Source organism: Equus caballus, chromosome 2, assembly GCF_041296265.1.
Source record: "Equus caballus isolate H_3958 breed thoroughbred chromosome 2, TB-T2T, whole genome shotgun sequence".
Classification (NCBI taxonomy): domain Eukaryota; kingdom Metazoa; phylum Chordata; class Mammalia; order Perissodactyla; family Equidae; genus Equus; species Equus caballus.
In genome coordinates, this window is record NC_091685.1 from 117,716,900 (window position 1) to 118,005,257 (window position 288,358).

Sequence of the window (288,358 nt, forward strand, 5' to 3'; positions counted from 1 at the left end):
CTGGCTCTGAGCTAACATCCGTGCCCATCTTCCTCTAGTTTATACGTGGGACGCCTACCACAGCATGGCTGCCAAGCAGTGCCATGTCCGCACCCGGGATCCGAACCAGCGAACCCCGGGCCGCCGAGAAGCGGAACGTGCGAACTTAACCGCTGCGCCACCGGGCCGGCCCCTAGAATAAAGATTTTTTAAATGTTATCTGAAAGAACTTGCATTCTGACTTGAATAAAAATCATCGCAGAGCCTGGAGACTGTAATAGTCTGAGAGAGAGAGAAAAATCTGGTCCAAGAATGCTGTTCAGTTTTTGCCTAAAGAATTAAATCTGTGTCTTACAGGGTATGTAATCTCAGGATACCACTGTGTTTTTCCCCCTTTTAAAAAATTCTTCTTTTTGACTTTTTTTAAAATAACAGTTTCAGATGGAAGAAAAATTTAGATGAAAATTTACGAAATGAGTTGCTGGATACTCATAGATACTGGTTTTCACGTCCTCTCCCTACACTTGAGTCCTTTATCTTACTAGACTGTTCCTCCTGCTCCCTCCCACATCCAGTCCTGTGAAGTGGCAGCTGAAATTCTACCCGCAGGGAGAGGGGAGCAGCGTTTGGCAGAAGAGCTCCATAGGCCACTTGGGTTTTGGACTGAACACTAAGTTGAGAAGTTCAGACCAAGAAGTCAGCTGCCCTGAAGTTTTTTCCTAAATGTTCTTATAGGATACAAATACAATTTATGGTCGCCTCTACAACCACCTTAGGATTCAGGCAGACTTTCAGAGCTTATTGAATCAAGACTTTCAGAAATGAAAATGATGGAAGCCGACAAGCAGGAAAAATACATTCTCTTAAACAACGACTCCGACTTGGAAGAGTTCGACAAAAGTAAAGTTTCATCGAGGCGTCAAACTCAAAAGGGGTAAGTGTTGTGATATGTGCATAGACTAATTTTATTCAAAACAGACTGCGCAGTTTACAACTATGTGTGTATATCTGGACGTAGTGTAAATGAACACTCAGAAACTCTGTCCATAGACATACAAAGGTATTAGATACATGATGGTAAAATATTTTATCCAAGCGTTGGAATATGAGACAGTGGGGGTAATTCATGATCATTTCCAGTTGCTAAATGATTTTAATAATTGTGAAGAGACTGTAATCTACACAGAATCCGAAATATATTATGATGTACAGCTGAAAAAAATAATTGTGAAGAGAGCATTTAAACGTATGGATATTTATCAAATTACCTATCTCTAAACAGAAGGACATCAATGTAACAAAAGTGGGTTTATTATTGACCTACCAACTCAGACTCAATCTACGGCTGCGCATGCAGAGCTAGGCTTCACAGGAAAAAGAAAAAGCCATATGACTGTCATCTAGTATTGATTAGCTGTAAATAAGGTCATTTTGGAATGTTTGTCTCCAGGTGCCTCCTATTTATTTTTCTAAATCTCAGGCATATGGATGAATTAAAATTGAACCACTTTTGATACATATATAGATTTTACAAGAGCAAGAGTTTAGAGCTTATTTCAGACTAATTGGCCAAATATCATAAGACAATTTTTCAAGCGACTTTATATATTTCTATTTAGCAGTCATTTTATTTTTAATTTTATGCCTGTCACTCCCTCTCAAACATCACATATTCTTTAAAAGCAAACTGATTACAATCCTTTAGGGAAACAGCCCCAAATAGCAAACAATAACAACAGACCATTTCAGTCTTTAGCTTGACTCCAAAAAGGCTAATCCTGCACAGGGGAAAGACACTTAGGATTAAAAAATTACAGACAACAATGAACACGAGACTTGGATGGGTGTAGAGTATAACACTTTTCTACATTCTTTGCTTTGCTTTCAGTAATTGTCTGTAACATGAAGGCTGCAAATGCCTTGCATGTCTGTGTTTATGGAAAATAGTTATAGGTGCTTTGGGTAAATTGCCTAACTCTTTCAGGTGATGACGTTAACTTTCAATGTCTATTTGCACTAAGTCTCCATTATCAAAAGAGGCTGGAGGGAAATACATTGTAATCCTAAGGATTTTTCAGCATGTGCTTGAGTAATCAATTCTGGATGAATCTTGCTGATAAAAAACCATACTTTATTTGAGAATGAGAATATGCTTTACGTATCCTACGTAAAGATTAATTTGTCATGCAGAAATCAGTGCTTTGTCATCATGACATATAAACATTAAAACAACAAGCATATTAAATGTTAGGACAGCCAGTGAATTTTATACGCAATCAATCTAGGGTGAAGATTGTGGAAAATAGTCTGTATGATGTGAAAAGTAGAGACAAGGGTTTTGCTTTTACCCTAGTAGATATATTGAAAGGTTAAACAGTATTTTCATGTTTTGTGCCCCAGTTGAGGAAGTGCATTTTTCACATGATATAAAGTGACACTTTCTTGTAAAACAGATTAAAATTGAACCCACTAAATTCAATGTCTCTAAATCACACAGAATCTAACAATGGAAAATGTCACTTAGTAATCCCCCTTCTCCTGGTGACATATCCCAAATCTCTTCTTAATGGCCACAGAAAATTGAGAAAGAATTTACAGGTGAAAGATTTTTTTGAGACCCATGAAGGGCTACACTGTCTATTCGTCTAATGATTCCATTCTCAGAAGAAAAATGTAAAGAAAAAAGAACAGTTGAAATCAGATATTCTGTCTCCTGAAAAGAAATGGTCTCTTTCAATTAAAAGTATAGAAATTTTTTATTTTTATGTTTTATCTTTCTGTTGAGGAAGATTGGCCCTGAGCTCACATCTGTTGCCAATTTTCCTCTTTGTGCTTGAGGATGGTTGTCACTGAGCTAACATCTATGCCAATCTTCCTCTATTTTGTATGCAGGACGCTGCCATAGCATGGCTTGATGAGCAGTGGATAGGTTGGCACCCAGGATCTGAACCCGGGAACCCTGGGTCACTGAAGTGGAGTGCGCCAACTTAGCCAGGAGTGCACAAACTTAACCACTACACCACCGGGCCAGCCCCTAAAAATATAGAAATTTTTAAAAGGAATTGCTTATGTTACTGAAGTTTTACACCCTTTTTGCTTAAAGTTAACATATTCATTCATTAAACAAACATGTTAACTGAAAACTGAATCGGGAGAATAAGTCATTTATGTGGAAATAATTTAAATACATAGATTTTATGTTAGAAGTTTTGCTTCTTCAGCTGTGACGAGCAGTTGGAGTATATTACCAAGAGCATGAAGAAAACCTCTGTGGGGCTTTGGAGAGTTTTCTTCATTTTCTGTTGATCTGGTTTTGTTTTGGTTTGATTTGGTTTGTTTCGTTTCATTGGATGCTGTTTCTGTGCATTCATTGACTCCCCAAACGCCATGACTACTAGAATAGTGGTTATTGGCAGACTCAAATTTCCTCAAATTCCAGAATAGATAGGCTCCTTCTGAATTTGAAAACCTCTTCCTCCTCTGTGCTTCCTTCTCATATCTCCTTCCCCAAGGAAGACTGGAGACAATAATTCCTTCAACAGAGACAAATAAAATGCATCCCAAGAAGGAAAGGAAGAGAAGGAGAAAAGTGGGGAGGGAAGGAGAAAGGGAGGGTGGGAAGGGGGCCACCATGACCAACATTCCTCCTGAATGTTCGCAAGCTCACTCTGCATCAGTGTTACAGAGTTTTCCAACACAGCTTCTATTTTAGAAGCTATACTGAACTGAATTTAAGCAGGAAAGAGCTAGACTAAAGTCTGTTTAGAAAATTCTGCATTTTCCTTATCTGCCTTTATTGTATAGCTCATACACAGAGTCTTGCTAAAATCAATAGCCATCATTTATTGAGCATGATGTGCAAAGCACTATGTTGACTATACTAATTCTGTCTTCACAACAATATTATAACGTAGATTTTCTTAGTCTGCAGAAAAGAAAATTGAGGTTCAGGGAATGCCGTTTACTCTGTTTCTCAGTATTAAGACTAAGACGTTAACCTTCGGTCTCTCTGACCCTTTAGTTGATATAGGTGTTGAAACCTTTGTGTATTTTACTGACCGCAGGAGGGCAATTAGGGCTTTAAGTGCATGTACCAGCTTTGATGATGGCTGGGGCAAAGGTTTGACTCCTGACGTGGCACCTCCCAGCTGTGACCCTGGGTAGGTCCCTCCCTCTGGCCTTCCTTTGCCCCCTGAGTTTCTCCTTCATGGCAGTCTTCCCATTTGTATTAATTTGCTGGATGCCCATGGTCCCCTCTAAATTTCAAGCTGCCCAAGGGCCCTGAATACTGTATTCACTGCAGTAACTTCCACAGAGTGATAGGCATGTTGTTGGGGTTCAGGAAATGCCTGTTGAAGTAATTGGTTATAAATTCTTATAACTTACTGTGATCCCAACGTAGTTGGGGGGAAGAAAAAAATTCTGTGCCAATGGTAACCTTCTAACAATAGCTGCTTAAATGATTACCTGCAGATGTATTGTCTCCCTGTCAGGTATTTGCCTCTCTGGTTGGAGACAGGAGAGGCTGTGAAGTCAATGTTGGGGAGACCGTGTGGCTGTCTCATGTGCTAATGCTTGACTCAAATTCCATGGCCAAGCAAGGCCTTTTCCGTCCATCGTTAGAGGTGCAAGACGGGGTTTGCTCTCTACTTCCATGCAGATGAAAGCAGAACTTCATTCAGGGAAACTGATTTCACTCAAGTTCCAGCAATAAGGCTGAACAGGTTATTTAAAAAGGAAGGGTAAAAAAAATGGATCCTTTCATCATTTCTGCCTGGTAGTATATAAAACTCATTCTCTTCAAAATGCAGAAAAAGACAATCACCTCGGTTAAGTGTGCCAGATAAACTCTCTATTTGCAACTACTATCCCCTTTGGCTAACTATCTTGGGTCATTTGATTGCTTGGGCACAGTAACTCGCCACATGGGGAATATAATTGTTATAGCAGAGAAAACTTGAATCTCATAGTGTGCCCAGTCCAAGAAAAACATGGCAAATTTATAATTAAAGTGAGTTAAACAATTTTGCAAGAATGGAGAAAGGCAATTGAAACCCACAGACGTATATATTTAGAAAACATAAGAAGCAAATTGAGCATGTCATTATTTCAAATTGGAAATTAAAAAAATAATAGATTACTCATAAAGCTATCCAGGAACACAGAAAAAATGGTCAGGGTGGAAATTTTAACTGTGAAAAGTGATACAATTAAATATAATTGGACATTCACTCGGAACAGCAAGATGATACTCAGGGTAATCAAGAATAGATTCAGAATTGGAAAGAAAAAATTGAAGAAAGCACCAGCAACAGTCATATTTTTAAAAATGTAGTCAGGCAGTGCGCGTTATGGGTTTCTAGTAAAATTACTTTAACAGTTTCATTTGGCCCATAAATGAAATCTTTTGCTCACCAAATCTCTACAGCACCTCAGGATTTCTGAAAGTCATCTGTGCTCCTTAGAACAAAGGGCTCTTAAACTCAGGCTTGAAATGCTCACAGTGGTGTTCCGAAATACACCTATTTTTCATTTATTCATCTGCTCAACCATCTCTAACACACTCCTACTATGCGTCAGGTGAGAGGGAACATCAGCGTGTGATCCCTGCCCTCAGGATGGGATTGTTCAGAGTGATGTGTTAGGAGAGGCTTATGCAGACTGCCAGATCATCCCAGAAAGCTACGACTCCCTGGAATTAGTAAGGAATCCACTTTGACCCAACTCTTGTCGAATGCCTGGAATTTTGCTGTGTAGAGAAGGGATAAAAGCAATCCAGGTCTGAAAGATCAAGCACGGGGAAAAATAGAGAAATAAATCTCTTCAGCTATTTGTGCTGAATCATCCACCAAGAAACATTACACCCTGTGAACGAAGGATGGCGAGGAAATACTGCTTAATTAAACACATCCATGGCAGCTTTGATGCTGCCACATTACACGCTCTAGGATAAAGAGGGGAGACTCTGTTTCCCCTCAAAAAGCTGGACGATACATGTTCTCTTTCCCTGGATTAAAGAAGTTGTGGTACACTACCGTATTGCGTTTCGAGAAATCTTCTACTCTCCACAAGATGTGAAGAAGTTGGAGATGAAAGGAAATCCATTGTTCGGAATTTTTATAGAAAATTATGCACCTTCTTTCAAAGCCAACATAAAGTTTGGCAGTAAAATATATTTGTTAGAACTGAGACTCTGGAGTCAGACCTCATAGATTTGAATCCTGGCTCTGCCATTTACCAGCTTTGGGAAGTTGAGCAAATTTCTTAATCTTTCTAAGCCTCCAGTATCCTCGTCTGTAAAATGGGAATAATAACGCCACTACCTTTGAAGGCAGCTGTGAAGAGTAAATGCGGTGGCACTTAGAGGTGCTTCGCACAGTTTTTGGAACTGAGGAAGCACTCAGCGTTTGGTTATGGTTGTGATAACCGTAATCAAGGCATAATCAGGAGTCACACACATACACACAGTTGCACACAGAAGAAGAAGAAGCGAATCTTATTTTAGCTAGAAAAAAATTAACCAGAATTGGCTAAGAGACAACCAGGTCTTACCCTCTTGTCCCGAGCTTTTACCCTCAGTTTTACCATCATTTATCATATCTTCTAAGTTTTTTACTGAAACTAACCAAGATGGCCTAGGACAGAGGGCTTCCCGGACCTTGATGGTGCAGCTTTCCTGGCCCCACTAAGACTGCTTGTTCTGTGAACGGCTGAGAGAAAGAATAGGGCTGCCCCTGCAATGTGCTATACTGTCTAGGTGGCACGTGTTTTTTTAATGCATTTTCTTTTTTCCTCTCAAATTACATCCACTGCCACCACTTTCTCTGTGTGATATTTTGCTCTTTTTCTTTTCTGTTGTGTGTCTTCTCATCGTTTGTTCCTCATCATGGACAGACCTGAAACCTTAGCTACAACTATAGCCCTCACTACTCCAACAGCCAGTGGGCAAGGCCCTTTAAATCCTCCTTTTCAGAATTGCCGCTTCCTTCCATTTCCACTGCTGCCAACCCAACCCAAGCCCCAGTCTGTCCTGTGTGGCCTCTTGTAATAGCATCCTGTCCTCCAGACTGTAGTCCCACCAGTCCATCCTGCCGTCCACCGCCGGAACACTCCGCTCAACAACCTCACAGCATACCATTGGCTGTTAAGACAAAGTTAAAAGTGCCTAATAAAGTGTTCAAAAGGGAAAATTCAAAGGAAAACAATCACACTAAGATGTTTTTTCTAAATAGGCAATAGTTTAAAAGATGGTCACATGGAAGGAAGGAAGGAAGGAAGAAAGAAAGGAAGGGAGAAAGGAAAAAAGGAAGGAAGGAGGAAGGCAGTAAAGAAGGTAGGAAGGAAGGAGAGAAGGAAGGAAGGAGAGAAGGAAGGAAGAAGGAAGGGGCTCTTAGACTTTAGAGCTCAAGGTCAAGCTTACCTTTAATATGATAATAGTCAGAGCAGTAGCCCTGCATTTCTCCCCATGAGCAAAAGGATGGAAGCTGCACATCGTCATTGACTGACGACCTTTGCAAGATCTCCTTTCAGACATATTAACTTAAATACCGATTTTTCCTTAAAAATTGTCATTATTAGTCAAATGCATAAAAACAAATAATTACACTTTCTCAAGAATCTATTATAATTTCAAATCATAGCTCTGTTTTAGGTAAGATATCCAATGTATTATATTGTGCCATTTTTCCTGTTACTTTCTTATACTTTTTCTAGTTTCACTGGTCGCTAAAGAGAAATACAGCTCTCCTCTCGCTAACTGTAAGAACACATTATAACCTTGATTAAAACAACTTATTGTCTGTATTTTGGCAGGAAACTCCTCTCGAGAAGTCATAAAACTAAGAAGTTTTCATCCTGGGATCAACCCCAAAGACTCTGTCATACTTTTTTTGTGCTGCTGATATTAATTTCCCAGATAACTTTAAGTTTCTTTGTCCTAAAAATTCAGCAAGATTTGAGCACTCTTAAAAAAAAAGGAGCTTCAACACAAATGAAAGGTAAATGAATGACGAATTTCTTGTTTGTTTGTTTTTTAATCACATTCTCAGTTTTAAGTTAGATGAGCCCCCGGGAAATATCTGGGCTGGGGCAGCTCAGTTGATTCTGTTCTATTTTTCAGAGATTCCAAGTGTTTCCAGTTCTAGTTTCTTTTCTCTAACAGGGAAACAGAAACGCTTCCCACAATTTTCAACAGGGCTCAGAAACCATTGCCATTCCTGTCCCCTCATTCAAATTCTATCTGAATAAACTTTAGTTGAAGTCTGTTGAATTGTAGCGCTTTCTGCCATGTATGTGTGTATACATTACACATGGAATAATCTATTGGAATGTATTCATGCCTATTCTCCAGTGCTCCGGGAACTATCAAAGCCACCTGTTCCCAGAGACCAGCACAAACTTTACAGACCCCCTTATATCTTCAAAATGGAGCTCACGTGCCAGAAGTAAAAGAAAACTGAAGCTTGTCACTTTTATGTAGGTATTTGGCAAAGTGTTCTTAAGAAATGACAATATTTTTTTTCTTATCTTATCATAAAACAACCTCAGGCCTGCAGGTGTCCTCCACCGGTAACCAGTCCCACTTGCCTTCAATATCATTAAGATATTTTTCTGGAAAAATTTCTTCATCCCTCTTGAAGCTGTGTTTGCTGTTTAAAATAAAAATATTTAACAGCTGCTTTGAGAGAGTGTTGTTATAGCAAAAATAGAATAATGTATACACGTGATGGCATTTATGGGGCATCTCTGCCATTTAGTTTTAGACGATGTGGCAATAGCAATGGCAGATTTGTCACTTGTGAATTGGTGATGAAGTTGTGGCCAAACAAAACCTCAGCAAGAGAGACACTTTTTATTGATCAGATTTCTAATGTATAAATATTTTAAAAACAAAACAAAAAATAAAAATCTTTGAGTCAGAGACATTGATGTGAAAATGAATACTTGTAATAAGCAATCACGACTATGAAGTTTTCCGAGTATCAATTTTTAATTTCTCTTCTTAGACACAGTTCGATTTACACGTTGAAGGGATAACCCTTCACAATTTTAGAATCCAAAACATCTGCAACAGCTGGCTCTTAACTCTTTCTCTAAGGGTGTGACTAAGCGGTCTCCCTGCCACCACTCTGAAATTCATTCTCCTTCTCACAGCTAGACAGCATAAAACGTCCCTGCTCAGAGCTCTTCAATAGCCCCACTTGCCTTCACTGAAAACTAAGCTTCCTTGCCACTCACATTGTAATGGAGCTCTGCTCAGGGGAGCTTCCTCTCACAGCAGCCCACAAATATGTCCTCCTTTGACGCTGAAAATAAAGGCTATAGTCCCAAGCACAACATGGACATTACACATGGTCCTCCTCCTTTCTGATTCCTCTCTTCCTTGTTTATTACCCCTTCTCATTAAGGAACAAGCCCAGATATTAACTCTTCTGAGAACCTTTCCTTGACCACGCGCCCCGTCCTGTCCAAGGCTGTGCCCCTATGGAACCCTAGGAACAGTATTCCTCACATTCGGTTGTATGTACTCGTTTATCTGTTTATCAACTTGATCAGACAGGAAGCTCCTAGAAGATCAGAATGCTATCTTTCTTATGACTGATTTCCATTGCGGGCCTGCTGCCTGTCATAATAAGTACCCGTCAAATTCTGGATTCATCAATAGTATACGGAAAAATCAAGAAGAACTGTCCTAAAGGACCATAAAATGCACAAAAAAATTTTCTTAACTCATCCAAAGACATTAGTACAGAGAGTTGACATCTAATCTATTTGAATGCATGTATTCTTTTAATAGAACATCTCCAGAAGACAGGCAATGCATTTTAGCAGAAACTTGTAAGCCTTTCAAGTCTAAAACATGATAATACAGAGAATTACCTAGTGCTATTCACTAAGTTCAAGAATGCCAGTGGATAGATTTAATCTGTGTAAGTGACCATTTACTTCTTTTTACTCTGCCTGCCATAAATACCATCTCATACTCAGCAAACATTGTTGCTGCTAATTTCAGCTTTTCAAGGTTTGGACTGGTCCTTTCACTAATAAAAAATAAAACAATTCAAAGGATCTGTTATATTTATATGTATATATATAAAATGTTTATATCCAAAGAACAACAGTGGTGATAAGGAAGCTATCAAAAACAACGGAAGTGGGCTGGCCCGGTGGTATAGTGGTTAAGTTCAGCATGCTCTGCTGTCTCAGCCAGGTTCACTGGTTCGGATCCCAGGTGCGGACATACCCCACTCACCAAGTCGTGCTACGGTGGCATCCCACATACAAAATAGAGGAAGATGGGCACAAATCTTAGCCCAGGGCCACTCTTCCTCAAGCAAAAAAAGGAAGATTGGCAACAGGTGTTAGCTCAAGGCCAATCTTCCTCACCAAAAACAACCAGAAGCAATTGCCAAATGACTTGCCTGAAATGCTTCATAAGGTTTGATGTCCACAACGCCCTGTACCCAAGTAGGAAAACACTATTACTATCAGATAATGAACCTGAGGTCTTGCCCAAGGTCATGCAGCTAGTAAAAATGAAAACAATGTCATTTGAACCCAGAAAGTCAGACCACAGTACCCATGTGATTAGCCTGCCTTCCGATTCAATACTATGCCATTACTACCTACAGCACCAATACTTAATAATAATGATAATTATAAGTTATGTATCAACCTCTTCCATCCCCTTAAATCATATGAAGAAATAATACTCAACAATATCATCTTTAGGGCTAGAATTTAACATATAATTTTTATCAGGTAGGTGATTTAGAATGCATCTGAATTTGCAATGAGCGTTACTGAATTTTGGATTGCTGAGATGCCTTCAATAGTTTGAGGCAGACCTGCAGTTTGCAACATTCACTTTCTTCAACCACTGCTGGTTAGTCCTCCGGTTACGCAGCCTTTCCTCATAGTGCAAGCTGTGAAAAGGAACAGTACATTGTGAAGCCTGAAGTCCCGGCTGGTTGAAAGGAGAATATCCAGCAGGGCTCTTTTTATATATGTTTGAGAGTTTAATCATGTACTGCTGGGTAGATGTTTGGCCTGTGAAGGTTGCACAGTAGTCTCTTACAGTATACCATACAAGTGCCCATACGGGGGGAAAGATCTGACAGGCTGATGAAGCCTCCAACCTGGGCAATTATTTCAGCAAATCTCCATAACCGTGGACTTCTTAAACCACATGACCCTTTTCATACCCCTGTCTCTATTAATTGGAAACAATGTCACTTAGGAAAAATAACTCCTTCGATTTTTTTCCTCCTCTGATCTTAGCTGAAGAGAAAGCTGTTATAAGCTCCTGGCCCTTCATGGGACCTAAAATTCCAGCAGCTTTCTGGATCCCACACACACATAGGAAAAAAGTATTTGATTACATAAAGTCGAGGAGGAATAGAATTTTATTGTATTCAGCTGCCTTGAAGCCACTGTTTTTCTCTCTAATTTCTGGAATTTGCCAAATATTCAATAGCCAGAAAACTCTTTTGATCTGCTAACTAGGCATGTGAATCATAACATTATTTCTCCCTGGAAGATGTCCCCCATGGGAGTATTGGTGAGTTACAAGATGCTAGTGTCCCAGTGAGGCACTCTGTAATACCCTTGAAAAACCAATCTTGCCAAGATGGTCAGCCCAGCATTAAAGATCCTTCTGAGACTGTCATCATGTTCATTTGTGGTCTGCTTGTGACTAAGCAGAAATTCAAGATGGACCCTGAGAATAAAGTCAGCTTTGTGGCATTTGTCAACAAAGCTATATTACTATTTGATCCAGATGACTCTCTAGATAAAAGAGAGATGCCTGTAAATCATACAGTGGATGTAATTTAAGAAGTGCTGAGCAAAAATGGCCCTGAGCAGCAAAGAGTACTATGATTATATTTTTCTTTTAGTTTCCCAGATTATTAGTGTCACATCCTTCACAATTCCCCGCATTAATTCTGCCAGCTGGGAAAACACCTCTAGCTCTGAGAAGGGAAAGGAAAATGATGCTTAGCAGCCCAGATCCTGCGGAGAGGGAGAGTGGCAAGAATGGCTGAAGCTTCTCTCTGTGAAAACTCATGCAATCTTCCAGTCCAATTTACAAGATAAAATTACCGGACCTTATTTGGTAATGAAAAAATGCATTTACAATGAGAATTTTCATCTTAAAAAAAAGTCAGGACATTTCCTTTTTAATGAGAAAGAAATAGGTTTTATTACTATGCTAGTTCCTACCAGTCTTATTTTCCCCGTATGCTGTATATTTATGACTTTTTCTGTATTATCCTCAGCAGTGCCCAGAGAATCTGTTCTATTATTCTGTTCTTCCTATGATAAAGGACTTAAGTTGACGTCAACAAGGAATGTGTACTGAAAGTGCTGTCAGATTAGATTCAAAAGTCAGCCATTGTGAATTTGAACATGCTACTATTAAAATGAGACCAAGGAGACCTCTGGTTAGATATTATCTGATTATTTCTGCCCTCATTAGTTTATTTGGATGGGACTTTGGCTTGCAAATGTGCTGCTTTTTGCACACATGTCCAGTTTTTCCTAAAGCAAATAAAATAATTCCAAGTATATATGAGACTCTGATGATAATTTTTCAAATATTGCACACTTTTTTTCAAGTAAAATATTGTCTCCCGTTGGAGTCTTTGTATATAAGAACAGACACTGCTGATGAAGGCACTGGCGGATCTTTTTGTTATTTAACCTGCTCTCTGTTGATACATGCTTTACTAACAAGACGAAGTTTCATTTTGTAAAAGAGTACGCAGTGCATTTTTAAAAATTTTTAATGAAAAGAAGATTTTATAGACCCTTATTATTTTTTTCAAAGTGTTTTTCTTCTCAGTACTAAAGACTGAAAATCTATTAATAGCGAAGCAGCACTATATAAACAATATTTTGTTCACATCTGCTATGTGACTGGGGGAAGTTACTTTCTTCCTTTGAGATTCATTGTCCCCATGTCCTGAGAAAGAAACTAACCCTAATACTTGTTTTGTAGGATGGTTAAGAAATCACAATACTGATTGGAAAGTGTCTATTGTCTTGTCTGATAAATTCAAAAAAAAGCAGGATTGCTGTTTTTAACAATACTGAAATCACTTGGTTACTTAGTTTTTTCTTAATTTCAAGGAATCTCTTTTGTCTCTCTCTCAATGATTTAATGGCACTCTGATCTTTGTTTTATCTCTGGTCAAATCATTAATAAATCTTCTAACAGCCCCCTCTCCAAGTTTTTATACACCTCTTTCTGACCATTGCCATGTATTAATTCAGAACTATATATCTATACTCTCAGTTTCCTTTTTCTTTCTCCAAATCTTACCATACACCTTGGTGACCTCAGTGTGAAACATAAATTCACTCACTCTCTTTTGTTTTCATTCTGACTGTACATAAATATCTATTAATATCTATTAGGTAAACTCTGTACTAGGCAATTGAGATGTTATGGTGAACAAAACAGACACTTTTTCTGCCTTTTATGGACCTCACACCCTAATTGTGAAGGCAGCATTAACCAAATAAGACCAACATATGAAAAATCATAACAATAATAAATTACAACTATGTTAAGTACCACATAGGAAAGAAACATGGTCTTTTTGACTATATAGAAGAGGAATCCAGGAGTCAAAAGAGGCTTTCTTGAGTAAAATTGACATGAGATTTGAAAGACGAGTAAGAGTTAAGTAGGAGAAAGGTATTGTTGGGGGTGAGAAGAGAAGGGAGCAAAGCAGAAGCAACGGCAGGAGCTGAGGCCCTGTGATGGGAGGGAGCAAGGCGTGTTCAGTCCATGTGAGACGGCTGGAGTGGCTGAAAGGGCCTCGGGTGAAAGGAGGCCAGGGAGGTGGGGCGGGATGAGACACTAAGCTGTGCTCTCTCAGATGTATTAATGATTTTAGTCTTTATCCCAAGAGCAATGGAAGCCACTACATGTTTTTAAGAAACAGGTCGGTGACATGAATACATCTGTGTTTTGAAAGATCTCTCTGGATGCTATTTAGAGCATTAGGGGCCTGAGAGCTTTTCAAACTCTAAGGTGCCTACAAATCACCTGGAATGTTGTTAATGCAGATTCGGATCCAGTAGGCCCGGGAGTGGGGCCTCTTCCAATGAATTCCCAGATGGCCTGGATTACCACCGGTCCACAGACCACACTTTGAGTAGCAAAGGTTTAGAGCAAGGAAGTAAGGATAGAGTAAGGTGGGAGGCCAGGAAATCTTAGGAAGCTATTCTATGATTCATTTAATCAATATTTATTTACTATTTACTAAGTGCCAGCTCGAGTCCCCCTTCCAGACTGTGGGAACAGGATGGTTAAGAAAATAGACAGCGTCTCAGTTTGTAAGTAGCTTACTTGCTGGTGGCTACTGTGTTGTATAGGTGAGAGGCGACAGAAGCTTTGGCTGGAATAGTGGCCAGATTGTGGAGACATTTACATGGCAAAGTAGTCTAAGAGAGACACTGGTTTTTGAAGGATGAGAGAGAAGATTTGACAAGGAAGAATTCTAGTTTCAGACTATCTTTGAGATACTCACATAAAGTACATATTTAAATCTATGGATCTAGAGCTCAAAATAAATGTCAAGGTTGGCAGGGTGATCACAAGTTAGATTTTCTATAGGTTGCCTGTGTGGTACCTTAAATATATTCAAGTGGAGGTGTCAGGTAGCAGCTACCCTGCTCCGGCCACCCGCACTATTACCCAGCCCCATACCCCTTGCCTCCTACTTTTCTGAGAAACATATGGCTATCAGCTGTTTTCTGTTCCCACACTCACATTTAGCCTTATCTGACCCGATCATCACTTCTTTTCTCTGGTCTCTGGAGAACGGATATCTCTTCTCTAAAATTAATCGCAGTCACATCCCTTAAATGAATAATCTACACTCGTGTCCATTCTCTCCCCTGGCATTCTTGTTCTACTCACTGCAAACTAGCTTCTCCCCCAGAAACTCATTCAGTCAATCAATTCAATCTACAGTTGTTAAGTCCTTAACTTGTTTTGACTTCTGTGCCACAATATTGCATACTTCCTTCTTCTGGAAACTCTTATTCTCTGTCTTCTACTTCATACATCACATATGTTTTCCTTTTCTCTCTCCAAGCATTCCTTCTAATCACTTCTGCTGACTCTTGGCCTTCGAGGAATCTGTTTAATGTTGATATAACTTAAAATTTTATGTTTTCCTTCTTCTCATTACACAGTAACACTTCTCATTATACCCTTAACCCAATTATTTATATGCTTGATATCTGAATCACTAATTCATTCTTTTCTGTGCTCCAGACCCATATAGTCAACTGCCTACAGGACATTGCCAGTTAGATGACCACAGACACCTTAAAGGCAACATGTCTAAACCTGAACTCATCTTCATTTACTGAAATGACTTTCCTACCCTGTTTTACTGTGCTTAGTAAATGCTCTTGGCAGAAGCCTGAGATCCAGCCAAGACTTATTTATCCTTCTCCTTCCCACCCGAAAACCAGAAGACCAAAATCTATTCATTCTATTTCCCCTTCACCATTACCTCCACTACGGCTCTCCTCCAGGACCTCATCAGCCCTTACTGGGATCACTGAACCAGCCTAAAAAAAAAAAATCTCTGTATGTCTTTGCTCTTTCTTTCTTCCATTTCATGTTTAAACCATTGTTAGTGTGATTTTTCATTTTGTGGCCTAAAAATTTTCACTGCTTCTCTCCTCCTTTTAAGAAAATGGCAGAAAACACTAGTGTCCTGTTCAGGTTCTCCATGATCTAGGACCTATGTATCTTTATAATTTCTATTTCTCATGATAATCTCTCTTATAATCCAATAGTAGTGAGTTCCTGGTATTTTGAATTTGCCAGACTATTTCATAACAACATGCCTTCTAGTGTGGAATGCCATGAGATTCTTCTAGCTGAAAGGCCCCTCCCTAGTCAACTTGGGAGAAATATGTTCATCTTTCCAGACTCAATTTGAGCATCTCCTTTTTCTGAGAATCTTTCCTGATCCCCCTCTCTCTTTTGTGTTTATGCTGTACACAGGCACATGTTTCTTTCATGGTAGAGCAATTTACTTGTGTTTCTATTGACATGCCTATATTTACTAAACTGTAAATTACTCGAGGACAAGATTTATCTTTGTAACTCTGAATTTCCCAACCCAACTCATTGTGTGATAATATAAAGTCAATATAAAATCTGATATGTAAGACAATAATTCAACCCATGACTGCATAGTGCCACATCTTGTCTCATGCCACCCATTGTCCTAGTCAGCTCCTAATTTTGCATGGGGTTAATTCTACCCTATTTCTTTTTTCTTACACAGTTAGGCAGTATTCCAAAATAATCGCATTTCATAACAACCTGCAGTGGGAAACACACTCCTCTAGCTCTCCCATAACAAGCTTGAATGCCAAGGCATCTGGCTTAGATCTCTCTTTACTCACTCTAAACCTTGGATTGCCACCCTCTCCTGGAGCCACAGCGTTGCTCCCTCCCCTGCATCTACTTTATACGCATTAGTTGTACAGTTGAGCCACTTTGGGGAGTGTTAACACCGCTATATATGGAGCAAGAATTACATGCATTACTTCCGACAGCTTCTTCTGGGCCCTAGTTTATTAATTTTCGTCTTAAACTGATTATAATTTTCCATGTGTGGCCTTGACACCATACTATAAAACCAGACTTTTATGTGTAAAAACTGTCATCTATTGAGCAATTAGAAAGTGCCAGGCACTCTTAAAAATTCTTTGCTTGTGAAACAGAACAGTTGGAATGAGAGAGCATCAAATCAGGTAGGTTAAAAAGAGCAAGAACAAGAGAGGGAAAGAAGATGAAAAAGGAATTCTTTTATATTTGTACAAAACTAAATTTCCTTATGAGGTTCTATTCCCCTTTGTCAGTAAAGAATCTTGCTACCTACAGTCATAGTCATTTATGAATCAAAACATACTCATACTTAAGTAAATATTTACTGTAACTAATGTATTTTTCTCTCAGCCAATGCTTACAACTCCCTCTCTGATCTTCTTCCAATTCTCCAAAGTCTTATTCTCTTATTCCATCTATTTCCATTTTCGAATTTCCCTGCCTCGCTTGTGCCAGGAACTGGGAGCAGCAAGGACAGAATGGAAGTCTTGCTCATGGTTGGGTGCACATCAGCATGATTGTAGGCAGTGCGTCATTTCTTCTGTTTCATCTGCTCCTCCAGCTGGTGCAGGGACCTTACAGTCTCTCTTGGCATAGATGGCTTCCGAGGTTGGCTTTTATTGTGCAGCCAAGAGAATGACCTTCATGTGCCATATGGGCCCCCTTGCAGCTTACTCACTTGGATAATTCTCTAGAGGCATGACTGAAGCTTCCCTTTTTTATCCCCGGTGGGTGATCTAGCCCATGTCCTCTGCTGGTGTGGTCATTGGGCATGCTGGGCTGATATATAAGTTTTATTCCCATTCCAGCCTGCTGAAACACTTTAAAAGAAAGAATCTGAAAATAAACTTATTTCTCACAGCTTCATGTAATGTGCCAATTTGATCAGCATGCTTTATTAGTTGAAATAAAGTTATTAATTGAAAACGTTGAGTATTACTGTGAAGAGAAAAGAGCTCTGAGACTTCACATGAGATCTCTATCTATCTATATTAACAACTCATTAAATTTTCAACCTTTACATCCAATTAATCAACTACTTACAATTTTACCTAATTATACCAACATTCTTCCTGCATTCTCATCCACAAGTACATTATTAAAAGTTATCGTCAATGTCTTGAAGAAAATGAGGTTCTACATGTCTAGAGAATTCTCTGGTAATCTTAACAAGCAAGGAAGGGAGGAAGGAAAAAAAAGAAAGATAACAAAGAGAGAAAGAAACAAAAGAAAGAGGGAGGGAAAGAGAGAGGGAGGAGGGAGATGTGGAGGAAAAAAAGAATAAGAACCAAAAAAAGAGAAAGAAAGGAATGGAAAATTCCCATTATCAATCCAAACTCAGCTCAGTGTGGGCAAAGGTACTCATTGCGATCATCCCCAAGTGTTCACAAATCAAGAATTTATTAGTCTGCTGCATAAGGTGCAGGTTTTTTCCATAATTTAAAAAAAAAATCATAGAACTCTTCTTCCCAACCAAAGTCTTATCTGGAAAAGCAAAGCATTTATGTCTTGGTTGGGGTCGCAGCGCAGGTGCTCAGTCTCTCCCTGTACTTCTTGGCCACCCCCAACCCCTCCCTCTTATACTGCCATCCTGATGAGTTCTGTTAAGAACCGCAGGGCATGGAGAACCACAGACACGGAGGACCAAAGTTTGTAAAACTGCAGTTTGGTAGACCTTTCTCTCAAATTACTGCAAGCTCACCAATCTGCAGTATCCATAATCTATTCTGTCTTCTATTTATTGGAAACCAGGATGTTATTTTCTGCCTCCAATTTTCTAGCATTCCTTCCATTTCCTACAAGTCCTCAAAATGTATTAGCAGCAGACATGTAGACATCTCTTCCCCAAGTTCCTGCGGAACCTAGGATATTTGTGTGGACCATTTGGAGTACCAAGTCCACCTATAAATTATCCCACCTCTCTTGCAGATTAATTCCCACCTGACAATGTGTGCTCTATCCTCTCTAGCTGAAGGATCATTTCCACTGACAAAGGAGCTAAAACTTTGTGAAGTGAAGGAGTTCTGCTTTTCCCTGGTCGTCTGTTAACATTATACCATCTGTCCCAAGCAGCAGGCTTACGCTTACTTTGCCTTTTCCTTGCTTTTAACATGCCTGAAAAAGCCCTTTGATACCATTGACATTTTTCTGAAGCCGCATTCTATTCAGGGTTACAGATTTTCTGCTGCAGTTTATATAAGTTTACAGCACTTTCAATATTAGTTCTTGGTCACGTCATTTAATTTCCATGTTTTGTGCATGACATATTCCACTCTAAATCAACAGAAACTGAGTGTTAGTTGATGCTCTGTATTATAAACTTGAGTTCTTTAAAATGCTCTTTCTAGAAAGAACTATGCCACTCTACCCCCCCTACTCCACCAACTTTTTACTCACCCATTTTAGGATCCTCCATTATAGGGAATTTTTTGTTTTTGAGTTATCAATCCCTGCTGAACTACTTTTCCTTTTAAAGTCCCAGGATGAGATTCCATAAATTACTTTACTCCTACCGGATACAATCTACCTTCCTGAACTTTCCACTGCACATGTGACACTTATGCCTGGTGTTCCCTCCTTTAGTTATAACCATCTGCATCCAACATCTCCAGGTATCCAATCACCCTTGTTTGATGGTCGCCATTAGGTCCACAGTAGTAGTGCCAATTATTATGTGTTCTATGTTCTGAAAAATAAAAATATCATTCAAGACCTTTGTTATGGGTTGAATGTGTCCCTGCAAAAATTCACATACTGAAGTTCTAACCCCTAGCACCTCAAAATGCGGCTTTATTAGGAAATAGTGTCATTGCACATGTAATTAGTTAAGATCAAGTCATACAGAGTAGAGTGGGTCCCTTATCCAGCATGACTGGTGTCCTTATGAAAAGGGGCAATTTAGACAGAGGCACACACTGGGAGAAGGCCATGTGAACATGAAGAGATCAGGGTGACTCATCTACAAACGGAAGAATGCCAAAGATTGCTGGCTAACCACCAGAGGCTAGAGGAGAGGCACAGAACAGATCTTCCCTCACAGCTCTCAGAAGAAACCAACCCTGCCAGTGCCTAGATCTTGGACTTGTAGCCTCCAGAATGGCAAGACAATAAAATTCTGTTTAAGCCACCTAGTTTACAGTACTTTGTTATTCCACCCCAGCAAACTAATACAACCAGCTATAAACACATCAAATGGTATGCTTGTAGAAGAATCTGTCTTCCAGATGAATCCACATGATCAGAAAATCCCATCACTATAGGTACTTGTATATTTCCTTTGTCAGTTTTTTCATTTTTTTCCTGGAGCCCATCACCCATTTGCTCCATGTGGCTGGAAAGTCTTACCTCCCTGTAAATTTTACCTTCATTTGGTTTATTATATGGTCACTTTAGATGGAAGATAAATATGTTTCCTGACTCTCTTAATATTTTCTTTACTGAATCACTTGGCAATTTCTCTGTTATTGCCCCACTTATTGGAACATATTTCTGTCAAGAAGACAGAGAGAATAGTACTTGAGCTCAGGAGTTAGATTGCTGATTTTAAATCTTTACTAACAATATGACCTTGACCAAGTTTCTTAATTTCTTCAGTCCCCATTTTCCGCATCCGTATCTAATGATTTTAGAGAAAACAACAACCAAAAAGAAAAAAACCTATACAACAAATTAGTGGAGATGATTAAACAAGCTAATCCATGAAAGAAGCTTAGAAGATTTATAGCATATTTTAAGTTCTCAGTAAAATTTAGTTCTCATAATCTATGCTTCCTAGTCTTTTGGTTTTAATTTAATCAGAGAACCTCTCTCTCCCTCTCTGTCCCTCTCTGTCCCTCTCTGTCCCTCTCTCTCCCTCTCTCTCCCTCTCTCTCCCTCTCTCTCTCTGCTGTCCCTCTCTCCAGTTTTAGATTAAAATCCTACTCTTTATATTAGCAAGTGTCTGGGTCACTGTTCTCTGTCCTTTCCAAATAATTCAATCTAAATCAAGAACACATTCCCATAGATTAAATTCATGTCAAGGAAAATAAGTCCTGTTTTTCTAGCAGCAACCATTTGTTCACCCCAATTTTCTTTCTTCTCTAAAGTTATAATCGTCCATTACAAGAAGAGGTAAAATGAGGTGCATCTTCAAGCTTTTTTATTTTCTACCTGAAAGTCCTTAGTTCCTCAGAGAGACCTTGCCAGTTGACTCTGGCAGTAGCGTTTGTTCCAAGATAGACCAACAGGAAGAAAATCACTTCAAAAATTTTGTCAGATTATCTGCCACATCAACATAACTAAGACAGGAAGACAACACGCCTCCCACCTCACAGTAGCCTGTCCACAAAACCTGGCTGGAGAGCTCGGTCACCAGCCTCAGGTTTTCTTCTTGGGGACCACCAACAGCTTTCCTCAAATCTGCTAGTGACTAAAAACTCTCTTTGCTGATCCGAGAAACAAAGGCTGAATCTCCACTCAAGTGAAAAGGAATTGCTTGTTGTGTAGCACTGTTTGTTCAAAGCTGCTCCTGTCCTTTCTCATCAGCATTCCCAGACATCAGCATAGCTTTACTGAATTTGATTGCCTTCAACTTCCTCATCACCTTTTTTCTCCCCTTTTGCTTATTCAACTTATTCCTTATGTGCTTAATATTAGGAATATTTCAACCTCAATAAAGAAGTCCTCCTCAAACACACTTTCTTTCTACTCTTTCGCCTTCTCTCTTGCTTTAAAACTCAGAAGTTCGTAATAATTTGTCCAACGATTAGCACTAGTCCCTAGCTAATTTTCAATCACAGAATGCAAACACAGATGCAACCAACCATATCACACATGGCACTGCTAAAAAATTTTTTGAACAAATTCCTGTTTTCTCAAACTTTTTCTTTTTATCTGCTTCTCTCCCCTCTTTGGCAAGCCTTTAACCATTCTTAGAATGTTTTGAGTAAGTCAGGTATTGATAGCAATGAGTTAAATCAAGAAAAATCTTCACTAAATTTGTCCTGCAGTATTGTCAATCAAAGACAGGCCTGACCTGAAACCCGTTTTGCACTTTTCTTTCATTAAAGACTGCCAAGTGTATGATGATTTAATAATCCTGCCCCTGGCTCGGGAGGTGTACAAATGGACATTTGGACGAGATTAGCAAACTCATTATTCACATTGACCTAAAAACTGATCCCTTGGATTCTAGTGGTAAAAGGTTAATGGTATAATTCACTAGATTCCTTTGAATCTTAATTAAAATTGTAAAAAAGATTTTGAATTTCAATATGACCTGGAGCTTTCTATATTGACTATCAGATATGTCATCAAAGCTAAATCTCCTATATGCATTAAATGAAGAACTCTGCCAATACTTCTCATTTTTACTTATGAATTTCACTCTATGAACACTTCTGGCAATGCATCTCAAATGATCTTTGTATTTCTTTAGCAGGCAATGCTACCTACTATTTGTCATTGAATTATATACACTGTATTCCAAGAGCCAGACTCCGAATGATTTTGATATGTATTTTCAAAACATATAGTGTGGGCCAAACCTGTATTTTCAATCCATAGAACATTCTTTATATGTGTTTATTTATTGTATGTTGCCTTTTTACTGTGAGGTGCTTAATTTCTTTATATCTTAAAGGAGTGATATTTAACATCACCCACAGTACAGCCTAACCTAAAACATGAAGGATTTTCCGCTTAAATAAAACCTGATGCTAAATATGGTAGATAGAACATTATTAGATACCATGGTGTGATAGTAAACATTGCAACTTTGTTTCCATACTATAAGATATAAAAAAGAAAGGAGAAAGAAAGCAGGATTTCAAAAACTAAAACGTTATTTATTAGGCGCTCAGGAAGACAAGCAGCACAGTAAAAGGAGTGGCCCCGAGCAGCCGGGAAGTCTCAGCTGCCCAGAGGGTTCTGTCTTTCAGCCACGCACCACTGGCTGTGTTCCCCAGTACGTCATCTGTATTGAAGCCAAATGCCATGTAACACCCTTCCATGATCAGAGTTCTCCGATGTTTCAGTGTGTTATTGTGTGCATCACTGTGTATTCACATTATGTGTATTCACATTAGTTTATACAAGATATGTATAAACTCATCCTGATTATTTTTTTCTCAAAGATAGTAATAAATAATGATTCTTTTTATAACAATTTTCTTATAATCAACTTTGCTAGAAAACGTTGATTCCATTTGACTAGATATGCTTGTATTTATAACTATAAACTCAAAATTCTCAATATAATTCTGAATTATCAAGCCTCATTCCACTGTCTATACTAAAGATTTAACTTATTTATATGATAGGTATGTTATTTAAAGCATATATGCCACATACTCCAGTGAGGAAAATTCATCATGTTCTAAAAATATCTCAAAAGGAATCTCACTGTATTCTTCCTTTAACAGCATCTTTTAACATTGCCAGTGAGCAGACGGATGTAGAAACAATTAACAGCAGAAAAGAACAGACGGAATCTGAATTCAAAGACTTAACCCAGCAGGTAAGGACAGATTTATGGTTTACTAAGCCTAGACCCAGAGTTTGGAACAGCAGGTAGAGGGAAGACATGATTCAGGAGAAGGGGATATTTTTATTTTTAAAAAAGTGGTCAATGGAACAGAGAGTATCTTTGAATTGCTGATGAACACATACTAAATTGACTTATTTAGGAGAATTGGCTGGCATGTTTTTAGTCTCTCTTTTTGCTTCTCTTTTCCCCCTTCTTAGAAGCATGAAAATCCAATTCTTTTTTACCCTGCTGATTTTTTGACATTTTCTATTTGGCAAAAACGAATTTCTCTCTCTCTCTGGTGTTTCTAATGGACCCGAAACCCACGTGATTAACATGGCTTCCTTCCTCACGCTAGGCTTGGCATCAATAACGCTTTCAGAAATAATGCGTATATCTCCTGAGATCAAGTGCTAATTTCTGCAAGTTCTAGCTACAAAGCTATTATACATGGCCTCCCTTATTCAGCATGAGATCTAAGGGGACAAAAACATTTTTGGTGCTTGGGTTTTTGCCTTTAAATTATTCAGAATGCATTAAAATTGTGCTATTGGACATCAAGATCAAGTTATGAATTTCTTCCTCTCTGGGGGGCACTACCCCACCCCCGACTTGGCACAAACGGGCAATGTTTCAGGTTTCCTAACGTGCTGCCTATTAGCATCACCTGGGGAGCTTTTAAACTAAAACATAGCAGTACCCATACACCCCCTTCAGAGGGTCTCAGGCAATTGTTCTGGAGTAGCACCTGGCATCTAACAATTTTTTAAAGTTCTCCAGGTGATACTAATGTACAACCAGGATTTAAATCGTGGGCTGACTCTACCCAACCTCACAAAATTGAAATGTTTAAATAAGAAAGGCATTGGCAAAATCAATGATTTGTGATTAAGTCACATAAATTATTTCCATTGAAATAAAAATCCTTTGTCAAGGCAAGGCAGTCATGCTGGTGAAATATTTCTGCTTACCCAAAATTCAACTTTGTGACTGAAGCTTAAAGGCAGTTCTGGTAAAGTAATCTTTCTTTCTGTTAACTCCCACAACCAATTTATCTGCAAATCAAAATATGCCCAGAACCTGATCACTTTGCATGAAGTCCACTTAAACCACCCTTGTCCAGGTTGCCATCCTCTCTTACCTGGAAAACTCAAAGTCTACCAACTGGTCTCCCTTTTCCAGTATGGCACCCCTACAGAATGACCCTTAAAGATGTAGGTCAACTCATGCCACCCCTCTGTGCAAAGCCTTCAAATGTCTCCCCATTCCGCACCCAACAAGAGCCTAAAGGCTTACAACATCACAAGGCCCTTCGTGGCGTGGATCTCCCTTCTAAACCTCACCTCCCCCGCTCTCTCCCTTGCTCACGTGGCTTCTGCTGCATCTCACAGATTTCAGGCAGGCTTCTGCCTTAAGATCTTTGCACTGTTGGTCCCCACTTCCCAGAATGATCTTCCCAGATATCTGCTCAGCTAACTCCCTCACTGACTTCACCTTTCTTAAACTTCTCAATGAGACCTATCTTGATCACTCTATCTAAGTTGTAACTGCCCCTTTCCCAATACTCCTTAGCCCACTCTCCTTTTTCTTTTTTTCTATAACATGATCATGTTTTTAATTCTATATAATTTGCTTCTTTATTATTTTTATTGCATAGTGTCTGTCCCTTAGAACACGAGTTCCACAAGGGCAGAGTCTTTTGTGTCTATTGTTTAGTGATCTATTTCAAGGGCCTGAATCAGTGTGTGGCACATAGTAGGTACCATGAATAAATATTTGTCAAATGAATAAGTGACTGAATAAATACAAACAGCAATCCTGTACAATTATGTTTTTAATGGTAATTGATCATTTCTTTTAAAATATGGTAAGATCTTGTATTTGTAGGACTATTGTTACATTTCTAATTAGTTTTACATGCTAAATATAGTGTTCTGAGTGCTTCGACACTCCTGGAAGCCTCTTCAGGACCTCAAATTTTTTCTCACAGGGAAAGAGGTATACAAAATATCTATTGCAGTATTAAGAGTGCATTCCATCAAATTATCCCTTCATCTCTTAAAATAATCATCATTTCGTCCATGTAGACACAACTTTCCACTTCATCTTCATATTTAACTTATAAAATAAACCTACTTCACTATGTATCAAGCAACTTACTTGTCTTCCCATTATTCTTCACCAGGATACTGGCAAATTAGAATCCTTTATCAGGCTTAAAATAATTTCTTAATTGGGAACTTCACCAATTAAAGCGGTTTGATAATATACTTCACTTCTTCAATAGACTTTGAGAGAAGTTAACACAAATACAAATAAGTGCTGTGTCTCTTCTCTTCCCCAATGATAAATGCGATTCTTTTGTTTTTGGCTAATTTTTCTCATTTGTCATTTTATTAATCCAACAAATAATTTTCAACGCCAGGCACTGTTCCAGGCACTTAGTATTATCAATGAGTAAATCAGACAAAGATCCCTTCCCTGTGGAGCTCACATTCTCATCTTTTGATTCAGTTACCAACTCAACCACTGGTTTCATCTGAGTGCCTAAAAATTTCTGTTCCATTCAAATCTTGATTAGATGCATTACTGAAGATGTGTGGAACATGTTAAAGGTAACAAATGCAAATACCAGCTTCCTGCTGATGAATGCTCTTGCTCTGACTGGAGTTATATTGTCCTGAGAATTACACAGCTTGCCAGTGTTGGAGACACTAGCCCTGGGCACGTTGCACTCCATCACTTCCTGCCAGTGTGACATTGGAAATGTTACTTCAGTTCTGAGCTTCTCACAGTTTCTGCGTCTACCAAATGGAAGAATACGTCACAGAGTTGTTTAAAATCCCATAAACCCCCACATTATTAAACAATACACGTATTTGCCAAATCACAGTTATTATTGTTAGGTATAACAAAGAAAACAAAAGAACTCAATACTTTCTACCCATAACATTGGTAAATTGAAGAAAGGAATTCTTGATGATAAAGACTCAGCAAAAATACTTTCCCAGTAAAGAAAGCTACCTATCTCTGATGCGAGTGATCTCCTCATTAGGTTTGAAATCATATATTCTCTACTTTAAAGAGAATTTATGACCAAGCCAGATTACGGCAAATGCCCTTACTCTGCTCCCATATTACCTAGGCTTTTTTCTTCCCCATACTTGTCACACTCATGATTACATGGTTCACGTCTGACTCCACCACTTTGTAAGCGGCAGGACAGCAGGAGACAGGCCTTAGCATCCCGTAGGGTAGTCTGTTTGCCGCCGAATGCCCAGCGCACAGCACAGGCCCTGGGAGACAGGAGATACGCAACAGAATCCTTTTTCATTGTAACACAATCAGCAAGAAATTTATAATTTGCCTCGGGGAAGGTCTGTTTATATTTTTTAGTATAGATAGCCTAAGTCATCTTTAGGAAATTTAGGTGCAAATATCTCAGAAAACAAAACAGACCAATTGTAACAGTTTTATTTTTTCCATGAATTTGTTATATCTGTTGGGATTTTTGTTGGTTTGTTTACTTCCATTTTACTTTTCAGAGAATTGCTTCCACAGAAACTATTATTTCCAGGAATACAGAAGAGCAGTCCACATCAGCTGAGAAAAATGAAACTGGCATTCCTAAAGAAAAAAGCCAGGTACTGTCATGCGGGCACCAGGAACAGGCTGAGAGGAAAAGGATGCAGCTCCCTGGGCTACAGGCCAGTCTTTGCTTTTGCCTCTGTTAGCGAGGTTCTAGGCCAAGTCCTTCTATGAATTTCTTGGTGAACGTCACAGTAACCCTGTGAGGGGCCTGCTGTTATTGCCTCCAGGTTGTCAGTGAAGAAGCTGGCTTAGAAAAGTGAAGCTAAGAATTCTCAGAGGTACAAACTGGTAAGAAGGCCAACTGGGTTTCCAGTCCAGGACTCTCTGACCCCAGATCATGAGCTCTGGACGGCTACTTGCTCTCATGAATGTCCTTTGTGATTCTGATCCTAACTGAGTTCAAATAAGAATAGTTTTGCCTATATTATCTACAAAAAGTAGACTCAGGAGAATATCAAGACCCAAACAATGGATGTATTTTTTCCAATTTGTTTGTTTAAAAAGATGCCATGAACAATCTAGTTTCAATGAGCAATTTCTTTCTCCAAAGTAGTAATGTTGAAAAACTGCTATCTTTATTGTTAGAAGGAAAAAAAAATATCCTGTAATATTACAAAGTAACACTCAGTAGTGAGCATTGCTTAGGACTTCCTGAGACACAGAAGAAAACAAAATGGCATTAACGAAAATGTCTATGAGAAGCAAAATCTGGGCAACGTTTCCATATTGTTTGCAATATCCTTCTATCATGTACATAGACAAAGAATTGGTATATATAAGTTAAAATAAGTAAATTCTTATATTCAGTGTTTTAAGTGACACCCTAATAAAAATGCTAAACTAAGTTTAAAGCCGTGAAAAGCCTCTAGCTATATATTATTTACTGGGTGGTGTAAAAAATGTTAGAAAAAGTGGGCTATTCAATTGTGTAAAGTTTCTGGTTTTAAGGACCTCACAACAATTTGTAAATTATAATTTTAGATATTACCATTTCTTAAGACTATAGTAGAAGGATATTACATTAGGTTAACTCCCATTCTCTTGGGGAATAAATTGACACACAAGCAGATAACTTACCCAAAATGACTCCAGTTTCCAGCAGAGCCAAGTATGGGAAAGAGGCCCTCTTGCAAAATGTCCCCACATCCTCATATATCATGTGCACGAATCCAAAAACTTTGTTTCTCACCTCTAAACTATATCAGGAGCTGCTTACTGTTGAAAATGGGATTAAATGGTATTATCACAAAAGAGAGAGCTTGAAATTTTGGTGAAGGTGTTGAGGTGACATCAAAAACATGAAAAAGTCTAGGGAAAATGGTGAAAGAATGGAGATATGAGGAGAAAGAAGATTATTCTTTTAGAAATGGTGCTGTTGCCATTCTTTAGAGTAACAGTTTTTATTTCCTCAAACCCTTTGGGCTGTCCAACAGTTTCTTTAGAAGCCAACATGAAGATTACTAATCCATATCATTTTGCTACAAGTACATGCTAGACATTAATTTCTTTTAGCCATAGTAGCAAGCACAATAAAGTCAAGGAATTCTTAAACTATGTTTTTTGCTAAGCATTTATATAGCACTACTAATTTTTGAATCTTCCTTCCTCACATATAATCATTTTGTAAATCAACTGGGTACATGCAGGAGATGATGTGTGTGTGTGTGTGTGTGTGTGTGTGTGTGTGTGTGTGTGTGTCCCAAAGTAGCCCAATGCTAACCTTGGCTGTCCTAATGTTCTTTCATTTGGATGCGCTTTGGATGAAAACAATTGCAAAGCACAAATGTAGACTGCCAGGAAGGTGACTCCTCTCTAATATTAGATTACAATCTTGTTTCTATAGAAATGAATTACCTATTTGCACTGCTGTCCTAAACCTTGGTTTAAAGATCCAGATGTTTCCCTAGCATATTGCTGGTCAAGACTTAGCATTTAATTAGGTCTTTATAGGGATGGGTTCAGGAGTCTCTCTATTGGTGCAAAATGTCCTTATGCTGCTATGCTTGCAGTTCTACCAAAGAAAGCAAAGTGCCTTCAAAAAAACCAGTAATGGGTGCTCATGGAGAAGAAGGTCATTCTACACAGACAGGAGGTGTTCTCTCTTGCCAGCTCATGTGGCTGGCTGACTATTTTTAGAATCAGGTGGTATCTACTCTCAATTTCTCAGAGAACTCTGTCGGGGTCGATGCCTGGTTTGAATTGCTGACAGCAGCTCCGGCCAGGTTACTGCTTGACAGCCTCTGCTGCCAGCTGCATGGCTGTCTTCCTGCCAGCCACAAGCTCACTGGGGCTGCCTCCTGGTGCTCCCAGCTGCCACGGACAGCCCCTGCCAGTCACTCGCTGGGGGCTCTGCCAGCTCCACAGCCGTCCTTACCTGCCACATGGCAGCCCCTGCGCCCCTTGTGTCAACCCTGCTGTCACGTGCAGAAAAACCACTCAGTGGGTTGTCTAAAATTAACTTTCCACAGAGTCTCTTTCTCCTGAGCTCAGTGTCTGTGTGAGGTGTGGTTTAATTCTCTTCTTTTAGACACCAGGCACATTTTGTGCTAATGGATTCTTTTGCTGGTACACTGGCTGAGATGCCTTTACAAATGTAAGTTTGTTTCTCACACTTTGGACCACAATTTCCTTGAACTTAAGATCATTGAACAAAAACAACCAAATTTTAAGTTTGGAATTCAGGTTCTAACAAAGTACAGGAACTTGAAATGATCTTCTCCTAAAGTATACAAAAAAGCATAAATTAGCAGGAGAAGCATCAGAATTCATACTTCCACATTGCTCAGTCCCCAGGATATATTAGTGGGCAGACTTCTCAAAGTCTTGAATAAACAACTGCCACCAAAACATCTACCAAAAAATTTTAAAATAGTAATCAAATACCTACTGTGCTCTAAAATACGAGGAAAGATGGAGAGAGACAAAAATTCCGAAGACATGGGCTCTCTTAGTAAGCAGCTTTCAATTTACTTTGGGATTGAAATAATGTTTTACAGATTATTATAACACCAAAAAATCAGCTCACGTTTAATTAGATATTGCACACCACATGATATGTGCACAGACAGCACTCGGTGTTTAGGGGAAGGAAAGGTAATTGGTTGCTACGCTGAGCTGTGAAGACTTCTGAAGGAAGTGGGTTTTGAACTGAGCCAACTTGACGTCATTAGAGAATTTGTGGTAGAAAATTCTGTGCCCAGATTTTGAAATCTCTTCAACGTCCAGGTCACGCAGCCTGAATATTACGTTGTCAGCAACGAGAAGCGATTGAAAGTGTCTTGGGTAGAGAAGTGGCATGATGAACTTTGGACTAGGTTGAACCATATGAATTTGCCCTTTTTTGCAAGTCAAAAGCATTCAGCATCAGTACTTTCTTAAGGTTTGACCTTATATCAAAGACAAGATGAAGAGAAAAGAACCAGAGAAGTTTTCTCATGAATCTCTTGCTCTATCGAGTAATTTGCCAAATTACTCCCTTTACTAGTGTCTATTTTCTTAAACAAAGACAGAAAAGAATAAGAAAAGAAAAAGATGCAAAGACAGAACGAAAGGAGAGGAAACAAAAACGCAGGAAATCAGGAAGAATCATGGAGTATCTTAAAGGTTCTTTAACATTGAAAAAGCATATCTTCTTGGAAAGCTCTCCAGTAAATCTGCACTAACACTTTAGCAAGGTCACTGGAATAGAGCAATCCTGAAAAATGTATACATGGGCCTAGTTCAAGTTTAACAAAAGATAACTTGACATATTTTCTTCCTTTCCTCCCCAATTAGCTGTTATTTACATTTTCTAAAAGAAAATTAATTCACCTTTCCAGGCTCTAAACAAATTCTGGTAATCTGTGTCTTAGTCTAACACTTGAAATTACAATCTAGAGATAGCAGAGGATATCCATTTACTTGCATTACATTTGATGGAAGATTTGTTATTTCTGCTAAACTTCATATGATACGTTTGAAATGCCAAACATTTGGCTTCACAAAGTACAAGCACAGTGTCCTGCTGCTCTATAATATTCAAAGCTGGGATCCTTTAACTCTCAGCCCACACTCTGGGACCTCTTCACCTCCACAGAAAAGAAGACAAGGAGCCCAGCTCAGGCATGAGGTCAGCAGAACACCATTCTTATTGTTGATCCTGTATAATGCCATGCAGGGCTTCCTGCCATGACTAAAACTTCATGTTGATTTCTAACATCCCATTCATTTGGCCCAACAGCTTTCTGCTTCCTTCTTCTCTGCAACAATTCTTCCCCCAGCTGGACACTTTCTGTAGGTCCATTACAGAGAAGAACGATATTTCCTTGTCCACTCTTTACCCTGCTTTCTCTGAAATAACTATGAGGAAACAAAGGGGACAGTATAATAGACAATGGTAAAATTTCAAATACAATACTGGTCACGAGAACTGTAATCTTCATTCAAGTGAAACTGGGTCTAGACATGGTCTGGCCTGCTTTCTACATTGTTCTTTCACTGCCACAATGTTCTCCTATTTCTGTGGAATTTGGGGTCCAATAAAATATCTCTCTTTTCTTCTTAGAAAACTACTGACTTTCCTTTGTTCTTAGGCAAGAAGCTCTAATCTTCATCTCTGTAATTCTCTGAGACAGAAAATAAAATTGATAAGAGTATAACTTTGTTAAAATATACAAAGAAATTCATTTACATGTGCCAAGACCTCTGCCAACAGCCTGTATTTTAATCCTTGAACTTCCATTGATTGTCTATATCAGTCTTTGCCTAGAAAGACACCCTTCATCTCTGATTCACTTTCCAAGCATCAAAATCCAAGTTTCTAGAGGGTCTGGAAAGGTAATATAAATGAGTGACAAGGAGCCAGGTATAAAGAAAATAAAGAGTGACAGGGCCTGTGATGATCTGGAGAACTCATGCCCCATCTTAAGGGGGTCACAGAAAACAAGCATTAGTCAATAATTGCCTTATAAAAAGCTGGGCCTGTGTTTCCAGACCTTTACATTTTTAATTTGAGAAACTAATTCAAAATTATTCTAAATATTATGTTAATCAAATGACAAATCTTTACAAATGAACCTTAAAAACATTCATTCTGATGATAACTAACTTTATGCATGCAAGTAAGTAGTCCATCTGTATCAAGGGCTGGCAAATCTTTCCATAAAGGGCCCAATAGTAATGATTTTCTATTTTGCAGGTAATACGGCCACTAGTCTCTGTCACTGTAGTGAGAAACCAGCCATATGTACACAAACGATCCATGCTTATTTTCCAATAAAACTTTATTTACCAAATAATGGTAGGAAGCTACATATGGCCCATAGTCACAGTTTCCTGAGCCCAATCTTTACGTACTTTTATGACGCTACACGCTGAGAGTTTTACTGAGTGTATACCTAATAGTCCATCTATTCCTGACATCTTAACTTAAGCAAAGCTGGCTTCCTTGGGTTCTGAATCAGATTAGGCCCCCTGCTTGGTGTTTCCATTGCACCTGTGCCTGCCCTACTATAATATTCACCAAAACATCAGATTGCTTTGTCACTTTTAATTGGCGCTGCTTTTAGTAGACTATAATCTTTAGGAGAACAATAACTTTGTCATGTTGCTTGGTATCTGCTGTGCCTTGAACATAACAATCTTTCAATAAACATTTTGAGTATTTTCTCTTCCCTAATTAATCTTAATTGGACATGTTTTACTACTTTATTTTTAGAAGGAGAAGTCAGGAAGATGTAAGATGTTAATTGTTTGCTATGCCTTCACCTAAACTAGAATGTATCATTGTCAGAGTTATTCCTATGAAATGGAACATTTGATTTTTGTGGTCTTAGCATTAGGAAATTATGAAACTGATAATAGTGATTCTTCTGGCATAACATAAGGATTAAGAGCCAGATTCCTGGAACCAGACTCCTTGGGTTACAAATTATGGGTCCACCACTTACTGTGTGTTATTATTCAAGTTACTTAGCTTTTCTGTTAACTCAGTTTTCCTGTCTATAAATTGTGGCTAATTCTCATACCTTCCTAGTAGAAAGATAATGGATGTAAAACCCTTAGAGAAATACCTAGATATCCTAAGTACTCAATAAATATAAGCCAATCTGTTCATTGTCCCTGCTCGAAATCATTCCTTAGTCTCTTCCAGGACCCTGTCAAATCCACTCAGTTACGCCTTTGTAGGGACACCCCACTGGAACTGCCCTGGTACACTTAGCAGTGACCTCCATGTCACCACCTCTAATGATCCTTCCACTGACCTCATCTTACCAGATCTCTGGGCAGCACTTTGATACAGGTGTTTCCTCCCTCTTTCTTGAAAAATGTTCTTCACTTTACAGAATACCACTTTCTCTTGCTTCTTATGCCTACTTCACTGGTCACTTCTCAACCTCATTCCTGCTGCATCTCCATATTCTCATTCTCTTGATCTTAGAATGCTCCTAAGCTCAGGACTTAAATCTTTTCATTTTCTCTCACTCCAAGGTGATGCAATTTACATCCAGGGCTTTAAATACCATCTAGATGCTGATGACTCCAAATTCATACTCTAGCACCAAACTTTCACATGAACTGCAAACTAACACACCCAGCTCCTACTCAAAATCTTGACCTAGCTGTCTAATTAGAATTCTAAACTCTGTATGTCTGAAACAAAAACCATTTTTTTTTGGTTTTATTTTTTTGATCTTTTTTCCCAGGTTTTTTTGAGAAATCATTGACATATATCACTGTATAAGTTTAAGGTGTACAGCACGATGGTTGATTTACATATATTGTGAAATGATTACCACAATAGTTTTAGTTAACATTGATCACCTCATATAGATACAATAAAAAGAAAGGAAAAATAATTTCTCCTTGTGACGAGAGGTCCTACCATCTACTCTCTTAACAAATTTCCTATATATCATACAGCAGGGTTAGCTATAGTCATGATGTTGTACATTACATTCCCAGTACTTATTTATCTTATAACTTGAAGTTTGTACCTTTTGACCATCTTGCTCCAATTCTTTCTCCCCCCACCCTCCACCTCTGGTAACCACAAATCTGATCTCTTTTTTTATGAGTTTGGTGTGGTTTTTGTTTATTCATTATAAATTCCACATATGAGATCATACCGTATTTGTCTTTCTCTGTCTAACTTATTTCACTTAGCATAACACCTTCAAGGTCCACCCACGTCATTGCAAATGGTAGGGTTTCCTCATTTTTTATGGCTGAATAATACTAATTGTATTTATGGATATATAAATCACAACTTCTTTATCCACTCATCCATCAATGGATACTTAGGTTGTTTCCATATCTTGGCCATTGTAAATAATGCTGCTATAAACATGGGGGTGCAGATACCGTTTCGAGTTACTGTTTTCATTTCCTTTGAATATGTTCCAGGAAGTGGGATTGCTGGATCATATGGTAGTTGTATTTTTAATTTTTTGAGAAACCTCCATACTGTTTTCTGTAGTAAATGCATCAACTTACATTTCCACCAACAGTGCATGAGTGTTGCCTTTTGTCCACAGCCATACGAGCATTTGTTATCTCTTGCCTTTTTGATTATGGTCATTCTAGCGAGTGTGAGGTAATATCTCATCATCGTGGTCTTGATTTGCATTTCCCTAATGACCAGTGATGTGGAGCAGTTTTTCATGTACCTGTTGGCCATTTGTATATCTTCTTTGGAAAAATTTCTATTCAGATCCTTTGCACATTTTTTAATTGGATTATTTGTTTTTATGCTATTGAGTTGTTTGAGTTCTTTATATATTTTGGCTATTATCCCCTTATGAATAATATAGTTTACAAATAGTTTTTCCCATTCCATAGGTTGTCTTTTCACTTTATTGATGGTTTCTTCTGTTGTGCAGAAGCTTTTTAGTTTGATGTAGGGCTCTGCTTATTTTTATTTTATTGCTTGTACTTTAGGTGTGATTTCCAAAAAATCAATACCAAGACTCATGTCATGAAGCTTTTTCCTATGTTTTCTTCTAGGAGTTTCATGGTGAAACCAAATTCTTGATATCACATACACATACACAAATGCCTGCTTCTTCCATAGTCCTTTCTATCTTATAAACGACAACTTGGGGGCCAGCCTGGTAGCATAGCAGTTAAGTTTGCGTGCTCTGCTTCAGCAACCCGGGGTTCACCAGTTTGGATCCCAGGAGTGTATCTACACTCCTCTTATCAAGCCATGGTGTGGCAGGCATCCCACATGTAAAGTAAAGGAAGGTGGGCATGGATGTTAGCTCAGGGCCAATCTCAGCAAAAAGAGGGGGATTGGCAGTGGATGTTAGCTCAGGGTTAATCTTGCTCAAAAAAAATAAATAAGAATAAATAAATAAATAAATGACAACTTAATTTTTATTAGTTGTTCAGGCCGAAATACTTAGAGTCAACCTCAGTCTTCACTCTTATTACCCACAGCCCATACATCTGCAAATCCTGTCAACTCTACCTTTAAAATATCCCCAGGATTCAAATACTGTTCACCATATTTACCATCTCCACCCAGTCCAGGTCCTACCATCTCTCACATGATATATTCTGGTAGTTTCTGGACTGATGTCCTGCTCTTCAACTTTGTCCTTCTTATGGCCTATACTCCACACAGCAGCCAGTGTGATACTTTAAAACAGAAATCAGATCATGTCACTCTGCTGTAAACCCTCAATGGCTTTGCGTCTCACACAATAAAGTCCTAACTTCTCAACAAGGCCCAGAAGGCTCTCCATGGTCTGCCTCTGCCAGCCTCGCTCACCTTATTTCTCCACACTCTCCTTATCATTCATTGAGCTCTAGCCCTCCTCACCATGATTTGAAAACACCAACAACACTCCTGACCCGGGCCTTCACCAGTAGAGTTTTCTTTATCTGGAATTCTCTTCCCCCATCACCCCTCAGCTCCTTCACTTCCTTCACGCCTTTGCATGAATAACACCTCGTCATAGCGACTTTTGTATCTACCCTGGTAAAACACAGTAACACCCCCTCCTGGGGGCCAGCCCACTGGCATAGTGTTTGGGTTTTCTCCCTCTGCTTCCAACGCCTGGGTTCGTGGGTTCAGATCCCGGGTGTGGACCTACACCGCTCATCAAGCCATGCTGTGGTGGCGTCCCATATACAAAGTGGAGGCAGATTGGCACAGATTTTAGCTCAGGGATGATCTTCCTCAAGCAAAAAGAGTAGGATTGGCAACAGATGTTAGCTCAGGGCCAAAAAAACAGTACTCCCAATCATAGCCTAACCTCCTTGTTGTGCTTTATTTTTGTACAAAACAGTTATCACTATTTGACATGTTATATGATATATACAGTACATTGTCTGTTCCCTGTACATTCACTAGAATACCAGCAGCATGAGAACAGGAACTTTATTGCTCTCTTGATTGCTCTATCTGCAACATTTTCAATAATACTGAACACTGTAGATGTTCGATAGATGATTTTGAATGAATTTGTCATATTTATCCAGAATTTATGTATATTTGCAAATATTTCCAAAAAGTTTGTTTTGTGATATTCTATGGTTTTAAGTAATATTTCATGGCTAGAAATGCCAGGCCCCTCCCCAAGCAGATTCTAAGTGGATTCCAGAGGCATATGGGGCAAATAAAGACCAAAACCAGTGGTTTTCAGACAGTATGTAATTCATGAGGCTACGCTTGTTAAAGATATGAGGACAAAGTTACAAAGTGACATGAACCAAAGGTCCTGGATTAGAGTAGAAATAGAGGCCAAAGATTAAGACTCGGAAAAACAAGAAAAAGTTATAAGAAAAAAAATACGAGTACAAATACTGAGTGAGTCTATTTAACTCTGGCAACGTAGGCCGTGTCTTTCTCCTGTGGAGCTCTTCCTAGTGGCTGTGTGAGCGTAGTCATACTACACAGCATCAAAAGCCACCACCCCATCTCTTCCCAGCAGAACCTCTGTGTTACGAACTTTTGTAATCTCAGTGCTTGGTAAAGTATTCCACACATAGTAAGCACCTAATGAGCATGCAATGACGACGGTGATAATAACAAAAAAAGAAAGACAGAGGAGATTTACAGCCCCAACGTATTAAAATGCACATGAGATTCTCAGTGGGTGAATACTCTCAGAAATGTGTTCCTTTAGCAGCTAATGCACTTTCCTTGCATTTTGTGTCCCTGTTGAAGTACAGACTACTGATTGGCAGCTAAGCAAACAGAGGAAACAATCTTTGATTCACCTTTCTTGGAAAAAGTTGTGAAAGACCTAAGGAAGTACATGTCAAAGAGAAAAGAGGATTCTTCTTTGGGATCTCCCCGGCAGTGATGACAACCTTTCAACACTCTGCTTATTTAGTATTTTCATACCCGTCATTTCATTTCTTTCAAAGAACACTCAATAACACCTTTAACTTGACAGCATCTTCCTCATGTAAATATTAAGGAAAATCCTGAAATTTCTCTATTGTCTTAGCCCAAAGAATCTTATTGGTAGCTGGGTATATTGCAACTAACGTATGAGCTACTTTGTCCTTACCACACTTGGAAAATTATCCAAACTACTGTTCTTCCTCATCAAAAATAAATTCTCAGTGAATAAATATCTGACAATTACCATTTTAATGGGTTTTGTTTACACTTGTCACACATATCACAAAACCTAGCAAAGGTAAACTTAGCTTCATCCAAAGGACTGTGACCGATTTGGTTGGGTTTTTTTTGTGTTAAATAATATATTATTTGATGTTTATATGGCATTGATATAATATTTGATGCGTGGTGTTTAATTTTCTGCAATGCAAGCCTTTGCATCTCATTCAGGATAAAATCTGCTTAACTAAATTTGGGGGACAATTTTCCAGGGACTACCCTTGTTTATTCCTCTAGTCTCGGCATAGTTACTAACAATGCCCCTTTCATTCTGAAAAGTGATTGGATGATTAATGAGGTGGTCATGCTTCCAACACAACTACTTCATGATGTTTATGTTTCTCCAAAAACTTTTTAACTCCTCTGTTGACACTGTTTTCAAGGTCAATCACCCCAACTGGAATATTAGAACATTATTTTATAATTGAATCTCATCTTTTGACCAGAATAGTATTATAAAACTTGATCACTCATGAAAGAATTAAATCAAAATATTTTCCACTTGTTTCTAATAATCAAGCATACTTTTAGGAAAAGAAATATCTGTCCATGAGAATTTCAAAAATATGTTAGCAACTAAAGGTAGAAACAACGGTAGAAACAAAGGCAGGAATACGAGTAGGAGCAAGAGCAGCAGTCGCAGCAATGGAATAATAACTACTACTTACTGGACATTTGCTATTTTCCAGTCATTGTGCTAAGCACCGTATATAAGTAAGTGTATATTCTTCATGTCAGGCATGAGAAGTAGATATTATTAGCTCTGTTTTATAGATGAGAAACTGGGGCTTTGGCTTGGTAGTTTTAGGTAACTTGACCAGACCTCACGGCTAGCAAATTGAGGGGCAGACACTCCAGACCTGTTTAAATTGATTCCAAAATCCGTGGCCCTCAACATGGAGCCATGCTGCCTTTCCACTCTCTCATTCTAGGAAGAAGATTATGAAGTGCATGGATGAGGATGGTATGTCCTGGAATAGTGGCGATCCAGTGTGGCTGGAGCATGAAGTGATGGTGGAAAGGCAATGTGGAGCTATCTTACAAAGGACCTCATAGCCACATTAAGAAATGTTTAGCTACATACATATAATAAGGACTCAATCGAGTTTTTCAAGCAGCATAGTGACAAGATCAAATTTGTTTCAGAAACACGTGTTTGAGGGAAGGGAAGAGATAAAATTAGAAAGGAGAGAGACTAGACATAGCAAGCCCAGTTAGGAGACTAGCTCTAGAAAAGAAATAACAAGATCCTGAATAAAATCTTCGGCAGAGAGAGTGGCATGGAGGGGATGTCTTTGAGAGATATTTAGGAGACAGAGAAGGATTTTGGACTGACTGGCTGAGGTAAAGGACAATGAATAAGAAGAGATGGGTGACGCTGAGGTATGGCTTGAATTCTTGAGCAAAAGGCAGTGCTTTACACTAAGAGAATGTGGATGAATTCAGGTCAAGGTCTTTTCTTGGGGGCAAGTAGAAATAAAGAATTGAGTTCAATAATTATGAAGTTTGTGGACCCTGGTGTTCATATCACAATGACAAGGGATGGGATGGAGAAGAAGAAGCCTAGAACGAATCTGTGATAGAAAAGGTCACAAGTTAAAATATTTTGAAAAGTTGAGTACAAGAAGTAATTAAGACATAAAAGAGAATGTAAAAGTCAGGCTACAGGATTTCATACCAACCTTTAACCCGCTTGGATTCCTGTCTTATGTCAGAGAATTCATAATGATTCTTTGCTCTTCCTCGCGCAAGTAGAAAAACGATCTAGCTCTTTTCTGTTTTACCTGGTACAAAGTATAGAGGATATTACTTAAAAATCTAGAGAATTGGTGCATTGGCCCCCTTAAACCAGAAACATTGTGCTTTTATGTTGAACACACATATTACCGTGATTTCCGTCCTATCAGTTTTTAAAATCACTTTAACATTTCAAAAAATAGTGACAATAACATGATGGCTCCACCATTGCTATCTCTTTTCCATCCATTTGTGCATCCTGTTGTAGCTTGCCCAGAGCAACAGGATTTAAAGTGGGAATAATCATAAAACCACCATTTGGTTCACTCTCTTTAACTGTTTGGTAATCTTTTAAAAAGAAAAGAAGGAGGGACAAAGTACAGGCTCCTTATTCATTAGCATCAGATGGTTTTAGTACCATGCATTGCACTCTTTCACTTTGTTCTTACTTAATTCTCTACATATTCAATCACTGACAATAGGCAACAGTATATACTGGGAAATTGTAATTCTAGATGTGCTTTCTATTGTAATACATACGTGACTCAGCTAATCTCTCTCTTTAAGCATATTTTTGCTTAAAATGGTGACATTTCAAAATAGTTTATTAAATTCAGTAGTTATATCTTATAAGAAGTTATAAGAAGTTAATCACAGAACAAAAGTACAAAGGATAGAGGCAACTTGGTGTAAAGAGCATCAGATATCTATTAGCTTGTTCATCTTCAAAAACAGATAAAACATCTGGGGCTGTCATTTAAAGGTCATCGAGAAGAGAACATTTAATAAGAGCTTTATTCCACATATGAAGACGGTATATAGAGAAAACGATGAGATCAGTGAAATAAGGGGCCGTGATGGTTAAGCTCAGGGCATTATGGTCCATCTTGGATGCCTTTTAGGGCTCAATCCTTATCATATTATCCAGAAACAAATTCTTATGTATGAACAGAATTGATCCGATGATAACACTTTCTCCAAGGCATTTTCTATCCAGAGCAAATGAGCTCTTTGTTTTAAATCTATGGTCTTTGCATTACCCTGATATGGTGTGCTATAATAAAAATAAAACTTTTGGAGAATTCACTCACTGCTGGTGCATCTGATTCACATTTTGATACTCAATTTTGCTAACTATTAAGGGAAATTTTAAAGGAGAAGACTCATAAATCATGTAAGTCAGTCATACATGAACTAATCAGATAGAAATTGAACTTTGCCTATAAGTTGTTCTCCTTTGTTTATATTGGATCTGAAATAAAATATAATTACCTTTCTCCAAAATGGCTTTCTCTCATATTTGGGAATGCACTTGATGAAACAAAGATTTCTATTCAGTCGTAAAAGACCTTGAACAAAGTGGTGAGAAATCTCTGCAGAAGTCTAAATACAGCATTTGAACAACCCCTATACTGCACGTGCCCTAGGAGGCCTGAAACCTTACTCTGAGAGAGGGGCGACAGAGTGCTCAGACGGCCAGGTTTGTGAATAATTAATGGACTAGTGTAGGAATAATTAACATCCCTTCTTAACCTGACGTGAGTGGGAAGAGAAATCTCCATTATTGCATTCTCTGTTCTCTTCCATCAGGGCCATGACATTATTAGGACTTCAATATTCTGAAACTGACACAGACAGATGGATAATTTGCTCTATTTGTTCCAGAGCTGAATCTGTTTTAATTAGCTTTGCTTTTATACTGTATTTTTTAGTTTGATCTTATTCCATATACATTCAGTACTTATAAAACATTTCAGTAACGTTGACCACATAAGATGACAACGTATCTCCATACAAATAATTTTGTTCATTTGGAAGCACGTGACATCTACTCTGTGAGGCATGGTAGAAACAGAGAAATACGAACTCCTGCCCTCTGAGACTTAATTGTCAAGAAGGAAAGAGTAATACACAAATCAATAATTATAATTGAAGAATGTAAAGATGATAATAGAACTATATCAAATTTTTGATTATCCTGGAGAAGAGAATAGATAACTACCCAGGAAATTAAGAAAAGTTTGGGGAGTAGTTGAGATTCGAGATGAGTTTTGAAGGTTGAATAGGAGTTTTCAGGTGGACAAGTCAGGGAAGGGCATCCCAAACTGACTAAATAATGTGCAAGCAGTGAAGATATAAAGGAATATGGTCCATTTATTACTTAGGGTAAATACTAAGTGCCACTACAAAAATACATAGAGGTGTGTACAAATACAAACGAAAGTTACCTCCCACTCACGTAAAATGCATATTCTTGGGTGACATGTGGCTTTTCTCCCTGCAGTGATTCAGAGACCAGGCTCCTTCCTTTGCAGGTCCTGCTGTCTCCTAAAGCATGACTGCCTTCTGCATCCACCCAACAGAAGGAGGGAGAGATCTTGAAAGGTCCTGTCGGATAGCTTAGAAATGGCACACTTCACATCTACTCATATTCCACTTGCTAGAAGTTAGTCATGTGGTCACAATAAACTCTAAGGGAAACTGGGAACTATGATCTAGCTTTGTCTTCTGAAATTCAAGTGTACTGGGCAAAAAGTCTAACTTCTACTAAAAAAAAAAGCAGTCGCGGTGGCTTATCACGGTAAGCGTTTGCTTCTTGCCTACGTCACCGTACAGTGAGGGTTATCAAGGAGGTTCTGCTTCGTGCAGCCGTTCAAGGATCAGCTTGCTTCCATATAGTGGTTCCAACGTATCCTAGGACATTAAGGCTTCTGCCTGATCCTCAGAGACCAGAAGACAAAAGGAGAGAGACTCATTTGAGTGCTTGGCCTGAAAGTGGCGGACATCCCTTCTACCAGAAACTGGTCATAGAGCTCCACCTATGAAAAGGCTTAGGAGTAATGTCTGGCTGTTTGCCAAATAAAATAGATATTTGTGAACAACTAGCCAGTCTTTGTTCTGTTTTGAACATATCTTCTGTTTTGAACGTACCTTTGACTGTCCTCACATAGAACAGCCTTGTCACCTCCCCACAGGAGACAACCAAAGCCCCATCCAGTCAGTGCCTCTAACTCGAAGTCTAGAATCTCCAGGAGAAGTGCAGTCCTCAAGTTCAGATGCTATTCCTGGTGGTACCATATGTACAAAGAAAGCAAGTTTATTTGGATGCTGCACAAAAAACATGTATGTTATATGTACAGTATGGAGCAAGAGCAGAATAACTATGATATATATGCCCATTTGAAGAAGGGAAGAATGAGAGCAGTCACTTGGCAGTAGCAGTTCTGAAGTCCTGGTGGGCTAACACGTTAACAAAGATTCTTTTCCTAGCACTTGGCAGAGGTTCCTGAGTTAGACCCTGTGTCTGTCTTCTGGGAGGAACTCTTCAATTTCCATTATTCTCCATGGCCCCTGACTCACCTTCTTGGAAGGTTCTTCATCTTCCATCACTCTGCACTGGAGAGAAGGTCATCATTTTGGGGCAGTCCTGCCTTCGTAACTCAATTCCTCTTGGAGTAAGCTCAGTGGCCTGAAATTTTGTTAATAGCTTGAACATTCAAAGGCTTTTTTCATTGACAAGTCCCTCAAAAACTTAGCAGTAGGCTTCTGATTTGCTTCCAGTTACTTTCACATGTCAGTAACCACACTCAAAGAACTTTCCTAGACCTCATTTTATTTTTGTGTTTGCTCACTCTTAAATCTCCTCTCTCACTTTAATGAGGTACCTTGACACCAGGTGAAACAGTAGGCCTGAGTGGGAAGATAACTTTGATTTTTCTACGGTGCTGAGTAACTCACTTTAATGGAAGAGCCTCACTGGGTCTTCAACGCTCAAAGCTTTTTTTCCGTCTCATCTTTTATGTCTCTTACCACTTGGAGTTCAGAATCAATTGGCTTTCCCACCTTAGAAAGGCCTCCAAATTCCTCTTGTTTCCTTTTTGCTCACAAATAAGCCAACTACTTCTGACCTCTTTTCTTTCTTACAATACCTTGCCAAACTCCTTCAATAGTAACCAATACTCACAAATACTGTTCTGTTTTCCAACCTCTTTTCATAGAAATAGTATTGGTAGGCTTGAGGTCTGCCCTGCTAGTTATCATAAACTACATTTTTACAAAATATTTTGCCTTCATAAAGGATGGATCTCAACTGTCATCCTGTTACATCGGTGTCTCTGTAGCTCATTGCCCAACCATGGAACCACTGGCCCATAGTGTAGGTTTTATTCCAGCGGCATTCCCCCGCTCAATTTTTGTGTTAGTCTGGCAGCTAGCAGTTAACAGAATCAATTAAAAAATCAATGGATTATCACTTCAAAAAAGTTTCTTTCTTGTTTACATCACAACCCAATGTTGGCTGGAGTGTGAACACTGCTTTATGTAATCATTTAGGGGTCCAAACTCCTGTCAGCTCATGGCTCTGCCATACCTCAGAGGCTCCGAGTCCTCCACTGTACTGTCCATACCTGGTCTGCACAAAGGAGGAGAAAGTGAGCACCGAGGATTATGCAAGGCTTTAAGGGTCAGGCCTGGAAATGGTACTTATCACTTCCACGTACATTCTGCTACCCAGCACACAGAAACATGGCCCCATCTTAATGCAGAAGATTGAAACGCATAGAGAATATAAGGAGCGAGATAACACAGATATTGATTACAGCTCGTAAGTTTCTGCTACAACAAAAGAGAAAATGGATTTTTATTTTTTTATTTTTTTTATAGAAAATAGATTTTTGATGAGCAGGTGGCAGTTTCTGCTTAGCCCATTTTCAGGATGCTAGACTACTTAGAAATTGAGCCATGTGGGTTCAGCACCAATGGAGTTACTATAACTTAGACTCACTAGCTGTGCCCAAGGATGAGGGGGAAAGATATAAAAGGGCCAGATGACGTCCTTTTATGCCATGGGAGAGAGCTGTTTTCCATTCTACAGTCAGGGAGGATTTACTTGAGATTTTTTTTCACCGTAAAATAACACAATCAAATTTGCATTATGGAAAGTTTGCTCTACAAACAGAAGAGGAAGAAGGAAACTAACATTCATTGGACATCACTTAGCACCGTGAATTAGCTAGGTGCTTTTTCATTTAACTCTGGCAGCAACCTGGTGAAGCAGGTAATTTTGTGTCCCATTATGACAGGTGAGGAAAGTTTAAGATCATATAAAGCTCTAATTCTCTTTTCTCTTGTCCCACAGTAAGTCTCAAAACCAGTATGCAAATTGAGAAAGATCTGACTCCAGAATCTATATCCTTTTTATTATCTAACCTGGTTAATTGGAGGTGAGACTAGAGGCAAAAAGGCATTTTAGAAAATTCTTTTAATGTCTCATGCAAATAATGAAAACAGCACAAATACTAGGTCAGAAGTTATAAAGATGGAAAAGTGAGACTCATTTGGGAAATACCTGCAAGTATAACAGACAGGACCTGGGCTTCCACTGAATGTGGGAGGTAAAGTAGAGAGGGGAGAATCAAAGACGTCTTCAAGTCCCCAGCTCAGGGGAAATGAAAGATGCTATGGGAGGTGGAGCATGTTTATGGGGAAACAAGTTCAGTTTTGACTGTTTTGAGCTTGAGATGCATGCTAGACAGTGGAAAATAAAGACATGAAAATAAGAAAGAGATCAAAGTGGAAATCTTACAACTGTGCTATGGAACTGCACTATGGGTAATCGTTAGCAAATTCCCCTATATCCTCAACTTCTCTAAATTTTCCCTTCACCTTCTTGCTCTAGTGAAAACACAGGTCTCCTCTGTGAAGCTCATTTCCCTTGAAATCTCTAACACTGAGTTTGATTTCCCCTCACAGCCCTTACACCCCCGGAACTCTAAAAGGAGTAGGTGTCTTTGTTTCTCATAGTGGATTCCAGATCATTTCCCCTCCCTTTTCCCTGTAAAGAAAAAAAGGCTTTGAATTCTGTATCTTCAGAATACTCCACCACTAGACCTGCTTATTATTGTCATCTACTATTCCTAGGTGTATTAGTCAGCTTTTGCTGCATAATACTGCATGAAAAAGAACCCCAAAACTCAGTTATTCACAAAGACGATCATTTATTTTTCACTCACAAGTCTGTGAGTTGGGTCTAGCTTGACTAGGATGAGCTGGACTCACGTGCCCTTAGGTCCAGGTTGTGGATAAGTTTCAGGTCTGCTTCACATGTCTTCCCATTCTAGAACCCAAGCTGAATAAGCAGCCACAATTTGGATATACAGTTCTCACAACAGAGGTCAAGAAAAGCTCAAGAGGATCAGCTGAAACTTGTAATGACTCAAAGTCTTTGCTCTACCACAGTGGTTCACTCTCCTCATTAATCAATTTTTTTTTTTTTTTGAGGAAGATTAGCCCTGAGCTAACATTTGCCGCCAATTCCCTTTTTTTTTTTTTTTTTTGCTGAGGAATATTGGCCCTGAGCTAATATCCATGCCCATCTTCCTCCACTTTATATGTGGGATGCCTGCCACAGCATGGCTTGCCAAGTAGTGCCTAGGTCCACACCCAGGATCTGAACTGGTGAACCCCTGGCTGCCAAAGTGGAGTGTGTGAACTTAACTGCTGTGCCACTGGGCTGGCCCCTCATTAACTAAATATTTTATCTCATGGATCCCTCTCAAGTTGATTTTCTCACAATTCGATAGACATTTTAATAACTTCAGAAATGACTATTTTAACATGCTAGTCTTTTAATTCTTTAGTCTACTCTCTTCCATGGAAGTTGGCTCACTCCCATGGTCAACCTCTAGAACTTCTCATTACCAAATAATTTCAAGCTTCCCACTCTCCAATGACTTCTTTCTTAATATGTTTCCTCTCATCTCCCCTCATTATTCCTGCTCACTACTTTTAATACCCTATGATAGGCAGAATAATGGTCCCCAAAGAAGTCAGCGTCCTAATCCCTATGTTACATGGCTAGGGGGAATTAAGTTTGCAGATGTAATTAAGGCTACTAAGGAGCTAACCTTAAAATTCTGGATTATCTAGGTGTGCCCGATATAATCATGAGTGTATTTAAATGATGACGAGAGAGACAAAAAAGTCAGAACCAAGATGGCATCTTGAGACAGACACAAATAGACATTGCTGGCTTTGAAGATGAAAGGGGACCATGAACCAAGGACAGGGGCAGCCTCTAGAAGCTAGAAAAGGCAAAAGCCAGGATGTTCCCCACAGCCTCTAGAAGGAAGCTCAACCTTGCCATCACCCTGACATATTTTGGACTTCTCACATCTGAGATGGCAAAACAATAAATTTGCATTGTTTTAAACTGCTCAGTTTGTGGTGATTTGCTACAGCAGCAATAGGAAACTAACATGTACCCCAGCTCGAGCAATCCTTATCCCCAGACCAATAATACTTACATTTTACCTGCCTCCCACTTTCCTCTCGCTTCACTTGACTCAATCAATTCACCAGCTTAACTTCCACGACCAATTATTATAATCATCCCCCTCTCTTGCTTTGCGATATTTAGCAAAATCCAAACACTAGCTCTCAGCCCACTCTAAGCCTGTACTCACGTGACAGAATGTAGTGAGGACAGCCCATTCAGACCGCGGTCACTTTCAACTCATTGTGTGTTCCATCAAGTGAGTCCCTAATACTGCCCAAGTAACATACTATATTTTTCTAGTCCATTTACTAATCTACTCGTCTGAGTAACAAGTCTACTCTATTTCCCTCCCCTCAAAACCTTCACATCGGTTCCCCCATTACTTTAGGTCAATGACCTTATTTCATTAATTAAAAGGAAATAGTCCGAAAATTACATCTACACGCTCATACCACTATATCTACCCACTGTCCCACATCTGTGTCCTATAATTTCTCTTCCATTACTATGGAGGATTCACCTGTGCTTCTAGCTAAAGCCAAATCTTTCACTTGAATACTAGGTCTTGTCTCCTGTCACCTACTCAAGGATGTCAGTCCAGAAATTCTCCTGTGTCCCTGAAGCTTCAATTTTCCCTCTCTACTGGACTATTTCACTCTCTATGAACATGTTGTTATTTCTCCTATCTCAAAAATTAAATGTATTTTCTTGGTTCTCGCAACCCTCTCCACAGCTGCCCTATTTCCTTGTTTTAGGTAAACTCAAAAGAATTGTCGAGGCTCACTTCTTATTTCTTCTATTTCTTATCTCCACAGCTCCTATGCTCTCTTGAACCCACTCCAGTTAAGTTTTTCCTTAAACACTACAAAATAACAGTTTTTGTTAAATCACCAATCACCCTGTATTCCAAAATCCAAAGGCACTCATCAGCCGTCATTTTGCTTGACCTATCGACAGCATTTGATCCTGCAGGTCACTCTCTCTTTCTTAAAGGACGTTTTCAATTGGTTTCCAGGTCACCATCCTTTCCTGGTTTTCCTCTTTTCTCAGTGATGTCCCCTTCTTCATTTCCTTTGCTGTTTCCTTCTTATATTTCCAATCTTTAAGTAGCATAGTGTCTCAGATCTCACTCATTGGATCTCTTTATGTGCACTCATTTATTTAGTGATCTCACCCAATCTCACGGCTTGAGATATGATGCTGAAAACTTTAAGCTGATATCTCTACCCAAAGTTTAAATTGATAACTCGCCCCTGAACTCAAGCCTCTTATATTCAAGACTTTCTACACAACATCACCATTTGGATGTTTAATAGGCATCTCAAACAAAATATCCCTCTTGACTCTTCTTCTCCCTGACACACACGCAACCTGCTCCTTTTGAACTCTTTACATCTCACATCTCATTAAAACTCCACTCTCATAGTTTCTCAGGACAAAAGTTTGGATGACAATTTGACACTTTCCTTTCTCCAATATCGATATTCTGTCGGTTCTACATTCAAAGTATTTTCAGAATCTGACCATTTCTCCCTTACACCTACTGGAACATCCCTAGTCAGAGCTTACTTGGTTATGTCAGTAACCTCCTAACTGTCCTCAACTCAGTCACCAACAACTGGCTTCTCATCCCAGCTGGTGAAAGTCAAAACCAAATCTAGGCGATTTGAGCCTTTTTACAAAACATTATAAACCACCCAGGACAGCCAACACAAAGCTGAAGGAGGAGAAGAAAATCAGAGTACTGATGCTACCCAATTTCAAGACTTACTATAAAGCTATGGGAATATAAAAGACAGTGTGGTATTGGTGAAAGAACAGACAAATGGGTCAACAGGACACAATAGAGATCCCCAGAATAGACCCTTATAAACATAGTCGGCTGATTTTTGACAAAAGAGCAAAGGCAATGCAATGGAGCAAAGATAGTCTGTTTAACAAACAGTGCTAGAACAACCGGACAGCCACATACAAAATCTGAATCTGGGCACAGACCTTACACTTTTCATAAAAATTAACTCAAAATGGATCATATAGTTTTATGTCAAAACTATAAAACTCCTAGAAGCTAACATAGGAGAAAGCCTAGATGACCTTGGATATAATGACTTTTTCAATACAACACCAAAGTCACGATTCATGAAGGAAATAATTGATAAGCTGGGCTTCATTAAAATGAAAAACTTCTGTTGTGTGAAAGACAATGTCAAGAGAATGAGAAGACAAGCCACAGACTGGAAGAAAATATTTGCAAAAGACACATCTGATAAAGGATTGTTACCCAAAATATACAAAGAACTCTTAAAACTTAACGATTAGTCAGCAAACAATTAGATTAAAAATGGGCAAAAGACCTTAACAGACACTTCACTAAAGAAGATATACAGATGGCAAGTAAACATATAAGCAAATATGCAAATAAACATGAGATATTTCACGTCATATGTCATCTGGGAAATGCAAATTAAAATGACGAGATACCACCACACATCTATTACAATGGTTAAAATCTGGAGCGGTGGGGCTGGCCCGGTGGCACAGCAGTTAAGTTTGCACATTCCGCTTCGGCGGCCCAGGGTTTGCCAGTTTGGATCCCAGGTGCAGACATGGCACCGCTTGACATGCCATGCTGTGGTAGGTGTCCCACATATAAAGTACAGGAAGATGGGCATGGATGTTAGCTCAGAGCCAGTCTTCCTCAGCAAAAAGAGGAGGATCGGCAGCAGATATTAGCTCAGGGCTAATCTTCCTAAAAAAAAAAAAAAAAAAAAAGATCAGTGGTCACCAGGAGGTAGGAGGAAGGGAGAGACGAACAGGTGGAGCACAGAGCATTTTTAGGGCAGTGAAGTTACTCTATGATACTACAATGGTAAGTACATGTCATAATACATTTTTCCAAACCCATAGAATGTACAGCACCAAAAGTCAACCCTAATATTAACTATGGACTTTAGGTGATAATGATGTGCCAATGTAGGTCCTTCCTTGGTTTAAAAAAAAAAGTCCCATTCTGATGAGTAATATTGGCAATTGGGGAGGCTGAGCATGTCTGGAGTAGGGGGCATGTGGAAGATTTCCATATCTTCCTCTCAATTTTGTTGTAAACCTAAAACTGCTCTAGAAGAATAAAGTTTTGAAAACAGTATCAACCTCCCCGTTCTTCCAGTAAATACAGCCCCATGACAGTGCACCCGGCATGATCAGAGCATTCCCATATACACTATTTATAATTGTGACTCCTCTCCCCACTCCCGCTTCACCAGAACGCCCTTTCTTCCTTCTTGACTTTATTTTTCTCCATCGCATAGTATGTATCACTAGTTTATTTGGGTTATTTTCTCTCTCCTCCCTGTAGAACGCGAGCTCCGTGAGCTTTCGACGTGTTTGCCTGTCTTGTTTACTACGTAGCCCTAGTGCCTAGGAAAGTGTCTGATACAGAGCAGGTGCTCGATATTTCTTGAATTAATTATATTTTTGAATAAGAAAACTTAACGTAGTTGGAACATAATGAATGTGATCACTCAGAAAAAATATTTAGAATGAGAAAACAGGGAGCAGTGGAGACAAGGAAGGACACTGAGAAGGAATGGTTAAAATATCTGACTTGATTCCCAAACTCACAATAAACCAATTGTTTCATATGACAGCGGAAATCATACTGACGATTCTTGAAGTTGGCAAATTACTTCCAAAAAATATTATACAAGGACTGCGTGAGTGTGATTGTGTGTATGCATTTCTTGGTAACTTAGGGGAAGAAAAGAGATTTAGCTTTACCTTCAAAGTTCAGAAATCGGGGGATATTCACTTCAATTGACGGAGTGGCATATATGTTTGGAAACCTCAGGCTAAAGGAAATAAAAAAGCAAATGCTCAGTTTCATTCTCGTTTATCTCTGATTGCTGTGAATCTCTCATAAAGTACAAAACCACAAGAGGTGAAAATCTATGTCAACAGCTCAAAAATCAAAGAAACTAGCACTCGCATTTGAAAAGCAAAAAACAACTCTTTGTCATATCATTTTATAATAGAAGATTTAAATTTGGAACTGCATTGGCTTTACTAAAACTTCATTCCTTTGCATCAACATATCTTCCTGGTGCTTAAAGGCAGAATCATCCAGCTGCACAATTATATGCGTAATTTATCAGACAAGTATCTTTCTACGGAAACAGTCATGAATTCTCTTCTATACTGTCAATTCTCAGGTTTGTATTTTGTTCATTGTTGTATTACTTGCTGAAATGAATCCAAAAGCATGACTCCCTATCCTGTGACATTGGAGTCCAACTGCAAAAATACCACTCGCCATGAACAGCATGCTCTGGCTGTCCGTTCAGCTGTAATAGACTGTTCTAGCCAGGTCTTTTCTTTGTCCTTTCCGTTGGCCTAACGTTTGTCTTGTTCTACTAGCCAACTTGTATAAAATTAATTGCTTAGAAACAGCCAAACAATGTTTAGATTATACAGAAAGCAACTTAAGTGTTTTCCCATTTAAGTTGTTTATTGGACAAATATACTATAAAAGACCTTTTGGGGACCAATGGTAAAATTTGACAGTGGACTGAGTATTGGATGACATTAAGGAAATTTTATTTTCAGATGTGGTAATGTTATTTTAGGTATGTGTGTGTTCTTATTTTTGTAAAGATGCACAATGGAAGTACTTAGAGATGAAATGTAATGATGTATGTAATTTATTTCACAATAGCTCAGCAAATAAAAAATGGAGTTATAAAGTGGAAACCAAAGCTATCAATCCCCAAAACGTAATTGATGATTGTCATTAGCTCTCATGTAGGCATGCATTGTTCCAGTTACAAAATAAGCATGACCACCTCACAGTTACTGAGTGCTTCTTATGTGCCAGGCAATCTAATAAAGTATTTCATACAATTACCTCATTTAATTAGCCAACAAACTGATGGGTTAGGTGATAATATTCCCATTTTAAAAATGAGAGCAGTACCTCAGAGAGATTAAACAATTTTCCTAGATTATGTAGATCTGTCAGTTATCCTCCGTGTATACACACAAACACACACATATACACACTTACACACACACACACAAACATACACACACACGCACATATATATATAACAAGAACATGCATAACTCCCCAAAGACATTCATTCAAATATGATATTAGTTTCTTATATATCTATATCCCTCACTACTTCCCAAGTATCTTAGAGACAGACTCATTTTCCTCCACCTGAGCAGACCTCTAAAGGCATCTGGGCTTGCAACCCCAGATTAGAGCAGTGGTTTTCAAACTGTTCATTGCAGAGCTGTGGGTTCCACGGAAGACATCGAGGGGTCCCATCTCCGTCAAAGGAGAGTCCCATGGTGTAGACTCTTCTTTTAATCCATTTTATTTGTAAGGCTGTGTGTAAAATCCCATTTGAAAAAAGTATCCTGCTACTAGAAAAATGTTTGAAAAATAAAAATCTAAACAAATGGATGGATAATATAATCTTTGTACAGTCCTTTATGACCATCATTTCTCTCAGGCAAGCTTTGAAAGCCATTGAAAGACAGTCAGGTCAAGATTAGGTTTGTGGAAGGACCCTGAGGACAGTTGCTCTCCCGAGGGAGTTCAGCGAGGTGTTGCATGCTCCAATAGGCAGTTGCGGGAGCAGGCTGATATCCTCTTGTAAAAATTAAGATCCTGTAAAGGACATGTACCTAGCCAGAGGGGCTGCTCACCTCTGCTCCCAGGTGAGCCAGGTAATACCCACAGGTAAGACTAAGATTGTCATCAGACAGCAATTCTGGTGTGCTCTTAACACAGCAACAACTGGACAAGCAAGTCTTCACAATGCCAGACCAGAGAGTGGGACTGAATAATTTTAGCTTCCAACATGTTTATAGGGTGCTACTCATTGCCCCTTAAGCCGTATAAAAATGCCCGATAAACCACACAGAGCACAAGATGAGCCTTCATATATTAATATGCAATACGGTATAAATAAACCAAACGTTTTACCCAATATATTAACTTCCATTTTAGAATATTTTACAGCAGCTCTTTTTTTCTGCCAGGAAATAAACAGTTCGAGTTAGTTTCTATTACAACCACTATTAGATCCTGGTAATAAAACTAATTCATTTTCATACAAGAGAATGTTTATCATTCAATTGTCTGTAGCAGGGGAATATTCATCTAGAGATATAAAATATTTATGGAATATGTTAAATGGGGGGAGAGAGAGTGACCAGAACACATCTCGATTTCCTTCCTGTAGAAGGCATTATCTGCTGCATCAATAGCCCATTCCTACTGACTTCGCTTCTCTTAGTAGCATCACAAGGTAAATCTCTATACACTGTTAACCAGTTGATGGTAATCAGGGCAATGTAATCCTTAATCATCTCTGTCCACAAATTTAAAGACTGAAGAAACATCAGTGAAAGCCACAGTCTTAGATGACGACTATGGAAATGTTTGCAACAAAGTGTGGCAGTGGTCAGTCCTGGATGGCAGAGCCTAAACAGAGCCTGCAGTTCCTGCAGAATATTGGCCTGAGATAGTCGTCCTTGTACGAAGCAAGAAAACAGCACACGTTTCAGATTGATACCTAATGGATTCATCATCTGGGTGAAATAAAGAGCTGCCTTTTAAAAAATAGAACGGATCACGTTCAGAGTTATACCAAACAGGAAAATAGTGATAAAAGCAAAACAATTATGCAGAATCTTTATGCAGTCATAAAAAGAACCACTTTCCCCGCCCCTCAATACACTATTTAGCCCGACCTTGTTATTTCAGCTCAATTACTATGTGGGGCCCAATCAGAGAGGAGCTAAGAATCTGGCAGTTGGTTATACACAGTATGTTATGCTGAGAAAATTAAATCACTCCTGGTGAATTTGTATCTGAGCTTCAACAGCTCACCCACCAAGTTCATATATGGACGATATGCCTCCTTCTCTATCTATCCTCCTCCCCGGATATATCCACCAAGTTAGGTCCCCCCACGGAATTATTTGTAACTAAACTGTAAGGTAAAATATGCATTTTTACACTGAATCAGACTCTGAGTGACCACTTCCAATTTTCATCCTGCTTATTAGCTCACTAATCTGGTTAGAAGTTTTTCTGCTGCCTGGTCGTTGTCGAGAGCTACTAAACCAGAAATTTCTAGTTTGCTGGGACATTGAAGAGATAAAATAAGTGTAAGTTATTGATCCTCTGGGGTGGGAAAGGAGACCCTCTCCCTCAGTGCTGAGAGAGTTTTCCGCGGTCTGCAAGGAACAGCAAACCTCAGGACACAGTCTGAAAGCGCCTTGCTCCTCTCAGCAATTTCTGCTCCACCCCCATGTCTTGCTCAGTTCGAATTTGTATACAGACAGACCCAATATTGTGGGGAAAAATATGCTACTTAAAGTTATGCTTAAAACCACCCAAATCCCTTCATCTGTTCCTGTCTCAAATGGCCCAGCATCAATCTTTTATTTTTTCAAAATAATAGAAAAACACTCTTGCAAAATGCCTAGCACACAATACACATTTGATTTGTGTTGAGTTGTTTTATTGACTAAAGGAATGAAAAAATACTGTTAATCCGACTTTCCACATTCTAGTGTATCCAAGCTTCTATTATACTTTTCCAGTGTCTTAAACTCTTCTTTTTCATTAAAATTTCCACAAAAGAATTAGAAAGAAAAGGGAAAAAAACCAAATTCGTATTCCTAGATTCACCACACCCAAAACATTGAAGGGAAGGCAAAAGGCAAAACGAACAAAAAATGAGTAAACTCTTTGGTTGAGATGTTTATGTCAAAAGAAAATCCGAACTTAGATTACTTAGGGTATTAGAATCTCCTACATATGTTTGGTGTTTGATTTTGCGTTTGCTAGTGTTTTCTTTTCTGTTTTGTTGCTGTGCTTTTCCTGATGGCTTTGTGCAGGAGCCCGTCAGCCCTCCGTGGATACAGCCTCTGGACCGTCCAGGACAGGCATCTGGCGTGAGTCAGATTTATGCTATGGAGGTCAACTCCTTCATAAAAGATAAAAGAAAAACAAAAACATAAGAAGTGATTCAAGATGACTGAATTGATTAGTAAGACAATTATGAATAGATGCCACTCAGATGTCGTTTCACTCATTTACTGCTTTTTGACTTTCTATTAATACTATCTTTTTTCTGCATGGATAATAGAGAGTAAGTTTCATTCTTTTCTCCAAAGGGAATCCTTTGTGAAACGATAAATATGTTCTGGTAGCATCAATCCATGGTTGTAAAGAAGTCATGATTTGTTTCAAAATTCTTATGCCTGTCACCAATATGAGGTTCATTGCATTCTTCAGGTTTCTTTCTATTATAAGCAAAGACAAAATAAGCCTCTGAATAAACTAACTTATGTATACAAATAAGTGTATTAACTCATGCAACTAAAAACATCCAATAATGGTTTCAGGTACAGCTGGATCCAGCAATCCAGAGCCACTGTGTCTAAAGTTCCTGTCCTACAGGTTTAGCAATCCTGGCAGTCTGAAAGATAGCTCCCTGCTGGGTTCTTGTGCTGATGCCTTCACTAAACACTTCTGGCAGGAGATGAATTCCTCAGACTGGCCAAGTCTGGCTCAATGCACACCCTTGTCACTGAGGGGAAGGATTTTCCCACCAAACTACATAGAACTCCACAATAAAGAGGGGTTCCATTATCAAAAGAATGAGGAGGTATGCTCAACAGGAAAACACATGTGTACACATGTAAAGGTGTCCCTCATGGTTCCCTTTTCAAATTTTCTTTCAGTAGGCTCTTGAGCTTTCAGTCTAAACTATCAAACTTATCTGAGTTTCGAAAAGAATTCTTCATTCCTGTTGGGCAGCATCCACATTGCTTTCTGCTGAAAGGAAAATGACAGCCTGAGGTTCTGCTTTCCACTGACCGCAGCAGCTTTGTGGAAACGTCCATTTACACAGACTGTGGTTTAGCACATCAGCAGTAAGGGCTCTTTCCTATTTTTTAATTGTTAAAACACATCTCATTATGTAACATTAGAAAATCAACTGAACATTGACTCACCCCAACCCTACCAAGTTACGGGGAAAAATGTCCATAATTACTGGCTCTCTTTAGGCTGAACAGCATATCTTTTCTAAGTTCATTTTAATGGCATGACTATAATGATGTACAAGCAAATGATACATATTCACTTAATGCTGATAGCCTGAATGAACTAAGAAACAAGGACTTGTCTGCCGTGTTTCCACTGATCACCCACAACAAAAAGAGATTACAACAGAAAACTTTCGACGTATTTATGCAACACCGGTGTCGATAACTCTAACACTGTTTTAAAGGGACAATATAGAGAAGTGAATTTACGTGATTTGAAATTGAATGAATTCTTCAATGTGAACAATTTCATAGAAATAGGATAAACAACTCTTTTCTATCTCTTCAAAGGAAATAAATAAGATTTAATTTGTTTCTTCATTGGATGTCAGTATTGTACCACTAAAATATCACCGACACCTTTACCTTGCTGAAAAAGAACTTCAGGCATTATGGGGAAACTGAAAAATCAAATGGCTTCAAGTAATTTCACTGCGATCCAGCTATCGCTCTCATTGCTTTTGCCTGATGTAACGCCTTTGTGTGCTTCCTTCTCAGCAGCTACAGAATCCTGTTGGTTCAAAACTGAACGCACTCGAGAAACGTCTTGAAAATGTCACCACCACTTTGAATAACCTTCAAAACCGCTTAGAGGAGGTCAGTACTCTGTCTAGGTTGGTGCACAAGTGGGGATGATTAATTTTTTAAAAGGATAATAATTCAATTTTAAAAGATACACGGTTACTCACCTTGAGCGCTATAGCCTATTTGCTCATTTCGGAGGTGGTTGGCAGGAAGCTACAGTGGTCTCTGAACTGCAAACGGAGGGATAGAGCATATCATAATATATTTATTAAGGACTAATGCAAACCACATTGAGTTATAGGAAGGAAAATGCATTCCCCAGAGCTTAGAATTTACTGAACATGAAGAACTCAGATGAGATTGTTTAGTGAGAAGGAGGAGGAGAAATTTCGCCCTAAACAAATAAATCACTACTTATGTCCTGGGAATGTTTTCAAATAGACCATGTTTAATGATATGAGTAGTATTAATAACTGAGTTTATATTCACATGTCTTTTCTGCTTTACTTTTCAAATGTATACTTCAGACTAGGACTGTGAATACCAAATTTATGTTCAAGATATAAAACCAGGGTATCAAGGTCAGTTACCCTTGAATTGTCCTTTTATGTTTAGGACAGCCGCCAAGTGGCTTCAGTGAATGGCTAGCTTGTAGTATCCGTAAACAGCACAGAACAGTTTCGTGCGATAGCATAAAAGCATCTTTGAAATCACCCCTATTTCATTCCCGAGAAAAGGGTCAGTGGGCTAACCAGAAGAAAGAAGGATTTCTTTCTCAGATTTGTCGTCTGTTCATGCCATTTTGTTAAAAACTTTTTCTTTGTTTCTGAGTCAGTGTCTTGTTGCTAATTGATCAAATGTTAAGTGACTCTCCACTACGCAGTCATGGAGCTCTTCTTGGAAAAAATGCTGCATTGAAAGAATGATGCCAGGTTTTCAGAAGTCCCTGCACGATATATCTGAGACCAAACATATTTAGGAGACATTTGAACAAAACTGCATTGAAATGAGCAAAGAAACAGAATGTGAAAGACAGACACCTGTACTTGATGTCAGAAGATCAGAGTGCCACTTAGCTTATCAGGAGACAAAAACATATTCAAAATTATAGCCATTCATTTAACTAATATTCATCAAGGTCAGTGATGGGCAAAGGATGTAACAGGAAGAAACCTGAGCAAGAAGAAAAACAGACTCCTTCAACAAGACACGGATGTCAGTCCTGATAAACTGAAAACTTTTATGTGACAAAGAAAGCATGGCCAAATCAGAGAGAAGAAAGCATATGGTAAAGTGTGCTGCAATAATTGTTTATCAACTTGGGAGAAAATTAGTTCAGAAAGATATCTCACATCAAATACTAAAATTAATTTATATTGGTGAAACTAAAATATTCAAAATTAAACAGCATACAACTAAAAAAGTTAGGGCTAGGGGCTGGCCCGGTGTTGCAGCGGTCAAGTCAGCACATTCCGCATTGGCAGCCCATGGTTCGCTGATTTGGATCCCAGGTGCGGACCTACGCACTGCTTGTGAAGCCGTGCTGTGGCAGGCATCCCACATATAAAGTATAGGAAGATGGGCATGGATGTTAGCTCAGGGCCAGTCTTCTTCAGCAAAAAAAAAAAAAAAGAGGAGGATTGGCAGCAGACATTAGCTCAGGGCTAATCTTTCTCAAAAAAAGTTATAACTAAATATTTATCAACACTCTAGAGGGGACAAGAGTGACTTCATAAGTCTGAAAACAAGGGGAGAACTCAAAGGAAAAGATAGATCAGAAAAAATTAAACTATTATGCACAAACGTTAAAGGCAATAATACAGTAGGAGATATATTTGCCAAAAAATATGAAAGCCTGTGGAAATCCTGAATAAAAAGTTTAAATACTCTCAGACAAGAAAGTATATATAAATATCTTTCTTAGTGAAGAAATGAAAATTAAAATTAAACTGAAAGACAATTTTCATTCAGCAAACTGGCAAAAGAAGAAAACAAAAGCTTAATTCCTAATAATAATGAATGATAAGAAAAAAAGTACTAGTGATATTGTGAACTGTTGAAGATTTTTGGAAAGCAGGTTGACAAGCCTATCATGTGCCTTAAAATATTCCTATCCATTCATCAGTCAGATGTCAGTTCCAGACTCTATCCTAATAAAATAATGCAAATATTGCAGAAGTAGCAAACACAAAGATATTCCTGAAAGTATTTTTCATAATAGTAAACAATGGGAAAGAAACACACAACAAAATAAAGTTATATATTTATATAAATATATAATAACTAAGTAAGCTATGACGTATATACTCTGATAGACTATTTCACAAGACTACAACTGATAAATACAATCCTTAGCAGTGTGGAAAAAATGTATACTCTACAATGCCAAATGAAAAAAAAAGCAGAAAAATTATATACTTAGACTTCTGCGATTATGCTGATGAAAAAAAGTATAAATAAGAGAGACAAGAAAGAATACTCTAAACAAGGCCATTCGCATTTGGCGAGTTACGTATCGTTTCGTTTGTTTTGTCTTCATTTTTCCAGCTTTGTTAGTTCCGTCACTCAGCCTTTCTCAGCTTCTGTTTCTTTAAGTATAAAATTGTGTTGTGGGAAAAACATAATGAGGGCAGGCTGGGGGCACACTAAGGCCTCAATTAGAGCGGGGGATCTGATGGCCAAAGATGCCCGTTGCAGCTTCAAAATCTGGATTTTGGGGGCAAGAAGATAAAAATTAGTCCACTCTTCTGGAAAACAGAGGGGCTTAAGAATCATATATGAGAGCAAATCAGAGAAAATTAAATACTGTAGAAAATACTCAAAAGCAAAGGTAAGGGCTTCAGTTTGCTGGACCTTGATGTCCATGACAGACAGACGGCATTCATACCCTCTCACAAGCCTGTGACATTCCTGATGCCCCAGCTAGACACTTTCTCCCGCTCACCAAAACATCAGAACAAACGTGAAGGAGAAGAGCATCCTGATGGTTACTCTGAGTTTGCTCTATCTTTTTAAACATAAGTCATTTTGACACACATTGCAACTGATCATACCCCCAGTGTCTTTTAATTCTGGCTTTGAGTAAAGCTCTTACTTTCAATTCCCACAAGAAGACTGACTAAAATAGGTTGAAAAATCTTTGGTGGAGAGGCATCTAGAAATAGTGGGTAAAATATACCTTTGAAATACGCATTCTAAATGTCCTGACAACATTAAGCTCTCTTGTTATTATAAATTCTCATGGGATCTCACACTTGTGTTGAGTTCTAATTCTGTCAATGCCAATTTTCCCAGCTATGCTGACCGCATGCTCCATGAAGCTTCGGTCTGCTCTTTTCCTTTGTCTCTCTAAACACAATGTACTTGCACTTAGTAGGTACTCAGTAAATATTTTCTGAGTAGATTAATAAAAATGATAACTGTCCTTAGAATTTTGACCGTGTGTTCAAATATTGTTCAAATAGTTCAAATATTTCATTGTTTATTTCAAGTATGATTAATGCAGTGGAGCTTATTTAGTGTAAAGAAAACACATATTTCCCCTGAGAAACGTTAGTAATTTACATTATTGTATCCTCTCTTATTACTTCCCTGTCAGTTCACAGGCTAAATCAACATCGCAAAGCGAGAACCCCACATTTAATTTAATCAATATAGACACATTAATGTAAGTAAATGAGGCTATGAAAAATTGAGTTTGGATTTAAACGCCTAAAGTAATTAAATTAATTGGATAATTAACAAAATTGCAATTCCCCTTATAGCGTGTGGACACAGCATTTAGAAGAATAGTTGTGATTTTTTTCCCCGCTCTATAGTAGAATTTTGTTCCAAAGAGTAAATAAAGCATATGGATAGTCATAAAAGTCAAAGCAGATTGGGATTCAGAGGGAGCTTGGAGTTTATCAAATCCAATACTTTCATTCTAAAAATAAAGTTGAAGCTTAAAGATAATAAAAAAATTTGTCCCCATTTCTGTTAGGAGCTATACATCTGAATACAGGCTCTGACTGTCTCCAGCAAAGTGTTTCAACATGGTGACGCAAGCTCTAAGTGAGTTCTTTTGTTAAAAATATAGATAATTTTGTCCCTTACAGCCTAGTAAAAATCAATGGCTTCATTGTTTGGCAAGTTATTTTGCTTAAATAACATATAAAATGGAAATGTAGGTCAACAAAATTTGCGGCTGCTAATTATATCGTTACTCCATCATCACCAAAATAAAATGGAAATACAGTATAATGAATAATCGTAGATTATGGAAAATAGAAAATATGTACACTGGTCCTCTATTGGCTTCCATCTGAATTCTCTTAGAAATCCACATTACTGTAATTCACCTACCCAGAGCAATGTGTGCTACTTCTATTCAGAATTGGAGCATATCAACATAAGCTAAATATAACTGCAAAAATAAATATATTTATAATATAAGTTGGTGAACAAATTATTTTAAATTTTATTCTCTACCCAAATTTCTCACAATAAAATATAAAAACCTTTGGTAAAAGTTTCCTCTTCTGTTTTCTGCTTTCCCTTTTTTCTTAACCAGTTATAAGGTATTTTTGCTGAAGAAAGAAAGTTTAGTAAATTTCTTCATTTTGTTCCAATCTCCAACTTCTCTCAGCATCTCTCAAGATTATATGCACTATTGGCAACTTTAACTTTGAAAAAAGTGAATAATTAAATCTATATTTCACCACTAGAGGTCACCAAAGATTTGTTCATAACATCAGCAACACAGCATGTAGCTGTCTGACCTCTCTGGCTCCTGTCAGAAAAATTGTTTGTTCTATTTCTCAGCACAACCAAGAAACCAGAATTTTAGTAAAGTATTCTTCATGCTATCTAATTCCTCAATGCTTACATAATGTGTTATCATATGCAACAATATCTTTAAAATATATAAAAATAACTCAAGGACATATTAATAAGTCACTTTATCATTTCAAAGTTCTAATAGATGCAGCTGACAGGCGTTGTCAACTTGAGAGTTATTTCATAATGAATACATATATATTAATATATTCATAATTAATAAATATGAATATGATTTCTCTCCAATTTTCATCAGAAAATAAGCATAAGTTCGCCTTTTTCACCCATGAGATCCTCATTAATGTAGGAAATTATAACATTATTTGCCATTGAAACTCTTCCTATCATTATAAATATTATTATGAGCTCAACACGGAGAATTTGACAATTAATTTTACATGTTTAATTGACTTAAATAATTTGAATATATACTTTTTATTCATTGAATTTATTCCCACAAGAAATGATAACAGCATTATTTGCTTCATAAGGTTTTAGGGTAGAATTCCTTTAAAGAGCAAACTTCCATGCCATATGTATAATTTTATTTGAAAAGTCCAATCTAACCATCTCTTTTCTTTGTTTAGGGTGAGTAGGGTGAGGTTCACCTGGTTGGCAGACTTTTAAACCTAAAGAGATCAAGAAGGATAAATTGAAAATAATTTAAATAATGAATGTTATCTTAAATAGAGATTTTTTTCCTTTATGGTGTGCTTTCAGAAGCCACTTTCAGTATTAAGCGTTTTCCCTGGATGTGCTTTGTAGCATCTCTTTTTTTAAGACATAATGAGGTATAATTGAAACTATTTTGATTGAGCTTTTTTTTTATCTTCCTTTAACCAGTCACTAACTATAATTTGCTTTCTAGGACCTAGACAGTGTTTTTTTGCAGCTTTCTCAACTTAAGGATAATCTCTATGTTTTGGAGAATACATTGAATATAACCAGGATGGGACATTTAAATTCATATATAGCACCAACTCAGCCCTTCCAAGAAAAAGGAAAGAAATTTTCTACTCCAGGACTGCCATATGTAACGTCTAGTCAAAATTATGATATTTCTGGTATGTTGATCATTGTTTATACTGATAATTTGCTTTAGCATAATATCCAGAAAGGGCTTGGTATATGTGTAATTCATTGCCTAGCTTCAGGCATATTTCCTAGCACATATTAGGAAGTCTGTATGTGTTTGTTGAAAAAGTGAAGAAATGCATGAATGATACATGACAATAATCATGAGAAGAGAGACTTTGGGTTTTTCCATACCAATCCCTACTTCTGTAAATAATCCAAATGCCACATGTAACCTTAACAACAGTAAAATACTGGCAAAGCATTTTAACATGAGCAATAACTTATTTCCATAACTTACACTTACAAGCAGGCAGAGATTATTATCAACAATTCATCAATGGAGAAAACCAGCAGCCTGAGATAAATGAATTGAGAAATCAAGTCACTGTATTTAACAAGCCTTTCTCTGAAACTCTAGCGTGGATTTTCCACATTCCTTGCAACGCAATCACTTTGGTATTCAAGTCCATGCTGAGCAGGGTAGTGTGGAGGGAGTTGTTATGCTTTAAGGGATGCACTGTTTACTTATATCTAAGGAAGGGTATCTATAAGATTCAGTGTTACCAACAGAGAGAATATATGGACTGCCTCTGGTTGCTCTCACACTCTAATGGAAACACCACCCCTTAAACCTTCACTTACTCAACATGTTTACCTAACAAGTCCAAGTACCAGGCATTACCCTGGTCACTGAGGACTCAGCATTGAAGATCTCTGCTCTCGTGGAGATTGCATTCTCATTGAGAGAAATAAACATAAACAAGGAAGAAAGAAATGCATAAATAAGATGATTTTCAATACTGATGAGTATTATGAAGAAATCAAGAAAGAGTGATTAGATAATCAGCCACTGGAGAAGGGTGGTTTAAACTGAGTGATCAGGAAGGAACTCTGAGCAGAAGGCATCTGGACAGAGGACTGAATGAGGATAAAGGGCGTCCAGCTGGAGATGGGAAAGGGGCCATTCCAGGCAGAGGGAACAACAGTGCAAAGACCTTTAGGGGGAAATGAGTTCAGCAGGTTTGAGAAACAGGACAAGTCCTGTATGGCTGCAGCTTAGTGAGCAAAGTGGAAAGTGCAGCAGAGCTGGCTGAAAGCACCGGAGACAGTGAGAACATGCAGGACCAGGTGGCCACGGGAAGATGTTAGGGAATCCAGAGGGTTTTGACAGGGGAGTGAAATGACAGGATATATGTTTTCTGAAGAGGATCCCGGTTGTTGAGGAGACCTAGATATTAGAAAGCCAAGAAGGGAAGGCGAGAGATCTTTTAGGAGCTTTGTGCAACCGGCTAGATGAAAGATTATTGTGCCTCAGGTGGAGAGAAATGAAAGGTTTCAGGAAAACTTCTGGTAGTAGAGTCAACAGGACTCAACTGTTTGATTGGAGAATGAGAAAAATATAGCAATGAAGGCATTGAGTGACAGGGTGAGTATTAGAACTATACACAATACGGGAAAATCTCACGGGAAACTAAAAATTCTGGTTTTGACATTTTAAATTTTAAGTGCTATGAGACTTAGAAGTGAAGGTGCCACGTAGGCAGTTGGTTGGGAACTGTAGGGGCAGGTCAGGGCAGGAGACACAGCTCTGGGGCATCAACTATGCATAAGTCAGAGGCCTGGTGGTCTGTGGGATCACATCGGGAGAGGGTTACGACAGAGAAGAGAAAGGCCCAGGACACCAGTTCCGGGGAGCTCTGACCTCTAGAGGTCTGACAGCAGAGGTGTAGCCAGAAATCAAAACTGAGAAGCGGCCATTGAAATAGGAGGGGCAAAAGGACAGTACTTCCTAGGAAACAATAATAGCTTTCATTTATTGAGAAACATCACATGCCAGGCACCATTCTAAACTCTGTTCACGTATTAACTCATTGAATCCTCCCAACAAATGTAAGACACAGGTAAACATAGGTGCTATCACATTTCTCCTTTATAGAAGACGACATTGAAACAGAAAAATTAAGAAAAGAAAGTATTTCAAGAAAGAGGAAATTAGGTCAAACACACTAAGAGGTTGAGGTTGAATAAGATAAAGATGCAAAAGTGATCCTTGAATTTGACAAGATGGAGGCCATCAGTGGTCTCGGAAAAAACAGTTTCAGTAGAATGATGAGGGTGGGAGCCCAAGAAAGGTGGGCTATATAAAGACTGAAGGGACATTTTTGAGAAGTTTTGCAATGAAAGGGGAAAAGAAAACAGAAATTAGTTGGAGGGAGACACGGTATTAAGAATCTTTTTGAAAGGTGGGAGATATCAAGAAATATTTTTATTCTGCTGGGGATATATAGGGAAAGAAATTAATATGTGAGAAAGATGGTGAGTATTGCTGTAGTAAAACCTTGAAAAACCAGGATGGGATCCAAACTGCAAGCATAGAAGAACTGACTTGATGGGAGCCAAGGCATCATGCGTTTTAACGATTATCAAGGCAAAAAAGAACGTAGATACAGAAGCAGAGAAGGCTGGTAGATTTGACGGTGAGTACATGAGGAAGTTCAAGACTATTTCTGTTTTCTGAAAGAAGGATGATGTACAGTCATCATCTGAGCCTGAGGGAAAAGAGGGACCGTAGAAGGATGAATAAAAGACAAGGTAAAAATAGCAAATTGACTAAGGAAGGGAAGAGGCAAGGGTGGGCAGTGTGGAGAGCCCATTTTAGATCGAGGCCATGTGTATAAGGAAAGACTGGTGAGCACTGTGGTGTTCTCCAGTGATAGTCAGCTGTTTGGTGTAGGTACAGAGCAGGTAAATAGTTGAGTTTTCCCAGGGGAGGAAGTAGATAGGGTTGAGTTTTCCCAGCGGAGTTCGATGAGGATCTACACTTGGAAGTTAGCGCAGTGGTTAGCTCAACGTACTATCCAGAAGTGTGCCTTTGCTGGACTGGAGTGAGAATTCCTTCTGTCTTCACTACCTGCCTCTGAGTAGGACAACTTGCACTTTGCATGTGTGACGTTTATAGAGCCATGGCTCTATAAACAAAGTCCGGTACCAGAGTAGTGTTGCATTTTAAAAGTTTGGGATTTCATTTTTAACTCATATTATCAGCATTTATATGGCTTCAAAGAAGTGAATCGCAGCAAGTTGTTCTGTCCTATTCTCTAGGACCCCGAAATCTGGGGATCTTCCATTCATCCAGCCTAACGGACTCATTTGATTCATGCCATCTGATTTTTTTATATTTAGTCAAAATTTCTCTTAGACTTCTCAAAAGGGTAGCTAGTGCTTGGTTCCTTGAGCTACTTGGAGTCACTCTTTTCATGTTTGTCCTTGTCACCATGGCTATTTTAACAGAGAGTTGGTTGAAACTGCATTTGAGAATATGAATTGCACTAGAAATCTCAACCTGGGCGCTTTCTACATCACACCTCCAAAACCCTCTTGCTGTCAAACTTATCATTAGACAGTAGTCTTTGTGCCAAAGACAATGTCTTAGTCAATCTGGTATCTACAACGCATAGTTGTACTATGTACAAGGCATAGTTCTGTGCCTCGCACAGAGTGAGCACTTAATAAATGGGTCTTTGAATGAACAAAGAAGTGAATGATCCTGGTGAGAAGTCTAAATACCACACACAGGCAAGCTTCATGGAGAAGACCATGAAACGTTAACCTGTGGGAACAGGTAGGCTTTCATTGTGTTTACAACTGAAAATGTTTGCTTACAAAGAATCAAATATTCTGTTCCAGGTCACTTGGTGAGATGATTGCAGAGTTAGAGTGATAATTTAGACCCACATTTTGTTTGCCTAGATATACTACACCAAGCACGTGACCTTTCATTTTCTTAGACCAGGGTCACTGACTGTTTTGTTCTCTTTCAAAAAGTTGTTCCAGAACCAGCATCACAAGATCTTAAAGATATAGTAGATTCTGAAATACTGGAAGAGAAACCCAAGACAATCATTTCATTCATAAAGAATCTTACAGGTAAGTTTCATAGTTTGATGCAAAGCTGAGCGCCCGTGCATATCATCTGGAAAAGATTCAACAAAGAAGAAGTCATTTGTCTCCATACAATCTGCCTTATTTTTGATAATATCTATCCTGTAAATATTAAATGTCAAGATTTTAATTATATGTACATATACTTTTCTTTTGCCAAACCATTCAATATGTTTTTACATATTTAAAGTAACTCTGGGAAAATAAATATGTGCTTAGTGCTAGGAGAAAGCTAGAAAGGGGGACTTCCTTGATATACAGTGGTCAAAAGGTAACAGTTAAATATATTTTGTCTCATCATATATAATTTTAGCCCTATTCCCACTCCAAATTCTCACCCCAGGTCCTAATATATGCTGATATGGAAGAAATAAGACAGAAAAGAACTAGAGTTCTTTCATTCATTCAACAAACATTTTACGGGTGCTCCCTAAGTCTCAGGTCTGTGCTAAGTGCAGTGAATACAGATATAAAAAGTCACTAACACAGTGTCTTTAGTGGAGAAAATAATATGTGAATAATTATGATGAGTGCTAAGTGCAGTGAATACAGATATAAAAAGTCACTAATACAGTGTCTTTAGTGGAGAAAATAATATGTGAATAATTATGATGAGTGGCCACGAGCACAGAAAACCAAAAGAGAAATTGGAGGCAGGTGGGAAAACCCAGACTGAGAAGTCTCAATCTAAGAGGTAGTATCTGAGGTGAGATTTGAAGAGGAAAGAGTTAGCCAAGGAAAGATGAGGGCAGAATTGGGGAGAAGTGAAGGAAATGACAAAAGGTGGTGGGAACGAAAGAAAGAGAGAAAAGGAGACGGCGAGGGGAAGGGGTAGGGAGAAGAAAAGAAGGAAAGAAGAGAGGAAGGAAGGAAAGAAGGAAGGAAGACTAAAGCTTATATTTATTAGAGAGCATGATGCATATGAGAAAATGTCAGTCTTTCAATTTGGCTGGTAAGGAGGTGTAGTAAGTGGCGAAACTGAGTTTGGGAATGTTGTCAAAGCTCCAAATATTGAAAGGGCTTAAATGCCAGTCTAGGTTTTATCTTATTGTGAATAGAGAGCTACTTAAAGACTTTGAGTAATAAGAAGTAACATGGTCAAATCTGCATGTTTAGACAGATCATTCTTTAAACAGAAAGAAAACAGTTTGTAGGGAAGGGAATCTGGAAGCAGGAAGAACAATTATGGAATGTGGTAATAAGGCAGGTAAGAGGTAGCCCTCTGAACTAAGGCAATAGCCAAAGAGTAGAGACTCAAGACACGAAGGAGTAGAATTGGCAAGACTTGGTTACTGCATGGAGGTGGTGAGTGAGGAAGGAGTCGAAGACAATCCCAGGGTTTACGGCTTACGTGATCATATTAATGCTAGTGTCCTTAATTAAGAGAGGACATGAGGAAGAGGAAGAGACTAAGGGAATAGGGACAAGGCACTGATAATATTGAGTGTTCTATGTGTCAGGTGCTTTCCTCCTGCCACAATTTAATCTTTATTTGCAGCTGAATCCCAAACACACATCTCCAGCCGGACTGTCTTTCTTGAGTTCCAGATCTGCACATTCAAACGCCTTGTGGATATTTTTATTTGCACCACGAAATGAAGAATTCCAAAGTGGAATCTAGATAATGAAATTAGACTTAGACACTGAGGGGAATGTGTGTGAATTTTGTTATTGTTTATTTTGTTAGATTGTGATTTTTTCACTGAAACTATAGAAGAGAGGGAAAAGGTAGATGTGTATACAGATAAGAGAAGTGGCAAGATGAGAATGAACACTTGCTTATGGACATTAATTTTTTCAGTAAAGTAAAAGCAAGATCATCTGCTGGAACCAATGGAGGTAAATTGGCAAATTAAAAAACCTGAGGGGAAAATGGCGACAGTTTGAAATAGCTTTGGAGAATGAGAGAGCCAAAATAGAACAAATAAATGATGAGCAGGTATCATTGACAGTTCAGTGAAGATGAAAATCTTGATTTTTTAGTAGCATCAATCCATGTGGCTGCTCGATTTTTGCCAGTATTGCTCACCAATCCAGGGACCGGAATAGAGAACACAGGGGTCAGCCCGATCCAGGGCTGGCCTTTTGCTACATGGGTGCAGCAGGAAAGTAGAGGCAAGAGTTTTGTGAGTATAGACAATAGAATTTTTAATTAGGGATGAAAGGCCCAGACTTATTATCAAAGAAAATACTCCTAGAAGGAATATTTTAGATTGAAAGAAAAAATGGAGCACTTATGGAAGTGGACACTAATAACGTGCAGTGGAAATGAGTACTGGAATGACAGGAGGCTAAGTCGAAGAGTGGGATGCCAGAGTAGAATATTTCGGAAGTGGATAGAGTCTGAGCGATAAAAAGCCCAGATTTGGTTGGCAGCGATGACTGAAGAGGAAGGGAAGAAAAGGTCAGTGACTTTGACAACACCAAGGAAATATGATACTAATTTGGTCCACCCACTGATGGTCCACCCAATATTTGGAAGAACTTTAAAGGCCACTAGTTCAACCTCCTTAAACAGAAACTTACATTAGAGTATAAACTTCAATAAATCTTGGCCAAGAAGCTGTCATTGTAAGTATAAAATAGTGACCCATTACAGAACCTCCTCTGGGAATTATTTAGCTCCCTTATTTTAGTGTAAAGTAAGTCAGTGACACTTTTTTTTCACTTAATGATTATTTGCATATAGTGGTTTGTATTTTTTCAGAATGTGGTTGACGGGATTTGGAGAGAAGGGATTTATGATTCCCTCTTGGTCAAGAGCACTTGAGCAAATCTCCTACGGGGGGAGCAATGAAGGATGTAACTAAGGTTCCCTTAGATTTGACATTTAAATTACTTTGCATTGCAGAGGCGTGAAACCAATCTCCATTTTCCCACCCCCGCTACTGGTGCCAGCTGTGTTACCTTAAACTCCAGGTTTGGCAGCATACCACACAGCTAAATTCTATTTCTTTTAACCTTCATATAAATGTAGCCCTGGACTGAATGTGGAACCAAATCTAATTCAAAACATCAATCTCTATACTTAGAGTTTTGAATCTATTCGAAGATTACACCATTACCAGCCTCTCGCAGAAGGAAACTCAAGGCTGCTTGCTTCCCCAGTCTCTTTTTTTCATTTTCTCTCCAAAAATGAGTCAGAATCAAGGAGAAAAGTTTTATTTCCCTTCTTCCCCAAGGAGGAGGAGTGTTGCTTATTGCCAACTGCAAGGCTATAATAGGTCCATTGAGCTACAACAATCTAATCAAAACTGAGTAAAACGGGTTAGAAGATATACGCAGGGGCTTCACACATAACTCGAAACTTTTCCCAATTTTATCACTTTACAGTCTAACAGTTCTTCACCCACTGGCAGAAAAAAGTTATTGAATCTGAGAAGAGAGCTCACTGTTGAATTAATATCACAGTGGGATGCCGTGATTGCTTCATTGACCACACTCTGTAACCACACTCATTCCCTTCAGCCATGCTCAAGTTTGGTCACCCTCCCTTCCACACTTTTGGGAAGCTTTAGAAGCCGCAGTGGATCTGATTCTGGGACCCGGCTTTGGTGTTTGGAATACGTGATTTTGTGAAACAGAGATGAATAAAAACAGAGAAAGAACTGCTAAATCAAAAGCAAAAACTGTAAAAAGAAACAAAGATTAATTGGATAATATACATGGCTAGATTTAAAATCTCTAAAAATGATAATATATAACATTGCTATTATATTTCCTGTATATTACTCTTGTTCCTGATAGTAATTTCTCCTTTTCTGCCACAGACAGCATTATGTGGTGATCTGTGCACTCCCACTTACCCCACGACCGTCTAGATAATCACCGTCCTTCTTCTGTTACTGTTATTCTTGAGCACTCTGTCAATGTCCTAGGTATTTTTCTTTACCATGTTAAGTAAAAATATCTGATAAATTTTTTCATGAGCTTTTCATTACCAGAACATAATCTTTCATATGTTGAAATGAAAAATTCTCCTTCCCTTTCCCTCAAATTAGCTAAGAAGAAGCTGGACATATTATAAGTGTTTTGCAGATTTCCTAAACCAAGCACAAGCAAATTTAATGGTGGTACACTTTGGTCTTTCTCTGCAATTTAATTTGACAGAAGGGCCCGTACATTATGTCAAATGATCTGTAATACAAGCTTGACACCAACAGTGTTGAAAGCTGTGCCATATGACCAGGTATGCAGCACTCAGGTACAGAAACAGACATCCTGGGGAAAGTTATCAAACAGCTAATGCAATGCCAACTGTGTTTGATAGTGATAAACCGACGATCCACAGGGAAGACTGATGTCAGTTAGAAAACACATTCCTTAGGATGGCGGTCATCTGATCTTCACCACATTCACTCCTGTCAGACCAAACTATGCAGTTTCCTAAGGGGTCACACTGGTCCATGACTTAGTGACTTTGACCATAGGACCATGCCTTTCAAAAATTACCTCTATCCACTTCTCTGCCTGTTGAACTTCTATTCCTTGTGTATAATTCAACTAAAACAACCCCCAGGTGGGACATTCTCTCATTCTTGCTATGCCTCAATGGCACATTGTCTGTACCTTCAGGACAACATATATTCCACTGCCTATCCAAACTGCTTACTTGCTGGTTTTGTCTCCTGGAAGTCAGGGACTATGGCTTCTTCATCCTTGTATGCCCAGTATCTCATACAGCGCCTGGCACTTTAGAAACACAGAAAACAATGTTTGCTTGTGTTTTGATAAAGGCAGTATTTAGAGCAGTGAGACGGAGAGGGCAGTAAGAATACTGACAAAGGAAAGTTATTTAGTAGTGTTATAAATGAAGACAACATTTGATTATATGTAAACTAAAATAAATTTTACAGACGACACCCAACTCAGCATAAGAGATGTCAGTATATTCAGAACTGATAACAAAGAGAGCAGGAATCTTTTGATGCAAAATTAAGAAATGTTAGAAAAATAGGAGGTAAGAAATAAATGTAAATCAGTTAGTTAAAGATTCAGGATGAAAAGACCATTAGTCAGATGGATGTTTTTAGTAATAGTTTCAGGAGATAAATAAGATCAAATAGATATATCAAAAACCAGAGTATACATGAAGGAGAATATTCTATTAAAATGATTATATTCATAAATGAAGCAAATAGAAAACAATAAAAACATTAAGTTTACGGTTTAACTATAAAAACACCATGAGAATACAGTAACAGAAAGATTAAAGTAAATGATCGGATAATTCAGTGTGGAATGATGAGAGGCGATAAACTTGGTGGTGAGCAACAACTGGCTTGTTAAAGAGATGCACCACAAAAGCCAGGGTGGAAGGTAGAAATGACCTAGGTGAGACTGAGGAACAGAAAAACCAACCCAATGCGGACAAAGTGCTGCTCTGAAGGGCGGGAGACGTCTGGGGTGACATTTGAAATCTGAGTCGAAATATACAAAGCCTTTCATTTCCACAGATCTTCAAGTCTTTTTCTATGGTGCTGACAACGATGCAAATGGATATTTAACTTACAATGAAATAGCGAGTCTTCTAGGAGGAGAGACACCAGAACAAGAGCAACTGGAGCTGTTTGATGCCGATAACAACGAGATGTTCTCCTACCTTGAACTAATGAGAGCGTTTGGACTGACTGGTAAGGGGCTTCAGAGGCTGGAACACCAGTGAAGGTCAGGGGACACGTAGACTTGAACAACGTTCTGTGTTAGAGCCAAAAACTAACAAGCAACCCATAGCTTACAATTTTTAGTTTACAATTGGAATTCAAAAGCAAAGATTATAAGAAAACCTCAAAAGTAACAAAGACATAGGGCATCCCATGCCGTACACAATGATAAATAGAGTAAGAAATCATTCAGTGTAATTGCATATGAATGGAGGATTTATGTCTTCTGGAGGTTAAGGAAAGCCATAATGTTTTCCCCTGTGCAGTAGTCCCCCCTTATCCCCAGAGGAGACTTCCCAAGATCCTCAGCGGACGCCGAAAACCACGGATATCATCAAACCCTATATATATAGTATGTGTTTTCCTATACATACATACCTATGATAAAGCTTAATGTATAAATTTAGGCACAATAAGAGATTAACAACAATAACTAATAATAAAATAGAACAATTATAACAACATACTGCAATAAAAGTTACCATAGATCTGAACAACTTCAGCATACGATTTTTTTTTTCTTCCCTTACTGAGAATTTCACCTTTTCTCTTAAAGGCAGCGCTTTACAGCTTCTCTTTGGCACATCCGAATTGCTAGCATCACTACCCTTGGGCTTCAGGGCCATTATTAAGTAAAATAAGGGTTCCGTGAACATGGGCAGTGCGCTATGGCCACAGTTGATGTGATAACCCAGAGGGCTGCTCAGTGACTAACAGGCGGGCAGCCTGTACAGTGTGGATCCACGGGACAAAGGGATGAGTCATGTCCTGAGTGGGATGGCACGAGATTTCAACATGCTACTCAGAATGGCACACAATTTAAAACTTATGATTGTTTCCTTCTGGAATTTTCCATTTAATATTTTTGGACCATGGTTGACTGCTGACAACTGAAACCGCAGAAAGTTAAACGGCGGATCTGAGGGGACTACTATACTTGCTAAAAGGATGTTAGGATGACACTCTTAAGACTGGAACTTTAAAGCCTAAAGTAGTAGAAAGTAAGAAGGAAACTAGAAAGCTGCTATTCATTTAACAGAGTAAAACATTAAAGCACTATAAACGGGATGAAATCATAGAGAATCTAAAACACCTTTTAAAATTGTACTACTTACCCATCTGCTTCCTTTCTATTTAGTTTTCATAGAATCCATGTGTAAGGAATTTGAATACATTTACCATAAATATCTAGCAGCAGTTTCTTAATCAGGGAGGCGGGGAAGAGCAGAAGGAAGCGTGGACGGCTACGAAGAGGAGGTGTTTGATCGGTCAACTGAGAAATTCTGATGTGGGAAAAAAGCAAACATTTTTAGGTCTTACGTCTTTCGAAGACATACTAGAGCTGAGATCTGAAGCTGGTAGATCAGCAGGACACACTTGGCCACAAAAGTCCAGCCAATGCTAAATTTAATCTATTTACTTTTAAAATTGGAGAATGATAAATTATTGAATTGCTGTCATTTCCCTCTTATTTGAGAAAATAAACAATACCAGTGGAGATGTTTTGCCCCTTCCCATCTTGATGCGAATGAACACATGAGCCGACTCCATCTGCTCCTCCAGGGTAAAGCGACATTCCCAGGGGTCACGTTTGTTCATGCTGAAAGAACACCTACAACATAATAGGGCCCACACGCCTATAGATGCCCAGAGAATGCCAGTCTTGCATTTGCCGAATCCCCCTGACTTCTCTGGGTCCTGTATTTGAGAACTTTAAAGGTCTTTGCTTGATTTTGCCCCTTCCCATCTTCTCTCTTGCGGAAAAAAAAAAAAAAAGATGGATGACCATTCCAAAATATAAATTGCACGGTTGTTGGAACTACCCACCCAGTTCAGATGAGCCTCACTGGAACATCGCTAAAATATACATTCTGAAGTCATTTTTGACCTGAAACTGCTGCCTCTTTCCCAGGTTGTCCTTGCTTTGCTACCCACTCCTTTGTGTTTATTGCTCCCTGAAAAATGAACCCCCTGCCACAATCCTGGTTAAGTGGGTTTTTTGTATTTTTTGAGGAAGATTAGGCCTGAGCTAACATCGGCTGCCAATCCTTTTTTTTTTCTTTTTTTTGGCTGAGGAAGATTGGCCCTCAGCCAACATCCATGCCCATCTTCCTCTATTTTATATGTAGGACACCTGCCACAGCATGGCTTGACAAGAGGTACATAGGTCCGCACTCGGGATCCAAACTGCTTAGCCCTCGTCACCAAAGCAGAGTGCACAATCTTAACCCCTGCACCACCAGCCTGACCCACGAGATAAGTTTTTGAATGTCTTCCACCTATCAGTCCTGGCCCTTTCTCTGGCTCTATGAGGCAGCTGGCTGCAGTTCCAGCATCTTCTGCTTACATCAGGGATGTGAGCGATGCTAAGTGAGTGAGAGTTAGAGAATCAGAGATAACACGCATCCCGGGCAGCAGGCCCTTTCAGCAGCACCAATAATGAACATGAGGCAGGCTTCCCCTGGAGAAAGGTAAGGTCTCTGTTTGTACAAACCAGCTGTAAAAGACTTTTGACTCATAAGAAGGGGAGCATGGAGCGCTCGCTCAGAGAAGCATTCTCCCCAGAGCTCCAGAGCTGCAAGGAAGCACTACATGCACACTCATGGTTTTTGATGGACCTTACTCCCTAAATGGCAGTTGGCTTGTGCAGACAAAAGATTTTTTTACATAGCTGGACATTTTCGCAATTTGGCCTTCTGTAATTTGGAATGCTTGAGCTTCCAATTGTATTTCCATAGTCTGTTAAAAAACAAAAGCATCATTAGATACACAGCACAATCCATTTGCCATAAACCTGGAAATGGTAGGAACAACTTAAAAAAACACTGAACAGTAGAAACCCAGGAGAAGAAACGGAAAGCTTGGAAGCAAGACGATGGGAGGGACCAAGTAAGGGAGGAAAGATTTATGTATATGTGGTATGAAATCTGGAACTGGAAGCCGACAGACTCAAACTCGAAGCAACTGTGCTTTCAAACGGTCAAACTGACTATCCATTCTCTTGGATCTGTGAAATTTATTCAGAGGTACTTGAGTACACTTCTCCTCTGCTTTGATCTTCTTGAGACTCCAGATGAGAAACTCTTGTGTGTCAGTTGAATCCATTGTAGGAAAAAACGTTGTAACTAGGTTCTAAAAGTATCTTAAACTTCTAAGTCTCAAAATATTTTTTATTCTAGAATAAATAAGAAGATGGAAGTTCCAGAAAGAAGAATATCTTCGGAGCAGTGGCTTGATTTTATTTTAAACAATTTCATCCTATTTTCACAATTTTAACAAGAAGTGTTACAGAGGTACATCTGACCTAGTTGCTAAAACTGGCAAGTTCTTTTGAAATTTATTCAAAGAAGTTTTTCTTTCTTGAAATAGACTTCAAGTCCATAATACTGCCGTTCTTAAAAAACACAGAGAAAGAATTTTTGGTTTGACTTAATTTTTCAGAATCTAATTTCTAAAGAATTGTTTAGTATAATTTAAATGCTAATTACACACATGCACACACACACATAGTATTGACATATATTTAGATTTTTTTTCTCATTTTGTTATATATAACATTAGCATTTGCGCTTTTTTTCTATTGGCCAAGGCTTAATTAATTGTTCATACAAACATTTCTAGGCACTCTAGAACTACCTTCTTGCTCATATGTTGAATTACTTGTTCTATCCAGAGGGCAGAATCAGGACTGGAAGCAGAATTGATGATTTTCATGATACCATAGCTTCGTACTTCCTAGATGCCTGGTCTCCAACTGCCAGTTCCTTTGATTTGTGAACAAAATGCATAGAAGTCAACCAGAAATATAACATTGCACATCATAGTTAACTTGAAATTTACTGTTACATGCAATTTACCGAACATATTTATAAAAAAATCCCCACTTTCTGCCAAAAGTAAGGAATATTCATGGGCTTCAGGCAAAGTTCCATGAGGGTAACTAAAGCAGAATTAGTATAACTAGATAAATTCTTCCTTTCAAACATATTAGTTATTTGACATTCTAATGCAGTGCTGTGCTAAGAGTAATAGATCCTTAATAATAGCAAAATTATCCGCTTGTATCTAGGATCCCAATAACAAACTATTCTTGGTTACATTATCTTTTACTTATTCCTCACCTAAATGGAAAACTGATCTTAATATTAGATCTAAGGACCCATGGCTTAGTAGAAATTATCTTTTAAAAGAGTGGCTAGTATACTGAATTCAAGTTAATTCTGCCTTTGTAATAAGGAATGATCACTTACTTCATAAAATAGAATTAATGAAAGAGTGAAAATTAACTGTAGACAGAAACAGAGATAAAACATTTTCAGTTATCTAAAATTCACTGAGAACTTAGGTTTTATTAGTTACTAAATGAAAATGCTTTGTAACACCCGAGATATTTAACGCTGACGTCAGACTTCTTCGAGTAGATCCATACCATTACAACTGTTTTATTTGAATGACAAAGCATAATTTACACGCAGTTCTCATTTTTCATTCTGAACTTGGATTATACATTGCTCTGTTGAAAGAAATTTGCTGGTTTTATTACACTAACTAGGCATCTTATCAACAACCTTGTGGACTAAATGAATTAATTCTTTCTTAAGTTATGCCTTATTTACCCAAAAGTAAAGAGTGTGAATTATGTAATTGTTGTGTGCCTTTCGGTTTCCATCTTTCAAAACTAAGAGCATCCATGCCATTCGCCCTCTGGCTCCAACTCAGCAGCCCAAATACCCAAGTGGTTGGGGGTTTGTAACATTTTGCAGAATTTGTAGAAAAACGACAATATGAGTATTTTAATTGTATGGATTTCTAAGGCGTTTCTAACTAAAATTTGTTGGGAAAAATGTTTTTGGTCTATGTTCAAAACTTTCACAAGCATTTTTGCAAGAAACATACATCTTTAAAAGCTGGCTAAAAATCTTACCATCTCAGAAGTGAGGAGGATAAGAAGCTCTTTAATGCATATTTCAGAGAGTTTTCACTAATATAATTCACATAATTCTTAAACTTTGTCAGGTAAGATTTAAAAGTTTTCTATTTCAAATTGTTTTTGATTAGAACAATCGAACGTGATTTTATATTGACAAACCAGTTGAATTACTTAGGAACAAGAATGAAAAAGAATTAATTATACTTTCCAAAATAAACAGATGACTAAATTATTCCTTGAAATTGTTTTGTCACCTTACTTTGGTTCTCTCATTTTTAAACCTTTTCTTTTCAAAGTGGAGCCATTCAATTTTCGTAGCATTTTGGGATTTGGTGAGTAGCTGAGCTAGGAAGAAAGAGACAAGACAAACTGTGATAGCCAAGTGCACCTCTGGCACCTGTCACCACCAGGTGAAGAGAAGACAAAACATGGTTGGTGAATGAATGAACAAAACGTATTTCTTTAAACAATAACTTTCAAAAACTGAAAGCACAATAATATAAAAGAGGTTAGTCCCGTCAGTCTATCCAGCGCTAACACCACAGATTTGAGTGCTCATTCTGTGAGGGCCGTTATACTAAATGTTTTAAACACATACACACAAGTGTTTCAAACATTTAGTATAGAGGCCAGCACAGAGTGAGTGTGTGTGCGTATGTGTGTGTTCGTGATAAGCCCATGAGGTAATTATCACTATACAGATAAGGGATCCAAAAGTTAAAGATTAGTAAACATTGGAGTTAGCCTTCAAGGTCAGGACCCTCAAACAACCAGACCTTGAGTTAAAGATGAGAGTCTTTAAAAAAAAAATTACATTCATCAGGATGTTTCTGATGAAGCAACTAATGACATGGGAGCTGTATTACAAACAACCACAAAACAAGCCCATTGTGAGTGTAGAGTTCTCTGGTGCCACCAAGGCTCCTCTGATGTGTATTCTTGCCTCCTGGTGCTGCCACAGTACCCTGCACATACATCTACCAGAGCCCCCAGCACGTTACATTATAATTACTTACGTGTCCGTGTCTCCCACTAGATCATGAGCTCCTTGAAGGAGAGATGACCCTTACCAGCTGTAAGTTCCTCTGGTACCTAGCGTTGTCTGGTACAGGATAGGCAACCGCTGAATGTTGAACGAATGCCACCCCCTCATGGCAGTTCCTCTGTTCTTGCAGATAAATAAATATTCTTTCTTTAAAGAATTCACTACAGTGTGTATTTCAGAGAAGGTACTTACCATTTATAAATAGCAATGGTGTACAAAATGTTTTCACAGCAACAAATTTTTTCACGTTAATTTCAGTGCATGTTTCATGCCCCATCATGTCTAATTGCAATGTCTAATGTGCCTAATTACAAGGCAAAGCTGGAAGCAGGGCACTGAGGCAGGCTATCCGCATCAGGTCATCCAAGAACAAATATTCTTGTAGTTTTGGTGGAAGCAGGAAAGGGGAGAGAAAAACCCATAATGCTACATTTTGTCTCTCCAGTGCCTCACGACTACTGGTTCCAGGCAGGGAAGGAGGGCAGGGGCACACCTGAGACCACATGAACGTGTTTTTTGAAGCAGAGTCCCTGAGGATCCAGTGTGGTGGATTCCAGCCCCGCGGGAGAGGGGTGATGTATATCACAGTCTAGGCGGCGGGTCCATAGGTGGTCGGGTAAAGTTCCCAGGTGATTCTCTGAGGACAGAACCCCCAAGCTTAAGGTGACAATCACCAGACAAGACCTTACCAGAAAATGATCAGGGTAGTACTAGGGAGTCTGACAATGTCCCCAAATTGTAATACAAAGTTTCTATATTCTCAAGAGAGAATCTCTAGCCTTCTCAAACTTCAATCATAAACCACTGCTTTAACCCAAACATCAGCTCCCTCCCATCCTGGACATCCCAGTTCTGCCCCTACGTCCATGTGGAGGCATATTAAAAGTTTCAGCTCTGGAGGAAAAATGGATCAGTGTCTTAATTCTCATTTGCATTTGACGTGATGATGACAAGCTATGGAAATATTTGCAGAGGCTCTTTTAAAAAAATAAATGAATAAATACCTTCTTGAAAACTTTACTTTATTAGAGAATCTAGCCCAAGTGTGGAAAATTTAAAATCACTCTATTTACCAAAACTGGCTAACAATAAGCTTACTAGAAAAAAACAACAATGATCAGTAAATACCTATACTTAACATTTTTAATTCTGGGACAATTTTAGGATCCATGTTGATGTACTTGTAAGCTAAATCCCTGTGTTTAATAATAATAAAAAAAAAACATTCTCACATGTAACACACTGTTTTCATACTCATATACACATATAAAACTTTGGAGACCTTAGAAACATGTTTATAATGGATATACATAATATCATGAAATAAAATCTGAATAAAAATGTTATTCCAACAACATTTCTCTATTTTTAAATCATGTTTATTGTTTAAGTTGTATCACAGTGGAGATTAACTTACGCTTAATCGTCCAGTGAGTGCCAACTGTCAACTTCATCCAATTCCAAAAAGAAGTAAAATCAACTGATTCATACACTCTAAGTCCTGGTACCACCCCACCTTCACTGCCTGTGTCTTTTTTCCTTTTTAACGGCAACACTATGATAAGATTGTGAAAAGGTATAACTAATAGGCTTATATGTGTAATACCATTTCTTCAAGTATTCAGAGAGCAGTACAGTTTGTCTGCATTGTACATTAGAAAACTACTTGTGACATTATTTCTAAGTATAGGAGAGAGGCTCCTGGTGGGAGTGGAACGAAGTTGTATGTCATAGTGTATGACAAGGATTTACAGCATTCTAGAATTTTCACAACTCTTCCCATGTTAGTGAATGCCATTAGGTAAATGTATTTTTCTACTCTCAGCTGTCAGACATGGGATTTCAAACTACGAATAAATAAAGCACACACTCAACATGTGTAGTGCAAATGCTAAGTAAACAGAGTGACGTGGAATAAGCTCATAGTTGCCCACTGGTGAACGGTTCAGCTGGGAGGTCCTGATTTTATGGCGTCTGTGACTCTCATCCCTACTCTCAAATGAATACTGTCACTGTTCCAGGTCAGCAGACGACTGGAAAAGGCTGCTGAGGTGGGGGTCGAGGGAGGGAGGAGGGAAACAGAAACTCATCTTCACAAACAAGTGGTACGATTTCTCTGTCACTTCTGTATCTCATGTGCAGTTTGATTTGTTTACAAGATCTCAAACCTCTCAGATGCAGCAGGTACCGATATGGAAAATAGCCAATGTTCCATTGGAAAGAATTCAATGTTGGCACCTATGTAACACAGATTGTGTGGCCCAGACAAGAAAGGGGACGAAGAAGACCGTTTTTAAAATTAAAACTTTGGAAATATAACATCTTAACATTCAAAAACTACATTGTAGAAAAGCGATCAAACAGGTACAAAAACATTCAAATAACAGCCCTGTTTAAAGATGCCTTATAAGCAATAGTCGTCAGTACTTTGAACAAAAGTCAGAGCTTTGCAGCTTTGTCTTAATTATACACTTAACATTACTCATTAAAATGAAATAGAAAAAAACTATAAAATTATTCTGGAGGCAAATTATTGGTAGGGAGAAGACAAAGTAAAATGTCACAACTAACTTACACATTTACTTAATGGTATATGTTTTTTCTCCCAGAAATGTCCATGGTTTGTAAGAAAAGGAAAACAAAAAAACAAAACAAAACAAAAAAAACTAAAACAAAAAGGTACAAAAATGGTGCCATTTATCTTTTCCTTTTCTTCCTCTGCATTCAGTTTTGAGGGAAAAGTACTCTTTTATGGAGGTGTTCTGAGTTCATATATATCAAATTCTAAAAGAGAAACATTTGGATCCTGTCTTTCTATTTCATTCTTGAATGTGTTGTACCTTCAACAAATATAACAAGCAGCCAGCTAAAAATTCCCTTAATTAGGAAAAATATTAACACACACACACACACACACACACACCCCAAGAAATCTTTTTAAGAGAAAGGAAACCGTACCTTATCTGGGACACACACATGTCAAGATTTAAAACTAAGGTCTGACATGGTCACTTAATTGATTTAAATAATTAAGGCTTCTAAAAGGTTCAGTGCCCAAACTCTCTGCCATCAGGATTCAAATAAAATACATTTTTGCATTTTAGGTTTGTGCTTTTTACAGCCATCTTAATTCCATAGAATTTCATTAGTAAGATCAGATAAGGGAGTGTTAGAATTGTTTACTGACGTTTTACTTTTAGTAGTTGTTAGACTAAATTATAGCAATAAAAATTCAATGACTGAACAGATTTGTTATTATCCCATGGGCCGTTGGCTCATTTCACCTTCTTTTCGTGTTTAATGTGGCCGTTTCTTTTGTACTTGCCATTGAGGATTCCATTATGGTAATGTCCATTAACTGAGCTATGCTTATTTCTAGACCACAAACTTTTGATTTTCCTGTAGATAAATTTTGTCACCCAGGACAAGAGGAAATAAAACAAGGCAGCACCGAGCAAAAGCACAAAGGCAATATCCAGTAAAAAATACTGACAGAGAGAGATCTGATGGACCGCGGCACGGAGGTGATGGGCTCCATTGTGACGAAGAATGTAATCGATCCAGTAGACAGTCCGATTGACAGGGTGACCAGGCTGATCCTTGTGGATTTCTGAAAGCTTCTGGGCCCTCTGACGGTAGCTACGGAGTGGAGGCAAAACACAGAATGGTCATGGAAATACGAGTCTCGTGACTCTCAACCTAAAAATGGGGACAAGAAAGACAGCTCTCCTCTATGAAGTACCTAGCATGTGCCAGGTGCTGTGTTAAGTGTTTTAAACACATTATCTTATGTAACACACTAAAATAAATTTTAAACAGGTGAGGAAAAGGAAAATCAGAGAGACTAAATAACCTGATTATGATTACAAAGTTGAGATTCAGATTCAAGTTTTTCTGACTCCAAACCCAATGCTCTTTCCATACTCTACCATATATCTCTTACACACATGTGATTCTTCTCTCCATATGCTTTGAAATACTATTAATTAATCAATGGGTCTCAACCAGGAAGAGGAGTGCATTCATTAAATTCTAAGAGAGGGATGGAGAAAAAAATGAAGAACTTTGTCCCAACACCTTTTTTTTTAGCCATGACATTTAATTTTGTTCAGATTTAAAATAACGTGAAATGATGGTGTGAGGTTATTGTGTTTATTAAACAGCTGAAAAGGGGTTGAGAAACACCACTATGAAGCCATATATGACATCATATGCAGTATGTATATATGCACATAAGTATGGATGGATGGATAAAGGAAACACCCTCTTAAACAGTTAAAAAAAAAATCAGTTAAAGGGGCCAGCCTCGTGGCCAAGTGGTTAAGTTCACGCGCTCCACTTGGGCGGCCCAGGGTTTTGCTGGTTCAGATCCTGGACGCAGACCTGGCACGGCTCATCAGGCCACATGGAGGTGGCATCCCACACAGCACAACTAGAAGGCCCTACAACTAGAATATACAACTATGTACTGGGGGCTTTGAGGAGAAGAAAAAGAAGAAGATTTCAAGAAAAAAGGAGGAGTGGCAACAGATGTTAGCTCAGGTGCCAATCTTTAAAAAAGGAAAAAAAATCAGTTAAAGAGGATAACCACAAAAAGTGATAAAATACCATGTAAACATTTTAATATAAAATACATAACTGCACGTGTGTGTGCCAACCTGTGACACATGGCCAAAGCCCTTTTGAACTTGTATCCCTCGTTAGAGTTTGCATTGTTCAGACAGAAGAAATAATTTCCAAGTGGAGGGATTATAAACCCCACATGGAGGATGTGGCCCTTGAACCGTGCTTTACAGAGGAACAGAAGTTTGGACATGTGAAAACTGGATGGGCCAAGAGAAGAGTGTGAACTAAATAATGAAGGTGGGAGAGCAAGAGTAGGCCCAGAACCAATTCATTTGGAAAGAGTGTGTGGCGCAAGGAGCGCTGGCTGGAAGTTAAACTGGAAGATAAATCTTGCTCAAGGGTGCTCAGAAGGACAAAATTTGTAGCCTTGTTCTTAGAACCAAGGAGCCATTAGACCAGAGACTGGCCATTAAACCAGAGTTTGGGGGAGAGGATTAAAGAAAGGAAGAGACTGATAGCGGGAAGACCATTCAAAAGACCATACAAATGGAAAAGAGAAACTGCCCCACAAAATGGCAGTGGGATTAGACAGATGGGGAAATGGTGCAGTGGAAGAGCTGGCAAGCAGTTGGTAAGAGCCTGGATGAAATGCCAAGGAAAGGGAAAAGTCAGATGTAACCCACTGTTTCCAATTTGGATGACTCTCTTGGTAGCCATTAACAGGACATGGAAACACAGAACTTGGGACAGACTGGGGGAAATGATTCCAGTGTGGGACGGAATGAGACGTCAGGTCCAGAAAGCATTAGAAATGTGAGGTTAAAGGTATGGGATTATGAGCACCTAATAAAAAATCTACTCAGATATTTATGCATTGATTTGATAACCTTATTTTCTTTGGTATGATTTAGCTCAAGCCCTCAACATTAAACTTTAACAAATACGAAAAGAACAAATTTGAGAAGTACTGAACAGTATGGTGTTGGGACTGAGAAATCACAAATCAAGATTGCTACTTGTAGGTTTCTTTCTACAGAATCGCATAGGATGAGAAAATGAGAGGAAGATTATTATTCCTATACTGCAGATTAGGAAAGAGATTAAATGATTAGGACAAGGTCATACATTTGCTAAATGACTTAGCCAGAATTTCAGCCATAATTTTCTGACTCCCAGAGTCCATGATCTTCTACTAAGCCATATTGCCTATCATGTTGAAAATTTCATGTGAAAACTAAAGAACATTGTAAAATGTTTGTTAACTATTGTTATCTTAAATTGTTTTCTTGTATTTTGAATAACTATAAGTTAATTTAAAAAAGAAAAGGCCCATTTTCTCTCTCCTCATAGCCTCACAACAAAATTACTGATATACAATAAATTCAGTTGCTTTAAAAGTGTCAAACCTCACCCAGATATTAAGAGGCCATCCTCATCTTGCTTTGTAATCTATCATTATTTGTAATTGATGGCAAAAGGTAAATTAGAAACTTTTGATTACTCTATTTTGTGAGAAGATTCTTACAGGATAAAAGGCATCTTTAAAATACAGAAATGAAATATGGAATCTTAGAAAATAAAATTCAACATTCTAATTTAACAAAGAAGGAGAAGGAAGACAAAACAACCTTGGTCCTCAAGGCACCTTAATGTCACTGTGAATAGGACCCATTCTCTAGAGATGATTAAACAGATTGCATGTGACGAGGGTGGTTCTGTGGGGAATCTGACTTCCGCCACCGTTGAATAACTGACTGCCTCGTATGAAACTCAATAGGCTCGCTGGTCCTGGATCAGCCCTTATCCGCCTCAGCTATGTGAGTATGGAGTAAGGACTCTCATCAGCCAGACCCTTAACGCCTACCCAGGAGCAGACTCATAAAGCTGGATGCCTACGAACCAAGCAATTTCCCATGACTTCCTTTCAGAGGCAGCAAGAACACGGATCAACTGGGAAGGAATCTGGGGGTCTCACGGATAGATCAGTTTGAAGGGGAAGTAAGTTTCCATGCTAGAAGTGGTCTCAAATTTAGTGGTAAGTGGCAGGGTCCTTTTAGCATAGTTTGCATTACAATTCAAAATTTCTTCCAGCAGGAGTATGAAGATTGAGAAATGAAAAAAAAAAGAAAGAATAGTGTGATTAAAATGATCACCTAAGCCACTTCAAAACTATTCTTAGGAATTTCTTGGACAAAGCCTCTTTTAATAAAATGAATTACCTTCTAAGGGGTTCACGTGACTTGCACATTGTATTTTACAAAAGGGTAAGTACCTCCTATTAAAACTTAATAACCACAGGCCGGATAGGGGCTAAGTGAATAAAGATTAACTACTCATCTTTCTCCACAAGTTGCTTTAAAATAATAAAATCTCCAGTCTCAAGAGAATTCCTCCCAAAGAGAAAAAGCAATAGTTTCATTAAATAAATCCAAAAGCCATTAAGGGAAGAAGTAAGATGTGTAATGATTTCATTTAACGGATGAGTTAAAAGAAAAAAAAAAAGTAATACTTCTTTAGCAATATTGTTTACCTGGCTTAAACTAGAATATCTGGGACACAATATTAGTGAAGCAAACCAGCCTTTTTAGTATTATTTGCATGTTAAATGTGGGACGTTAGCATATATTTGAAGCAAAGAAAGATAAGTGACTTCAGTTTACATACAATGACTTGTTAGCAGAGAACACACTACCCAAATCGTTGTCATTTTTATATTGACTAAGACATCTTCCTATCCTGAATGTAAACAAGACTTCTAGTTAAATATTTAAACTTTAAAAGAGTTATATCAATTAACTCATGTCATATGCATACTTTGTGGAGTGATGTACATTTATTCACTGCACAAAATAACAAATACTCTGAAACCAAGCACTTTCGTATACTTGAAGATTGCACACCTGGGGTTTAACAGCAGTGTGACCTGAAACTATGGCCTGGTCTCTGTCGGATCTGGCCCTGTTTATACCTCGCAGAACACAGCCAGGCTGAGGATGTGTGAGGACGGGGTAATCCAGCCTTTCTCTCTTTTCTGCAGAACCAACCAATCTCAGGAACTCTGCAGCCACGCCCCACAAACTCTACTTCAGGGGTGCACTTTACAGCCTTCCTGAAAAAGCCTGGACTATACGCATCCTTTTCCAAAGGAACATCAGGTTTTGAAAAACACTAGGCTCTAAAAGCTACAGAACATACATGAAGCAATCCCATACTCGGGCAACTCTAGTCATAAAACATGCTGTTCCAAGAGCCAGAGTTGCGCCCACGACACTGGATGCTGTTGCAGGTCAGATCATGAAGGCCGCCCGTGAGCCCACAGGTGGCAGCACAATGAACCTCCGTGCCCTCGACTCCAGCCTTTTATATGAAAGCTGCTTCGTTTTAGATAAAAGAATTTTACTGATTGATGGTTGTTTCTTAGAATATGGCAGTGTTTCTCAATGCAGTGTTAAGCTAAATCCCCAGGGTATAAACAGAAAAAGCTTACACTCTTCCAAACATTAATGACAACTGAATTGTAAGATCAATGAAATGCCATGTAAAGATGGGGAAAATTGCTGCTTTGATTTAAAATTACACAGGCCGGCTCACCACCCTTTGAGGCTTGTTTGTGAACTGGGTTAACTCAAGACACACCAAGAATTTAAAAAACAAAATAAAGATTCTGATTAGCCTTTTCACCTGAGTAACGAAATCTTGGCACTTCAGTGACACCCAGTACTAGGTAAACCCAGCAGCAGAGAGCGCAAGGAGCACCAGCTTTGGAACCAGACACTCCTGGCTCAAATTTCTCCCCTACTAGCTGTGTAACTATGGGCAAATTGCTTAAGCTCTCTGGGCTTCACATCCCTCAAGTCTACAATGAAAATAACAAAAACAGTGATATATAGTTATTAGGGGCATTAAAATGAGAGGAAGGACACAAAATGACACACTGCACGGATCCAATGATTGTTCCTTCCCACGGTAGTTTCTCCTCAGTTTGGCAAATCCTGGTAGAATATCATTCAAGGTCATACATAGCTGGCCAAATGATTGCTATCTTTATTTTTCAAATTATAAAAAACATGCACAAGGCATTATACGTAGGAATCTAAAGGATATTTCTATCATTGGTTTATTGACAACCTATTGGCAATAATCGGCAACTGACAATATGCAGTGGTATCTATATTCATCTGCTTTAATATTAATTGAAATCTTACCTGGGATTATTGATAACTTTCACCAGCGCATCATACAGTTCTCCTTCAGTAACTGTCTTCCATTCCAGCAATATTCCCATGCCTTTTGCCTGTACCCGGGTCATAGTATCATAATGGTCTCCAAAGAGGGGGATCCCCACCACAGGGACACCATGATACATAGTTTCAAAAATACTGTTCAAACCACCATGGCTCAGGAAGGCTTTAATATTTGAGTGCCCTAAAGAAGGATAAAAAAGAAAACAACTTACAACATTATGTATTACTCTAAGAAGAGATTTTCCAGAAATTTCCTAAAAGTTGACACTACAATAAACATCCATTTTAGATACAGGACTGTTTTTTCTTTTTCAAGATTGGCCCTGAGCTAAAATCTGTTGCCAATCTTTTTTCTTCTTCTTCTTCTTCTTCTCTCCAAAGCCCCCCAGTACACAGTTGTATATTCTATTTGTAGGTGGCTCTAGTTCTGCTATGTGGGATGCCACCTCTGCATGGCCTAATGAGCCGTGCTAGGCCCACACCCAGGATCTGAACCAGCGAAACACTGGGCCGCTCAAGCGGAGTGCATGAACTTAACCACTCGGCCATGGGGCCGGCCCCTAGATATAGGATTTTTAAAGGCATCATTTCACTGATTCCTGCTCTACACCAATTAAAATGCTTGTTATATACATAATTACCTGATTTGTATCTATCAATGAAAAGTCATTCTTAAGTAGTTAAAATTTATAGCTTTAAAAAGTATATTACAACTTTCTCTCAATCACAAATATCAACTGAATAGCAACATCTATTTAAATGGCTAGTAATTAACAGGAAGTCGATGAAAGCAAGAAATGTCAAAAAATGCTAGAGTAGAACCACATTCTACTAAAAATAGACATCTAATTTCTGTCTATTCAAGCATTTATCTATATTAAAGTCAAATACACTTTGTGAAAAAACATATGTGAAAATGTGGGGCTGGATTCCAGAAGTCCATGGAGAGTTTATGAGCTTATCCAAGGAGCAAGAGTGTACAGCACACAGTATTCACAACATTCAAGTCATGTCAGCATCTGTGCTTCACAATTTTAGGGGAGTTTTACACTTTATATTTTAGTTATACAAACAAGCAGGGACAGACACTGATAAAAATTAGTCGTAAGAGATGGGATGTCATCTAACATCCAGCTGTCACAAGGATAAAGAGAGAATTTATCAAAATTAATGAGATACATAGTTCAAAACACAGATGTCCTCGTGAACAGCCTATGTTTCACAAAGGATCAAAAGACTTGCCTAAGAAGTGTAAGACAAAGAAACGTTGCATTTAGGAAGTGCGTTATACGCTAGGAAGGAATTACAGCTTGCAAAAATACAAATCTTTTAAATATACAGAAGACAGGTACAAACGGACTCTGTGGGTGAACCTCTCAGTCTCAATGGGGCTCCAGGACTTTCCCACCTCAATGTCCAGGGTCTCTCACAGTCAGGGTCTCTCATACTTACCCACAAGTGGCTTCTCAACTCAGCCCAACTAAGAGAGATGCCCCTGCAGTGGATTTCAAACTCTCTTTTTAGCAGCAGAATGCTTTCTTTGAACAAAGTCTTACCACCAAGCCCAGCAGTGAGAAATAAAGCAGAGCTGGTATGTGGAGGGCAGGGGAGTATGGTGACAAGATCAGGGAAGACCACTGATGTATTCCCACTTCTTATCCTGGAGGAATCTTCTGATCATAGTTATAGGCCAACAGAGGACCCACAAAGGTCATGCCCAGAGTTTAAAAGAACACTAATCTTAGAAAAGGCAGAGAGTGGAGATTCTGAGGACCCCAGAGGAGCTATGAACTTGAGGAGGGCCCATGGTGTGGACTGCTGAGTAGCTACAGGTGGCTGTAGGGCCTCACAGAAAAAACCCTGAGAACAGTTGAGACGTTCCCACAGAGCGCTGTCACGCTGTTGCACTGAGAGAGCTGAGGGTCAAGACATCTTATTTAAATTTCCTGCTTCCTTCCTACCTTCTAGGGAAGCTGAATTCATAATAGTAAAGACATAAAAAAGAAAAGGAAAAGAACACAAGTACCAAGAAAAGTAAATTGCCTTTTTTTTCAGTTTTATCATTTATAGAATACCTTTAATGAACTAGATGAAAAGGAATTACACGATCAAAGAAAATTTCTTACTGCTTTTTATTTACAAAATTCAATTTGCTAGTTATTAGGAAGGGTCATTTTAGTTTCTAAAAAATACTTTAAAAATAATATTTAACAATGTTATTTAAAATTTAAAGCCACTTTTAGACAATCTGTTAAATTTTAGTGTTATTGAACAAATGATAGTCAGTAGTGCCGAATTCAGTAACATTTTTCATGATCTCCTTATAAATAATATCTTAAAGGATAATATGGTATTACATTTACCTAGAAATTTAATGAATAAGACAACTTACATTTTTACTATCTGTGCTTATTGAACATAGAGCTAAATTTATTTATACTCAAATATCTTAAAAGATATGTATATAATTATTATTTTAAGTTTGAGCTGAAGATCAGAATCCCAAGAAATAAATGAATCAAAAGAAATAAAGTGTTTGAAAAATGCCTGGTGATTTAGAAAGAAATCTAGACAGATGATCCAAACAAAGTTAAAATAAATTGACTGTTTCCTTGGCCTTCTGCTTCTCTCTGGTTTCAAACAAATGAATTTCTCTGGGTTCTCAGATACACCTGTAATAAAACTATAACAAAACTCTACAGTTTCACTGTTTTAATTTTATTTCTTTTAGCTGATTAGCTTAATTAGTCATAACGTTACTCACTGCTAATTTATAAAGTTTAAGAATATTTTCCAGAAAATTAAAATTGGTGACTGGTCAAAAAATTTTAATTTATAGGCCCAAATGACTATACTTTACAAATCATTTTCCAATAAATAATGTTGTTGGTTTGAAATCTATGACTTGAGATCCTTAGAAAACATAACAACCTGTCATAAACTAACATAAACTATATGCCTATTGTACAAGCCACTCAAGTATAAGAATCACATTTACACAACTAAAATCTAAAAACCAGGTAAGTACTCACACATCACTGACTTACCAAGCAGGTCATTTTGTGGTAACCATTCTATGAGCTTAGTGTTGTTTCCTAGATTCTTTGGTTTAGTTCCAGAAAACCTGAAATGTACACCAGACAAGGAATCTTTCAAAAATCAAACTTTATTCCCAGTGTAGACTCTGGTTACATTACCAGACCTAAAATAAATGTTACATGATCTTTTGTTGATATCCTTAAGAAGGAAAGCATGTTTAGTAACAACAAAAATCTGATTCAGTTTATTTAATTTCTTTTTCACATTTTCATTGACTGAGGGATAAATAAGAAACACTTTGCTTATACTGAGACCTATTGTCCTTCAGCATTTCTCAACTAAGATGGAGCAAAAAGCAACCGAATAAACCCAGGCTAGAAAATCATTCTCCACCAGCACCGGGAAGGTTAAATACAAAGGAGCAGGGACGGCCTCCCCTGGGCAGCTCCAATCCGTGATACCTGGAGCCTAGGGAAGGCATCAGAATGGAAAGAAAGCAGAAAGTACTCTTCTCTAGCGTAGCCCCAGAGATAGGAGTTCTAATTAGACTCTTTCCTGCCCTGATCTTTGAAAGATAAACCATAAAGGTGCTTAACAACTGAGAGAATGGCAAGAGTTCGAACTGAGCCAACAACTGTCCTAAATAAAGCAGAAGCGGTGCTTTCTGGGCTAAGCCTAATACAGGAAATCCAATAGGACTGGAATACGGAGAGAAAAGTCCTAAGTGGTCAGAATAAAATATGTATCTATTTCACAGCTCAGCCAGGAGCAGCAGGAGCTAATCCTTACACAGTCATTAGAAAGGAAAATCCCGTATTACTTAGAGCCCACTTGTAATGGCTTGAGACTGGGGCCAACACTGTTCACTGATGCATCCTAGAGCCCGGTGGTGGTGGCGTTACTAAATGCATACACGCTAAATCGAGTGCTCAGGTCTGACTTGTACACACTCTGTCGCAAATTCCACAGCCAGACAGACATGTGTTGGCAGTGCCTCTCCCAGGAAGCTGGGGTAATTTATGGGTCTGTTTTAACCAGAGTTAACTGGAAAGTTATTGTGTTTTTAAAGGCCTGGTCTTTTGGAAGAAAGAAATCAAAAGCATTTATAAAGGAGACGAAGTGGGAGCCCAAAAGGTTCCGTGAAATATTTGACCTATTTATTCATTCATGCATCATTCTCTACCACATTCCAACAGTGCTTTGAAGGAGTACATAGAAATGTGTGCAATTACAACAAGAACTTTTAAAATGATAATAACTAATAGAAGGGTAAATGAGAGCAGAAAGCTGAGGGTAACACAAAAATGCATCCGATACAAGAATAAATCATTCTGCATCATGTCTTTTTTCTATGCTCTAGGCTAGATGTCTCTTTATCCATCACAGTCTTATAAATTAATCCCAAGATTTCACCACACTAAGAAACGAAATAAAGAGTCAGGGGCATCCTGCCAGGGAGTCGATGTGCTGTGCTTTCCTGGGAGCTGCGGGCTAAGCAAGAGCATCCTGAAACCCAACCGTGAACAAACACTCTACATCGCTACCTTACCTCCAAAGCACTTTTTGGGGCAATCTCCCCAGAGCTCCAGCCAGTTTGTTAGCAATGTCTTCTGACAGATACTTGACACCCGCTCCAAAAGACACCAGGACAAAGCCATGTTCATGAGCACCATTGACCCACCTCTGAAGATCCTGTACATCAAAACGTGGGAGTTAATTTTACAAAAGACCAACATAGTTCATAATCTGTGTTATCAACAACCTAGTTTAAAAAAGGCTTCAGGTAATTTTCTTAAACAATTAGAAAGCAAACAAGAGGATATAATATTTTCCTTTAAATAACTGCTTTTGTTTAAAATATTTCATCTGACAACACTAACCGAAATAAAGAGGGCAGACAGTTAATTTGGTAAGGTCAATAAGTTACAACAACAAAAAATCAATAGCTAACGGCCTAAGATCCAGACAGGGGTCAAAGAATTGAAGCTGATGTTTCAAACACGGTCAGAGATAAATGTGCATGAAGATACAAGAAAAAGATGTGGATCGCACACATGACAAAAACATTAACCTCCAACCCCACCCCCACCCCGGGAAATTGTTATTTTAGAAGTGGGCTGATTTTATCTTGGTCTAAGCTTGATAGCTTTCATCTCTGCAGAGCCATACTGTATGACATAACTGAGAAAGAGAAGGAATTAGCTAACAGTTCCAAAGATCCATAGCATAAAGAGTTTTACTACTTCTCTAAATATTTCTCCAGCTCCCAACGAACAGAAATCGTACATGCTCTGTTGTAAGGCGTCCACGGGTTCTGGAAATCTCTGAGAGGTCACTCTCCCTCATTGTGTGGGAAAATGCTAAATTCTCAAACATGTCCTTATACAGCCAATAGATGCTGGGCCATAGCAGATCTGACGTTAACTAGCGACAACTCTAAAATTGCAGGAATTACTCATTTCCCAGGAAGACACATGAACAAATTTTTGCCAGTATGGTTGATTTGTACTGAAAATGAAAGCAGTTTGTTTTAAGGGACACCACCCCTGCTTCATTTTATTCTGTAGGCACAAGCTTGCTTTTATGGTAAGTTATTCCTTTGAATAAATCTTTGTCAGACACTGAACTTCAGTTTCCCGTATGAAAACTAATAAAGCAACAGCACTTCAAGGAACACACAATTCCACTGTAAGGAAAGCAAACGTGCTGTCCGTCAGCAACACCTATGCCATAACAGAGTCAGGAAAACAGGGAGGGCGCGATGGAGGCCCTCTGTATTCATAATGTGCACAGTGAGCCGCCACAGTTTCCCTCACAGAACCTGCAGGTCTCTCGTTCAGGATAGATGAGTTACTGCCGTGACTGTGTCACCCATGCCCTCTGCATTTCACACCACTTTCTGGCATAACCTGATTTGCAGCTGGGGGTAAGCGCACAGAAATAAGTTATCATCACAATGGTGTCAGCGCCTAGCTCAACACCAAGTATTTCTATGGAAGGGTAGGCCTCTCTCCATCTTTCTGTTCTTTGCTTTTGTCCCTTGTCGTTTTATCACTTAATGAGATCTCTATTAACTGGCTGTATCGCACTCATTCTTGGCAGGGAAGAGGGGACCACATTTTATGCCAAAATGAATCAGTGAATAGTGTCACTACATGACCGAGAGTGATGACGGAAAGAAGCATATCCTCCTAGCTACTGAGTGAGTAAAATAGGCTCTAATTATTTGGGCGGGATGAAAACCTTATCAAAACACCTCATTTTCCAGGAAACTCTAGTTACCTATGAATATATGAAGAAATAGAGAATATACCAACTTTGGATTAAAGCTTTTAAGGTATATTCTACTACGTTTACCAAGAATATGACAGGTGCTGAAAATATAATGGTATTATCTGTGGATTCAAAGAAATAAAAGTAAATTGATTTAAAATTTTAATTTCATGTACAGTCCTAAGCCAGCTGCAGATAAACAAATGTAAATGCTGCATGGTAGAAGGACTGAACACATACGGTGTCTTATCCCTGTGGTTGGTCTTCAAATAATTCATCACCTTCTATCCAATTCTCTAAAGATGAAACTTTCAGGGTCAATGCCACCTACAAAAAATTTACACTCAGAAATACTACGCCTTATGGTAATAGCATTATTTAAATTTTGTTTCCCAAAGACTAAAAGGTCTTGGAGTTTCAACTGAGTCTAGGCAATAAACACTTCTTCTGCTGTTTGTTCTTTGCACTGCATGATATAAAATGAAACACATAAACCTATTTTACTAGCTTTCTTCCTCTCATGGTCATGGATCATTTATACGAATATATTCAAGCATACTGCCTTCATGGATATGTAAAGGAGTAGAGAAAATTTTATTCCTTATGGTTTCCTTCAGGAAAAATACTTAGTATTTTTAGAAGATAATACTCTCACCTCTATATACACATGCAGTATTTTCTGGAGTTTAAGACTCTATCAGTCATAAAGTGCAAATTTAATAACTTTAAAAATATAATAATCTTCATAATAAATGTGTTCAATATAAAAAAAATCCCAATTCCAGAAATTTAACACCATTGAAGATAAACGTACTTTACAATGCCCCTGGCCATGGGCAAATACCAATTTAAAAATTGGACCAAGAAAAAAGGCTCATTTACAATATCAACAAAAACCATACACATCTAAGAGTAGAGTAAACACAACAAAATATACAAGACGTACATGAAGACAACTTTACTGAAGGACAAAACAGAAAAGCTGAATAAACAGAGAGATGTAACGTGTGACAGGAAGGAGATATTAATGTCAGGAAGATGCTGATTTTTTATGAAATTAACTTCAATCCATCCCCAGCCTACATTCCAAAAGGACTGTTAGGGAACTTGAAAAGCTAAATCTAAAATTCATCTAGAAAAGAAAATGTATGAGAAGGGCAAGAAAATTTTGAAGAACAGGGCAAGAGAGGATTCCCCTCTAGACATGAGGCTGGGATCCATCTTTATTTTTAACCAAACAGCCAATCTTCTCAACACTATTAAATATCTCATCTTGTCCTCGTTTATTTGAAACGCCACCCTCTCAGTTGATTTCTGAACTATGTTCTGTTCCACTGATCCACGTATCCATTCCTGTGCCAATGCCAAAGAGTTCTATTTACTGTTATTTTATAACGCAATTTAATATTTGCAGTGTTGGAGTTCTCTCATTACTTTTCATCCTGGGGATTTTACTAGTTATTCCTGTATTTAACACATTTTTTAAAGGACTCATCTTTTCTGTTTTAACACATCAACTGCCATTTAGTAGGAGTACCACTTCTTCTTATGTATCTTATGGATATGTGCGTGTATATGTACAGAATGAACATGTCTTTCACATACCACACAGATTTAGAAATTGCATTAGAATTGCACTGCTGCACGCCACTCCACTAGATGGCGCACTGAACCAGCCAGCACTGCATGCACGCCGCTACACTAGACAGCGCACTAAACCGGCCAGCACCCGTGCATACCACTCCACTAGATGGCACACTGAACCAGCCAGCACCCCATGCACACCACTGCACTAGATGGCACACTGAACCAGCCAGCACCATGTGCACACCACTCCACTAGATGGCACACTGAACCAGCCAGCACCCCATGCACACCACTGCACTAGATGGCACACTGAACCAGCCAGCACCATGTGCACACCACTCCACTAGATGGCACACTGAACCAGCCAGCACCCCATGCACACCACTGCACTAGATGGCACACTGAACCAGCCAGCACCATGTGCACATCACTCCACTAGATGGCACACTGAACCAGCCAGCACCCCATGCACACCACTGCACTAGATGGCACACTGAACCAGCCAGCACCATGTGCACACCACTCCATTAGATGGCACACTGAACTGGCCAGCACCATGTGTATGCCACTCCACTAGATGGCACGACAAGAACGCAGCATAGATGTCTGGCTCTGCAGAGTTGTTTCCCAGGCTTCAACCACCATCACAGCCCCAAACTCAGAGCCTCTCTCTAAGATTTTTCCTGCTCCTTGTCTAGGGGAAGGACTCTGTCACTTCCAAAATGTAAATGAAAGCAAAATTATCACAATAATGGGTAAAATATTGAGCAGGAAATCAGCTATTGTCAGAAGAGCTTTCCTCACTATATTGCTGTGAATGGTTTCATTCCTACACAATTAATCAACTTAGATACTCATCTATAGTTTGCTATAAACTAATTTTACATATATAGCTTTTGAAAAGACAACCTCACAATAAAAATAATCATTTCATCTTCTTGTAGAGTTAAGTAGGAAAGTTGTCTTAAGTACTTGGTGGAAAAGGCAACATAACAAGGAAATACGGGTAACATATTATCATAATCAAATGCTATATGTTAACGCATTTGCTTTTTTTTATGATTGTGACCTGGTTACACAATGATTTGTTCTCTAGTACTGCCAGGCTTCTTTTCCTAGAGTAATTAGATCTCAAATACCTTGACTTGGTGGTAGGAAGAAGGAGGCAATCAGAGTACCTCGCCCTCCCCACTTCCTCCCTTCCCTCCATAGAACACTGTTCTGGACGAGCCAAGGTCAGGCAGCCTGGCTGCAAGGCAGGAGATGGGTGTGGAACAGGAGCCAGGAGATGTGCCAGAGTCAGACTTGGGGAGAAATGGCTCTCAAAGTACAAAACTTTTAATCATTCTAGGTAACACTTGAGAAATGGAGGACTGTGAAAAAATATTAAAAGAAGGAGTGGAAAGAAAGATCTTGAGACTTTTAGAGAAGACATCACTGGGTGACTCCTTTTTTCTTAGATACTTAGCTCCCTATCTCAAAACAACTAGAAGCTTCTTATTAATTGTGGCCAATGTAAAACACATCCCAGTCCAGAAAGGTAAAAGTAGATTTTAAAAAGATAATCACTTCAGAACCAACGAAAGAATAACTAATTAAAGCTGGATGGTGCAGGCCAACTCAATCCCATCTATGCTTAATTCTGAGGACATCAGAATCTGGAAAGACCCCCAGGAGATCTTTAACTGCCTTGGGGTCTGGGCACAGACAGGCTGCTGTGGTTAGCACCACATCTTTCCTGATGGCAGCCCGTGACCCAAACCTACTCTTTTCTCTCCCCACAAAATAGGAGCCTTGAGAGGGGGCCAGCGCAGTTGAGAAGGCAATAACACTGCATTCTTTGTCAGCCTCATCCATTCTAAGGCAAAGAATGCCTGGACTGTGAGAGAATCCTACACAGAGATGATGATGGCAGAAGAGGGGGTGGGTGTTGAGACCTCTTTCCTTGTTCCCAACACCAACATCAATAGGGCTCTTTTCCCATTTCAAGTGTCTGATAGAAAGAATGTTCCCCTGTGGTCAGGTGGGCTTCAGAAACCTGAAATATTCATTCTGCAAAATCCAGTAGGGAAGATGATAAGGAAACTTTCGATACAAAATGTTTTAAAACATCGTGGTTCGTGAAACGTGATCTTTCACTACTGCTAAGACAGTTACCAAGACTTACTATACAGACAAAAATACCGTTGAAAACATAAAAGTTACCATTCAAACAAAAATGTACCAACCATTGTTTTCACGATTTGATTGGCAAAGGATTTGGTTCAAACCCTAATTCTACAAATTCCACAAATTGCCTATTCTCTCTGAAGCCCAGCTTTCTCATCGCTACAAGTGCTGATAATACTTCACAGGGTCATTGCAAAGATGAAATGAGATCAAATATAAAAAGTGTTTTGTGAAATAAAAAGTACCCTGTTATTTTCCCTGGACAGGATGTCTGAGAAGCGATACACAGATTATGAACTGAAATGACAGCCACATTGAGAAAAGGAAAAAAAAAAAAAGCATTCTGCACCCAGATATTGTCTCTCAGTTATTCCCTGTTCACCATGTTTTAGATTCTTCAGCATAAAGCTGGTTAAAACAAATACAAAAATGAGAAGCAGTACCAAAAAAATGTTTTACATGCAGCATCAAATCTGGTTGTCAGTTCTCAGAATATTCAAGTGACTCTTCAAGATTATCCAAAGGAGTTAAGAAGCCACAACTAACCTGATCAACAGAGTGATGAATGCGAAGCTGATGGTTCTATTTACAAAAAAAAAGAAATCTCAGCAGATGCCTTTATTAAGACACCGAACATTCAGGAGAATGAAATAAGTACCTAGAAGGGTGGACTCATTTCCCCGGAGATTCTGCAGTATCCTTTTTCTTTCTCATAGGGCTTTTAATTTTTGCCATTACAGTTACAATTAAAAGAAGTAAGCAAAATTTGAAACCCTGACTTGACTTTGAAGAAAGGTAAGTTTTCAAGGTTCTTAGGACCTTCAAGAAACTGCACAGAGTTGGGATGTTCCAAGGATATGACGATGGCAAGGTCCTGAGGCATTATGGAAAGTAACCACTGGGTATAAAAAGATGGAAATCTCACTAGAAAAGAGAAATCAGTCCAAAAGATGACAACTAAATCTTTCTTACGTTATAAAAGGAAATTAAGAATCCAGAGTTTTAGGGAGAATGAAAGAGATCTGAGCATACTTACTTGTAGTAGAGAATGAGAATGGGGTAGGAGGGGAGGGATAAAGATGCAGAGAGAGGAGGCATACGTTTTTTTTCACACATCTGAGTGTAGCGTACAGATCTGCAACCCTGGAACATTCTTTCCTAAACAATCAGCTAAGTGTTTGAAGTTCTGCTAGAAAAAAAAGGCCATGGCTATCAAATAATAACTTCAATAATAAAATCAAATAGTGTCCAGCAAGGTATGTGGGTTTCAAAATCCATTCAGAAAACACTATTGAGCACCTGCTGTGTACCATACCCGGCATTCTTGTAGGCACTTGAGACAGAGCAAAGAATAAATGAACAAAAATTCCTGTCCTCAGAGACTTTACATTCTTAACAACGTGGCCATAACCTAACTTTCCACCCCTACCTCCTATGGGGTTTCCGCACCTTATCTACTCTTCCTTCCTCCAATTACAGCCTGCCCTTTGGTGCCTGAGATGTCCTCCTCACATCACAGTTATTTATCGAAGCCCTGACAAAGGATACTTCCTCTCTATCGATCTCTCCTGTGAGATGTGCTCTCTCACAGGACACTTACAGCACTGGCAGTGGTGACTTTACGAACAAGACTTTCCGTCTTCCTGGGTTGTGAGATTATAGTGGGTGCGCCCTACTTATTTCTTCTAATAAATCAAGAAAGCTAACAGTAATCTACATCCTTAAAACGAGAAAGAATAAACACACTGCTTTATTTTTTCATTCAGTTAATTAGATAAATAAGAGTGTCTTTTCCCTAGAATTTGAGCTAACAAAGAGAACGTTGGGCATTTTAAAGAAATGTCTCATTTTTAAATCCAAGTTTAGCTACTAAATTATGTGGCCTGCCTAGAGAAAATAAAGGTAGGCTTGCCAGCCGGTCTACCTGTCTGCCTTCTTTCCTTCCAGCAAAAACAAAACAAAAAACAAAACTTTCTTTGTGATAATCACAATGTTATGCCACAGAGAAACAATGAACAAGGCCAAATCCGTGTGGTATGGAGGCAGATGAGTGAAATGGCTGTAATAAAGGGAGACTCGTGCAGGGAGAGATTGTCAGAGAACATTTTAGAAGAGATGGGGAGAAGAGAGTGAGATAGAGGAGGATAAGGTCTAAACCAAGGCTGGGTTGGTGGGAAGAGCAAGGAATGATGCCTTTAAGTGTTTATGAGGACCAAGACTCAGTGAGGGGTCGGGCAGGGTGGAGCCTAGCATGATTAGCTTGGAAGAATTATATAATTAACTAAGAGAAGTAGGTCTGAGGGAAGAAGAGTTTATATTTGGACATAATGAACTTGAGATTTCTGTCTAATATCCAAGCGGAACTATCTAGAAAGCAGTGGGAAATAAGGAACTTGGGAGGGAGAGCTGGGCTAAGATACAGCTTTGTAGAGCTCTCAACTACATCAAGGGGAAACACAGGAGTGTTACGGACAATAGGCAACCAGGGGCCTCTTTATTATGTCTTTCCCCCAAAAAGAATATGGTGAAGACATCACTGCAATTCTTATGGAGGAGTGAGAAAGAGAGTTTCTGGGTCCAGAATATCTAACAGGGTAAATTAGATACACTTCTGTTTACAGCACTAATTAGAACCGGATCCACAGTTCAGTAAGTTGGAATGAAGAGAACCGAGGTACATGTCCGCAGTTCTAGTCCACTTTGGCCCTATGCTCAACCCAGCTCCTTCAGGGAGGATCCCAGGCCAAAGTCTCAAAATGACCGTTACTCTGATTTCCAGAACTAGTCCAACTTAATCTGATGGCTTTGATTCCATGGAGGCGCCATGCCAGGGCTCCCCACACCACCTTCAAGCTGAGCAGGAGGACGTGGAAGAGCTTATCTCTGGAGTCTAACTCATTGAATTCAGCACTGTTCAGGCAGAAAAGACAACTTTCCTGGCTAGCAAAACTGGCACCTAGCCTAAAAGAAGATAATACGAAACAAAATAAGGAAGCTTAAGAAAGGGAGATTATATCAATATTGATATTTCTTAGAACTCACTATTTTCCATTGAGAAATTCCTGTATAAAATGTCTCTAGAACTCCCCGTTTTATCAGATAGCCTACAACAAAAAGAAACAGGCAAGTCTGTCTTTGCTATATGTCTGAACTAAGATGACTTTGATTAAAATTAAACGCAAGGGAAAAGTTAAATAGCATATAGCAAGAAGAAACCAGAGAAAGTTACCTAGAAGCTGAGTATTCACCATTTACTTGTGCCAGAGAAAGATATAGTCTTTTTACTGCTTTTACAACCTCATTTTATTATAAATCCCAACTATTTGTTCTCCAAAATATTAACAAACTTGTAATCTCCTCACTAGGAAATATAAATCAAAAATTCTAGATAATCTATTAATTTTTGTTTTTAAATTTAAACTTTCCTCCATCAGTTTCAGCATCTGATTAACACATTTAACTGCAAATTATTTTTTTAAAACTACATACAGGGAATTGGTAAGTAGTCTGGTAAAAGCAATCTAGAGAGACATAAGTTATTAATCATATGTGAAAATTAGAGCCAAAGATATGGAAATTATATTGTGTGGCAGATTGTATTTTCTCAGCAACAGTAAAGCAATGATTCCAGCCCCATGCGTGCTTTCAGAACCTTGCCACTCCCCATTACGTGGGTCTGTCTGTGTCCACACCCCTTGAACCTGGCAGGCTTATGACTTCTCTGATCAACAGCATATAGTAGAAGCAATGCTATGTGGCATGAAAGGCTAGGTCATAAAAAAGGATACAGATGCCGCCTGCTTCTCTCTCTCTTGGAACATGGACCCACGATGCCCAATCACCACGCTATGAGTAAATCCACACCACACGGAGAGGCCGCAGGTAGATGTTCTAGCTAACAGCCGCACCTAAGGTCTCAGCCAACAGCCAATATCAACCACCAAAGATGCGACTGAATGAGCCTGATGATTCCAGCTTCCCGTTCTCAAGGCTTCCAGCTGAGGCCTCAGCAATGAGAAGCACAGTTAAGCCATTCTCGCTGAGCTCTGCCTCAGTTCCTCACCTACAGATTCTGGGGGAATAATAAATGATTGTTTCAAGGTCACTAAGGTTGTTTTTATAGCTCGAGCGACTGGAATACCTCAACGGATCTTGATTTGGTTACCTTCTCAAGAGTCACAGGTGGATTTTACAAACAAGGCTAAGAGATCCACATGAAGTCCCTAGCATTTTTTCTCAGAAAAGACTTGGAGAATAGCAAGTGACTAATGATCACTGAATATCTACTTTGCGCCTTTAAACCCACCTAAATTATCCCTTCTAAGAAAATAGTATAATGAATAAGGCTGAGGCCTAATAATACCAAAGAATCTAATTCTGAGCCATGGACTATGGTCCACATGTACTGAATTACCAACAGGGCCTGAGTCAGTGCCTTTAACCAACCTGCAGGCATATTCATTTCATCAGTAACAGCTGAACTTTCATGGGTCGCTTTCTATGGACCAGGCACTAGATGCCAGGAGTACAAAAGAGTAAGATCTGGCTACCTGCCTGGAAGTTCACAGTCCTGTCTGGTCCTCACTGCAGGACTTCACCATCAGCAACACATAAATACTCCCTTTGCCCCACTTCCTCCCTCCATGCTGGGGAAACAGCAACCCTGGAAATAAACAATATAATTTCAAAAAATGCATTTACATTAAATTTCTGTAAATTATAGCCCAGTTTTTTCTGATGTCAGAGTTGAATTTCCAGTGGATTAGTGCGGCGACAAGCAATTAAAAGTTGTATGCTAAGAGTTCCAAAACCAATTAGAAACACATTGAGAGTTCAATTAAATAAAAGGTCAGAAATTCCTTGGCAATTAAAGAATCCCTTAAAAATCAAAGAAAAATCTCCCTTTTTCTAATATTATAATACTGATGTTTGGTGTTTCTAGATTATAAACCTGTAAAGAGAAGAACCATAAATGCAGAAACTAGCTAAAACCAACCTAGCTCCTATCACTCCTGGGCAAATCACTCAGTTAGGTCCTTCCAGGTCAATGGCAGTATCAGAGTGCACCTGAGTCAGCTTCTCCCAAATGCCTTAGGAAATACGCATGAAGCTAGACAAAGACGAAAATATGCAATAAGATCATAACCTATGACCTCACGGATATTTCCACTTACTCTGGTGTCTTTCCACGCTGAGCCTCAGTAGTGCACACGGCCAGGAAGAAGGCAGGGGAGTCTTTGGTCTACCTGTGCTGTCTGCGTGGGGTGAGTGACTACAGACTAGAAAACGCAGAGCTGATCCACCTCTCCCCTTCATCTCACTCATTTTTTAGATAATCTATTTCTACAACTATTCAGGAAGTACAACTCCTCCTATGTGCCAAAGACAATGACCCAGAAGGGTCTAAGCAACGGTGCATGGATCCTGGGAGGAGGAGTTGAGTCATCTCAGGGAAAGCGTTTCTCCCCAGGGCAGAAACATGCAGAGCGGTGGAACAGTGCCTGCTAGACTGTGTAATCCTCCACATACTGCCCTATTTAAAGACAATTTACAAAGCCAATCTCATTCTCTCCTTGGATGGAGAATAGGAAGATCAGAATAAGATAAAAATCCTAGCTGGGCCCAGCAAAGGTTATGTAAATGAAGGATAAACATCAGAAAGCTGTTTGGGGTTGTGAGGCCTCCCAGTCTCCCTCCAGGTACAGCTCTACCAGGAGCACTCCATCATCTTATTCGTGCTGTAAAGTCAATCCCGTGGAACTAAAGTTTGGATTTATCTGCTCTTCTAATTCACCAATATCATGACTTCCTTGCATTAATACAATTAACCACTGTGCTCCTAGAGAAGTCCGTAGTAGAAGTCTATCTTTGAATAAGCAGCCCAAAATTTGCTTTCTCGCCCATTTCTCTTATAGTAATTCCTGGGTCCTCTCATGTAAGTTTACTGCTGAATCTGAACAGGTTTATTCAAGTGCTCTCCACTCAATGCTCCAGTTCTCAATACAATTTTCTTTTAACTTTATCCATGGGGAAAATTTTAAAATTTTCATTGGTCCCACTACTACCAGTTTACATACTATGCCCACTGCTTCTCACTTCCTCCACTGAACTACACTAGGTCATTCTACACTCTCTCAGCCTATCTCACCCTTGCCTGCACTGGTGACTCTGTACACTCTGATTGTCCTCGCATGAGGGTACTTCTAGCTATCCAAATTCAACAGGTCCTTCAAGGTCAGCTCAAATGCCACCTTCTACATCACTATGTGATCTTGTCAAGTTTCAGAATTTATTCTTTATTTCTCTTCTTTGATAGTTCTTTATATCTCTCTCATGGTATATTCATATTTGAATGTGTTATAAAATTATTTATATACATATGTTTTCTCCTTAAGCAGACTATAAATTCTTTGAATATCAAAATACCCAAGACAGTGTATTGCCCATAATTCATGTACACTCAATAAACATTCATTGAATATATATCTGATGGTTTATGCTAAATTTTCACTATTGTTTTGCTAAATTAAACCCATGCAAACTTTCATCAACTTATAAATGGGTTTATTCTAAAGGTTCATTCGTAAATCTTCTTTTTCCAAAATCTAGACTCATTTTCACAAAATTTCCCTGTTGTATTATATAGCAATTTAGGATAACTGAAGTTGTACTTCTGTATTTCAGGTATTTTCTGGATCAATTATTAATTTAAAAGACATTTTGGAGATGCCTTTAAGAACGTAGCTGTGATGTCTAACATTGTTCCAACGGGAACTTTGGGAGGACAAGTTCAGGTTCTATACTCCCATTCCGGGGGACCAGTGACTGATGGACTTTTTGCACCTATTCAAAAAAGTCATTTCTCTGCATATGCTTAACAGTAAGCACCTTAAAGAGTTTATGAATCTGAGATATATGTGCAGCAGAGGAGCACACAGGAAACTGTATCAGAGCATTTCAGCACAATAGCAGAAGTGAGGTATAGAAAACCAGCCAGTACTTGCTTTTAGTCTTGAAATTATCTCAAATCTCACATAAAATTAAAAGGATCTGTGAGACTTTTATATTATAAAAGATAAGCATGGCTAGAGAAAAAGGCTTAAGTACTACTTCTAAGAAGAGGCTTCTTCAAGTATTCTTTTATTTTTCATTTTATTTGTGTGTGTGAGGAAGATGGTCGCTGAGCTAACATCGGTGTCAATCTTCCTCTACTTTGTATGTGGGACGCCACCTCAGCATGGTTTGATGAGGGGTGTGCAGATCCATGCCTAGAATCTGAAACTGCAAACCCTGGGCCGCCAAAGCGAAGTGTGCAAACTTACCCCACTGGGCCAGCCCCTTCAAGTATTCTTAATTGAGGAAAAAACTGAAAGAGTCAAGACTTCCCAGATCTTTTAAAGTCAAATTGTTCACATATATTCTTTATTATACGACTCCAAAAGAAAATTGGTTTGACGATCATCCACTAGAAGGAAAAATTGGAAAAATAGATAAGCAACTCTTCCCTCTACACTCACAGCTATAAGGAAGAAGTTTGCTGGCAAAGATCTCAAAAGTCTCACGTGGTTCTGAAAATCTGAGTCTAAGACTGGGCAAACTGAGAACACGAGTGCAGAAGGACCACTGACTGAGGAGAGCAGGGACTGGACGCGTCCAGGACCAACCAAGTAAAGAGCTTCCGCAGAAGTCAGTTTCAGTTGGAAAGTTTATGATATCAGAGACAGGAAATGGTCGAGTAAAAAAGAACTTCTGGGGCAAAGGAAAGGGCATGTTGGATGGAAAAAGCAGTAAAAAGATGTTGCAGAATAGAAAGGGAACTTGAACATCTACAGAAGAAAAACTCCTTTCTATGGAAAAACATAAATGAATATGGGCAGTTAAAGAGTAGGTGCCAGACGGCTCAGAAGTCAAAAAAGGAAAGAAAAAGTCCTGAATTTATAATGAGTTCACCCTGGATTCCTGTTACCTGACAGATGATTCTGACAAACTGAATAACCCTCAAAATAGATTAAAAACCAACAAGCAAAAGTCAAAAACAAGACCAAGAAAGAAATGCTCTCAATGGAACTAGAAATCATAGTCACAATATTGTACTAAGTATTTCATAAAAATGTAAGAATGCACATATATCACTTTACAGTGAAAAGGGACAAATTCACTTTGATACATTTGTATGCAGTAGTACTACACAGACTGCTGCAAAGCATATGAGCCTTTAAAAAATAGCTCATACGTAAGAGTAATGTGAATGTGGAAAAATTCTCCAACAAGGGCTCTTTGTAATGCAGTAATAAGCTGCAGGAGGAGAACATACAGATAAGATCGTCAGGAAAAGGGCTCCAAGGCGCGCCAACTGCCAGTCATTTAGGAATGATGTAACTCCAAAGGCAACAAGTGTGACTACGCAGCTGGAGTCACCGCAGAGAACTTAGCAGCTGGGCAGAGGGAACTCAGTGATCCTAACACGCATCAGCTCCCCAGGGCAGTGGAGTGGAGAGCTAAACCTCCACTGGAGCTCAGTTTGGAAAGATCTCTGCATACCAATCACCCATTGAGTGTGGTAAAAAAAAAACCCACTCATCCAAAATATTGCTGCTTCTAGTTAACAGTTCACATGCCATCTTAAATCAGTGTTCACTGAATTTAAACAATTACATGTAATTTATACTTTTCAAAGTGGGGAAACACCAAGGTGTACCAGGGAATGCAGACCCTAAAGCCATAAGACACATACTTTATCCTGGAATATTAATTTTAATCCATAAATAACGTTTGAATCTTTTTTTATATAATAAAACAAACGAAGGTATATCATTGTAGGAGAGACTGCTGGTTGCCTAGCAATACCCATTTCCTCCACTTCCTTAGTAACAATTCTCAACTTTTAGCTGGACATATTGCAGCCTAAGGAAAGATGACATTTTCCAGCCTTTGCTGAAGCTGAGCATGAACACGAGACTAGCCAATGTCCTGGACGCCGAGATGTGAGCAGAAGTAAGTGGGCCTTCCCGTGGCTGGAACACAGTAGTCATCCTGACCATGAGGATGAGAGCTGCTCTCCAGGATGGGAGCCCAGGGGGGCTGGATCCCTGCTGACTTCTCAGATTTGCCATACCACCCTGGACTGCCTATCTCAGAACATCCTTTGTGGGACACAAAAATAACCTTCCATTGTGTACGGCTACTTGTTTTCTGTTATTTGCATTAAAACAAAATCCTAAGTCATGCAATCATGACATTCAAATAAGTGTCCATACTTATGGTTGACTGTATATGGCTTTCCCAGTATCACCTAGGTGAACAAATTCATCACTCTGGTGTGTAGGTGTGAGAAGCACCACGCTGCAAATTATTAATATAATACTCTATTATCAATCTCCAGTACTCTAGTGACCAGGAGTTGCACCTGAAAATCTAGTCCCAGTGTCATAAACATTGAAGAAGAGGTAAAATTCATGTCGTCCTACTAGATTTACTTTACCGCTGAAGAAACGGAAGTAAGACATTAACTGACAAGATCCGGTAAACAGAAGCAGAGCTAGAACTGAGGTTCAGTGCCCTACATTCTAAAATGTTGGTACGGCCAGATATTCTGTGAGACAATGCAGATCATTTTAAGTTCTGCAGAAGGACAACGGTGTGTAAATTGAAGGTGTCATAAGAATTGTTTTTACTTGCTGGCTGAAAAGATACTGCATTCTACCGGATCCACCAAGACTGCATTTACCCTCCCCTTCGCCGTGCACTGGAAGGAAGAGAAAAACAGTGACATGCATAAAGAAATCTTAACATTTAACCTGAATTTTGTGAGTGGTAAACACCTTGTGCTTCCTATTTTCTCGTTTGACTATTTTCTTTCCCGTAAAAAAAAATTTTTTTTTTTGCTTTAGTGCACAGGTATTAATCTACCTGAAGCACTGCCGAAGGAGTTTTACAAAATGTGTCAACTGCTTCTTCCTCATAAATGTATTCTTATTTAATTACGATTCATGACAAAATTGGACTAAAAGTACACAGTATTCCAAATCTCATTCTTGGGCAAAATGGCAAGATTAAAAAAAAGAATGCCCTTCCCCAAAACTGTTACATACAGCCTAAATATCAGTCATTAAGCACCCTGCATTTGATTTGACTAAAAACATATAAAGAATAAAAAATAGGTTATCCGTGTGTCTGAGGTCACGTATCATTGATACCACGGAGCCCCAGTGAAGTGCATACTCTTCATCTCTCATACGATTTGAGTACTGTAAGGCACACAAATGTTACCACATACTGATCTGCTCAGAGTTAGCACAATATGCTGGCATGGCATTCCACCCCATGCAATGAAGACGAATGAAAGGAGTCAAAACAAGGAATCTTTTGTTAGATATGCCAAGGTACCAAAGAGGCAAAAGACTTTAGAAGAAAGGCTGAATTCATTAAATTTTAGATTCTTCAGGGAATAAGAAAACTTCCCCAACTGGCAAACAAAAGACACTGAATTGACATAAACTAAGTGCACTAATAAGCAAGAACACGGCATTATGCACGAGCTAGAATATCTGTCGGTTGCTGGTGTTCACAACATGTCGTCCACAGTTCTGTCCACTAACAAGCTCAAGGACAGAATGAAATGGTGTCTGTAAAGCATTCGACACGAGGCCTCTCATGGCAAGCTCGCACCAGATGACAACCACAGGGATTATTTTCAAGGACCCTTGGTAGTGAAATTTGTGATGCTTATTCCCACTCAAGAAATTCTACACCGGTTTTGCCAACAATTTTTGACCAGTAATTAGACTTTATTTATTTGCTCATTAAATTTTCTCCTCTATAAATACAATCTGAATTCCTCCCACAAAGTTTCTTTATTTTTTTTTCAATCCTTAAAGATGGTTAGGAAGTCTGTATCTCTGTGCCTTATACATAGTGGGTGTTTTATGAATATTTAATTATAGCGGAGGCTGAACATGACTTTAAGGAACTAATAACCAGGTTAAGAATATTAATACATAAAGCTCTGAATGAAGAACTAGCATGTGATGAGTCCCAGCAAAACCGTACATCAGAATGATAACATAAGAGGCAATCACAGCGCTTTCAGCTGCAGAGGGACCACACAGAGAAGCAAGCTCGCCTCTATACACTCAGCACTCAGCACCGTGTCCTGCAGATACTGGGCATCTGATAAGCACTAACTGAACAAAAGAAAGAGGGAGATATGGGATTTTAACAGGCATAGAGCACAGAGAGAACATTTTAGGCAGAGAAAGATTTAAAAATGCGTAGACCACAAACTATAAATTGCATTAACTCATTCATTCAGCGCATGTTTATGGAAAAGTCTATAATATTCTAACTCCGGGGATAGAAAATTGATAAAACAAGCTGGCTACTTCACGAAGCTCAGAGTCCAATGAGGGCAAGATGAGTAAACAAATCATTACAATTCAGTGGGATATGCTAAAACAGATTATGGAATTCTATTACGGAATATAAAAATACCAAAAGGTCTAGAAAGCCTTTCAAATGAAGTGATGTTAAAAATGGGGAACGGGTGAGTTTACCTGGGGTGAATTGTGAGGAATGCAATGAGAAATGTGCAAGTAAGTAGGGAGGCCTGACTGCAAGTCTCAGGTGTTTGAACTTGATCAGTATGTTCGGGAACTGCAGAGAATTCGTTAAGAGAGAAGTAACAGTGCTGTGTAACTTGAAGATTAATCAGTCAGTGTTTTTAAGGGAGATTAGATTCAGGGGAGAAGGGCACGGTGACCGAGGGTGGAGCCTGGGAAAGAGTTAGCAGGCCCTATAATTGTAATTGTTCACACATGAGGTCATTACAATTTGCAGAAATGAGAGTGGAAATAAAATGGAACAGAAGGGACAGATAACATTTCCAAGAAGGAACCCCCAGGATTTGCTGAAACCAGAAGGAAAGATGCATGGAAGGAGTTTAAGAGGTATGCATTTCATTTTTGATGCGCCATGGCTTTCAAGAGCTTTAAAAAGAACATTAAAAAAGGATGCCTAAGGTAGCTAAAGTGATTCCCTTCCCATGACTCTGCTATGTATTACACTTAAAGTCTTAGTTTCTATCTGAGAAACTAACACAAAAATTATAAATGCATTCATGCATCCAACAGGGATTCACTGAGCACCTGTGTATGTCACCTGAGCTCCACACTATCAGAAAGTAAAGTTTGTGTGATTTATTTTTTGTTTGTGAAATAGTATCTTACTCTAAAATAATGCCCAGAAGAAACTATCTAAAGGCTGAGTAATATTAACCTGACTCAGAAAATGTGATAATATTTCTTCTAAGCCTCACCAGTGTCTTTTTATGAGCACAAAACGGAACACCACGGAACACAGAACTGCTTCTCCCTGTTACCATGTGGCTAGGCACTATTTTTTTTTTCAAGGATTTTCGTCTTATTGTCCCACTGTAATTCAAGTGGCTTACTTAGGTGCTTTATCATTCACCAGTGCTGTGTAACTATTAAAATTTAAACTTACGTTCACAGTATTTCTTTCCATCCTCCTGAACATGAGTACCTAATTGCCCAGAAGCTGCATTTGATGCCACTGCCATCCTCTTGCATCCAGACATTGTTTTTATAACTTAATACAAAAAAAAAGGCAGAGAGAAGGTGATCATGCATCTTAACTAGTGGGCCCTGCTCTTTCACAGTTTCTACCTTGGAACTTAAACCAAGATTACACAAACTAAAACACCATTAAAATAACAAGAAGCAAAAAGGTTTTTTGTTTTTCTTTCAAAGCCCCAAAAAAGTGATTTCTCACTTTGGAGAAAAATAATTCTTTAAAGGGGCACGTGTTTCTAATCTTTTTCTGATTGAAGTGTGATGCCTATCACAGATCACATATCTTATCTCAGAGGCCCACAGATGACAACACACAAAAGAAAAGTACCATATTTTGCATTAAAAAGAATTCTCTAAAGGCAATAATTAAATAATTCTACCCTATTTATTTTTCTATGACATCCTTTTATGGGCCTTTAAAACAACATTTTTTGGAAATAAATACATTTTTCTCATATACCAACAGAAAGTTAAACAGCAAACTGAAATCCTGTTGCTTACAAACTAAAATAGCTATGAGAGAGAAAGGTTAAATAAATAAAATGAAGCTTTATTTACTGAATTGTTGAGTGCCGGTTTATTCAACTGTCCGTGCTGGGTGATTCATTAGACAGCTGCTCATTCAAGTGAAAATATAGTAGTGGGATTCAGGAAGCAAAATATTCATAGCCCGCCACGTTGGTAAAAAGAACAAGTTTTGCTAAAGAATCTCATATGGAAAAGACGCATCAACAAAATTCTAACTAAAAAAATTATAATAGTATGTTCATCTTGCTATAAGCTAATAGTTATTGATTATTGCAAATCTACTATATGCTGCGCATGGCATTAACAATGTGCTTTACTCACTCGACTATTCTATTTAAACTGCAAAATGTCACTGTAAGGTAGATATACAGAATTCACCATTACACACATGAGAAAACTGCAGGCTCAAAGCCCCAATATCTCAAAGGTATAAAATGGCTAAACAAAAAAAATTCAACCAAAGTTAACGCAAGTTGAAAAAGCTCATGATCTTTCTGCCAGCTTTTGCTACATCTAACCTTACAATTCTATTAAATGCATGGGGGTCATATCAATGATTTTAACAAGAGGAGACTATTACTCAGCATATAGGTAGCACTGACTCCCATACCTACTACCTTACAATGTATCTACTACCTTACCCAATGAGCCCATTTCCTCCTTTTATTGTTATTTCTTTCCCTTTAATAGGAATTTCCATGTACTTAAAAGCTATTAAATTTCATCTTGCTGTAACATTTCAAATCCATTTTCAAAATTATCAGTCATGTTGTAATATCCTTCAGTGCACAGGCAGATGGAAAACTATAATGACCATAAAAACTTTCCTTTTTCTGTCAAATTGCAAACAAAAATGAGAAGACTAATTCAGGCAGTGGAGAAACTTGGACACTATAATTCCTTCAGGTGTAAGTGCATCTGTTTTAGGTTCCAAAAATCTAATAAAATCCCATGCATACAGGGCTGGTTAAACATTCAAAAAACAATTAGTGAAATTCATCACATCGACAGTCTAAAAAAAAAAAGATGCAGAAAAAGCATTTGACAAAATCTAACACCCATTTGTGACAAAAACTCTTAGCAAAATAGGAATATAGAGGAACCTCTTCAATTTGATAAAGGACATCTACAAAAAACGTACGGCTAATATCATACTTAATGGTGAAAAACTAGAAGCTCTCCAAATAAGATCAGGAACAAGGCAACAATGCCTGCTCTCATCACTCCTTTTCAACACTGTACTGGAAGTCCTGGCTAATGCAATAAGACAAGAAAAGGAAATTAAAACTATACAGATTGGGAAGGAAGAAACAAAACTGTATTTGTTCATAAGTGACAAGATCGTCTCTGCAGAAAATCCAAAAGAATCAACTAAGTAAGTCCTGGAACTAATAAGCAATGATAGCAAGGTTGCAGCATACAAAGTTAATATATAAAGTCAATCATCTTCCTATATACAGCAATGAACAAGTGGAATTTGAAACTAAAAACACAATACCATTTAAATTAAAATCCCATAAAATGAAATACTGAGGTAGAAATCTAACAAAATACATACAAGATCTACATGAGGAAAACTATAAAACTCTGATGAACGAAATCAAAGAAGAACTAAATAAATAGAGAGCTATTTCATGTTCATGGACAGGAAGACTCAATATTGTCAAGACATCAGTTCTTCCCAACTTGATGTACAGACTCAATGCAATCCCAATTAAAATCCAAGAATAGCCAACATAACACTGAAGGAGAAGAACAAAGTTGGAGGACTGATGCTACCTGACTTCAAGACTTACCATAAAGCTACACTAGTCAAGACAGTGTGGTATTGGCAAAAGAATAGACAAATAGGTTGGTGGAACAGGATAGAGCCCAGAAACAGACTCACATAAATAAAGTCCACTTATCTTTGACAAAGGAGGAAAGGCAATACAATGGAACAAAAGATAGACTTTTCAACAAATGGTACTAGAAAAACTGAAAATCCATATGCAAAGAAATGAATCTAGATAGAGACCTTACACCCTTCAAACAATTAACTCAAAATGGATCACAAATCTAATTGTGAAACACAAAACTATAAAACTAATAGAAGATAACACAGGGAAAAGGCCTGTTTAGACACAACACCAAAGGCACAAGCCACAGAAGAAAGAATTGATAAGCTGGACTTCATCAGAATTAAAAACTTAAGCTCTGTGAAAGACTGTCAAGAGAATGAGAAGACAAGCCACAGACTGGGAGAAAATATTTGCAAAAGACAAAATTGATGGAGGACTGTTGTCCAAAATATACGGAGAAATCTTAAAACTCTGCAAGAAGAACACAAACAACCTGATTTAAAAAATGGGCAAAATATCTCAACACAAACCTCACCAAAGACAGACAGATGGCAAACAGGCATATGAAAAACTGCTCCACATCATATGTAGTCAGGGAAATGTAAATTAAAACAGCAATGAGGTACCATTACTCACTTATCAGAACGGTCAAAATCTGGAACACTGACAACACCAAATGCTAATGAGGATATGGAGCAACAGAAACTCCCAGTGCCGGTGGGAATGCAAAATGCTACAGCTACTTTGGAACGCAGTTTGGTGATTTCTTAAAAAACTAAACATACTCTTATCATATGATCCAGCAATCACACTCTTTGGTATTTACTCAAAAGAGTTGAAAACTTATGTCCACAGAAAAACCTGCACAAAGATGTTCAGAGAAACTTTATTTATAATTGCCAAAACTTGGAAGCAAGCAAGATGTTCTCCAGTAAGTGAATAAATAAACTGTGGTCCATCCTGACAATGGAATACTATTCAGCACTAAAAAGAAATGAGCTGTCAAGCTATGAGAAGGCACGCAGAAACCTTAAATTCATATGACTAAGTGAAAGAAGCCAATCTGAGAAAGCTACATCCTGTATGATTCCAAGAATATGACATTCTGGAAAAAGCAAAACTATAGAGATAGTAAAAAAGATCAGCAGTTGCTAGGGGTTGGGGGAAGGAGGGATGAATGGGTGGAGCACAGACGATTTTTAGGGCAGTGAAACTCTTTTGTTTGAAACTATAATGGTGGATACATGTCATTATACATTTGTCCAAACCCACAGAATGTACATCACCAAGAGTAAACCCTAATGAAAATTGTGGACTTTGAGTGATTATGATGTGTCAACATAGGCTCATCAACTGAAACAAATATACTCTTCTGGTGGGAGATGTTGATAATGGAGAAAGGCATGCATGTGTAGGGGCAGGGGTAATATGGGAAATCTCTGCACCTTCTTCTCAATTTTGCTGTGAACCTAAAAGTGCACTAAAAAATAAAAGTCTTTTAAAAAAATTAATAAAATTGTTTTTTCTCCAATCTTCTCTCTCATTTTCCTATCAATTTACTTCAACGATTAATCTCTCATTTTATGAATCAGTATATATCATCAATACGCTTGGGGTCTTAACCTCATTGAAACCCTGGCCACATAAATGTATATGAACAAACCCGTGTCTAACATCGATTGAGGTTGGTAGACACCATATGTTCTTTTTTTTCTTTTCTTCTTTTTAACATATTACGAAAAATTTCTAGACCTAATATTGAGATAATGACACAACTTTCTCACCAGATGCAAGAACTGGAATCTAAGACAGTCACCAGACCAAAGTTTAGTATAATCCAAATTCAAGTATTACTTTGTTCATAAATAGAAACAAAGGGAGATTGGACAAAGCAGGACAGATCCCTCACATGGCTGAAGGAAAGGGAAGAAATAAACTAACAATGATGCTGTATTTTAAGGTAAAACTGTCATCGATGAAGACAGCCATGCCACCAACAGTAGGGCTTTTGTGGTTCCTTGTCCAGCAAGTGATTATCAGCTGACGAAGACTCATTAGAAATTAAGTCAAACTTCACGCTTAGCCTCTCTAATGATTTTAACTGTTACATTTAGATTTTACCTGTTGGGTTTTGAACACAGATACACTTAAAAGTTTAGCAGAATTTCACCACAGAAATTACTCTAAGATTGACAATAAGAATTACAGTGTCACAAAAATCAGGGCTTCACTTTTAAGGTGAGACTGTCCTATCCTTTTGGTGATATTTTCTAGGATCGATCTTTGAATTAAATAACTTCCAGTAACATAATGACCCTAGGGTATCATATACATATTTTTTACTTTAACACTATTTTTAAAAATATTCTCCCATGCATTTATTTTGCATGGCAGCTAGCATCTACTGGAGTCAATAGTTGTAAATTTATTCCTCCTGAAGAATATTACAGAAGTGGGAGCCTAAGGAATATTTTTCTTCTATGAAAAACTCTTAGGAACTTTTCTAACAACTCTTTACATGAAAATTATCAATCAATTAGATCATAACAGTGAAAAGGAAAATGTACTCAATGTCACATGGAAGTAAAGTCAACAGTTTGTGTTGCATGCATCCACTAAGACGTCCATCACCTCCATTCCAGTTCAGTGCCTGCGTGTGGTTCCCCGTTCCTCCCACCAGCTCTGCTTCTGGGAAACAAGGCCAGGCAACCAAGGGAAAGTAGGTCTGCATGTGCCAGGTGCTTTCAATTTATCTTGTTTATTTTTATTTATTTATTTATTTATTTGAGGAAGATTAGCCCTGAGCTAACATCTGCTGCCAATCCTCCTCTTTTTGCTGAGGAAAACTGGCCCTGAGCCAACATCCATGCCCATCTTCCTCTACTTTATATGTGGGACGCCTGCCACAGCATGGCTTGCCAAGCGGTGTGGAGGTCCGCACCCGAGATCTGAACCGGCAAACCCCAGGCCGCTGAAGCAGAATGTGCAAACTTAACCACTTCACCACCGGGCCAGCCCTTATCTTATTTATTTTTACAACAGAATTATTTTTCTTTTTCATGGATAAAGAAGTTGAGGTTCAGAGAAATTCAGTAACTTGCCCAATAACCTAAAACTACCAACAGTGAAACCATGATTGAAACACAGGTTTACCTTGTGTTAGACCCTGGGCCCCTCCTAGCACAGGTGGCCTCCTTAGGTCAGTGCCAACAAAGAAGGTCAAAAGGAGCTGTACTTGGACCTTATGGGAAAAGCCAAGGGACAATAAAAGAAGAAAAAGTGAAGCAAAGCAATAGGAAAGATTACAGGGTGCAGATTCTTCATTCCAAATTAACTAAAGCCCAGCGCAGAGGCCTTTCCTGGCACCACTCTGAACACGTAATCCTATTCCGACTCGGCCTCAACTGTGTGCCTAGGCATAATGGGAATATGAAGGGCCTTGTTAAACAAGAGAGTCAGGGACGTCAGAATGTCTACAAGGTCAGTTTTGGGGACGGCAGGCTCTTCCCATTCCTTTAATGGAGGGCATGGTTAATATAATACTTGACCATGGCATTTAGAATACTGCCTCACCCTCAGTAAACATCAGCTAACAGAATAGATGAATGAATGAAATGAGTGAATGGGGTGTGATAAGGAGAGTGGCAGAGAGCCAGAAATTGCTGTCCTTTATTTCCACCTGGGGTTTTCTTTCACAAATGGAACTGGCATTGGCATCCCAGTGAGCTATACAACTCACAGACTGCACGTAAGATCCTTTGGAGCTGCAGGGACTATGACGTTTTTTCCTGTCTCCCCAGCACTCAACAAATATTGCTCAATGAGTGAATGAGTGAATAAACCGAGGATATAGGTATGAAGGACTGGGCATTTTCTTTTACATGGATGAAGTCATGTTCCCAACTGAGATTCCCCATAAGATTAGGAAAGGTGGTGAGACCTAGGAATCCTCCATGAGCTTAGGATGGAAGCTTAGGAAAATCTTCTGCAGTACAAAGTATCCAAGAATGACAGCTGGACCTGAGTATGGATGTGCTGGTGACAGCCAACCTATAAAACTTAGTGAAACTGCAAAATGACAGAGAGAATTTGCCAAACAAGCAGCTAGTGGGAGGGAATAACTTTCCAATAAGTAGAGAACATTTGGCATGAACCAAAGATCAGAATGACCTAAAATGTCAGCATAGTGGAGCAGCAGGAGGTGCTTCTCCCCATCAAAGGAGATGAGCTTTAAAATGGGAGGGTGCATAGTGCCTCACACGTGGTGACTTTCGATAAATTATTATGGAAAATATGGCAAAGGAAGAAAAAGACGGACAGAGGGAAAGAGGGAGAGAGGGAGGGAAGGACAGATGAATGCCCCAAATTTGCCTAGTCTGGGGTTTTCTTTACTACTCCTTTCAAGAAGCTTTGGTTCTGGGTTCCCCAAGGGTCTCGTTATGAGGCAGTGGTCTTACCCAGGGAGCATTTCCATGGCAGTTCTGGAAGCCGGGGTAGAAAAACTACAGTGGAGCATCCTCGGGACCCTGAGGTAACAAGCTCTTAGTGGACCCGACTTCTCCTCCCTAGCTTCTTATGCCATATTCCTAAGGTCCCTGTGTTTTCCTTCATAGCACTCTCAAATGTCATTTAATGTCATTAGAAGTTTAGTATCCATCTCTCCTACCAGATTCAAAGTCCTTAAGGGCACAAGCCTGTTTTGCTAAATCCTGTATTCCCAGGAGCTAAGTCTCAGGATTTAGGAAAGTGCTCAACGTACATTTGTTAAATAAATGAATAAATTACCTTAAGAGTTTCTAAGCATTATTTTACGGTCTGATCAGAAAGATAAAAGGCATTTTTGGTGTTTTTAAGTGAATAAACAAGCACCATATATCATCCCATGTCTATATCATATGTATTCTATGGGAAAACTGATTTCAAGAAATCTGGCAGTTTTAAAACATAGGACATTATTCTGGTAGAAGGGATACATGAGGTTCCATATTTCAGCCTGTAATTCTAAAGGTTAGTTTGGTCCAACCTCTTCATTTTACAAAAGAATAAACTGGGCCTCTCTTGAGGAGGCAGTCCAGGATCCCTTAACCTAAGTGCAAATACAGCCTTCTGAAGCGTGGCGTGGATGGCATCATCTGGGTAGCGCTGTTTACTGACAGCTCAGGCCAACGGCAGATGGAAGTGCTTATAAAGGTGCTGGGCGCTTGCCTCCTTGACACCCAGAGAATATATAATACATGAACTTAATTGTGTTTTGGGTCATTCTTACAGAGTGACGTCCTCAAGTCTGCAACACTAAATGGCCCAAGACAGCTATGTTCTTTGAATTCCTTATATTCTTATTAGAGTCATACTGGAAGGGTCTCATTTTCTGTCAGGTTATTAAATTGTCACTTTTTACTGTTTTCATCTTGTCTACCTCAAAAATTTATTTGCTGTTTTAATCTTCGGTGGGCTTAGAAATACGTTAACCAAGCTGTTTCAAGGGCACATAATTATAGTGAATCAACTCCAGGCGAAGAAAGCTGAAGGGCACGGCCAGTGAATATGTACTTTAGTTCCTGGACATTTTGGCATTTATTTTGGCTTCTCAGATGTCTTTTTGACTTACTTTTTAGCTCTTGGTTGTCATCCAGAAAAGCGAGACTGCCAGAAAAAGCCTGTTTGTTATTGGAGTCGGTGGGAGAAATGGCATCAAAATGCAGATCCTTGAGAGAACACTAAATGTTCTCTGAAAAATTCAGCTTATCTTAGCAAATAATGTATTTTTAAAAATTCATAACATAGGTTTCTATATAATGCTTCAATCATCCTTTACTTTTATGTAATGCTCTGTAATTTATAGACATGAATATTATTTCAACAGGTTTTCAATGAACATTTTTGATATCGACAAAAATATAATTATTTGCCGCCTTTTACCAACAGGAAAACTGCAAGTGGAAAGTTCATGTGACAAGCCCTACAAGGACAAAGCTAGTAAGTGGCAGGCATGGGACTCACTCTCCAGTCTCTTGAATCCCAGGACTCTCCTGCCACTCTAAGGACACAGGTTTGATAATGTGAATGAGCGGGGCAGAGCTAGTCTACAAAGGTAAAAACAACAACAAAAAGCTAAGAAGTGTGTACTTGTTGAATTTCAGACAATCATTACTTCAGCACTTTCCCTAATGCCTATTTCTAAACAAAGAAACGTTTTCAACAAAATCTGTCCCATTTAAACATTTTAAAAGCATTTAAATATTTTCTGCACATCTTAGCTTCTCAGCCTAGTATTTGTCTGGCCTATTTAATCCTCAAATTTAAAAGGAAAAGTCAAATCTACAAGAGTGTTAAGCACCCACCACATAAGCCCCAGGTCAGGCCCCCATCACATCCCTATTTCCTCTGAACTCACCCATGATTGTGAGATCTGAGGCTGAAAAAAGGTAAAAATACTATATTGCCTCCTTCCTGGAAAAAGTCTGAAGCTTTAAGACTTTTAATCACTCATGTGAGTGTGATAAGAACTGATATGAGGGACACCCAGAGTGAGCTCCTCATTCTCCAGAACCATGCCTCTGCCTTCACTAACCAGACCAATGATGCTGCTGGTATTGATTCTTCTGACTTATGTCTTGCTGTCACTAGACCTCCGATTTCAGTATAAAATATTCACTACTCCTAGAAAGATAATACGTTAAATTGCTATCGGCCATTCACACAGCACTGAACACATTTCTAGTCCTCACCTTTGCCACAGCGAACTACCTGCATCTGAGGCTTAGAAACAAGGGGGTTTTAATAAAGCAAAAGGAGAAGGAGATTTTGGAGCACTAGGCAGCCTAAACCAGAGTCAGGCTGACTGAGGGAGCTACAGCGGGTTCCTCAGCACAGAGTTCAGACTGGAGCGAAACAAAGCAGAGGGGAGGGGCGGAGCTCAGGGTGGGGGGCTGCTGAAAGGGAGCAGAATCAGGAAAGTGAAGAATAGAAAGAGAGATCGAAAGGCCACAGGGGAACTTGACAACTAAGGCTGACCATATTCTGGAGAGATTCTAGACGACTGTGAAAGAATAATATTGATAAATTATTCCCAGCGGGTTAAAACACTTTGTTAAAGATTGCCTACTTTACATTCTCAGCACAAATGCTTATTAATGAAACCAGTAATGCGTAAAGATTATTTATTTATGTTTCTCAAACAGAAATGGTATTGTATCAACTCCACTGGGTACGCTTTGTCCAGTTTGATGTCCTAATTAGCAATTCGTAGCATGATTAAATGCTAAATACACAGCTGTGTGAGGCTTCAGCTGGTAGTAACCAGTAGTGCCTAATACTGACTTTTTAAAGAGAAAAACAAAAGTACTCAAATACTGGATATAAAATTTTTGAAGCCCTATTCAGCTGAAAGAAGTGAAATTATCAATATAAGCACTGAATATGTACAACACGTGAATAAAGCTAATAGCTGTGAAGTATTTGTCATCTCTGTTGATGGACTATTTGGACTAGAAAGAAAATAAGTCTAGCCTAAGCAGCTTATTTAGATGAACTCACATACATATTACATGCAATTTCCACTACATCATCATAATTTTAAAAAGACTATTGCTAAGCAAGTCTAGAGGGATAAACTAACTATATTCAAACATTATTATAGGAAGACCATATACTTTTTGAAAAAATGAACTTTTCTGCATTCAACTGAAAATAAGTTGTACATAAACTAGTACATAAATTACTTTTTACCTTTATCTAACTTTATTCCTTACAACATCTAACACTTCTAAATAGTTGAAAACAATGGCGATTTTTCTATCTCCAAAACAGAAAAGTGACCCAAATTACACATCAACATAAATTTCTACCCTTTAAATCTGTAAAGATCTAATAGACAATCCTCATTTGAAGGTTTATTTATGAAGCAAGCTGCTTAAAACTTAGCTGAAACAACTATAAGTTACAAAAACAAAAAAACCCAAATGCATTGTTTGTTAGGCATTGTTAATAGAAAACAGGTTTGTGGGGCCAGCCCTGTGGCTGAGTGGTTAAGTTCGCACGCTCTGCGGCCAGGGTTTCTCTGGTTCGGATCCTGGGCGTGGACCTAGCACTGCTCATCAAGCCATGCTGTGGCAGCAGCCCACGTGGAGGAAGTAGAGGAACCTATAACTAGGATATACAACTACGTACTGGGCGACTTTGGGGAGGGAAAAAAAAAGAGGAAGATTGGCTACAGATGTTAGCTCAGGACCAATCTTCCTCACAAAAAAAAAAGAAAGAAAGAAAACAGGTTTGTGTTAAGTGCCTGAGATGATTGACTGTTCTCAATCTTATATTTCTATTCTACAACTAAGCCAAGTTTTCATGCTTCTAAGCTTTGGCAGCCTAGTGGGTGAATTCCCTCCTTTTTCACTCCTCTATACAGTGTTCAACTAAGTATGAACTTTTTGCCAATGAAATCAAATTAGCAAAGGCTTTAAGCATTTTCCTATAATTTCAATTTTTGCATTTTAGAAGAAAAATATTTTACAAACTCCATTCACAAATTCTCTATCACAGAAAGCCGAAAGACGTCATTTCTAAAGTGAGAAGAAACCAGATCACGCATATGGCTTCATGAGTATTAAAATTCTCTTTAAGATTAAAGTTCAAGAAAATATCCTTCCATAAAAGTGGTAGTTCAATGATATTCCCTGAAAATAATGCATTTTCTGTATTGTGCAAAATAAAACCAAACGCTGGTTTGAATTTTTAATCATAAGTTTTTTTAAAAAGCAGAAACTCTTTATCTTAATACTTTTTCCAAATTTTGCTCATGATTTCCTAGAGAGTCAAAGCGTCACTATCATAGACTGAGAATGGCCCCTTTCCCATCCCTGTCTCTGTCCATCCTTTGCAAACCTCCGCCTCTACGACCATTACTCGACATGCACCTACAGAGATCTGCTTCCCTTTGGTCCTGCCAACATAAATGCACCAGAAATAAGCATTCGTTAAGTCAAGAATATCTAAGTCTGCATTTTAATGTGTGTATGGTGCTCAAAATGTTCTATTTCACACCATCACTGAGTGGAAAAAACTTTAAAAGCCAGTCCCATCCCCAGCCACTGACCCACACACAATTCAGTGATAAAGAAACTGGGGCCCAAAGAGGTAGGCTGACCTCCCCAGGACCAGCTGCAGATCTTGACTATATGCACTGGCCTGGTTCCCAGGGAGGGCTCCTTCCACTCAACCAACAGACTGACGCAGCAGATGCAAGCGGACCGTTAAAGGTGAGCATGAATGCAGTCTTCTGCTACTATTTATTTACTTAGCAACAACCAAAATTGTCCAGTTACAACCAACCACGTGTATATGTCCCCAACTCACACATGGAAACACCCGATTCAGCAGCAACGATGACCAGGGGACCTTCCTTCCTGAAACACTCCTTTACAGATTCTAGACTCCCCTTTTCCTGGTTGTGCTTCACTTCTTAGGTCACGACTTCTCAGAGTTCTTGGAGGCTCTTCGTCCTCGGCCCAGACTCTACAGGATGGAGTGCTGGGGACTCAAACCTAAGTCTTCCTCTCTTCTACGCCTCTCTGTAAGTAATTTCATTTATTCCCACCGCTTTAGTTACATGTTCTGCAAGATCAGCCCCACATCTGAATACCCAGCCCTGGCCTTTCCTCTCAACTCCATGCACACATATTCAAAGGTCAATCTGACCTCTGCACTCAGACATCCACAGGTTTCTGAAATGCAATATGCCCCTGAATGATGATGCATTTTCCCTCAAAACTCTGTTCATCCCTCCGTCAAAACTGACTTTGGGGAGCCATTTTAAACTGGAGTCAGAGCTAACTTTCCAGAGAACTTGTTTTGCCATCTTGAACCTTGGACTGGGCCAAACCTTTGGACTGGGCCAAAATGGTAATTGTTTTACAAGCAATTGTTTGAGAAGTCAGCAGGAGAACGGATATCCTGATCACAGAGACTGAGGATGGTGGACTTTCCGAAGATGGAATCAATAATGAATCAATGTTTAGCCAAGACCAGCTTCTGCCTCCAACTCCAATTAAAATTCTTTGTAATACAATCTACCTTCTTTGCCTTTAAAAGCCCCTGAGATTTACTCCCAGGCGGGACACTAGTTGGGTTTCTACCTGAATCTTTGCTCCCCAAATTGCAATTCTTTGATCCCAAATAAATGTTTGCTTCTTAAACTGGTTTCAGTTTTTCGAAGGTTGACACCTCAGTCTTACCCATCCAGGAAATGCCATCTACTGGTTACTCAAGCAGGAAACCTGGCTGTTTTCTAAGAATCCCCCATCCCCCAACTCCAGCGCAGTTCATTCCACCTCCCAATCCTCCTGGAGTCATCCCTCTGCGCACCCCCTCCACATCCACCAACCCCCCTCTCTCCTGAGCCTCGGCAACATGCACTCAATTGGCCCTGTCTTCTCTCTTCCTCTCCTACAATACTTTTTCCACAAAGCAACCAGAAGGATTCTTTCTAGAAGCAAATCCAATCATGTTTAAACTCATTTAATGACATCCAAACCCCTTATAGTGCATAAGGCCTTCCATGATATGACCTTTGCTCACCTCTCAAAACTCACCTGAGCCCCTTGCCCCAGCCCTTGCCTTCACCTCTTCAGCCTCACTGACATTTCTGGGGTCTTCAAAATGCACGTTCCTTCCCCCCTGGGGATGGGTGTGTCCCCTGCCTGCAGTGCTTTCCTTCCTTAGCTCCACCTTCTCACGGGGTCCTCCTTTGTCACCTGGGAAGACTCTTCTCTATCAGTGCACACTGTGAATTTCTTTCACAGCATTTCAGCGTTGAAATTATGCGTCTTATTAATTTGTTTACATCTTTATTAATTATTTCTCCCATTAGACTATTAAGCAGGACAAAGAAAGAAACTATGACTTGCACTTAACATTGCTGGCCCAGTGTCTGGTACATATTAGGCTCTCAAGAAACATGTACTGAATATAGAACCAAATGGCCACCTGTCCTTTCTAAGAGTGGCCATCCATCCCTTTCTGGTTTGCAAAACCTTTTCAGTGCCACACACATGAAAAAGGGCTAAAAGGACTTTGCAGTAAAAAAGAAAATGTCAGGCTGGTTTAGCTGTTCCTCACTATGGCCTGAAAACGGTAGTCAGAGAAATTAGTTAGGTTTAAGGTTTTAATAATATTTATCAAGCCACTTGAGCTGCTTTTCACTGATAAAAGCTCTGGAAATTTATACCGTAAAAATAATTTTATCTCATTTTTGCAAAATAAATTGGGCAAGTACATCAGCTTTTACAATTTGACATTAATTTCAAAATATATGCATTAAGGTTCATACTTTGCACTGTGCTGCAGGACCCGGTATGAAAGTGGATGAGATAGAAAAATGGCTGAGCTGGGATGCTGGTTCTCCAAAAGTTCCTGCCATTACTCCTTTCGAAAGGTTTTCAGTCTTTTGGAACGTAGTGAGTTTTCAAAGATCTATGCAAATTTGAACACCATAATTCTCCTGAAAAGCCGCCCTTTTAAAAAGCCACCCGTATGAAATAATCCAATTATAAGTAAATGACCATTTTAATAAGCATTCTTCTCTGAAGGAGATCAATGTTTTAGGAAAAAGGAAGGAGATCAATGTTTTAGGAAAATGTCTCTCACATCTCACAGCACTTTTATCTCTCACAACACTTTCTAGAATGGATGCTCTTTTAACAGACTAATTAACTGACTATATTTATACTGATAGAATCACAATTCTTGAATCTCCTACTAAAAGTGATTCCTGTAACAGTCATCAGTGCTGCTTCACAAAAATCTACCTTGACAGAAAGCCAAAAGAAAATGGTGGAGTTACGTGTATGCCACTCTGGCCCACTCTATGCCCATCCAGTAGCACAATTGTTTCTGATGGTACAAAGGTCTCTTGGGCTGCAATTGCTTCGTGTTCAGGTTTCAAAGAAGAGGCCTTCTACCACAAATACCCAGGGTTCTGGTCTGCATAGTTTTGTCACTTTTATTCTGGGGACTAGTTCCCATCACTGAGCACAGGCAATGGAGGAAAAGCAGGCATTCTGTGTGTCCGTTGCCCCCTCCCCTGCACTCTGTGAAATGATCTCTCATCTGCATGGGGCTAGGAGTTGTTGTCTGTATCTCTGATTTCAGACGGAATAGAAAGCATTCTGGATTAACAAGAGCCTGAAAAACTCTATCCCACTACTTCAATGCCTATTTCTCTTTGGCTATTTGTCCTGTTTTCTTGCTACAAAAATACCCATTACAAAGCAACTCTCTGCCCCAGGCCAACACTAGGCATACTAGGCAGGGACCAGCATTTTGCTTAAGTGCAAGTTCAGGGTTTGCAAACTTAGGACAGAGATGTTTTCAAAGTAAAAAGATAAAGTGGTTCTCACAGCATAAAAGTACTTCCTGAGTAAGCAAGCTGATATAAAGACTGGACACTAAAAAATAACCCCTTTCTCATTTCTTTGTATTTATAATCTAGCAGTAGGTAGTGAGCATTTACAGAATACTATGTATAGAGTATATGACATTCTGCTTGCTACTAAATTTTAGATATTAAGAGTGTAGGTAAAAAAATGTCAGTGTATAACTTCCTAGAATTTTAGAAAATAGGCATTTCTGTAATATGACTTTAAAATCATAGCCTACTTTGATCCAATGCTGCACATTAACCTGAGATAAAATATTTTTAGGTTGTCAAAAAAAAAGAGAGAAGAAAATGGGAGAGATGAATGAAATGGGGGAGAAGGGTAGAATGGTATTAGTTCTGAAGACTTTATCTATTATTAACATGGCTGCACACAGACATTCTGTTTAGACCTGTATCTTAAAGCAGGGTTAATAATTCAACAGCACCATATTAATTTCACAAAACAGAATTATAAGGTAATGAGCTCTCCAGATGTACAATGGAATCCAGGGCTTTCCTAGTTCTGGAAAAGTATATACATATATATGTATTTTTATATGTATGTATGTATACACACACACACACACACACACGCATTTATGTTGGTACAACTTACATTGAAAATAATTTTATAGAAGAGAGAAAAACCATAATGATCAGAAAAAGAATGATTCTCATACAAAATATATTACATAATGTAATTAAAAGTTATGGATCACACAGACTGAGTCTAAATCAATGGCTCCCAAAGTGTGGCTGGTCCTCAGCCCAGCAGCATCAGCATCTCCATCACCTGGGAGCTTGTGACAAATCAGCAGACCCATCCTAGACCTACTGACTGGCCCAACAATCCATGTTTGAACAAGAATAGCATGAGATTCTGATCTAAACACCACTGAGGAGAGTGAAGGATCGTGCAGAGGATGCGATGGAGCATGCTAGAGAGATACAGGAAGAAGTCGGGATAAACAGCAAGGCTGATGGCTGAGTCTGCACTCTAGATCTTAGAAGAAAATCTTAAACTTTTGTTTTTTGAGGTGTCTATGTTACCTAACCTAAGAAGCTAATTCAGAGGGTCTGAGTGTGGAGGAGAATCTGGGTAGAATCCCTGGCTAGAAGGTAGGCAGGCATTTATTTGCCTAGTTTCCCCAAAGCTCCCTTAGGAATTGGAAGCAGAGAAGGAGAATGCATGGGGTGGCGCCAGCAGGACAGGAGCTGCAGTCCCGCCTCCTCCACTTAAAAGATGAAAAACCACAGACAATTATCACTGCGCCTAAAGAAGTGAGCATCCCAAGTACCACAGAGCTACTGCCTTAAGTCTCTCACCCTTGAGAAGACATACCCATCAGCTTCTGCTCATTTCCTAAGACACTCAGATGGTCTAATGCCCACATATCCCGCTTGTCACTTTCCTTCTACCTCAGTGGGGAAGAGGATGAGGAAAAGAGAAATAAACATCCCCAAGATAGAAGGACAAGCATCAAGTGCCAACCCCAAAGACGAGCAGAGATGAAGCCATAGACACTTCCTCCACATCCCTCTTAGCCCCTGAAACCATTCATCTATTTGCATGTGGAAAATAGCAAGTGATGGTGATTCAGTAACCATCTTCAATAACAAGAGGTACTACAAAGAAGACGAGCAAAGACTACCACACCAGGCGCTGCGCGGCTCTCATATACCAAACCCTCTGAGGTAAACATGGCCGTCCTCATTTTCATGAGGCTGACTCCCTCACCCAAAAGAGTCCTGTTAAGGCCAAGATTAAAAGCCAGGACCATTTGGCTGAAAAAGCCCATGTTTTTCTTCTTTGCTGCTTTGCCACAGGCCCTGGAAAGTTGGTATGAAAAATTCTATAAACAAAACTATGACATAGATAGTTTGTCACTGCCACTGATTCTCCAGAAGCTTATGCTCATTCCATCCTCTCTGTCAAAATCTGCACTAAGGAACAGCTCTGACAAACTCATTGACAGGAGAGATTTCATAATTTTAAAATTGCAAGTGGAATGAGAGTATTTATGCAGAACAGCATACCAAAAAACTGATGCCAACAGCAATTTAATTAGGAAAATTATCATTTGTAAAAATGATCAGCTAAAAATATTTCCCTTGATATTGCCAGTGTTGAAATTAATATCTAAATGAACAATTCTATAGGGCATCTTAAAGCTTAAATACTTAACAGCAGAAGGGGGAAAGTGTTTAAAAATCATGTCAAATTCTGCAATTTTAACTGTAAACAAGTTTGTTTGAAAATGTGCATGTATTTGGGTCTCCTATCTATCAGGAAATCCTTGTAAGCCCATAATACTTACAGAAGCTACTGATAAGCTACTTAAAACCACAGTGCTGCTTAGAAAATTACCCTATCAGTGAACCGAACAGTAAGCTATCGATGGTTCCAACTGTGCCTGACTTACTTCCTGGATAGACTCACCTAGCAAGGTAATCTGGTTTCTTACTACAAAATATAGACAAAATAGATGATCAAGCTACAAAATTTTCACAAGAAACATCTGCAACAACATTTTATATTAATGAGTTCTCATAGGAAATCTATTATCTCTGACAAATATTATGCTATGCTGAAGATTTAAGCTCAGAATTAGTAATTAGAATTAAATCATTAGTCTCTTCCAAACATCATAGTTCGCACTTTTCTGACCCCCACATAGCTACCAATCTATAGTAGTACTATATAAATGAAGACATTCTAAAAAATGATTTGTGAGTGATGGTATCCAAAATATGGAACCAACTATAAAGGATATATATTTTGATTAAGCGATACCTATTTAAAAGCAGACATTTTAATCAACACAGTACAATAGTTACAATACCACCTCTAGCTTCACATTTTATGAGATCACATAACTTATATGTAACATCTTATTAAATGGATGGAATTTTCCACATCAGCTGCAATCCTGGATCAAGTCTTTCATCCCCGCAAGGACTCTGGTCTGTATCTCAGCCTGGACACTTCATTCATTATTGGGGAAATCAGCTTTTCATTACCATATGTAGTAGTACATAATGGCTTCCAGGTGAATCAAAGAATATGGAATACAGAAAGCCATTGTTTTGTTTATTGGTTTTACTCTTCTCATCCTGATCTGCTGACAAGTGGGTAATCTAAGGAATCTGTCCCTCAATGTCTCCAAGACCTTTCTCTGTGAGGGAGTTCAGGCAAATAACAAACAATAAGTAGCTCATGACCCTGTCCTTGGTCTCGTGCTCTTTCTTATCTCTGTTTATCTCTTATCTTATCTGTACCTCTCCCCAGGACTATGTTTCCCTAAATTAAAAATGTCTCTATAACCGATGAAAGGAAGACGCCCTCAATACTCCTAGCCCGGCAACAGGGCACCTCCGAGGTGCTGTACCACCTCTCATCCTTCAAGACAGCAAGAGCTGGCCTGGCTTGCACGACTCCCTGGTTCACATGCATATTTGGAACAGAGTAGAGACCATTTAGTTCCGTAATGTGCGGTGATGCCTTTCTCAATATCACTAACATCAGATAGCTGTTCTAATTCATTAAAATAACTTAGCCTAGAATGTTTGGATGCTTAATGGCTGGGATAGTATGTAGACATAATTTGGAATAGACAGATAATGGTTATAATAGCAACAACATTGTTGTACTAGCTGAATCACCTATTTTTGGGGGCAACTAGTAACTATTCCTAGTTAACTTTAAACATTTATTGAGTGCCTATCATTTCCAGGTACTCAGGGTACAAAGATGAATAAGTAGGGTATCCACCCTTTGAGGTATCCACACTGTAGTTAGGGAGAGGGCCATGTGAAAATCAAATAGTTAAGGTACAATCTGTTAGTTGCAATTACAGTTCTGGGCTGTAGAAGCTGAAAAGTGGCAGAAATCAAGTGCCTGGCATGGCCAAACCGCTTCAGCCAATGGAAAATCATCTAGAAAATATCACCTGAAACGTGTTAATTTTTTAATAATCAATAGATGCCCTAAGTAAATGTACTATTCTTCAGTGGTATTATAATCACCTCTTAATAAAACTACTAAAAGCTATAATCACTTCCTATTAGCTGTTATTATCTCATTCACGTTTAATACTTAAAGGACCTAATCAAATAGGGATCTGTTTACAGACCTTCTTCCTGGCAAAAGCAGACCATTTTTCCTTTTTTAAAATTTGCATTCATGTTCTTTACCACCCTGCAATGATAGAGCAAATAAGCCCCTATACAGATGTGATCCAACCCACACCTCTTCCCTTTAATCCACATATTTTAAGGACTCCTCCTGTAGGCAGCCAGGTAGTAAATAATGTGAGAAGTTAGGCACACTGTTAACATGAATTTTAAAATGATTCCATTATCAAGGCACACAAATCCTTCACTCTACTCGAATACACTTTGTAATCAAAAGCACTTGCATCGGGCTGACCTCTATTAGTAAATCTCTAAAGCACTGAGTAAGGGTCCGAATGGTTTAATTCAACTCTCACATTAAGTCCCTACAATCTCTGCGATATCAAATAAAGATGAGAGAAATTGTTGCCTCTGCATAGTTTTGTACACATTATATAAATGTGTAAATGTGTAAATGAGTAAAATGAGTGACAAGGGATGCAGGCATCTTGACAAAATATCTAATCAATAGTAAAACAATCCACATTTCACTTGGCTGTGCCACAAACTATGTGGCCTTGGACGAGACAATCAAGTCTTTGAATCTCCTATGTGACAAATGGACAGACTATTTTTTGTATTTTGAGGGGGAAAAAATAAACTAAATAAATGGAACTGAACTGGATGCTCTCTAGAGTTACTGTAGGCTCAAAGATTACGGAAGCTTCTAAAAAATGTCTTTTAGGAATTTTCTCTACCCTTTCATCTCAAGCTGTAAAATGAAATCCCACTGTCAAATCATTTCCAGACATCTGGAAATCCTAATCCATTCCCAGGGGAAGATACTAAGGCAGTTAACCATTAAGCTGTTATTGGTGAATCACATGTTCTAAGCGGCCACTTGCTGGGCCCTATTTAGTGTCACAACCACGACCTGTAAATAATAGAGGCATTTGAGAAACTCATTAACTTTTAGAACCCTACGCAACAGTTTATCATATCAGACAGATCTACTAGAGAAATCCCAATAGGAATTCATGTGTTCCTAGGCATAGAAAACCTCACCAGGGAAGGAAGATCTGAAAGAAAAAGACACATCATTCTTCAAAATACTCTCTATTGAAGAACTTGGTAAATGGTACACTGAAATGAAAACAGCCCTCCACACTTACAACCTAACAGACTTTCAATGATAATAATACACTTATCCAGGTCCACATACAGCCAAGCACATGCCCTGTGTGCATGTTTCTGTGTGTGTGTCCTAACTAATTGGCACAGCCAAAGCGATTATTGTAAATAAAAGGCACGTTTTCAAAGGAATCATCACAAAAACCCCAAATAGGAAAAAAGAACAGGGAAGCCCACAAAGTAGGTCAAGCCAGTGTCAAACTAGAAATCACAGCAAATCAGTAAACATTTTGAGTAATAACCTTATTTGAAGTTCCAAAAACCACTCAAAAGATGCTTGTAAAGTAAAACAAAATCGTGAGACTAATAGACAGAGGGACCCATGGGGGAAAAGATAAGCTCGAGTTATAGGGGAAAAAAGAAACATTCTCACACGTAATGTATCTTAACAAAGGGTATAGTATAGAAAACAATGCATAAAATATTATTCTGTGCTTATGCTATGTAGTCCAAGTCGCTGCAACTCAAGAAAAACGTGCAGGCATTGAAGGGAAAAAACGGCAATCAGAAGGTTGCTTTTCATCATTGGTTCCTTCTTCAATCAGGTGACTGAAGAAAGGACACAGCACCCAAACAGCAGGAGCAGACAGCAGGCAGTGCTCTGGCTGGGATAAGGTGAGGAGGAGCGGCAACACGGCTGACCTGTGTAACCTTATGGAGATGCAGTTACAGAAAAGACAGGCTTGCTTACCCAGTCTTTTAGAAGCTGCCTCTGAAATCCTTTGGGAAGGGGAGAAATACATCACACAGTGACTCTGGCAGAGAATACTTAAGGGTTCAAAATGGGCTTGGATAAATTCATGAATGGTTGAGATGAACTGAGATTAATCCCCATCCTCTGCAGCTGGTGTTGAGAGAACACCTGCCCGCAGAGCCTCCACCAGTGGAATCTATTTGAAATGGACCAAAGACCTGGCAAGTTCTATTTTTTCACGTTACATGAGAAATATCAAGGTATTATTGATTAAATAGACTTCTAATGGTCGTATTAGGAAAGTCTACATGTTGTGGATTTCAATCACAATACTTCCCCATGAGAAAATTCTGCCCAGTCATTGTCCTTATCTGGTACCTCTACGAGAAAATCTGGATTTACTCTTCATCAAAGCCCTGACAGATTTCTTAAGATGTAATGACCAGAACTAGAAATGAAAAATTTAACAGAGTTGCTTTGAGTGGCTATTTTCAGAATTTTAAGGGTAGAAAGAATTCCAATAGAGAAAATCATAGAACGGGCCCTACACTTCCCAGCAAACACCATCAGACATTGAGATTCAATCCAGACTGAACCTGAGGTTAGAAAACCCACGGCAACAACAGATACACAAGTGCGCCTCCTGTGAGTCTGAGACACCGAATAAAACCAAACCAGGATGGAGAACAGAACACAGGGATACGCTGACAACTCAACCAGCAAGAAGAATTTAGGTTTGCCTTAGGGACTGGACGGGCTATGTTAAAGAGCAACTAATTCCATCTTTGAAATGAAATCACAATGGGGTATGATTTCTTTAAAACAACGACATTTGCTCACTAACTTAAAATTAGTTGGCTCTCTAGTTTGATGGAAGTTATTACCTCATTTTTATAGTTGGACACAAACTGTCCAGTCGTTATGGCCAGGGAAGGAACAGTCTCCACTCACGCGGTTTCTACTTCTCTGAGTTCACTGAACCTAATCTAGACGTAGAGACCTGTGATGCTGCTACCTGGGAGAACAGAGGGACCTCTGTTTAATTAAAAGCAAAATCACTTACACTCACTCACTTTAACTATCTAATTGCATTCTTCTCACATGCTATAGGTATTACTTAACCAAAAATCTATTTCCCAGCCAGTCCATTGACTGTATGGCAGAGCAGCCTGTCAGCATTACAGAAATGCTCACAGCAGGAACGTGTTCCAGAGGAGTGGCGCGTCCACAAATAAAGGGACCTTGGTAGGCTCTGTTTCTTAACCACTCTTTAAAGTAGCATTCATTATCCAACAATAACCAATCTTCTCTCTTCTAAAAATCAAAACTGACAAATTGACCTTTATATTCAGAAAAGATTACCAAGTTCAGCAAACCTTACTTCTGGTAGCGGGCTGGCCGGCTTGGTCAGGATTCCTCCCACATAAACAACGTTAGGCAGAGTGGGTCTTGGAAACTCCAGGGCTATATCAGTACACAGCATCCACAGGCTGGACCCGTGGACCAAATCGTACATGGACTTCTCCGGCAGCAGGTTGTACTTCTGCATTATCCTTTCGTATTTGGGAAGAACCAGAAAGCTGACCCCTAATCTGGAAATGAGGTAAACGCCGGTATTTTTCATCCTTTGCAGCAAGTTCATGTGGTCTGTGAGGAGTGAGTTAAACTCTGGGACGTAAGCTAAGGGGGCCGGAGCACCCACCTCAGCAGGATACCAAAGGCCAGTTGAAAATACAGCATATTTAACTCCTAAAAGGTGAGCTATCACAAATCCACACATGTCATTAGGGTCCACCAAGAGCAGGTCAAACTTTTCCTTTTTCAGACCCTGAATCAGGGCTCGGTTGCCAACCATCATGTCACAGTTCTTAGTATAGTGATCCAGTATGTCAAACAGCTCGATTGCTGTCAATCTCCCAGAGAAAATATTCCGCATTTTGGACTGCAGGAAAGCATCCGAGGTGCTACTGTTAAAGATCCCTGGGTAGCGCTGGAGGCTGTAATGATTAGACGGCGCGATGTCTCTGCCTTCGGAGAGCAGGAACACCGTTTGGTGGCCTTGCTCGTGCAAGGCCGAGGCGAGCGTCTTGAAAATGTACATATGGCTTTCAAACATTATTGGCGGCACGATGATGATTTTGGCAGCCTTCGCTATGCCGACAGCACTCCACAGGAGCATGAAATACGCAGTGTAAGACTTCATCGCTGAAATGACAACCAGAAAGCTACTTAGAACAGAATGCGATCTTTACCATTCAAATCACAGAGACTTTTTTTCAAAGTGTCCAATGATCTAAGACTTTAAAGATCACCTTAAAAAATTATCTCAATGTTTATTCTAATTACCTCTTTATTTCTGAAAGATAATTTTTTAAAGCACAGAATTCACAGTAAAGCTGACATAAACTGAAATATATTTTAAACATATCGGTGTTGCAGCACACAATTAAATCACTAATAAAGAATTTTTTAAAATTTGAAATAAAACTCCTATAAGATTGAAAGACAAAAGATCTCTCTTCTTTGAATAATAGCTATGAGATATCTGTGAAACATGTGTTTATCTTTTAATTGAACATCAATGTTAAGCCTAGGAAGAAGAGCCAAGAGTTCTGATTTCTAGGTATAGCAACATGTGTATCTCTTTTTAAATAATTTTATCACAGCAGCTACATTCCCAATTATGACCAAAGCATATCAAATAAAGATGACGTCTTAGAAAACAATTCTTTCAAGTAGCAGTTCTACAGAAAGAACATTTTTCAACAGGAAAAATGATCTTTAATGTGAATTTCTCCCTTATCTAAATACCCTTGAGTATCTTCGCAGCGTCTATTTACGCAATTTCTATCAGCTTGCTGATTCATTTCAGGGCATCATGTAGAAGAGAAGCTTCTAATAGCAAAGTTCAAGAGGGTTAACCGGATCTCAGTAAATGCCTATGGAAGAAGAGACTGATGAAGGGTGCAGCCCAGACCACACTCCTGTGTCGTGCCTACAACTTGGGCGCAAATGGCGAGTCAGATGATGGCTGATCTCCTCACAGCTGGCGCTTCTCTTACCCTTTCATGTTAACAGACCACGTGCAATAGTTAGAGCCATCCTCTACTCTTTTTTAGAAATAAGTACGCTACCCACGGGGTCTGTAAAGTGTGGAAACTCCCCCACCCTACCCAACACAATTTTGACTTAGACTCTAAGTTAGCCTCCACATACAGATCTAAATAAGAATTATCCACGCAAACTGGACACTTTTATGTCAAAGGACTCAAAATACATTTATATGCACATCACCAAATCAGGATCTATTTTTACTCATATCCTACATTAACCATCCTTCTTGTACAAATTCCCACCATCTAAATGCAGTTTTAACAAATATACCTTCTCAACATTCAAAAACTTCAAGCAACCTAAAAAAAAAAAAAAGAAATCAATAGCAGGCAAATGATAGATTCTTCCAATATCAAGGTTAAACTATAAAGGACATTATCTTTACAGGAGCTTTCTCCCTCTCTCCCTCCAAGGAAATTTTCAAACTATTTCTGGATGAGTTGACACTATACCATTAAGCATAAACAGAAGTAGGGGCCGGCCCTGTGGTGTGGTGGTTGAGTTTGGCATGCTCTGCTTCGGTGGTCTGGGTTTGCAGGTTCGGATCCCAGGCACAAACCTATACCACTCGTCAGCCACAGTGAGGAAGTGACCCACATGCAAAATAGAGGAAGACTGGCACAGATGTTAGCTCAAGGCTAATCTTCCTCAAGCAAAAATAGAGGAAAATTGGCAACAGATGTTAGCTCAGGACAAATCTTCCTCAGCAAAAAGTAAAAAAAAGAAACAGAAGTAATGCACATTATAAACATATATAAGCCTATGTTAAATGTTGACGAAATTAACATGAAGGCTTTAAAAAAACAAATTTGGAGGAAACACTGACGTTTCTACAGCAATCAAGTAAGTTTATGCATTAATCACAAAGTCAGTAAAGGAAGAGAATGAGGTGGCCACTCTTGGAGAAAACTGTGCAGGCCTTTATTCTACTGTACTGTCTCTCCAATGGGTGTTTCTGGTGTAGCCTTCTTCCAACACCAGGGAAGAAAAAAATTGAGGCTTTTAAGCAGATGTTATTAATTTCAGGGATGAGATTTATGCAAAAACAGTTATTTCAGCAGCTACTGCTCACTGCTGTGATTAACACTGCCCGCCACTGTTTGCATGTCCAAGAAGATATACGGAATGATGGACCAAAGGTGGGCAGCCGCTCTCCCGCCTGTGTTTTGCATCTAGCTGAGCAGACAGTGAGCACGCTCAGTTGGCTCAGCTACAGTTAACACTATTACTTTATCCATCACAAATAGCTTAGAAATAAAACAAACAATAATAGCAGGGAAAGAAATCCTTTCACTGTGTTTATTTTATTCTTCCTTTTTTTATTTTAATATTTTATTTCAGTAATTCCTACAAAATAAGAAATTGCACAAAATGGTTTTTTTGAGGCAAAACTACCCATGTTCTAGGACAGCACCATCCAATAGCCTTTCTGTGGTAATGAAAATGGTCTATATCCTCACTGTCCAATATGGCAGCCTCCTCTGGGCAGCTGCAACGTGGTGTGACTGAGGAAGGGAATTTTAAATTTTATTTAATTTAGTCACATGTGGCTAAAATAATTTTGTACTCATGGCTACCATCCTAAAATGAGGTTAGAAACAGTACATAGATTCTGTACATATAGATTCTAAATAACTTCAAAAATACCAACATTCATGTGGCAAAATGTCTTCTAAAAATGATGTCTACTATATCTTCATATGTCTCAAGCAAAAATACTGATTATCAACAAATAAGCAGCATTTGCACAAGCATGTAATTCTGCTGTTCTAAAACAAAATCGATTATGAAGGACCATGAGAGCACTTTAATTTCATAAACATCATTGTGGTGCATAAGAATGACTAACACAACCATCAACAAACAGTGAGATTCTTGCTAGTTGAGAATCATCAGAGTATGTCTACTGATAAGCTGGACTTCATTTATAATAAGAACTTCTGCTCTGAGAAAGATAACGCCAAGAGCATGAGAAGACAAGCAACAGATTGGGAGAAAATATTTGCAAAAGACATATCTGATAAAGGACTGTTAGCCAAAATATATAAAGAACTCTTAAAACTCAACAATAAGAAAACAAACAGCCTGATTTAAAAATGGACTAAAGAGGGGCTGGCCCCGTGGCCTAGTGGTTAAGTTCGCGCTCTCCGCTGCAGGCGGCCCAGTGTTTCGTTGGTTTGAATCCTGGGCGCGGACATGGCACTGCTCATCAAACCACGCTGAGGCAGCGTCCCACATGCCACAACTAGAAGGACCCACAACGAAGAATATACAACTATGGACTGGGGGGCTTTGGGGAGAAAAAGGAAAAAATAAAATCTTTAAAAAAAAATGGACTAAAGACCTTAATAGATCCCTCATCAAAGATGTACAGATGGCAAATAAGGATATGAAAAAAGCCTCCACATCATCTGTCATCAGGGAAGTGCAAATTAAAACAACGATGAGATAACTACTACACACCTACTACAATGGCCAAAATCCAGAATATTGACACCACCAAATGCTGGAGAGGATATGGAGCCACAGGACTCTCATTCATCGCCGGTGGGAATGCAAAATGGTACAGCCACTTTGGGAGACAGTTCGGTGGTTTCTTGCAAAACTAAACATACTCTTACCATATGATCCAGCCATTGTGCTCCTTGGTATTTACCAAGAGTAGCTGAAAACTTTTGTCCACATAAAAACCTGCACACAGATATTTAGAGCAGCTTTATTCATAACTGCCAAAACTTGGAAGTAACCAAGACATCCTCTAGCAAGTGAATGGAAAAATAAACTGGGGTCCATCCAGATAATGGAGTATTATTCAGTGCTAAAAAACAGATGAGCTATCAAGGCATGAAAAGATGAGGAAACTTAAATGCATATTGCTAAGTGAAAGAAGCCAATCTGAAAAGGCTACATACTGTATGATTCCAACCACATGACATTTTGGGAAAGGCAAAACAGGGAGACAGTAAAAATATTGGTGGTTTCCAGGGGTTGCAGGAGAGGGAGGGATGAACAGGTGGAGCAGAGAGGATTTTAGGGCAGTGAAACTATTCTGTAAGACGTGCAATGTCATTATACATTTGTCCAAACCCACAGAATATACAACACCAAGAGTGAACCCTAATGTAAAGTATGGACTATGGGAGACAATGTGTCGATGCAGATTCATCAGTCATAACAAATGTACCACTGTGGTGCAAGATGTTGACAGTGGAGGAAGGTGTGCATATGTGGTGGCAAGGGGTATATGCAAATTCTGCACTTTCTGCTCAATTTTGCTGTGAACATAAAACTGCTCTAAAAAATAAAGTTGATTAATTTAAGAAAAAAATTTTAAGCAACCTGAAAAAAACCCTTAAATTAATGGAGAAAAAAATAATAAAAAAAAGGATGTGGATGTACCAAATGCACTATAAACAAAATTAAATGGAAAATATCTTAGAAAAACAACATGCTTACAACATACACAATATACACACATATTAGACATACATACATAATAGACATTTAATTTCCATAAGCATTTTCATGAAGTCATTCTTTAGGGAAGGATTATATTGTTACTAATTCCAAGCCTTTGGAGATATGTTAAATTCCCAAAAAACTGGAGACTGGTTAAATAAATCATCATCCATTCATACAATGCAGCCAGTAAAATAATCTTGCCAAAGAATATTTAACGGCATAGAAAGATATTCAAGATTTACTAATGACTGAAAATTCGGTTACTAAACTAGACATACAGCATGTACTATTGTAAAAGATATCTATGTATACATACAAAGGAACGATAAGGACCAAAAGGGCAGTGTTTTTGTCTGAATAGTGCAAACTATAAAGGATTTTAATTTTTTCTACAATGGACATAGCTACTCTTCTCTTAATAAAATTAATAAGTATCATTTTTAAATAACATGTGATAAAAAAGATCTCATTCACAATAACAATAAAGTAGATAAAATACCCTTAAAATTAACTAAAAAGGCGGGGCCAGCCCAGGGGCGTAGCAGTTAAGTTCACACACTCCACTTCAGCGGCCCATGCTTCACAGGTTCCGATCTCAGGCACAGACCTATACACTGCTTATCAAGCCATGCTGTGGCAGGTGCCCCACATATAAAATGGAAGAAGATGGGCATGGATGTTAGCTCAGGGTCAGTCTTCCTCAGCAAAAAAGAGGAGGATTGGCGGCAGATGTTAGCTCAGGGCTAATCTTCCTGAAAAAACAAAAAATTAACTAAAAAGGATATTTGTTGGCTATGCTAAGTATAGCAAGCCTTTCCCTGAAGATATATGCATAGAAATAACACTAACTGTATAGCAATATTGTACTATTTTAATGGAAGACGATATTCCAAAAAAGCCAATCCTTCTGATATTATAAATAGACTGAACAAATTCCTCTCAAAATCCTACTGGACGGTTTATTTTGTTTTGCTTGGAATTTTACCAAATTATACCCATGTTCATTTGTTAGAATAAGCAAAGAAGAGAGAATACACTTTTGAAAAAGAAACAGTAATGACTTGGGACAGCAAGGTAAATATTAAAACGTATTCTAAAAAACACTCTGGAACTAGCCCAAGAATCTAGTTCAAATCAGTAAATGAGAGTAGGTAGGCTGTAAGAATTTCCTGAATAAATATGAACATAATATGGGATGAAGGAAATACCGCAAGTAGATGAGGAAGGAACAACATATTTGATATGAAGTATTACAAATTGGCTTTATATTTGAGAAACAAGATCACTAAATTATTTACCTTAGACATTTCCCAAAGTAAATCAGATCAAATAGTGTTCAAAAAAATTCCTAAATAAAGCCATTAAAAGTGTTGAGCTTTAACTGATCTCTGGAAAGAGAAAAAAATTCTGAGCATAAAGGGAAAAAAAAAAGCTACTATTACAAATATCACTAGATTGAATACATAATCATTAAATACTTTTGGAATGTGTAAAACATCTGGAGCAGAGGTTTCCAGTCCAAGATGGCTGACTGAATGCAAGTGTTCTACTCCTTTCCTCCCAAAGCTCCTTTGGAAGTTACAGCAAAGAATAGAAAACGGAAAAAGACCTAAAGTCTCTGAGGACGGGTGTGAGGAGACGGGGTGTGAGCAGGGCCACAGTCATCAGTGGAAGGGGTTTTTGACAAATTTGTAGAAAATGAATGCTAAGAATGGCTTATTGAGGAATAAAAGTGACTGGAGGAAGTCAGGACCCAGGACACACAGAGGAGAAGCCCCCCGCAGAGATGAAAAGTGCTTCCAGAACAGCCGAGAGCATAAATGGACAAGTGGATGTGTCAGGAGGGCAGTAGCGGGAGGTAGGAGGAAACCAAGGGGAGGATCTCTCGAAAGAGGAGCCCCGCCAGTTTTCCCTCTACCACAGCTCCCTTCACTCCCACAGGGCAAAGCAGGGGCGGGCGCATTTACCCCCAAAAGAAAAATGCAGATCAGTTCTCTAGATAAAGTGGACAGTCCGCCCGAAGAGGGATTAGAACTGACAACTCAGGGTAAAACCCTCCTAATGTTGGTAAATGGCAGGTGCACATGGCTCGCCATCTGTGCATCCTGGAGACACTGGTCATGAATGTGTCACACCCACCCCCGCACAGTTCGAACTCACCCTCCCAGCCAGTCCCAGGGAGCTTAAAACTCACTGAATGACTGAACAAATGAAAAACCAGATTTTACTTTCATAAAATTAGCAAGGATGCCATTTTTAATGATAATGCTCCGCCCTTGCAAAGGTATACCATAGTCTTAAGCAGTTAATGAAAATGTAAATGGATAAAAGGTTCTGAAAAACAAGTGGCACACTATTTTACATTTATGAGACTACTCTAAATCAGAAATGCCAACGCGTATGTACAAAGATGTTCCCTGAATTCACTTCCACCAACAAACAGCCAGAAACCACAAAGAATCCAGCAGTAGAGGCTCAATCAAATTATAGTACATTTTACAATGGAATATTACAGAACCACCAAAAACCACGTTTTAAAAAAATTTTAGTATGAGAAAATGCTCATAACACTAAGAAAGCAAGAAACAAAATTATATATATAACATACATACAAGTATACATAAAATGACTAAAATGAAAACAAAGTAAATATCAAACTTTTATCTGTAGTAAATTTGGATTGTAAAATTAAGTGATTTTGTTTTCTTTTCTTATTTATATATTTCTGGATTTTTGAATTTATCTACCAAAAATACATAATATCTATAACATACTCATTGAATTTACACACCCCTTGAGCTGGAGCCTTCCTCTCACTCTCCCTTGGGAGTCCAGTGCCGTAGAACATCGTCTCTATTTGCTGGGCTCCACTTATCCCCCCAACGATTACAGTCTGCACTGACTCCACCACAACTCTGCCCCAACGCTCACCATCAAGGGCACCACATACCTCCTCGTGTTCACACGAATGCCCTTTCTCCCAGCACTTACCTGACGGGACTTCTCTCTAACACTAGACACTACGGATCCCCTCCTCCTCCAAACTCTCCCTTGGCTTTTGAGATGCTACTGCTACTTGACTGCACCCCACTGCCAGAGTATCGAAGAACATCCAACATTCAAATTTTTATTTTCATGATTTTCATTTTCAAATTTCATTTTTCACATCAGCCCACCCTTTCTTCTTTACATTAAAAATTATTTCTATGCCTGCATTCAAGACAAGAAACAATGCCAGTTTTAGTAAGTGTGCCCATCCCTCACCAGAGGAAAGCCACTCAACATTTCAGTGTGAATTAATTTGGGTAAAACAACAAGCAAATCAGGTGGTGCTTTACTTAAATGTTGCATATCCAAGACACTCATTTCCAAGCCAAAGGAAGGGTTGTAAACCCTCAGAGGAGCAGAAAAGCAAGTACAGGGGCCGGCCTGGTGACCGAGTGGTTAAGTTCGCGTGCTCCACTGCAGCAGCCCAGGGTTTCGCCGGTTCGAACCAACATAGCACGGCTCGTTAGGCCGCATTGAGGTGGCGTCCCACATGCCACAACTAGAAGGACTCACAACTAAAAATACACAACTATGTACCGGGGGGGGGGGGGCGGTTTGGGGAAATAAAGCAGAAAAAAAAAAAGAAAGAAGAGCAATTAGATTAGCTGTATTCTTGCTGCTCCTAAACATGGATAAAATTTGACACAAGAACACCCCAATATACTACTGAGACTTTTTTAAAGATGAAAAATAGACTATATGAATCTCTTATTTTTCCCATTTTCTCAAACAAGAGTCTAAAATACCAGAGTCTAACACCATATTAGACCTCTTACTTTAAAATGCTATTTCCATCTACTTATTAAAAAAGAAATTAGGGGGATCACCTTTGGCCACCACTTGAAAGAATCGTTCCTCTGGCTTTTCCTATTTGGGGTTAGATCATTAATTACTCTGAAGTGGAAAGCACAGAAGAGGATGAACTATATAGGGGGAAAAAACGACAAGCATATAAACTACAGGAAAAAATTTAGGTTTTGACCACCTACCATCCTGGCAGCTCAGCAATTTATAGTCTATCAATTTAAACAAGAACTAAAGTGTTTTCACATTAAAGGAAAAACAAAATAAGGCCTAATGGGAAATTTAAAATTGTGTCTGTACATGGTGAATTGGGTTATTTAGAAAACTGAAGTGGATGATTTAGTCCCCAAAGCAGATTACGTAGATTGGCAAGGCAAACAGCTGAAATTCTTAAGACTTTTAAGTTTCCCTGGCATTTAGTATTACGTGGACTGAAATAACATGAAAAAGTGTATCAATCATAACTGCCGCCTGAGGTCAACCTCAGTACCACATGAAATACTGTTAGAGTAATTTCATCTTTCTTCAGAGCACCTTCTGTAAGGAAGCCTTGTAAGTAAAACAAAAAATAAATCCAGCAAAGTAAACACTAATCGAGCATCATTTCTAGTGCTTTTAAATTTTTAAATTTTAAATATATATAAATTTTAAAAATCCATTTTTCTGTATCCCTTTAGTGCAACTTAACCTCCAAAAGGGTAGAGATTTTAGTAAAAGATCTTAACTCTTTTATTCTCATTGCCTAATCATGTGGTAAATGCTCAATAAAGATGTACTGAATGAGTGACTGTGACTGTGATTTTGAGCCAGGATATGTGGTTGGACCAAAGGCACCTCCACTAACGGCCCTATATTTTTTCCTTTAATTTTAAATGAATAAACTTGTAATTACACCAATTGCTTTGCTTCTGAACAAAATTCTAAATCCAAAGCTTCTACCCAAGGCACTGAAGTTAGTTACACATCTCGATGGCAGAGAAAACCTCTGGGGTGATGGGTACTGCAGTCAGGGGGACAAAAGGAGAAGTCAAAGTACAGATTTTATTACTTTTTCTTAATCTAGGGGTCTTTTTTCATCTTATTTGTTAACTTCTTACATATTCACAGCAATGTTGTAAATAACCAAGAAAATTACCATTATATTAAGTAACAAGCCTATGAAAGGCAGCTGAAATTTGTTGCCACACATAAGCATGTCAGATGCAGCTGTGGCATATCTTTTACTCCTTTTCTAGTATCGGAATCCTGTTAGCTTGGCTCACAGCCAAAAATACTACCACCATTTCCCAGCCTCTCGAGGAGTAGTTTTAGCCATATAAGTGAGTTCTAGTAAACAGGCACGGGATGGAAGCAGAAGTGATATGTGCAATTTCTAATTTATGCCCTTGGAGATTTCACCTTCCTGCTGGATGGAATGAGGACGTGGTAATGATTAACATCCTGGACCATGCAGAGAGAAGTATAAACCAGGCAAGGTGTAATAACAAAGATACTTGAGCAGACACTGTGGAACCAGAATATCAGCCCTGCCCACTCATGTCCATTGTGACCATTATCTGTGGCGAGGCAACTAAAGTACCTTTTCGAAGCCACTGTTATACTGAGTCTCTGTTTCCAGCACTAGGGTCATCAACCATCCTGGTTTGCCCAGAACTGAGGGGTTTCCCAGGATAGGGGACTTTCAATGCTAAAACCAGGAAAGTCCTGGGCAAACCAGAATGAGCTAGTCACCCTATAGCTCAGATCTACATTTTAACACAAAACTATCAGTACACAGCAGCTCTTGAAAGAGCAGTATTATGCACCATGTCCTTCCCTGCATCACAGGCTCTATGGGCATTATCTAATTTACAGAGAGACCATACAAAGGCAAAAATAGTTGTTCCCATTTTACAGATAAAGGAGAATAAGACTGAGGATGAGAACTTGAGAAAGATCTAGCTAGCATCTAGGACATTGCAGAGTTTTGTACTCATTTTTAATCCACTTTTATCCCACCATGTGAAGAGAGGAAGAAAATAAAGCTGAAAAAACATATTGTCACTGAGGGAAAATTAGGGGGAAACTCAGCTTTATTGCTACAGGGCTGTTAAATAGCCCAGGTTTAAATATTTAGCTTTCATGGGTAGGCACTATCTTGTGTTCTGAAGTTAATTATGACTGTCTGTTTGTAAATAAACTACGAAAGCAAAGAGTCCCCTAAGTTCATACTGTGAAATGGGAACATCTTGCCTTGGGGTGGGGGGGCAGGGAGAGAGAATTTAGAAGGCCACTTGCTATTGGCACATGCTCCCCCACCACACAAAAAGTGATGATCTGGCAATAGTCTGGCATCTTTAATTAATTAAGAGTGCAACCTGGGGGAAAACACTAGATTGGGAGTAGAACAACTCAAGCTGGCTGTTGACGGTTAATAAATAAGGACAGGTAACTCTCAGATTTTCAAAGTCTGACATTTTACCAAATTAATGATTTTGGTTCATTCAGAAAAATTAAAGAAACTTATTTATTTGTATGGTAGTGCATAGTTTAACTACAGAAATACAACTGGAATATGCTGAATGCAAAGGAAGAAATTTGGTTCCATTTCACAAATTTAATAAAAGAAATTAATCCAAAGCTGCTTGTCAAAAGTTTTTAGTCAAAATTTCTAACACAGGCAATTTTGCTTTTTATTTTATTTTATTGGTCTAATAACAAAATCGTTTGAAAGGGCATGATGGAAAATATTCTATTATTAATCTTATATTCCCTATAGCAACATGTCACCTTACAGAAAATACGGCACATAAATTTCTAGCAGTACCACACAAGCAGGTCTTTCTTTATATACACAAAGTACTGAAAGGAATAAACCACTGGCGATACCATTCAAAAACTTCAATTCTGCACCGGGGACTCTGATGAGCGCCAAGGGGCACACAAAACCCTCCTCTCGAAACAGAGGTTATAAAGAATTTTTGTTGTTGTCGTTTTTTGCTGTGTTGCTGTCGCAGCATTCCAAGCCAGCTGCACTCACCACTTTCCTACCCCACCAGTATCTGCAGTTGTCTCTTTTCAGACATCTACAGTACAGGTGGTGAAGCTGTAAGGAGAAACGCAATGCTGCTCGCTCATCAGTGACAGCCCGCCCGGGCCCACCTGGGGCACTTCTCCGAAAGCATCAGGTGGGAAGGGAAGATAAAAACAAGAAAATAGAGAGGAAAGACAAATAGGATAATATGGATACCAACAGACATTGCATTCAGGACCTTGTATATAATATGTATCCAATTAAGGCTTGATGATGGTGACTAAATTTAACCATATTACACACACAAATTTAATCACCTAATGGTTCTCAAACGTTCATATCCAAAAGAATCCCCCGGGGTGCCTAGTGAAAATGCAGATTCCAGCATCTCTTCACACAGGCTGTTATGAAACCTGGGGAGAAACCCCCAAATCTGCATTTTTAATAAGCAGCAGGAGATTTTGATGCAAATCAACCACCAAGTGGAAAGACAAGGATCTAATAATTCTTACGTGCAATGAGAGAAATATGTGACGCCACAGACATATGGATCTGAAACATAAAGACCTGAGTTAAATTCCAGTTGTCCCGGGGATTCGGAAAAGCCTAACGCCCAGCTCCAGATCCTGAGAAACTCAGAAGAAACAAAGCACTTGCAACCTCCCAGGAGCACATGCATATAGTTTTAGTAATTTATAAGGACGTGGCAGTACCTTTCCATTTTCACTCAGTTCAATACTACACATTCAGCTTTCCTGTTATCACTTCATTACACAAATTATATGATAATTTGAAATATTGGTATATTAGTAAAGTACTATCAATGTCACTTTAGACAGATAATTTAAATAAACGTCAATGTGTATTTAAAATTTTGGTTTTTTGCATATGTGTCATATTTGAGTAACCTAAGACTGTCTTTTCAGGTAGCTCACATTTCAAGTTGTTTACATTATGAAAATAATATTGTAAATGACCCTACAATGAAGTCCCTATAATGAAAGGAAACATAAAGATATATATGGCATGTAACTATGAATCTCAAAATCTGTAATTTAGGCCAAGTTATTTACTTTCTCTGCACCTACTTTCCTTCACCTGTCAGGTGAGGCTATTAAATTAGGTGGTTCTAAAGATCCCTTACAATTCTAAAACTTATCTGAAAAATGAGTTTAGGAATAGGTTTAACAAGATTGGTATGATTTGGTTCATAAAAGTAGTTAAGATCAGATCAATGGATGCTAAGGCAAAAAAATGAAATTCATCCTGATTTTAAACATTATGTCACAGAGAATCTTTAATGTGAAGACAAATTTCATAAGGATACTGTTAAAATGCAAATTCTGATTTATCTGCATTTCGTCTGGTGTGGGGTCCCAAACTATTTATTTCTAACAAGCTCTCTGGTACTGTGGGATGCTGCCCGTGCACGGACTGCACCTGAGTAAGCGAGGATTTAGAGTAAAGCCAAGGGGTAGAATTAAGATAATAAAACAGGATCGATAACACGGTCAGCCAGTCAACAATACCAATAACTTAGTGGAAAACAAATTATTTTTTGATCATACATAGACAAGACAATTTGCTTAAAACAACGAAAGGTTCTGATGGATCTAACATACAATTTTTTTAAGGGATTGATATGCGGCAGGTGAGCCAATCTTTGAACATATGGCTATTTTCCAGTGGCTCTCAACTCTGACTGCACATTATAATCACCTCGGGAGCTTGTAAAAATTAGACATGCCTGAAAACCTGCCACCCCCAACCTAGATCAATTAGACATTTTGGGGATGAGGCTCAGGTCTTAGCATATTTTGCTTTTTTTAATGATTCCCAGGTGATTATAATATTGAGCACCACTGAGCTACACTGACAAAGTCACAGCAAAATACACAGAAGTAAACAACGATTCCAACCCATTTTGTTGTTGTTATTGTTTTTATATAAATTGAGGAACTATGTGCGTGTGTGTGTCTGAACTAAGAATACTTGACTATGCCTACATAATCAATTAGTAAATAAAATACATCATAAGTTTAGGTTATAAAAACCAACCAGGAAAGTGTTAACCAGGAAAGCATTTTTAAATCTAAACTGAATTTATCTTTTGTCCCTAAAATGATCAGAAATTTTTTTCGTCACATGAGAAAATTGAATTGACTGTATTTCGTATCACAGATTAGTGGTTCTCAAACTTCTCATGCATCAGAATCACGTGGAGAGCTTGTTAACACAGACTGTTGGGCCTGCCCTCACAGTCTGAGACTCTATAGATCTGAGATGGGTACAAGAATTTGCATTTCTAACAAATTCCCATGTGATGCTGATGCTGCTGCCAGGGACCATTTTGAGAATCACTGATAAAGTTTGCAGTTTTAAAAAAAGGAATTTTCTTTTTTAATACAGAAAATAGTAGTATTAAAATACTTTCAATATTTATCACATACCCAGTTTAAAAAAAATGTGTGTGTATATATATATATATATATATATATATATACACACACATACATCCCCTACAAGAATAAGGTGTGGGTTTCTTTTCCTGCAACTCCTCAAGACCAACTTGGTACCAGTTATTTCCATGCATCCACATCATAGGATAAACATTCAGCAAACAATAAGGAAGTTCTTTGTTTGGATTCTGATCTCATCCTCAAACAAATGAGAAAAGTTTCATCAATCACATAACTGAGATTGTATGAAGTTTTAAGTTCTGATAGATATTATGCTTTCTTTAAAAAACTGATGCTTGATTAAAATGCTTTTTTAATGTTTAATGCTTAATGATGCTTTTTTAAAACGTTTTGTTACAACTTTTTATAACTTTCTTTCATTGGGATTTTAATTAGTGGAATGCCACAGTGAATATGGAGGAAATTCAGATTAAATTTTCACCTTCTCCCACAGTGAGACAAATTCACATGTGGGGAAAACAGCTTTCAATACATCATTACTGAGAGATTCTTAAGGCTTCAGAAATGTACTGGAATCACAAAAAACCATGGGATTCTTTCCCCTACTTAAAAATATCCTTTCTTTAATATCACTAGCCTAAGTGGATTTTTAACATTATCTACATTAACATTATTAAGAGTTACAGAATAAATTCCCATGTGATGTCTTAAACTTGTTTTAGGACCAAGAATGTCTGGCCCAATATAAGCAAAAAACAAATCAAACAAAAAACAAAATTCTGGATATTTCCCCATTCAATTGGTTGGAAGTTCTCAAGAGTGAACAAATAACAAACTTCTCCACTGTTGTCTCATAAAATGCCAGGGTAGTAACCAAGAGGAGGGGGTTATGGAGTATTGGCTATATTATTCCCCAGAAGAGAAAGATTTTGGCAGTGTCTGCAGAAAGGCAGAATGCATCTTCCTGATGCTCCCTTACAGACAGGTAAAAACGTAGTTGTGTCTTCTAAGCATCTAGGACCATACCTGATATTCAACACAATGAAGCAAGTTCAGAGAAGTCTTCCATATATCATTGCCATTGTTACTAGTCTTGCAAGGATAATATAAATATACTTAATATGTTTGTTATGAAATGATACCAAATATTTTTTAAAATATGTATTTTCATCTAAAAAATAAATCAGAATCCCAACTTAAAAACTAAAGGTAACTGAGTCCAAGCCCTCCCATTTGTAGAGAAAGGGACAAGGTCTCTGCAGGGTGGTTGCCTAGCATCGCCTGACTGGTTGGTAGTTACTCATTGGCAGGGTCGGAACTATCACTCAGGTTTCCTGGGTCCTAATCCAGTCTCTTACCTGAACCATATAAAGACTCTCCAAAGATGCCACTGCCATATGTCAGATAACAGATCGACTTTTTCTTTAATTCTGGAATACACAAATCAAAATAGCTGTCTTCCAAAAGCCTTAATAAACTTTAAAGCCTTAAAACTTTATACGTAAAACCTCTAAATTTTATACGAGATGAAAAAAAAAACACCGTGTATTTTGGTTCTAAGGCAGAAGAGTTCTATCATATAATAGGCTGCTTGTCGAATGAATGGCTGAATTAATTCTTATTGTTACAGATGCTCACTATACAGACTTCCAGGAATTCAACATATCTGATTCAAAATGTCTTCCCTTCCATGCCGTTTTGGGCAGAGCAGTATGAGCAGGAATAGGAACAGGACTGCATTTAAGTACTATCCAAATGATAAGCTGAAGGATTTTTAGTGGGAAAAATCATAGTGAGAAAGCATAAAGCACTTAAGACCCACCTAGAGGCTGGACAACTAGTATAGAGGATGATTTGAATAAAATGACCAGATGGACAGACCCCTATCCCCGACTCACACTTCTACTCACATCCTTCTTCCCCACATTTGTAAGCCCATCACTAGGATCCCCCCTCTGAATTCCCCACCCAAGGCAGGGACATTCTCTCCAGAAGGGCAGACAGGTATAAGAGGAGAAAAAGAAAGAAAGAAAAGAGTGGGACAGCAAAAAGAGGGAGCAGGACAGCCAGAGGAGTGTGTTTCTGCATTCTGGGCACAGTTTAGAAATTTGAACAAAAAGTACATTCCAAAGCTTATGCTCACACAAGGTCTAACTGATCAAAATCACACAGTTACCTCTAAATGCTCTCAAGAATTATTTAAAACTGGCAAGTATCATCAGACATCACTTCTTCCACTTCTTAATAATCTTACCTAACCTGTTTATTTCTTCTCTTTTTTTTTTTTCTGGAGAGATTCCTTAAAATGTACTCTTATTCCTGTTCCCACTCCGACTGCCCTGCCCAGAGGAGACGGAAGGGGAGACATTGGGAACCAGAGAACTCCGGCAATCACCAAAGGAGGAAACAAGCACAGAAGAGGGACATAAAGAACTCTGCCTGGGTTGGTGCTTTGAATTAATTGTTATAAAAGGTCTTTGAGGGAGGGGTGGGGGGGAGCATGGGGAAAGGGGAAAAGGGGCAATTTGAATGCTTCCTAAGTCAGATCTTCCTGACGTGTGAATTCATTCTTCTCTCCATCTGGGGTCTCATGACATCAGGCATACTTATATTCAAACATAAGTGCAAAATAAAAAACGAATATAAATTTTATAATTAAGAGTTCAAAGGACCTATAATATGAACTTTCTATAGATCAAACATTTTTGTCTGTTTTGACTAAAGTATACAGCAGTCTATATAGGACATTTCATTTAAAGACAAAATAAGGGAACATTTCAAGTTTGAATGCTGCAGTTTTGGAGGAAAAAAAAGGAAGAAAGCATCAATATTCATACAGAAAATTAGGGAACTTACCTCCCTCACTGCCTTATGAGTCACTAAAGGCATCATTCAATTATGTTTGAATATCTTTTTTTTTTTCTGCTTTATCTCCCCAACCCCCCTCCCACCGTACATAGTTGTATATCTTAGTTGCAAGTCCTTTCAGTTGTGGGATGTGGGACGCCGCCTCAACATGGGCTGACGAGCGGTGCCATGTCCGCACCCAGGATCTGAACCCTGGGCTGCCACAGCGGAGCATGCGAGCTTAACCACTCGGCGACGGAGCCGGCCCCTATGTTTGAATATCTTATCTCTGATCAGCATGTTGTCCAAGGCACTATTGGGAAACTAGGCGAGAGTCCACCCTCTAAGAGCAGCAGACTCTCCTGAGAGGGAGAAGTAACACAATTACGTGTTAAAGGATCATCAACATTTGTAAGAAGGAAAGTCAAAAAAAAGAAAGAGACCAGGAAGGAATAGTCTGAGGTGGGACTAACCATGAGTGTCAAAACCCTGAAGGATGAGTATTTGAAAATCCAGAGGACAATTCAGGTGGGGAATGTCCTGAAGCAAAGGCCTCAAGGGATACATGGGACTGATCAATGGAACGCTGCTGGGGAGCACCAGGAAATAAACCAGGGTGATCTGAATGCAGCTGGGCAATAAAGAGCCCTGAAAGCCAGGATTTCCCATGTGAAAATGAATGGCACAGGCATGGAGGCGAATGGATCCCAACTGAGGGATGGAGAGGGGAAGGGATCAAAGGCCAAGGGAACAGTGAAAGAGTCATCGGTGCGGTCCTGAAGTGAAAGGGACCACACAGAGAACAGAAGGTGGATGGAAATCTCAACATGCGCAAGGTCTTCATGAAGAAGACAGTGATAGAATTAGAGACCAGACTGAATATCATGGACAAAGGCGAAGGTGGACTCCAAAATAGCAACAAAGTCTAGGCCTGAAGCCAGCCCTGCTGGTCCGGCGGGTAAGATCCCACGCTCTCACCATCATGGCCTGGGGTTGGTTTCCCAGTGACTGTGGCAGCTGCATGTTGCTGTGATGCTGAAAGCTATGCCGTGGGTATTTCAAATACCATCAAGGTCACCCATGAAAAAACTGGCCATGAAAACCCTATGAAGAGCAGCAGACCGCTGTGTGATAAAGTGCTGGAAGGGGAGAGGATGGCACTCTGCTGTCCACAGGGTCACTAAGGGTTGGAATCCATTCACCAGCACTAACAACTATGCCTGAAGACTGACACAGGTAGGTCAGACCTGAGTTTGGAAGTCGAGCTGGGAACTCTAGGTCTTGAGAGAGTACCTAGGAAGTTAGAGCTAGAACTACATCTATTTATATATAAAAGTCCATCCCATGAGCATGAATAACCATTCCAGAGGGTAAGGGGAAGGGCATCTCAACAAGTGGAAAGGAGTGTGTGGTGAGGAGTAAAGAGAGACTATGCAGAGTCATTGCAGTGGGGTCAAGGTTTCGGCAGGCAGGGAGCGCACCGCCCTAGGCAAGAAGCTGGGTTTTAAGGTGAAATCCCGGAGTCTGTCCTGGTGACCTCCGGAAGTTACTTAAGAGCTCTGCATCCCCAACTCATGGTTTGCAAACTGTGACTACCCACTGGACAGTGCTCAGGGGCAGAACGAGGATAAAATGATGGGATGTATGAGAAGGGATTTGCAAACTACAAAAAGGCTGCATGAATGTTAGCATTTTACTATTGTTCAAGGGAATTGAGTCTTTCCAAGGTAAAGCTAGTGTCAGAGACGGCAATTACAACATCTTCCACCAATATCCCTAGTAAAGATCAGCCCTGACCCGGCCGGGTGTTCCCCACTTTGGATGTTGAAGACCACAGGCGTTTGCTTGTTTCAATTAAACTCATTCTCAGATCAATAGCAGTTTCCTGCTCTAGGCACCCAGCTTACACAAAGCCCAGACAGGACACTGAAACACCTGTCCTTTCCCTCTTGTGTTTTTTTTCCTCCACTATTGTTTTTCCTTTCTCTCTCTCCACCTTGTTCTAATTCCCTATTTCTTATTTACTTCTTCCTCTTCCCCTCACTCTCACTTTACCTCCCTTAAGATATTTTCTCACAAATGCCTCCAGACTATTTTCGAAACCAGGAGAAAACAGAAACAGTGATTAGCATTAATATTCCTCAAAATAGTTTCACCCTTGACCTTATCCACAAATTTCACTGGCCCCCACTCCTTTTAAATAGACAGGCAAACCTGTCTGACTAGTTTTCCGCTAAGCCCTGCTCTCTTGATTGGCTGGTGAATACAGATGAACAGCAGGGACAGGAGCACACATGCAAAAGCCATGTAAAGCACAAGGGCCTTCTTCGCGGGAGAACCCACAGCCACCGAGGGCCTGCAGGGCCTGCTGTCACTGCCCAGTCCTAGAGCCACTCCTCCACTCCTTAAAGCAGGAAGGCAACACCACTGAATCATTCACCCCATCGCTTGGGGAAAAAAACTCTTCCTATGAGGCATTCTCTTCCAAAGTAAGGGATATTATGATGAGGATGAGGTACAGAGTCAGATTAAGCCCTTACCTTAAGTTCAGAAGTTTAAGAAATTCTGGTGGATGCAACAATACTCAAAATGCGGTACAGAGGTGGGCCCAGGTTTTGCTGTTGTTGTTGTTGTTGTGTGTGTGCTTAAGCAGAGCAGGAAAATCTGACTTTGCAAAACAGATCAATCAAAATAGGATTCTTTATAGAAAGATTCACTTTGATATCGCTTTAAATAGAAAAGTCTCGGGGTACATTTAAAATATGATATGCTTTAAAACTATTGTCCACTTTGTTTTTTTACCGTAAAGTATTTCAAACATACAGAATAGTATAAAGATTAATATAACAAACATCTGTATACCCATCACCCGTATTTAAAAAGTGTTAAAATTTTGCCGTATTTTCTTCAGGTGTTTTGAAAATTTTAAATTCTCTAATTATGATTATTTATAATTTATAAAAACTGAATTTTTATACAACTTTTCAGGCAAGTTAGAAAATTCAGGATATTATAGAAAATACAGCATATTGGTACATCTGATTCTACTTTCTTTTTAAAAAATTTTCAAATTAATGGGAACATATTGAAACTAAAACGCTTCACTTGGAGGAAAATCAGCCCCATGGCGATTACTTATTCAAGAAAGTTACAGCCAATGTAATAGCTAAAAAATTGTGACTCGATGTCTTAAAAATATTTCAAGTAATAAATTTCTTCAAAAAAGAATAGAAAAGTGAAAAATAATTTTACAGCAATATTCCAAAATCGAGCCAATATTTACCAAATCATTATAAGGTAAATTTATTTAGTGAACTAGAGTATCTGCAGATGCATTTCTGTTATCGAAATCAAGTCAAGGGAAACTGATTATACCTTCAAAATAAAACCAATATAGTGATTATTTCAATTATTAACAATTCAGATACATAGCACAAAGCTATGAGCAAAACACACAGTGTCTCTGAAATGCTCCTAACTACACATTCTTTCCATTGAGTCCAAATGTTTTAATACTCACACAAATTTCCAGCCAGAAAGTAGAAACTGACCTAGGCGGTCCTAAATACCCTGCCGAAATTCAGAAATCCAAAGGTTCCATTTTTGTTGGGCTCTGCACCCCTAAATGCTCACCTAAGTGTGGCACCCGTGTCTACGTCAGTTTCAACCTGGCATTTGTCATCTCTGTCAGGGACTGCTGAGCAGGGACAGAATACAGTCTAAGACTGAGCTGCTGAATCACAACACGGACCCCTCAGAAGCCCCAAGTGAAAATCACGTGCCTGGGTGAAAATCACGTGCATAGACCACCAGGCTCTGAAGGAACGGGACCACCGCACACGGTGTGGGAGTCAGCCCATGGTCACAGAGCACTGCAACTCAACTCCACAACAGAGAGGGCCTGACAACAAAAAGAGTGGCCAGAGAACTTCAGGTAAAGAACATCATCAACGACGAAAACTACAGGAATAATGGATTTCAGTTCACCTTAAAAATAACGAACATCTAATTTCATTTTACTCAAAAAACAATTACTGGGTGTCCTAAAAACTATGTACTGCTCTAAGTACTATATAAACAAACAATAAGTGGTGAATAACAATAAGTATGTATTGAAACAGACATAATAATTTGAACTAAAATAAAATAATAGATATTACTTATAATCAATTAACCACCAATATTCCTTGCAACCAAGTAGTCAACAATATGCACTATGCTCAATTGTTGATTGCTTCCCAAACCAGTTCATATACGTAAACATTTTATCAAAATACCCACTAATCATAGGGGGAAAAAATTCATATACATATTAAAATAGAAATCTAATTTTAGATGTGTGTCTCTAATACCAAGCATTACTTCATCCAAATAGAGAACATTCTAAGGAAAAAAGTAGGTATTTTTAAATATTACTATAGGACTGTCAATTAAAAAAAAGTCTACGAATCAGTCCTTCCTCTATTACACAGGTTATAACTGCTTTCCATAGCGTTGATTTTTAAGACCTCAAAAGAAATGGAAGTGCCTTCTGAATCATCAAATATTTATATTTTGTTCAGTTGTAATATCACCTATGTTTCTCTTTTCAGATTCGTTTAAAATGAATCAACTTTGTCCTTATTAGATTATCTAAGAAACTAGAACTCACAATACCAAGAATCCTTTAAACAAGACATTAAAAATTGGATTTGAGGGCCGGCCCAGTGGCGCGGTGGTTAAGTTCGCATGTTCCACTTTGGTGGCCTGGGGTTCATCGGTTCGGATCCCGGTGCGGACATGGCACGGCTTGGCACACCATGCTGTGCTGGGCATCCCACATATAAAGTGGAGAAAGACGAGCACCGATGTTAGCTCAAGGCCAGTCTTCCTCAGCAAAAAGAGGAGGATTGGCAGTAGTTGGCTCAGGGCTAATCTTCCTCAAAAAAAAAAATTTGATTTGATTACCAGATGCTTCTAAAGGATGAGGGTTTTGCTAAGGACCCCTCCAGGCTGTGGAAGCCTGGCTGGTGCTGAGGAACCTGCCATCTCCCCAGGCTCTCCATGCAACTCATCCCTCTCTGTTCAATGGCTCTCTGCTCTCTTCAAAACTGTCAAATGCCCCTATTCCACTGGCTTCTTCCCCAAAGCCTATAAATGTGATCAAGTTTTCATCTTAAGTCTATCTTTTAATCATTCTCCCTAAACCCTGAGAGCAAGTAGTGCTGAGAGCAATACTCTCCACAGACCTCACCAACCACTGGATAAATCCAAGTTGTGCTTTTCATAAAAACAGCTAGCATTTATGGAACACAAACCAGTAACCTTCTGGGCACCGCGCGTGACAGACTTTGTCTCCTTTGATCCTCAGAGTAGCCCTAGGAGGCAGGCACTATGATCCTCATTTTGCAATGACGAAAGGGCACTAAACTCTGGGTTAAGGTCACAGAGCCAGTCAGGGCAGAACCAGGACAGTCTAACACCCCCCGTTTTACCCCTTGACCTCTCACTTCTTGAAATTCTTCCCTCCTTCAGCTACCAAAAGCTGCTCCCCCTAATTCTCCTCCCGCCTTTCCCTCTGTACCTTCCCATTCTTCACTGTGCCCTATTTCCCTACCCAACTCTTAAATTGTAGGATCTCCCCAGGCCTCTATTTCCCGCTTATTCTTTGTACCCGCACTGGAAGAGCTATCGACTTCCTCTTCTTTTTTCTTTTTTTTTTTACAACCACCTGTATGCTGGAAACTGCTAATTCAGTCTGAGCATCCATCCATCCGTTCATCTACCTACCTATCGAGCCCAGACCTCTCTGCAATGATCCCTCGGACGCTCGTCTCCAGCTGGATTTTCTATAAGCACTTCAGAGTCTACATGTCCAAAAGTGAATGCCATCATCTGTGCTCCTCAAACCTGCCCATCCTTTAAAGTCCCTATCCCACCCTCCCGTACCACCCACCATCTAATCAGTCCCCTAATCCTAGAGATTCTACCACCTTAACATCTGTGTGGCCAAACCCTTTTCTTCATCTCACTGCTACCACTTTGGTACAAGGTCCTCAACTCTCTTCACAAGATTACCCCAATACCTTCTAAACTGCCATTCCTGTCTCCCATTCCTCAGATGCATCCTTCTAGATTGCTATGAGAACCGTCCTCCCATCATATCACTCCTTTGTTTACAACAACCTGGAACAGAAAATGATCCACACTCCTTAGGATGGCAAACAGCAATCCAGGATCTTGCCCCTGCCTACAGTGACTCATCTTTTATGTCACCGTCTCCATGAAGGCTCTTTAGTCTTCCGTCCCTATGTAGAAGTGGCCACTCCAGATGCCTGTTCAGGGCCCTCTGTGCATATCTCCATCACAGCACTCACAGAACTTAGAGCACTCTATCGTACTTACGGAAACTAACTTGTTTTCTATCTATTTCACCCCTTTAAACCCAGAGCCCTTCCAGGGTCTTATGTATCTGCATATGCCCAGAGCACAAGAGCACAGAGCCCAAAACATGGTGTGCTTTTAATAAATACTTGTTGAATAAAAGAATAAATGTGTGTGACATGCTTTAGATTAAGAAGATATGATTACCGCTGTTTCCAAGACTAAATTAAACTACTTTATTCAAACTAATTTAATTATGTACCTCTTCCATAGGTAGGTATGCAAAATAATATGGAAATGATACACCAAGGCTCAAGTCTGGTTATCAGGATTATCAAAACACACTTATTCCTGGCTTCCAGAGTAGGAAAACATTACCAACATTACATGTGGCTAGTGAGCTTCAATGGCAGAAAGTGGTATGTAAAATATCATAGTACACATATTCCTAAACAAAGACAATCTGGGCCTACCATAAAAAAAGTAAACTTTTTTTAAGGGCTGCTTCAATTTCTCAGAAAAGCACAGATTTTCCAGAAGACTAAACTGTCTAAAATTAAGACACCCTTCTAAAGGTCTCATATACAAAATTTTCTATTAAAAAAACACATTAAAACCATTTATATAGAAGTCACCCTTCTAGGAACCTCAACCATTCAGCTCACGATCCAGCCTAGAAATAAAGCATGAGGACAGGAAGTATCTGTGACAAAGTCCACAGGCTTTATAGTCAGGCAATAGTCCACATCATTTCACAGAAAAAAAGACAACAGATAATACAGCAGCAGGGCCCGCTCACAGCCTGACAGCAGAAAGTGATAGCTGATAACAGAAAGAGGACCCAGAAACACCATAAAAAGAAGAATAGTACTTCTGTCTCCATTCTAGTATTTCATCCAGGCAGGCTGAGACCATTTACCATAAACAACAACTCTATACACCTCAAGGAATAGCACTATTCAGTTCTTTATGAATTCACGTTCATAAAGACAACCCAACAAAAAAATGAACTTAGATCCAAGGGAGCAAAGAAGAGTGCAAGATTTAAAAATTGCTTATTTGTTTCAATAGCTAACTTTTTTTTGTTTTAGTAATTAATAGAGTAAAAGGTCAGCTATTTAGAAAATATTCTCATGTAAATAAGCAACAATCCAGATGGAGTCAAATAAATGAGATATTATACATTGCAAAAACAAAAGTTCTTACCCTCCCGGTTTCCTTCGGAAATCTAGTGTGAGTTAAACAGCATTAAATCAGTATTATTTGATAAATACCTTTGAAAAGGAGTTTCAGAATTGAGAGTGTGATTATTTTCTTCGTCATCAATATTTAAATGGTAATTAAGCTGATGGTTATTCACAAGGTACCATGAAATGTTTTGTTATTTAAATTAAATGTGAACAAACTCTTTATACAAAGAAGAGGTTTTACAAAAAACAAATTCTGTTATAAATATCTCTACTACATCCATTGGTTTACTTATTCTAATATGTGTACCAGACGTTAATACAACAAGCATAAAGCTCTGGAAATTTCAGATCTAAAAAGAGTTCAAATCTTTACAGTAGTATTACCCAGAAAAAGTCAGAAGCATAGTTTCTACTCAGTTATGCCCAAGGTACTAATCCACTATCAAGCTTTGACCAGACCCTCCTATAGCAGTAAATCACACTACACTAGATGTTAACTTTACCCCGTGGGTGGTGGGCAAATCAAACAATATTAGAGTCTATCCCTCGGGAATTATCTAGAATAGTTGCCGAACAGAGACACATTCCTAAAACAAAACTTCAAACTACCAGGACATAGTTTCTATAGGAGAGAATTATGTCTGTTGTTTCCCTCTCCGAGACAGAAAAAAACACAGACTGATTTATGATTCAATTCAAATAACACAAAGTTTTGGACTCTTCAATTAATTTAAAAATCTCCAAGGAACAAAGTGTGATTACTTCTACTACTAGTAAAATACCAATTAAAAAGCACTCTCTATCCTCCTTTCAATGGCAGTGTGGGGATGTGTAGAGATAAAGCACACCAATTCCAAGCGGAGACTTCTTTTGAACACGAAATTATCAGAAATAGAAAAAGCAGCACACTTGGCATCTAGCCAAACTGCCACACCTACATGTCATTAATCTTGTAAAACTCATTATACAAGGTGACAGCCTGAGGGGACTGAGGGTTTTTAGAGGGGTAGTGGTTTTTTTCATCTTTCCTGGGTGGAAACTAACTGAAATAAAATGCCATCTCTATTACTAACAATGGCTCATAATGGAGGAGACTCTCCGGTCATGCCTGATTAAGAATGCCACCCCCCCCCCCAACCCCCCTCGTGAATCGCCCTCTTCCCTTTAAGAAGGACTAGTTAACACAATCTAGCCTTCGAGTTAGTTTTCGAGTCTCAAAAGTTTTCCCACCTTCTCCCCACCCCCGCTCCCCCGGGGGATGCTTTAAGGTGACGGAGGCCGGCGGTACAGGTACAGGTACCGGGGTGGTCCTGTCCCCAAGGAAGCGCTGCAGAGCAGCACGTTCACCGTACTCTACTTTATAAACCCTCAGTTAAACCAGTGAGTTTATACATACAGATTAGTCACCCCTCGCCACCTCTGACTGTCCTTTTGCCCGGCCGCACTGCATATACTCGCGCCCTTCGATGCGGTTTGCCTCCTACAGCCCCACACCAGGCATCCCAGGCCCCCTCGCCGCTCCTCCGGCCCGTGGAAGGCGCCCTACTTCCTGCAGCGCGTCCTTCTCTCACCTCCTCTCCAACCCCGCGGCCCGCACACGCTTCTCTCATACCAGGGCGCGCCGTGTGCTTCCCCCATCCGCGCGGGAACCCGCGCGCGACCCTGCCACCAGTGTCCCTTCCTGGGGGACACGCGGGCATGTGGGCTCCGGAGGGCGCTGAAAGGTCCCAGTATGTGTATCTGTACAGCCCCGAGACAATCCCCACCCCCAATGCACCCACCTCTAGTTGCCCCTCAGGGAGAGGACGAAGTAGAGGAGAGTTGGAGAGGTCCGGAAGCACCTCCCGGTCCCCCATCCCTGCCCAGCAGCGGGCTCTGGCCTTGGGGCTCCGCGGTGCCCATGCCTCCAGGGTCAAGTGCAAGGTCCTCCGCCGGATCCGCGCCCGGTTATCCCCTTCCTCCTCGACCACGCACGATCGCGAGAGCACCCTCAAACGGGTGCCATATGGAAGAGAAAGGAGTGCCTGCGCGATCCGGGGCAGCCTGGAAAGACCACCTTTACACTCCCCCAACCCCCCGCCTTCTCCCTACCCTCCTCCCACCCTATTCCCTAACTCCCTCAGCCCAACCCCATCCGCACTTTCCGATCCCTACCCCCGCCCCTGGGTCGCAGCCATTCGCCCAGCACTCACCTCCGGGAGCAAACAACGCCCCTCTCCTCCTCCCAGCCCGCCCCCCTTCCACCAGCTGGAACGGCGTGGTCCCTCCGCTTACCTCGGCTTTCGGCTGCTGCGCGTGAGTTTGAGTGTGTCTCTGCCGCGTAATTGTATCCGGGGACAGAAGGGACCCGTGTTTGTGCGCTGGATCAGGTGTCGCCGCCTTCGGTGGTTCGGGGGCGTGAGGGAGGCTGCAGAGTTAGTGTGTTAGCTTAGAACGGACTCTCTTGACTCACAATTGATGGCAAAGCTTGAACCGTGCCCTCCCTCGGGTCCGCAGCGCGCCTGCTCCTCCGCCGCTCCCCGCGGGTGGCCAGAGCCCCCCCCCAGCCGCGCCCCGCCCCGCGCGTGGCGAGCCGAGCTGGAGCGCGCCCCTCTCGTCCCAAGCCTGGGTCAGCGGGGCACGCCGCGGGCGCCACGCGCTCAGCCTCGCATCACACGCCCGGGGCTGCGAGCGCCTCCCGCTCCCCGGCCCGGGGCATGGATGCGGACGCGCCTTCGTGCCACGCGCTCGCTGGCGGCCGAGGAGCCGCGTCCTGGGACGGGGATGCTCGGCTGCGGAGCGGCGGGCGGGCTGGAACGCTTCCGAGCCCTCCCGTGGCGCTCGAGCTGGGAACCCTGGGACTGGCACGTGGCCCCGCCCCCTGTCCCCCCTGCAGGGCGTGCCCTGTGCCCTCATGCCACCACCAGTCTGGTCTCGGTGCCGCCTTTTTTCATCACGCCAGCGCAGCGCCAGTCTGCGTGGTGGTAGCCTTCTCTCATCTTCCCAGCCTCCTAGCCTGCCTCACTCCTCCCGAACCCATTAAAAAGTTGAACTTGGGCGAAGAGGTGGAGGAGACAGGCGAAAGAAAGGGTGGGGGCGCTTAGGGGATCAGGCACCTGCCTCGTGCGTGAAGCGTCAAGCGTTAGAAAACGCGAATTTGGGGATCCCAGAAAAAGTAATTGGGTTGCTGGGCTCAGTAACATCCCCCCTCCTCGTGCTGAAAGGGCCATTTATGCTTTGTTTGGTTGAGCCTGTGGCGACTTTATCTGACTAATCTGTGTTTGCCAGCAGCAGATCCTTGCCAAGTTAGCGTTCTGGCCAGGAAGCAACTTTGTGCGTACCCAGGCTTGCTGGAGCCGCCTTCGTGTGGCACCTCAGACCTTAGAGGCCAAGCGCCTTTAAGAGTCTCATGGTAGATTGTATTGTTCCTGGGAACCAGGAAAATCCAATAGTGTTGTTCAGTTTTCCTCTGTGCCTGATTGGCATTGTATTCAGTAAATATATGTACGACGCGAACGGAATTGTTTACGTTCCAACTTTCAGAAAGGCAAAAATCGTGTTGGTCTTACACTGCAGACGCTGAGATGCCGCCCCTGCACACAAACGTTAAACGTTTAAACACTGGAAGTCACAAAATGACAAGTCAGGCCATGCTTTCCTTGTTCCAAACTGAATTTTAGAAAGAGGTTGGGACTTTCTGCCCTTAGATAAGAAAATGAAAATTATTTTATTGTATATATTATTAATGATAAATAGGAAAAAACACTAACATGCACCATTGTTTCTATTTTTGATAAATGCAGGGTCTAAAGTCCATAAACTAAAGAATGTTCACCGATGGAGAAACTTTCAGATGCCAGTTTGAAAGAATGTGCTTTCCTTCTTTGCAGACTAGAAATTTGAATATTTCCCCAGCCTTTGAACTTGACCTGAGGAGATTACCATCCTCTATATTTCTTATTTAAATTGCATTAGAAAAACCTAAAAATAAACATTAAACATAACAGATAATATGACAAAAGAGAATTGCTTCAAACTATTCAAGCAATTGTAAGTTGTTTTAATAATGCATGTATAAATATTTGGTTAAGAAAAGATTAGAAATTAAGCAAAAATTCTTTTATTTTATGAATCTTTCTAAAATTTGTGTCACATCCCTATGCTTAATAAAATCATGTAAACTGACCATGTAAGATTTTTGTCAGACTTTTGCAAAAAAGATGCATTATGTGTGAATATGTCCATGTTTTTTATTTCTAGTCTGTCTCTATTGCCTTCCACATCTTAATATAATGCTTATTGAATTTTCACAGCAAAGAACATTCCATAACTTAAAACAAAGTAAGTCAATCATTGTATAACTAGTTCAATTACATTTTTGGAGCTTGAAATTATAAAAGAAATTGATGAGGTTCTCTCTTTTTTAAAAAATCTACTAGCACCTAGCACTCATTTTTCACTGAATGACTGGAGAAATGAAAGCATTTGCTACTTCTGTAAGGTAGAATGCACATTTTTCATGTTTAATCCATCTTCCAAACTCCCATTCAGATTCACACAAAATCCTTCCTGTCATCTTTAGTTTATAGTATGTTGAATTGGACAGCATATGTGTAGTCAGGAAGTTCTAGCCAATATCAAGTATAATGTTAAAATCCCCTCATTTCCGTAGACCACGTGTATCGGTATACTTGGTCGTTAATTTTTTCAAAATGTTTGTTATTATTCTTCATCCAGCGAGGTCCATATGATTTTATTGCAAAATAAACAATAACCCATGAGACATGCTAGCTTAGCCTGGTGATTATTAACTATGAACTCTGGAATCAGACTTCCTAAAATTGAACTTTAATCAGTTGTTAATGACACAGTTTTCTGCCAAGTGACCCTTAACATAAACCATGCAATGTAGAATACAGCAGAATGGAGTTAAGTTCAATCATGGGGAGAAATGTGGGTGGCTGTACCTTCCAAAGCCTCTTTGCTAACAGTCCCAAATATATGACTATCTTGCAATGGGGCACCGGGTGACTGAAAACATCACTGATGTCACAAACCAGGCCTTTGAGCTCTGCTAAATCCCCTTGAAATGTGATTGTCTATTTTGGAGCTCTGAGGAGCATAGAATCTGAATTTATACAAAGACTCAGGTCTAACTTGATGCTGCTGTCCATGATAATAGTAGTGATTATTATGGCTTCTACTTGAGGTTTCAAAGTGTATTCCAGCCACAATGCTAAATAGTTAGCAAGACTGATCTCATTTAATCCTTGAAAGATCCTGGAGGTAGGTACTACTCTTTTCCTTGTTGAAGGTTGAGTAGCAGAGGCTTTAGGGAGTAAAACTTACCCAAGGTCACAGCTGGAGAGTGGCAAAACTGGGAACTGAATTGAAGTCTGTCTCAGTCAACAATCATGCCCTGAATGACTAGGGCTATTCAGACTGGGTCTCCTAGTGCACCGTAAATCTCCATCAGAGAAAAAGTTGAAATACATAAATCCAACTTGGCCGTGGGGAGCCCTGGAAATTCAAGAAGCACGTAACGCACCCAGTCTACCTTGCTTGTGTCTCCTCTTTTACCCCAGAACAGCTGCTTCATAAGCAAGTCGCAGTACAAAAATGCTCCGTGATAAGAGGAGCTTAATTTTCTATGTATCCATTTTTTTTTTTTTTTTTTTTGCTGGGGAAGAGTCACCCTGAGCTAACATCTGTTGCCCATATTCCTCCTTTTTTTTCCCCTCCCCAAAGCCACAGTGCATAGTTGTATATTCTAGTTGTAAGTCCTTCTAGTTCTTCTGTGTCAGCCGCCGCCACAGCATGGCTGCTGACAGACTAGTGGTGTGGTTCTGCAACGGGGAAACAACCTCAGGCCGTTGAAACAGAGCGCGCTGAACTTTAACCACTAGGCCATCAAGGCTGGCTCGCTATGTATCCAATTTAAAATTTTTTCTATTATTTTGTTTTAATTTCTGATTCCCGTGGACCCTGACTTGCTGTATTTATAAGAACACTAAACTTGAGAGCAAACAGAAAGAAGATCATGCACAAAGTCCGTAACATAAAGGGACACAGCATCGCATCCTCACTTTCTCCTTTTGGCTCTTTCCTTTTTCCTTTCACTTCATCTCTTATTTTCTTCCAAACATCAGCTTCTTGCTTTCCAGTTTCAACTGTGCTTACCTGCCGTACTCATGTTTTTTTATATATGCAAATTAATTTGCTTCACGTTTAAGTTTTAATGTGTGAAAATAATTTTTTTCATTTTTTACTATAATTCTGTTTTATTATGCATTATAGACGGCATTAGAAAATGTTGATCAATGGATCAAATTGTAACAGAGAAGAATGATAAAGGAATAAAGATCTCCAGAACTGTAGAAGTGATGGAGATGGCTAGATCACCTGACAACTTTTAGATTCTCATCAAAAGATATATATTTTTTAAATTATCATATAAAGGGCAAGCCAAAAAAATAGCTTACATGATAGTAGACATCATTAGCTTATTTATATGTCCTTATAAAGCAGAATTTATTTTCATGATTAGAAAATGTCATCAATGAAACTTTGCTCTCTAATCTAGTACCCAATAAGTGAAATCTTTTTAAATAATTTATAAAACTTCATGATGAACTCTGTTCAGAGCCAGTTGTAGAAAACTTATGGAAATAGCAAATCTGTCTTAGGGACTTTGGCCTTTCAGAATTGGAAAGCCTGCTCTACTGGATTCTTATATAGCCCTATGCTGAGTCTCTGCCAGTGAGACCAGCCAGGCTTTTCAAGGAGAGTCAGGTGGTACTATATGACATCAAAGCTAAGGCTGTGTCCACAACAGCTTCCTGTCCTACCCATTTTGGAGGTGTTACTTACCACAGCCTTTCTGTGTTTGGCTTGTAATGCCGCCTGGGAATAAAGAGCTTCATAATATATTACAATTATGGCACCATAACTTGTTTGACCTAAATATATTGCAGGCTCCAAGCAATACCAACTAGTTCTAATAGTCCAGCACTGGGTGAATGAGGTCACGTTCACCATACTGGCTTTATACTTTTATAGATGCTTATCTTTGCCCATATCTTTTTGTTAATCACCCTTCCACAGCAGCTCTCAGATCCATTGAACATAACTCTAAAATATCAAAACTTCCTGACCTGAATTACATCCCCCAGGAACCAGGGTCTGTGTGCTTCCCCAAATAAACATTAATTTATCTGTATAGTCAACTTGCATTTACTGGGAAGGATAAAGATGACCCCCAGAATCCACAATTCTTTTTTAGGATTATACTCTCTGCCTTTTAACATAAAGAACTAACTGTATTGTTTTCAAAGAAGAAATGAGGGGCCAGCCCGGTGACGCGGTAGTTAAGTACACACAGTCTGCTTTGGCGGCCCAGGATTTGCTGGTTCGGATCCTGGGTGCAGACATGGCACTGCTTGCCAAACCATGCTGTGGTAGGCATCCCACATATAAAGTAGAGAAAGATGCACACGGATGTTAGCTCAGGTCCAGTCTTCCTCAGCAAAAAGAGGAGGATTGGCAGCAGATGTTAGCTCAGGGCTAATCTTCCTCAAAAAAAAAAAAAAAAAACACAAGAAGAGATGAGGGATTTGCCCTGGCAGATTGGCTTAAGCAGCATTTTGTGACTCTTATTTCATGTGGTTATCTTAAAATCATGGTGCTTCAGTAGTCACTTTTTCAAGTCACCTTTAGCTCCCAGATAGCTATTACCTGTGTGTCTGCTCATAAGTGTCAGCCCTAAGCCTGACCCTCCCAGGTCTGCAAAGAAAGATTCTGCATCAATGAAAGGACTTTGCCCCAGGGTTCAGACTTTTCGTTATGTTACCTGTGTGTATTTTACTTTATGGTTGGAGTCCTGTTTTCAGTATCTCTGTTCTCTCCTTATTTTCCATTCATTGTCCCCCTTACTTTTTTGTTGTTGTTGTTGAGGAACATTGGCCCTGAGCTAACATCTGTGCCTGTCTTGCTCTATTTTTTGTATGTGGGTCACCACCACAGCATTATTTGATGAGGGGTGTGTAAGTCCACACCCAGGATTGGAACCTGTGAACCCTGGGCCACTGACACGGAGCTTGTGAACTTAACCACTTTGCCACTGGGCTGGCCCCCAGTTGTCTCCCTTACTTTTGTGTAATAAAGAACTATGGTGTAGGGGCTGGCCCCGTGGCCGAGTGGTTAAGTTCGCGCGCTCCGCTGCAAGAGGCCCAGTGTTTCGTTGGTTTGAATCCTGGGCGTGGACATGGCACTGCTCATCAGACCACGCTGAGGCAGCGTCCCACATGCCACAACTAGAAGGACCCACAACGAAGAATATACAACTATGTACTGGGGGGCTTTGGGGAGAAAAAGGAAAAAATAAAATCTTTAAAAAAAAAAAAAAAAGAACTATGGTGTAGTAAATAAACTGTCTGAAGGAACAGCTGATAAAAATGGCAAGCCAGGTAGAAAAAAACCTAGTCAGTGACGGCATATTTCTAGAATGAGAGGATTTCAAGATTGTGCGGGTCTTTCCAGGGTGTAATTAGAAGTCGAGGTTTTCTTACTCTCAAGCAGATAGACTACTTTTAAAATTGTTTTTCAAATGTGATTGCTAATTAAATGATGTCCCTACTTCTATTTATTAATTCCTTATCCTTTCATCCAAAAATAATCCTCTCTACCAGACCGTATTCCCCAAACCACTTGATTAAATACTTCCGTACCATTCAGACGTACGTAGGTTTTCAGAAACCTGTCCTAACCCTGATCAAGTAGAAATTTTCACAAAACACAGATGGAATGAGATGGCTTCCTCAGTTTGTGCTTTTACATAACCTCTCGGTTTCAAACAAAAATTAATGACTGATAGAATAGAAAAGGAAAAACACACCAATTAGACACAGAGGAATTAAGAAACAAGGTAAACATCTTCCTGAACTAGAAATAGAACAGAAATGCAGAGCAGGGAGCCAAGGTGAGGCCAAGGGTTGTGACTTCTGGGACTGGACACAGATGGTGGTCTTGGGACTAAAGGTGCTTGTAGCAGACAGATCCCAGGGTAAGCCCGTGATTCTCACCTCCTGGCATCATGCTCTCCATAGTTCTCTCCCTTTGTGTGTAGGTGGGACCTTGACTTGCTTCTAGCCATTAGAATATGGCAAAGGTAAAGGAATTTTTCGCATGTAGTTAAGACCCCAAATCTAGTGATGATGCATCAATCAAAAGGGAGAGTATCCTGGGTGGGTATGATTTAAGGGTATCCGAAAAAGCCCTTACAGAAGAGGGGGGCCCTCCCTGAGAAGAGAGACTCTCCCAGCAGGCTTGATGAAATAAGTGGCCTTGTTGGGAAGTCCTCATGGCAGAGAACTGTGGGCAGCTTCTAGGACCTGAGAGGGGCTTCTAACCAACTGCCAGCAAGAATTTGGGGTCCTCAGTCATACAGCTGTAGGGAAATGAATTCTGCCAACCACTGAATGAGCTTTAAAGTATATTCTTCCCCAGTCAGAAGGCAGCCTGGCCAACACCTTGATTGTAGCCTTGAGAAACACTGGTCACAGGACCCAGCTAACCATCAGGCTCCTGATGCACAAAACTGCGAGATAATAAACGTGTTGTTTTAATTGGCTGAGTTTACAGTAATGGGCATGCAGCAAGGGATAATCAGTTCAGTTCTCCATTCAGGAAGGCCACAGGCCAGGTTTCCCACCTGAAATCAGGGGCTGGACCAGGTCTCCCACACTTGGGAATAGAGTCTGAATAAAAAGCCTGAAGGCCTGGCTACATAAAAACAGTGGCTACAGGGAGCTGTGAGGGCTCAAAACTAGGAATCAAATCGAGCTGCCAGCTGACTCTAGTGGCTGGACCTTTGATATCCCCAAGATCTCAAGGCAGGAGCCTTAAAATGCTGATGTAAAACTTGGCTCTGAATTGGTGGCTCAGGAGTGCCAGGCGAAGGCAATTACAGGCACCCGAAAACTGTTAGACAAGAAAAGGCCAGACCAACACAAAAGGTCATCCCTGTCCAGTCAAAACCAAACATATACTAAAATCCAAAGACACTTGAAGAACTCACATTAAGACAAGCAGACAAACCAAACCCACAGTCTTCCAAGCGTGAGTTCTTTGTAAATGAAATTAATTTTATGGAATCATTAGACAAAGACTTTAAAATACACTCAATGAAGGAATAACATCTATTGAAAGTCAAAATTAAAAATTCCTTTTGAATTTGTAAAGCAAAAACATATTCCAAGAAAAGTCTGAACATGAAAAAGGAATCGAAATCTTAAAAATTCACTGTATGGAATAAATTCTACAAATTTCTGAAGAAAAATTAGTAAATCTGAATATTCTGAGAAATTCACTCAGGATGGAGGAGAGAAAAAGCATAAACACACACACACATGCTAAAGTTAAGAGACCTGCAGAATATATTAACCCAATGATGTAACTGGAATTTCAGAAGACAAGAAAGGAAGGAATATCAAAATAAATAAATAATTGCTAAGAATTTTCCAGAAATGAAGAGAAATTAGATTCTCAGATCTTAATCTTTAACTGGTGTCTGGTTGTTACTAGACAGAGCAAAGAGCATCTATCAGAAGAGACAATGCAATCAATGAGCAAACCCTGAGAAGATTTTGAAAAATTTTAAATACTCGGGCTCCACCCAGACCCACCAAATTAGAAACAAATAAAGAAATGTGTATTTTAGGAAATCTCCAGTCTTCCTCCCCAAAACTCATAACCCCACTCTAGTCATTAGAAAAAAGCATCAGATAACCTCCATTCGAGGGTCATCTTACAAAACACTTGGCCAGTATTTCTCAAAACTGTAAAGGTCATGAAAAATAACGTCTAAGGAATCTACTAGAGCAAAGAAGGGCCTAAGGAGATATGATGACTCAGTGTAATGTACCTTGGATGGGGTCCTAGAACAGAAAAAGGACATTAGATAAAAAGTCAGAATATCTCAATGAAGTATGGACTTTAATTAATAATCATGTATTAGTATTGGTTCATTAATTGTAACAAATGTACCATATTAATGTGAGATGTCAATAATAAGGGGAAATGGATGTGGGGTATATAGGACCTGTGTACTATTTTAGCAAGTTTTCTATAAATCTAAAACTATTCAAAAACTTTAAAAATTATTAAAAATAAATCTCCCCATTTTATTTTGATCATCAGCTAGACTTCAGAATTAATTCTTTTACTCCCTCATGATACAGATGAGGAAACTAGGGTGCTTTGATTGTAAGCATTTGCCTAGTTCTAATAATTTTTGCAGAAAACAGAAGTTATTAAATGATGATTGTAAGTTGTGATTACAAGTTTCTTAGAAATAGCTTAGAATTAACCCTGATTTAAATTTTGTTAATAAAACTGAACAACAGCAATATAATAATTGTAGTTTAATTACAACAAATGCTTACTTTTAAAATCCTTAAAATGGCAATGAGAAATGGAGTGGATTGCAAAATCAGCCCCACCCATTCATGTTAAATAGGATTAAAGTTTTGTTGCTGAAATATTTTTTCTGCACCATGCCAGCACTCATGCAGCGTCTATAAAGTTGAATAGCTGCATACATCTTAAAAGAATAGAAATTCTTTCTTGCTTCCCTTTTCCTCCTTTAGTCCCCTCCCCACAAGTATTTCCTCAAAGCTTTCTACCTTCTTCACACCCACTTTCTGGTAGTTTCACAGAAGAGAATTATCTCCATACAAAAGAGTTACCGTCCCACCCAGCCCATTTGTCAGCATGGCGTGTTGTCAGAACTGGTTTTTTGTGATTTGTTCTGTCTTCTAAGATGCCTCTCTTTATATTAAACAGCCTCACTGAGGCAGCTCTGTCTAGTGAAAGGAGCCTCAGAATTTCACTCCAGTCCTGCCACTTACTGGGTGGGTGTGAACTTAAGTACAGCGTACAACTTTTCAATGCCCCATTTTCCAACTTGCAAAATGGCAATAGTATACCTGCTTTACGGAGGGTTGTAAAGATTAAATGAGGTAGGGCCAGCCCCAGTGGCCTAGTGGTTAAGTTTGGTGTGCTCCGCTTTGGCACCCGGGTTTGGTTCCTGGGCATGGACCTACACCATTCGTCTGTCATGAAAAAAGATTAAATGAGGTAACATGTAAGAGAATTTTCTAAAGTTTCTGATATTTTATAGCTATAAGTCACCTAATGCCATTTCTGAGAATACTTTCCACTTTCTAAGGAAGCTTTATATATGCTGCATGGGGGAAAAAATGTATTCGGTTCTCATTTATCTTCAGTAGTCAAATGAGTTTCTCCCAGATTGACTAAGCCTTGATATGGTGAACTTGGGTATGGCCGATTCTAGACTGACTGAAGCCGGTACTCAGCTCGTAGGTTGTTGCTACTACAGTTCAAAATGTTATTTTCCCCCAATATATTGGACATGGTGAAAGTGAAGTAGACTGCTCAACTACCACTTTCCTTTGCAACTTGATTTTAATTTCATTCCTGGGAAACAACTTCCTCGTATGTACTTCCCACAGACTCTGATGCCAAAGCAGAATAAAAGAATAAAATATGATGCTGCATGACCACAATGAGCTAATGCATAGCATCGTTACCCAACTGTGTTAACACTAAGTTCTGGAAATTCCCAGCTTAGTGAACTGGGCTTCTGAAACATTCGGAGCCATTCTCTACATTTCCCTCCAATCCTATTTCAAAAACTATGTGTTTTATAGCCCAGAAGTTCAAGCTAAGGTTTTCTGTTTGCTTGTTTGTTTTTACTGCTGATTGCAAATTAAACATCTACCATCAAAGTCCCATTCTGTGTTATGGAATCTCAAGTTTGGTTCACATTCTTGCAAATCCATACACACTGGATTTCCATGACACATTGAGAGAAATCTTGTTGAGGAGGCCCCTAAAGTTTTCATAAACATAATGCATACCAAATATTATGAATGAACTACATTCATTCATTCTCTAAACATCTATTGAATATATTCTCTTTTAATTCAAAGATAGTAAGATATTGGTCTTTGCCCTCAAGTAGCTGGCAGTTTACTGAGGAAGGTAAAGTGAAAGAAGGAGGGATGGGGAGAAGAGAGAGAGAGAGAGAAAGACAGAGCGAAGAGCAAATCATTGCTGTAGAGGAAGAAAAAGCCAGTAGAGCTAACAACAGGGTAATATGGGATCAGAGCCTGAAAAATATCTGAGAGAGCTTTCTGGAGAAAATGACATTTGAGCAGAATTTGATAAGTAACTTATTTTCAAGCTAATCAGAGCTACCATTAGAATTTACTCTCCATGAGAAGAGGACTTTGGTTTTTATACTCACTATTATATCTTCAGTGCCTAGAACACTACCTAGTTCATAGTATGCTAAAGAGCTTGTGTTAAGTGGATGAATAAATGACTGGAGTCTCAGAAGCCCCTGAATGAAAATATTTACTCCCTACACAGTTGAATCATATCTAAATATATGTGACGGCTCCTGACACAATTGGTTTTCACATAATTTCAAATACAGCTGGAGTGAAACTGATTGAATAGGTGACTCCAATCTTAGACATTTCACATTTCCATGGGGGTCATGAAAAATTTTAGGAAATAGAAAGGATCTGATAACAAGAACAAATAAGTTCCAAAAAAATAGTCTGCAGTTGAGAAAGAGGTAAGTAGACCTATTCTACTAAAATTCCCCTGGAAACACATACATTTGCATAGCCTGCTGGGCTGGACCAAAATTCAGCAAAAGCTATATGATAAAAACTCAGAGAGAGCAACTTCTTAGAACAGTTGAACAGAAACAGAATGAAGAAGAAGTGGAAACTGATTGCAGATGTTCAATGTGCTCTTCGAGATACAGCCCAAACTAGCTATATCCCACTGTACGATCTTCACTCCAGCAAAACCAGTCTCCAAGCTATGGGCATGTGCTGTGTGGGAGAAGTTGTATTATAAAGATAGAGAGTTATGGAACATACTCTTCCCCATTTCCATTTTTTTAAGAAATCCTAACCATCATTGAAATGTTAGCTCCATTGTGAAGCATTCCTGAAATGAGATCTCCTCCCTTGACACACCCATAACTCTTGGGTCAGGTTTTTCTCCTGACGATATGGTCTGTATGGACTTATGTACATCTCAGATTCCTAGTAGAATGTGAGTTCCTTGCACACATTAACTATGTCTTTTCATTCTTGCATCTGATCTCATACCTTCTAACTTCCTCTTACATGACAAAGAAACATGCACACAAACATTTGTCGAGTGAATACTCAAAAAAAACCGTAACTGGATATACTTAGGGGAAACACATACTTGAAATAAAGAGGAATCCATAAAGCAATACAGGTGCAGGATATATGAATAGCAATGCAACATATAAAAAGCAACTATAGAAAATAAACAGTCGGTAATCAAAACTTGATATAATATTAAGAATACTCTGATACTAGTAGACATATTTTATCAAAATTAGGGAATTTATGTTAGATATTTGCTTAGGGGAGACTGTACCTCTGCCTCTCATGGCTTTGGAATCAATAGCATTTACACATCATCAAAATGACTCTTAATGAACCCCCAAGAACCGCTGCTTATCCCTTATATCAGTTAGGATGCTTTCATGTAGAAATACTGTGTTACCCATCTACAGTGACCTAAACAATGAGATCTTTATCTCATGTAAGAAGCAGCTTGCAGGTAGGTGCTCCCAAGTTTGGTGCAGTGACTCAATGGTGCCATCAGGATTTGAGTCCTTTCAATCTTCCTGCTTTCATGGTTGCAGTATGGATGCCGTAGCTGCACATCCAGTATCCCAAGCAAGAAGGAACAGACAGGAACAAAGCCTTTCTCCTTGAGTACCTCTCTTTTATAAGGAATATCTTTCTTAGAAGACATTTCTCAGCAGATTTCCCCTTACTTCTCATTGGCCAGGTTAGGTTAGGAGGCCCATCACTGACAAAGAGAGAAGGTGCTCAGACCAGGTAAAATTCACCCGGCAGAGCCGGCACATCACTGCCTTAACAAATTTGTGATTCTAAGACCGGTAACTCTTGGAAAGGAAACCTGCAGTGTCTGTAACATCACACAAGGTAGTCTCTATAATCATTGTGACATAGACAGCAGACATTTATTAGCCTTGATTTTCATTAATTAATAAAAATACCGGAAAATCCTTTATTGTGTTATTATTTAGTTTCAAATGATCTCTTCAAAGCTTGGGTGAAGTGGCAATAAAAGCTGTGTTAATTTACAGGATCTGTACATAACTGTAAATGACAGAGAGAATGATTACATTTTAATTCACAATGCCTGATCAAGTAACATAAGTTAATGAAATAGATTGTTTTAACAAAAATGCCAAAACTTAGACATCCAAATGAATGTGCTCCTACAAAGTACTTACCTTGAGAAACTGTGTACACTTCTGAAGTAGCTGCTGGTCAAAGAAAGAACTAATCTTGAAGAGTTGCCATCAGGGTCTGTGGCACAATTCGTAGGAATAGTTTCTTTTTTTTTTTTTTTTTTTTGAGGAAGATCAGCCCTGAGCTAACATCTGCCAATCCTCCTTTTTTTGCTGAGGGAGACTGGCCCTGAACTAACATCCATGCCCATCTTTCTCTACTTTATATGTGGGACACCTACCACAGCATGGCTTGATGAGCGGTGCCATGTCCACACCCAGGATCAGAACTGGCGAACCCCGGGCCACCGAAGCAGAACATGTGCACTTAACCACTGCGCCACTAGGCCGGCCCCAGGAATATTTTCAATAGTGAGAAATCTTTGTCCTGGGCCGGAAGAACACTTGCTTGGAAATGAAAATTTTTTAACTATGATTTTGTGATTAATATGTGGTAGTAAATGTAGTTTTCCTGCTGACGTAGAGTACTGGAAACTCAGCTCATAGAGAAGTAGCCTACTTAAGTATATCATAATAGAACCTGTATTTTCCACTCCACCTACTACTGTCATATTCAAAGATCCATTGCTGTGAGAGAAGCTTCATCATATAGAATAATTGCCTAGGTTTTCAGAAGCAATACAAATTACATAGATCCAGGATTGCAAATCTCACCATGGATTCTGCCCGCAATAATGATCACAACAACTAAAATGTTCCAAAATAAGTAATCAAGGTAGTTGGCACAGCCCTAATGATGTACGTGCTTTGCTCTTCCCTATAGATGTCAACTACTAAGTTAAGCAGTTAGAAAACCGCTGTCATTTAGAACTTTGTCTAATTACGTCTTACTTGTACTGTTTATGGAAATTACCCCGAAGTAGCAGTAGCATAGGTCACCTAACAAAATGGCTGGGTTTAATTTTAGCTATACTGTAAGCAACCTGTAAGAAGGGAAATTAGCCCACAAAGAAAGGGATAGGTTAGTGTATGTGAGTGTGCCTTCCAGGCACGGAGCTACTGCTGTCTTTAACTTAGTATATGATCAGAACAGACAAATAGAAAATAGTGAAAGACGATCAGGTATTTAACTGACATAGTATCTTGGTGTATTGTTAATTGCCTTTAACCTGTTGCATTTCCCTACTTTGTTTTCCTGAAAGAGTTATTTTAATTTTCCCATTTATATAGGAGTGTAACACAAACATATATATAACACATTACTTTGAGTTTCTCAAAAGGATGTATTTTTATCACAAGGACTGTCAGTTCATGGCTTTCTTCATTGCCTCCCTTAAGACAGTATAAATGCAGGAAGAGACGGAAACTATCCTCATTGTATGTTCCCGAGGAGCTGCACCTTTCTCCTGCATTTCCCAAGGAGGTTGCTCAGCACGTGCTTGCTGTCTGTTGATCTGGACTGGGAGATCAGTATTCTCTCTTGGCTGTCTATTCGCTTTTTCTGAGTCTTTTTCCTCATTTGATTACTGAACAACTTACGGTTATTCTGTGCATGCTATGGTTAGTCCCATGTGTATACTGTCTCTGTGGAAATTAAGGCATCAAGAATCTGTGTTTTCCAGTTATTCACCCCATGCTAGTTTCTGATCAAAACATACATACACACATATGTAGACACATTTATATTTCATCATCCTTCCCCTCTTGATGGAGATATTGTAAAAAACTCTATTACATTCTTAATAAAACTTAAGAGTGCACAAAGTGTGACAGATTATTATCATTTTCTCCCATTTGTATATGGATATATTCTCCTATTTGATGGTAATCTCATGCAATGTACTGTTCCCCCAGAGAACTCTAGACAGCTTTGAAATCATTGTCTCACTAATCATTTGTAGGATCCTTGGAGGTAGCCTGATGATAAATACTACATGTATTTTATAAAGAAAGAATGGTCTAGGACAAAGCATGACTTATTAGCTCAGAGAATAAGAGATCTCAAAGGCAGGTCTGGAATTCAACTAAGAAAATTAGGTTTCCTGGTCTATGATGTTATACAATAAATAACATCATGTATGGAAACTAAATACAAAAATTTAATTTATCTTTTATAATGAAGTTGTTATTTCAATTATAAAAAGAAGTCAGGAATGTCTAGAGTCATTTCACACTGAAATAACTCCACCAAGACGTTCATAGCAATAATTATTTGATCTCTGTAACACAATGAATGTCAAAACCAAGTCAAACCAAGGACCAAGAGGGAAAAAAGTGTGATGCAACAGCCTTTGAAGGATCACCCCATAACTATTGTGTTTAGGAGTGCACAGCTATTCATATATACATTATAGGATTCTGAAAATATCTCATATATATATAAAGATACATAAATAGATAGATGTAGCTAGCCCCAGTGGTCTAGTGGGTAAGATTCAGTGACCTCACCTCTGTGGCCCGGGTTCCTTTCCCAGCCAAGGAACCATACCACCCATCCGTCAACTGTCATACTGTGGTGGCTGCATGTTGCTGTGATGCCGAAAGCTCTGCCACCGGTATTTCAAAAACCACCATAGTCACCCATGGTGGACAGGTATCAGCGGAGCTTCCACATTAAGACAGATTAGAAAGAATGACCTGGCCAACCTCTTCCAAAAAAATTGGCCATGAAAACCCCATGAATAGCAGTGGAGCATTGTCTGATATAGTGCCAGAAGGTAAAAGGATGGCACAAAAAGATTGGGCAGGGCTCTGCTGTGCTGTGCTGTACACAGGTTGCGTAGTATCAGAATCGACTGGATGGCACTAAGCACAACAAAGATTATAGATATATAAACTGGATTATTATGAACTGGATTAATTGAACACAGTTCACTTCCCTTCCTACTTTGTAGTCTGTTCCAGTATGTCAAGATGCTCAGCTGATAATTCAAGGCCACAGTGTGTGATAGATACTAATCTCACCAGACATACCCTGAGCCGTAACAGTATAAAACTATAGAACTGTACTTTCCAACAAGCATGTATTGAACTTCGACTATCTAGTCACCTCTTCACTGAGTTCTCTAGAAGGATTGAAAAGAAGTGCTAGCATTGTCCTAACCTTTTCAAAAAATAGGACTAAACAGTCTTACTGTGCAATCTGAGGATTATCTTTAATATCTTTCTTGAATGCTAGCTTTTCCATTGTCACTAATGGTGCCAAACCTTTTTGCTTGTATATTATTTTTAATCTTATAAAGTGTGTGGAGTGCCTCTGTTGCCTGCAAGCTTTGCCTGGGTAGCCTACTCAGGTCTCAACATAAGTTTCTCTTCCTCGGAAAATATCCTCTGAGCCCTTGTTGCCATCTTGTTACATTCCTCTACTTCCCCTATCCTGGCCTTAGATTACTTGATTATAATTGTCTCTGTCATCAGCTAAACTGTGGTTTCTGTGATGACAGGGACATGGTACATGGTGGGAAAATGATGAATTAATGAATGATAGTAGATAGACTTTCAGAATCCTGTTGCTTGAAATGTGCATATGAATTTCCAGGTACTTTACTATATATAAATCCAAAGCTTCCCACATACTGGAGACTCGTGAGTTGAAAACCACTGATCTATAATGTGGTCAGAAGTTTTATTTAAAAGAAATCAAGGTACCAACATGCTGTATAATGCAAGTAAAATTTATAATAGCTAACATTTGTCACACCATTACCTTGCCTCTATGCTAAGCAGTTTACCTCATTATTGAATTTACTTCTTACAACTCCAAGATGTTAACACTGTTCCCATTTTAGGGCACATTAATTTTGTCTAAGTGTACGTCACCAAAGATCCCATAGTTATTAAATGATCAGGAAGTAAATTTGGGCAGTCTGCCAGTCCCGGCTCTTACCTGCCACGCAATACTTATCTCTTCCTATGCCAGATAGTAACTTATCTCTCAGCTTCAAACCACCTTTCTCCCCTGTGCTTTGTGATTCTGAGGCTGGGAGGCCACATTTCTACTTTCTCAGGTGGGCCTAGGGCTCTGCCAAGAGGGGGCGTGAGAGGGCGACTGCAAGGTTGGAGGAGGAAGAAGCAGGAAGAAGTCCTGTGCTCCTGCCTGGCTGCTTCCTGCGGGCTTCTTGTCGGCATGCGTGCCCAGTGGGCGTTACGCCTGCGTGGTTCCTTCTGTGTGGAACAGAAGTCTTTTCTCTAGCTGCGTGAGAAACCAGTTTGAATCCTGTTCAATACTTACAGAGCCAGCTTTAAGCCCACATCCTCAGAAGTGTGAGTCCCATGTCCACCGGGCCCTTCCCCTAAGGTTCTAAATTTCGGTAGCTCCATCTCCTTATTCCCCCAGTGTTAGAGATGAAGGCTGCTTCCTGCACTTGCATCCTTCCAGAAATCTAGAATTCTACTTCATTTACCTAAATAACAACTTTATGCTAGGTAACGTTCTCCCTCCTGACTGTACCTTGGCCCATACAAGGTTATACATACTATTAAGTTACTAATAAGCTAGTAAGTGATAGTCAGGAACTAGAATTGGCCCAATCTACGAGCCACTGCTCTTATTTACTGCAAAATACTCTTATCACTATGCTAACCTTTGTGAAATTTCATTAACTTGTCATTATTTTCAAAATAATAATAATAAAAGAGCAAGGAAATAAATTAACAAGAACAAATTAAAACTTAGAAACTCTCAAATTTAAATCTACTGTTAGTCATGCATCCCATGGATTCTTTAATCTCTTCTATTATAGCCATATATATAGAACGTATATACATTGCTAGCTAGACAACCATCTGTATTATAGGTGGATATCTATCTGTAGATGTCTGTAGCTAACTAGCTATATTATATAGCTAATATTAATTATATAGCTAATATAAAGCTAGAAAAAACCAACTAGTCCAACTCCTAACTTGAGCTTTGAGATTTTTTATTTTTTGGTGAGAGGATCGAGACTCATCACTTTTCACATCCAAAATGGATAATTAGAATAACTGTCCGTCTTCCTCTCCAGAAAAATTGCTGTAAGGCAGTCTGTGAGTTTCTATTTCTCCGTTTGCAGTTACTAGATTGTTGCCACTGTTACTGCTATTCACTTGTTTCGGCACCATTCTAGCTGAAGTTTAAGTGAAAATTTTTTCAAGTTTTCATATTTGGAGGATTATTAACAAGTGATATATATGGCCTTCATTTGGTCATCCACTATTTTACCCACTTCTCTGCTAGGTACAGGGCCAAGTGCTAGTTATACTGTGCAACAAGACAGAATATGTAGCTCCTGCACTGCCCCACGGTCTAGCAGGGGAGATAGACATTACACAAATGGGTATTTTATAAAAAGTATTTAATTTTAGGTCACTTATTTCTGAGTTTTTTGGGGGGTCTTTGATGAAAATAAGAAAATATTCTAAATATAAAACTGGATGATAAGTAATCAAAATTTCAAGATTTTTTTTTCTAGAAAATAAATTCATTACCTCAAGTTCATGCTTTATATGGAAACCTCAGCAAGATCAAGGAGCTACAAAGTGACCATATGGTGATAATCCTAGCTTCCCTAATTTTAGGCTTTGCCCCCAAACTAAAATGTCTATACATAGTCAACTATATTTGTGGAGTAACAGAGTGCAATTTCATTGTCTCATGAGTCATATCTACCTTTCATATGTACAGTTCTCACAATCCACACACCAAATACTTTTAAAACTTTCTTCAGTATTGCTACAGAGTGGCTTAGTTTCACTCTGTGAAAGGTGTGTGACTGGGAGGAAATGAGAGCAGGATGTTGATATCTGCCTTTGGGCTCCTAACATTCATTGTCTTCTCTTGCTCTCCATTTCCAGGCAAGTTTTAATGCTTAGTTTGTGACTTTTGCTGTACCCAGGAATCACCCAGGAGGCTTGTTAGAAATGCATATTTCTGAACTTTACCTTCAGAGATTCTCACTCATTAGGCCTGGGATGTGGCTCCAGAATCTGCCTTTTCAAGAGTGACTACTGGTTGGGAAGCTCCAATGCAACCGACTCATTGCTTTGAAGATTAGCGAGGTGCACACAGTGAGAGTAAACCAGGAGACACGTGCCGTTCAGGGTTAAGATCAGAACATAATGTCAATTAAATCCACCTGGGTTCTGAAGAAGTCTTGGGAAGATGATCATTGTCCCTGAAGATGACCATCTGAAGATCATTGCTCTCCAGCCTTGCCTCATGATTGGAATCAGCTGGGGAACTCTGTAAAGCAGCTCGTTCCTGGCTTTGTCTCCTAGAACAGTGGTTCCCAGCTTCATCCGCCCCCTGGGATCACCTAGGGAACGTTTAGCAATCCAGACATACAGGCCACACTGCAGACTGAATCAAAATCTCTAGGACTCAGGTGTGAGTATTTTTTTGAAGCTCCCCTGTGATTTCAATGTGCAGTCGAGGTTTGAGTGACTGTGCTGGAGACTGATTCCAGAAGTCAGGGGTGGTGACCAAGAATCAGTATTTTTAGGACGAGCTCCAGATGATTCTTGTGAACACAAAGTTTGAAAGTTACTAAATTTGATATATAGGGATCTATTTCAAATTATTTAAAGAACCATCCACATTTGACTTCATACTAAACGGTGCAAAAAGGTAGGTTTCTCTTATTTGGGATTGATGACTCTGACGTTTGTTAGCTCAAACTGCCTACTTTTAGTTGTCACTGACAACTGCATTAAATACACACACAAAAACATATATATATACACACTGTAGCATTTGTACCCTTATATTGTGAAATAAGGATTAAACATAAATGACAAGTTATTATTTTAATAAGATTTACTGTTACTTTACTAATGTGTTGAGATAATTACTTCCCTGAAAGATGGTTTTTAGGGTGTGGGGTTAAAATTGCTTCTCCTGGTTTAAACTTACTATTCATCTTCATCAAGCCCTTTAGAAATCAAAGTGAAGCAACTTGTTCCTAATAAGAAGGATTCCACCCCACCTTCCAAAAAAACCAAACCGGAACATAATGTACGTTCTACTGAGTGCAGAACATAGAGAAGTCCTGTCTTAAACCCTGTCCAACAGGGCAGGGAGCTACTTACGAAAATACCTCAGTAATATCCTACAACACAGACACTAGCATAGCACCGTGGTCGGAGTCCAGGAAACCTTACCTGTGATTTCTCCCATCATGTTCTGTGATCATCTCACAGAATCATAAGATCTTACATCTGAACTGGACAGCAGAGACCCCTGGGCTAGTCCAACTGCCATGCTTGAAAGAGAAGGAAACTGATGGACAAACAAATGAACTGATTTGCCTCAAGTCACACAAGGAGTTAATGCCAGCTTTCCTGCCTCCTGACTCTCAGCCCAGGACTCTTAAAACTGCTCAACACTGTCTGTCTGCTCTTCAACACACATATCCCTCCTCATTCACCTCTGAGGAGTAAAACACTGGCCAGATAAAACTGTGCTAAGAGGACGGAGCTTTTGTTGTGACACAGAAGGTTTAGAAGTCTTTCTGGTCTGTTCTTTGTACAGCTTTTCTATCGTTCCCTTCCCTTGAGTCTTTTCAGGCTAAGAGTAGGGACTCAGTCAAAAAGATAAAGCCGGGCAATTTAGTAAACTGTGTCGTAACCTTTTACAGAGATTCCACCTTCTCTTGGCCCTTGTTTGCTGATTTCTGTTCATCTTGCTTTTACTATAATCTCTGTGATGTTGAGACCTCATGAACAGGATATGTGTTCCTAGGAACAGCCTGTTTTTCATCTAGGCCAGAAATTCTCCAACTGGTTTGTATGCTTTAGCATCCTAGAGTTCTCCATGAGAAATTAAAATTAACCTTATTGCATTTTGTATCTTTTGGAGACAATCTTTTATGCTAGTACCGACATTTATGTTTGTGTTCATATGTGTGTTCTCATCAAATGAAGGCCAAATAACAACACAGGAGGCTATAGGAAGAAAAGTTTGCAGTGGTTCAAGTAAAGAAAAATGGGAGGATAACTGTCATTACAGAATATGTGGTGGGATAGACTCTGTAGTACTCAGACTATGTTTTTACTGTAATTGGATATTTTTCTGGTTTGCATCCACTTCTTTGTGCAAAACAACTTAAAATAGTGGAAATGGTAGCTCTATGGCTCATTCTGGGAAACACGTAAGTGAAGTAATAAATACAGTCAAATGTCACTTAAAGTCGGGGATACATTCTGAGAAACGTGTCATTAGGCTATTTCATCATTGTGCAAGCATCACAGAGTGTACTTACACAAACTTCAATGATATAGCCTACTACACGCCTAGGCTATATGATACTAATCTTATGGGACCACCATCTTATATGCAATCCACCATTAACCCAGACATTGCTATGCAGGGCATGACTATGTGCCAAAAAGTAATTTTTATGTTCCTTATTCCAGTAATCATCAGATAAGATACTGTATTCCAGTGGATTTCATAATTGCCATGATATTTATCTTTAAGTGAATAAGACGGTCCTGTACAGTTATCAAATGATATCTCATTAAATTATCATTTATATATTGCTTGACAGCACTTTAAGTATGAAATTTAATTATACAGACTTAGCAAACAGAGATGGAATAAAGCTTCCTGGTCAAAAGCTTGGGCTCTAGAGTTAGGATGCCTGGATCCAAATCTTAGTTCTGGAGTCTAGATCATTTTACTGTACAAGTTACTAACCATCTGTCTCTTGATTTCCTGATGTGTAAAATGATGAAAATAATAATTTCTACTTTGTAGGGCTGTTATGAAGATTAAATTAGTGACACATGAAAAATACCTAGAATTGTGTTTGGTGTATACTAAGTGATCAAAAAAAGAGATAGTAGTATTTAAGCTGAAATATGGAAACCTTTTAAATCTGATTTTACATCTTTCTACCATTGAATCCAGCACTGGTGATTTGGGTTCAGTAAGACAGCATTATCTGTCACATCAAAAATATTCATATTTAATTTCATTTCATGGGTAAAGAAGGTGCTGCCTTTGAAGTTAGCCAAGTGAGTCAGGAGTGATCTGTATGTTCCAGGTTCCTCCAGAGGAAGGAGCATGAGGAAAAGCATAGCGAAACAAATGTTTATGCTAGTTTGATCTGAATGGACACAGGATTATATGGTATATGATAGAATTGACAAAGTAGTTTGCTTTCATTCATTCATTCAATACATATTTAGTCAATATTAAGTAAGTATCTGACATTGGGAATATAAGAAATAGGGGTACTGCTTGTCTACTAAACATATAAACATACCATTACAGTTGTTCCCAGTGTTTTGGGGACCCAAGGGGAGATGAGCCATGGGAGTGCCAGGTAAGGCTTCTCAAGAAGGGTGATTTGTCAGCTTGGTCTTATGATTTAGAAAGAACTGCTTTTCCATATGGAGACAGAGGTGGGAAAAGTATGTCAGGTCAGAGAAAGGTAGATGGTATGAAAAAGGTGACACTGAATTCCTTGGTTTGAGATAGGAATGGTGGAAGGTACAAATTGGAGCTAGACTTCAGACTTTATCTAGTAGGCACTGGGAAGTAGTGATCAGAACCTAGGGAAGTGAACCAGAAAGGGGAGAGGTCAACATTTCGAACAGTAGACTATAAGCTCTTTCTTTAAGACAGTCAGTGGGGCAGGTGAATGTATACGGAAGACTGTTTTTTGAGTGTCTTGGATATCAGGGAAAGAAAGGAATTGGCAAGTAACGTGAGAGGTAAAAAAAGAGAGAGAGAGAGATTTCTTTCTTGAGAATGAGTTCAAAGGGATAGACAGAGAAGGCTCAGAGCCCAAGGAGAAGGGAGTGCTACCGAGAAAAGGGAAGTATGCATGGGAGAGAGAGAGAAGGAAGACAGAGAGGGAGACGAAATATAGGAAGGAGAGAGAGAGAAGTAAAAATAAGAGTTAGTTATCTGATATCTGATCCTCTCCTCCCAGACTCAGCTTCATGAGGGCAGGAACCACAGGCATCTTGTTGAGCACTTAGTAGGGATACAATAAGTTCTTGTCTCAGAGGAGATAAGAGGGGCCTGGGCCAAAACTAAGAAAAGGTTGGTCTTTTCGTCTGCCTGGGCTGCTTTAACAAAATACCACAGACTGGGGGCGTTAAACAACAGAAATTGATTTTCTCACAGCTCTGGAGGCCGGAAGTCTGAGAGCAGGGTGGCAGCATGGTCCGTTTCTGGTGAGAGCTCTCTTCCAGGCTAGTCGATGGCCACCATCTTGCTGCGGGTTCACATGGCCTTTCTTTGGAATGAGATAGAGAGACGAGACTGGAGAGAAGAGAGGGAGGGGGGAGAGAGGGCTGTCTCAGAGCTCCCTCTCTGTTGTATCTTCTTATAAAAATGCTAATCCTATGGTGTCAGGGCCCTACCCTTATGACATCGTTTAACCTTAATTACTTCCCTAAAGGTCCTGTCTCCAAAGACAGTCACATTGGGGGTTAGAGCTTCAACCTATAAATTAAGGAGGCACACAAACATTCAGTCTATAACAGATGAGTCAGGCTTTGAAAGGAAGAGGGACAGGAAGGGAAAATGGGTAAAGGAATGTTACAGGAGAATAAAGAACAATGGAGTTGTTTCACTTTTTTGGTGTTAAATTAGGCAAATTAGGAGGAGGGCTGAGCTGTAGCTTTAAGGCTGTGAAATAAATTCAAAGGAGTTGCTATTTGGGAATTACGTAATTATCTACGCATTGTTTCCTAAATTTACCAGATTATAAAAATCAGCTAGAATATTATTTTAAAACACAGACTTCCTTGGCGATTCTGTTTCTCTAAGTCTGGGTTGGGGTTCTAAAATTAACAAGCCTCTTGAGAGAGAGCAATCTCTCAAGAAGTTATAACAATAACTTCCAGTATGGGAAACTAGAAACCAGGGAGTTAACTAGGAATGAGTAAACAGATTGGAAGGTAACATTGAGGGCTCAGCATGAAGGTAATCTAATCACATGATTTTCATAAAGATTGTTTATAGCCAAGGGACAGGTGTATTTGGTTGAGTGTACCTTGAACTAAGGATTGGCAAAAAGGCAGGGCTCAGGTCAAGGGGTAAAAGAAATCTAAGGTATTTGTAAGTGTACAGTGGAAATGTTGATCCATGCGTCACAGGCTGAGTAGGGACAGGAGTGAAGCCAAGAAAGAGAGTAGTCTTGGGCAAGAAAGAAAGTTTAAGGGGCTATTGGTCCTTAAAAATAGCGAGGGTCAGAGCCGGCCCACTGTAGTGGTTAAGTTCTCAGGCTCTGCTTTGGCAGCCTGGGGTTCACATCCCAGGCTCAGACTTAGCACTGCTTGTCAAGCCACACTGTGGTGGCATCCTACAGAAAATAGAGGGAGATTGGCATAGATGTTAGCTCAGGACCAATCTTCCTCACAAAAATTTTTTTAAAAAAATAATAATGTGAGTTGTGTTTACTGGGAGACAAAAGAGCAAGAGGTCATGGTCAGTGATTTCAAAGGTCAAAGTTTCAGTACTATCGTGGATTCTGAATTTGTGTAGACATGGATGCCATCAAAAATGGCATACAGCTCTTTCGGTCTTATTTCCTTCAAATCCATGGTCCATAATTCTGCCAAGGTACTCTTTTTAAAATGAAAGTCAGATCATGTTTTCCTGGGCATCCAACGCTTTTCTGCTTGCCCAGTGTCTAAGGTGATTCCAAAACCCTTACCGTGGCATTCAGGGTCCTTCATTATTCCTGCAAACAGCACATACTGTTAACATCATGCTGCCTAGACATCCTTGGAAACACTTCCTCCATTCATGCTTTGCCTTTGATTATGTAGCTCCGTCTGCCAGGTCTACCTGGAAAAATGGCACACCCACTTTTATTTTTTAAAACCTCTTCAGAAAGGTTTTGATAAAATAGTCCTCCTTCCAGTACCCAACACACGTCAGCTCATCTTTTCCTCTTCAGTTCTACTTTTAGACCATGCAGGCGCTTTTGTTGTTGACCTTAGGGCTGTAGCGCAGGAGTCACCAAGCAAACACCTACAGAGGGTGCATTATACAGAAATGCTAGAAATAGGGAGGATGAAAGACAGTTGGTGTGAAGGAGCTTGTTCTGTAACTAAGTGTAACACCAACTAGTTAAACAGATCAAACAAAACACATCAAAGGCACATGTCATCCCCTCCTGCTACAGGGTCCCAGCATAACTGAAATGAGAAGTCAGGGTTGAGAAGTAGCAAAGAAGAAAAGCAAAGTAAATTTAAGGTGTAAGGGAATTGTATGTGTAAATAGTAGAATGACATGATTAATTCAATATTTTAGGATAACAATGCCTAGGCCCAAACATCAACCCTATTTGTATTATTTGACATATGATAGGTGCCTGACAACAATTCCTGGCTGTGTGTCTGACTTGGAAATGCTCAAAGAAAACTAGTGACACAGAATCATTTCCTGCAAGGAGCTGAAAGGGTGAACTTGGAAGTAGGGTGTGGAGACCTACAGAGTCGAGCTGTCACTTTGGTGGCTTTCCCATCATATTGGTCTCTATAATGTCTGAAAAAGATCACACGACTTTTCCCAATGTTATAAACCTTCTGTGATTTATTTCTCAGTTTATGGACTGGTTGGAGTCAGCCTAGAAGAGAGAACTTTAAAATTGTGTCAAAGGAAGCGATTTGCAAGAGTCCTTTCAGCTTCATCAGCAAAAGGCAACTTTAATTATTTATCTTCTGATGGCTCACAAATCTGTATCTCCAATCAATCTCTATTTCTCTCATGAGCTTCAGAGAGATATATCCAACTTCCTCCGGAGCATGTCTCAGATGACGCCGTAGGCATTTGAAACTTAATATGCTCAAAACTGAATCTATCATTTCTCCCTTCATCACTAAAACCAAAGAGAAAACATTTATTTTCTTCACGATTCACTTAGCTGCCCAGTGGAGAAACCTATGGGTCATCTTGGAGAACTCCATTATTCACCCCCTACTTACCTACCCAATCACCAAGTCTCACCAATTTCTATTCCTAACTCCCTCTCAAGTCCACCTCCACTGGTATAATCCCAGTTTGCTCAGGTCTGTAGCAGACTGACTCCTACTCTTTTCCAATCTATTCTTTAGATTGTAGTCAAAACAATCTTCCTAAAATGCAAACTAGCTTAAAGCTCTTTCTCTGTCTCCTACTATGTACTGTTAGAATGAAGGTTAGAATTCCTTAATATGGTCAAGAAAGCCCAGCTTAACTTGTCTCCTGGCTCCCTCTCTAGCATCTTTTATACTATTCCCTCCATCAGCTCTCAGGCATTTGTTCATTCGACAAATATTGAGTACCTACCGTGGGCCAAAAAGTGGAGTGAACAAAACAGGTAGTGGGAAGATAGGAATTTTTTAAAAATCATATAAATATAGAATTACACATTGTATTAAGTATTATGTAGAAAAAGCAGAGGGCACATTGAAAGAGTATGAGAGAGTGACACGATTTAGATTGGTTAGCCAGGGACCTCAATCCTAATACTCCAGACATAGCTTTCCTGAAAAGAGCTTTGTTTTCACACCTCTGGGACTCATCTTTGTCCATCAGCTCACTAGCACCTGATCCTCTACTTGGGTCTTCTTCCAAGAAGCCGGCCCTGAGACCCAAAGCCTTGGTTTCCTACTTCTCTGCAGTGTCCTTATCATTTGTATCGTAGTTGATGTTTACTGTCGTGTAGTCCAGTGATGTAGGAACTCTGTGTTTTCGTGACATTGGATCTTTAACTTCCAGCACAGTGGCTGTTAGAGAGCAGGAGCCCAGTAAACATTCCTTGGATCAATAAATGGAAGAATATTGCTGCCACCGACAGAATGAAAGAAAATTCTGGGAAACTAATGTTCATGAAAACTCTACCCTTTACCGCCCCCATAAGATTAAATCTTAAAAGCTTTCTCTTGCCCCATTTGCCCAAACATCAACCCTATTTGTATTATTTGACATATGATAGGTGCCTGACAATTGCAAAAGGGTAGAAGACTGCAAGTTGTGTAAATGGATAGATCCATAATAAAGGAGTTATTACTTGGGACTGAAGACCCACGTTTCTATTATAACTTATAATCTTGTTCTGTCTTCAGCTATTTTATCTGCTGGCAGTCATTGTCAGCCCCACCCTATCCATGAGGAATCAGCAGTTTAATCTTACTTGTTTGATCTCACATTAATCACTCTGAAACGTTGCAATAATAACCCTGCAAACTTGACATATTAGAGAAGAAGCACATACGTAACTTTGTGAAACAATATTTGTGCACAGTTGGGGAGGCATCGCGGAGACAAGTGGTAAGATTTAGGAAAGCTACTTTATAAATGGGCTAATGGGTGAGGTCAGTTTTTCCAAAAAGGAAATAGATGAAGTTCATAACCTAATGACTTCATTTCTGAATCCAGGTGTGTCATAAATAGATGATCTGATGTAAATCATGTTACCTATTGAGAACAGATTAAACAAATTCATACAAATCAGCCAGTTTCCATTTCCTTAACATCACTTCTTGGTTTGCTGGTCCTGGTGAGCATGGGCTACCCAGTGACCCATGGCCTTGGCAATCTCCCAGAACTTTGTGGAACTCTGTAGCTGATGACCATCACTCTTTTGGCCTTTCCTTTGCACTTTACTGCTTAGCAGAAGACTCAGCATGGTTATACAGGGAGGTGTTAAGATAAATGACCTACCCATTCCATCTCGCTCTACTGCCCAATGTATCTGGAAGACCTGTGATGTAGCTCACAGAGTTCTGATCAGCACATAGTTCTTACAAAGGAATGTGGGAAACAAAAAATGTGACAAGATCAAGTTTAGGTTTCGCAAGGATCTGTTGAATTTTAAAACTCAAAGTTGTTTTGTAATAAGAATTTCAAACACCATGCTATTATTACCCAAACAACTTATCTCTCTGCCTCTATTCATGCTAGTTCCTAGAATGCCTTCTGAATACCCAGCTCAAATGTCAACTGGACCATGAAATCTCAGATTTGCACAGCTGAAAGGGATCTTTCCCTGTTTGCAAGCGACCTTAACTTCTGATGCTAAGTGTATACATCTGAGCTTTCCTATGGGTTAAATTTCTTGAGGGTTTTGTACTTGGTAGGTGTTTACAAATATTTTTTAATTGAATAAATAAGTGAATTACATGATTAGGGTAGAGTAGATGACCTCAGGTTTTCTAGAACATTGAGTTAAATCCTTGCATTTGGAAATGTCAGCATTCTCTATCACTTTCTGCTACCTTGAGAAGCTCATACTCAAGCTGACTTTACAGCTTTCCCCCTCTTCCCCTGTTTCTTCCATACCATTAAACAATGCTGTTTATTGAACTAGTAACATTTGTTTCTGCCTTAGATGGTTTGTACTAGAATTCCCTGAGCCTGGAATTCCCTTCTTCCAAATTCTCCCTCTCCACATGGTAGGAGTTTCATCATTCAGGTCTCAGGTCAGATACCCCTTGCTCAGGAAAGACTTACAACCTAAGTCTTCCAACTAAGCTAAATTAGCCCAGTCAATCATACCACCATGTTTGGTTTTCTTGGTCATAATGCAAATTAAGCCTGAACTATGGTTGGAAGCAAAAATGATCAAGCTGAGGCTGTCCTGCTTTGCACACATCACAAGAAGGCAGGATTCTTTGGAAAAGACAATAATGCTGGGAAAAGTAGACGGCAGCAGGAAAAGAGGAAGACCAAGTATGAGATGGAGTGACTCCATAAAGGAGGCCATAGGTATGAGTCTACAGGAGCTGAGTAGGGCTGTTGAGGACAGGACACTGGACATTACTCATTTTTAGAGTTGCCAGGAGTCGGAGCCAACTTGACAGCACATAACAACAAATTTATTGCTAACTGAACTTACTTTGTCTATTTATTTGTTTTCTGTTTATTTTTGTCCCTTCATTAGATTGAAACCCGCATTGGAGAAGAAGTCTTGTTTGTCTTCATTGCTATAGCTCCAAGAGGAAAATTTGAAAATGGAAGATCCTCAATATGTAACTGTCGAATGAATGAGTAAAAGCATGGCCAAATAGAAGTGCTTTTATGTATATTTTTAGTGAAAAGCATCAGGGCACACAAAAGCACATGGTTTTATTTGCTGAGCTTTCACTGGGGAGATGGCCTGGTTTAAATTCTCTGCACTGTGGGAACTTGAGTTGTGGCATCTGCCACACCTGTTTAAACACATGGGTAACTCCTTCAAGACAGGACCGGGCCCTGATAATACATGTATTCCCCAGCACCTTGCACGGTTCATGGCATTAAGTGGAATAAATTGAGTGAGGGATTACATAAATGTAGCTTGATTCTCAAACTCAGATGCTTTATTTGTTTTACCTGTTTACCTGATTCTTAACAGCTACTCACTAGATAGGTGCTTTATATCCTTTATCATATTAATTCCATTAGAGAACCCTTTGAAAAAGATTATCATCCCCATTTAGACATGAGGCAAGCTGTACTTAACTGTCAGCTTATTAAACGTTGACAGTTATCTCAAACTTTCCTAAATACTTCCCAATTCTCTTCACAGCAAATAACTAGTATGTAACATGAATCTGTTTTTAATATCTAAACAAATCTACAGAGATTTTTGCTATACATCTAACCTATTGCTTTTTTTTTTTTTTGAGGAAGATTAGCCCTGTGCTAACATCTGCTGCCGATCCTCTTCTTTTTGCTGAGGAAGACTGGCCCTGAGCTAACATCCATGCCCATCTTCCTCTACTTTATATGTGGGATGCCTGCCACAGCATGGCTTGCCAAGCGGTGCTGTGTCCACACCCAGGATCCGAATCAGCGAAACCCAGGCCACCAAAGCGGAACTTGCAAACTTTAACTGCTGTGCCACCAGGCTGGCCCCTATTGTCATTTTTTATTGTCATGTAAAAAATAGCTTTATTTCTTTTTGTGACTGTAAAAACTAATATAGCCATTATGAAAAAAAAAGTCAAATAATACAGAAAATATGGAGAAGAGAACACAGCCTAAAATCCCATCTTAAATATATAAAAAATTTTACATAAATGGAATCAAATTGTATATAATAATTTTCTTCTCTTAGGATTATGTTATCTGACTACTTTTACAAAAAAATTTTAGGGGCCGGCTCCATGGCCGAGTGGTTAAGTTTGCGTGCTCCACTCCCGCGGCCCAGGGTTCGGATCCTGGGCGTGGACATGGCACTGCTCGTCAGGCCACGTTGAGGCGGCATCCCACATCCCACAACTGGAAGGACCTGCAACTAAGATATACAACTGTGTACAGGGGGGTTTTGGGGAGAAAAAGCAGAAAAGAAAAAAAAAAGATTGGCAACAGTTGCTAGCCCAGGTGCCAATCTTTAAAAAAAAAAAAAAAAATTTTAGGCACTATCATGTATCCTTGGATATATTGCACAAGTGATTTTTGAAATCCAGCGGAGTGAAACCTATTCTGACATCATTCTGAAGTATTTCAACTAATCTAACTCTACTAAAATCTAATTGGGTTTATTTTGCCAGGTTTAGAGTCACATAGGCCTTCTGTGTGGCATAAAGTCCTCGGAACTCTTGCACATGGGAATTACGTGCATATTTATTCAATAAGCCACGAAGAACTGAAGCAGCTGCTGTTTCTTTTTTCCAAATGCTTTCTCTTTTCTGCTACCTTTCAATTTCTGAGAATGACATTTTTCTTTTACCAAGGATCAAAATAATGAAGGTACCATTGGTTCCTCCTTCCTCACTCCCAAAATTCTTTTTTATTTTGTTTGCCAATGTCTAATGCTAAACCTTGAGAAATCTGAACCCAGACTATTACAATTCTTATATATATTTTACCCACTGCACCCCATACTGTATATCATATCGTTATCAGACAAATCCCCCTAAGATATCCAATTTTTTATGAAACTTAAACTCAAGCATCTTAAGCAGACATTCCAGTTCTTCCACAACCCGGCTCAACCTACTTTCCAGCCCTTCTCCTCCTCATGGGCTCTACACTGCATTCAGACTATCCTGCACAAGTTTTCTTTCATTTAATACTCCTTCTAGGAAAAATGTTCTCTGTTCTAAGTCTTTAGTACCTTTTAACATTCAAATATCATCCTCCCCTGGAAGCTTCTCTGACTATCCTGTGTAATATTTCTACCTAATGCAGGTATCTCCCATAGAATTCATTCATTCCAAAAAGGTATATTGAATACCTACTATGTGCCAGACACTGTTCAGAGTACTGGGAATATATCAGTGGATAAAATGGACCAAATTCTCTGACTTCATGGAATTTGTGCTCTTATGAATGTCTTATGGATATTGAGACAATAAATATACATAATATACAAAGAACTTGTAGAATATGGTATAATGTGATAAATGTTATTTTTAAAAATTGAGAGAGAAAGAGATGGAATCAGGATTGCCAGTGCTTCCAGCAATTTCTAAGAAATGAAAGTCTGTCCTAGGGTTCGGTAAACTTGTTCTGTAAAGGACCGGACTGTAAATACTTTAGACTTTGTGGACCATGTGGTCTCTGCCATAACTATCCAACTGTGCCATTGGAGCACAAAAGCAGCCTTTAGCACAAAAAGTTCAATAAAACTTTATTTATGAACACCAAAATTTGAATTTTGTATAATTTTCATACATCACAGAATGTAATTTTTCTTTTGACATGTATTTTTCAGCTAAGGACGTAAATGCCATTCTTCCTTTGTGAGCCATACAGAAACAGGCAGGGGGCCAGATTGGCCCATCAGTTGCAATTTGCCAACTCCTGTGTCGACTGTTGAATGGTTGGGATTAGTAAAGACTTGAGGAAGATACGGGAGTGAGCACCTGGGTATGTAGGAGTAGAGTATTCTGGATGGAAAGAACAGTCATTGCAAAGTTTCTGAGACACGGGCAAAACTGATGTGTTTGAGGAACAAACAGTAAGCCAGCCTGACTGGAGCAGGTTGAGTGAGAGAGACGGGTGGGAGATGAGGGAGGAGAGACAAGAAAGGTGAGACTGAATAGCAGGTCACGTAAGGACTACGGCTTTGACTCTGGATGCAAAGTTGAGTCACTGTAAACTTTGAGCAGAGAAGTAACATGATTCACCTACAATCACAGATGACAACTATAGCTTCTTAGACCTGCAAGAAAGACAGCTTAAAAGATTGTCCGTGGGGATTCTTCCAAGATGGCGCCGTGAGTAGTCCTCTTTGTCTCTCGCCCTTCGAGTCTACAATTATTTGGACACTTATCGCTTGACAAAGGATATCCAGACAGCATCTCAGGACGTCTGAGACACCCACGCGACTATACATCGGAAGGTGGACGGACTTTCCTCCGGGAGGATGTGGAAATAGGTGAAAACTCTCCGACCCCGACGGGCAGCCTAGTACCCGCAAGCGGCTTTCTTCCAACGGACGCCCCCAGAGGATCCACACACATCTAGGGCAGGAGCGAGAACACAACAGAGGAGCGACGGTGGAAACAGGTGACCAGAACCCTACTTAAACCCCCCGCAATTACTCCTAAACGCAGAGGGAAACTTTGGAGTTGCACACCTGAGCCCGCGGGGAGAGTCTCTCCCCGCCATTGGCGGGGAGACCCGGCCTGGTGCTCGGGGCGCCCGGAGGGTCCCAGAGAGAGACACGGTGGGCACGGAGGTCTCCCAGCTGCCGTTGCCCGCCCCGTGGGACTAGGGATTGCCGGAGATCTCGGAGAGGACCGGGGCGGGGGATCTTTCAAAGGCGGGTCCGGCGACCCGGTGGGGAAGCGCCAGAGCTCCGCCAGGCAGCAGACAAAACTCTCTGTCTGCCGGTAGCAGAGGGGCCACGCTGAGCATTCAGAGCTCCCGGCAGAGGCCCGGACAGAAGCCCAGAGGGCGGGGCGACCCCCAGCTGCCGTTGCCCGACCCGTGGGACTAGGGATTGCCGGAGATCTCGGAGAGGACCGGGGCGGGGGAATTTTCAAAGGCCGGATCGGCGACCCGGAGGGGAAGTGCCGGAGCTCCCCCAGGCAGCAGACAAAACTCTCTGTCTGCCGGTAGCAGAGGGGCCACGCTGAGCACTCAGGGCTCCCGGCACAAGCCCGGACAGAAGCCCAGAGGGCGGGGCGACCCCCAGCTGCCGTTGCCCGCCCCGTGGGACTAGGGATTGCCGGAGATCTCGAAGAGGACCGGGGCGGGGGAACTTTCAAAGGCGGGTCCGGCGATCCGGTGGAGAAGCGCCGGAGCTCCGCCCGGGCAGCAGACAAAACTCTCTGTCTGCCGGTAGCAGAGGGGCCACGCTGAGCATTCAGAGCCCCCGGCAGAGGCCCGGAGAGAAGCCCAGAGGGCGGGGCGACCCCCAGCTGCCGTTGCCCGCCCCGTGGGACTAGGGACTGCCGGAGATCTCGGAGAGGACCGGGGCGGGGGAACTTTCAAAGGCGGGTCCGGCGATCCGGTGGAGAAGCGCCGGAGCTCCGCCCGGGCAGCAGACAAAACTCTCTGTCTGCCGGTAGCAGAGGGGCCACGCTGAGCATTCAGAGCTCCCGGCAGAGGCCCGGAGAGAAGCCCAGAGGGCGGGGCGACCCCCAGCTGCCGTTGCCCACCAGGTGAGGCTAGGGATTGCCGGAGATCTCGGAGAGGACTGGGGCTGGAGAGAGTTCCAGAGACCCAGCTTAGTAGCCTAGGGGGAAACCCTACAGGCTCACAGAAGCCTTAGGGAAAGCCTCGGCACAGCACCAGTAGAAGGCACCCAGCCGCCAGCCACAAGGCTGGAAGACCCCAGGGCAAAAGCAGCATAGCTAGGTGTACTAACCACAGACTGTAGAAGATGCCAATAGCTCTCCTGCGACCCATAGAGGACAAGTGAGATTTGGTGGGTGCCGACAGCAACCGAGCGACAAATAAAAGTGATCCCACCCCTGGCCGCTGGAAAAGCCCATAACACCGTTGCAGACCCCAAGGAGAGAGCGCATCTAGGTGGGCAACAACAGTAGGCACCTGCAGTCTGAAGCCCCCCGTGACGGCCCCCACGGCAGAGGAGGGAATCCAAAGGGCCACTGTGGCTACGAAGAGGGGCCCAGGCCCAGTTAGCAACTACGGACAGGGTTCCTGGTTGGTGAAGTATAAACAGCTGCTCCCCCCACCGCAGCAGCTGAAACAAGTGAAAGGAGCAACTAAACTCTATCTCCATGCGGAGGCACAAATCAACATCATCAAGCAATATGAAAAAATACATCAAATCTCCAGAACAGAAAGAAAGTAACAAATACACAGAAAACAATCCCAAAGAAAATGAGATATATAACCTAAATGATGATGACTTCAAAACAGCCATCATTAAAATACTCACTGAGTTAAGAGAGAATTCTGACCGACAACTCAACGAGTTCAGGAGCTATGTCACAAAAGAGTTTGATACGATAAAGAAGAACCAAACAGAAATACTGGAAATGAAGAACACAATAGAGGAGATTAAGAAAAATCTAGATGCTCTGAACAGTAGGGCCGATAATATGGAGGAAAGAATTAGCAATTTGGAAGATGGCAATATAGAATTGTTGCAGGCAGAGGAGGAGAGAGAAGCAAGACTTAAAAGAAATGAAGAAACTCTCCGAGAATTATCAGACACAATTAGGAGATGCAACGTAAGGATTATAGGTATACCAGAGGGAGAAGAGAAGGAGAAAGGGGCAGAAAACCTATTCAAAGAAATAATGGCTGAGAACTTCCCAAATCTGGTGAGGGAGATGGATCTTCAGGTGACAGAAGCCAATAGATCTCCAAACTTTATCAATGCAAGAAGACCAACTCCACGCCATATAGTAGTGAAGCTAGCAAAAGTCAACGACAAGGAGAAAATATTAAGGACAGCCAGGCAAAAGAAACTAACCTACAAAGGAACCCCCATCAGGCTATCAGCAGATTTCTCAGCAGAAACTTTACAGGCTAGAAGAGAGTGGAATGATATATTCAAAAATCTGAAGGACAAAAACCTACAGCCGAGAATTCTCTACCCAGCGAAAATATCCTTCAAATACGATGGAGAAATAAAAACTTTCCCAGATAAACAAAAATTAAGGGAGTTCATTGCCACAAAACCTCCTCTTCAGGAAATCCTCAGGAAAACCCTCATTCCTGAAAAATCCAAAAAAGGAAAGGGACTACAAAACCAAGAGCAGAGGAGATAAGTAGAAGGACAACAACAGAGAGTAGCAGCTCTACATCAGAACAGATTAAACCATGGGACGAGAAACAAAGGAAACTGAAGAAAACCGGAAAACAAGACACAAAATGGTAGTGGTAGGCCACCACGTCTCAATAATCACTCTAAATGTAAACGGATTGAACTCCCCAATCAAAAGACACAGAGTGGCAGGATGGATCAAAGAACAAGATCCAACAATATGCTGCCTCCAGGAAACACACCTCAGCCCCAAAGACAAACACAGACTCAGAGTGAAGGGATGGAGAACAATACTCCAAGCTAATAATGAACAAAAGAAAGCAGGTGTCGCTATACTAATATCAGACAAGGTAGATTTCAAAGCAAAACAGATAAAGAAAGACAAAGAGGGACAGTATATAATGATAAAAGGGACTCTCCACCAAGAAGACATAACACTTATAAATATATACGCACCCAACACAGGAGCACCAAAATTTGTAAAGCAACTCTTAATAGATCTAAAAGAAGACATCAACAACAATACAATAATAGTAGGGGACCTCAACACACCATTAACACCAATGGACAGAACATCCAGACAGAAAATCAACAAGGAAATAATAGAATTAAATGAAAAATTAGACCAGATGGACTTAATAGATATATATAGAACACTTCATCCAAAAACAGCAGGTTACACATTCTTCTCAAGTGCACATGGAACATTCTCAAGGATTGACCATATTTTGGGAACCAAAGCAAACATCAATAAATACAAGAGAGTTGAAATAATATCAAGCATCTTTTCTGATCATAACGCTATTAAACTAGAAATCAACTACAAGAAAAAAGCAGAGAAAGGTGCAAAAATGTGGAGACTAAACAACACGCTTCTCAACAAACAATGGATCATTGAAGAAATTAAAGAAGAAATCAAATATTATCTGGAGACAAATGAAAATGAGAACACGACATACCAAATCATTTGGGATGCAGCAAAAGCAGTCCTAAGAGGGAAATTCATCGCAATACAGGCTCACCTCACTAAACAAGAAAAAGCTCACGTAAGCAACCTCAAACGACACCTAACAGAACTAGAAAAAGAAGAACAAACAAGGCCCAGAGTCAGTAGAAGGAGGGAAATAATAAAAATAAGAGCAGAAATAAACGATATTGAAACAAAAAAGACAATAGAAAGGATCAATGAAACAAAGAGTTGGTTCTTCGAAAGAATTAACAAAATTGACAAACCCCTAGCCAGACTCACCAAGAAAAGAAGAGAGAAATCGCAAATTAATAAAATCAGGAATGACAGAGGAGAAATCACAACAGATACCAATGAAATACAAGAGATCATAAGAGAATACTATGAAAAACTATATGCCAACAAATTGAACAACCTGGAAGAAATGGACAAATTCCTAGACTCCTACAATCTCCCCAAACTGAATCAGGAAGAAATGGAGAATCTGAATAGACCAATCACAAGTAAGGAAATAGAAACGGTAATCAAAAACCTCCCCAAAAACAAGAGTCCAGGACCAGACGGCTTCTCTGGAGAATTCTACCAAACATTCAAAGAAGACTTAATACCTATTCTCCTCAAACTGTTCCAGAAAATTGAGAAAGATGGAGAACTCCCTAACACATTCTATGAAGCCAACATCACTCTGATCCCCAAACCTGACAAGGACAACACAAAGAAGGAGAACTACAGGCCGATATCACTGATGAACATAGATGCAAAAATCCTCAACAAAATTTTGGCAAACCGATTACAGCAATACATCAAAAAGATTATACACCATGATCAAGTGGGATTTATACCAGGGACACAGGGATGGTTCAACATCCGCAAGTCAATCAACGTGATACACTACATTAACAAAATGAAAACCAAAAACCACATGATCATCTCAATAGATGCAGAGAAAGCATTCGACAAGATCCAACACCCATTTATGATAAAAACCCTCAGTAAAATGGGTATAGAAGGAAAGTACCTCAACATAATAAAGGCCATATATGATAGACCCACAGCCAACATCATACTCAATGGACAAAAGCTGAAAGCCATCCCTCTGAGGACAGGAACAAGACAAGGGTGCCCACTTTCACCACTCCTATTCAACATAGTTCTGGAGGTGCTGGCCAGAGCAATTCGGCAGGAAAAAGAAATAAAAGGAATCCAAATAGGTAACGAAGAAGTAAAACTCTCGTTGTTTGCAGACGACATGATCTTATACATAGAAAACCCCAAAGAATCCACAGAAAAACTATTAGAAATAATCAACAACTACAGCAAAGTAGCAGGGTATAAAATTAACGTGCATAAATCAGTAGCATTTCTATACACTAACAATAAACTAACAGAAAAAGAACTCAAGAACTCTATCCCATTCACAATAGCAACGAAAAGAATAAAATACCTTGGGATAAACTTAACCAAGGAAGTGAAGGATCTATACAATGAAAACTACAAGACTCTCTTGAAAGAAATAGGCGATGACATAAAGAGATGGAAAGACATCCCTTGCACATGGATCGGAAGAATAAACATAGTTAAAATGTCCATACTACCTAAAGCAATATACAGATTCAATGCTATCCCAATCAGAATCCCAAGAACATTCTTCACAGAAATTGAACAAACAATCCTAAAATTCATATGGGGCAACAAAAGACCGCGAATTGCTAAAGCAATCCTGAGCAAGAAAAACAAAGCCGGCGGAATCACAATCCCCGATTTCAAAACATACTACAAAGCTACAGTGATCAAAACAGCATGGTACTGGTACAAAAACAGGTCCACAGATCAATGGAACAGAATTGAAAGCCCAGAGATAAAACCACACATCTATGGACAGCTAATCTTCGACAAAGGAGCAGAGGGCCTACAATGGAGAAAAGAAAGTCTCTTCAACAAATGGTGCTGGGAAAACTGGACAGCCACATGCAAAAGATTGAAAATTGACCATTCTTTTTCTCCACACACCAAAATAAACTCAAAATGGATCAAAGACCTAAAGATTAGGCCTGAGACAATAAGTCTTTTGGAAGAGAATATAGGCAGTACACTCTTTGACATCAGTTTCAAAAGAATCTTTTCAGACACTGTAACTCCTCAGTTGAGGGAAACAATAGAAAGAATAAACAAATGGGACTTCATCAGACTAAAGAGCTTCTTCAAGGCAAGGGAAAACAGGATTGAAACAAAAAAACAGCTCACTAATTGGGAAAAAATATTTACAAGCCACTTATCCGACAAAGGGTTAATCTCCATAATATACAAAGAACTCACACTGCTTAACAACAAAAAAACAAACAACCCGATCAAAAAATGGGCAGAGGACATGAACAGACATTTCTCAAAAGAAGATATGAATATGGCCAATAGACACATGAAAAGATGTTCATCATCGCTAATCATCAGGGAAATGCAAATCAAAACTACACTAAGATATCACCTTACCCCCGTTAGATTGGCAAAAACATCCAAAACCAAGAACGACAAATGTTGGAGGGGTTGTGGAGAAAGAGGAACCCTCATACACTGTTGGTGGGAATGCAAACTGGTACAGCCACTATGGAAAACAGTATGGAGATTTCTCAAAAAGTTAAAAATAGAAATACCCTATGACCCAGCCATCCCATTACTGGGTATCTATCCTAAGAACCTGATATCAGATATCTCAAGAGTCCGTTGCACCCCTATGTTCATTGCAGCATTATTTACAATAGCCAAGACGTGGAACCAGCCTACATGCCCAGAAACTAATGATTGGATAAAGAAGATGTGGTATATATACACAATGGAATACTACTCAGCCATAAAAAAAGACGAAATTGGCCCATTCACAACAATGTGGATGGACCTCGAGGGTATTATGTTAAGCGAAATAAGTCAGTCAGAGAAAGACGAACTCTATATGACTCCACTCATAGGTGGAAATTAGTATATTGAGAAGGAGATCTGATTGGTGGTTACCAGGGAAAAGGGGGGGTGGGGGGAGGGTACGGAGGGGGAAGTGGTGTACCCACAACATGACTAACAAAAATGTACAACTGAAATCTCACAAGGTTGTAATCTATCATAACATTAATAAAAAAAAATAAAAATAAAAAAAAAAAAAAAAAAAAAGATTGTCCGTAACCCCAGCCTGTCAAATAGGTTTAAACTCAGAGAGTTTGATTGGGGGGCTGTGTTGGCGAAGACTCTGAGACTGCGTCCTGTCTTAGCCAGAAACACTTCTATCATCAGTTAGTAATGCCTGATCAGGTGTGAGGGCTATTGGTTGCCATGCACTGTGGTGCTCATCTAGTCTAACCTTCATGTTTTCACCACTTGGACACACTGGGCTTCCAACAGGATACATGATTTATTCAATATTATCATCTAATTAGTGGCAGGACTTCTGATTCCCAGATTAGTCATCTTTATTTTATCTTGGTCCTTCCTCTTTCAGTTTTTACGTGTAGGGCAGTGATCAATACATATCTTTCCTGGAGAAGCTGAAAAGATACTAAAATCAAAAGCTGTGTGGAGATAAGGATCACCAATGCAAATTTTATTCCCTTATATATACAAAACACTTAACAGTTTCTAAAGCACTTTGTTTTTATCTTCTTTGAGCCTCAGGATGGCCCTATGAATCCTTAGTAATCCCATAAAATTGGGATTTGAACACGGAAGAGCAGGCCCTCGGGGCAGCTCTTAACTTGATCTGCCTTTGCCTGTGATTGCAGAGATTTCTTTTTTTTAACAATTCCATCCATAAAATTTAGGCTTAAAATTATTACCGAAGTTATTTCATAATTATTGCTAAAATACTTCTTAATGCACTTAGAGCGAAAGTCAGGAAGAACCAAAGCTTCCCAAATGTTCAATGATGAGCTTCAAACGGCCATTCTTTCCGTGCATCGTGGGGAAGAGGGGAGGGGTTTGTGCCGCGCGACTGTGATGACTAATGAAATTTTTATTCTTTTCAATAAGAAGAGCTTTAACAATTAGGCTGTGTTTTAATGAAATGTTCGTTTGTCCAAACTCTGATTCCTGGTGCATCAATACCTCTTTGTGAGAGGTACGTCCCTAAAACATGCCTTTGTCTTTAGCGGAATGCCACCAGAGGCGTTCAGTGCAAGGACTCTCAGTAAGGCGGCCTGAAATGAACAATGGCCTTCAGAACAGCTCAAATTAAAATGTATATATATTTTTTCTGTACCATGTGCTATTCATTACCTGACTAAAAGATTACCTAAAACAATGAGGAGTAAAACTTCACATTTTAATATGATCCTAGTTATAACTAAACATTTTTTACATCCTCAGCATCCATGTAAAGGACATCTGGAAACTACTTTTTTGTTGCATTAGTTTTAAAGGATTTCAGTTCAAAGCTATCTAGCCCATACTTTCCTAGCAACACTTGCAGTTTTGTATTTTGATAAGGTGTTCACTTTTTCCCCTTATGTTTCTAATACAGCTGGAGCCCATTGGGATCTATTTCAATTACTTTCTTGTTCTTGTACTCCTTCATCTCTTCTCATTAATACTTAACACTTAGGGAGAGCCAATAAAATGTTGGGTCTGTATTAAATATGACCTTAGTCATGAGTGGGCTCACGTTTCCAACATGATAGGAGAGAACCTTGTATTTATAAGAATGCGTGTAGTGCAGAGAATGGAAGCAACATGATGATAATCTTGGCCACCTACATCCAACTGTAAATCGATTCTGGTTCCTTTCAGAGCTTGAGATAATTTCAAAAGGCCACTGATAGAGCCAAAGGGGGTCATTTTGCCAGGCATGGTACTGGGTGAGTAAAGAGCTATGGAGACTGTCAAGCTCCTGGAGATGGAGGGAAGTGAGGCACAGGCAGAACTGGAAGCGGTGGAGAGCAACACAGTAACAAGAGTCCATGACTCTACTCATTTCATTTTCTGCTGTTGTATGGTCAACCCATGGGTCTATGGACACCTAATGAGCCTTTGGTCCCCATTCTACTATCTTCTTCATCTTCCAGCCCATGTTAGAGCAACTAATGGGATGCTGGAACCATTGGGCCTATTTTATTTCTCATGGACAATGCTCATGTTCTGTTTTCCTGCTCCTGGAACAAGATTCCACTTTTCATGACTGGCTAATTTCTAACACACATACACAACCAAATTCAGTGAAAATCTCCTGCTCAGGAAAACTTCTCTGGTACCTACATTCTGAATTAAATGCTCCTCATTTGAACTCTTATGGTACCTTGGGCACACTTCTATTCTTACATGATTATGCATACTTCTAACGTATAATTATGTGTACTTTTTATTTTTCTATGTTTCTTCTAATAGGTTATAAACTAACTGACAATAGGGAGAATACCTCATTAAAATGTATATCTTTAGGGGCCAGACTGGTGGCCTAGTGGTTGGGTTCACACACTCCACTTCGGCAGCCCAGGGTTCACAGGTTCAGATTCTGGGTGCAGACCTACACACCACTCATCAAGCCATGCTGTGGTGGCATCCCGCATACCTAATAGAGGAAGACTGGCACAGATGTTGGCTCAGGGACAATCTTCCTCAAGCAAAAAGAGGAAGATTGGCAACAGATGTTAGCTCAGTGCCAATCTTCCTCACACACAAAAAAAATGTATATCCTTAGTGCCAACCACAGTTCCTGGAGAGTGCTCAGCACTCTATAAATGCTTATTGATGATTATTCTTCTTTCTGAAGAACAGAGGCGTGATCATATTTCTCATTCCATTTTTTGCCTCTTTGAGATGTTTTTTACTGTTAGCAAGATGTTCTAGGTGAAAGTGAAATAAAAATTGAGGTGCTAGGTCTTTATAGAAGCTTATGCAAAAGTGGAAGTGATTCTAAAATTATAAAAAATGATTTGTTGCCTTTATCAACATGCAGTATATGTTAGCAACATCATCCATAAGAGTTAATTGCGATGAAAAATTACAACAGGTTAAAACCATCCTGTCTTAGCAAGATCTTTTGTAAACCTTGTGTAAAATATCATGCCAGGCAGAATTGAGCTAAACAAGGAAAATATTTTATTTTCAGAGGTAATTTCCTTAGAGACATTGATAGAATAAACAGTGCCTGCATATAATGATTTATATGGTCCGGAGAAGCTCCCAGTATCTAAACCTGTCTTTTCCTCTGCCTACCACAGTGTTGAAATCATCATGCATTCTTTTAGGCTAATGTTGTTTCTACTAGGAGAGAGAACACTGGAATGTTGTCATTTCTCCCTTGTTAATGCCAGTGAGAGCTCTCTACTCACTGCTAAGAATTCTGCAAGAAGAGGAGCAGCAGACAAGATGTGCACTAAATAGAGAAATGAACAAAAACCACAGAGTCTGAAGTTTCTGTCTTAACAGCACTAGCTAGAAAATCTTTGAGAGACAGTCTCAATGCTCTGGGGGCTGTAACTGGTTATTTATAAAATAAAGGGATTGAAACTTTGAGCTTTATAGTTCCAAATTTCTAAGAGATATTTACCAGCTAGATTTTATAATGTTTGAGAGAATAAAATATAGAACCAAGACAGGCAAGAAGAAACACTTAAAGCTAACAATTTGGAGTATGGGATAACGGGGTTAAGGTTAGTGTCTACTAACTTCACTCATTTCACAACTTTGCTTAAAGCTGGTAAGAGAGAAAAAATGTGGAATTACAGAAAATTGAATGACAGGTGCAAAGGGATGGCCTGAGAGCAATCAGAATCTTGAAAGACTTCTGGAATAGTACTTCTAAATTGTGACTAATGGAAATGAAAGAAAATTAAATGCTAGTGGAGTTCAAATTTTGCAAACACGTTTACCAGCTGCCTGAGGTTTTAGTTACAGAAATCTGTACCAAAGAGTTCGTTTTACATAAAATATAACAATAATAATAATTAATAAATGTTAGTTAGTTGATATGTACTTGCTAAGTACTCATTTTATCCTCTCCACCATCCTATGAGGTATATATTATTTTCATCGGCATTTTACCAGTAAGGAAATTGACACACAGGAAGGTTAAATGACTTGCTCCAAGTAAATGGTTAAGCACATTTTGAGGCAGTCTGACTCCAAATGAAAGTTGAACTCCTATCCATTAAGCTACAGTACTACACTGATAAAAAATTATCTTAAAATAGATCAAGGCCAGCCCTGGTGGCCTAGTGGTTAAGTTTGGCATGCTCTGCTTCAGGGGCCCAGGTTTGGTTCCTGGGCATGGACCTACACCACTCATCTGTCAGTGGCCATGCTGTGGCAGTGGCTCACATAAAAAAGAAAAAGAGGAAGATTGGCAACAGATGTTAGTTCAGGCGAATCTTCCTCAGCAAACAAAAAAGCAGGGGTCAAAAAGTTCTTTACAATCTCATCAGTGTTTTTAAACGTGATGATCTCAGGGGCCTGCCCAGTGGCGCAGTCTTTAAGTTCACACATTCCGCTTTGGCGGCTTGGAGTCCACCTGTTTGGATCCCGGGTGCGGACATGGCACCGCTCATTAAGCCATGCTGTGGCAGGCATCCCACATATAAAGTAAAAGAAGATGGGCACAGATGTTAGCTCAGGGCCAGTCTTCCTCAGCAAAAAGAGGAGGATTGTCAGATGTTAGCTCAGGGCTGATCTTCCTCAAAAAAAGAAAAAAAGAGTTATGATCTTGGAATGTTGTTAAACATGTGGCAAGTTACTTCATCCACAAGGTGTCTGCCCGTTCCTTCCTGTGTTGCTAATAAGCATCACTAGTTATAAGATGCAAGGGGAAAGGCAGAGTTTACTCTGACGACAGCCATCCTGTCCTCCACCCATTTCCATCCTGCCCTCCCCCACCCATTCCCATCCTGCCGGCTGCAGTAGTCTTCTTGAGCTGCTTCAGCTCTGCAGCCTGAAAGCTCTCCTTATCCTGCTAAAAGCGAGCCAGACCAGGCCCAAGTGGACAGGCGTCTCTATGTAGAAACGTGAGATGGATAGTATCTCTGTGTTTCTCCACGTTCCCCAAGACTCCTGATACTCAATTTATGTTCACACAGATAAAGAGGTTATGCTCTCTGATGTCAGAGATTTAGGTCCAAGGCAGGCAACTCAACTCCCAGAATGGGTTTAAGGCTCAGATTATCTCAAATAGCCATTTGTCACCTTTCTTGGCTTTGCAGTAACACATATTTGGTTTTCTTTTGACAAAGTATAGAAAATTAAAATATCAGGAGAAATATCTAATTATTTAAAAACTTACTGAAAATAAAATTCACAAGTAAAACATTTTTAAGGTACTCATTCACCACACCACGATAAAACACTCCTTTAAAATTCTATGATTTTATGCCAGTACATTTTGAGGGTGCTTTCATTATATTTCAGGAATGAAAATTAAAGAATTATGGAGCTGAAAGGTACTTACACACTCTAATCCTGTGCCGAAGATTCAGAGAGATTGTGAATTTCCATAACCTTAAAGTCTCCCAGTTCCCATTTCCATGTCCATTCCATTATACCTCATCGTCTTGGAATTTTCTCAGCACAAAAAGTTAAATAGTGACAGGCGTTATCACATAATCTCTATTAGACCACTTGAACTGTCAGATGGCAGGGTGGCATTTTAAAAATACAGTACTCTCTCTCATGTCAGTCACCTGTCATCCATCACATCATTTCTGACAGTGAGATTAACTTGGTGTAACTTCATGAATACCCTTTCAGAAAGCCATTCCTGAGAACTTTTTACTTTAGGTTTGGTTAGAGTCAGTTTTATATATGTCTTTGGGTCACATTGTTCTATATGCCCAATCTTATTGAATTTCTATCTTACAGACCATGACAGTATCTACTATTTCATATAAACCTCCCTTTAGTGATTTGCTGCCCAGTTTTACAAAACACTTACTAAATCTCTTTTTCTTGGACAAGCCATGTCTCCCTGAGATTTTTCGTTACAGTTATTTTTTTCTCATTTAATCTGTGAAACACTCTTCCATTCACTTCCCAAGCAGGCACCCACTCACGTTTCCTCATGCCCAGAGTGGTGCCTAAATGGGAATCTTAGCTCCAGGCACGTGCCTAAATACACGTCTTAATTATAAAGCTATAGATAGGTAATTGCTTTGGCCACCTTGGCAATTGCCTATTTTAACATGACCCAAAGTCACTATTCCCATAGACTTACCAGAAGATCTCTTTTGGGCAACAGGATCCTTTCTCTGGCTAGAGCTTCAGGAGGATGTTTCAGAGATTAATGGAGCTCCTGTATCCTGGCAGCTTGCTTAAATTAGGCAATGTAGTGATGACATGAGATACAAGCCACACCTTAAATAAGTCAGGTAGCTCTGCCAGCCGTGTCAAATGCAAACCCAGCTGAAGTGGCGTCTGTGTGGTGGGGTTTAGGGGACAAGGAAAAGGACTCTTTCTCTGGGGTGTTTCTTCACCTGCTTGTACTTCTGCCTAAAAGCCCACCTCTAAGTTTTACTATTTTGAGCTAAGCAATAGATATGTGTTCATCATAGCTGCCTTTACAAGGTGTAATAGTGAATGTTGCAGTCATTAAAATTAGCTCTCTTTTGTTTGTTACACCTTTTTCAGCATGGTAACTCAAAGTAGCTTCTGACAGGTGACATAGTATAAGGGGGATAAATGAGAACTAAGACAAGAGAACTGGGTTTCTGGGGTGTAAAATATGATGGAGAAGAGAATGAAGATAAATGGGAAATGAAAAACTGCCATAGACAATTCTCACTTTGAAACTTTGCTTAGGACTATGTTTCCAGAACATATTAGAGCACAAGCAAGATGTAGGTGTTCCCTGCAGAACCTGTAAGTTGGCTGTAGGCATGTCCTTGGGCATACAATTTGGGGCTCCCGTGAGGCTGTGTCTGAATTTCCAGAAGCATGCCAGCCCAGGAACAACTTCCCTCTTGTCCCTTCACCATGGATTCAGTCCAAAGAAGCTAAAACATATTTTTCTTCTAAATAGATTATTAAAAGGAATATGTGCTCTTTGAAGTCCATTTAAGATTTTATGCATTCTTATATACTGCACACCGCTTAGATATGTGGCCACAACTGTACTCAAATGAGTTGGACCGTAAGATCATCATGCAACCAAAGGATGTTCTTCATCCTGAAGAAAGATGAGCAGCTTACTAACAGCGCCATGGTACATAGATGGCTCATTATAAAGGTGAAAACCACCAACTGATCACCATCTGCCACGTAGTTATAATAGAAAGAAATAGATTCAAAGTATACGAACCATGTGAAGTGTAAAGAAGAATATTTCACGCATGGCGGGGCTGACTGCAGCTCCCTTTCTTTGTGATTCGACAATATATGACTTAAAAGGTTGCTACTGAGTAATTTTTTTCAGGAAAGGTAGTTCACTAACTTTTATTTTTAATCATCATTAAACTTCTGAACTGCCAAGAATTGCTTCTTAGAATTTTGTAATAAGATTACCTATTTTGTCAATGATGTGATGTTAGCCAAGTACAGTGCGGTAAAGGAATATGAAAAAAAAATGTATGTGTTTAGTTTTTCCACATCTTTAAGCTAAATATAAAAGCAGAGAGTTGCTGACAGAGGTCCGATATACTCTTAGATAATCTAATCTCTGGATCTACAGAGCTCCAGAAATTCTCTGCTGGGAGAGGCCCTACCACTCATCCTTCTAAACTTTCACATAGTTTTGTTCTAAGTCTAAAAGGGTTCCAGCTAAGTATACTGGTGTTTGACTCACAATTTGCTGTTGGTTAGAAAGATGTATTTATTCATTGGGGTGGGGAGGAGGATCATCCTCCCTGATTCTACTCACACCCTCCTACACACACAAACACACACACATTCCTTCTCTCAATCAAATTCAAATGAAATTCAGAATTTTCCATTCAATATGCTTTCCTTATTATTTCATGCTTTTTCATCTCTTTGTGGAAGAAAAACATCTGCTCTAGTTACTTTTGAGTTACAAATTCAGTAAAACATGTTTTTTCACAGATGTAATAATTTAAATTTCTAAATTCTATCTGAGGACCATGGATTGTAAAGCAATAAGTTGAGGGAGAAACAAAATTGAACTGGTTTTTGCATCCAAAATATTTGCCTTGAAGCTGTCCCCACACCTGACTGGACCCACAGCCGTGATGGGAGTAGCGGTGGGTATCTGCGTGGCTGGACAGCGTCCTCACTCAACTTTGCTTATAAGCCAGGGTGATTCTACTTTTAAACTTAAAGGAAATTTTGAATTATTTCTTGATAAATAATATTGGTTTCCTTCCTCAGAAGTCATGTTCATCAAAGAATACTATCATAGCTAAGAAGACATGATCAATAAATTTACAAACAATAATCCAATACTGAATTCATTTTTTTTCTTTCAAACTTATCTAATTCAAGTTGGGATAATTTCTCACATTCAGATATATGACAAAATAAATGAAAAATGTCAATGTTTACAAATAGCGTGCCAGAGACTATTTGTCCTCTAAAAACAGTTCCAGAGCATTAAAACCATAGTTGGTCACTCAACCAGAGCTACTCTTTCTCACATGCCCTTCAACCAGAATAAACATGTGAGTGAGCTCTCACCAATGGAACGTGAGCAGAAGGGACTTGTGCCACCTCCTGGCTGGGCTTTATCACACTGCGTGAGTGCCCTTTTGTACTCTCCCTCCTTCCCACTGGGGGAAACTGGACATCTTGGTGACCAGCTTCAGTATACAGATGAAGACAATGCCCTGGAGGATAGGAGCAGAGCCCCGCTAGTCAGGGTCTCTGGATGATGTCCTGGAGTCCAGCCCATTTACTCTCTGTGGACTTTTTTGCAAGTGAGAGAGAAAGAAACTTCTATCTCTGTTTGAACCATTGCGTTGTTGGACCTCTTTGCTGTAGTCTTCACCATAAACTAATACAAATGGAGACAATATAAATCTATTTGAGGCTTTTTTCCCCCTAGAGTAGGACATTTTGTGTTACTAGAATTGAATATAATCCAAGTGATTAAGTCGAGAGAGCCCTATACTTTATGTATTTATTAGTTTACGTTAACATTTTTGGTTATAAACAAGCAAGATCCAGAATTAGCAGAAATTTAAAAAAGCCACTGCATCAGTATGAAAAAAATGTCATGTAGACAATGCAGTTGTTTAACTGAAGGTTTTCTGCTTCACTGAGAAAATATAAGAGTGATATGGATAAGAACTCCAGCTGGACTTGGTCAATGATATTTGTACTTTTTAACTATGATCTAAGAGCAGTCATCTCCTTTAAAATGGAAATAACTATAGGGTAAAGAACTTTATTTTGTCTTAAATTCTCTAGGTCTTGAAACTCTTCTTGCCCAGCAAAACAATTGTTTTTAACTTAATTTTTGATAATATGAGAGTTCTTAGTTCTTCAACTATTGCATTATAGCAGAACAGACTAATGAATAAATTAAAATATATTTATAAAAGATATTGAAAAATCTGGAAACCAATGTCCATTTAATTATGGCCAGAATTTATAGGAAGCTGGACAAAGTTCTAGTCTGGTAACATTAGGTAAGTGTCAAAAAGTTGAAGAGCATGAAGCATTATTGCTACATAAGGCCAGGGAGTATTTTTTGGTGGCGCAAGCCCTGAGCTGAGCTGACAGGAATATCATGCTTTCTGGTTTAGATGATTCAGTCACTTCAAAATTTGAGTGTCTGGGCCATGCCATCAGAGAGAAAACTGCTCAGAGAAAATGGACAGGCCTCCTACAGAACAAGAGGGCAGAGGCATAGCTTGAAGGACACCTAACCAGGCCCTGGTTGTCCCACTGAGGTGTTTCTGGAGCCCACCAGGAAATCCCCATCTACAAGCACATCTTGGAACTTCTTGAATTTTAGCTTATCTACTCCTTGGCAACAACTTCTGACAATAAATGATGTCATTGGAAATTATCCTTTGGCTCATGCTTTTTTCCCTCATATGTGCACTGACATTAAAAATATGTAAATATTTTCCCTTTGGGGATGTCATAGTGGACATGCTATTCCACTGTCATTTCATTATCTCTTTCTCCTTCCATACTGAATCCTAATATTATTTAGTTACCTACATCTCAGCCGTTTAGCTTAAGTGCCTCCTAGAAAACTCCAAGAGTGGGCCTGGTAGTTCTAATGCTAATCTCACTTGCATTTTTAGTTTTTGGCTCAGAGACAGGCATGGGCAACATTCAGAATACTGAGACTTGAACAGTGATTTTCAGGGGGCTTGTGGGAAAGTTCTTTTTCACTATTCTGCAAGAACTTCCAGAAGCCACTCTCTCTCTTACATTTGCTGCATACAAATATGCTAGTATCTTCAGTTGCCACTGTCAACCATTCTAGGACCAGGTAAGGGATTAAATTAGAAGGAAGATGACAATGGAGGTCACAGCAGAGAGACAGAATGAAACTGGGGCTTGATGACATTCTTAGAGTGCTCAAGGTCAGCCAAACTCAAAGCCTGCCTCGCTTTGATTTTCAGTTACATTAGCCAACAATACCTTTTCCTACCATTTAAATCAGCTTCAATTGTTTTCTGGGTTTTTTTAATTACTTCAAAATCATCCTAGATAATACATATAGTCATAAAGTATATTGTGTAAGCCTGGCTAAGGTGTGCAATGTGACCGGCAAACGTTTCCAAACTAGAATACACAGGAAATGTTTTTGCAATCGAGTCAATAATGTTCATTGGTTGGACCATCAACATTTTTGATCCCTTTTTTATTTTATAAATTGTCTGACACCTGAATAAACCACCTAACTATTGTTATTATGGTTTGTCCATCTGTTGTTTTACAGCATTACACAGCTAGACTTCACTTCTCTTGGATAACATTTCCTATTGGTTATAGTGACAAATTTATTCAAATAATGGTATTCTGATTCCATGCAAGGTTGGTATATTATTTAAGTTATATTACTTTGACAGTATTGGTATGCCTCTCTTAATATTCATATGGAGAATGACAGAGAAATCACTAATATCTGATAATATTCAGGATGTGTACACAGTTTGAATGCAAGCACGGCTCTAGATAACATAAATTTGCTGTAGAGATTAACGCCATATTGGCACCATTCTTCATCTCTCAGATCCTCAAAAGTGTTCTCATCTTTTTCCTTTTTGTATTGTATAAAAACAATTGCCAAAAAGTTATTAGTCAGCTGAGAAATATCACTTTAATTCTTATGTCAATCTTTAGCTGTCTACCGGAGGCAATTATCTCATTGTGTGGTATTCTATTTTGTAGAGTCGTTATAATCACATCGAAGAAAGTTTGGAAATCAATATAATCTCAGTACCCATTGCAGATATTTTACTCATTTTTTTCATATGCTTATATCTACACACATAAAGCTCTATCCATAGTCGTATACTTGGAACACATGCAATTTTGTACCCTGATGATTTCAACCAACATAGATTATGTGATCTTTCCTAACATCAGGAAAAAACATCACAATTCACTTTATACTTTATATGATAATTTTATAAAATAATGGATTATGGGTTAGATTTACTCCCTTATTTTGCTTTTTCCGTATTCTAATAAAAAGGTAAGATAAAGCACAATAAACTCTTAAAGGTACTACTAGGATAAATAAAACCAGAACTAAACAAAATATATCCTCTATTTTGATATAAGACCTTCAAACGTATCTTTTAAATGGTCTATAAAATACCCAAGTGATTGAATATACTAGATTTTAACCAGTAAGTTCTTGGTTGGGGAACACTCAAGTTGATTAAATTTTTTCACTCTTACACTAAGCACTACTATTGAAGATGTTTTTACATAAAGCGTTTGTCTTATTTAGGATAAATTTGAAGTGTAAATTCCCTGAAGGATCGTTTCATTTGAAAAATGGTGTCACTTTTAACAAGTTTCCAAATTAATTTCCAAAAGTGTTGAATCATTTTACATTGCCATCAGCAAAGTTTTATTGCAACATTTGCAAAAAAAAAAAAAAAAAAAGGATACAAATAAACATTTATGGGAAAGGTCTGCCTACTGCTCTTTTCGTGTTTCTTAGCTATTCACCCATTTATTCATTTAAAAAATATTAAATGAGTCACAACTGTATGCCAAATACTGAGAGTTACTGGTGAGAAAACTCCTTACCGCAATCCCAGGAAGAAAATATTTTTATCCATAGATTTGCAGGAAAGAAAAAAGAAGCTCAGACAAGCTAAGAATTTATTAAAGTCACACAGCAATGGAAAGATCTAGAGCTCTAAGATTCACATCTAAACTAACAGACACCAAAGCCTATGTTCTTTTTAGTCTACCTGGCCATCACTGAGTATTCTTACTTTAGAAGTTTCCATGATTTTTGCTGATTTAGTAAACAAAGTTAGTACCTTATGTTTGTTTTCAGTTTTTCTGATATCAGACAAGGTTGAAAACTTTTTCCTGTTCACCAATTATTTTTTCATGTGGCAACTGTTTGCTCATGTGCTTTAGCCATTTGTAACTACTGTGGTTTCAATGGTTTTTACTAACTTATAGATTGTTTGGGCCAAGATATAAAAATATTAGTTTTTTGTAATGTTTGCTTAAAATAAATTTTCATTTTTATTGCTTGCTTTTAAACTTTGGTTATAAGAGTTAAAAATTCAGATTAATTTAATACATTGCATTTTACTTTTATCTTTATTGATGTGAAAAAATAGAGAGCATTAAAAAGTTGTGTCAATCTAATATGGTATGAGGAAGCTTCTTTTTTTGTGCTCAACACTCTTGGTTTGACTGTAACTATATCATTCGTCTAATGAGTCACAGGGCCTATTGATGGAGAAAGCTTAATTGATCGGTAGTTGTGTTTGGAATGCAAACTGGCTTTTTATTAAAGAGCATTTTAATTTGAAGTAAATGTTCTGATGAGAGGTTTTAGAGCTTTCTTAATCCCAACTTCCGAAACTATAATCTTTGCCCATATTTTTCTGTTAATATTTTGCTTTTATCATCACTGGTTGAATGCACAGCTGCCCTAATAAATGCTATTATATGACTCCATATAATGTCTTATCACTATCATTTAGTTTTATCCTTATAATTTAGTCAATAGAGCTGTGTTTACTCTTTTCAATGAGTCATGTTTCCTTCATATATTTTTTTTAAGGTTTTTTTTTTTAGATTTTTTAATTTTTTTCCTTTTTCTCCCCAAAGCCCCCGGTACATAGTTGTATATTTTTAGTTGTGGGTCCTTCTAGTTGTGGCATGTGGGATGCCTCCTCAGCGTGGCTTGATGAGCGGTGCCATGTCCGTGCCCAGGATTCGAACCGACAAAACCCTGGGCTGCCTGCAGCGGAGCCCGCAAACTTAACTACTCGGCCACAGGGCCGGCCCCTCCTTCATATATTTTTTAATATCCTTTACAAAATCACACTCACCACCATTCACGTCTGTGATTAATTGCCTGAAAGTCTTTTGATGTTGAATTGAAATCTGTTAGAAGACTTTTCTATAAGTTAGCTTAATATTATTTTCCAGCTTACATAAGGGACTGCAAGTACAAATGAATAAAATATTATATAAAACTGCATTAGTAATGATAATATCAATGACTTCTAATATGATGACATAAAAAGATACAGAAACTTAAGAGCTACTTTCTACTGCTGCTGCTCTGACAACTAGCTACTGTTCACTGAGCACTTACTGAGTGCTATACATTGGCTAAGTACTTTACCTTTTTTTAAAATCTAGTTTTCAAAACTTACATATATATAATAATTACAATGGGATGTTTTTCAGATTATGAAAGAGTAAGTATTTGATGAAGGTCACATAACTACTGAGGAGAAAGATAGAGTGAATTCGAATCAAGTTCTAAATTTATTTAAGAGTGGAATATAAATTTCAGAAACACCTCTTTACAATTCTTGGGACAGTTGTGTTCCCTAGAACAGTCTGAAAATGTCACCTTAGGTGTTCCAGACTTGATCAGGCTTAAGAAGTCTGAATAATTCAAGTAAGGCTCCTTAGACAAATACAGAGAATCAGAATGTCAGTTTTATTAAGGTACAATGATAAGTATAAATGCTGAAAGAATTAGACACTACAAGTTTTCCAACCAGTGGATTCTGTTCCTGTAAGCAAGTTAGAGACACAGCGACATTACAAACAAATAATTTCTGCATGTTGAAAGAAAAATGCCAAGAGGGAAAATTATTTGAAATGATGCTTAAAAGCATCAGGCAAGTGCAGCTTTTTCCATGGAAGACATATCTGCCACTAGACTCGATAACTCAAGTCCTCGGACCAGGGATCCCTTTTCTTTGGACAGTTCTTGGGTGTGAAGGACTGATGTTTGCCTCCGTGCACGTGTCTTCTATAATGCCATGACTGACAGCCAACTTTCCTTTTGATAGATACTGTTTCTTTAAATCTGTTAAACTTTCAACAAAAATGTAGCAAGCCCGAGGAAGACTTTGTCTCTTTGATATTGTTTTGTATATTTCCATTTTATGTTGATTTACATAGAGAAATCCTGTTTCCAAGGTGAATGGGTGAAGAGGTAGCTTGGGATGGGCCCCAAGGCTATCCCAACCATCAGGTGCCACCAATGGCATAATAGGTATTCAGAAATATTGTGTTATAATGAATAAACAAGCAAATCAGGGAATAAACGGGCCTCTATTTTGATGTCCTGAAAATTCCTAGTTTTATAAATTGAGGAAAAATGAAACGTAAATCAATACTTTGTAGAATTCTTTGATTGCTTTTGTCACCGTCATATAAAATCCTGATACACTAAGAAAAAGTCTGTTACTTTTTTTTGTGCAGAATTTTTTTTTGCACCTTGAATAATAGAATCACTCTTTGCTTTAATATAGTGAGATCCCTTTTATTTCAATTAGAGGATGCTTAGAACATATTTTTTGGCTTTATCTCCTGCTCAGAGTAAATGGCTATAATACACAAATTACAATTGCTAAATTCTGGCAGAGCAAAATCCCTACTCGCATTTATCCACCCTGCCATAAATTTCAAGATTTCAAGTTGCCCATTTTATTGTGCTTACTCCTTCTACAGATTCGGCTACCACCACCCCCACCCCCATCCAGAGAGAAAAAGGCAGGCAGGCAATGAAAGCATTTGGCTTTGATGGGATTTTGTCTCCTGTAAACTAAAGAGGTGGGAAGAAACAGAAGGAGATGAGGAGAAGTAATGTGTCTGTAGGATGGCCGGGACAGACGATTATACCCTAAAGCAAATTCTTGTCAATTTAACCTCACTGATAACCCCCATTTCCACATTAGTTGTGATTTTGTTTGTTAAAAGTAAGGGAATTTAACAGGGAAAAGGCAGACTTTTTGAGTTAGCAGGTTTTGATGTTTGGCTGTCTGGAAAAAAGAAGGAACGAGTCTAAAAGGGTGGGGAAGTAGGCAAGGGGCTTAGAAACGCAAGAAGCACAGTAACCAAACAGACTTGGCAGTTTAGCTGCCTGCCAGATTAACAGCTCTTGCACACTTGAAAATGCCTGGAATCTTTCAGGAGAGGTCTGGAAGTCAGTTAGTTTGGGTGCTTACCCAGGTGTCTTTCTCCAAGTTAGTCCAGTTGCCATCCAATTTTTATTCACCCTCTGTGAGAAGGGGAGGGAAGAACAAAGTGCACAGAGAGGAGGAAGAGATAGATTTATGTCCCAACAAACTCACTTCCTTTCTCATCTTTAGAGTCAGCAACATATTATTTCCTGGGATTTCCCTATTAACAGAACACATTCCTTATGAATGCCCAGCATTGTCCACGATGCTTCCACCGCTGCCACTGAGCAGCTGGGTCTCCTCATTCACAAGGCTTTTGAGCACCACCATCATCACGATGCTTATTTGGCTTCTTTTTCTTCCCTAGGAGTAGCTTTGCTATGCCAAACACATTCTCACTTGATCTCCTTCAGAGGCATTGGAGATAAGGAAAGTTAGAGTTTGGGCAGGGCAAGTAGCAGTACATCTTTATTTTAAAACAGCTATAAAACCACTTTCTTTATGCTTATTTCATTTTGGTTGCTGGATCGTTTTTATATTTTATTGCTCCAAAATTTCTTCATTATCTCATATATATATATATCATATATATGCAATATGAGATATATATATATTGCCTTTTAAAGATGTAGCTACATCTACGTTTTCCAACTAATGAGTGAATGAACCACTTGTTATCGTGGGTTACATATACCCAGAGGGACCAATGACAACTCTTCATGCTTTTTAAATCTGAAGTAGCCATCAGAATCTATATTTGAGAACTATCTAAACAATGAGAAATCCAGTCTACTAGAAAAATTTCAATATCATTCAGAATACAATAAAAACTAACTTGAATGAAAGATGAGTCAAAATCAAGAATCAGTGACTGCATATTTTGACATGTGTTTGACTGTCTCCTAAATTAGTTTCTTTACTGTCCCTCCTCCACGCCACTATTTTTAATCAAAGTTAAGGCAGCTAAAATATTTAAGGTCATTATACTACTGTTCATAGTTGTACAGATATTAGAAATATGAATTCAGAAAATATTATCAAAATAAAGTAACCTATTTTTTAATTAACTATTTCGTAAAGTAACAATTGGCCTTGTTGCTAATATATAACTTGTTAGGTGATATTTTACTGAGATCTAGGTTATTTAGTAGAAAAAGATTACACAGACACATGGATTGAAATAAAGGTTAAAACTTTTTATCCTTTTTATCCTTAACACACACTTACCATCTCAATCTCCCCGCACATATCTCTTCCAGACTGCCATCCGGTGTTTTTATCTGAGTGCATGGGAATTCTACTAATACTTTGTGTTCTTTGATACCAGCTATCACTGAGTTGACTTGAGAATTTTAAATCCAGTTGCTCTTTTGTTTTAGAAACCACCACAGTCTTGGAAGTCTCAGAATGAATGAAGTCCTGGGAATTGGCACCAAATCTAACAATCATCTGAATATTTAATCAAAATTCACTCAAACTAAAATTTATGCAAAATAAAATGATGATCATTCTTAACATTAATAAAAACATACTCTTGCTTTCTCCCAGGAGAGTGAACTTGACATTCTTTATAATGTAGAATCAAGAGAAAGTTAGAAAGTTAGATACTGCAAGCTGAAGGCTCTTGCCATGAGATCACATAAAGTCGGTGTCTTCTCTGACATAATTTTCTTCCTTTTCACTTATTGTGCAACTCAAATAAGCAGACATTTACTATGTTTTTAGAATGTGTTTAGTTGGGAAGAGGAGGACGGAAAGAAGACTAAGAAACCATGCTTAATCTAGAGGTGATGATTGTGTAACTGATTTCCCTTACTGCAAACCCCTTACAGTGACTCTCACGTAACATCAACATCCCACACTCCTTCCCTTCTCTTCTCTGTGTCAGTCTTCTCAGCCTGTTTCTACTCACAATAGTCCCAAAAACATCCATTTCAACATTTCCCTCTCTTCCCATGAACCAATCTGGGTGTGGTGCAGAAGTTTCTAAATTTCACCTTGAGAAATGCTAGCTAGAATTCCTTCTATTTGATTTCTGTACGCAGAAAGTCTGGCTGCTCTTCCTCATCTGTGTTTTGCATGCTAACACTCAATCCTCACTCCCTGGACAGCAATAAATAGTGAAAAGAAAGTCAGAAGTAGAAAAACTAAAAACTGGAATGCATGAAGCTAAAAAGCTGTTGACTAAGCTCTATTTAAGGCTGCAATCAGACCAAGTAATGTGAACTTTGAATAAGAATGGGAGTGTGCCAGGGAAGGAAGCAAATTGATGGTTTGGATGAATAATAGGCAGCCAGAGGGGGAATAAGGTGTGGATGAGCTTAAAATGATGAATAGGGAACCTCCTTAGAATATGACTGCAGGTAAATATAGGGAAAGGGAAGTTGTTTTAGAATATAAAAGAATAGAGTATAGGTGTGGGAAAGGGATAAGATATACTTTCCAAAAGAGTGGGAGGACTGATCAGATTTACTAAGCTCTACAGGCAAAGATGAAAAACTGCTTTCATGGTATGCTGCTGTGCCTTGTTACTCCATGTGTCAGCTGTGGGATGCAACATCAGCCTGACCTGGGAACTCATTAGAAATACAGAATCTCAGGCCACACCTCAGCCTCTCTGCATTTAATACTATCCCCGTGTGAATAGTCTGCATGTTAATATATGAGAAGCACTCATGAAGTAGAATCGTCTAACCACTGTTTGAGGGGAGGGGTTGCTTTGTTTTTAATCTTTAAAAAGATTAAAAGTAATACTTTCACAGAATTTGGAGATGATTAATGAAAACACATACTAACAGTAAGGCACACGATAGGTGCTCAATAAATGTTAATATGTGTCCCCTTTTGTTGAAAGTTTCTTTCCTGGCAATTGTCTTTCACAGCTAGAATAGAAATAAGAAATAAAGGAAAGAAACGTTAAATTTCAGCAGAGGAGGATTAGGTCATTAAGCTCCACCTCTGAACTGAAAATAACTAGAAAAAAGTAGACCAATACAAGAAACATACATTTGAAGGCACTGAAAGAGTTAAAAAAACAAACAAACAAAAAAAGCAATGAGGAATCGTGGAAGTAAAATCTGTGAGAATGAAGAAAATGCAGAGAGGTGAGTGGCAGTGCAGTCAATTTTTCACTAGAGTTATATACAGACTCTGGAAGAGAAAACTGAGACGATAAGAAACTGAAGAAATCAACAAACTCAATGGACTAAGAGGCCAAAAATTGCTGTTCAGAGCTTACAAGTGGGAGAAGGGTACTGATAAATTTTCAGGTTTTGGTAGGTACTCAAGAGTTAAGCCCTAGGAGTAAAGGTAAAGCAGAAATAAGTAGACTGTTTCACTAAAGTCTAGCTTCCAATCCTCTTGATTCCAGAACTGGATTAAGGTGGTCTAAGATTGAGTCTAGCCTCTTGGGAAAAAGAAATTATAAATCATTTCTGGAAGATGTTGACATCATTCTAAGTCCTATACATTTCTATAATTTTTCATGTAAATATCTGGTATTAAATATAAAATATCTAGTATTAAAGAGACAGGAAGTAAAAGTGTGCCCCAAACCAAAGAGATACAACAAAAAATAGAAAAAACTCACAAAAAATCCAGATAATTGAATTAGCAAATATGTACTTTCAAATAGTTGTGCTTAATATGTTCATAGACACAAAATATAAGTGGAGAATTTTGGCAAAGAACTGAAATTATAAAAGAAAAAGAAAGAACTAGTGGAAAACTGTAGAATTGAAAAATATAATCAATTAAGAACTCAACGGATGGGTTAACAATAAATTAGATACAACTGGAGAGAAAGTTAATGAACGTTTAATGTAGATTAGAATAGAACATTGAACATGAATCAGTGAGTGACAAAATGTTGGAGAATACAGAAGAAAGGGTAAGATAATGGAGGATACAGTGAGAAGTTTTAACATCTGTATAATTGGAGTTCCAAAGGAGAAGAAAGAGAATGAATGCATAGAAACAATGTTTGAAGAGACAGAAATTTCCACTAACATCCTGCTCTTCAACATTGTACGGGACATTCTAACTATGCAATAAAGAAAAATGGTTCCTTTTTAATAAACAGATTGGGGAGACGAAAATTGTCATCATTTGCAAATAGTATGATTGGAAGTTCAGAAAATCTACAATAATGTACTGTACAATAATGTACACATAAACTGTTAGATTAATGGTTAGTTTGGCAAGATTGCTGCATACAAGATCAAAGAATGTACAAAAGTCAATTTTTTACATTCCAGAAAAAGAAAATGATTTTAAAAACTAACAATACCATAAAATTATCAGGTTCTTGAGAACAAATTGGAAAAAAAAATGATGTGCAAGAAAATACATAGAAAAGAGAAAACAATAAAATGTTATGCAGAGAAACAGAAGAAAAATTAAGTGAGGAGAAGGATAGATTATGTTCATGAATTGGAAGACTCAAAATTTGGAGTTGTTGGGGCTGGCCCTGCGGTTCAGCAGTTAAGTTCGCATGTTCCACTTCAGCAGCTGGGGGTTTGCTGGTTCAGATCCCGGGTGTGAACCTACGCACTGCTTGTCAAGCCATGCTGTGGTAGGCATCTCACATATAAAGTAGAGGAAGATGGGCATGGATGTTAGCTAGGGCCAGTCTTCCTCAGCAAAAAGAGAAGGATTGGTGGCAGATGATAGCTCAGGGCTAATCTTCCTAAAAAAAAATTTGAAGTTGTCAATTCACTGCAAATTGACCTAGAGACAAAATGCAATCTCAAGAATCTCAACAAGTTGTTTTTAAATTAGCATATGACTATAAAACTTCCATAGAAATACAAAAACTCTAAGAGTAATCAAGATAATCTCGAAGAAGAACATGGTAAGACAACTTACTCTAATGGATATCAACTCTTATTTCTAAACCTGTATAATTACTACAACATGATATTGGTACAAGAACAGACAAAAGTAACGAGGGAACATAACAGAGAGACTAGAAATTAACCCAGTCCTTGGCACACACATGATTTATGTCAAGGCAGCACCAAAGAAAGTGGTGCTGAAACAATTAGGATTTTGTCTCTACTTCACACCATATATAAAAATCTGTTGCAGGTGGATTATAGATCTAAATGCGACAGGCAAAATAATAAAGCTATAAATATATCCAAATGACAAATAAGGAGATGAAGATAATCAACCTATTAGTATTCGGAAAATGATTTTTGAAAACATTAGATACAACTGTATACCTACCAAAATGGCTCAAATTAAAAAGACTGAGGGGCCGGCCCCATGGCCAAGAGGTTAAGTGTGCATGCTCCAAGGGGCCAGCCCAGTGAATGTGGCTTAACGTTAAGTGCACATCTTCCGCATTGGCGGCCTGGGGTTCTCCAGTTCAGATCCTGGCTCTGGACATGGCACTGCTTGGCAAGCCATGCTGTGGTAGGCATCCCACATATAAAGTAGAGGAAGATGGGCACGGATGTTAGCTCAGGGCCAGTCTTCCTCAGCAAAAAGAGAAGGATTGGCGGCAGATGTTAGCTCAGGGCTAATCTTCCTCAAAAAAGAAAAAAAGTTCACATGCTCAGCTTTGGGGCCAGGGTTCCACCGTTTTGGATCCTGGGCATGGACATGACATGGCTCGTCAGGCCATGCTGAGGCGGCGTCCCACATAGCACAACCAGAAGGACCTACAACTAGAATATACAGATATATACTGGGGGGCTTTGGAGAGAAGAAGGAAAAAACAGAAGATTGGTAACAGATGTTAGCTCGGGTGCCAATCTTAAAAAAAAAAGACTAACGATACCAAATGCTGGCATCAATACGAAGCAACAGGATTTTTTTTACACTGCTGGTGGAATTGTAAATTGTTACAACCACCTTGGAAAACTGAATATCAGTATCTATTAAAGCTGAATGCTTTCTTATTCCATGAGCCAGCCATTCTACTTACAGGTATATGCTAAAAATATATACATGCACATGTGCACCCAACACACATGATAATGTATACATAGCAGTCTTCCTTGTATAAGTAAAAACTGGACGGGCCAGCACAGTGGCGTAGCAGTTACGTTGGCATGTTCCGCTCTGGCGGCCAGGGGTTTGCCAGTTAGGATCCCGGGTGCAGACATGGCACTGCTTGGCAAGCCATGCTATGGCAGGCATCCCACATATAAAGTGGAGGAAGATGGGCATGGATGTTAGCTCAGGGCCAGTCTTCCTCAGCAAAAAGAGGAGGATTGGTGGCAGATGTTAGTTCAGGGCTAATCTTCCTCAAAAAGAGAAAACTGGAAACAATCCAAAGGTCCATCAACAGAAGAACATATAAGTAAACTGTGTTATATTCATATTATAGTTACAGCTATTAAAATGAAAAAAGAACTACTTAGAAATGAAAACAAGGTTGAATCTCACGGATATAATATGCAGCAAAAGAAAACATAGTATATGACTATTACAAAATATTCAAAAACAAGAAAACTAAACTATGATGTTCAAAGTCAGAATATGAGTTACTCTTTTGAAGAGAAGGAAGATGTAATGATTGGGAGGGGCTTAATGGGGGCTTCCAGTATTCCTGTTGTGGGGACTGGAATTGGCCACCCCAAGATATGTCTCTTTGGCATGAGGATTATTTGAGGCTGATTGCTTTTGATAAACTGGGACAGGGAAGGAGGCTCTGAGGAGTGGAACTTGCTTGCCCTTTGTTAGGAGACATTTACATTGTAAAGGAACTCTCCATCTGTAAAGATGCCTCCCTCTCTGTACCAGGAAGAAGAAAGGAGATGACCTTGTCTCTAGAAACTCTTAATCAATGGGGAAGGCAAGGACTTAAATCTGCATTTGTTTATTGTGCTTGTCTGGTAACCTCCTGTAACTGACTTCCCTCCCCCTCCCAATGTTGGCATTTCTTTAAGAATTAAGCATCTTTCCTTAGGCTAGGAATTGATTGCTGTGCTCACCTGTGACCACCCAGCTCAAGACAATAGACTTGCCTCCTGCTATGCCCACCGAGATAGCAGACCCACTATCTGCTGTGTCCATCAAGCTCTGTGCCGACAGGACAGGGTAATCTTGTGACTATTGTGGGAGGGACATTTCAACCATATGTGAAATATCCTGTTTGGGGGTATATAACCACTCTGTGCACCTCACTTCTTCTGTGCCCTTTCTTCCTTTGGGAAGAAAGGCCCCAGGCCATGGTCTTCATAAAGCTTTGTTTAATTTTCTCCTGCTATTCTGTCTCATGTGAATTTAATTCGTTCTCTGGCCAGACGAACCCACTTTGGATAGAGGAAATGTCTTCCTCCCCTACACTGTAATGTTCTGCTTCCTGATTAGGAAGACGGCTACACAGATATTCTTTTTGTGGGAACTTATTGAGTTATTCATGTACTTTGATATGTGGATCATTTCATTAAAAATGTCAAAATGAAAAAAGATAAAGGAATAAAATTGATGCCAAAGGAATTTCTGCCAATTTTTGTAAATAAATTATGGTAAAATGAAACAATAAATAGAAGTAAAATAAATAGGAATTGGAAATAAAGAAATGAAGCTGTCACTGTTTGAAGATTTTATGATTTTCCACATAGAAAACCCAAAAGAATTTATGGAAAAATTACTAGAGATAACATTTAATAAAGGTGCTGAGTAACACAGTAAAAATTTAGTTTAAATCTTTTTATCTAATTGAATGTCACAGTGTGCCTGGGTAACAACTTTACAATGCATTTAATAGGCACTCAAATATATATTGAATGAATAGATGAACCATACTGTTGACAAAAGCAGAGGGCACTTCTCCTAATTTCTAAACTAGCAGGGCATGTACTCAGTTACTAAATGGTCATATCAAGTTACTGAAGGTTTTTAATAAATTATTAGGACAGCACTGAATTTTTACTATTTGAGACTGAAATATGGTTCATCAAGGACTATTTCCACTCACTGAGTCTCATACAATGGAATCTTGATAATTTTAAAGTGGCTGTAATAGCCTGGATTCTAGTTGAGGTCTTACATGTTCTTATTTCCTTGACAAGTTGAAACAAAGTCTAGTGAGAGGCGATAGCGAAGTCTAATGGATTCACAGTGTGCTCTCCTTTGTGCAAAATTTGCATTGATGTTGATGAATCGCTTCTGAAATAACTTTCTCTTCTATCCAAATTACTTTTAGCTTGCAACTTCATTCCCATGACAGCTAGCCATCTTTATGAGTGTTGTTTGTATTATTCTTTTTAGCCTTTCTGTACCAGATCAAATTCGCAAATAACTCAATTGCCTGAATGCAAACTCTGGGTCACTAGTTATTTCCGCTAGATAAAGAATCATTTCTTGTCCTCTACGATAACCAGTCAGTTACGATGTGAAAGGGGCTGTTGGTATAATCTTGTTTCCACTGATCCCAGGTCAATAATTTTCATTGTAACAACAAATCTGAAGGTGACCTGTTTTGGTCCAACCTAACGGATTGCATCAGGTTCAGAAAACAGAAGGCTCATTGTGGTAACAAATGACATGGTGTCTCCTGTTGTGAATTAATAATGTGACTCCTCACTTTGGCCAGTTATCTGCAAAAAAGCAAACCGACTTTGAAACCTGGGGGAGAGCAGGGGTGATGATTTAAGTCTTATTAGTGATATAATAACATATGCTTATGTTAGACAGTTCCATCTAAACCTCCACGCCTCATTTGTTCACTCTCACGCAAATCTGCTGAATCAAGTCAGTGCCCTGCCTTGTGAAGTGAGTGATGGCTTTTTCAGGCGTGGAGGGAAAGCAGTGCAGAACCAGGAGCTTATATGCAGGATCAAGGTCTAATGTGAGTTGTGGATTTGGTCAGAAGGATACAATGAGGAATTTAATAGCCTACTTAGAGAAAAATTGTTCAGAGCCTGTATGACTAGCAAGCTCTCAAAATCAAACAGAATATGCATGAAAGAGAAAGATTTTGTCTCCTCACTATTTTATTGAGCTCTCACATAGAACTCTCTTTCAACAATATGAAAAACTGAATTCCTATTTTTATTTACACATGTCACCGAGGTTTAGCCACTAGGGGCCAACATCTAGAAATTTCTACTATGATGCTTTTGTATTCATTTTCTGAAAACAAAGAATTATTCCATATAAATTAGAAAACATGAAAAAGAAAATATAAATAATTTACCCGAAACCTTTTAGATTCAAGAAAACCACATTTTGGCATATTCCCATTTTCTGTGGGCTGGGGATAAGGAATGGGGTAAATTCTCTTGAATAGCAGAAGTGACTTTTTAAAGAAATCAGAGTCAATTCAAGAGGAATTATTGGTTTTTTTTGTATGTGGTAATTACAGCTTAGGCCTATAATGAGTGAAAAAAAATCATGGTAAGATTATTTCTTTTGAAGTTTCACCCAGAAGCATCTTTGGGAAGCAACCTCTGTACCAACTTCTCGTCTCATTAATGTTCTATTGGTCTGTAGTGGTGATTCTGCCCAGCCGTCTTGTCAGCAGCTGCACTGCTGGTCTACTTGATACTATGACTTCTTAATTCTCAAAATATGAATCACAATACATATTCTCATCAGCTGAAATACAATGTTAAGAGATTTCTCTGGTTGTCCAGGAAGGATTTCTAAGTTAACAGTGTGTTTTGACTTCATACATGATGGACAACAAGCTAATCTCTATTTCTTCATTCATTACTCATTAAAATATTTAGTGAGTGTCTACTATGTGCTAGACTTTGTTCCAGTTGCTAAGGCTACAGAAGTAAACAAAATAGATCTCTCAGGATTAACTCTTTAAAAATTTATAAAAATTATTCTGGCTTTCAATACTCAAAACTGAGACTGGCCTGGATTTATTCCTTTGAGTCCAACTATGCCTTGAATATCTTTAAATCTTTATCATTAAAATATTTAATCAGGGACTGGGCTGGTAGCGTAGTGGTTAAGTTCCTGTGCTCCACTTTGGCAGCCAGGGGTTCGCAGGTTCGGATCCCGGGCATCAACATACACACTGCTCATCTAGCCATGCTGTAGTGGTGTCCCACATACAAAATAGAGGAAGATTGGCACAGGTGTTAGGTAGGGACAATCTTCCTTACAGAAAAAAGAAAAATTAATCACAAAGTAGGTCTCTCTTCATTAATGTGTGAACTCTTTCAACCAATGTACTTGGGTGTTTTTTCAAGAAAGAATTTTTCTTAAATTACATACTTATTGTCATTTCTGTTTCAGGTTACTGACTCGATTCTTCTTCAGAAATACCTATAAATAATGTCACATCTCTCTTTTCTTTACCCCACCACTACCATTATCTCTTTGATAGCTTTCATGTTTTGTACTTTTTAACTTTTTTCCTGCATCCTGGGATAGTTTATCAAATTTGTTGCTTCTATTCCCTGAATTTCTCTTTTCTATATCTGAAACGGATTTTAATTTCTCACATTACAATTACATATTTAGCTTCTCTATAATTTTCCTTATCAAATAGATTTCCCCTGAATCTCATACTCTTTTTACTTCCTGCCTTTTCTTTATAGAGAACACACATTTTTTTCCCCCTAAACATCTGCCAAACAGTTTCTAAAAATTTATTTTGGTTTCTGTGATAGGTTGTTTAAGAAGAGGGCTGCATTGCTTCAAGAGTGTTGATATTGCTTTTATCTTGTTCTATAAAAAATTGTTATAAGTCTAAACATATTGCAAATTTTCTCATATTTAGACCTGGTATTTTCCAATAGAGCCATAAATTGTCTTTGAACATCCCCACTCTCTTCAACTGGAAGTACATCAAATCTCCTTTTCTGATCTGTAATTGGATGAAGAGATGGACCACAACCTATGACTGCCCTTAGGCAAAAAAATCACTTGGGATATTTTAAAATTAATAATCTGTAAATATTTCTTCTATATTTATTTAATAAAAAGAGGCCTGATACCTACAAAGAGGTTGTACAAATCAAAGCCATAATACTAATAAGAAATATTAAGACCATGTCCATTCTGGCAGATGAAGGATTGGATTAAATGTTTTCATGTCAGAACTAGAATTCTCTGTCAAGGTCTAACTGCCCTGTTACTTCTTTCTTGCTGTTTTAATGCCCCTCATTGTCAGGTGTACCTTGCAGTGGTATGACTGGCATTACTCTTTATCCAACACTGGCTGATGGCAACTGAGTGTTAACAGGATCCCATCTGGAGAGACCTTGCTACACTCTACTGCTAAAATGCACAGAACCTAGAAGAACTGTGGGACAACATCAAGCTTACCAACATACATATAATGGGAGAGCCAGAGGAGAGGAGATAGAAAAGAGGCAGACAGAATATTTGAAGAAATAATGGCTGAAAAGTCCTCAAATTTGATAAAGAAATAGATCTACGCATCTAAGAAGCTCAACAAACTCCAAGACAGATAAATGCAAAGAGATCTACACAAATTATAATCAAAATGTCAAAAGATAAAGAAAAAATCTTGAAAGCAATAAGAGGAGCAACTCATCATGTACAAGGGATCCTTAATAAGATTAACAAATAAATGAAATAGAGAACAGAAAAATAGCAGAGAGAACCAAAAAAAACAAAAGTTGGTTCTTTGAGAAGATTAACAAAATTGATGAACTTGTAGCTAGAAAGATTAAGAAAGAAAAGGAGAAGACAAGTTATTTAAATCAAAAAGAAAGTAGGGACATTACTACTGACATTACAGAAATAAAAAGGATTCTAAGAGAATGCTATAAACAATAGTACACAAATAAATGAGATAGCCTTGATGAAACAGACAAATTTCTACAAACACACAAAACACCAAAACTGATACAATAAATAACAGAAATTCAAACATTTAACAAATAACAAGATTGAATCAGTAATCAAAAAGCTTTCCAACAAAGAAAGCCCAGGATCAGATAGCTTCACTAATAAATTCTACCAAACATTTAAAGAATTAACAACAATCTTACTCAAACTCTTCTATAAAATAAGAGAAACTACTCTTAACTCATTCTATGAAGTCAGCATTATCCTGAGACTAAAGCTAGACAAAGATACCACAAGGTAAGAAAACTATAGACAAATATCTCTTATGAATATAGATGTAACTATTCTCAACAAAATACTAGCAAACTGAATCCAACAGCATATTAAAAGGATTATTAAATATGACCAAGTGGGATTTGATTTCAGGAATGCAAGGATGGTTCAACATATAAAAATTAACCAAAATAAATATCAACATTAATAGAATGAAGGAAAAAAATGGCATGATCACGTTGATGCAGAAAAAGCATTTGACAAAATCCAACACTCCATTCATCAAAAAAACACTTAAACTAGAAGGGAAATTCCTCAACATGTTAAAGGGCATTTATGACAAACACAGCTTAATACTTTATTGTGAAAAACAGAAAGTCTTTCCATTAATGTTGGAAACAAGACAAGGATGCCTGCTTTCACCACTTCTGTTCAAGAGTGTACTGGAAGTTCTAGCCAGAGCAATTAGGTAAGAAAAGGAGATAACAGCATCCAAATTGGTATGAAAGAAGTGAAGGTATCTCTATTCACAGCTGACATGATCTTATACATAGGAAATTCTAAAGAATCCACATACACACACACAAACTATTAGAGCTTATAAATGAACTTAATAAAGTTGCCCCAAGACTCATTTATATTTCTGTAAACCAGCAAAGAACAATCCAAAAGGAAATTAAGAAAACAATTCCATTTACAATAGCTTCAAAGAGAATAAAATACCTAGGAATAAATTTAACCAAGCAAGCACAAGAATTGCATACTGAAGACTATAAAATGTTACTGAAATTGAAGATGACCTAAAGAAATAGACAGACTTCCTGTGTTCGTGGTATTCTAAGACTTGATATTGTTAAGATGGTAATATTTCCCAAACAACCTACAGATTCAATGTTACCCCTCTTAAAATTCTAATCGCCCTTTTTTGTTGTTGCAGAAAGAGCAAAGCTGATCCTCAAACTCCTGTAGAATTGCAAGGGGCTTTGAATAGTCAAAAACACCTTGGAAAAGAAGAACAAAGTTGGAGGGCTCACACTTCTGATTTCAAAACTTAGTGCAAAGCTACAGTGATCAAAACAGTGTGGTACTGGCATAAGGATCGACACAGACAAGTAGAATAGAATTGAGAGTCCAGAAATTAAGTCACACAACTATGGCAAATTGATTTTTGACAAGGGTGTGAATGGGAAAATAGTCTCTTCAACAAGTGGTGCTGGGTCAACTGGATATCCACATGCAAAAGAATGAAGTTGGACCCCTATCTCACAGCATATACAGAAATTAACCAAAAATTGATCAATTGCCTAAATATAAGAGCTAAAACTATAAAACTCTCAAAAGATAACACAGGGGTAAATCTTCATGGTCTTGGATCTGGCAATAGAGTCTTGAATATGACACCAAAAACAAGAAACAATATAGATAAATTGTACTTCTCCAAAAATAGAAAATTTGGGCATCAAAGGACACTATCAATAAAATGAAAAGATAACCTACCAAGTGGAAGAAAATATTTGCAAATCACATATCTGTTAAGGATCGAGAACCTAGAATCCAGAAGAAAAAACTCTTACAACTCACCAAAAAGACAAACAGCCCAGTATAAAAATGGACAAAGAATCTAAATAGACATTCCTCCCAAGAAGATACACAAATGCCTATACAACACATGAAAAGATGGCCAACATCATTAGTCCTTAGGGAAACGCAAATCAAAACCACAATGAGATACCACTTCACACTTATCAGAATGGCTATTACTCCAAAAAACAGAAAATAAGTGTTGGTGAAGATGTGGAAAAATTGAAATCCTCATATTTTGTTGGCAGGAATGCAAATGGTGTGGCCATTGTAGAAAAGTTCGGTGGTTCCTCAAAAAGGTAAACCTTGAATTGCTATATGACCCAGCAATTCTACTCCTAGGCTAGTACCCCAAAGAACTGAAAAAAGATACTCAAACGCATACTTGTACATGAATATCCACAGCAGGATTATTCATAATCATTAAAATGTGGAAACATCCCCAAAGTCCATCAACTGATGAATGGATAAATAAAATGTGGTTTATGCATACAATGGAATATTATTCAGCCACAAAAAGGAATGAAATTCTAGTATGTGCTAAAATGTGGCTGAACCTCCAAAACATTATGCTAAGTGAAAGAAGACAGACACAAAAAAGATGCATATATTATACAATTTTATTTACATGAACTATCCAGAATAGGTAAATCTATAGAGATAGAAAGCAGACTGGTGGTTGCTAGGGCCTTGGGGAGAAGGGAAAAATGAGGAGTGACTGCTCTTTTGGAGTGAAGAAACTGTTTTTCAACTTGATAGATGTGATGGTCACATAACATTGATAATGTACGAAATGCCACTGAATTGTCCACCTCAAAATGGTTCATTTTATGTTATAGGAATTTTACCTCAATAAAAATGTTTAAAAAATTAACGGAATACATTTTTACCCTAAGAAGCTATAGAAATAGAAAATCAGGGGCTGGCCTGGTGGCGCAGCCATTAAGTTTGCACTTTCCACTTCTCAGTGGCCGGGGGTTCACCAGTTCGGATCCCGGGTGTGGACATGGCACCGCATGGCACGCCATGCTGTGGTAGGCATCCCACATATAAAGTAGAGGAAGATGGGCATGGATGTTAGCTCAGGGCCAGTCTTCCTCAGCAAAAAGAGAAGGATTGGCAGTAGTTAGCTCAGGGCTAATCTTCCTCAAAAAGAAAAAAAGAAAAAAGGAAAATCAACCAACAGAATAAATTAACAAAGCCACAAATGGTTTCTTGAAATGATTAACAAAACTGATGGTCTCCTCCAAGGACTGATGAAGAAATAAAAAGTAAAGAAAAACAAATTACCTATATAGGAATTAAAGAAGAGATATCATCACAGAGTTACTAAAAATTAAGATGATAAGAGAATATTAAAACCAACTTTTTTGCCAATAAATTTGATGATTTAGGTGCAAAGGAAAAGTACCTTGACAAACGTAATTTACCAAACCTGGCAAAAGAAGAAATACAAAATCAGAATAGCTCTACATCTATCAAAGTAATTGAATCCATTTCCAAAAGCTTCCCACAAAGAAAACACTAGCCTATAAGGTTCCATTGCTAAAATCAATAAATCATTTAAGGAAGAAATAATGTCTAATGCAAGCTTTTTCAGAAAATAGAGGTGGAGATCACATATTCCAACTAGTTTCAAGTGGATGGCATAACGCTAATAATAAAATGGGATAGAGATATTATAAGAAACATTATAGACTAACTCAGCCTTATGTAAAACGAAGAGGCTGCATTTTCACATCTGTTTGCACTTGATAGATGTTTTAAGGACTGGGATGTTATGAATCATTCCCCTATAAAGTGAAATATTTTTCATCAAATATCACAAGAATGATCAATACCTGGAATAGAGGTTCCCAATAGAATGGAAGAGGAAAAACTTAGAGGAAAAACACAACTTCTTGTCTATTGGCCAGATATAAATAACATGATACAGAGAAGCAAAAGTTCTAGAGGCAGTCTCATTGTTGCAACACAAACCACAGGCAGAGAACTTCATGATTTCAATATACACCGTGACTTAACATAGTAAGAGCATTCCGAGAGCATTAATGTCGCAACAACTTGAGAGGTGCCCCTTCACTCAGTGGGTGCTAAAGAATAAGGCGTGCCTGGGTAAACATCCCCATAATTCAGCTCCCACACATTTTAAATCCAGTTGAGGCTGATAAGAATAAGAGCTAAAAGACCCAATATATCATACCACTAAATCTTATTAGCAGAGTTCTAAAATGGGAAAATAAACGCATTTAATACAGTACCTGTTATTGTCTAGTTGATGACTTTTCTTCTTGATGAATACTTTCAAGTCCATTAAAAGAATTCCTACATTAAGTCAAACCTATTGTCAGCAATTTTTCCCTGTGAAGTTGTAAAAATTTATTTTTTCTTAATGATATTTTATGAATTCTTATTATACATATGAGAACAGTTGATGAACAAAGAGGGAGTTGAATTAATGTTTATGACTGTTAGAAAGATCGCTACTCTATCTTCATTGAATCAGCACTAACGTAAATCCTATTTATTACTTGTAACAACTCCCTTCAGGGTACACACTCCAGTGTTCTTTATTACTTTTATTTATGAAATATGTTTGTAAAATCTTTCCAGTGTGTCTACATTTTCTTCATCCTTAATATAATGTCATAGAATACAGTTTTACTGAATTAGGAACTATTCCACTCCTTTGTGATGTAGTTTATCTTCATATGTGGCCAAAGCAAGACATCTCTGTGGAGTGTCCTTGTCTAATTGCTACTAGGCAGAAAAATAAATAAATATCTGTATCTCTGCTGATCAGGTTGAAGTCCTTGAAAGTATGGGCCAGGAAGAATAAGGCAAGTCAGAGACCCAAGCCATGTCAGTAAGTTTATTAAAAAATTCATCGTCTAGGGGCTCGCCCCGTGGCCGAGTGGTTAAGTTCGCGCGCTCCGCTGCAGGCGGCCCAGTGTTTCGTCGGTTTGAATCCCGGGCGCGGACATGGCACTGCTCGTCAGACCACGCTGAGGCAGGATCCCACATGCCACAGCTACAGGAACCCACAACGAAGAATACACAACTATGTACCGGGGGGCTTTGGGGAGAAAAAGGAAAAAATAAAATCTTTAAAAAAAAAAAAACTGTATAAAAAAAAAAATTCATCGTCTATTGAAAACATTACCTATCACATTGCCCAGACAGTGATAACAGGAATCAACTTCTTTATAAGCAGGAGATGAAATCAATGTCTGTTATCCATTTAAATAATATTTTTTCTTGTCTCTTGTTGACATATGCACAAATCAGTATGCAATATACCAACCCACCCTTGCCATACTTCTTTATCGCTACACAGCTTATTTCTCAAGCAAATCAAATTGCAGTACAATAAAGCAACTCATTTATAAGCTCACTTAAAATGCTTTTATTCCTACTCTTCCTATGTTCATGTCCTTCTTCTTCTTCTCTTGCACACATTAGGCATGTCTGATCTTCACTGTACTCATTCATAATATTTTCTGTGTAGCTCTGTGTATTAATGACTGCTAACACATGCAAAGGTGTCCATACAAACATAATATTGTATCTATTGTCATCTCTACATATCCCTAAATTTTTTTTCTAGTTTTACTCCTGTTTCAATTCAAGCTGCATATTTTCTTAGATATTCTGATCATTAGCCAGACAAGTCTACTCTTTCGAGTGCTTCCTTTTCTCCGTGTCATCCCTCCCCTCAGCTAGTTGCTTGTTGCATCCTTCCAATACCATGGCCTCATCAAGTCTGTCTTCTGCAACTTTTCTAAAACCTTCTTTGTTCTCCTGGTAATTCTTCACCTCAGCATTGGTCTGCTCCTTTTCCATTCCAGCCCCAAGGAAGCCAAAGGGAATTTTGTTCTTAAGAGGTCAGTAAACCATGGCCCCTGGGTCAAATCCAGCCTATAACCTGTTTTTGTACAGCCCACGAGCTAGGAATAGTTCTTACATTTTTAAATGGTTGGAAAAAAATCAAAAGAAAATAATAGTTCATGACATACGAAAATTATATGAAATTCAAATTTCAATGTCCATAAATAAAGTTTTATTGGAATCTAGCCATGCTCATTCATACATTTTGTTTATGATTGCCTTTGCACTACAACGGCAAAGTTGAGAATTTGCGAGAGAGACCAAATTGCCTACAAAACCCAAACATTAATTACTATTTATAAAAAAAATTGCCAACCTCTGATCTATATCAGACTCCCAAGCGTTACAAAAATGGGAATTGTTGTTTACAGTGGTTAAATGATTTTTCCAAGATCCTGGGAATTTGTTGGTAAGTGAGGGCAGGAACTTACATTCCTTCATTCGCTGACTGTCACTCTCCTCATAGTATCATTAACAGCCATCTCGTTTGAAATATATAGTTAACCTTGTAACTGAAAAACAAGGGGAAATACAACTTTTCCTTAGGTCACCAGTATTTCCAACCTTGGTCAGTCACAAAAGACACTATGTAGGAGATCAATAGTAAGATGGCTGCTGAAACAAGGATTATCATACAGCATCATACAATCCATTCACTAACCAATGGATTACAAAAAAAAATCAATATTATTTTGGTTAGGTAGAGCTGCATTAATACTCAATCTACTCTATAATACTTCATTTCACACCTTATTTTTATATATTCATATAATTCTAGAAGAAAATTAGAACAACTCTCTGGGATAATTCATCATCTTGCTCTAAAATGAAGAAAAGAAAATCATTTCTGCTGCTGAGATGTTTCCCACACGCTCTACCCTTGTCAGGATAAATAATTATTTGATCAAAATAGCAGCTGCCTATGTGCCCTTGGCTGAGGAATTGATTAATGAACTCTCATTAGTAGTTACAACTCCACAACATCCTGTCCCTGATCGTCTACCTCCTTCCTTCATCTTTGCTTTAGGAGTGACCGCTGTGTCTCCTCCAGGCACCAACAGACCCATGGGGAGACAGAGGTTAAGAGCAAGATTGCAGCAACTCCCTGTTTCTTCGTTCCTAGACAAAAGGCACGAGAAACTTCAAACAAATTGCTGTAATTATCTCTTTGTAAATGTAATCTAAATTTCTATTCCTCCTTCGGTGAAAATACTTTTCCTACTATGTTTGAGAAAGGGGAGGGAGTCATCTGTCATCCTTTTCAGAGCCATCCATGCTGCCACAGCTGCTTCTCCCACCACTTAGCTCTTCCCTGGACCTCTGACCACCGCACTCCTGGCACCACTTGCTGGCCAGCTCCCTTGGAGCCATGATGGTATTGTTGCCTTGGCTCAGCAGAGACTATGGAGGGGAGACAACACTACCCTTTCCTACCTATCCCTTGAATTCCCCACAACACCACAAAGTCAGTGTGTGGCGGTGACCTGAGGGGACAGACACAACTGGAGAGAATAACACAGTAGGAGAATCCACTTAAAACGGTATTCTAAATACAACCGAGCTGGCAGAGTCCAAGGAAAAGGCTAACCCCAGCATGATGTCTCCACTTGTGGACACGAGCCAGTTGATAGCCTTGTTCCCCGTCTTGAGTTCACCCTGCTCCACTGCTCGAGGAGAGATCTTCCTGAACTAGATATTCAGAGAATAAATCTCCCTGTCACTTTAGGAAAATAACTACCAATACCCACACTAATGTAACTACCTTGGACCTTGTCTCTTTTTCCTGATTAGGGCAATACATAGGATTAAGTGAAAGTAAAACAGCATTAGCTGGGGCTTCGGCAAGAAAGGGCTGATGTCGAATTCCTGAGAGCATCATCAGACACCCTGTTAATAAAGGCAAACTGAGTTTATTCCAACTCACTGTAGTAAGGAAGACAGTCTTAGTAGCACCTCAGAAGGAAGAAATTTGGCAGGTTTGGGGTCTAGGTCCCAATGGTTTCAGGCAGATCTTTCAAGGCAAGGAAGCGATTGAGCTGGGGCAGTGTCCATGATGTGACAGTTTGGACTGTTGGACACAGGGAGGAGACAGCTTTGAAGTTGTAAGTAAACTGTTGTTTGAGAAATTATCTCTTTACTCAGGCGAGCAGACTTATCTCTGATAAACTGATTTGTAGGACTTTCTTGAAGCCAAATTATTTATTGATTTAGCTTTATCTTTTCCTGGGTAAAGTCCCATCTCTATACACCCTTCCCTCCGCCCAGAGAAAACAACTAAGTCATGCTGACAGAGATGGTGTCAGCTCTCACTAGGATGATCGTTAATACTCGACAGAAGCAGAAAAGGCCAGGTGGGGTATTGACAACCCAAATTTGTGGATCTGGGGTGTTTCCAACAGTGTAAGAAAACATACACAAACATATACATCTCCCTAAAATAAATGTTAATATTCAGAGGTAGTACAGCCATGATACTCAGAAAGGAAGAGAAAGGTTTTTCTCAGGTAATACTATTTTTTAGAGATTTTCCCTAACCACAGTGAAGATAGAGATTTACACTATTGCCTAAATGAGTTGTATTCTCCATTTTGTCTCTAGATCAGTGCAAGAGAGTTCCTGGTTCATATCGTTCCTGGCACGGAGCATCCAGCTGAACCTCCTGTCAAAAACAGGACCATCTCCTCCTGAACACCCCCAGCAAGGACCTTGTAATTAAAGTGTCACTTCACTATGGGCCGGGCCAAATTCACTAATATTCAGAAAACGAGGGTAAATCATAAACATTGGATTGTGTAAATAGTACGTAAATTGTAAATATTTGATTATGAGGGTAATCAACTTTTATTATATCTAAATTAAAGCCATTCACTAGGTGTGGCAGTTCTAGATACACAATTATGTGCAAATTATCTCTTTATCTCTTCTCCTTTCCTTTATCTTCTGTAAGAATGACTGCAGCTGTGCTTAAAATAGTTTTTAACTTTGAGAATTTATTCAAAAATATTTAAGCTAAATTTAATCAGTTTGATGCTGACTGCTGTATGTGTTAATTTCAGTAAAATGAGAATGTTAAATTAAAACTTCTTGGTGATTTTAGCAAGCAAAAGTTGTTAATTCATTCAACAGATATTTTTGTACTTACTATTCTTGATAGGCAGGCACTAGGGTAGGCACAGGGGTTCTAAAAAATGGGATAAAAAATACAGTTCCTTCATTTGAGTAACTTTCAGCCAATAAGAGAGATACACAGACTCTTGCAGTACAATGTGATAACCTAATCATGCTCGCATAAAGGTGTCTAGGGAAGATCTAAATCCATTCCATGTTGAGTTTGAATAAAGCAGAGCCAGGTTATGGGAATGGAGTGGACTTGACCGCGTACTGTGTGCCAAGCACTTTATGTTATTGAAACATCACAACAGCCGGTAAGAAATGCATTGTTTTCTCAATCTTGTAGGTGAGGAAATTTATGCTTATAAATGTTAGGAATGCAAAGTCACCACCACAAGGAAGCAGCCAAACCTGATTTGGAATCCAGCTCTTCTCGGCTCTGAATCATTTACTATTTCCAGCACACTGAGATGAATCTCCTAAGAACACAGATCAGAATTCTAGATTTCAGGCAGGAAGGTATCAGTAAGTTATTCCAGGGACTGAAGCAAAAGAATGAGAAGATGAAAGCGAAATATAGGAAAAGTAATCTGAGAGGGATGTTGGGGAGGGAAGCGGGTGTGGAAGTAGAGAAACCAACCAACCGGCTATGGTATCAAAGTGGAAGGGCTTAGGCGTGAATGGTAATAGCTAATAAAAGCAAACGTTAGTGGGCCGGCCTGGTGGCGCAGTGGTTAAGTACGCACGTCCCGCTTTGACGGCCCAGGGTTCACCAGCCCAGGTCCTGGGTGTGGACATGGCACCGCTTGGCAAGCTATGCTGTGGTAGGCATCCCACATATAAAGCGGGCACCATGGATATTAGCTCAGGGCCAGTCTTCCACAGCAAAAAGAGGAGGATTGGCAGCAGATATTAGCTCAGGGCTAATCTTCCTCAAAAACAAAAGGTGAACGTTAATTAAGAATTACTATGTACCACTTTCTGTGCTAGGCATTTTATATGAACAATCCCATTTGATCCTCAGGATTAATTTATGAGGTACAGCATTTGATATTGTCCCCATTTTGAGAGGATTTAGGCTTAGACAGCAATGTGCCCTAGTCACACAGCCCACAAGTAGAAAAATTACTCTTCAAGTCCAGACTTTTCTGGCAGTAAAACCTGAAATCTTAACTGCTTTGCCATGATAAGATTAGAGCAGAAAGGGAAAATATAAGAAATATTTTTAAAAATCTTTCAATAGTAAAATAAGTGAAGAGAATGTCCTTGAGAGAAGCTTAATCCAGAATCTGCCAGTGCATAGAATGAATCATTTGATACCACAGGGCTAGAATCTAACACAGATTGCCCATCTCCTGTGGATAATTAATTCTATTATTAACTTCATCACTGCTACTGTAATCACCCGTTATTACCTACATTCTCGTCCTCATTTGCTCGCAATATTCCTCTAGTTGGCCTGTTCCATCAACACTTCCTTCTCTCCTAAACCCTTCCCCTGTGTGTTGTAGAACTAGTGGGCATGTAAGTATAAATGGTGTCTGGGGACAATGTAATAAGTTTGTCTCTCTCTCCCTGTGTGGTATTGCTCTTCTAGAAACTACAGATGTTAGTGTCTTAAGACCAATGTAGATGGATGCCTAGAGAAGTATACCCCCTTTGCTCCCACCCGCCTGCTCCAAACTCAGTGCATCTCTGAATGACTGTTGTGTGATCAGCAAGCTCCCCTATGTTCTCAGCATCTTCCCTGCAAATCTCCTCCAGCTGCTTTGCTCCAGCTGAGCCTTTGCAGCCCCCTCAAGCACAGGGCTCTTCCTCTCTTGCTCTTTCAACCAGATCATTTCTACCCAATCCCCTATTCATTACAGACTTTTATTCCTGACCCACCATTTTGTTTTCTACTTCTCTATACTTCTTTCAAGGTATTTTTTCCTTAAATATTGGCACCTGAGCTAACATCTGTTGCCAATCTTTTTTCTTCTTCTTCTTCTTCTTCTCCCTAAAGCTCTGCCAGTACATAGTTGTATATTCTAGTTGCAGGTCCTTCTAGTTCTGCTAGGTGGGACGCCACCTCAGCTTGGCCTGATGAGTGGTGCTAGGTCCACATCCAGGATCTGAACCAGGGAAACCCTGGGCCACCGAAGCAGAGCATGCGAATTTAATCACTTGGCCACGGGGCCAGCCTACTTCTGTCAACATTGTAATTGAGTTTAAAATCCAGGAAGAAGACATATCCAACCCCTTGTCATGCATTCTTTGAGCTCATTTTAAATGACATTTACTGCCATCTCCATCTTAACAAATCACCACTGACATATGCTAGATGCTTCTCCTCTTGAAACTATATCAACTACAAAATTTCCATCTCAACCATTTTGCTTTACAATGACCCTCTTTTATTTTTCTATCTCACTTGCAAAAATACACTCATTACAATCATTCTTCAACTTCACTGAGGACCAATTTCTTTACCATGTGATTCTCTCATTACCAAACTGGCCCCTTCTGCATTCATTCTCCTCCTAGTCCGGATTAGATTCTACGGTCCATCACTACAAGCACTCACTACAAAAACTCCTTTGTAAATATGCTCAATTTCTCTACCCTTTTTTTCCCTCTCTGCTAACTGTCTGACAAAATCAAACTTTTAATGAATCATTCACCTTTTAACATGAAGGCAAAAGAAACTACTGTGGCTGGAAAGAGAAATCCCACAAGTGAGTGGACTAGTTTTAACTAAAATGGATCATCGTGTATTTTAAATGGGCAACTCCACATGGGCAGGAACAGAAATTATCAGAGAGAAATTTTCTTATTACCTCCCAACCAATCAAACGGCCTTAAAGTGCACCCATCTGTAACTTTTTGCAGTGTATTTTCCAGCACCAATTCCAGCATAGAGGTTTTTTAAATTTTTCTATAGCACTGCAAAAACTGAAATCATACCAAATAGTGGTAGGAAGGTCTACCTACCTCCAAGAAACTTTACTACCAGAACTCGGTTTTAGTTGAGTGCGTCGATGCCTTGAATAAGACTCCCTTACAGCTTTGTGTGGCCAAATGATTTAATTGTGTTCAATGGAATTGAAGCACTGTGTAATATTTCCAGGAAATCCCCATTTTGCTTTTTCGTTTTTCATTTTCATTTTTGGCTGCCATAAATGTGATACCTCAAGCTTTGGTATGCATCTTGGACCACGCAGTGACCTTGAAAAGCCATATACAAGGATCACAGAGGAGAAAAAGAAAATCTGGGGCCCTAATGACACTGTGGATATGCTTCTACTGCCTAGATCTGGATTGTTTTTAATGAAGAAAGAACTTCTATTTTGTTTAAGCCGCTGTGTTCTGTTGGTTTTTACTTTTCCTGTTATATGCAGCAGAACAAAATCCATAAATGATACAGTTGGCTTGGTAAATATTATGTATGTGCAATACAAGTTTAAAATTTATCTGATTATATGGGATAAACATTGTATAATATAACCATATGACTTTTTATACAATTAAACCTGGATTTTAATTTCCTTTGCAATTCCTCTATCAAAAGGAAGGAAATAACTCCCCCAAAACTGGCAGTTCTTTTTTATTACCTCAATCCTAATGCAAAGCACTATTTTCCAACAATGTGCTTCTAAGTGTCTAAAATCACAGTCACTGGAAATTGTTTGAGGAAAATTTGAGACCAGTTCAAGATAACAACACATTTCCTAATTGGGTGTATTAATGTGCTAAAATTATTTAGGTAAACATATGGAAATATTTATATTCCTTCATGTGTCTTATGAAATAACCATATAATGCTAATTAAACATAAAAACAGGGCTGGGATTTTATATTTTAAGTTACATATGTCATTTAGGTTTCTATTAGACGATTGGCATAACAATCTAATTCATTGATCTTGATATTTTAATGGATTCACAAATAGTTGGAATAATTTAGAACTGTGTTTCTTCTCGAAACATGGTTTTATATTCTTTCATTAAAATGGCAGAGCATTATTAGAACATAACAGCATGATCATTTCATAATTTCTATCAATAAAACACCATGTGCCAAAAATATTCAATATATTATTCTATGCTGTCCTATCTGCAACATAGAAGAGATTTAATAAACATTAGTTGACTTAATATGCACAAGAATACTATGACTCAGGTTATACATGTATCCACTTTCTAGGAGAGAGAGTGGAGCCTAAGAAAGATTATAGGATTTGCATAACGTTACCTGTCTGAGAAATGGCAGGGCTTCGATCAGACTCTAAGCCTGTCTGAGAGTGGGCTATGTTGTTCCCACTGTCTCTTGAATCCTTGATCACTCTGAGTCAGAATTTAAACCAAATATGGGTATTTCTACTTAATTTTAAGTGAGTCGACTTGATGAAATACTAGAATTTATCTGGTATGTCCATGCTTCCTTTGCTTTCTCAACACTTGTGAAGGTGAAGTGAGAGAATTAACACAGAAAACAGTCACATTATACCAGAATTCATTTTTGTTAACTTCTGCATTGGTTGAATTTTATAAGGGTCATTTTCAGATTATGCTTTTCTTTGGCTGTCCAAGGAAAATTTGGTGGAAAAATCCCCTTTCTCTTAGGTTTTTGTAGTATGTAGTTGATTTCCACATGGCAGCATTAACAAAAGAAAACTTTCCCTTTAGGGTTTTTCTCCTGAAATTCTATAGAGGACTGGCTGACCTTGCACTTCACAAAGTTAATGATTCAGCTATAACTTGCTAATTAGCTACACTTTAATGCCTTGTGAAAGGCATTGCCTGGCTTTGTCACACTTTAATAGTCTAAACCATACAGAGCTGGATTAGAACGAGCATACCTGGCTTACTTACTCTATTTGGTTTTATTGTTTTTTTCTGATGATTTCTTAAATTGGATTCTTTTCACCTTTTTCTCTCTTAATTTAAACCAATAAGTTTTCTTCGTTGTACTGCTTTTGCTGCACCCCACAATTTTGTTGTGGAGTGTTTTCATTATTATTCGGTTCTAGCTATTTGCCAGGTTCTAGAATGATTTCATATTTAATCTGTGTGTTATTTACAAGTGTCTTTCTAAATTTCTAAATGTACAACGATTTTAAATTTATCCAGTCATTAAATTCTACCTTAAGTGCCTCTGTAGTCAGAGAAAGTAGTCTGCAATTATATATTCATTGACATTTGTCGAGGCTTATTTTATGTCCTAGTATATAATTTTTTTTTTTAATTTCCAGCTGTGCTTGAGAAAGATTTCTATTCTCTCATTCCTGTAGATTTTGATATATGTCCATTAGGTCAAGCTTCTTACTGTATAGTTTTTTGAGATTTTCTATATCCTTGTTAATGTTTTATCTGCTTAGTCTATCAATAATTGAGAGGTATCTGAAATATTCCACTATGAAAGTGGATTTGCAGTTACTTCCTCTAATTTAATCCACTAATGATTACATATTTTGAGACTATTATATTAGATGCAAAGCTGATGTAGTAACCATCTCTATCCCTCATGGTGCTTTTTGTCTTGAAGACTTTTGTCTGATATTAATATAGCCATATCTGCTTTTTCAGCATAGTTTGTTTGACAAGTTTCCCATTTGCCAAATAAGAATTTTGTTGTGACCTGCCCATGCTCCTCCAACATACATTAAGTAGGTTTTTGGGTGGCAGCAGATAACCTGTCCCTTTAGTTCATAACTTTCAGACCAAAGAGAGCTGCACATGGATCTGAGGTAGAGAACTGTTCATCATCTAGATGACCTGTCTTTGTGCCAGATGCAGTGACTGGAAGGAACCTGCGATTCTCTTTTGGGGTAAAGGCTATTCTCTATGTGGAAGGAAGAGAGAAACTCATATTTGAGGAGCAGAAGAGCAGATCAGGCAGGGAGAACACAGTTTGTTCAAATACATTTTCTTTTACTCCTTAGCATAAAAATTGGCCAAATTTCAGTCTCCTGAAGTTAGAGGGCTGCAAAAATGAATTCAGGACAATGGAGTGAGAGGATGTAAACCACTAAAACTCTCCTAAAATCTCCCCTGGTATGCTGCATGCTCTCTGTCTTCTCTTGCCTGTTCACTGGATCCAGAAGAGTCCGTGGAGAATTCCACCAGTTGAGTGGGACCCGAGCCCAGACTAGCTGCGAGGAGCACGGCTGCCCTCCTGCCCCTGCTTCTCCTTTCTCCTCATCCCACTCTCCAACTCTCTAAAGACCTACTTTGGATTTTAATGCGAGTGGGAAGTAAATTTTTATTATATTGAGCCACTGAGATTTGGACTTTGTTTGTTAAGATGGGCCAGAAGGCAACCTGACACCGTCATTAGAGCTGCATTCATTTTCCCACTTGGTGATCCCTGTCTTGTAACTGGCAAGTTTAGTTTATTATCATGGATTTTGATTTTTGATATATTTAGGTTGGCCTCACCAATCTTAGTTTATACTTTAGTTTGTCTCAATTTCCTTTTAAACTTTTCTTACTGCTTTCTTTGTATTAAAAATCTAAATCTCCTCTTTAAAAATACAAGAATATTCTCTTATGATCTTTGGTCTCTCACATCCCAACACTCCTCATCTTGATGGTTGTCCAGAATTTTGTTTCTGGGTTTTTACGATTTTACTTTTTCTTTTCTTTTGGTCTTAACTATTTATTGTTTTAATTATTAACTTTAGATATTTAATCACTTTCTAATTAACATATTTCTCACAGCATCTCTGGGATGTTTTTCTCCATTTTATTCCATACTTTCTCCAAAAGAGTTTTAAATGGAGATTTTTGTGAGAGAAAGCTTCCTGTCCTTGTACACTTAAGCTTTTTACAATGCCCTCACTTTCAAATGACAATTTGGCCAGATATAGGGTCTAGATTGAAAGTTCTTTCCTTCAATACGTTGAAAGTACTACTCCATTGTTTTCTTGCATCTATTTTTTTCCGTTATCTGGGATCTGTTCTTTCTGCACAGAAAATTTTAGAATTTTTAAATATTCTTAATATTCACTGTATGTAGATATGGCTTTTCTTTATATTTCCTTTTAGTGCATACTGCATCCTCCTAATATGAGGTCTTTTATTTTTTTTTAGTTGTAAGAAATTCCTCTTCATAATTTTAAAAAATATTTTATCTTCTCCACTTTTTTTCCTTTTTGTGATCTCTCTTGTATGAATATTGATTTTTCTCTATATAGGCTTCATATTTGTTAACATTTCTTCTGGGAGAATTGCTCAATCTTATCTTCCAGCTTTCTTATTTCTTTTTTTGTCTACATCCATTCCATTAAAAAAAACCCCAACAAACTATTGTGTTCTTTATTTCACATCTAATATATTTCACATCTAATATATTTCACATCTAATAATTCCACTTGATTTTCTTAATTCTGTCTATTCTTTTTTCATATTATCTTCCCAGAGCTCTTGAGCACTTATTATGCTTGTTTTAAATTCCATATATTTGAAAACACCTGTTTCTGTTGACATCTGTAAAAGGTTAAGATGTTTTTATTTTGAAATAAAAATACACTCCCTAGACATCTCTTTATTTTGAACGGTCAACTCATATTCCCCTGGTATGCGGCTACTCTGTCCAGCGGTGCGTATTAGGGAAAGATAACAGACCAAGGCTATGACCACCCAGATGGGCTGAAGGACAGGACCGGGTTGGAGAGCCCCAGGTTCCAGGAAACCACAGCCATCAATTCTCCTCGCCACCAGCACTCGGGCCTGGGCTTTACCCCCAGCCTCTCCCAATCTCTCCAGGGAGAAGTAGCACTAGCAGAGGACCCTTTTAACTGGGATGCAGCGCTGCTGGTAGCTGGATGGAGAGAGGGGCGACAGTTTACTCTCTGGCCTAGTCAGTTCCCACTGTCTTCTTCAACTCCTCTCCCTAGCAGGGCCTGTGTCACTGGCCAGACTTTACCCGAGGATTCCTTTATCAGATGATCCACCGTCAGCCATGATGCCTGAGGCGAGGGGTAAGCATTTTCATTGTCTAGGGCAACATGAGAATGGAGGTAGTGGTGGGCACAGGGGACAGTCAAAAGCAGAACTCAAACTCCTTTTGTCCTCAGCTACCCTCCCCTTACCAGCTGTAGCCTCCTCATTCTCTGGGCCGCCCCTACTCTCACCCCCTCCACACACATACCACGGTAAGGAGCACACTCTCTCCTCAGCACTTCCTCCCTGTTTTCCTCCTTATCTCATAGGCTTCTGACATGTCCTTGTGTTCCGTTGGGATTGGTCTTAGGGAAGGAAGCAATTAGCTCATGTTCACTAAATACGCTGACAAGACACAACTAACAAGAAATTTTACTTTCTACTTTTACTCTATCATCCTATAACAATGTATACACATTTAAAAAAAAAAATAATGGAAAGCAAGGCTTTCCAAATTAGATCACTACTTGTCAATGATTATTTGATACATATTGATTACTAGCTATTCACATAATAGTCTTAAACCTGAATTAAATAATGTTTTAAATACCTTGCTCTCTTTGATGAAGTGGAAAGTTAAAATGGGAGTCCCAGTCACTAATACAGCTCTGAAAGTTGCACCTGCAGCAGATTTCTACAGCTGGCTGTAAGGACCAGCTTCTTTAATCCACCACCTACAACTCTTCCTGGAGATTGAGTCATGAAACACGGCTAGTTCCATGACACTGCAGTGACTCTCATCGCCACACGCATGCCTGTGTGGGCAGGGAGATACAAAGCCTGGAGAAAAATGGGTTGTCGCAGTATTAAAAGCAGGTGGACCAGAAGTACAATCTCAGGAAAAGTGATCTCATTATGGAAAATGGGAAATAAGTGACTGATAAACCATTCCATGTGTGGCTCTAAAAATTATTACTGTTTCTTTTGTGCAAAAGTTTCAGGCCAATTCTTCAATTAAGTGTTAACTTCTCAAGTGCAAGAGATTTTCCTTTCCGCCACCCTAGTTTTTATCCGCTAATAGGATAATCCAAGCACACTCAGGGTGATGAATGTTTAAGACCTGGATTTTCTCTCATTCACACCCTCTCAGTTAATTAAATCAGTGGCATCATTCTTTGAAAATAAAATACAAACTGTGGCAAAATAAGATATGTTACTATGGATCACAATAAAACATAAGTAAAAAAGCAACTGGTACCAATAACCATACACTCTCAGAAGTGGGTGGCAAAATTTAAGAACACAAGTTGCTGAATACAGAACCGTTGCACAGAGAATTACTAACTGCCTTCTGCAATATCCTTTCTGTCCTTCCTCCCCGCTTGGATAAGGAAGCAGTGTGCCTAGTGAAAAAAAACACATTTCCTTGCTTCCCTTGCAGCTAGAATTATCCATTGTGACAGATTTCCAGGCAGAGATACAAGGAGAATTCATACTGTAGAACTTGAGGGAAAGCTGTTGACTGAGGCAGGTCTCTGGGCCTAGTTCTTGTGAGCGTTTCCCTCTGCTGTTCTGTCTCTGCCTGTGTAGGACACAGAAGATGCTTTGAGATTCAAGAGTCACCTTCAGAGCACAAGGATAGATACCACAAACTGAGGTTAAGAAGAGCTACACAAGGAGTCTGGGTTCCACTTGGCCTCTTTAAGCCACCATATCAGCTCTTGTCTGCTGACATTTGGACTTTTTGTTATATTAAAAAATCATCCATGGGGCCAGCCCTGTGGCTGAGTGGTTAAATTTGCTCATTCTGCTTGGGCGGCCCAGGGTTTCACTGGTTCACATCCTCAGTGTGGACATGGCACTGCTCATCAAGCCATGCTGAGGTGGCATCCCACATGCCACAACTAGAAGGACTCACAACTAAAACTATACAACTGTGTACTGGGGGGCTTTGGGGAGAAAAAGGAAAAATAAAATCTTTTTTAAAAAATCATCCTATTACTGGCTTAAAGCCAATCTTTGGGTGGAGTTTCTATTACTCCCAACTGAACACAATCCTACTGGCTACCGACACCAGACCATATGGTATGATACAGTTTACAAGCCATTTTGTTCTTTTTTTAAACTCTCAAACACTGAGAAGCTTAGGGATTTGAAGTATGCTTTTTTTGGTGAGGAAGATGGGCCCAGTGCTAACATCTGTTGCCAATTTTCCACTTTTCTTTTCCTCCCCAAAGCCCCATTACGTAGTTGTACATCCCAGTTGCAGATCACTCTAGTTCTTCCATGTGGGACATGACCACAGCACGGTTTGATGAACCGTGTGTAGGGCTGTGCCCAGGATCCAAACCCCAGGCCGCCGAAGCGGAGCATGCAAACCTAACCACTTGGGCACAGGACCCACCCCTACAAGCTATTTTTGAAGAGAACATTTAAACTCTTACATGCTTTAGTTAGTAGTGTAAGGTGCTTGGGTAGTATTTTCTAATTGGTGTATATGGGTAAGTATTTTTGAAGGCAAACTATCTCATTAATTAAGCGCATTGACTCTGGAATCAGACTAAGTTAAAATCTTGGCTGTTCTACTTACTAGCTGTGCGACTTGGCCAAGTTACTTAGACTTCATGGACCTCAGTTTCCTCTTCGGTAAAATTAGTACATATCATAGAGCTCTTAGGATAACAGTATCACATGTCATATACTTAGATCTTAGCATAGAGTAATACTGAATTAGTGTTTATTATTATTATCACCCAGGGATTATTGATTTTAGGTGGACATATACACATAATAAATTGTTCTGGCTTCTACCATTGATACAACACATCGCATATATGGTATTGTACTTATTCGAGTAGATCTCTTAACTTTATCCTACAACATTGTAAATTTGTTGAAGGCCAGAGGCATATCTTACACATCTTGGTATTGTCTAGAACTGTGCTGTCTAATATTATGGTGAGTGGCCACATGTGATTATTGGGCACTTGAAACGTGGCTAGTAAGGATCAATATGTAAATGCAAAATACACTTAGTACTAAAAGAAAAATGTAATTTTTATATTGATTACATGTTAAATGATTTAGAATATGTTTAATCAAATACATTTAAAATTTTTTTCTTTTTACTTTTTCAATGCAGCTAACAGAAAGCTTAAAATTATATATTTGGCTTGCATAATATTTCTATTAATATTGTTGCTTAAATAGAATGGGCAGGCAACAGATACTTCAGGAATGATTAAATTGTAATTGCCTAGTTACTTGTCTCTTTCTCCCCACTGTACCATAAGCCCCTTGAAACAGAAGTTACTCATTACTGCTTTTTGTTTTTTAAGACATGGACTGGATCCCGGGCTCCTGGTTCCTACATCAGGGGGTCTCCTTGCTCTCTAAGGCTTTCCTTTTTTTCTAAGATTGGCCCTGAGCTAACATCTGTTGCCAATCTTTTCTTTTTCTTCTTCTTCTCCCCAAAGTCCCCCAGTACATAGTTGTATATTCTAGTTGTAGGTCCTTCGGGCTCTGCTATGTGGGACGCCACCTCACCATGGCTTGATGAGCAGTGCTAGGTCTGTACCCAGGATCTGAATCAGGGAAACCCCGGGCCACTAAAGTGGAGCGCACAAACTTAACCACTCGGCCACAGGGCCGGTCCCTCACCACTGAATTCTAAGAGCTTCATCACAAGGCCTGGCACATAGTAGGTCTAAATAAACTCTTGGTGAGAAGAGTGAGGAAGGAATAAATAATACCTTCACTTGGCTCTTCTGTTATAAATCTAAAGGGGAAGGGGGACCTTGTCTTTGTTACAGGAATTATAATAGTGCTCAGTATCCATTAACTTACTTACCTCTCCCAAAAACTCCAAAGATAAATGTTATTTCGTTCCTTCTACAAGAATAACCCAAGGATCACAGAAATAAAATAATTGAGATAATGTAGCAGGAGTTGGTTTGGTGATGCTCGTATTAAAATCAGAATATACATGACTGCAAACCTCATCCTCTTTATTTCTCTGATCATTGCCTCCCCAGATGTAATTTGTCATTCAGGGACTCCAGTCTTTAAGTTTAACAAGTAAACTTTGAAGACTGGATACATTTTTGTTTAAAAATGCCTAATCAGGCATGATTACATATTGTATTAATCCTGGCTACTGATCCATGTTCTAGTTCGGAAAGTGAGAAAATCTACGTGATATTTTAAAGGGGAAGCTGTGCAGGGTAGGAAAGTCAGATGAAAAGGACACATCTAGATAGTTGGGATATGATGTAAGCCTGTCAGAAGAGAAGGACTAGTAGGATAAATACCTGTGCCATGTAGAGAAAAAGTACGAATTAAGGACTCAAAGTAGCAGGAAAAAAGAGAACCAAGACAGATAAAGGTAAAGAGAAGAAAAACTAGTTTTTAACCACAATTTACTGTGACTCATGCTCTAAGGTAGATTCTTTCATGTGTTTCATTTGGATCCCATTACAAGTTTCATTGATAAGTATTAGCATTTCCATCTAAACTATCAAGGAAACTGAGGCTCAAAGATATGAAGTGACTTGCCCGAGGCAGCAGTGATTGGCAGAACCAAAGTTCGAGCCAAGGTCAGCCTCACCCCACAGCACATGCTTTTTCCATGCTGCTTCAAAGCCCGACTTCAAAGATGGAGACCTGATATGGGAAGAGGAAATTAAATGAACTAACAAACAAGGACAGTAAATACAAGAAACGGCTTGCTGATGGCCAGGGCGGGGAGTGCTGCTGGGGAGGATAAAGAGCAGCAGGGTGACTGTTACCTAAATGGACTAAAATAAATATTCAAGGTGGGAAAATAAATATTTAGAAATAATAGGAAGAGATTAATAAATGGTCATAATAATTGATTATGTTTGTCAACTTACTGTGAAAATTTGTATCCATAAAATACGGGAAATTGTAAAATACAGGTCCACGGGCCAAAAAAAGTTTAAAAAGTAATTTTTCACTTGTTAATGTGTAATGATTTTTACATCCTTAGATTTGTGTTTTTTCATTAATATAAGAACTGTATCTGTTTATTTCATTTTGATTTTAGCCATTATTTATATTCTTTCTCCATTAGGTTTTGTTATTCCCCTTCTGATTTCTTGTACTGAACACAATATTTATTTTATTTTTTACTCATTGATAATAAAGCAATTTAGAGCTATTAATTTATCTCTAAATAGAGCTTTCGTCACATCATTGTTTGGATTTAAAGTATTTTAATTTTATTTTTTTCATAGTTTTTAATTTTCAAAACTTTCTCTTTGATCCAAGAGTTAAGTGAGATTTTTCTCTTTTTTGAGGGGAAGTAATTGGATTTTGGTTTTGGTTTTTGTTGTTATTGTTACACTTTGAATACTAAGTCCTAAGTTTATTAGGTCTATGGCTTTGCATCTTTTGAGGTAATAACACTACACTGTTAATATAGTGAATGACTTTTGTAGATTTTCTAATATTAAACTATCCTTGCTTTACTGGCATAGAACTAATTTTATCATAGTGTATCATCTTTTATATAAAGTGTTGGTTTGTGTTGAATAATTTTTGAGATCTTGTATCTCTACTTATTAATAAAAGGGGCCTACAATTTTCACTTATCATACTATTCCCTCTAGTGTTTTTGTGAAAGTAAATCATTTAACCTCATATAATGAGAGATGGATTCCTACTTTTTCTATTCTTTTAAGATTTTTGTTTAATAATGAATTATTTGCTCTTTAGAACTTTGGATGACCAGCAAAACTTCTCAGGTTTGTTTTCTTTAGAGGAAGAATTTTAACTATCGATTGAATAGCCTCCAAATTTTATTGGTTTTAGTGGTTTCTAGAGACTTGTTATCATGATCTTAAAGCAACTAAAAAATTCCCGGGAAAAGGTGAAAACAAATGACATCAAATCTCCTAATACTTTAAACGTGCTAGCCCTAGAGAAAAACTCTCCAGGCAAGGAGGAAGCTATAAATCTATTAATTGCTTTCTCTTTGAAAAACAGTCTTTTCAAGTGGAAATAAACAGTGTGTATGTGGTGTGTGTTGTGTGTGAGTGGAAGTGAGAGAAAAAGAGACAGGGTGTGTGTATGTGACTCTACATAGCCATATACTCCAACCTTTTATCAACTCAGCATCATAACTACCGCTTTTATCCACATATAACTTCTGGATAAAATCAATAACAATATGCTTCCCTCTAACCTGAAACAACTAAACTTTGCATAACGAAACATGCCCTTCCTCCTATAGTATGAAACACAAAGTCTCAGACTATATTTTATTTGTCTCTCGTTGATATTTATTCATCTTCTTGCTCAACCACAGTTCTTTGATATCCAGCAAAAATATATGAAACAGGGGTTTTTGGACATTGGACAGCAGGCAGTACAAAACTGGTCAGTGAGAGAAAGGTGACTCTATTCAACTGCTCCACATTACTGCCTAGGGGAAGTTTCCAGGCCACAGCATAGAGATGGGGCACACAAATAGAACCTGACAATTTTATAGAGTAGAAGAGAAAGAGAATCATGCTTGGGGAGGCCAAGGAGCTAGACTTCCGTCAGAGTATCAGAGAGGCTGAAACTGCACACAGCGGGAGCTCCGGAGATCTGCGTAAGGGTTTCCTCGGCAAGTAATGGTCTATACATTCACAAGAAGAAATTACCCAAGACTGAAGAAAGAATCACCCAAAAGCAATAGATCAGCTAATTTCGGGGGCCACAACAGGACCGGGGATATTTTGTGTCTCCACCTGACAGCAATCAAAATCATATCGTATACAATGTAATTTATCCAATAAAAAATTAACAGGTATGCAAAGAAGCAAGAATATAGAATCAATAAATTGGAGGAAAAAACTCAATAGAAAACTCACAAAAAACTGAGGCAATACAATTAAAAGATAAGAATGTTAAGACAGCTCTTATACATATGCTCCGTATGTTCAAGAAAGTAGAAGAAAATAGAATCATCCTGAGGAGAGAAATGGAAGATATAAAGAAATCCAAAGCAGGAAGATATTAAGAGCAGATTAGACTCTGCAAAAGAAAATATTAGTGATGTCGAAGATACAGCATAGAAACACTTGAAAGTGAAGCAAGAAAGAAAAATTCAACTTCAGGGATACAACAGAGCATCAGTGACATGTGGACAATATTAAGAAGTCTAATGAAAATACAAGTGGGGTTGTAGTAAAGGAGGGAGGTATGGAAAAGATATTTGAAGAAATAATGCTGAAAATTTTCTACTTTTGATATAAATTATGAACCCATAGGTCCAAGAAGTTCAACAAACCTCAAGTAGTATTAACACAAAGAAAACTTCACCAAGGGCAGCACAAATTGCTTAAAATGGATGATGAAGAGAAAAAGCTTTTTTTTTTGGTCTGGAGAAGATTTGCTCCGAGCTAACATCCACTGCCAATCTTCCTCTTTTTTGTGTGAGCCACTGCCATAGCATGGCCACTGAGAGACAAGTTGTATAGGTCGACACCCGGGAACTGAACCTGGGATGCTGAAGTTGAGCACACCAAACTTAACCACTAGGCCACTGGGACTGGCCCAAGCATATGTTGCAAGCAGCCAGAGAGCAGCCAGCCTGGTGGTGTAGTGGTTAAATTCATGCCCTCTGCTTCAGTAGCAAGGGGTTCACCAGATCAGATCACACAGACCTGCACACCACTTATCAAGCCATGCTGTGACATGTGTCCCACATATAAAACAGAGGAAGATGGGCATGGATGCTAGCTCAGGGCTAACCTTCCTCAAAAAAAAAAAAAAAAGTAGCTAGAGAAAAAGAAACATTTTATACAGAGAAACACAGATAATCAAAAATTATGCAAACCATAAGACAATGGAACAATAATTTTAAAGTACTTAAGGAAAAAGAAAAAAGTTTCTATCCATAATTCTTTAACCAACAAAAATATATTTTGAAAATGAAGGGGAGATAAAGAATTTTTCATACAAACAAAAGTTGTATGTATGAAATGGATGATATGTTTAAGACTTAATCTCTGGCAGACATACACTAGAAAACACGAAAGGAAGTTCCTTAGTACTTTAGTGTGCTGGGGCTGCTATAAGAAAATGCCAGAGACTGGGTGCCTGAAACAACAGAAATTCGTTTGCTCAATTTTGGAGGCTGGAAGACCCCATGTCAAGGTGTCAGTAGGTTTGGTTTCTCCTGAGGCCTTTCTTCTTAATTTGTAAATGGCTACCTTCTCTCTCTGTTCTCACGTGGACTTTTCTTGTCATGCAGTGTCAATCCTTAAAAAAAAAAGAAAAAAAAGGAAGATTGGCAACAGTTGTTAGCCTACGTGTCAATCTTTCAAAAAGAAAAGAAAAAAGAAAGAAAATTGTTCACGCTGAAAAGAATTACATAACAAAGAAAAACCCCAGATATTGCAGATTTTTAATAGCACCTTGTGCTTTTTTTGTCACTTGTTTAGTAACCTTTGATTTGATTTAGCAGCATTGACATAAAGTAGCCGAAACAAGCAGCTAATGCCACAGAAGCAACACCACGTAAGCGATTCGAGCTTGTTATTAATTGTTAATAGTCTTCTGATCCTTAAACTAGATACCTAAACTGAATAGACCACTATCAGCCAGAGATGTAAATTATATGAATACTGTGGGTGCCCAGACACAAGTGGATCGCTAAATATTTTCTTTCTTTCCCAAGTATCACTGAAGAATTCTACACAATTTTCCTCATACTCTAGAAGAGGTAGTGTCAAAATATTTGTCCTACTACAAGTAATTAGAAATTATTATCTCAAGCTGAAAACAATTTTCCTGAGAGTTTGTCCTGGAAAATCAACCAGAGATTGCATTTTATGTATTTTCTTTTTGTGGATGAGCACTGGGGGAAAATATATCATTATATTTTTCTATTTTTGATGATAAAATGTCAATAATCTTCCACTCCAACCTCTTGGTTAACCTATGCACTTTATATTTAAGGCAAACTGAACAATGACTCTTTCCTCTAAACCCCCAGCATTTTCCTCCTTTTGTATATTTGCCTGCATTCTTACTATAATGTTTTCCCCAATGTCTATGTTGCCTGACAAATCCCGTCCCTTCTAGCTAAAATTTCACTCTGCTGTTCAGCCGGCCCTGAACCTCATAGTTAGAAATGACCTCTTCCTCCTTCGAATTCTCATGATGCTTTTGGCACTACTTTTATGGCGTGGGTCTCACTCTGCTGTAAAATGTTGTTAGCATTTCAGAACTCAAAGTCACCTTAGTAAACTGAAGAACCAATTGGAACTGAAACCCAACATGTAAAATCAAAGTATTTCCCTTAAAGAAAAAAACAACAACAAGTGAATATAGTACTAAAAATAATAAATAATTATGGGACAGAGATTATGAATGGAAAATAGCTGGGCTGTCATATCTGGTTGTGGCTTTTTTATCTCATGATTGAAGAAGATGATTAAGAAATACCCATTATGTGAAGGTAGTCAAAAGGTTCAACCTTCCAGTTATAAAATAAATAAGTCCTGGTAATGTACAGCATGGTGACTACAGTTAATAATACTGTATTATATATTTGAGAGTTAAGAGAATAGATCCTAAAAGTTCTCATCACAAGAAAAAAATTTGTACTTATATGTGCTGATGGATGTTAACTAGACTTATTGTGATGATCATTTCACAATATAAACAAATATCAAACCATTATGCTGTACACCTGAAACTAATATGTTAATTACATCTCAATAAAAAAAAGAAACACCAATTTATATGGAAGTTGGGACATTTGAGGTGAGAAAAGGGGAGGACAAAAAGAAATTTTTTTTAAGATGTAAAAGGCATGGTACCAAGAAATGATTTGTTGTACTTCACTGAAGGAAAATTCTTTGTTTTTCTATATGAGAATTAAGGCTTTTAAACAAAGTTATTGCTTTTTTTTCCCCCCCAAAGATTGGCCCTGAGCTAACATCTGTTGCCAGTTGTCTTTTTTTTTTTTTCCTTCTTCTCCCCAAAGCCCCCTAGTACCTTGGTGTATATTCTAGTTGTAAGTCCTTCTAGTTGTGGCGTGTGGGACACTGCCTCAGCATGGCTTGATGAGCAGTGCCATGTCCACGTCCAGGATCCGAACCAGTGAAACTCTGGGCGACTGAGGTGGAGCGCTCGAGCTTAACCACCCGGCCACGGGGCCAGCCCCACAGCTGTTTTTTTTGAGTGTTTGCCATCTTGGTGTCTTCTTCTACAGAAATTTTTAGTAAGCACAGAATTCTAATTTTCTGAATTTTTATTTAAATGAATTCTGTCTGAAGGAGGAAGAATGGTTCTATAAGGTACAAACTTACTAGGGGCAGCCACAGTCGACTTCATATTCTTTATTGTATTGACCTTTTCCACGCAGAGTCTTAGATGAGTATTAATGAACTTGAAAAGTACAATAAAGTCCTATATGATTTGAAAGCTAGGAAAATACAGTGCCAGTTTAGTTGTTTGGTTAACTGAGGGTTAAGCAAAAAGTTTTCTTTATGGAAGATTATGTCACCGTTTTTCATTGTTGAAAGTTTTTCTAAAACCTACCAGAGCAATTTATATTTCACAGAATACAGCACTTGAACATAGTTTCATTTTCATGGAAGCTTCAGGAACTTGCAGTGCACCAGGTTTATTAATTGTAATTTGAAAGTCCTGTGTTTTCAGGCATTGTGCATTTGAGTATGACTCTATTTAAATGATGAAGTTAGATATTTGGTGTTCCATATTATGGAACATTGATCCTGTTAACTATTCCATCATTGCCTTAGACCACACACACACTCGTCTATGAAAATTCATATTTAAGTGAGAGAATTGCTGCAGATCACTGAATGGTGACTTCAGTTTTACCCTTCAAGTTGGAGATATTGTCCATAAATGGGGAATTTTGGAGACATGATCTACCTGCTTGATTTGGCAGGAGTGTGTGAACTGGGAGCAAATCTGCTGACAGGCTCCGCTTCCCTCACTCATCTGGTCGGAGGAGACACTGAGTCAACAGAATAGAATCCCAATAGCTCGCCCACTGCGGAGCACACGCCCTTCAGAGTGATACCTTTGTCCTCTGGGGCTTATTCAACTGCTTTAGGAAAGTGAGAGCCAGAGCAGCAAAAACAGAACAGTGTCCAACCTGCAGAGGGAAAAAAAGGGGGATTTAACCTAAACGAGTGCTGTGCATGCCAGAATTCTTTCTTTTTACTTTTATTTCTTGGTATATTTGTGTAAAATTAAACCTTCTTTGGAACATAATTTTATTGCAATATTATTTTGATTACAATATCTGACTCCTCTCCTTATCATTCTCATAAAGGGTTTTAAAGCTTCTCTTATCCCCTACTTGCAACTCTCAATGTAAAATGAGGTGGGAAAAATTAGAACTCCTCTGAATTGGCAGCAGATTTAGCTTCTCCTCACTCACTCATCTATTCGTTGACAAGAGTTCTCAAGAACTCCGAAGATAGGAATCAAGGAGTAGGAGGAAATGACCACACCTCCATCAGGCCTCAGGCAAGTGTACCAGCATTACCCTATGTGTGTGGCATGGAGTTTGTGTTTGAAAATTGTACTTGGAACAATTCAAGACAGTATGGGACTATAGTCTTGTCCAATCTTTGAACTTCATCTATGAGGAAATGAAGGGAAATGACTTTATAAGGTTACTAGTAAGTAATTAGCAGATGTAAGACTTTTAGGGTGTCTTAGAAAATTGGGAAGTTAGATGCCACCATCATAACATCCTTTCAGTGAGAGGTTTCTATGAATTCACGGGAATAATACACTTCAGGCTCATTATCTGTGATGTTCTAGTCATTCCTTATATTCTCCAAGCACCTGCTATGACCTAAGCACTGTGCCAGTCAGGCAAACTGTAGTTTTGACAAAACCTGGTTCCTGTATGTTTGTCAAGGGATCCAGACAAACAGGAAATTACAAAGCAGTGTAGTAAATGCTTTTTACCATAGAATGTGATCATCCTAGAGAAGGTGATTGAGAGGCATTTTAGGCACAGCAAAGGCTCCAGAGAAAATTTGTGGCTTTGTACCCAAAATACCTCATTCTTGGGAAATGAAAAGTGAATGATTTGTGAGGAAATGAAGTTACTGTACATAAATTATGCTTTCAAGGAATTTGACTAAGCAAACAAAAGCCAAAAAAAAGGAGTTCGATTTACAATGATGTGAGGTGTCAAGGAGGGTTTATTTTTTCCCCAAATACAAGAGATGAGTATATTTATATGCTATAAGAAAGAAGGCAACATATAAAGAGATAATTAATGGAGCCAAATGCCTTTGGAGATGGGATGCATTGGATCTAGATTATTGGCCACTCTTCCATAAAAGAGAAAATAAGATAACGATGATAAGGAATAGATACTTGACACCCAAGTGTAAAGCAGAGTCACCAGCTAAGAGAAAGCCAGGCCAGGCAGGGAGTAAGATGAGAAGGGAGGAATATTGTCTTGGTACTTGTGGGAGCTAGAAGAGGGAGAGAAGAAATGGGAGAAGATGCTGACCAAGGATGCTTATTGTTGATTTGTACTGAAAGGGTAGCTGAGATGAGAGAGCATGCACTTTTAGTACCAACAATCATGTGGTTGTGACATTTTCTCTAGCATTGCTAAGCAGCAACGCGAGAGCTGGTGAGGTGAGAGAACATTGACGATTTGGGTATCATCAGGTCGGTGGAGAAGAAATACATGGGTGAAGGATTTAGGAGGTCTGCAGAGAAAGTATGGGAATTAGGAGCCTCAAAATGTCCAGAGTAGAGAAAGGAGTCAATACAAGAAGACAAAAGAAGGATGGCGGACTAAAAGTCTCCATTCAAAGGCAAGTATACTTAGAAGAAGGAGACTGAGAAAACTAGAAGGGAAAGCGGTGAAATGAATGAAGGGTTTGTTGGGTATTAAAATTCCTGGATTGGGGAACTTCCTGTGTGCTGCCTTTGGAGTGTATATTGAACCACAGTAGAGCTGAATATGACTGGATTTGAAGAACAGAATGCATAGCGTGATGAGGGGGTCGAATAGGACCTCTGGGTGCATATGAAAATCTTCCAGAAGAATGGAGAAAAATGAGATGGAAAGAATGGAAGCTGTAGGCCAAACTCCTCCGTGAATATGGGGAAGGATTGATTTCCCAGAAAAATGACAGAAAGGAGGAAGTTTAAAGGGTGGCATATTTGGATACTATAAACTTTAAAGGATGAAGGAGTTTTTCCTGCATGAACATAAAGAATAATGGTCTAGAACTGGCAAAGAGAAACTAGGAGAATGCTTTGATTGCTTTAGGAATTTGGGGTGTGGGAGAACAAAGAAGGAAAGGATTACAGAGAAGTCAGGTATGCGGAGGTCAGCCAGGTTTTGATTGAGACATAGAAGAGAAATATACAGAGAACTTCTCACATGCTTCCATTTGGAATATTACAAGATGTACTTTGTGTCCCAAAGAGAACCATTTTAAAAGCTCTCTGATGCCCTTTCAAGGTGACTTCTTAAGTATAGGAAGTGCAAGTGCACAAGCTTATCTCTGTATCTTGTGCCCAAGTGGCCATCTGTGAACTATAAACTCCTGGAAATAAGGGACTGCTCTTATCTGTTGTATCCTTGGCATCTAGTACACGGCTTAGCAAATAGCAGGCTCTTAATAAATCCTTGTGCCTGTCATGTTGCAGGTGATCCACACAAACTTGTCAAATGACCATATTATCCAGGACACAGTATAATGTCTTATTCAAGTTTGCTTCCTGTTTGTTTTTTCTTTTGAAGAATTTAAGAGTGAAATAAAGGAGCCCAAAGACAAGAGCTTTTCCCAGCTCAGGCATCCATAACACTTGTCTGAGATCCTCTCTTTAAATAATCACATTACTGTGAAACAGGGCACTTTTCCTATTTGAAATGGGTAGCCATTTTTTTACCTCATGAGAACTTTCCATTTCTTTTTACATAAGGATATAATTCATGATTTTTATCTCAGTAAAAAAAAATTTTAATTCAGTCAGAACTGTCCTTTTTTCCCCCAAGTCTTAGGTAGATACCTGTCGTCCTGTCTTACATGGACACCTATATTTTTCTCTTATGGTTATACAGTAGTCCCTCCTTATCCAGGAGTTACATTCCAGACCCCCAGTGGATGCCTGAAACCATAGATAGTACAAATCCTATACATATCATGATTTTTTCTACACATATTTGAGGTGCAATAGCAAAACTAGCAAAAATTTTTTTCTTTCTTCACAATTTCATGAATAGAAGATTCATTCTTATCACAGACCTTAGCAATCTCAGCATATTTTTCCTTTCCTTATAAGTCAAGAACTTTTACCTTTGCACTTAAAGGAAGCACTTTGCAGCTTCTCTTTGGCATATCTGAATTGCCAACATCACTGCTCTTGTACTTTGGGGCCATTAGTAAGTAAAAAAATGGCTACTTAGACTCAAGCATTGTGACACTGTGACAGTGGATGCGACAACCAAGATGGCTACCAAGTGCCTAATGGTTGGGTAGTGTATACAGCATGGCTCTGCTGAACAAAGGGATGATTCACATCCCAGGCAGGACCAGGTAGGATGGCACGAGATTTCAACATGCTACTCAGGATGGTGCACAATTTAAAGCTTATGAACTGTTTATTTCTGGAATTTCCATTTAATATTTTCAGACCTTGGTTGACTGAGGGTAACTGAAACCAAGTGAAATGGCAAATAAGAGGGAACCCCTGTAGCTATTTTGTGCTTTAGTGCTGACAGATGGACATAATTCGATGTTAAGTTTAACTGTGCTGCAAGATAACTTTTAAAAACTTAAAAAATCTAAAACTCAGTGTCACTATCACTGAAAGCCCCAATGAGTTCTACAGTTGTAGGCGCGGCATCTTACAGTTGATCATTTCATGTGCTCAGAATAACGCAGATAAATTCAGTTACTGGATATTTCTCCCATAACCAGTTTATAAAAATGTTCTTCAATTTTCTCTAACACATGTACACATTGAACTTCACAAAAAGTATCAATGATAACCCTCATTTTACATGAATTTCTTATGGAAATATTAGCCCTATGAATATAAATGCCTGCTTCCTTAGACTCATATTTTGTGTTCATGTGTTAATTTTCACACATTCAACAAACCTTTACAGAGTGCCAACGATGCACAAAGCAGTCTGCTAGATTTTTGCTAGAACTTTGGGATTAAATTGACATCAGATACAAAAAGTTTGGTTTATATATGAGGCATGCCATTTGTTTATAAAAACTAGAGGCTCATTACAGAATATTTCAATGATTTTTTTTTAATTACCACAAACAATTATGAGAACTATATATAAAACTATGGTTTGTGTACTGACTAGGTTTGTTCTTGACAGGCTTTGTTCTTTTGGATCTCTCCATTCTCTTACTTTACTAAATTGTGTCCTCTTATGCTATTGTATTCACTTGAACTTGGCAGGATGCGTTATGCAAATAAGTGCCTGCTTCTTATGTATCAGCAAGTGAGATCTCCAAAATGTCTGTGTTCACTAGCTGATTAAAGTTAACCCCTGCCAAATGAGAGCATACTAACTCTCCCTGTAAGAGAGATGGCAGGGGGTGTTTTGTATACTTTCACACCAAGTTCCCATTATAAATGTGACAGAATTAAAACGATATAGGTACACCATGATAAAACACAAAGATCAAATCTATATTTTCAAACAAAAATCTTCTTAAACAAATCCATCGACCTGACTGAGATTAACCATGGAGAAGGCATTTAGTGCCACTGATATATGAAATCATGAATGCCTAAGGACAGATTTAAGTAGCCAAGAAGTTAGCTAATATGTCTCCAGAATACATCCTATAGGCAACAAATTCTACACAGTGTAGTGTAATTAATGGAAGGAGTATAGACTCCAGAGTGGGACATTTCTGAGTTCAAATGATGGGGCAAATGACATTACCTCTTGGAGACTGCATTGTCTCACCTGGAAAATACTTATAATCTTACCTATTTCATAGGTTAATGCTAGTTTCCTATTTCCTTTGTGTGTGTTGAGTATCCATTAATTCAAAGTAAATTTGGTACAGATAATACTTGCCATAGGCAGAATGATGTCCTGCCAGAGGGACCAAATCCTAAACCCTGGTACCTGTGAATATGTTAAACCACGTGACTAGCAACCTTTAAATAGGGAGATTATTTTGGATTATCCAAGTAGACATTGTAATCTAATAGTCCTTAAAAGTGGAAAGCCAGGCAGAAGAGGAAATTCAAAGGAAGGGATCTGATAATGGAAAAAAGATCAGAGTGATGTGATGTGAGAAGGACTTGACCTGTATGGCTGGCTTTGAAGGTGGAGGAAGGGGTCCATGAGTCAAGGAAAGCCGGTAACTCTGGAAGCTGGAAGATGCAAGGAAACAGATCATCTGCTAGAGCCCCCAGAAGGGAACACAGCTCTGCTGATACCTGGATCTAGTCCAGCGAGATGTGTGTCAGAAGTCTGACCTGCAGAACCATGAGACAATAAATTTGTGTTGTTTCAAGTGAGCATGATTTGGGTAATTTGTTAAAGCAGTGATAAGAAACTAATACAATGGTGGAATTTTGAGATTGTCCTTTAAAACTAAGAAAGCCAGCACAGAGGGTAAGAACTGCATAGTTTTTTTTTTAAATTTTTTTCTTGTGGTCTAAATAGTTTATAACATTGTGAAATTTCAGTTGTACATTAATATTTGTCAAACACCATATAAATGTGCCCCTGCCCACCTTCCTTGTACCCACCTTCCCCTGCCCACTTCCCCCTGGTAACCATTAAATTGTTCTATTTGTCCATAAGTTTGTTTATATTCCACATATGAGTGAAATCATACAGTGTTTGTCTTTCTCTGTCTGGCTTATCTCACATAACATCACGCCCTCAAGGTCCATCCATGTGGTTACAAATGGGATGATTATGTCTTTCTTTACGGCTGAGCGGTATTCCGTTGTATATATACCACATCTTCTTTATCCAGTCATCAGTCGTTGGGCACTTGGGCTGCCTCCACGTCTTGGCTATTGTGAATAATGCTGCAATGAACAGAGGGGTGCCTAAGTCTCTTTGGATTGTTGATTTCGAGTTCTTTGGATAAATGCCCAGTAGTGGGATAGCTGGATCATATGGCTATTCTATTTTTAATTTTTTGAGAAATCTCCATACTGTTTTCCAAAGTGGCTGCACCAGTTTGCATTCTCACCAGCAATAATTTTTCTTTATAGACTAAGTTTATAAGTTAAAGTTTAGAATTAAAATTATAATTAAAAACTAGAATTCAATTACTGAGATGGAAGCAAGAGTATGTTATGTTATAGTCAAGCCCAAGCTAGTATCAGTTTCAGCTTCCTGCTCCCTTCCTGAGGGATTCAACATTAAATATTGTACTTAAAATTATAATTATTGTAATTGTTCTCATTGGCTATTCTTCAGTGAGGCTATGCATTATCACACACTCTATAAGCTATCAAGTGTTTTTTATTTATAAACAATACTTAACATTTTAATCTCCAAAGAAAGAAAATGTTGAAGAGGACTGATACAACAGGTTACAAGAAGAATAGAACTTTAACTAGACCCTAATACTATATAATGCCAGGGTCATGAGGAGGTTTGGCACTGGGACAAGTGTGTACAATGCAAAAACTAACTAGGCCACCATCTGCTTTGGCAGACAGAGAGACACTCTCCAGAGGGAAGCTTGGGTGAGCTGGTAAAAGGATGGGGGGAGAGTTCACCTCTTAGCCTTTAACCTGAGCAGGAAAGAGGAGACAGAAGATAAGGTGAAAGCAGGGAGCAGAACTTCACTGGACTGAGATCCAAAGGGGCTAAACACAAGTCTTCAGCAACATTAAGTATGTTTATCCTATAAAATAACTACCTTACAGTGCTTTGAGAATTCAGAAGCTTCTGCTTTTTAGTGAAACCATTCTTTATGAAGATATCTGAATTGAATTGTAGTCAATATGTTCACCTTTTGGTCAGTCAGGTGAGGGAAGAAGAATATGGCACCCCAAAATATGCCTCTTTGGCATGAGGATTATTTTGAGGAGATTATTTTTGAGAAAAAGCAGATGCAAGAGAATCTCTGAAAACAGAGTATCAGTTACCATTTTGTAGGGAAAATTTACACATATAAGGGTAATCTCCATTTGTGAGGGTGTCTCCCTCTCTGTCCCAGGAAGAGAAAGGCGACTAAACCTCTAGAAACTCTCATCAATGAAGAAGGAACCCACTTAAATCTGCACATCACCCTCACCTTAGTTACCGTGCTTTTCCCAACAACCTCCTTAACTGCCTCTCTCCCCACCCTGCAACATCTTTCTTTTGTCTTTAGCTGAAGATAGTATTTAAGGTGGTGGCTTGGGCCATTTCAGAGAGTTCACTCATTTTCTCTGTGTATCTCCCACGTCTATGTGAGGTACCTACATTATTAATTGTCTGTTTGTTTTCCTCATTGATCTGTCTTTTATTATAGGAGGGGTCTCAGCCACAAAACCTACAAGGATAGAGGGAAAATTATTTTTCCTCCCCTACTCAGACTAACTGAATCACTATCATAACATTTATCATCAGTACATATACATATTTAAATGGAAAATTTCTAAAAATGTAATCAGATTGACTTTGGTGACAATTTGTTGTATCTGTATGTAACACAGCTGTTATCAATTGCCACCATTTGCCTCATTATGTCTTAATATTGCTACCAGAATATAACAATGTTTTATTGATGTGAATCCAAGGTTTTGAATTAGAGAATGTCAGCAGGCAAACTTACCTGATTATAAATATTTCACTGCTTATGGACTAAGCTGTCATTCTCTTTGCCATATGCACAAAGCCAAAAAGTAGCAGCAATAACCATTTACTCATTGCTTCACCATTCAAACAAAATTAAGTGACTACAATGTGCCAAGCATTGTAGGAAATAGAAAAATTCCTGTCCTTAATTACATTCTAGTGGAGAAATCAGACAATAAGATAAACAAATAAACTAAAGGTAAATGCAGAGGAGAAAAATGAGCAGTGAGGGAGAATAGGGAGTGCAGATGGCTTGAGGAATATTAATAGCTTAGATAGAGCGGTCAGTCAAGGTTTTCTGGCGCAGGCAACTCTAAAGTAGAGGCCTGAATGAAATAAGGGAGCCGGCCAAGTGCATGTCTCACTGAAGGGCATTGTGGGCAGAAGGACTATCAAGAGCAGAGCCTCAGCTTCAGGAACATGCTTGAAACAACGAGGAGACCAGGGTGGCAGAGCAGAGGGAACTAGGGGGAAAACAGTAGGTGAAAAGGGTGTACCGGAAAGGAGGGGAGAGTCAAATGGGGTCCTGCAGTAAAGACTTAGGCATTTACTCCAAGCAAAATCACAAGACATTACTGGCTTTTCTGCATTGGAGTGACATGATTGGACTTATTTTTTGACAGGATCCCTGGCTGCTTTCTGGAGAATACACTACAGGCTTGTGGCGGGATGGGGTCAAGAAGCAAGGAGGACAGTTAGGAGGCTATTGGAAAAATGCAGGTGAGAAATGGGTGGTTCAACCATGGTGGTGGTAGAAAGCCAGTGGTAGAGAGAAGTGGGTGATTTATGGATATATATGTTGATGGTAGAGTAAACAGAATTTGCCTCAAATTTGGGGTGAATGGGACAGAGAAAAATCAAAGATAAATACCAAGCCTTTTGGCCTTTGAAACTAAAGGTATGGAATTACCATAAATTATGATGGGGAAACTTGCAGGAGGAGCAGTTTTTTAGGGAAATATTAGAAACTCTGTGAACATGGTAAGTCTGAGATGCTTACTGAACGTTCAAATGGAGATGTCAAGTAGGCAGATGATCTGAAATTCAGGGCAAGAAGTTTAAGGTGGCAATGTTAATTTGGGGGTCATCAGTATATAGCTTGTATTTTAAGCCATGAGACTGGATGAGATCACAAGCAGAATGAGTGGAGATAGATAGAAGAAGCTCTCAACATTAAGATGCTGTAGAGAAAAGGAGAAACCAGCAAAGGGACTGAGAAGGCAAAAGCAGGTGAATGGTGTCCTGGAGGCCAATGAAGCAAAAATTAAAAGGGGAAGAAAGAGATCCAATTGTGTCAGTTATTACTGAAAGGTCAAGAAAGTTGCGCATAACAAAATGACTATAGGATTTAGCAATGTGGAGATTGAAGGAAAGCAGAATATATCACCCCATATTATGCCACTTTGGCATAAAGATTATTTTGAGTTTAAGACAATTGAGAAGAAGCAGATATGTACACGAAGAGCTCCCTGCCCTTCTCCTATTTGCCTAAAAGCAGGATATAAATTTTCAGAGGTGTTCCTCCTCCCCTCTCTAACAGGAAGGACAAAAGTTAATCACTTGAGACAAATTTAGATCTTTATCAGCATGGAGAGATTGCCCCAGAGGAAGCTACATGACAACCTTTACTAACTAGCTTTTATCTAGCATTAGTTTCCCATCTATTTATCTTCTGATAGTTTGCTACATTTGGAAATCTAAACTACGTTCCTTTGGCTTGTTATTTCTCTACAAATTTATTGTCTTTGTTGAAGATGCTAGGTAAGCCTGAATTCTAAGCCATCTCTTTGAGTTACTCATCTCTGGGTCCTCCCATGTGATATACGCATAATACACATGTTAATAAACTTGTTTTTCTTTTGTTAATCTGTCTTATTACAGACCCCCAGCTGAGAACCTAAGATGGGTAGAGGAAAAATTTTTTTCTCCCTTACAAGGTTATCATGACCTTGATAAGAACAGTTCTGATGTAGCAGTGGTGACAAAAAATTCAATGAAGTTTGTTCAAGACAGATTATGAGGAGGACATTTGCAGATAGAGTAAGTATGAAGAATCTTTTCAAGGAGTTTTGTTCCAGCTATCAGGAGAAAAATGGTGCAGGAGCCAGAAGATACAGCAGAAATAAAAGATGTTTTTGGGGGATCTTTTTGTTCTTTGTTTTAGGATGGGAAAAATAACTCCCATCCTATGTGTGATACAGTGTGATTTCATTCATATGTAGAAGATAAAAAACTCCCATATGTTTGTATGCTGTTGGTATGATGCCTTAGAGAGGAGAAAAAACCAGTGGAGGGAAGAGAAGGGATAATTGCTGGAGCAACGACCTTGAGTGGGAGATACGGGATGGGAGGGCACTAGAGGCACCAAGAGTTCTCTCACAGAAACAGGAGAGAAGCTCGAGCTTAGGGACACTATCGCAAGCAGGTCAGTGGATACCATGGTGGGAGGCTGTTGAGTCTATTTTGGCTGCTTCAGTTTCCTCAGTGAAGTTGTTATTCATCTACCGTAATGCGCAAGTGAAAGGACAAAGAAAATATAGTTCTAAAACACAGTAACAACAAACTCTGGGAAGAAACTATGGGATAGCTTCACGTCACTTAATTCTCTACCTACCCTGACAGTTGTTTCTAATGAATTCAGAGGTATTTGAGCAGCAAATGGGATTCATCTGTCAGGATATTAAATCTAAATACTACTTGTGCAATCAGTTGTTACCGCAGGAAAGTAACTAGAGCCTCGTACAAAAGAAAAAAGGAACACCAGATTCCTTGCCCTTGTAGGATAGAGCACACCTCAGCACAACTGCTTCTCCGGAGTGTAGATACCCCATTAAGATGCTAATTAAGCGCTTGTCAGGGAGAATTATTTGCCCTTCCTCTCTCTTGTCTGTGTTTCCCTGTGTTTGAAATCTAGTCTTTGGCTGCAGAATTTCAATTCACAACAAAGATAGTCCTGGGAAAACACAAAACTCTCTGGTAGTTGCAAACAGTGCTTAACATCTCATTTGGTAGAAATCTCTTCCTAAAGTACCGCCAAAATTTGACACTTGTACTTGAAAGGACTGGAATGAATTATCTATGAGGAAGACTATTTCAAAACAACATGTAACCCTACAGCATAAATATTGGTGTGAAGACCTCAGACCTCTTTAATTACTGGAAAGAAGGACGATGTCTAGATTCTGGGTTGGTTCCTTGCTTTTATGGGTGGTAGCAAAGAGCTGGTTGTTATGACCCATAAACTTCAATCATAATTACTAAATTTTAGGCATGAAAATGAATAGCTCAGAAGGGTGTAGTAAATTTTACATATGGACAACTATTGATTGGAACTTCTTATAATCAACTAGTAATTTATCTATATAAATAGAGTAAGTGGTCAGTTGTATTGTACTCCTAAACTAATCAGTTTATTGTGGTACTTTGTTGATATGTCTGTTTAGAGAAAATATATCCACATTTTAAGTATGTTAATATTCACATTAGTTCGTTTCCCTTAAAGTATGCCTACTATGGTCTGGGGACATTATCTATAGTAGGGGACCCTGTGATGATAGAAACTAGCCTGGGAGAAATCTATCTATCCATATATATTAGAAACAGGTAATGCACAAACTGGATTATACATGTATATGAGTGTGGTTTATCAAGAAGCAACTGAACTGGAGAAAAGGTACATGAATTTCATCCATTCATATGCAAAGTGCTCTGTAATAAATATTATGATTATTCTAATTTTTGATGTAATATTAATAGTTGATAATGCTATTGACAAGAGATTTTCACTCATTGAGGTATATGGGGTAACTATTCAGGTTCAAAATTGATTTGGCTTGAACTACAGAAGCCTGACTTAGGGCCTATTAAACATACATTGTACATCTGCTTTAACCATTAAAGTAGAGAATGCCCTCTTTTGCGATAAGAATGCACACTTCCCCTCCTACGCCATATTGGTAACACTCTCTTAGTAAGGCCTGAACTAGTACTCCTAAAACAAGTTCCATTTCCCAGCATCATGTTCATGTTGACTTGTGAATTTGCAAGTAAATACCTCTTTGGAACTTTGATGAAGTTGTATGCTGGGTGTGTTTGATGTACATTTTTTATTCTAAAAATATGTAAGACTGTAAGGAAAACCATGTTTCTCTGGAACACTTTCTCCCTTTCTGGAAGAGGCCTTCCCCGGGTTATAATCCTCACTGGCTTGAGTAAAACACACCCGTCACTCTTAGCTATAGAATGGTTATTGAAATTATACCTAAAATTAATTTTTTTTAACTTTGAAACTTTACCATATACTATTTTAGGTTTTTGTCCCCAAATGAAAGTATAGTGTAGGGGAGGAAGACATTTCCTCTACCCTCTCTGGGTTCATCTGGTGGGAGAACAAATTAAATTCACATGAGAGAGAATAGCAGGAGAAAATTAAACAAAGATTTATAACATGTATACATGGGAGAGTTTCTGAGGACCATGGCCCTTTCTTCCTTTGTGTGCACTTCTTCCCTGTGCACCAAAGAAGTGGGGTGCACAGAGTGGTTATATACCACCAAACAGGATGTTTCACATAGGATTGAAATGTCCCTTCCACAATAGTCACGAGACTGCTCTGCCAGCACAGCGATCGATGGAAACAGCAGATAGGTCTGCCATCTCAGTGAACACAGCAGGGTGGCAGGTCTGCTGTCTCGAGCTGGGTGGTCACAGGTGAGCTGGGTGGTCAAAGGTGAGTGCAGCAATCAATTCCTAGCCTAAGGAAAGATGCTTAACCTTAAGGAAAGGCCAATGGGGGGGAAGTTGCACCTTTATCTTAAGGCCATTTGTTCTTGCCATAGTAAATGTCTAAAGCAGGTATACAACGTGTGTTCAACGGCCACATCAGGCCCTTTTGGAAAAAAACAAAGTCAGGCTGAATTAGGTTTCCACCAAATGGCCTCCTCATGTACTCCAGTATATCCTATTGCTTGCCATTTCTATTTGTCAATGTATACATGGGAGAGGTTCAGATAAGCTGAGCAACTCACCAAAATGGCTGAAGCCCCCACCTTAAATATCATATCCAGCTAATGACAAAGGAGGATGTTGGGGGTGGGCCGAGTCAGTTACAGGAGGTTACCAGACACGCACAATAAACAAATGCAGATTTAAGTCCTTGCCTTCCCCATTGATTAAGAGTTTCTAGAGATAAGGTCATCTCCCCTTCTTCCTGGTACAGAGAGGGAGATATCTTTACAGATGAAGATTTCTTTTACAATGTAAATGTCTCTTACAAAGGGTAAGTAAATTCTACTTTTCAGTTGCTTTCCTGTCTGCAAAGTAACCAGCCCCAAATATTCATCCTGCCAAAGAGACACATCTTGGGGTGGCCAGTTCCAGGCCTCCACAATAGATTAATCTAAGGAGATTTTAATAATAATGATCCATCTTGAAACAAAGAGCTTGGATAATTATATTTTTTGATATTCCAGTTTATGTTAACTAGAGAAAAAAGTGTATTCTTCTAAGCCACTATGGAAAACAGTATGGAGATTTCTCAAAAAATTAAAAATAGAAATACCATATGATCCAGCTACTCCACTACTGGGTATTTATCCAAAGAACATGAAATCAATAATTCAAAAAGATTATGCACCCCTATGTTCATGGTAGCATTATTCATAATAGCCAATGCAACCCAAGTGCCTATCAACAGATCAATGGATAAAGAAGATGTTGTATTTATATACAAAGGATACTACTCAGCCATAAAAAAGATGAAGTCTTGCCATATGTGACAACATGGATGCATCTTGAGGGTATTATGCTATGCAAAATAAATCTGATAGAGAAAGGCAAATTATGTTTGATTTCACTCATATGTGGAAGATAAACACATAGATAAGGAGAACAGATCAGTGGTTACCAGGGTGGAAAGGAGTGGGGAGAGGGTGAAATGAGTAAAAGGGCACACACACGTGTGTGGTGACAGATGAAAACTAGATTATTGGTGGTGAACATAATACAGTCTATATAAAAACTGAAATATGATGTACACCTAAAATTTACACAATTATAAGCCAATGACCCCAATAAAATAAAAAACGTATTTTTCTTAATGAAGTGCTTAAGTTAAAAATTACCCAAACGAGTAAAGTTTTGTTGTTATTGTTTTAATTTCAGATTTGCAGTAATACATCTTCTAATTTGCAAAACTAAAGTCTGCTGCGTAGATTTGTAAGTGTGTTGGGTAGGAATGTGTAGCAGAAGTATTCCTGTAGGTTAAGGCACTCGTAACTTCTGCCTTGTGTGACTGCCCCATAAATTATTCTTTCAGGGCAACAGTTGGGCACAAACGACCATGACTATTATTTGTAAAGAAAACCTCTTATGCAATATTCATAGAATAAAAACTTATCCTACTTGATTAAAAACACTCAGTTCCAGGAAGTTTATTGAGCAGTAGTTTTACCCTTTCCAAGAATCAACAATACTCCATGGATTTTTGAAAACTGATCCGGAAAAAACAGTGGTATCTGTATTCTCCTACAAGTTTTGTTCATTCAAAAATATGGGGGGTTATTTTCTGTTATGTTCACTATGGAGGAGAGGAAGCTAATGAGAGACAAGAATGATATGAATATGCAGACAGAAGTAGAAATGAAAGTGGACAGAAAGAGCCTGAAAGACACTCAAGTCCTTGGTTACAGTTCCACATGGAAGCCCATGTTGATTCTTGCCTTGGGTTCCATGAGTGGTGCCAGAATCCTTATAATAAATTATGCTCTATGTTTAAAATAACTTATGTTGATTTTGTGACATATAACCAAAAGGATCCCAAAACACGCTTCATGAAAAATTGCATACAATGATGTGGATAAAGTCGAGGGTTGCTCCCAGTTACTAACTTGTCTCATGGGGTAGATGAAAACGCCATTCACTGAGATATTTGGTGAAAAAAAAGGTAAAGGGACTTACTAGGCCAAAGAATCTTGTAAATAGGTCCTACACATACATATACACACGTATATACACATACATCCACACACACAGTCGATCCTCACTATTCATGGAGTCCATATTTGTAATTTAGCCCGCTCACTAAAATTTATCTGTAACCACAAATCAATACTCATAGCACTTTCTCACACATTCAGGGACATGCATAGAGCAGCAAAAAATTGGGGTCACCCAATGCACATGTTCCCAACTGAGGTCAAACGAGGTGACGCTCTGCCTTCCTGTTTCAGCTCTCACACTGTAAACAAGTGTCCTTTTCACATTCTGTTTAGGGCCACATTTTCTGCATTTTTGTGCTTTTTCTTGGGAATCTGCTGTTGAAAATAGCCTCCGAGTGTAGCGCTCAAGTGCTGTGTAGCATTCCTAAGTGCAAGAAGACAATAATGTGCCTCATGGAGAAAATACATGTGTTCGATAAGCTTTGTTCAGATATGAGCTGCAGTGCTGTTGACCATGAGTTCAGAGTTAATGAATCAACAACGTACATTAAATAAGGTGTCTTTCAACAGAAGCACACACAAAACAAGGTTACGTGTTGATTAGTTAACAAGAATTTTGTGACCAGAGGCTCACAGGGACCTAATCCTATATTTCCCCTAGGAGCAATGGTTTGTTAATTCAGTGTTTGTGCAACATTATAAAACATAACTACATGAATAATGAGAATCAACTGTATATATATTCCATTTCACAGGGCAAGTGAAATCATATTGAATGAACATAATGTAAATTACTAGTTGAATGAAAAGTTATGTAAATTATAATCAATTTTAAACATATTTTCTAAATCAGAGTTTCACTTTTTAAGACATATCTCACTTATGAATTAGCAAGCTCTATTTTATTACCAAACAGTTAATCTTATTTCCTCGAAGTTCCAAACATTCATCAATTGAGTCACAGGTAGGTGCTTTAGCATATTAGAATAACAAAAGGATATCAGCTCTAACTTCGTGTGAGTGTTCTTTTATCTGAGATATTAAACAAACCATTAAAAAAAAAACAAGATCTGTTTTCATGCTCTTTTATGCATTTAAGAATGAAAATTATACATATGAGCTTACTTAAAATATGTGGTTTGAAGCTGGACAGGTTGAGAAAATGAGAACATAATATTTTCTATTATGCCTTATTACTGCCCAGTCGAAAGATCTCAGTAACTACATCAGTTGTTCCTATATCACACTCTTCCTTTTTTCCTCAGTGACGTCATTGTCAATGCTGAGGAATGGTCCACTATTGGCTTACAGTTCTTCACTCCTTTCAACTCCAATCATCTTCATCTCTCTTCTAATACAGCTCTTCATTGGCAGCAGCACTTTCTATAACACAAGGAAAGCTTCAAACACATATCACAACTCTCCAGCTATAATCTTTCTTTGTATCTTGACTTCTTCACATTCCTCTAGTCTCGTTTTTTCTCCCCTCCCTATATTATCTAGAACACTATGGGCTCATCACATTAACCTCTTAACAATACCCTCAATTTGCCACTGTTCCATCACCACATCTGCAAGAATATCCTAACACTTTCCTTGACCCCCAAGAAGCCATTTTCTCTAGTTTCTTATTCCACATATCTTAATGCTCAATTTTATTCTCCATTGGGCTCTCTTTGTGTATAAATCCTTTAAAACCTGGTGTTTCCTGAGGTTCAAGCCTTGGACACCTTGTCTTCTCATTCTACATGCTTGCCCTGAGCGATCACACCATTTACATGGGTTGAAATACTACCTTTATTCTGATTATTCCCAAGCGAATGTATTCGCCCAGATGCCTGTCTCAAGCTGCCCATGCATATAAACTCACTGCCTTAGATAGCTGTATTTGGATGTCTCCTGGGTACTTAAAACTCAACTTGTACAAGTCTTAATTCATCATCCACCTTCCAAAATCTCTCTCTGAATGCTGTGACCTTCATAAGTCCTTCTCAACTTTTTATCTCCCTCCTAAGGTAGACAGGAAGGCTAGAAGGAGGTAGAGTTGGGCTTCCAGCCCTTCCTCCGAGTCCAATAAGGTTCTCATGAAGTCTTTTCCCTTTTGAGGTAGGCCTTTGTGTGGCAGACTCTCTGGATTTCCTTCAAAATGGTTACTCTTCTCCTCCTGTGGCCAAACACAGGGTTTTTTCCCCTCCAATCTTTACCATGAGAACCTAGTAGGGCTCCTAGAGGTAAAACTCAGAAAAGTGTAAGAGTTCCCCCTTAGACTGGGCTGCCAGGAGTTTTTAATTCTCAAGCTAGCCCACACTTCATCCTCAGCAATGAACTGAATTATCATTTAAATGTTCCTGGCTCCAGAAGTGTCTGCTTCAGAAAAGTTGATCTGTATTCTCTGTATTTTCCTGTCTTTAGAGTCTTCCGGGTGGCGGTTTGCGCTGTGACCTCAATTCTCTGACAGATGTAGGAAAAGACGTTAATTTTCAGTGTGTTCAGCTTTTTTTCTTGTTGTGAAAAGGATAACGATGACTTGCAAGCACTTTATATGTCAAAGGGGAAACCGGAAGTCCCTTTGACAAATATCACCTTTTTTTAGCCACAGTTACACTGAAATGTTTGAGATTCATTTGTTACAACTTATAAACTTTTCTCCCAAATTATATTATCTGCGTAATTGCAATTTATATAGCTCATACATCTTAACAGGGAAGCTGTCTTTTAGCATATAATGTCATTAATAGCTTTTATCAAACCAAAAGCTTATTCATAAAATTAACCATTTTGTAAAATCCATTAAATATAAACATGATACACAATTTATTGAAAACTGTTTTTATTTTTGCAGTATTTTGCTAGAACTACTGAGGACTCTGCTTTTCATAGCTGACTCTGACTAAGGACAGGAGTTCAACTCTCCGACTGATTTCTCGGAGGAGGATAACTCAAGGTTAGCATCCACCAACCTGGCAGAAACAAAAGGAATCCTTAGGAGCTGAAGTACTATGCTTAATTACCAAAGGAGACCTCCTACCCTTCTAGAGATAAAATCTATAGACAATGGCTCTGGGACAGAAAATTACTGAAGGAATCCCTGACAATTGATGGCTACTCAGAAGCCATCCTCAGCATCTTAAAAATCCCTTTTGTGATGGAGAGCAAGAGCTTTTGAATTGTGCTGGACTCTTGAGCCACTGCAAAAACTCCCTTCTAAGGGGAGAGCAATAGCCCCCTGAAGGGAGCCCTAGAGGCTCCCAGGCTCTCCTGTGGTCCACAGTGGAGAACTGTGATGGATGCATTGTGTTTCACTCTTCAAGTGTCTGTTTCCCTCCATATGACTTTGGGATGTTTTGGGAAATGGGTGAACACCTTGTGCTATGAAGGATGCATAATTTCATAAAATGGATGTTGCATTTGAATTTTTTGGGGGGACTGAGGAGGATTGGCCCTGAGCTAACATCAGGGCCAAGCTCCCTCCATTTTGTACATGGGATGCTGCGACAGCATGGCTCGATGAGCAGCGTATAGGGCTGTGCCCGGATCTGAACCTGCAAACCCTGGTACCACGGAAGTGGAGCATGCAAACCTAACCACTACGCCATGGGCTGGCCCCTTGAAACTCATTTTTAAAGGTTGCAAGTTGTTTTCAAAACCATTAGATATCAAAAATGACTTTATTGCCTTAAAAGTAAAAAATGATTGATAATATTTCACAAATTTGAGGTGTGAGTTGTGGCATTAGTCTTCCAATAATGAGCAGATAAGAAAATCTCTATATGCGGATAAGCTGAGCTCACTTCTAAGATTGTTGTGAACAGCATAGGCACCAGAAAGAAACAAATATAGCGTACATTGCTGTCTTACACAAGTGAGTTAAAAATGTCTGTGCGACAAACATAAGCAAGAAGATGTTTATATCTTGTTCTCTACCAGCTGCCCCTGTGGCTTCTGGCTTGTCTCTGTTTTCAGAGGAGCCTGTAAACCACTATTGCATTAGGAACCGTGTTTCAGCGGCAATTTTGAACCTAATCACCTGGATCATCTTCTGTACACCTTTCCCTTCATAGGAGGGAATTCTGGGTCCAATATTAATAGCTTCTTTAAAACCACATTAAATTTGTTGGGAATTGTTATGGTTTGAATCTTTATTTTAAAGACTATTCTCATATATTTAATTGCTATTGATTTTTTTTTTTAACTCTGATACTGGTTGCTTCATTTTGACATCTTATATTTTAATAGTTATATTATCACTCAGAGTTGCTTACTGTTGTTTGTTAAAAACTGCTACTTTAAATAAAATTTATTATTAAATATCTTCAGTGTGGTACAAACATGTTTATATTTAAACAAAAAACGGCTGAGTTGGCCAAGTTACATAAATGTGGGACAAGAGAAATGACATTTATGGATTGCCAAACACTTATCAGTTACTGGGCAAAGCACTTAACATCACTTAGCTCGTTTTATGTGAGCCGGCCTCTGTCTGAGGAGAACTCCTAGAACACGTGGAGGTGAGGGCAGCACAGCACACGGGATGAAAATATTCTGTGGGCTTCATTCCATGCCTTGTTACATCTCACATATGCAAGAGTGTGATGTTTCTTCATATATTTGAGAATATATATTTCTCACAATCATTATTACTAGATATTTCTAGGATTATGCTTACAATTCTTTGTTCTCTCACTGGTTTAGGGTAATCCCAAGAACAACTTAAATGGAATCCAAATGAGATTATCTGGCATCTAACACAGAACATTCCTCAGACACCCACAGTGGATAGCATTCGTGACATTGCCTAAGGAAATGGCCAAGATCCATAGAATACTGAATACTACCACAGAATAAACTGTACACTTCCTAAAATTACTTTCTAGCATACACTGATTTTTACCACACTCTAAGATGGTTTCATTGAAAGCAAACAAAAACATTTTGTCAAGTCCAAAGTTAAAAAAAAAAAAAGGCCTCATTTTAATACATTTTCCCTCATGGAGAGGAAAAGGGCATTGCACCCTACACTAAATTCCAGCCAAGAGAAAAATTTGCAGTTTGACAGATATTCCATTATTTTTTAAGGAATTGTGTGTGTCACATCAGAAGAAATTCTTTTTCAATTAAAATTATTCAGAAACAGAGAAATCTTTTTTAAAGCTATAGCTTTTCATATTTATATAATTTTCTTAATCCTCTTCTTACTGTGATTATAAAATTGAAATGGAATTATTCAAATGGAAAATTGACTTAACCCAATAAAGGAAATGAATGAACTCAGAGTTAGGTCTAGCTGTTGCACGTTTGCAGTCCGTCTGTCCTTGGAAGTTTGGAGTTATGTTCCCAGTATTCCTCTGCCCACTTCCTCCCTTGACCCGGCCCCACTGAGGACACTGACCTCCAGGCCCTTGAGTAGGGAAGGATCATTGAAGGCCTTACTCAGTTGGCTTGACGTGAGGTGGTTGAGGAGTCGCCTCACCCGCAGTAGGGAAGAGGCCGCTGCTGACTCAGTGGGCCACAGCACTTCTTAGAGGAAGCTCAGATGTGTTAAGTTGTCGCCTCCTTTGCCTCCCAACATATTCAGCTCCATAAATAAAATGCGTAACTATTTAGCAGGGGAAAACAGTATAGAAGTTCCATGAACAGTAGAGGTTACAGAACCCACAACTTAAGCTTCAGACACTTTTAGCTATTACCCCTAGACTCAAAGTTCACAAGTTGTATCTTATCCTAGAAGCCTTTGATTCTTCCTCATCCTTGTGTAACTATGCACAAGCATTACACTGTCTACATGATTTGGAGCCTGTCAAGTTACACACATAACTCAGTTCACCATCCTTTAACATACATTGCGGACTGAATGTGTTCCCCCAAATTTATATGTTGAAGCCCTAACTCCCAATGTGATAGTATTGGGTGGGGGGAGGTGCTTTGAGAGGTAGGTAGCTTTAGATGAGGCTGTGAGGGTGGGGCTCCCCTGATGGGATTAGCATCCTTAGAAGAGATCAGACTTCTTGCTCTCTCTCCACCATGTGAAGACACACTGAGAAGGTGGCCATCTGGGAGCCTGGAAAAGGGCCCTCGCCGAGAACCAAATCTGCTGGCACCTTGATCTTGGACTTCCCAGCCTCTATATTGTGAGGAATGCCTGTTGTTTAAGCCCCCCAGTCTATGCTGTTTTGGTATAAGCAGCCTAGGTTGAATCAGACAATATATCATCATGGTTTGGCCAAGTTTTAATTTAAAAATAAAAATGCTTGAAGAAAAGTTTAGGATCATACCCATTTAAAAAAGTTCATGTTCTTTCAATTTATTTTTATTGAAACTACATTTATGTTCATTTTTCAAACTCAGTGGTGATGACTGCCAGGCCTAAATCTTCAGGTTAAAATTCTCACCGACCTTCAACCCTTCAGTCCTGTCTGCTGTATTTTCTCCAATGGACACAACGTCTTCATCACGACATCATGTACCTCGGGCTAAAAGGAAAAACAAATCCCCTCTCCAACACTTCTCGCAGGCATCACTGTCCGCCAGGCCTGACAACTCGGAGGCCTCCATGGAAGATCTCACGCCCTAACTTCTTCGCTTAATCACCTAGGTCCTCTTTTCTATACCCCTAAGTTACAGAATTTCTAGCTCAGACTTTAATATTTATAAGCAATTCTACATTTTAAAGCAGTTTTTCATACGTCCTGTTTGTTTCTTCAATTAGATTATATAAGTTTATGGCCAGGAACCCAAATTTATTCTATATCTCCTCCAGCATTTACTACAGAACTAGGTAACAAATGGTGCTCAACTCATTCTCTACTAAGACTAAGACGGCCAACTTCAAATGTTTCTTTCTCAGACTCTGGTTTCTAGGCATACCAGTAGATTTAAAAAAAAGTTTTAGGGGATTTTAACCTATTGTTAAACAATTCTTCAAAAACCATTTAATTGCATGAGTATATCTCTCCTAAACTCTAAGCAAAGGAATTCTCCTCTTGTGGAATATAAACGTTTAGGTAAAATTGAAGGAAGCTGATGGTTCTTTGGTTGTTACACCTTTGTCAAACATTTGCACTTGTCCTTGCCACGTTTGTTCCTTAAATATTTCACTCTTGGATACAAGATATTGCTTAGAGGTTGCAAAGAGTAGAAAATAGGAATTATGATAGTGGTAATAAAATCTTAACTTGAAAATTGGAGAAGTACAGATTGTACTGTTACAGACACATAAAATTATACACAAATATGTGTACCCTCCAGCTATTTTGGGCAAGTGGATGACTACTATTCTTTTTTTTTCCTTCCATACTCCTCATCATTTTTTTTTTTAAATTGGTTCCTGAGCTAGTATCTGTTGCCAATTTTCTTTTTTTCTTTTTCTTCTTCTCCCCAAGACCCCCTTGTACATTGTTGTATATTCTAGTCGTAGGTCCTTCTGATGAGCGGTGACATGTCTGCACCCAGGATCTGAACCGATGAAACCCTGGGCCACTGAAGCGGAAAGCATGAAATTAACCACTTGGCTACAGGGCCATTCCCACCACTGTTCTTAATTAGAAATTGGTTTGTCATCTTTTAGTATAGAAGAGAATAAAAAATATAGTTATTACATAATTTAAATTCATAGAGTCTTTAATCTATAAATTACAAAAAATTAGAACATACGAGACCCAAAAGGAAACTTTATAAAAGGACCTATAATTTTTTTAAAATCTTCTATATTCCAGATATTTAGCATATACTTTCCTTGTTTAATACAACTAAATTAGGCAATTATATTTGAGTATCCTTTTTTTTTTAAAGATTGGCACCTGAGCTAACAACTGTCGTCAAACTTCTATTTTTTTTCCATGCTTTTTCTCCCCAAATACCGCCTGTACATAGTTGTATATTTTTGTTGTAGGTCCTTCTAGTTGTGGGATGTGGGACGCTGCCTCAGTGTGGCCTGATGAGTCGTGCCATGTCTGCGCCCAGGATCCAAACCAGTGAAACCCTGGGCCACCACAATGGAGCACAAACTTAACCATTCCATGGGGCTGACCTCTGAGTATCCCTTTTTATTTAAAAGAAAACTAAAAACTGGGAGTAATTAATTTGTCCAAGGACACACAGAGCTGGTGAGGAGCCAAGCAGGAATTTGAACGATGGTTCCCTGTGCTTTACCCATACTTTCCTTTACCCAAGACATCTCACCTCTCAATTTTAGAGACAAAATCATTCAGCTTCATTCATATAATTCATTTCATTTAACACATGTCCCAAGTACTTACTAGACGTTAGGAAAAAAATCAGATCTCCTCTCTCTACAGATGAAATAAATTCTTGAAAATACTCAAACATTATGTGCATTTCTTAGATATTTTGTCACCATTTTACAGCCTTTTCAAAATTAGTTGTTTCCTTTCCCAGATAAGCAAAGAAAGAAAGAAAAAAATCCATTGAGGAGTTAAGTAATTCCTTAGGAAAGTAACAAGAACCAACCCCTCTGCTTCTCCACTTGACCTGCCCTGTTAAAAATTTCCGGTTTAAGTACTACCAACTGAACGCTCTGGGAATTCAATTACATATCCATCGTCTGTGCGCCCCACCAGAAAGAGCACAGACCAACCAACGCTTCCAAGAAAGGCAGACTGCCTCGGAGGGTCAAGGGCCTGGTGCTGGGGAAAGACCCTTGAGAGAAGAGAGGATTCCATCTCGAGCAGAAGGCAATCCAGGTACATTTGCTGACTTTACACTGCAGCTAGTATTTTCCAAATTGAAACATCTGAGGAATCATGGTAGTAAGTAAACGTTATTCTTTACTTTCAGTAAGTCTAATTATAAATTAGAGAACGGTTATTCATTTTACAACTGGATGGTTTTAAGTGGCAGTCTTGGTCTTAGCATTTCAATTTGTAAAATTATTTACGGCTAACCATATAGATATATTTTGAGGAACAGTAGAGAGAGTCTGAACTGAGAGTCAAGCTCCCTTAAGACTCTTTAATGCTGGCTCTGCAATCCTCTAGTTGATTGTTTCACAGCCTTGGTTTTCGGATCTGAAAAATTGTCACTTGTGTCACTACAATGATACAAGTCTCTGCATCTACTAAAGGAGGTGATAAAGTTAATTCATACATCAGCGCCCAGAAAATGGAGGCTGCCTCGGTGGCCTGGCCCACATCACAAATCTAAACCTAACCAGCCTGCACTTAAGGGAAACCTAACATATACCAATCACAATCCTCCAACTCAGCTTTAGCGGGCTCACCTCACCCCAGAAGACGGCACGTGCTGGCCTTACCAGGAAACCCCACCTCCTAGCCACTCATGCCCTTTCCACATTGCCATGCTCTAGAAACTCTTTCTTATCCAAAATCCCTCCCAAAGAGGGCTCCAGGGCTTGTGAGGCACTGCACTCCCCCATCCATGGGTTGTTGTCCCTTGAATAAAGGACAAACCGGCTACTAAATTGTTTTAGTTTTGTCAACTGACAAAAGCAATGTTCACAAGTGCAAAAGTCATGATTTCCATTCCTGCACTAATTTAGATTGTTTTTCCTTATCAAATATCTTAGTAGGTATAATGTAAGAATTTTGATGTTGAAAATCAATGAAGTATCTCAAATCTGATCTTATTTTCTGGAAATGGAGCCTTGTGAACTGGCTCAGTTTAATAACTTATCGGGTTTTTTTAATCTTCTGGAATTAGTTTGAAACAATATCTTTATAAAGGCTTCCAGTAGAAAAGCGAAGAGTCTTAAAGAGGATTTGTATCCTGTGTGCTTAGGTACCACAAAGCTGATCCCTGAGCAATAATACAGCATTATGAACATGCCCAATGCTACATGAAAGCTACAGTGTGCTGTCTTTCAAATACATTTCTAAGAACAGTGTAACTTGTATGCAGCTTTCTCAGATTTTAATAATTATGAAAACTGTCATAAATACTTTTGGAATTCCTCCAGTTAGATATCACTGCAATTTTTTTCCCAAATAACTTAGAAATCCACAGAATCAACTTTATGCTTGCAAAGTTATAAAATGAACTCAATTTGGATTTGAAAAAACACTAAACACTTAAGTTCCCTTTACAGGTGTAAGTATTACAATATATAGAAACATTATTCACAAGGGAAGAAAACAAAGGGAAAAGGCAATAAAACAGAAAGGCAGTGATCTGTGGTTGGGGATGAGGCAAAGGAAATAAAGCAAAAATAGTAGAAAAATAACTCAAAAGGTTCTATGACCTCCAAAATGTGGAATACCTAAGAAATGAGTATAATCACAGCATATTTTTTTCTCCCAAGAGTAGGGCCATCTAAATGTCAGGTTATCTTGAAAATTGATACACCATAGAGAAAGGAAATGAAGCTTGTGGCTTAGTCTTGATAATGCAGTGGTATTTGTGTAATAAAATTCTAGAGTTTGACTCTGTTATTTGCATAGCAATTAGTGGTAGATAGAATTCTAAAATGTCCCTCAAAATTTCCGCCCCCTGGTGTTCACATCCTTTGTAATCCTCTCCCATTGAGGGTAGGTGGGATCTGGAAAGACAGGATATCACTCCTGCGATTAGATTACATTAACAGCCTCTGAAGGGGAGTCACTACTTGCAAAAAGTTAAGAGTATGAGCTGAGTATCCACTTTTTATGACTTTTAGGGGAAGTCAGGCAGAAGGCAGCACTAGTGAACAGAGCAATTAAGACTTTCGTACAAAGTTTCCAGTCTGTATGGAGATAAACAAGACAGTATTCAGAGCCACCACAAGTATTGAAAATAGAGGGGGGGAAATCTTAGAAAGGAGAGAGCCAGAGAGTGGAAGCCCCAAATTCTGTGGATAAACTGTACAAATCTCTTGCTGATGCACAGATGGGAAAGATCTCAGTTATACGTAAGGAAACTAAACTGAGATATGAGCAATGTGAGACAGAGTTTGTAGACGAAATCCAACCATAAATATGGAGGCATCTAATAACAAGTTCAATTTACATAAAGCAAAAATTGTCAGAATTAAAGGAACAAAAAGACAATTTTACAACCATAGGGATTTTGATATTCCTCTCTGAGCAACTGAAAGAACAACTAGACAAAAACCCAGTAAAGCCTAGATGATCTGAACACCATCATCAATCACCTTGACCTATGTATTAGCTTCTTATTACTTCTGTAGCAAATTACCACAAATTTAATGGCTTAAAACAATAAAATTTGTTATCTTACATTTCTGGAGATCCAAAGTCCAAAGCGAGTTTTACTGGGTCAAAAGCAAGGAGTTGACAAGGCTAGGTGTCCTCTGGTAGCTTTAGGAGAGAATGCGTTTTCTCACCTTTTCCATCTTCTAAAGGCTCCCTGAATCTTTAAAGCCAGCAGCTGAGTATAATCACACTCCTCTCTGCTTGGTCCTCAGATTGCCTTTTTTCCTCTCTGATCTTATTCCCTCCCTCTTATCAGGACCTTTGTGATTCCATTGGGGCCCACCGGATGATCCAGGATAATTTCCCTGTCTGAAAACCCTTAATTTAATCACATCTGCCATTACCCTCTGCCACAAAAGGTAACAGAGTTACAGGTTCTGGGGATCAGGTTGTTTACATCTTTGGGGGTCAAAATTCTATAAACCACAATTGAACTGATGATTGTAGAATTCTATACCCAATAACTATATAATATGATTTTTAAGTGCACATAGTAAACTCACCAAGATGGTCCATATGTAGGGCCATAAAAAAGACCCAATTCTTATCTCAACAAATAAGAGTTGAAACCATGCAGAGTAGGTTTTCTTTACTTTAAATCCACAAGGGAATTAAATTAGAGAATAGTAACATATCTAGGAAACTCCCCAATACGTAGAAATAATGCAACACAGTTCTCTAGGAAACTCCCCAATTCTTGGAAATTATGCAACACAATTCTAAGCAATCCATGAAGCATAAAAGAAATTACAGTGGAAATCAGGAAATATTTTAAACCAAATAATGCCAAAATCTATTTAAATTTGTGGAATATGGCTGAAGCAGTGCTTAGAGAAAAGCGAACACTTTAAATGCTTATATTAAAAAATAAGGTCTAAAATCAATGATGTAACATTCCACCTTGAAAAGACAAAGAAGAAAATCCAAAATAAGTAGAAAGAAAGAATGAAATAATTTTTATTGCAGAACAGGACCTCAAAGCAAAGAAAAAGTAGTTCAAAGAAGAGATGTTCTGATAACAGGAGAAAACGAAATATATGGGGTCAGGGCTTAGAAAAGAAGTAGAAGGGAAAATAATAAAATCCCATAAATGAGGAGACATCACTGAAAAACAGTAAGAGTCCCTTGATTAGAAGAAATGTGAGCAAAATAACACAGAAATTTCAAGTTAAAAATATAGAGAAAAATGTTAGATATGGAAGACAAAACAAATTTAACAGTTGTAATTCAGTATGCCTGAAGGAAATAAACAATGAAATAACTATATGAGAAAGTGTGTTTATACAATTATTGATTTGAGATTATTCTGTTCCTAAGATAGCAAACACTTTCTTCAAATATTTATGAGTCTATTCTTTCCTGACTTCAAAGAGTGAGGGTTCAGCTGGAAGAAATACTTATATGTAAGTGGGGGGGTATGTGTGTGCATGTGTACACAAGAAAACCTTCTAGAAATAAAACAAGACTTGAATCTTCAGGTTGATAGAACATACTGAGGAGAAAACGACAAAAAACAACTTACAATCAGAATGATGGCAGGTCCTAGCAGAATTAACTTAAAAAAGAAGGGAAAGATCTTTTTGCATCTAGACAAAAAAGATCAAGTCATCAATAATGGAAAATAAAATTGGGCTAGCATCAGATTTCTTCATATCAACATTCAATGCCACAAGATGGAACAATGCCTACAAGTTCCTTAAGCTAAAAAAAGTACCACTCAATTTTATATTCAAACCTTTGTTCAAACATAAAGATAAAAAAAATTTAATCCGCAAAAACTCAAGAAATTTAATTTCCATGAGCCCTTCATGAAGAAACTACTAGGAAAAGAACTGAAGCCAACCAGAAAATAAAGGAATACTACTGGCTGTGAACATAGATTTAATTAACTGTAAGACTAACCACAAAAAATAAAAATAATGACCATGGGAGAATAAAATTGAATGGAGATGGGGAAAAGGAAATATTCAAATTTTGACCGTGCTTAGAGATTCTATTTAACAAAATGGAAGATTAAGTGTAAAAACTTAGAATGATTATCCACCATAGCAAAAATGCAGGCTTCCAGATTATCAGAAAACACACATCAAAGGAAAGCAAACAGTCTATGTGGTGAAATATATAAAAACAAAAAGCTATAAAACCAGAAAGCATAAATAAAACACGATGACAGGGGCCAGCCCAGCGGCTGAGTGGTTAAATTTGTGTGATCCGCTTCAGCAGCCCAGGGTTTCGAAGGTTCGGATCCTGGGCTAGGACATGGCACTGCTCATCAGGCCACGTTGAGGCGGCGTCCCACACAGCACAACCAGGGGCACTCACAACTAGAATATACAGCTACGTATTGGGGAACTTTGGGAAAAAGAAGAAGAAGAAAAAAAAGAAGATTGGTAACAGATGTTAGCTCGGGTGCCAATCTTTACAAAAAAAAAGATGACAGAACCAAGAACAGATATATCTTTTATATCAATACACGAAATGTATTAAACTAACCAATTGCCTTAGGCTGAGTTTTCCGGAAGCAGAGATGGAGAAGTTCAGTGGCTTATTAGAAGGCACCCACCAGGAGAAGGGGAGTGAGGGAGGCAGGAGAGGGTAAGGATTAAAAACTAACAAGTTTGTGGTTGCAGCAGAGACTAATTTCAGTGTAATTCCACAGGTAAGTCCTTGAGCAAACATTACACCTGAGTTAGTTCCCTTTGAGGCAAAGGGGCCAGCCTTTCACACCCTGAGTCTGTCAGTCATTGGCTGAGGTCTGCTTCCTCATGGGGAAGTGAGATGGGGAGGTCATTTCTAGCTTGATGGGTAAATTGGCTTTAGCTGAGAGCAATTCTCCAATGAAAGAGGCAACTGTGAGTATTATTAGCCAACAATCAAGGCAATTGAGAATGGGCGCACCCGCACCCGTTAGTAAAGGGATCTGGGTTGGGGTATCAATAGCATCCACCACAGGCCAACCCTTGTACCACCTAGACCTTCTTAATTCTTATGTTAAGTACTCTCTATCTGGGCACAGTTTCTCCAGAATCCTGCTTGGTCATAATTTCTAGAGAAATCTACAGGAACAGCTTAGTCAGCCAAGCTATAGCACCAACAGCTGCAGCTAGCCGGGAGGCTATAACTAATACTGATCATCTCCTTTCTCTACGGCCCATGCTGCATGGTGGCCATAAAACCTGGAAACATAAGGAATCTCTCTCTCCTTTAACAGATTGAATCACCTTATTTGCATCTATGGTATGCTAAAGGAGCAAGGTTTTTTCTTTTAGTGAAAATCAGAGAAGCAACACATTGCAGCTACACATGCAGGGATTGACAGAAATTTTGCATTGTTAACAAGTGCAAACTCATGGAGCATACCATGTAATGTCATCCAACATACCATGCATTGTAATATGTTAGCAATAAATCATTTATGTTTGCCACGACTCCATATTTTATGGTCACTCCTGTAGAATGCCCATCTCTTCAACTGGTAGTTTTACTAGTCTAAGTGATGAAGGGTAGCAGACTGTGCCACCCCAAAATATGCCTCTTTGGCATAACGATTATTGTTATTATTTTTTAAAAGATTGGCACCTGAGCTAACAACTGTTGCCAATCTTCTTTTTCTTTTTTTCTGCTTTATTTTCCCAAATCTCCGCAGTACATAGTTGTATATTTCAGTTGTGGGTCCTTCTAGTTGTGGCTTGTGGGGAGCCACCTCATCATGGCCTGATGAGCCTTGCCATGTCCGCGCCCAGGATCCGAACTGGCAAAACCCTGGGCGGCCACAGCAGAGCGCACGAACTTAACCACTTGGCCATGGGGCCAGCCCCAGCATAAGGATTATTTTGAGCTTATTTTTCTTTAACAAACTAGAGATATGAGAGAGGATCTGAAGACAGAGTAGAAGTTATCCTTTTGTAAGGCAAATCTAGTTTATTAAAGAAATTTACATTAGAATGGGGTTCTGTACCAGGGAGAGAGCTGTTACTACAGATAACTTTTTCACCTGAGAGACTTACCTGCAAGGCAGGGCAACCTTTGTTTACCAAACATTTCTTCTTCTCACCTTCTGATGAATTGCCTTACCCCTTTTGAAGCCCCAGACACCCACCCCTTTCCTTAGCTCGGAATGGTGGAATGGTATGTAAGCCTCAATTATCTGGCTGCCTTTTGAGTCTCAGATCTTTGAGAGGCTCTCATACATACATAATTAAAATTGGTTTTTTTTTTCCTATTCATTTGTCTTTTATTACAGGGGTGTCTCAGCCAAGAGCCTACAAGAGTAAAGGGAAAATATTTTTCTACCCTACAGTGACTTGGCTGGTGGATTGAACTGACTCTCACTCCTAAGGTTTCTGAATTTCTGATTACCATGCCCTTACTAGGTGGTTGCCGTACTTGCCCATTTACAGTCACAGCTGAGTGTGGGAGTATTAAGAGACACTCAAGTGAACCATCTGAATTCCAAACATATTCCTTCCTGGCCCTGCCTTACGATGCTTCAGGTTGATCAAGGCCGATTACTGCTGCTGGAATAGTGGTTCTCTTTTTTGCCCATTGTTCTACTGGTGTGAGGACTCTAAGCTGACTCTTGCTATGTCTCTTGGGGAAGGCATTCCCTTTGGAAACCACAACCAGTAGATGTACAGAACCTAAAATGCTGGAATAACAAGCAAAGATTGTGACTAATGTGACAGGGCCATTACTACTTCTATCCCTGGTTTTCAAAACTAATATATTCTACTACTTGAGACAGTACCATGTAATGGTGGTTGGTTTAAGGTATATGCCATATGTTGAAGGATACTGTACCATCCACACAGGGTGTCATCTCCAAGTTGGCATCTCAGCTATACTTTCAGAAAGCTATTCCATCTCTATGAGTCTGGTAGGTTCTGAGGAGGTGTAGTAAGTGGTAGAACCAGCATATAGTTTGACCAGTATGTGGTAGAACCATGATCCCACATTCATGGTGCACTGCTATGACTCTTTTGCTAAAAAGTGAATCCCTTGGTCTGAGAGTATGTTATGTTAGATCTCATCTTGGTAGATTAGATATTCTGTGAGCCCTTGATAGTGGAACTGACTGAGGTACTGGAGACATGAAAGAAAAATTCATACCTGAAATATAAGTCAATTCCACTCAGTATGAATTGATACCTTTCTAGAACTGAAGGGTATGATGTAATCAACTTCCTACCAAGTGTCTGATAGGTGTTCTTGAGGAAATGTGGTATACTGGGTGTTCAGCATTGGTTTCCATTGCTGGCAGGTCAGACATTCAGCAGGAGAAACAGCCAGATCAGCTTGAGTGGGAGGAAGAGGTAAGGGTGAGAGGGAGCCCACATTGTTGGCACACTCTCTTTGTTACTGTGTTTACTTCATCCATGAGCCCAAGATTGGGCTGGGGTGGCTGAGGTCAGAGGAGAGCTGGCATTTGCAGGCTAAGTCATCCTATCTACTTGTTGTTTAGTAGCTCTTTGGATGTCTTCTGATTGGCATCCACATATGATTAAATACATCTTCATACTTTGTCCCAACTCCTGCAGGTACATACACATGCTTCTTCCTCAGATATTCTTGTAATTGATCTTCCAATGTTGTTCGTCCCAGGACTCTGATCAACAAGTTAAGATATTTCTAATACTTATGAGTCTATGTAAATCCTTACCTTGGATCACCTTTCTCTGCACACAAAGGAGATAACCTGAGCACTACCCAAAACTCTATCAACAGGGAGGATTTCACTTCATTATCTTTTCTGTACACTCCAAAAAGGGTCTGTAGTAGCAGTGACATCATGGTGAAATTTTCAACTTGACTGTACATAACAGGTCAATCAATTTGTGCACCAAGGTTGAGCTCTTTTCTCCTCCATCAAGTTGTCATAAGAAACTCCCATGAGGCCATAGGTAAGTTTGTGCCAAGGAAGAAGTATCTACGCAATGTCGCAATAGAGGTAAGTGTCATGAGGGACTTGTCTATGCATTCCTTTAGCTAACCTGTGTCCTTGGACATTCTTGAACCTGATCATAGAGGTACCACTTCTATTTTACTCTCAGATGATGAGCCTGCCTGACTTGCTCCTATACTTGCTCGTGATTGGATATTCTGGCCACATAGGCATTTGATGTTCAGTGGTCAGCCACTGTTTCTACTAGGGCCCAATATAATGCTAAGAGATGCTACTCTGTTGCAGATGGCATGATCTTGTCTAAAACCCAAAGGATCTGCACTAAAACTTTCATATTTAGGTTCAAAATGGTGACTTTACCATAGATACCATTTGTATCACAGGATCTGCTGGGTCATACTGTCAAAGAGGCAGGTTGCCTGAACCACAGCTTGGACGTGCTGAGAACCTTCTCTTGCTCTGGGATCTATTCAAAGTTAGCTTTATCAGAATTCCCAGTTTCAGAACATGCTCCTTCAGAAACCCAAGGAGGCCTGTAGATCATTGTACATTGTTTGTTAGTGGAAGTTATAATTTGCAATAACTTGTGCATTATTTTGGAGGGTCCATCTGAGCATGCCCCAGACCATGGTTTCTTAAAACCTTTATCAACGTAGACCCAGTCTAACCTCAGAACTTCTTATGTTCTACTGTTCTACTTCTCCTCCTTTCTCCACATTGAATTTCACCTGGTTAACGCTACCTGATCCTTCAGATTTCAGCACATGCAGCATTGCTTTAAGCAACAGACTTCTTACTAATCTTTCTGGATCCTTCAGTGGATCTCAAAATACCGTGTACTTTCCTTCGCAGCACTTGTCACTTTCAAATTTTCATTTCTTTTTGTGGTTAATGTTTCTCTGACCCATCATATCATATGGATTTTTTTTTTCTTCCTAATCGTTCAAAATACAGGTTAGATAATGGTTGGAGAGGAGGTATTGTATGGAGTTTGGGAAGAGGGAGACTAAGTAAGAATAATTCTTATCATCTTTGTGGTTCCTCAGTTATGTATTTCGATGACTATCTTTTGTCCTAACAAAAGTCCTTGACTCTAGACTGGTTTACCCTGTGCCAGTGTGCTTAAAGACAATGCAATATTAAAAAAAAAAAAAAGTAACACGAAAAATATAACTAAATTAAAAATCCTGATCTGTTCTAGATAAACTATAATAAAGTGAAAAGGAAATTAAATCCCCTTAGGTGAGATGCTGGCAACTTATCTGACAGGTTAGCTCTTGCTATCTGAGAGAAGGGAAATTAGCTCTCCTTTCACCATTACCTGGATGGAGGGGCCTAGAGACAGGACCAAGTCTATCGGAGTTATGTTGCCATCATGTGGTCTTTAAAGAGGAAACATTTTTAATTACAGACATAGAAAAGTATGTGGCATGTAGGGGAAAGATGACATTAAATTTGAATATAGGACCTTAGTTTTTGATTAGAGATATCATGTCTCTAAAAATGTAGTTAATCCCTTTTATCCTAAACTTACCTCTCTAGTCTATGACTTTTAGTAGGAAAAAAACCCTTTAGTTTTCACTCCTCTGACAGGAGAAAGAGATAAGAATATTTTTAAAAACTAAAGTAAATTATGATGCATGAGATTTAAATAACAAATATTAGTAAAGCAAAACAGAAGAGGAAGATATGAAAGGCACAAAAAAAGAAAAATCAAAATCTTATACTAGAGGCAGTTTTTCCCTGAAACTGAAGAAGCTTAATCTTAGGGACTCTCATATCCCTTTTCTTTATTTTGTATTGGCAGTTTTTAATTTTTTTCTTAAAGATTGCCACCTAGGTTCAATACGTTTTGGGTTCCACAAAACCTGGATCCGTACCTTTCCTGTAGCACTGCTATCCTATTTAGATGACAAAATCAACTGTTCCAGACGCTGGGATTGGAGATAAACACAGTCCTACACTACAGGAAATCCATAATCAACGTCTTCCCAAAGCCCACAATTTAGGCAATTAATCTTCAAAAGAACTGTATTACTCTTTAGAAATTCAGAATTCGGATGAAAATAAAAGGTGTTTCACAGATGTTAATGCATTAAAGATTAGGAAACATCGTCCTTGATAAACTTCTCTATAACTTCTAGAAACTTTCTAAACTTTGTGGAAACAATAAAAAATGATGACCCGAGTCACAAAGCCCATCCAGAATGAGAAACCACCTAACTTCCTTCACCAGGCCAGAAAAACCATACGTGGAGATAATTTCATTGTAGTTGAACATTTTAAAATGCTAGAAATTTTTGAATCATATAATACATCAAAAGACAAATATTCTGCCATTTTAAACTTATGCCTTGTCTGACAAGCCTATTAACTGTTGGAATCATCATCTAACTGTCCCTCATTCCATTGCCTTCTATAAGCACCTAACCTTTTAGTAACTGAGTACATTTCTGTAGTCTGATTTCATTTCCTGTGGGAAATTTAGTGCTTGCCCAAACTCCTGAAGATATGTGCGTGCAGGCCATGGGAGTTTTATTCGCTAATTATTATTTCAAATCCTTGCTCTCAGGTCTCAATTCTCAACTGCACTTACCCTATTACTTCTCATGACTTTTGAACTCTTTCCATAGCGTTTTACTCCCAAAGATGTATGCATTTAATTTCTCCTTTATTTGCCAAAGCATCACTGACATAACCTTGTGTGAAATAGACTTTTACTAATGGTTTGGAGCAAAAGGGCAAGAAGGTATAAAACAGTACAGAACTAAAAACATCTTAGTAGTATATATCAGCTTTATTAAAATCTCTGGGTGGTCCCTCACAGTTAATTTCTCAGTGACCATCTTTTTCCTATGAATCCAGTCTATAGCCACATTGGTGGGGTATATTCTCCCTATCATGACTTTTCCAAATTCTTCTTTATCCAGAGTCCTTGCTGTCCCTAGGGCTTTCTTTACCATCAGCTGTTGGATAGCTACCAAAAGTCCTCTTGCTTTATTACGCAATAAAATTTACTTCTTTTATTTCAAATTTCTTCTTCTAGATTCACCAAAATACTCAGTCTCACCTTCATCAGGAAATCTCTGAACTATCGCCAAAGATTCTCAGAGTTTTGTGGAGCCCAGTTTGAAAATTAAAGATTTAAAGATTTCCTTCACTGTGACACATATGCCATATGTTATTTTCATGCATCGTAATTCTGTCCATCCTTTTAAGACAATTCACATCTCACCGTCTCTATCATTGTCTTCACGCCTAGTAAATCAATGCATAGTTTTTAAATCATAATACAAACTTTACTTCAACATAATTTGAGTTAAACTCTAAATACTGTGTTTGCTGTATCATCATACCCTCAAACATGTTTTAATATCTACTCACAGCACTGGTACTCAATAAGTCTGGCTGTTTTAATTATATTGTGTTTTAATAGTTTCTAATTTGGCTTTATTTTCTCATCTCCTAGAAAGTTCTAGCTAACGTCCAAGATAAATTAGAGACCTTTGACTATATTCTCAGGACACTTGCACATACTTTCCTATATCTAGCACACCACCTACCTATAGGTGCAATGGAGTTTGTAGAGCATCTTCAATCAGTGGTTTTAGGTCTTTCATGAATTTTGGAAAATTTTCAAGTATGTCTTTTGTACATTCTCTATTCTTGTCCTGAGACTTCATTACACAGACTTTAGACCTTTCAATCTTACAATCTGGATACTTTCTACTAACACTAGCCTCTCTTCTAATTCATGAATCCTCTGTTCTAAATAGGTCTAATCTGCTATTAAACCCAACTATTGAGTTCTTAATTTTAGCTTTTGAATTTCCAGTGATAAGTTCCATGAATCTGTTGAAATTCTCAATCTTTTCCTCAATTTTTAATATATTAATATTAATCATAGTTATTTTAAATTCTCTATTTGAAAATCTAATATCTGCTATATCTATTTCTATAGATAACCATTTTTTCTCTTGGTTTTTGGTCATTTTGTCCTGGATTTCAGCATGATTCATCATTTATTAGATGTTAGACATTGTGGATTAAAAAATATAGGAAAATGTTGTCTTCCTCCTAAGAGGATAAATCTTCTGGCAGTTATGTAGTGAGAAAGCAAATCACCATAATCTGGCCGAATGTTGTTTTAGGGTTTGCTCAGGCTG

At 38.8% G+C, this 288,358-nt stretch overlaps 2 protein-coding genes and 2 long non-coding RNA genes across 10 annotated transcripts; 1 reads left to right on the top strand and 3 right to left on the bottom strand.

Annotated features, from left to right (window-relative positions):
* Nucleotides 1–542: 542 nt before the first annotated feature.
* Nucleotides 543–76,149, top strand: LOC111770560 (EF-hand calcium-binding domain-containing protein 14-like). 5 transcript variants are annotated; one of them, XM_070259715.1, is made up of 9 exons: nucleotides 543–913; nucleotides 7,792–7,976; nucleotides 23,029–23,123; nucleotides 26,678–26,776; nucleotides 55,982–56,080; nucleotides 61,695–61,890; nucleotides 65,729–65,830; nucleotides 71,302–71,478; nucleotides 74,688–76,149. In XM_070259715.1, exons 1-9 carry the CDS (start codon nucleotides 801–803, stop codon nucleotides 74,690–74,692), a joined length of 1,071 nt encoding a protein of 356 aa, XP_070115816.1. In that variant the 5' UTR covers nucleotides 543–800; the 3' UTR covers nucleotides 74,693–76,149. The 5 variants fall into 5 exon arrangements, with proteins under 5 accessions (XP_070115816.1, XP_070115814.1, XP_070115815.1 ...); XM_070259713.1 differs by lacking the exon at nucleotides 74,688–76,149 and having other exon boundaries at nucleotides 587–913; nucleotides 71,302–72,000; XM_070259714.1 differs by lacking the exon at nucleotides 74,688–76,149 and having other exon boundaries at nucleotides 587–913; nucleotides 55,985–56,080; nucleotides 71,302–72,000.
* Nucleotides 48,963–70,572, bottom strand: LOC138923095 (uncharacterized). Its single transcript, XR_011436295.1, has 4 exons — nucleotides 70,458–70,572; nucleotides 56,173–56,238; nucleotides 50,129–54,357; nucleotides 48,963–49,100 (listed from the first exon to the last, which is right to left on the bottom strand). It is a non-coding gene; the product is annotated as an uncharacterized lncRNA (long non-coding RNA).
* LOC138923096 (uncharacterized) lies at nucleotides 72,624–78,120 on the bottom strand. Its single transcript, XR_011436296.1, has 4 exons — nucleotides 77,676–78,120; nucleotides 76,698–76,783; nucleotides 75,145–75,272; nucleotides 72,624–72,791 (listed from the first exon to the last, which is right to left on the bottom strand). It is a non-coding gene; the product is annotated as an uncharacterized lncRNA (long non-coding RNA).
* Nucleotides 78,121–78,484: 364 nt separating this feature from the next.
* Nucleotides 78,485–158,859, bottom strand: UGT8 (UDP glycosyltransferase 8). Of its 3 annotated transcripts, none has more exons than XM_023636653.2 (6): nucleotides 158,266–158,859; nucleotides 131,112–131,935; nucleotides 90,882–91,024; nucleotides 89,341–89,417; nucleotides 86,255–86,474; nucleotides 78,485–81,122 (listed from the first exon to the last, which is right to left on the bottom strand). In XM_023636653.2, the coding sequence occupies exons 2-6, from the start codon at nucleotides 131,931–131,933 to the stop codon at nucleotides 80,759–80,761; spliced, it is 1,626 nt and encodes a 541-aa protein (XP_023492421.1). In that variant the 5' UTR covers nucleotides 131,934–131,935; nucleotides 158,266–158,859; the 3' UTR covers nucleotides 78,485–80,758. The 3 variants fall into 3 exon arrangements, with proteins under 3 accessions (XP_023492421.1, XP_023492422.1, XP_070115813.1); XM_023636654.2 differs by lacking the exon at nucleotides 158,266–158,859 and adding an exon at nucleotides 157,773–158,174; XM_070259712.1 differs by lacking the exon at nucleotides 158,266–158,859 and adding an exon at nucleotides 133,115–133,138.
* Between the last annotated feature and the right edge of the window lie 129,499 nt (nucleotides 158,860–288,358).

Coding starts and splice junctions, on each gene's coding strand:
- LOC111770560 (XM_070259713.1), top strand. CDS start 801: ATGAAAATGATGGAAGCCGACAAGCAGGAAAAATACATTCTCTTAAAC. Junction 56,081..61,694: donor TTCAAAACCGCTTAGAGGAG/GTCAGTACTCTG, acceptor TTTGCTTTCTAG/GACCTAGACAGTGTTTTTTT. Junction 61,891..65,728: donor TCAAAATTATGATATTTCTG/GTATGTTGATCA, acceptor TCTTTCAAAAAG/TTGTTCCAGAACCAGCATCA.
- UGT8 (XM_023636653.2), bottom strand. CDS start 131,933: ATGAAGTCTTACACTGCGTATTTCATGCTCCTGTGGAGTGCTGTCGGC. Junction 91,025..131,111: donor CGGCCAGCCCGCTACCAGAA/GTAAGGTTTGCT, acceptor TTTGATGTACAG/GATCTTCAGAGGTGGGTCAA. Junction 81,123..86,254: donor AAAGTTATCAATAATCCCAG/GTAAGATTTCAA, acceptor TCCACTCCGTAG/CTACCGTCAGAGGGCCCAGA.